At 43.6% G+C, this 285474-nt stretch overlaps 9 protein-coding genes across 11 annotated transcripts; 4 read left to right on the forward strand and 5 right to left on the reverse strand.

Annotated features, from left to right (window-relative positions):
• The first annotated feature begins 11232 nt into the window (after nucleotides 1–11232).
• Nucleotides 11233–25720, forward strand: YPEL1 (yippee like 1). Its single transcript, XM_054392696.1, has 4 exons — nucleotides 11233–11500; nucleotides 22408–22451; nucleotides 23814–23922; nucleotides 25631–25720. The coding sequence occupies exons 1-4, from the start codon at nucleotides 11384–11386 to the stop codon at nucleotides 25718–25720; spliced, it is 360 nt and encodes a 119-aa protein (XP_054248671.1). The 5' UTR covers nucleotides 11233–11383.
• Nucleotides 25721–45616: 19896 nt separating this feature from the next.
• Nucleotides 45617–121950, reverse strand: PPIL2 (peptidylprolyl isomerase like 2). Of its 2 annotated transcripts, XM_054392542.1 has the most exons (21): nucleotides 121896–121950; nucleotides 121722–121771; nucleotides 120840–120885; nucleotides 119859–119921; nucleotides 119645–119696; nucleotides 105668–105719; nucleotides 102516–102607; nucleotides 100070–100159; nucleotides 93093–93168; nucleotides 91062–91222; nucleotides 89475–89550; nucleotides 87723–87829; nucleotides 71801–71890; nucleotides 70856–70889; nucleotides 61810–61927; nucleotides 59040–59096; nucleotides 48318–48390; nucleotides 48096–48158; nucleotides 47481–47620; nucleotides 47403–47405; nucleotides 46468–46519 (listed from the first exon to the last, which is right to left on the reverse strand). In XM_054392542.1, the coding sequence occupies exons 1-21, from the start codon at nucleotides 121925–121927 to the stop codon at nucleotides 46468–46470; spliced, it is 1527 nt and encodes a 508-aa protein (XP_054248517.1). In that variant the 5' UTR covers nucleotides 121928–121950. The 2 variants fall into 2 exon arrangements, with proteins under 2 accessions (XP_054248515.1, XP_054248517.1); XM_054392540.1 differs by lacking the exons at nucleotides 46468–46519; nucleotides 47403–47405 and adding an exon at nucleotides 45617–45846.
• Nucleotides 121951–124285: 2335 nt separating this feature from the next.
• On the reverse strand, nucleotides 124286–162722 carry LOC128975575 (protein HIRA). The gene is made up of 25 exons (XM_054392538.1): nucleotides 162686–162722; nucleotides 154738–154800; nucleotides 153891–154001; nucleotides 153032–153122; nucleotides 152012–152106; nucleotides 151056–151151; nucleotides 149621–149781; nucleotides 148217–148384; nucleotides 147609–147722; nucleotides 145277–145347; nucleotides 142374–142479; nucleotides 140625–140852; nucleotides 139202–139287; nucleotides 138533–138727; nucleotides 136998–137165; nucleotides 135293–135497; nucleotides 134406–134510; nucleotides 132883–133031; nucleotides 132031–132192; nucleotides 131244–131302; nucleotides 129938–130043; nucleotides 128008–128130; nucleotides 126766–126929; nucleotides 125737–125825; nucleotides 124286–125172 (listed from the first exon to the last, which is right to left on the reverse strand). Exons 1-25 carry the CDS (start codon nucleotides 162720–162722, stop codon nucleotides 125056–125058), a joined length of 3069 nt encoding a protein of 1022 aa, XP_054248513.1. The 3' UTR covers nucleotides 124286–125055.
• Nucleotides 162723–163337: 615 nt separating this feature from the next.
• Nucleotides 163338–166382, forward strand: MRPL40 (mitochondrial ribosomal protein L40). The gene is made up of 4 exons (XM_054392760.1): nucleotides 163338–163405; nucleotides 164055–164138; nucleotides 165123–165278; nucleotides 165636–166382. Exons 1-4 carry the CDS (start codon nucleotides 163338–163340, stop codon nucleotides 165943–165945), a joined length of 618 nt encoding a protein of 205 aa, XP_054248735.1. The 3' UTR covers nucleotides 165946–166382.
• A 92-nt stretch (nucleotides 166383–166474) lies between these two features.
• Nucleotides 166475–167766, reverse strand: C26H22orf39 (chromosome 26 C22orf39 homolog). Its single transcript, XM_054392835.1, has 3 exons — nucleotides 167738–167766; nucleotides 167464–167631; nucleotides 166475–167157 (listed from the first exon to the last, which is right to left on the reverse strand). Exons 1-3 carry the CDS (start codon nucleotides 167759–167761, stop codon nucleotides 167032–167034), a joined length of 318 nt encoding a protein of 105 aa, XP_054248810.1. The 5' UTR covers nucleotides 167762–167766; the 3' UTR covers nucleotides 166475–167031.
• Nucleotides 167767–168008: 242 nt separating this feature from the next.
• On the reverse strand, nucleotides 168009–175308 carry UFD1 (ubiquitin recognition factor in ER associated degradation 1). The gene is made up of 12 exons (XM_054392620.1): nucleotides 175249–175308; nucleotides 174636–174768; nucleotides 174017–174049; nucleotides 173089–173210; nucleotides 172624–172754; nucleotides 172180–172252; nucleotides 171441–171509; nucleotides 170851–170916; nucleotides 170499–170546; nucleotides 170042–170130; nucleotides 169225–169306; nucleotides 168009–168836 (listed from the first exon to the last, which is right to left on the reverse strand). Exons 1-12 carry the CDS (start codon nucleotides 175249–175251, stop codon nucleotides 168762–168764), a joined length of 924 nt encoding a protein of 307 aa, XP_054248595.1. The 5' UTR covers nucleotides 175252–175308; the 3' UTR covers nucleotides 168009–168761.
• A 589-nt stretch (nucleotides 175309–175897) lies between these two features.
• CDC45 (cell division cycle 45) lies at nucleotides 175898–187050 on the forward strand. Of its 2 annotated transcripts, XM_054392614.1 has the most exons (18): nucleotides 175898–175948; nucleotides 177282–177341; nucleotides 177635–177727; nucleotides 178175–178312; nucleotides 178456–178599; nucleotides 179750–179805; nucleotides 180488–180536; nucleotides 181330–181391; nucleotides 181759–181809; nucleotides 182724–182843; nucleotides 183236–183367; nucleotides 183750–183848; nucleotides 184093–184254; nucleotides 184457–184595; nucleotides 184956–185039; nucleotides 185638–185756; nucleotides 186184–186260; nucleotides 186986–187050. In XM_054392614.1, exons 1-18 carry the CDS (start codon nucleotides 175898–175900, stop codon nucleotides 187048–187050), a joined length of 1701 nt encoding a protein of 566 aa, XP_054248589.1. The 2 variants fall into 2 exon arrangements, with proteins under 2 accessions (XP_054248589.1, XP_054248590.1); XM_054392615.1 differs by lacking the exon at nucleotides 178175–178312.
• Nucleotides 187051–206296: 19246 nt separating this feature from the next.
• On the reverse strand, nucleotides 206297–206971 carry CLDN5 (claudin 5). The gene has a single exon (XM_054392703.1). It carries the CDS (start codon nucleotides 206945–206947, stop codon nucleotides 206297–206299), a length of 651 nt encoding a protein of 216 aa, XP_054248678.1. The 5' UTR covers nucleotides 206948–206971.
• A 10534-nt stretch (nucleotides 206972–217505) lies between these two features.
• LOC128975786 (septin-2) lies at nucleotides 217506–257827 on the forward strand. Its single transcript, XM_054392820.1, has 13 exons — nucleotides 217506–217567; nucleotides 223143–223195; nucleotides 224252–224351; nucleotides 226168–226254; nucleotides 227378–227501; nucleotides 231857–231991; nucleotides 232459–232576; nucleotides 236745–236846; nucleotides 238072–238217; nucleotides 239355–239438; nucleotides 240400–240457; nucleotides 248523–248616; nucleotides 257076–257827. Exons 2-12 carry the CDS (start codon nucleotides 223169–223171, stop codon nucleotides 248589–248591), a joined length of 1050 nt encoding a protein of 349 aa, XP_054248795.1. The 5' UTR covers nucleotides 217506–217567; nucleotides 223143–223168; the 3' UTR covers nucleotides 248592–248616; nucleotides 257076–257827.
• The last annotated feature ends 27647 nt before the right edge of the window (nucleotides 257828–285474 follow it).

Below are 285474 nucleotides of genomic sequence, written 5' to 3' on the forward strand. Positions count from 1 at the left end.
TTGGACCATTGTCACTCGCAGCCGTGTACAGAATGTTCTTAATGTCTGGACCAGTTCGGACAGGTCCCAGACCCATCGCTTGGACTACCTCTCGCTTGATCTGGTCAAAGGCTGCTTGTTGCTCAGGACCCCATTGGAAACTGTTTCTCTTTCGAGTCACATCATAGAGAGGTTTCACAATCTGACTGTATCCAGGAATGTGCAGTCTCCAAAATCCCACTATGCCTAAGAAACGCAGAGTTTCTTTCTTGTTGATGGGATTTGCCATGGTGGAGACTCTGTTTATCACATCCATTGGGATGTGACGGCGACCATCTTGCCACCGCACTCCCAGAAACTGGATTTCTCTGGCAGGTCCTTTCACCTTGTCTCGCTTGATAGCGAAACCAGCTTGCAAGAGAATGTCAAGGATTTTATTACCTTTCTCGAAGACTTCTTCAGCAGTCTCACCCCAGACGATGATGTCATCCATGAACTGAATGTGTTCTGGAGCTCCACCTTTCTCCAAACCATCATGGATCACTGCATGGCAGATGGTTGAACTGTGAATCCACCCCTGGGGCAAACGATTGAATGTGTACTGAATGCCTCTCCAGGTGAAAGCAAACTGAGGCCTGCATTCCTCTGCTATGGGAATAGAGAAGAAAGCATTAGCAATGTCTATGGTAGCATACCATTTGGCCTGCTTGGATTCCAGCTCTTATTGGAGTTCCATCATGTCTGGTACAGCTGCACTCATGGGTGGAGTTACTTCATTCAAGGCATGGAAATCAACTGTCAGACGCCACTCTCCATTCTGCTTTCTCACAGGCCAGACTGGACTGTTGAAAGGTGAATGAGTTTTGCTGATGACCTTCTGACTCTCCAACTGACAAATCAAGTTTTGAATGGGCACCAAAGAGTCATGGTTGGTTCTGTACTGTCTGTGATGCACAGTTTGAGAAGCAACCGGCAGCTTTACATCCTCTATCTCATGTTGTCCCACAACTGCACATTCATCTGAAAGCTCAGGTCTAATGGACAACTTCAATTTTTCTCCATCAATTTCTACAGTTGCTATTCCAAAAGCCCATTTGTAACCCTTAGGGTCTTTAAAACGCCCTTCTCTCAGAAAGTCAATTCCCAAAATACAAGGTGCATTAGGACCTGTTACAATAGTATGTTTCTTCCACTGCTTCCCAGTTAAACTTATGTCAACCTCTATCTTAAACAACTCTTGAGATCCACCAGTGACTCCCTGAATAGTTATAGATTCTCCCCCTTGACAATTTGATGGTATTACGGTGCACTGAGCTCCTGTGTCAACCAAGGCCCTGTACTTCTGAAATTTTGAAGTGCCAGGCCACTGGATGTACACATCCCAATAGATTCTGTTATCTCCATTATCCCTTACCTCCCCCTGGCGGAAGGCAGGGCACCCCTAATGGTGGGGATTACCTCCACATGTACAGCTGGCACAACGTCCAGCACCAGAATTAGCATCACTGTTGGAGCTATCAGAGTTGTTCTGGGAAACTGAGGAAGCGACAGCTACCCTCCTGGTATTGCTACCTCGGGATCTGCCCCTCTGCAGCTCCCGTAACCTCTTGAAAAGATCAGAAGTTGGTTGACCATCCCATCTGTTCATGTTCTCACCAAACTGATCACGCAGAGTTATCCAGATACTGCCACGTGATTGCCTCTGCTGTCTGTTTTGGTTTGACCTCTTTTGGAATGGCCTCCTTGGAGCACGTCTGTTCCTAACAGCTGAAACTTGTATCCATCTGGAGGAAGAGGAATCAGAATCATCCCCCTTCATCAAGTTGGATATGGAGGTTTTAAGTTCCTCCTTCAGCTCTTTCATGCAATTCTTTATTTCTCCAGACAGAGTTTCAATGGCTGAAACCAAAGAAGTACGTGCAAGACTATCCTCCAACTGCCTCATTTGGTCAGTGAAATGGCCAACAGTAGGAGGCACTCCACCATAATTTCTTGCCACAATCCTGCTTGCCAGAATAGTAGCATAATTAGGAGGAGCAAGCTTAATGAGCTTTTTGGCAAGGCCTGTTCCAACAGGAATTTCATCAGGATTCAGAGTCTTATGATCTCCATACATTATTTCTCTCACAGCAAATTCTCTCAGACGCTTGATTCCCTCATCTATTGTGGTCCAAGGCTTAGGGTTCCATGGTAAATCATCTCTGCTGGGGTACCTCAGCGAGACTGCCAGTAGGAGGCATGCCCACAGAGAAACTTTACCAATGCACTTGCCTAGGTGCCTGTCTATGCCTGTATCCTTTGAGAGCATCCCCAACTGAGAGGCCGACTTGTCGCCTACCACCAGTGCTGGGGCTCCCATATCAAAACACCTGGCTAGCCAAGACAAGACTGGCTCATTATCTCCTCTGATGTAATCCTTCCTCACATGTCTAATTTCCTGTCTGGGTGCATTAGCTGACTGTATGTCATCCTCATCATCCTCATCATCATCATCCTGAGGTCGCTGTCCCCATAATCCTGTTGTAATCCTCCGCTGAATTTCCTTGAGTTCAGAGGCTCTGCCAGCAGTTGCTAATTTAGCAGGGTCTACATCCTGACCTACATCTCCATCATCCATGTGGGGTCTCAAGAGGTCTGCCAGTTTTAAGGCTAACCTTCTCTTCCTCACCAGAAGGATCTTTCTTAACAGAGGGACCCTGAGTAGAATGACCCTCATCTCCATCTGCACCATCTCCTGCAGCATCTGCATCTCCTCCTGCAGCTCCTTTACGCTTTCCGCTTACAGTGGCCACCAAATTCACTGGATTGGTTTTCACATTCACAGCAGAGTTGGAAGAGCAAGTAGCCTTATGTCTTTCTTGACACAGTGCTATCAGTAGCCATATGATTATTCCAAGAAGCAACAAAATTAAGATTAGCACAAGATGTCTAAGGTACCAAAGAACCTCTGTAGCTGTAAGAGGAGTAACAAACTCAAATGTGTCTGCTAGCAGGTCCATAGTTGAGTTACCATATCTTCTTAGCCCAATAAGACCACAACAGAATTCACCAACATTCAGTAACTTGTTCTTAACCCAAAGAAATGACTTATATGCCACATATCTCACAATCTTGTCTATCATGCAGGAAACGGCCCATCTGTAGACAATTGCACCGATAATAGATGAAATAGAATGACTCAGAATCCAAAACAGCTTCATTTTGCTTCCTAATCTGAGCAGAAATAAATCATACAAGCAATCAAGCCCCACGCTGGGCACCAAAAATAAAAAGTGTGTCGGTGTGAGCTGAAATTCCCCCCCCACCGACAATAACCAGGCTAGCCCAGTCTGGAAGCAAATGAAAGCTGTATTTACAAGCAGAGTCTAAAATCTACGATGAAATGCAATGAATATGTACAAATATACAAAATTCACAACACTTACAAATATATACCATCAACAGAAAAGCACAACCGATCTCCCTTTGCTTCCCCCCAAGGGGACCCTCCCAAAGGGGCCTCTCTCTCCCAGGAGCTTCCCCCCAGACCCTCCTGGACAGAGAAGCAGAGTTAGTTAAGCAGAAAATTGTTAACTTAGCTGCCAAGGTCAGTGTGTTATCTTCTGCCAGAAGAGAAGAAGAAACAGCAGCCAGACAGCCCAGCAACTGCCCCGACTGCCGAACGCAGAATGTGCAGAATGCCTACTTTGTTTTGGGTAATAGTTCTTAAACATTTCTATCTATCCAATGGAAGTGTTTAGAACAATCAGTATTTTGCTTTCTTACACCCAATAGTGACTTATTTACACTCTTTCACTTTCTCTGTTCTGAACTTTGCAAGGAAAAAATTAACAAGACAGTTTCAAAGCATCACACCATTCCAACACCAATAAACTTTTTTTTGAAGTTTAGTTAACATCTTCAAACTTTTGAGACTTAGCATAACCTGAAGAAGCTAAGGGAGGAATGATCCTGGCATTATTTCTCAGCTAAAAGTCTTTAATTATCTTTCCTACCTCTGCCTGTCATGTTTTGAGTTTGTCTTGTTTTCAGAATGGCTTTTTATGTTTTTGAATATGATTCACCTACCAGTTCTGCTTCTAGTGTAGAGAACCACAGGGACAATGGCTGCATGCCATCTCTCCAATTCCCTTGACCCACTGAATTCCAGAGCTACAGACTATGGTCTTGATTAGAATCCTAACAAGGAACAGCACCAACACCCACTGCTATTACAGAATTAAAATGGAGTGTGTTGTATTACTGATAACATGATGTTGATACAATTAGGACACTAACCAGGATTTAGTAGTAGTAGTATGCCATCTGCTTTGCTAATCAAGATCAAAGCTCCACTGTGAAAGGCACATTTTGCCCTAAGAGTTAACAATTTAAACAGTATAGAAATTTAGATGCAATCATTTAATTTCCTATGTGCTTGTTGTTTTAAGTTATTTCACTGTCTCAGTGGACTATATGTGGTACTTTCAAGCACATCATGCTGTATCAGCGGTTCATTCATACAAAAAACCTTAACCTGTTACTGAAAGCACTGAATACACCCTTGACATGTCTTTATCTTAAAAAAAAAAGAAAAAAAAAGAAATGAGACAAGGATGGCATTCTAACAGTGTAGTTTGTGTATTTGTTACTAGGGAAACAAACAGCAAAGAGAAAGAAACCCTCAGTCTCCTTGTCATTTGGATCTTTCAGTGAAGCAGAGCTTGTGTTAAAACAATGGAAACATTGTTCAGCTTTCAGAATCCTTTGCTGTCCTCACTGAATGACAGACACTTCTTTCTCTTCCTTGTCCATCTTGTAATCTCTGAAAAGAGGAGTCACCTCTACATTCACAACTGGACTGCTGGGTATTTTTGTAGCAAATTTTAATTCCTGCTTCTGTGTAACCTGGTCTATTCCTCACACCTAATCCAGGATCACAGCATGTCTCTCAAGATAAAATAGAAGAGAGAAACCTGATGTTGCATTCGTACCTGTAAAAAAGGATGTACAGCAGCATGAGTTATTCTGAGTTTGCATTTTGAGTTGGTACTGAACCAGAGCATCAGTGAGACTTTATACAGTGTGAGAGCTACTGTAGCACTTGCTGCACCTCAGTGCCAGGACCTTGTGCAGCTATGATCCCTGAAGAGCACTGTGCACATGTGATACCTTTGCCTTTGAGGTTCAGGGGTTGGGTATTGTGGTGGGAGCTTTGCCACCAGTTTCAATGAATCAGTGAGGTGTCACTGCACCTAAGTCATGACTGACAATTCACTGGATTGATTTGGCCATGTCAGTCATGACACCTCACTGTGTTGTGGGCTGGGAAGACTACTTGTAGAGGTCAATATTTTTACTGTGACTTTCTGCTCGTTGCTTAATAATCCTTGTTCCTAATCCTCAAAAAGCAGTTAAAAGTTGAAACTATAGTAAACATACGGTGGTATAGTACTTAGAACTTGTAAAATACAATATAAGTACCAACTATTGTTAAAAGTTCAAAGAACTTACTACTAAAGCATACATACAGGAGTATTTGTATAGGCAACTGTATGGCAGCTGCTTAATTAGGGTATAGAATCACCCATATCAGATGACAACAGGCATCCAACCTACTCAGGTATCTTTCATCTAGATAAAGAACAATGGACTAAGAAGTCTGTCTCGTCAAGAGAGAGTAGTAAAAGGCCCCTCAAAATGAAGAAACAGCTTATTAAAAAATTGTAAAAGCCTTTATGGGATATTTTTAACTTTTAATAAGCTGGAGCTGTTTTTTTCAAGCATTTCAAGACTGATGTACTCTGCTCTAGCAGCTTTAATGTAATTTTTCTGCTAAACTGTGCTACAGCCCTGCCTTTTTCTCTCTTCAGTGATTATCTTGTTGTACATCTTTATCATATCTAACTCATCTGTGGGAAATGGGTAAGGAAGCTTTGTTTGGTGCACTCTGAAGTGTATCTAAGAAAGTTAAAAGAATTGTCAACTTTCTCTTTTTACAAGGCTACAGCTACCAGCACTGGAGTTATGGGAAATGATGGGGAAATTGCAATAAAACCCTGACAGGAAATAGTCTCTCACAGACGTTTGTTTCCTGCTGTTTTGCCAAAACATCTTTCTTTTTTATTGTGCAAGTATGACTTTTTTGTACTATTCAAGAAAGGTCGTTAATTTGCTATTAAGAAGGAAGAAGCAAATGTCAGAAAATGTATAAACACATGAATTGTATTAAAAAATGGATAGGCAGAATGAAATCAGCACATTGTTTATTGATTATAGCCACTAGCTGAATTGTAACGGTTTCTATTATTTCTCTAATATTCTGTGAAGTACCAAGGCCCCTGGGGGAAAAAAAGAAATATTGATAAAGATTTGGGGGAAAAAATAAATGTCACTACTGACAAGAAAAGGTGAAGAAAAATCTATTGATGCTGCGTTTATGTAGCATGACAACAGAGCCCTGCCTCAGGGTACAAGCACAAATGACAGCGTCTTCACAGGCTTTGTCAGTTTCCACGTCCATGCTCTCTGCCCGTGGAAATAGGAGAGCACAGCCCACACAAAGTGGGGGCTAGCTTTTATTTACTTCATCAAGGAAAACACAATCATTGCCTACAGACCTCAGATGCTTTGGAAACTACTTGTGAGTCATTGACTTCCCTAAATCTTCATAATCGTTCTTTTATACCTTAAAACCTTTTTATTTTTTTTTCCTAAGCAACAAATTCTTAACCAAAAATACCTCTCCACAAACAAGTGCTCTGACCTATCCTACTCATATTTCAACCTCGAAGAGGGCTTTTTTTCTTAATGGTTTTCCTACAACACTAAACTTTTAAGAGACGCTTGTCATCCTGCAGGTTTTTACCTGGTTTCAGCAGAAACGTGGAAGGTAAATACTCTCTGGAGAGCACAAAGAAGGCCGAGCAACCCTACACTGTTTATTGCAGCGACTTCAGATGACAGTCTCTCTGAAAATACCCCGGGCTGCGGCTGCTTCGGCTGGGGATTTACCTCATGTTGGCTTTCCCCGCTCTCCTCCGCGCCACAGACTCAGGCCCCACCGCACCTCAGCGAGGGCCAGGAGGGCCACAGCCCTCAGGGCTCAGGGCGCGACGGCGCCGCTTCCCGCCTCACACCGCCGCGCGCCCGGAGCGAGGGCTGGCACGGGATGATGATGGGGGGGGAGAAGCGGTAGGGTCCTCTGTGCACGCGCTCCGGCGCCCGCGCCCGCTCCGCCTCGCTGCGCGTTCAACGGTCCGGGGGGGGGGGCGGAGCGAAGGGAAGAGGTGGAGACAAGTTCCGCCCCTTCTCCACAGCGCCCGGCGGGGCAAGGGGGAGGCGGAGCGCCGCGGGCCCCCAGCTCGCGCGCGCGCCCCCCGCAGAGGTCGCCGCCGCTTCTTACCCCGCCCCCAGGGGGCGGGGCGGGCGCGAGGCCGCGCGCGCGCGCGGTGATTGGCTGCCGGCGGCGGTGGGAGCGGGTTTAACGGCCGCAGCACCCCCGGGCTGGGGGAAAACAAAACAAAGGCGGCGGCGGGCTGGAGAGAGCGCAGCGCGGTGGCAGGATGCCTCGGTCGTCCCTCGGCCCTCAGGGCGGCAGACGCGCGCCCAGCCCGTTCGTATGACCCCTGGCAGCCGCCGAGAAGGTACCTTCGAGGCGAGGAAAGCCACCCCCACCACCACCGCACCTCCCCTCTTTGTTTTTCGATGAGGGCCCGGTGGTGAGCCTTCGCTTGGCCGCTGCGTGAGGACCGGGGGTCCCGCTTCCCCTCCTACCCTTGTCCCTTAAGGGAAAGGGGCCCGGAGCGCGCTGCTGCTCGGAGTCTGGGCTGGGGAGCGGAGCCGGCACGGCGCAGCGGTGAGTACCGGAACGTGCGGGAAGCCGACCCCTCTCCCTTTCGTTGGGCTTTTTTTTTTTTTTTTTTTTTTTTTTTTTTTTTTTTTTTTGGGGGTGGGGTTTGGGGATGTACACGAACGATAAGGAGGCAGCTGCGAAAGGAGCCCCGTGCTGAGCCCCCGGCCGGGGGGGCCGCGGTTTCCTGTGTGCGCGGGGCAGGGGGCCGCCGAGGCAACTTTGGTGGCGGGAGGAGGGCTCGGGCGCTATTTATAGTGCCTGGAAATGACGGCAGCGCTGCCTGCCTGTAGCCTTCTCGTTACAGGGTGGCTGGTGACGGTTTACATAATTGGGGGGGGGGGGCGAGGCAGAGCTCGGCGAGCTGGGGTCCGGTGGGTTCGCCGCTGGTTCTCAGCGGGTCCCTGCCCGGGATCCCGCGGCCTGGTAGAAAGCTGGTTTGTGTTTGAGCGGCCGCGCACATCTCTCCTCCGGCAGCGTGCCGGTGGTCTGGGGAAAACGCGCCGTTCTCATGCCCGCGGGGATCGCTGCGAGTGGGAGAGAAAAGGGAACGGCGTCATCCATCGCGGCGGCTTTGTGCTCCGGCAGGAGAAGGAAAAGCGTTAAACGTGCACGGAGCAGCTGCTCCCTCCCGTCAGGGAAACCGAGCGCTCTCTCTACCAATAACTTTCTCTTTGTATCTTTTCTCCTGCTAGTTCTCGGTATCTAAAGTGAAGACAATGCTCCTCTGTCTCAGTATTTAACTTTGTGGTGTTGTCCCTCTGGAGTAACCAGGGGTAGCTTATTAAGAGTGCTTGCATAGGCTTTGTCCCCCATTGTGGCTCTACTCAGACTGAAGCTCGTTTTGTCGCTTCTGATTTTTGAGCCCAGAAAATAACGGGGACGCATCGTTTCTTACACGTTTTATTTCTCCGTGCACCTTCTTGCGGCTCCGGGCAGCGGTGTAGCTGGCTCCTGCGGTTCCTTCCCGCAGACAAGGAAGCTGCTTGCGTTCTTTCGCCCTGCCCGATGGGCAGCTCATTAAGCGAGCGGGTCCCGCCAGCCCTCGTCGCGTCCCCCAGCTGTCCCCCCCGCCACGCTTACCGGGGTGTTTGTTTACACATCCGGGAGCCGCGCGGGGCGGGGGCACACCTTCGCTCATTGGCCGCCCGGAGCCCCGCCCTGGTGACGTCAGAGGTGCGGGCGCCGGGACTCGGCTGTGAATTAATTACGCCCCGCAAAACCCCCGACAGCGGCCTTTGGCTTTCGGGACCGTCCTGGGGTGCGCGGCCCCTTAGGGGCAGTCCCTGGTGACCCTGCCGGGAGAGCTCCCCAGTTTCTGCAGCGCCGAGCTACGGCCCCGGCGAGGAAGGCGAGAGGTTGGGTTGTGCAGAGTCCTGCTGTACCGGTCGGCGCTCCCAGGGGGTCCTGTTGGTCCGTCCTAGGCCGGTAGGTACAAATACAAGTCTCCCGAAACAGGTCTGGGTAGCCGTCTGGGAAGGATAGTCGGCAGCCTGTCCTCTTGCTTTGGCAGTGGAGTTTGCCATTTCTTTCAGATCGTTTCCTAAAATCGAAACATAGCTGTCGTGTGCGTGAGCAGAGCACAGACTGTGCTCTTGTCGAAGTGTAAACAATGGAGTTGCTTCAGGTTTGTACACGGTTTTCCACAGGCTACTGAACAGCAGCTGTGGAACTTGCTGTTGCTCATCGCCATTAGAGGAAGTGAGGATGGATTTACTCACTATAGAGCAACAATAAAATAATTCAAGATTCCAGACAAGTTCTGTAGTTCTTACAGTATATATCAGACACTTAGGATTGCTGACTTTTTTTGAAGAGAATGTCAAATACAGTTTTATTAGAAGAGCTTTGGAATTCTTTAATTTCTGTAGTTGAAGGACTCAGTATATTGAGTCTGAAAGAGAGTTCAGATTGGCTTTAAAAGTGTGAATTAAAAGAGCTTCTAGGGATGCCTTGAAGAAAAAATATTTTCCTCATATTCAGCTTGAACTAACTCATGTTTCAACTACTGATCTTCATTTTGAAACCCTAGGGTTTTGTTTAGTTTGTGTCATTTCTGTGAACTTAAATACAGCATTTGTATCTTTCTTGTTTATGGCTTTTGCAATTCATTGTGTAAGAAATTTTCTCATAGCAAGTTCTTCAGTAGTTCTTGTCTTTTCTTCTGCTGCTATAAAAAGCTTTAGATTAAAAAATAAACCCAAACCCTTTAAATTTTGCTGTGGTTGTATCTTGTGCTAACCCTGCTGTACAGATTACTTTCTCAAGACCTCTTTTGAAGCCCAATGACTACTTCCTATAAACAGTCTTCTTGTGGCTTTCATTATCTGCTGTTTGTATTGCTAGTATCCTCCTGCTAGAGGAGTGGTTAACTGCTGCCCTGCACACAGTTTGACTGTGATAGTGTTTTGCATGCTTGTTTTTAGTAGCTGGATCAAGATAGTGTAAATTCCTTCTATTGGCTCTCATTTCTGTGTTTGTGCTATTGACCTGCTCTGTCAGTCACCCGATAGCTGATGACATAAGTGACTGTAGCTGTGTTCATGTTTGGATTGCTCATTATTCTGAGGCATACAGTGTGGTAACTGATAGCCTCCAACAGACCACTAGATGCTGTTGCAAATACTTAGAATATGTAGTTTTAAGGCGAACTCTAAAAAAGGTTTGCTTTCCAGCATAGCAGGAAGGTCTGGCCTTCACTGCTTGTGCATGCAGTGTCTCTCTTAAAGGCACTCTAAAGATTAAGAATGCAATTAGGTATTTTCTGTGTAGTATTTTGCTTTTACTGCCTGACTCTGATTTTTGGTAGTATCCATTAAGACTATTCTGGTCAAATGAGGAAGTATCTCATTAGCTTGGATTAGTTCGCTGGTCAAAAAGGCTGTTGCCTAAAGGTATTCTTCTGAACTTGAAAGAGAAGGATCCCTGAGTAAGGTAGCAGCATCTAAACATGGTATTTGACCTAAAGCCAAGCTAGATGTGATCACAGCAAGAGTTTTGCTGAAAGCTGAAGTGCAAGTATCTGTATGTTTATTGTAGGTGTTTTCCTAGGTGCCTTGTGACTTCGAAGACAATTAACTTTCTCTAATTCCCTGCCTTTTTGCTGTAATTCTCTGCATGGATGTCTTGGAGTATACCTGGTAGATTGTAGGAAGTGCTTGTGTTTTGTGGAGAACTGTTTTTATCTCCTTCCTTAGAAGTGTTACGGAGCAGAAGCCATTGGTGAAACAGTTTGTTACTTTGTTTAATGGGACTTGAATTGTGCAGCTTCGTAGGGAAAGAGGGGGCTGTAGTGCAGCCAGGCATTTGCTCTGAATATCACTTTGCATTATGTCTATAATTGTTGAATTACAAACTTATTCTGCCTTGTTGTAAGCTGCTAATTGTTCTGTTCTTCTCACCTACAGGTTGTGACTGTTTCTCTTCTGTCATTTGTGTGGAAAGTGCCACACACACTCCAGAACAACAACGGCTTTTGCTTGCATATTCCAGTGTTTCTTTTGTCAGCGAGTCCAGCAAAGTTGTAACTCTTCAAGTGCCAGCCCTGAGCTGAGTGAGGAGCCACCAGCAGAGATGGTAAAAATGACAAAATCAAAAACGTTCCAGGCTTACCTGCCAAACTGTCATCGAACCTACAGCTGTATCCACTGCAGAGCCCATCTAGCCAATCATGATGAATTGATCTCCAAGGCAAGTGGTTTGTTTAGAGACCTCATGAATTATGCCTTAACCAAAATGGTTATCACTGTATCGGTGCTCACAGTAGATAAGGGATGCAAATGAATATGTACTCCAAAGTATCTTCCTTGTGTTCACTCTTGGGTCATACCTGTTGTGTCCTGTGGACTGGATATATTCTGGAAACTTGAATATAACATAAAGGCTGATCTTGTGTATTCTCCATATTATTCTGTCTGCTGTCAGGTAGGTAATGCTTGTGGCTGTCATCTGAAAAGTCTGCTAAGGAAAACTATCAGAAGAAAACAATGATCTCTGGGTAGGGAAATACAGGTTATTCCAGATAAAGATTATTTTTGACTTTGTCTGAAGGCCAGAAAACTGTTTCCAGAATGTTCCGCTTCTATGGAATCTGTAACAAATGTTTGTTTACTTCTGCTGTATAATAGTTCCTAAGGAATATGATTAGCCAGAGGTGTTCAAAATGATTGGGCTATCTAAACTTAAGCTTAGGGGATGTATGGGTCCTTGAAACAGGCTAGGCCTTTCCTTCTCATATGTACTGGAAGAAACCAAGATTTGTGATGTATGAACTGTGTAGAAAAACTTGAAGCTTGATATAAATACTTCAGACTTGTTCATTCTTTTCCTTCAACAAATCCTGATGAATTTGCTCTTACTGGTGTCCTGGAGCAAGCACTTCAGTTGCTTTTCAAACCTCTTAAGTTGCTTTCCACATAACTAATTCATCAAATAAAATGTGGTGGCAAACACTTTACAACTAACTTGATCTGTTGCTCCTGCCTGTTTGTGTGTCTGTCAGTATTAAGGTGATGCTGCTTTTGAGTTTTGAGAACATGAAAGGGTTGAGGATGCTGCTGCTTCTGAACTGAAGTTTTCTTTGGCTGAGGAGAAAGTATATCTGTTAATTTTTCCTGTATAAGGCTGTCAGGGAACAATGGGATTTCCCCATCCAGTTTCTCTTGTGTAACTAATACTTTTGGTCTTTCAGATCTCAAGACAAATTCTCAATTTGAATAGTAAAATTTGTGACAGTTCTTAGCAGTGTTGCTTATTGCTTGCTTCTGCTCTGCTTTTAGTATCTTCCCCTAAGCAATTCTTTCTCTTGTATCTGTGTTGGGGCATGGAACTTCAAATGTGGCACATCAGCTGTGAAAGTGTAGGCTAGCTACATACATGAAGTGGTATGAAGAAGGACTTGTAGTACTGGTATTAACTTGAAAAAACTTCCTCATAGTCATTCTTTTATTTTTAAGGTCAGCAAGCCAGGAGAAATAGTCAACTAGTAATGTGAATGTATTTGAATTTAATTTGCATCCATGTTTGTTTCAGAATTTGAGTGTAAGTGGTCTTTTTGGCAACACTGGATTCTAAATGACAAGCATTCACACCTTCATCACTCACTGCCAAAAACCAGGAGGAGGGATTAATCTTTCCTGTGCTTCACATTGTAGATGCCTACAGGAAGAATGAGACTTTGCTAGCTGTGTCTCTTGAGATGTATAAATTTGTCAAACAAATGTAATCCAAGCACACATACTTAATAGGAAGCTTTTCTTTTAATGAATTTAGGCTTTTGCATGATGACTAAACTGCCACAGTTACTAGTAACATGGGCCAGTTCTCAAAGGTCTTGGGAGTTTTGATCAGCAGAATATTTTGAATGTGTTCTTAAGCACATCATGTGCCTTTATCAGCTCCCTAAATTTCAAACGTTAAAAGAAATCAAATATTCAGTTTAAAGAACAGAACTATCTTACATCTGTCTAGTAAATACAAATATTAGTAAGTTGTTTCTTGAAGGTGTTGGGAAGGGTGTTAGATGTGGATCCTGCTTTATTTCTAGCTTCCATAATTTTCTAGAAGACACCTTACAGAAGGTTCTGTACTTGCATGCTGACCATATGCTTATTTGATAGCTGATCCTTATTCTGTGAACTTAAGATTTCTTGACCATATTTTACTGTCTAAATCTGTGTGATAATGAGAAATACATTCAAATGTGAGGTGTATATTTTTGTATGTTTGTAAAATAAAAAATATTTATCATCTATTGTACTTGTATTTGGACATAGCTTTATAAAAACTCACCCTCCCCTAAGTTTAACTTGGATGTATTCTGGCCTTGAAGTTCTTCTGATGAAAACAACTGCAAAGCAATAGTTGGGTACACTAGGATCATTAAAAATAAAGTAGTGCTGTCCTGGGAGTGGCAAGAGAAGTGTTGGAAGGAAACAAGATGTGATTTGTTGGAAATGGAAACACAGCTTAAGCTAGAAAGCAAAAACTGAAGAAATATCATAGCTAGCATGTAGATGTCTCAGCTGGAAAAACACTAACAAATGGATGTACCTTCCAAGTGTGTTTTTTTTATATGAATCTCTTCTCTGAAATTCTCCTGGTGCTATCACTGATGCACATTATGTGCATTAAACTTGGATTAACCCTGGTAACTATAACTACCCAGCTGCAGCAAAAATACTTAACCTGAAGTGTAACAAGTTGGTTCTGTACAACCTAAAGTTGTCGAAGAACAGGGTGGTTTGTGTGCTGGTTTAGATTTATTGATGGAACAGAATTCTACTATTCAACTTACTTTGAGGGCCTAGTTCAAAGCTGAAACTGTGCATGAAACTTAACTAAACACAGGTTTTTGGTTGCATATTGTCTCAGTTTTTTCCAAATGCTTTCTCTACACTTTCACTCTAGAATTATAGTGCCACACATTCTCTTCAGCAGATAAAGGCTAACAGTATTTGTTACCCAACTGCTTCATTTGGGTGTCCCCTCAGCCCCATGTTTTTTGAGTGATCCATGATGCACTCAATTTAAAGCAACCACAACTAGCTTTCTGCTGTGCTTTGAGGTATAAGCACTTGTTACACCTGACACTGTTTCCAACTTCGAGATGAAAAGCAAGCACTGCTATGAAATGAGTGATGTTTCTCTTAAATGTTGGCCTGTCATGGAAAAGAGGAGTGCTGCATATTTCTGTCAATCATCCCTTTGATTCTGGTCCTCAGATTTGCAGCAGTTCTGCTTTTGAGAGCTGTCAATGCCAACTGTCTGACAAGGATGGCAGCATGCTTGAATCTTCTCATCATATTTCTGTTCGAGCAGCAGGATCAAGAGATACACTTTAGAATTAAAGCATGAGGTCTTTCAAGTGTTTTCTTTGTGCCCTTTCTGGTGATAAAGGGCAACCCAAGGGTCTTGGCATTGTCTTAGGAATGAATACAGACTAATAAGACAGTATAAGAATGTTCTAGCTGCAGAAGGCAATTCATCGTTATCTGTAGTTTTAGATTCCTCTGCAAGTGTGAAAGGACTCAGTGTGTTGCCTACTGTTGAAATCAACTCATTCCTGGATAATTTCACTCTGTAACCTTGTACCTTTTGTATCTAGCGAGAAACCTGGGGAAGGGTGAGGGATGGGAAGAAGGCTGGTGTAGAATAGAGTCCTGGACTAGGAGGTGGTCAGCAGTAGAGATGTTTGTACAGCTGAAACTATTCACAGCTATGTGCAGATGCCATAATTTATAACTCCAGTCACCTTGGATGAAATCAAGCACTGATTTGAAGAATGCATAAGAGAAGTAACAAACCAATGACTTCTAAGTGTAGTGAGTGTAATTTTGAAGTGGTGTTAGGTACATCATAGACACTGATTTGCATAGTGAACAAGTCTGGATCTTCTGTGTCTTTGGCAAAGACTTCAAAGTGAATGTTAAACATTAGAAACAACTCCAAAACTGATTAGAAGGACTGTACCAGTCTTTACATAGAAGTAACCTCTGAGCAAGCATCCACAGACCTTAATAAAGAACAAGGCAAAAAAAAATTATGCCATAGGAGGCACTTGTTAGATTTGATATGTTCAAGTAAAAAAAGCAATCAAATGGTATAGGTGAATGATTTCAAAACCCCAAACAATTTAAAAGTTGGACATAATTAAGTTTTGAGGAAAAACTTCTGTAAGACTTTTTGAAGCCCAGAGAAAGTTGCTACTTGTGTGGCCTGTATGAAATGTTATGCTGTTCTTAGAGATTATAAAATTAAGTTTTGTGAAAGGCTTAAGTGAAAGAGATCTTTCTTCTGGTTTGTTTGTAAATGGTAGAGAATGTGCAGTGATTATTAGCAATAGCTTTTATGGGAGGCAAATACTGAAGTGTTCAAGTTCCTAAGCACTCAAGACTGGCTTGCACCTATTAGGTTCCAGTAATTGGTTAGAAATCCAGGCATAGTCCAACAAATTACAGAGAAATACAAATGCCTAATAGACATCTTGTAACTTACTATATTGCAAATGATAATGCTTTGTTACTGGTGGCTGACCTGCATGAAAAACAGAGGCATTTTACAGTGTGCCTTCATGCTGGGGATGCAAGAAAAGCTGCATTGCTTTGTAGAGGTGCCTCTATAAATACTGCCACTCTTTTTATGTCATTCTTCTGATCAGATATGCTTTGCAATGAAAAAGTCACATGAAGTCACAGACAAGATTAGGTGTGTCAGTATTTTCAAGAACAAGTTCTGCATGAAGGTGCTTAGTTTATATATATATAAAATATATATGCCATTGATTTCATGGGGAAATCCTTGCTCCCTATGTCTAAAGGAGCAGTCTTGGTGGTTAAATTTAGTTCTCTAAGGCATTCAGTATGTCTGCTGTTATAATTATTGATGAGAAGGAGAAGCCTTCAGCTTAAATGCCAAAACATTTTTAGCCTTGCTTGGCAATCTGTTGTGGGGTTTGTTTTGTTTTTTTTTTTTCCTTCCAGTGTTTAACTGATGAGTTCAAGGGGAATTTTTTTAAAGACTTTACTGTCTTTAAGTTAATGTGCTGATCTTGGCTTGACTCAATTTGGTGATCCCTCTTTGCTTATGATACAAGGAGTGCTTGGAAAGACAGGTGGGCCTGTGGTATGTTTGAAAGCCATTTTGATCCCTGCTGAAAAAGTTAAAAATAGGCCTAATTCCATAAATATTTTTTTCTCTAAGAAGCTTCTATTTTTTTTCTTTTGGTTGGTTGGTTGGTTGTTTTTTTTTTTGTTTGTGTGGTTTTTTTTTTTGTTTGGTTTGGGTTTTGTGTGTGTGTTTTGGTTTCTTTGTTTCAGGTTTTTCTAGGTGGGTTTTTTTTGTTGTTGTCATTGTTGCTTTTCTCTTTGGGAAAGAATCTAGTTTTTGGACAAGAATTGATCTTTGGAAAACATCCAAGAATAGATTTTGAAGGCTTAAAGGAGCTGGAAAGTGTGCAAGGGAAGTATGGGTGTTTTGCCATAGTTATTTCTGAAATACATTCAAGATGCTGTGTAACTCAGGATAACTTGTCCTGCCTGACAAAGTCTTCACTTCAGGAAATGTAATTTGCCAAATTTTCAGGCCTGCAGTTTTTGGGGTAGATTTTTTTTTAAAGGATATTCTCTGCATATTGAACTTTGACTTGCTTTATTAAAATGCTGGCTTGCTGATAACAGTGTCTGCCATACTTTTAATACATGCTAGGATGGTAGTTTTTCTGCAGAGCAGGATCTCTAGTCATGCAATCTAATCCCACCTGTGGGGAATAATTAATTGGGTAAGCCTTTCAGTAGCTTCCTTTCCCCCAGCCATGCTCTTAGGTATGCCTTAGAGCAGTACTTACGTGTTCTGTTTAACTGATAGTCCCTTTTCTCCTGGATGAAAACAGCTAATCCTGGTGTAAGAAGTAATGGTGGGGTTAACTTAGAAGCACAGATCATATCTAATTCTGCAGGTATGTACTAGTGTGCGAGTGAGATGTTTATGAAGTTGCTTTACTACAAAATGTATTGATGAGAGGTCTGTCACATGACTTGAAAAAAAAAATCATCATACCAAGCTGTTCTTGCAGTCAGCTTCTGTATAGTTCCTAAGCACAGTGGGACAGTTTTGCTTGCACTGTCTGACATTCTAGGTACTTTCTAATGGTGCTGAAACAACGAAAAGCTATGAGTCTTGTAGATCTTCCTGTAGGAATGGACAGCTAGACAATGGTGTGGATTCTCAAGGGGAAAAAGCTCATGAATCAGTGGAATATTATTAAGTGAGGACCGTTAAAAGGCAGACTTAAAGCAAATTTGGTTTAACTGCCAGTATTAGGTGAACTGATGAACTATTCTGCTTTTCTAAGCGAAGTTCCTGGTTGATGCAAATCATTGTTCACAGTTGGTCACACTTATCCCTGTCTTCTAATTGCTCTCTAGTAGATAAGACACACATTGAAGACCAAGTTTTTGTAGCATGTTCTGTTCTAGTTATGGTTCATGCAGCTAGCAGTCTTGAAAGGGCTCAGCAAATGCTGCAAAGTGAAAGTTTGCATTTGCACAGGTAGTGTTTGCTCTGTAGAAGAGCAGTTTGTCTGGAGACTGGTTTGAACGGTTATGCCTGTTTGTCCTTGGCACTGCCACTTAAAGGAGTCTCCTCTCTTTCATTTCCTTTGAGGAGCTGACACACACAAGGTGTTTAACCTGCCAGTTTCTTAACATTCCAATCAGTATAACTAAATCCTGCAGTGCAGAGTGTGAGAAACTTGGTACAAACAAATGTTTGTTTGGTATTAAATGATTTTCATTCTGGTTATGCAAAATATTCTGTGTATTGCCAAGTTACAAGCTTAGCAAGTAGTTCAGGTGCCAAAACTGAGTTGTCCTCTTTTCATTTCTAGTAATAGGATGCATCAGGAAGTAGAGCTTTGATGATAAATCTTTCTTACACCTGATAGTAGGTGGAACTGTACACAGAAGTCAGTATTCTGTGGTCAGGAGAATGCCTGTGTGACAGATGTACACCTTTTTGTGGTGTCTGATACTGTTCAGGGGGAAAAAAACATCTCAGCTGTTCATGAGAATAAGAAATGATGACTGCCAAGCTCTGACAAGTGAAGAAATCCCTAAGAAAAAATAAAAGGCACAGTAGTTTAAAGTTTGATTTCTTTACAGTGCTCTTCCTTCAGTTGGTGTGTAAGAGTTCTGCACTCAATTACTGACACAGCGATGTTGTGGTTGGATGCTGGTTTTAAAGGAAAGTCTGAGCTGCCTAGACTCAAGTTCTGTATTTTGGAACATAGTAACACAAGTTACTACAGGTTGCTGTCAAGTATTCTGTGAGTGATGCAAACATGGAGGATCTCACTCTTCACAGCTGGGCAAAGAAGCAATTATTCCATGGCATGTAAATGTAATATTTAGCCTCTAAACATGTTTGTAGGTAAAAGAGATGGTATCAGATGAACCAGCCAAACTCTGCTAACAGGAAGCTAGAGAAGGTGGGAATGGAGCAGCTTTTTGCAGTGGGATGTTTGTGAACAGATTTTCTTTTGAAAATCACTGTACAAGGAAAGGGTCTGGTTTGCGTTGTTTCTGCCTCCAGTCTATCCTGATAATCCCAAAAATCAGAAGGTAGTGGGGATGGCCATTTCTGAGGGGGGAAAAAAAACCTAGGAGAGTACAGCATATTGCAGGCAACAAAGCAAAAGGTGCAGGAAAAGAAAAATAATCTTTGAAAATATGTCAGAGAACAAGAAAAACTAAAGCAGCATTTTCCCAACCTGTGTTTTCTGTTTCATTTAGCTAGAGGTTTTTGCAGCTTATGAAAAGAGAGTGGAAGAGCTGCTTTTTCTGCTTGTTCCAGGCATCCCATTACTGCCCTCTGCTTAATTTTGAGAAATGTAGGGTCAAAGGAAAGCTTTTATTAGGTGATTCTAAGTCAAGACTAAATATAAGCTTGGCAGAAATAATTGCATAATGTAGACTTCTGACTGTTGACTTGTTCTGGAGTCGTCTTCTTTCCCAGCTACCTGAGGAACTTCATGTATGGCATATAAGTAGTTAAAAAAGTGATTGTGTAGGACCAGACCAAGAAACTCCACAATAATTACAAGCAATTGGCATGTGCAGTTGAATGTAAATAGTCCAGTTCTGGGCCCCTCAGTTTAGGAAAGATGTTGAATTGCTGGAGCATGTCCAGAGAAGGGCAACGAGGCTGGGGAGAGGCCTTGAGCACAAGCCCTATGAGGAGAGGCTGAGGGAGCTGGGACTGTTTAGCCTGGAGAAGAGGAGGCTCAGGGGAGACCTCCTTGCTGTCTACAACTACCTGAAGGGAGGTTGTAGCCAGGAGGGGTTTGGTCTCTTCTCCCAGGCAACCAGCACCAGAACAAGAGGACACAGTCTCAAGCTGCACCAGGGGAGGTTTAGGCTGGAGGTGAGGAGAAAGTTCTTCACAGAGAGAGTGGTTGGCCATTGGAATGTGCTGCCCAGGGAGGTGGTGGAGTCACCATCCCTGGAGGTGTTCAAGAGGGGATTGGACATGGCACTTGGTGCCATGGTTTAGATAGTCATGAGGTTTAGGGTGACAGGTTGGACTCGATGATCTTTGAGGTATCTTCCAACCTTCTTGATTCTATGATTCTATGATTTTTCATTCACAGGAGAGAATATTTCTTGGTGCAGTGTGAAAAAAAAAATTGTGAGTTCTAATCAGCAACTTAGAGTTGCTAAAGCCAGAAGAAATGGCTGCAACTTTTTAAATTTCAAATTTTTCACAATAGCCTAACAAAAAACAATGGTCATCATGGCTTTGAAAGTTTTTTTTCCTCGATATTTAGGGTACATGGAACAAGGAAGTTGTAGTTTAATTTTATTTCTTAATGACCAAGACCTTTAAAGTGTTTCCTTTGGTTTTTTCCTAATAAATTTTGGGGTTGCACAGCTGTAGTTGTCTGTAAATCCATGCATGGCTGACGTGGGTTGGTTACTCATTTGTTAATGGGCAGGTTTTGAGAACGTATGCATGAATAGTTTGCTTTTTCATCAGCAGTAAGCATTCTCTGCTTCCTTACTGATTGAGAGACACTGGCTGTAGCTTACCCTATAGAAATTCTGTCGTTTCTATGGACTGGGCTTTGTACCACTCTGCCAATTTGGTGATGCATGTTTAAGTATCTCAGGAGAACTGAAGCAGTGGTGATTGGGGTGGTTGTTGTTGTTGTTGAAGGTAGGTGTAAGGATTCCTTTCTGGCAGAGCTGTTCAGACTCAAGTGAGTCTCTCCTTTCAGGGTCAGTCTTACCTGAAGTTTTAATTTTCACTGTACTATTTTTTTTTCCTTGCCTTGTGAAAAGTAAGGCTTGCAGTTTGGGCTAATGGAGAGAGTACCTTTTCTTTTGTCTTTGCTCTAGATATAGAATGAAACTCTCCACTTAACACTATATGCTAAAGTATTGGCACTGTAAACTGTTACGAAGAACTTCTCACCCCCAAGGTGAGATCTTATGAGTATCCAAGGGCTGTAACTAACTACATTGTTCCCAGTGCTACCTGCAGTAGTCCAGAGTCATGGATTTCTTTGTGTTCATTTATGTACATTTCCCTTTTACATCTGTTTTTTTGCAAACAGTTCTGAGTAAGTAGCTAGGGTATGACAGTTACTGGTGGTGTGTTGCTAATCATTAGACTGGCAAAATATCTGTTTTTGGTATCAAGTGGCTTCTAATTACATAACTAAATGCATGTCAGAAGAAGAATCCATTGCAGAAATATACTTCTGTCTATTGAGTTCCATGCCTAACGTTAGTAAAATAATTAAAAAATATTCAAAATGAGATCTTGCTTTCCAAAAACCTTCCACACTGATCTATCACAGGTTTCAGGAAAATTAGTCTTTGGTCTTCAATACTAGAACCGCAGGAATTCTTTAAAATTTACTCTCTCTTCAGCATGGATAAAATTGTCAATTTTCTTTGAAAGTAGGTTAGGGAAGGAAAGTTCTAGAAGTAAAAAGAAACAAAGGCAGTTAAGGGATTTCTTTTAAAATGGAATTCAGTATGGAAGAGGGAAAAAAGAACATTCCTTTGCCATGTGTTTGTGTTTGAATGGGAAGCAATGGCTGTCTGAATTGCCAAGTAATGCAATACAGAAGGAACAAATCAGCAGGTGACAGCAGTGATGTCTGACAGATATTTTGAAAGCTTTACCTATGGCTGGATCTAGTCTGCTCACAAGTGTTGCCAAGGTATTTGTAGCTCAAGGCTGTTCATCATAGGTTCAGGCCTCCATGTCTTCAGTATCATTTGTAGAATGCACAGCAGAAGAGCTTCTGGTTTGTTTTGGTACAGAAGGAAGAAAGATGTAGTTCACAGGCACTGAAAGTGCTCTGCAAGCCAAACCAGCTTCCAGTAAGTGTATGGATTAGGAGGGATACTTCAAAACTGTGCTACTGCTCTGAGCTAAACCACTAATTTAGATCTAGCCAAGAAGCCCTTTACAGTCATCTTTTGTCCATAATCTATGAGGGATGTGAGAGATTTGGAAATGTAGGTCTGTACTTGGGCATTTTATGAAAACAGTTTTATTATTAAAAAGCCAAGCTTACAAACCAATCAGATGCAGCTCCTGAGTACAGTGTGCTGGGTTTATGCTTGGTCCAGAATTTCACTGTTTTTGTATATCAAGATGCAATGAAATGGAAATAAATCATCTTTTGGGTGCAGCAGGAGATGACAGCAAGATGGAAAGAATTCCCTTAAGAGTTAAAAGCAGATTAGTTCAATTAGCATGAAGGATGTCTAGGAAAATGCAAATTGGTATCTTGCAGAGGGATAGGGAAGAAATCTGTTTTTCTTGCATTGCAGGTGTCTTGTTTCGAACAACAATACTTAACAAAATGGTTTCTAAAAATCTATCCTGGTTGAAAACGTTGACCAGGCTTAACTATGAGGAAGTGGTATAAAGTAATTCATCTGGACAGGTTCCTATCTGTATGATGGTTATATGCTTACTAACACATCTTTCTGGAACTCCTTGGTTGGTTGGTTAATGTGGGGGGTTTTGTGGTTTTTAACAAGTGCAATTTTTTTCTTTTTTTTTTTTTTTTCTCAATGCAGTCCTTCCAGGGAAGCCAGGGGCGAGCCTACCTCTTTAATTCTGTGTAAGTATCTTATCCTGGTTATGCACACTACCTACAGACTGGAATGTTTTGGGTATGATTCATGGGTAGAAAACAGAAAGAATTCGTGTGGCTGTACTTTGCCTTATTCTTTTTAATGCTGGATTTGCTCACCAGCAATAATTCCTTAAGAGCTACTTAGCTAATTCCTAAGTATCCCTTTACACTTACTAATTTATCTTGTATGTGAAGTAATTCTGTTAATAGCTGAAAGTTCAGGGAAAGATGTTAATGTGAAATACCTTTTGTCTATAAAGTTTTGACTGTCTTAAGAGCTGCTATTCTAAGGTATTCCAAAAGTCAGAATCTATTGTTTGACTATAAATTTGCTTCAGACAACTCTGCTGCAGTCTAAAGAAGAATTTTCCAGTGTGATAGTGAAATACATGTACAGGTTAATGTTTCAATAAACTTGGTACATCTTAAATGACCTTGAATATGGCAAATATGCTGGAGGCAGAAGGCCTCTGTGATCTTATCAAGGCTAATATTTGCAATTTTAGGCACGTCCTACCCACGATAAAAGGCTCTTTGAGTTTGCTAATGGATGTATTAAGTTTCCAGCATGCAGGGTTGTATTTTTGTCTTCATTTTTCAGCAGTTTGTTGAATTGGCACTATTTTGGAAGAAAAGAAGTGCAATTAAGTGTCTTAGTCTATTTTAGGATAATGTATCTGCAAAGGATTCGAATGCACATCCTCGACGTTCTCTTTATGTGTAGTAGCTCAGTGGTGACTTGGGACTTTTAGTATGATTGTTGTAATGAGGATCTGGTAATACAGTAACAAGAGTGGCAGAATTTTTGCTCTTGTGTAAAACTGAGAACTTTGTTTAGTCTTGCCTAGTGTTTTCTGCCCATGCTTCATGCAGTATTTCATGGAGTGTTTTGTTTTGATATTGCTGTTGGTTCATCATGGCTTTGCCTGCTGGTCTGTACCAAGGAAATATTTATGAGGCTTTTTCAATGCTGCTAGTTTGGAGTTGGTTCTAAACTCAGCAGTTGGTGCTGACTTACTGGTACAGACTTTGATTAAAGAGGTCTCAAATTGAAGAGACCTGCAAGTTTAACTATTTACCCTGTATTTGTTGATGGGAGTAAGTGGGCATGGCTAACTGTTGAGACTAGCCACTTCAAACACAAAACCCCTTTCTTCTTCCTGTCCTTCAGCTCAGTGTTACAGAGAAAGTCACTTTTACACCAGTGAATAAGTTAGGCACTCTTTTTTTTTTTTTCTTTCCTCAAAGCCAATTTTTTCTCCTCTGGAGAGAAGGTGGGTAACAGGTTACAAAAGAAAAAGAAACATTCTTGTGCACTTTAAGTTCTCCTTTTTTCTTTTTTTTCAGGGTAAATGTGGGCTGTGGTCCAGCAGAGGAGAGAGTTCTTCTAACAGGTTTACATGCTGTAGCAGATATCTATTGTGAAAACTGTAAAACCACTCTTGGATGGAAATATGTAAGCAGTATACTTAAGTCTTTGATACATTTTTATATGTTAAAGCACAGATGTATGAGTAGGCCATTAAGCAGCACCTATAGAAGCATAGAATGGTTTGGGTTGGAAGGGACCTCCAAAGCTCATCCAGTCCAACCCCCCTGCAGTCAGCAGGGACATCCTCCACTGAATCAGGTTGCTCAGAGCCTTGTCAAGCCTGACCTTGACGATCTCCAGGGATGGGGCCTCAACTACCTGCCTGGGCAACCTGTGCCAGTGTTCCACCACTCATGCTAAAGAACCATGCTTGTTCCTAACACCCAATCTAAATTTCCTCTCTAATTTCAAACCATTGCCCCTTGTCCTATCCCTACAGGCTTTGGAAACAGTCCCTCTGCAGCTTTCTTGTATTCCCCTTCAGGTACTGGAAGGCCACCGTTAAGTCTCCCTAGAGCTTTCTCTTCTCCAGGCTGAACAACCCCAGCTCCCTCAGCCTGTCCTTGTAGCAGAAGTGTTCCAGCCTCATGATTATTTCTGTGTCCCTGTTCTGGACCTGCTCCATCAGGTTCATGTCCTTCCTGTGCTGAGGGCTCCAGAGCTGGATGCAGTACTGTTGGTGAGGTCTCACCAGAGCAGAGCAGAGGGGCAGAATCTCCTCTCTCCATCTGCTGTCCATGCTGCTTTTGATGCAGCCCAGGATGCCATCAGTCTTCTTGGCTGCAGGTGCCTATCATTGGCTCATGACATGCTTCTCATGCACCAGCACCCCCAAGTCCTTTTCTGCAGGGCTGTCCTCAGTGTCATCATCCTGTGTTGATACCAAGGATTGCCCCAGCCTAGGTGCAGGGCCTTACACATTAGGTCAGTTAGCTCTAGTACTTTTGTATATATCAGTCTGTAAGAACAGTTTTGCTTCCCTACATCTCCTGGAATGCTGTAGTAGATGATAAATTTATTCTGGACTGCAAAACAAGCATGAGCTCTAGGTGCTGTTAGAGCTGTCTAATACTTCTGTAATGTCTTTTTTTGCAAGATCACCAACCACATACACTAAACTGTGAGAGTGGGTCTTTAATTTCTTAGGTTGCAAAAGTAGATTCATGTAGTAAAAATGAATTATGATAACTAGTACTGTGTTCACACTGCTTACAGCTAATGTGACCTTGGTTCTGTTATTTGAAAAGCTACCTGTGCACTTGCACAGTTACCTGTGAAGCAGCTGTGCTGCAAGCTTGATGTTTTGAAAAGGTTAGATTCTAAGTGTTACATGTAGGGTTTTCATTGGTTCAGTAAAGCTTCTGATTGTACAGGAAGAAATTGTCCTAATCCATTCCCTCTGATGACTAATACAAGGGAAAGCTTTTGAAAAGGTTCCTGTTCTCTCTTTTCATTGCTTTGGGACATAAGGAAATTTAAGACATGTAACATGCCATTTCCTAACCTTCTCTTAAAAAAAAAAAAAAGCCTTAAGATTTCCTAAGCAGCAAAGGAATGTGGAAAGTTCTAAAGCAAGATCTGTTACAAAGTGGATTTGCTGATTCTGGTTATGAGAAGTATATTCCTGGTGTCAGCTCTGTTCATCTTCTCTTTCCCCTCTCTCTCTCCATGGTGTAACCAATGTGGGATATTAACTGGAATGCCTTCTGCTTTGAATTTTTATGCAAGTTTTGATGTTTAAAATACTTAATATTCCCAGTTTAATTCAGTGTCTTGATTTTCTGCTTTCCAGGAACATGCTTTTGAGAGCAGTCAGAAATACAAAGAAGGAAAATTTATCATTGAACTTGCCCACATGATAAAGGACAATGGCTGGGAGTGAATCTTAACCTTTTTTTTTTTTTTCCTTCTGTTGGGACAATATTCTGTGGAACATGCTTTACAAAGACTAATGCAAAGTAAAGGAAGAGCTTGGCTAGAGAATGGCCCTGAGAATATCACTGAACTCTGAAACCTCACAAATGAGTAGTGTAGTGTAAGTGGCTATTTCAGGCCATGTTTGCCTTTTCTCCTTGTGTAAGTTCCCTCCTTTTGTATGTGTATTATTGTGTGAACAGTTGTTTTGGAACATTTTGGATGACCTTTTTCTAAACTCTCCAACTAGAGAAACAGTTCACTAATTGAAGACGGATTTTACTGGTTAGTATCTCTCTCTGACCTATGCCTTTAATGCTACCTTCTGCTGTGCATGCTTCTTGCCTAAACACCTACACTCCAGTCCTGTAGAAGTTCTGTATCTGAGCAGTCTGAAAGAATGTATGGGATGGGGTGCTTTTTTATATGTAGCAATTTCTGATGTGTTTGGCAGTGAAGAGGATGCAGTATTGTAGTGCTTTCTTCTTTTAAATTTCAGTGTACCACAACCTATGTACCATCTTGCAGGTGAATTGGTTAAAGGTACAGTGCTCACTTCAAAAAAAAAAGAAAAAGAAAAAAATTTCAATTGCACTGACTAAAGTTAGCAGGTCTCAAGTTGTTGGGAAAGGTTCTGCTAGAGGTTTGGTGTCTTAATGAAATACCTTGGAAGGATTTAAAATCAATAATCCTATAGAAATGTGTTCATTTAAGACCAACATATTCCCTAAGGAGTTTGCTGGATAAAAAATAATTAAGATTATAGGTTGAAAAATTAAAAGACAGGAAAAAATATATGCATTCTATTTTGAAAAAAAAAAAACAAAACAAAACAAAAAATTAGTTGTATTAAAAAAAAAGGTTTTGGTACTGTACCTTTGCCAGTAACAGGGACTTGTGCATCAGTGAAGTTTTATGGCTGGTTCCATGTAACTGTATAGTCCTAATGCACTGGACAAAGAGGTTGATATCAAGGCAACTTGTTGGAAGTATTCTGCTTCTGCTACTACATTTGAACAAAAATATTTATTTTTGTGAGAAATGGCTGGAGCCTACGACATGAAAATTACTTTAGTACCTGTAGGAAAAGGAGGGGGGAATAAGAGGGAAGGGAAATTTGACTCAGTTTTTTCATAAAATAAAATAAGATAGTTTTTAAAACTTGGGGGTGGGGAAAGGGTTTCTTGGTTTGCTGGCTGAATCATCCCCAAGTACCTTTTTATAGTAAAAATGTGTATGAAACAGCTTCTCCTTTGTTCTCATGCTGTTTCTTAGATGGAGTGAGTTAATGAGAGAAACTTCTGCCACAGGTATGCACAATATTAGCTGTTGATACCTGTGCATGCGAATTCTAAGAAACTCTGAACGAAATACTTCACATTAATTTGCTAACTTGATTTCCAAATTAAACAGTCTCAGGATACTTTTTGTATTGGAAACCTTTTAATGATTGAGGACAAAAATGTTTGGAAAAACCCTTTAACACTACAGAAATACCATAACTGAACAATGTGGAAGCCTTGCAATATGGAATCATTTTCTCTCAATAACAATTCTAACGTGGCACCTGCAAAATTAGTCATAGGTGCTGTGGCTGCTGTTATGTTTTTGGGGAATCTCTGATAGGCTTTCTGAACTCTGCTGCACTTTAGAAATTTTGTCCTACATGAAAAATTCTGCCAATGGATAGGGGCAATGCAAATCTTTGAAACCAACTTTCCAGGGTTTTTGTGGAGAGGAAGAGAGAGGAGATTTTGCCCCTGTGTGCACGTTCTCTGATGCAGGCTGGTTACACTGCATTCATGATACTGTGGTGATCTCTAGTTAGGAGCTAAAAATGTGACAATTAGAGAAGTAGTTAAAGCTGTTGGGTTTCAGTCCAGAGACCTGAGGTGGAACAGTTGTGTTCAGTCTGGATTTTGTGGCTTACCTGTTACTACTTGATGTTTACATCACCAGGCTTCAAAGTCTCCTTTTTAACAATGTCATTGATGCAAGATGGGCTTTGCTGTAGCCTGTCTGGATCTTTTTGACCTGGAATTCTTTGGATTTTGTTTTCCTCCACTGTAATGTACGTTGCCAACAAAGGAGGCACTAAAACTGCTATGGGCAAAAAGTTTGTGTTGGCTTCAAAGTCCTGTTGCAGTTGTTGATACTTGTGGACATGCTCAAGGGAAGTTTGTGTCTCTTTGGGCTTTTGCTATTTCCTGGCTGCAGACTTGCTGAAGCAGTACACTGGACTGAAGACAAGAGTAATGACTGCTTTTCAGTAGGGAGCTGAAATGAAAGAACACAGGTAACATTAAAGATTTTTCTCTCTAGAACTGGGGGGGGGTTGGCTATCTCTTGTTAGTAACTTAATGCTGTTTGTAACAGTCTGATTCTTACTTAGAAACTCAACCTCTTTCTTCAGTGCATTATTTGTATTTCAAACTGGACGTTTTCACCAAAACCTTAATTAACTTTGATGCCAAAGGTTGAGACTTCATCAAGTGCTTAGCACATAGAGCTTCAGACTGCTGGCATAAAGAGTTAATGATCTGTATGTGATGCTTGTGGCTTTTAAGAGAACCAAACAAAGCAATATTCTTTTTGGTCTTTTAAGAGTGGATGCTTATAAGGAGTAAAGAGTAGAACTAGCACAAAATTGCTATTTCCTGCTGCCATGTTACAGATCTTGAGGCTCATCCTATTGAGGGAAAATGTGAATTTTCTTCCTGTGTCGCTTGGCAGCATCGATGATTATTTTCTCCCCAAGTAAAGACATAGAGAGCTCTTGTTACTGGTTTTGGTGAAAGTAGAATCCAGATAGCAATGGCTGCTGGCTGATGTGAAGAGGTCAGTCTGGTCACTGAACCCTTCAGCAGTCATTTGAAAGAAAAATAAACTTACTTGAAAAAAAAAATTACTAAAGCATTTTCCCTCTAACCAATTTTTGTAATATATTAAAGATTATATTTAAAGTTTGTATGTGTTTGCTCTGGGCAAGTTTACTTCCCCTCCAACTTGAGCACTTTTGTTACTTGTACTGGTTATTTTTATTGTTGGTCTTAACATTTATTTTGTATTTTTTTTTTTATAAACTGTAACAAAAAGCTTTTGTGAACCTTTGTTTCTTGCTGGCTCTTTCTTGGACCAAATGAACTGACTATGAGCTGGCTTAGAAGAGATGTTCATTGGGATGCATAGGAATTGGCTAGCAAAAATGTACTTGTATTGAAAGGTTTTTTTATTCCTCTGAACCTCTAAAGCCACACCTGTCCTAAAGTAATTTGACGTGAATTTAGTAATCAAATCTGACCACACATTCTCTGTTTTGGTCAAAAATACTGGCGCTAACTGATGGCTTTCCAGGACTGAGTCTGCCTCCAAACACTGGAGTTACTGGTCACTCCAAGTACCTTTTGGATTAATAAAAGGCAATGCTGCCCATCTCTCAAAATTCTGTTCATTTGCAAACTTGCTGTGAAATAAGCTGCAGAATGTGGTGATGGATTGCTGACACATCACCCTAACCACTCTTGCTGCGTGCTTTTAGCAGTCTGGTAATCTCAGTTTTATCTGCCAGTAAAAAGGGCCAGAATATAATTTCCCTGCGTTCATTGTAAGCTCTACAATGACAAACTGGGCAAATGAAGTTTGTTCTAATTCCTTTTTAGCTTCCCACTAGCAAGGCCTAATGTGATGGCCAGCCTGAGCGGTGTGCCTTGCACGCTGGCGGTGTGCCACAGGAGGACAGGGAATATAGTTTATGAAATTTCTTTGTATTAAAACCTGGCCTCAGAGGTTCTGACAAATAGTCACCACCATGCCCATAACCAAATGGTCCATCTGTATTCCTTACTGGTGTATCAAGTTAATGGAAGAGTTCATGGACGCTGTGTACCATTTCTGGTGGACTTCCCTCTGAGTAATGCTTGTAGAACTTTTTCTGCACATTCATCTCAGCAGTCAGATTGCAGCAGTAGTGACCTACAGTCTCACAGACCAAATTTCAAACATCTCCATTCTTTGATAATGGCTGAATGGAAGAAGCTGTCAAATTATTGTTAAACTTTTTGGACACTCTTGTAACTTCATTGAAACTCGTGTTAAAAGCCAACCAGCAGTAGCAACAGTGCAAAAGGAGCAGATGCTTCAGAGGTTTCTTTTTAAAAGGACTGTTACAAATGGTTTAAGGCCTAAAGCATGAGTCATAAATGGCAGTTGAGTTGTGCCTCATTGTTTCTTAAAATCTTTACAATGCTTTCTTTTACAGGTGACATGGCTGTGTTGCTGTTTTGTCCTAGCAATACTGTACATCATTTGTTGTTTCACTATATTGTATCTACTTGAGGTATCACAATAAAAGCTTTCAGTTGTTTTGTTGAGTTACTTGTTGGGTTTGTGCTACCATTTCTTGCTTACTCTGCCCACGTGAGGTTTTATTTCTGTCTCTTCCTTTGCACCCTTCCCTTGGCTCTTCCCCAGATGGGTCCAACCCGTGGAGCAGAGCACCTCTGAGAAACAAAGTAGTTGTGGATTAAATGAGGCTGGACAAAGTAATTCCTTGGCTGTAAGGCAGCTCTGCTGAGCCAGGTAATTGAGGAGCATTAACTGTTTCTCCTCTAGTGAAGGCTGATCTGACCTGAGTGGTTGGCTGATTCATTTCTGTGGTACTGCTGAGTAGGATTCAAAGTGAGGTCACTAACTGCAGAGCTGAGGATCTGAGATGCTCTATGATCCTGGAAGCAGCTTCATCTAAACTTCAAATTTGTAAAAACCTGCTTGCAGATTTGCCTTTCCAGAAGGCAAATCATGTCCCAGGCTGCATCAAGAAGGCTGTGGCCAGCAGGGTAAGAGAGGGGATTCTGTCCCTTTACTCTGCTCTGGTAAGACCCTGCTTCAAATCCTACATCCAGTTCTGGTGTACCCAGCATAAGAGGGATGCAGAGATGTTGGAGGAAGTCCAGAGGAGGGCCACAAAGATTATCCAAGGGCTGAAGCACCTCTGCTATGAGGATAGGCTGAGGTAGCTGGGGTTGTTCAGTCTGGGGAAGAGAAGACTTTGGGGGGGACCTTAGAGCTGCCTGAAGGGATTCTACAGGAAGGCTGCAGGGGGACTTTTAATAAGGGTGTCTAGTGATAGGACAAGGGGGAATGATTTGAAGCTAAGGGAGAGTAGGTTTAATCTGGATCTTAGGAAGAAGTTCTTCAGTACAAGGGCAGTGAGGCTCTGGAATAGTTTGCCCAGGGAGGTTGTGGATGCCTCCTCCCTGGAAGTGTTCAGGGCTGGGTTGGATGAGGCCTTGAGCAGCTGAGTCTAGTTGAGAGGTGTCCCTGCCCATGGCAGGGGCATAGTTGGAGCAGATGATCTTCCAAGCTAAGCAATTCTATGATTCTCTGAGTGCTCATTGTCAGTATGAGAACAGGGAAGGTGCTTTACTGAATGTAGTAGAAGTCTTGTTAATTTTTTTTGAGCTTTGGGTTAGGTGGCATTAACAGTCACTGTGTCCAAATTGTGATACAAGTTATTTCTTCACTTAAAGCAAAATCAAATAAGCTTTTCATTTGTTTGGTTAGTTGGTTGGTTTTTGTTGGTTTGTTTTCTGCAGGGAAGGTTATTTAAAATGTTTTAACACTGAATGATATAAGCCCTCACGCAGAGGTGCAGCACTAAAAGTGAAAAACCCCCAGGATGCAACTGCAGGAGCTCTGTGTGCTGTCTGTGCAAACAAACCTTTTTTCCAAAACCTTCTTTAAAAGCTCACTAGAAGTCAGGGATCTTGTGACAGGGAGCAGGGCTGCCAAGGGTGAGAGGAGCTTGTTTTGCAGTTGGGCTCAAGGGGGATTGCTACATTGGGGAGCTGGGTTGCAGCTGTAAACCATGTGCTTTTGAGGGCTGGGGGGGTGATGTTCCTAAACAAATACATTTCCTAACCAAATAAATAAAAATAGATTTTTCTGCCATGCACAGGAGAAACCTGCTGATATTACCAGAGTGATCTTTCAGTCTGTTGACCTGGAGCTGCTGTACGGTGTGAAACCCTTCCGAGAGGCATGTGCTAAGTGCCATAAAGCCAGGGTTTGAAAGGTATGTAGGGCACTAGGACAAGGAGGGCTGGCTCTGGATCCCTGCCATGCTGAGAGAGTGGTTCTGCCTCCTCACAAAAAAAGCTGAACCTGCAGAAGAGAAGTCTCTTACAGCCTGCCCTGCAGAAAGAGTGCAAGGGCAAATCCATGGGAACAGTTGGGGTCCCCTGCAAAAGCCACCCATCTCCATGCCTTGTGTCAAATGGCAAGTAGAACTGCTTTGGGTGTACCCTGTGGAGAAGGATGTGTCCCTGCTCCAACACCCTGCACACTGGTGCTAGGCATGAGGCAATGCTTCCTGCAGCTCACCACACTGGGTTGGGCACTGCATGAAGCCAGGCTCAGCTGGGAAACCCCCAGCTCTCCTGACAGCTGTGCTTTGGGGCAGGAGACTGTTTCTTCCCATAATCTCCTTAGAGGCCTGAATTAATCATCTGTTCCCACTGATGGTCCAATAAGCCCTACTGCACTGAATGGCGTGCTCCACTTTGTTATTTAGTATAACCAGGAAGACTGCAAATCTGCTTCTGCTTGTTTGCTGAAGTTATCTTCCTCTTCTTCATCAATTCCCTGTTTTTTATGATAGCAATAACAGTCCAAAGTCTGCAGATTTGTGTTGGCTTTTTGTGGTTCCCCTTCCCTTCCTTCCAGAATGGATTATCTTGGGAGCTGCAGGTACAATTCGTGGTCAGGCACGTGGTGGGTGATTCACTGCTGAATCCAGTGAAGCCTTCATGTTTCCACCCTGCCCAGCTGGGCCTGCAGGCCCAAGCCCAGGAGCCCACATGGCCAGCCCTTGACTCTTGAAGGCAGAGGACAAGGCACTGTTCTCTGCTGCTAACCTGTCACTGCTTTCCTGATTAAACACCTCCAGCAAGTGAGGCTGAAATTCTGTTTCATAGAATCATGGAATGGTCCAGGCCTGAAGGGACTCCAAAGGTCATCCAGTCCAACCTGCCCACAGTCAGCAGGAACACCCCCAGCTAGCCCAGGCTGTCCAGGGCCTCATCGAGCCCTACCTTGAATATCTCCAGGGAAGGAGCCTCAACCACCTCCCTGGCCAACCTGTTGCAGTGTTCCACCACCCTCATAGTAAAGAACTTCTTCCTGATATCCAACCTAAACCTGCCCTTCTCTAGTTTGAAGCCATCACCCCTCGTCCTGTCCCTGCAGGCCTTTGCAAACAGTCTCTCTCCAGCCTTCTCATAGGCCCCCTTCAGGTACTGGCAGACTGCTGTTAGGTCTCCCCAGAGCCTCCTCTTCTCCAGGCTGAACACCCCCAGCTCCCTCAGCCTGTCCTTGCAGCAGAGCTGCTCCAACCTCCTGATCATTTTTGTGGCTCTCCTCTGGACCCTCTCCATCAGGTCCATGTCCTTCCTATGTTGAGGGCTCCAGACCTGTACCTCTGGCCTCCACAGAAAGTGAGCACAAATGATCTGCAGCCCCACAGGCCTCCAGCTAGGTCTTGCTTGCTGGCCTCTGCTCCCAGGCTGACAAAGCCCACAGATTTTTGCTTCAGCAGCACTGTTTCCCCCTTTCTCCTCTTCTGTACTGAAATGTTTCTCACAGCATAGAGGCTGGAGACACAATTTAATGCCTTTTTAATTACCTACCCATAATACACAACCCCAAAAAGTTTCTCATATCATTCTTTCAGTGTTTACTAAAACAGAGACTTTGCTCTGGCAAGACCTCTCCTTCGCTGGCCAAAACTCAGCTGAAGGTTAACAGCTCCACAAGTTAATGATTATCTTGCCTTGTTTGCTCAATGTTTTAGAGTCAAAACATGTAAATATGACTCCCCCGTGTAATGGCTGCAGCCAGCCGGGGAGGAGCAGTGAAGAAAACATAAACAGGTCCCTTAGCAGGGTGGAGTGTGCTTGCCCCGCTGCCTCCCCAGCCTCCCAGCAGCATCCACTCACCCCACAGCAGCCAGCCCTGTTCAGGCTGACAATTCCATGGAGCCTGCTCTGAAAAAAACCCTCTCAAAATAGCAATTTCTAATCTCCCTCAAGGCTGTTCATCTGGTTTCTAATCCAGCAAAGCTGTCTGTACTGTAATGTGCTGTGATTCCAAGGCCTTTATTAGAAACCCCTCTTGGTTACAGCATTTACTGGGTCAGGGGCCTGCTGGCAGCACTTGCCTGGGCAGAAATAGCTGCAAATACTCTTTGAGATGGATCTAAGACTGGTTGATGCCATGAGCTGGCTGCACCTTATCTGTGAGCACTGGATGTTGCTGAAGGCTCAGCTTTGTAGGCAATGCCAGCTTCTCATTTGGTATTTTCTGAGGCCTGAAAGCAATCTCTGCTCTTCTGGAGACAAATGCAATAGCTGGTCCCATCCATTCCCTTTTAGATTAGATAGAGGTGGCCTGACCATGTGCAGCAGACAAAGCTTCCTTGGCTGCATCACAGGAGCAGAGGTTTTTCCCCTCTACCTTGGCTAAATTCCAGCGAGGATAATTGCATCTTGTTCACCTTCCCCTGGGTGGCTCTGTCTCCGAGGACTGGCTGTGTTGCAGAGGTGAGGTGACATGACTGATGTGGGTAGCATGGGCACAAGTGTGTGATATTTGCAGGATTAATGGGGATCCCTCTGGCAAAGGGCTCTAGATGAATGTGAAGGCATCGCTCAAACTGCATCAGGGTCCTCAGGCCCAGGCATGCTGTATTAGTGAGGCAATGGGCTGTAAAATCTCCTCCTGCTACCAGAGCCTTAAGAGGCTCCCTGCAGCCCAGGATGATGCTTAGATTTCGAGGCTCTGGCTGAAGAGATACAGGTTCCCAAAGGAGCTGAGCTGGAGGGTGCTGCAAGGACAGGGGGACACTGTGGCAGAGCATTATCCTGGTGCTCAGCAGTATCTTGGTTGCTTATGGGGAGAATGCCATGGATGAGCCCCATCTGGAGAGTTGTTTTGGTGGTTCCAGGTCTGTCCAGGTGTGCCATGTAGCCTGGTGTCCCCACCCAATTGGAAGAGGATGCAGCAGAATGGGGAGATGGGAGGGAGCTCAGGTGGGTGCACAGCACTTTCCTAACATCTAACCCTAACCGTAAGATAACTCTAACCCTAAGCCTAGCCCTAATCCTAACCCTATCCTAAACATCAGCCTAACTGTAGCCCCTAACCCTAGGCCTACCCTGCCTTACTCTAATACTGCTTAGAACCCATCTGAAAATGTCTGTGCCTGGACATACTGTGGCCTTGCTGGGGCATGGGATGTGGTCAGGGACCTGCCTGGATGTGGGCAGGTTGCAGGATGGATGCTGAAGCCCACAGTGGGCAGGGATGGCCTGACGACCACCATGCCCTCTGCTCTCTATCACTCAGCACCCTGTTACTACCTCTGCATGGTCCTGAATGACATTCCCTTGGTATGAGCTCTGGATGGCGTCTGGTTTGGCATTGCTGTTGCTCTCTGTGGCCTGCTACAGGCTTGATTTTAATGGGTGGTGAAAGTGTGTCAGGGGCTGAGGGGGAGGTGGCTGAGCCACCCCCCGTGCTGAATGAAGCTCAGGCTGGTGGTGATTCCTTGACAGAGCAAGCAGCCCTGAGCTGTGAGCAGGGTGTTTCCAAGTCCTCATCTTTGGAAAAAAAACACATACAGGCTGGAAAAAAAAAAATCAGGCTAAGATCTAGCAATGTGCAACTTGTTTTGTTCCATATCAGCTGTTGCAGGACAGCACTAGTGCTTCACTGACCTGGCCATTTCACCCACTCTTCCCAGCACCATTTTTTTTAAACCAGGTACTCTACAAATTGCTGTCTGTGCTTTCATGGGATGCTTATGGGCTTGCAAAGATGTTGGTCTTGCTTCTGTGCATCTCCAGAGAGGCTGAGAGCGTGAAAAGGTGGGGGGGGGGCGGTCTGCTTCTGAGCACCCCCACTCCAGAACGGTGAGACACAGCCTGGGCTGGGTGTGGGGAGCACCCTCCCACAGGGCAGGTGTGGTGACCAGGAGACAAGAGCCTTGGTTTCAGTAAAGTGCCAGGTTACTGACTGATTAATTCTTCCCTGAGCACCGGCCCTCCCCTCTCTGCCCCGTGCCAGGAGGGCCCTTTGCTGGGCACAGTGGTGCTGAGCTGGGTGATTTCCTTTCTGGAAAGGTTTCAGGTGTGGCCTAAAGCATAGGAGGGTTTTGCTGATCCTGCAGCCTATAATCTTATTCCTGGACTCCCAAAGTCACTCTTGGCACTGTTCCCTGCTCCTCCATCTCCAGGACAGGCTGTAATTGCCTCTTGGCAGGACAGCCCTGACCTGAGCTCTCTGGCTCCCAGCAGATTTCTCCAGCCTTGCTGAGTGTTTGCAAAAAAAGCCCTGATGATTTATTCTTGACAGCTTAGCTGGAGTAAAAAACATGTTGCTTTTTACATCTATTCTTAATTTTGTCTTGTTGTTGTGGTGGTTTTTGTTGGTGGTTTTGGGGTTTTGTTTTTTTTTTTTTTTTCATGTAACAGAAGTTGCCAATAACAATACAGCAGGAACAGCTCCTGGCCCTGTAACTGTCAGTTTTCTGCCCTTTTTTCATGGCAAGTGCCAGCCTGATTTCTTGCCAGCCTGCTGACAAAGTGTCTGGCAGTGATGCAGCCAGGGATTAGGGACAGTGTGAGTGAGCTGTGCTCCCTCAGTCCTCGTGGTGAAGGGGACAGCAGGTGACACCCAGCCCTTTGCTGCCATTTGAAGTCACTTGGAGGTGACAGCTGCCCCTCCCCAATAGCTGGTTATGGATGAAATGCAAACCCAGCACAGACAGATAGGGCTTACAGGCCAGTGCTTCAGGACGGGACATTCCCAGGCATACCTTGATTCTGGAAATAATAAGATGATTCACAGCCTTTCTGGTCCTGTAGGATGAGGATGTTGGTTGGGCAGCACCTACTGTAGCCCTGCAAGGCTGGAGTTGGGAAAAGCCCCATCGGATGGGCAGAGGAGGAGCCGAGAAGTTTGCCTCAGCCCTGCTGTGGTGGGGCTGGTTTGTGTTAACTGCTTTCCTTGCCTCCACGGGGCATGGGTCCGGCGAGGCAGCTGAGCTCTGCCTCGACAGTCCCCAGCCCGCAGCTGATGCCACTCAGCATCCCTGCAGACCCAGTGTCTGTTTGCCTTATGGAGAGAGGGAGGGAAACACAGCAGTGGCTTCAGATGTGACCCCCCAGGTTCTTCTCTCTGTAAATACCTGCTCTCAAACAATCAAAGCTGTCAGAGTTAGTTAAGGGCTTCCTTATGTCTCTGCCTGCCTCCACGAGGTCTGTGGCCATACAACACAATGAGAAATGAACTTGTTCAGCTGAGGAGCTGGGAAGAGACAGCTCAGGATTGGTGGAGATGGTGCAGGATGGAGAAAGCAGAGCTATCACTCAGAGGGAGGCTGGTGTTGCCCAAATCAGGGCAGGGAAAGGCCATCATTCAGACGTGCTCCAGGCTGGGATGCCTACTGGACGTGGACATGATGCCTGGGCACATCTCTGGGCAAACAAAAGCTGCTTCCCTTTGACCACTGAAGCTTGGGAATACTGTTCACTGCCAGCCCCTTTCCACAGCAACCCTGGCTTCCTCTGCCCTGCTGGGGGGGGCCACAGGCTCGACCCCCATTTCTGTGCTTCCTGGGGGTGTCTTATGGTGGGAATGGCTGTGGGAAAGGCAAGCAGGCTGAGCCCAGCATCGTGGCACTGGGGTGGCTGAGCCATCCCCCGCTGCAAGCCCTGGGTTCTCCCCTCCCCTCCACAAGCCCAGCTGCAAACCCAGGCTGTCCAACAGCTCAGCACTGGGAAACTGGGTGGGGGCCAAGGACTTTGATCCCCGGCCATCAAAACCTCCTCCACAAGCTGCTATCTCTTGTGAAATAACCTCCTGGGGGGCCTGAGCTGCCGTGAGCTGCCCCCATGGCCCCTGCAGGTTTGGCTGGTAAGCGATGGGCTTGCCTGCAGCCTCATCTCATCGAGGTGCAGTGCTGGTGCCAAGTGCCAGTGCTGGGCAGACTTCTGTGGCACCAAACGCATTTTCCTTGGCCTGCTCCCAAGTGCTGCTATGCTCCTCCCTGGGACATCTGCACATAGCAGTGCAGCAAGGCCAGCTGAAAACCTTCCTGGATGGGAAACACCAAGCAGAGGGCATGGGCCCAGTACAGCACCCAGCCCCTTCCAGAGATGCCCATCAGGACAGGACAGGACAGGAACAGCTGCCTGCCTCAGTGCCAGGTGGATTTGAGCCTGCCTGTGTCAGGGCTGTGAGCATGGCACCACAGGGTGAGTGGCCAGAGCTGCTGCAGCAGCAGTGGAGTTAGTAGAAGTCAATGCTAGTGTCTGCCCTAAAACCCTTTAAAAAGTGGCTTAATTTTATTTTTTTTTTTTTTAAATTTCTGGGGTTGCTCAGCTGCCAAAGCCCACCGAGACTTGGAGGTGTTGATGCTGAACTGTTGGGTGTGAGACTTGTGCTGTGCTGGACGTGAAACACCAGCCTGGCTGGGTATGAAAGGGCCACAGGTGCTCTCTGCTAAAAAGGGCTCAATGACCTGATGATGAAAAATTTCTTTTCCCCATTTTGTCAGTCTTTAAACTCCACCACCATCCAACATGCTGGCAGAGCAAGGCCTTTTATGTTATTTAGAGGCAAACATGTGAAAAGAGTGGTTTGTTTCGTTGGTTTTATTTTTTTTGTGAACACCAGACTGCAGCTTGATTAAATCAAGGCAAGATGGGGGCTGCACAAACACAGATGTGTAAAACAACAGCAAAAGAGACCTGGGGCTCTTCTTAGCTAGAAGCCTCCTAATGAGACAAACATCAATCATATTCTATGGTCCAAAATGCCACCAGATCCTCAGAGGAGGTAATGGTCCCCCCTGAGCTCCTGCTGCAACCATCCTGGGTTTCCAGGCAGACACAGAAGAGCCAAGGCTCCTGCAACCATGGCCAGCCCGGTCATGAGCTGCTTTTGTTTCACTGTTCTCTGGTCAAGCCCAGACCTTCCCTGTTCTTGCTTGTCAATTTTATCAGCACTTCTGCTCTTTATTTCTATCTGCAGCCTTGTCTCTCACACCCATGCAGACACCTGTCAGTGAGCCACCTCTGTACTGGGGGCTTAATTGTCCTGAGGATGTGCGTCAATCTGCCACTGCACCCCTGACTGTCCCCCAAGGCTGGGAAGTTTAGGGCATTGGTGTCTTTAATACCACTCCAGTGTCACCTAGCCGTGGCTTTCCAAGCTTGGGAAGAACGTGGAGTGTTTTGCACTCTGCCAAGTAACCTGACTTCAGCATTCCTCTGTGTGTCTGCCTGCAGCTGGGCTCCAGTACACAACCCCTCAGCTTCATGGTTTTGCAGTTCTCTAGGTGAGCACTTCAGCCTGCAGCACCCAGCTGGTCCCCCCTGAGTTTGGGACTATCTGTGCTGTTGTCCCGGTGCTGGCTGGGACTGAGTGAAACTCAGTGCCTTGGTGCTGAGCACAGCAGCTTGTGGCAGGGATAGGGTGGCTGCTGCTGGTCCCTGTGGTGCAGCAACGGCTCGGCAGCGTGGGAGAGTTTCCTTTCTTTATTAGTGAGTGCACTGAACTGTCCTTTTACCCACCACGAGGTTCCCATGGCTTGGGGTGAAATCAGGGTTTGTCCCTGCGTCAGCTCCTGCACAGTGCCTGGCAGAGGGACAGGCCCATGCTGGTCCCAGTGGAGAGGATGGAGGCAGCAGCCCCAACACACCTTTGCCCTCTCGCTATGCCAACTGAGGGCACAGCACCCATCAGCTCCTCAGAGCTGGCCATGACTCTTTCTCCAGAAAAAGGATTTTTTTTTTTTTAATAGAAAAAAAACCACCAACCAACCAACCAAAACCCCCAACAACAAAGCAAAACAAACCCCACACCAAGCCCAAACTCTAACCACATTTTTTTAAGGAGAAACAAAGATTAGAAATACTGTAAGCAGTGGAGACAAAGCACCAAAAATAGCCTGCGAAGTTCCCTCCCCACGCTCTCCCTGCAGGCAGCCTGCACTATATTTGTCTTCCCTTAGCCATTCCTGCTGCAATCAATTTGCGATTGCCGCTGGCGAGGAACCCATCTATTAAAAGCTCGGCTGAGATCCGTGGTGGAGATGTCTGTAATAAAAAAACCTGGCCATTAAAAAAAAAAAAAAAGGAACTGGTGTCCTTCTCTGCAGATCTTCCCAGCCCCAACAAAATCCTCTGCACTCAGCACCAGCCACGCTCGGGATCAGCTGTGGGAGCCCACTGTGGGTTTCCTTCTACGTGGGGTGGGATTTGCTCTGCAGCCACTCAGAGCCCTGGTGCTCGCTGCTGTCACTGCCTTATCTCCCTGATTTGCTGCAGGCCACCCTGGTGAGGCAGATTCCTCCCGGGTCAGTTGCTTTTATTAAAAACCGAGTGTTTTTTATTGTCCCTTTTATCCTGGGATGAAAACACAGATAGAAATCACTCGACTCCCCACATTGCCTTGGTGGGCCACACTTTGCCCCCCAGAGAAGTGGGGTAGAAGAGACAGGGGAGGCAAAGAGGAACCTGAAGCCACTTCTGCCTTTGCCTGAAAAATGACCCCATGAGGCTGGTTGAAAAACAAGCCTGTGGGGCTCTCCGGAGGTGTACAGCTCTGTCCATGGCTTTCTGCCCCACAGCATCATGGCCAGTGCTGCCATGATGCTAGACCCAGGCAGTGGCCCCCAGCTGGAGGAGGGGATGGTGAGGGAGGCAGGAGGGCGAGGGGGCCGTTCTGAGGAGGCTGGAGGCAACACAGCCTCTGTAGCCAAGCAAAACAGCGGCTGCGGGGGGATACAATTGCTGCTGCCTATAAATAGCACCAGGAAGCAAGCGTTAGGCAGGGCAAAAAGAAATTCAAGCTAAAGGACAATGCTGGCAGAAAGGCAAATAGATATAATTAGCCATTAATAAATGGAGGCCAAAGATTAGAGAAAGTATCTAATATCAGAAAAGTGAGAGCTTGGAAGGCTTTCCAGGGGCAAGGGTAGGGGAGAACTTGACCAGAGTTTAAAACAGACCATGGCTATTTTTTAAAAGCCATTAAGTTATGAGCTGTCAGATGCAGCCTGCTGTGATTGCTGATTAGCCTTTTTTTTTCTGTGTAAAAGGGAAGATTTGGCCTCACCATGACATCAGGAACTGCAGAGGAGCTTGGGAAGCTGCCCTGTGGGTCACAACTCACAACCCTGTTAGGGACCAAACTGTTTGGAGGGACACCGCAAAGCCAGAGCTTTCCAGCAATGCTGGGAGGGTAAGGCAGATGCCAGCACCTTTCCACAGGCTTGTGCCAGCCCATCGCCATGGGACTTGGGAGGTTTTTTTTCTCAGCAGGGTTAAGGAATCCTCTGGCAGCAGAAGCCCCTGCCAGCCAGACCTGCAGATGCTAGTGAAGTGCTGCTGCAGCAGGTCACATCCTGCACTGCCAGCCCAGGCCCCTGCATAGTCAGCCAGGCATGATGCCCCTGCACCCTCCCAAACTCCACAAAATTCAAGGTACCAGCTTGAAGCATAGAAGAAAACCTTGCAGAGATGGAACCCCCTGGGCCAGTGGTGCAGGAACAGCCCCAGTGGAGGGAGCAGAGGGGTCTGGAGAGGTGGTTCCTCTTCTTTCCTTCTTATGAAGGCAAATCTGGACAAACAAGAACATGAGGGACAGACAACAGTAAGCAGCAAGCTCACTCACCCCAGCCCTGCTGACCTTTAAACAGAAGTGGTGGGAGCAAAGTCAGTGCTGGCATTGCAGCAGCACTGAGACTTTGCAGAACTGTTCCCGCCCTTGAACAGCAGACACCAGGTGTCCCCATCATGCCCATACATGCCCTCCTGCACTCCCTGTGGCAGAGCCACCAAGGCAAATAGCCCAGTCTTGTACCAGATGCAGGGATTGGTGCCTGTAGAACACCCATTTTGTGCCAGTGTCAGCCCTCCACCCTGGCCCTGGCTCCAGGAGTCCTGTCCCTGCACCATCCCCTTGGGAAGGACCAGGGTGGAGTCCCAGAGTTCACTGTGGGAACTCAAACACCCCTGGCCTTCATGGCAGACTCATATTTGAGCCACTTGGGAGATTGTTGTGAGCAGCCAGCAGAGCTTTGCCTGAACAAAGCCCAGGACAGCTCTGCTCACCCACGATAAGAGCAAGAGCCTGACACAGGCAGGGAGCTGGCGGATGGGCCTCTTATCTGCCTCAGGCTGCTGTGGTGGCTTGGCTTTGCTACCGGGGGAACTGCAGGATTCATTTTCCCTTGAAGTCTCTGCAGAGAGCCCTGTGCCTTTCTGGAAGACACATTTTAGCTGAGAAGTTGTTATTGGCTCAAATGAAAATTGCATTGTCTGTGTTGGACAAGCAGGTGGGCTGGATAAAGCCTTGAAACCCCTTGACTTCACTGACTCCTGCAGCAGCATCCTGCACCACCCCTGACGGGGCCAGCTGCCCCTTGACTTTCAAACACCCTCAGCTCTGCCACAGGGCCCTGCCTGTCCCATCCCATGTCACGTGGAGCAGCTCCAAAATGTGCCCAAGCTGGGGTTGAGACCAGAGGGTTGCTCCTGCCTTGGGGCTCAGCTGTGGCCAATGGCTGGAGTGGGGGTGCAGGCAGCAGTGTAGGCAGCAGCAAGCTCTGTTTGTCTGTGGGTATGGTGGTGGCAGGGAGATGGTTCCTCCCTGGCTGCTATTTCCAGCAGATGAAGTCACCAGGCTTCAGTGCCTGAGCTCAGTGGAGGGTGAGTCAGTGCTGGCCTCACCAAGGCAGCTGTGTGCAGCCCCTGGTCCCTTGCCATACCCACCATGCCCTATGCTTGCACAGCCTGCGGTCTCAGCTCCCTGCAATGCTCAATGGTAAAGCTCAGCATGGTTCAGACTTTGCAGCAGTGTTGGGGCCCACAGCCCCACTAGACTGCAGGGTGCCCCTTGGGCTCAGCTCTCCCCTGATGGTCCCACCACCAGCTGCAGGCAGCACAAAGAGGATGCTTCTCAGAGCCACACAGCTACACCTCCATTGAGTGGGCAAGTCCCTCCCAGGGCCATGGGGTGTCTCAGCCCATGATCACACCAAGCTTTTTGTTTAAAAATCCTCCCACAGATTTTCACACACATTACTGGCTGCAAATGGCCACGCTGTGGCCGTTGGCCCCAGTGCAGCACAGCTACTCACCAGATGCTGCTGCCTTCCAGTGCAGGTGTCCAGCATGGGCCTGCATGCTGAGGTCAGCCTTGACACTGCATGGTCACAACCACTACTCGCTGGGTACTAGCAGCCATGGCTGGACCCTCCCCAGATCTGCATGGGCTGCTCGAGGGAGGTATGGGAGGTCAGGGTTGTGGAACAGGGAAGAAAGTGAGCTGCCATGGCACCTTTCACACTAGCACTGAGCTGGGCTGACACTACCAGGAGCTTCTCTCTCTGAGCTACTTTCTCCTTTTCAGAGGTTTTCCACTGCAGGGCTTAAGGTCTGAGCAGCAGAGCCACTGCAGCAGATCTTGTGGTTCTGCTGATTGTAAGAAAATCTGAAACTAAAGCCCATTTGACCAAGTATGCACAAGTACAGGCGTGGGAGGGTGCAGCGTGGTGGGAACTCAGAACACAAACATTTGCTGCAGGTCTGGCTGAGCACTGACAGCCCTCACTCACTGCCCTGCAGGGGCTCTCAGTGCAAATCCCAGGCCAGCTGCTGACTCAGCACATGGCCTTGGCCAAGCCACTTGGCCTCCCCACTGCAGCACCCTGGGGACAGGCCAGGGCCAGCATCTCCCACCCTGGGAGGTACCAGCATGGATCTGGGTTGAGTGGTGATCAGAGGCTGAAGAGCTTCACCCCTGTTTAAAGCAAAACAAAAAGGGTTACACTCAGCCTTCCTAAAGCCAGGAAATGGCTCTTTGTGTCCAATCTTATGGGGGCACCTTGTGTCAAAAGAGGCCACACAGAGGCAGAAGGGCAGCAGCCAATCCTACCTTCACTTTGCACAGCAGTTCTCCTTAGTGGATGGCAGAGACTGCTGCCAAAAAGCTGGAGTGAAAAGGGAAAGCAGGCAGTTATCTCTGCAGCCTGCTGCTGCGAAAGGAAACTGGCCCTTACAGCAATCTGCAACAGGCACCCTTGCTGAAATAGGAGTCCTTGCCACACCTCTGTTGCCTTCTTGGTAATCAAAAGCTCCTTTCTTTCAAAATAATCCCCATTTTAAACCTAGTACAAAAAGCATTTCAGCCTTACGGATGTCATTAAACTGCCTGCTCCAGCTCTAGCAACACTGTGCACCTGACAGCTCCAAAATGTGCTGCAGCACAAGTTAAGTAGAAGGGATCAATAACAATTTATCAGAGAAAGGCCAACCCAGGAGAAGTGAGAGGTTTCAGTAAGATACAAGAAACACAGCTTGAAGAAAGTCCGATCACATGCCCCGCTCCAGGAATCAAACTCAGGTTCTTTCTAACTTACACACTGCAACACACTGCAAAACACCCCCCCACCCCCCTTATTCTTTCAGACTGCTTTGGACTTCCTATCATTTAACAAAGATGTAATCACATCCGCAGCGATCCCAGAGCTCCTTGTGAGCATCTCACAAGGTAGGAATGAATCATTTCCTTGCACAACAATCAACTTTGCAACGCCATGGTCTTGGAAATGACAGCTGAAAAGTCGAAGGAAAGCACTGGAAAGAAAATAAAAGCATTTAATGCAAAACATTTTACCAAAAGTGTTTTTACAGCAATTTCCTGTCAATGGAGTCTCCCCTCACAGCACAAACCACCAATCCAAAGGCATTGTTAGGAAGCTGAGTACAAAACTGTCTCCTCGGCCACATGGAGAGGTAGGGAGAGCATCTCTGTCACCTGAAAACACCCAAGATGAACTGGGAAGCAAGGTTCAGGGTCTAGCCTACCAGGTCTACGTGATGGCAGCACCCACTGGAGTTTGGAGGACAACTCCACAGACTGCTTCATCTTTACCACAAAAGGCCTTTGTTAAGCTTCCCAGCAGTCTGTGGGTGTGCAATGGAAGCAGCTGGGCTGCCTGGCAGCTCTGTTACAGGGGTTTCCCTAATCATGGCAGGCCTGAAGCCAGGACAGACTACAGCCTGTGCCCCTGCAAAGAGCAGGCTTTAGGGAGGGCTGGAAAATAGTCATAACAGTTGTTTCTATTCCCACTCAGGTACTTCAGGCTGTAGTTTCTGGGGCCTGAGGACAGGTCTGCACTGGCCCCTATGGCTGCCCAGTGGCTCAGGGAAGGCCAGCCACTGGGAGGAACAAGTGGTGCAGCTACCCCAGGCTCATCCAGATTCACTGCTTCCCAGGCTGTCAGAGGCTTAAATGGGTACAGAGAGAGCTCATTCTGAAGTGAGTGAGGCCCTGCAGAGACTGGCAGCAGTCACTCCAGCCAGGATCCTGGCATGCCCACAAAGAGCAAGACACAGAACTGGTCCTTGTTGAGAAGTAACAAAGGCAGCTGGAAGGGCAGGGCAGGCTGGAGCCCTCTCCTCCCACCCCCAGAGCGCTGCAGCAGCACAGGCAGCTCCCCAGCAATGAATCCATTCCCTCTTTTGGCAGCCTTGGCTTGCCTGGAGGCGATTACCTGTCAAGGGAGCTCTTTCACCAGCAGGGCTGCTCACTGAAGAAGCCTCCTGCAAGGCCAGGCTCTGCCTGGTCTGCTGCCAGCCCGGCAGAGAAAGGCTCCAGCTAATCCCCAGTGGACCTGGGCTGCCTGCTCCCTGCCTAGCAAAACAACAACAAAAAAGCCTTCGAGGAAGATGCAGTGAGGGGAATGCAGCTCTCTAGAAAACAAAGCCACATTAACCAGCCTTAACAAAGCAACAGTTTTCTTCCCCTGTGGAAGGGCAGGCTGGTGCCTTCCCTCCCAGGACAGACTCTCTTTTGGGCTCTTTGGGGACACATAGGAGGCTGCCTCTTCTTTCTTGCTGTGCTGCTCCAGTGCAAGGCTCCCTGAGCTGCTACCAGGAGCTGAAGTCCCCAAAGCCTGTGATCTTCTTCTCCTTCTTTGCAGCTGTGCTGGTTGAGGGCCCATCATCTCCTGCACTGCGCTTCCTGGAGCCAAACAAAAACAAGTCTCAGGGACTGCTTGGTGGAACCAGGGCAGCTGGATGCCCTTCCTCTACCACCAACTGCAACAGCAGAGCCAGCCCATCCCCTAGCAGTTAGAGAGGAACACAAGCTCTGTGCCAGCATGGGGACTGCACAGGGGGTTGGGATGGGGGCCTCTGGCACACCCAAAAAGAGGGAGTCTGTCAGTCTGTGCAGATGGTTTGGGTCAGGCTTTGAACGCTTCCAGGAATGTATTAAAAACCCAACAAGTTCTCCAGGCCAGAGCTGAGGATTTAACAGCTGTACTCTTTTAGCACAGTCACAGAGAACATGTGAGCCATGAGTTCTCTCACCATCTTCTCACCTGCATTTGTGGCAGCAAAAGGATTTATGGGGCATTAGGTGCAAAGCAGCTGGGCAAGTTTGTCAGATCCTCTCCTCTCTCTTCAGCACAGCCTGTTGCAGTTGCTGCTGCTATTCTTAGCCTCTCTAAGGCAGAGTTTACAGCCCCATGGAAACACTATGAAGCCAGCTCACGTGCTGTGGTTTTATTGTCAGGTATCAGTAGCTGATAGGGAGAACCCTGAACCTGCCAAAGGGCTGCTGCAGCCTGAACTCCCATTTTCAAGGCAGGCTGCAGTGAGTGAAGGACCAGGAAAGAAAGGCCCATTCTATACTGTTTGGCCCTCTCCACAGAACTGCAAGCACTGCCTGGGTTTCCTCTGCAAACACAGTGCAGGCAGAATGGCAACAGTTTTAAGATGAAGATAGTACTTTAAGGGACAAGCAATATTTTGAAACCAAAACACCTAAGTGACGTACATGGCCTAATATATTTTTGTTCTCAGTAAGGCAAATGTAAGTCACACAGGCACATACAAGCTGGTTAAATAGCTGTCCACATCTGTTGTGTGCAGAAATAAACACCTTTATGCAGCAGACAAACAGGATTTTTGCAAATGTTTCAGAGAAGTCTGCAGAAAAGGAATTGGATATAGTTTATTTTCATTTATCCAAAACTTGTGCAAAAGTGCCACTCAGGTGGGATTCTGCAGTGTCCTTAGGAAAGCAGAGGATAGTGCCAATCCCAACAGGTGTACAAAGGGTGTCTGGGAGAAGATGCTCTAGGACAAGCCTCTACAACCAGCCAGTCACCCTGGAACTACTTGCCAGACACCCTGTGCTCCCAAGGCAAGCCTGGGAGGCTGCTCCCCTTTCTGGCCATTTCAGTTGTGCTGGTACAGCTGCCACTGAACAGGGAACCAGCTCTGCAGGCTGACATGGGCTCAAGGCAACAACTCTGTGCAGGGGAGAAGCTGCTAAAAGAGAAGCCTCTGTGGGACCATGGCCTTCAGAAATAGCTGCAGAAAAAGAAGAGAATAAAAGATGGTGTAGGAAGTGACACAGAACAGTTCCTCAAGGCCATCTTGGTCACATTCAAGTGCTAAAAGAAAAGCTCAGTTAAGTTGTAATCTTGAAAAACAAGAGGAGCAGAGGCAACTCTTTTCTGTTAGGACTGCATGAAGATGTCTTTGCAAGTCCTGCTGGCACACAGCAACCATCTGAGCAATAGCACTGAGTGTCCAGCAGGAGAGACAAGTAAAACACTCCAGAGATCAGATGGGCAGGGAACTCACGCTGCAGCCAAGTTGATGTATTTCCCAATCCCCTGCCGGTATGTTTTAAGAGTTTCAACCTCTTTCTTTGGTGGGACCACCTCAGCTTTCATTTTGGCTGCTTCTTCTTCCAGCTGGACCTTCTCTCTTTCGGCAGCAACCTGTGGGTAGGAGTGCAATCTGTTGCAAGAGCTAGTGCAGAGTAAGGTGAAAATCTCCATACACCTTTGAAGCTTTAAAGTGGTCTAAACCAGCAATCAGCACTGCTATGATTACAGGGCAGGCTTTAGGAGACAGACCTCAAGGGCTTCTACAAACAGGCTGTCTGCAGCCTTCAGAACTTGTCTCTCTTCTCACCTGCAGCTACCCACAGCTACTGTGGGCATTTGTAAAAGAAGCCATCCTAAGCGTGATGGACTGGGAGCTGTGCCAGACTCCGTCATGAGAGCTCTCTGCTGAAAGAGTGGCAACGATCCTGGCACACAAGGCAATGCTGAGCAGCAGCTGTTTAATCTTAGCTTGCAACCATATGGGCCAGGGGGCTGCCCATGTTGAAAGAAAAGGCATTAAGTTACAATCTTCTCCAAAGAAGACCTCTGGCCTTTCAAAAAAAATAACCAACCAAACTATTCTCACCTGAGCATCTGCCTCTTCATATGGGTCCACAAAAACAGTTGTTGTCTGAATTCGTATTTCCTCCTGGGAGCAGAAGAGAAGAATTGCAAATCAGGATACTGATGAGGTTGTGCCACCTCCCCCATCTCTGGCTTTCAGAGAAGCGTCAGCAGGTGAACTGCACTGCCACGAGGCCAAATGCATTGCCTGCCTCCTGCATAGCTCCTGGTGCTTCACAGGTACCTTAGGACGGTCTGTTTTTGGGTCACTTTCCACATTCTCCATAGCAGTCAGAGTCTCAAAGCCACCAACTACCCTAAAAGAGGAAGGACACATATTCCAGCTATCACAACGCACTCAGAATGTTCCTTCCAACTCATGTATCTAATTTGTGCCCACTACACTAGCAGATTTATAAATCATCATATCTGGGGGAAGGGGAATCAGCAACCCAACAGACTTGGTCAAGAAAGTAAAAATGTTTTCATTAACTTCTGATTTTTTACTTTCCCCCCCACCCCCCTAAATTCTGTGGCAGACCAAAGAGTGATATTAGGAAGAAAGTGAATTGTGACTACAGCAGTATGGGGAAGGAGTGACAGAGGTGTCCATAGTGTAACACACAGTAATGCTGAAAGCACAGGACTGCTCCAAAACTAACACAGGTTGGGGGATGATGAGGTTGAGAGCAGCCCTGCAGAAAAGGACTTGGGGGTGCTGGTGGGTGAGAAGCTGGACATGAGCCAGCAATGGGCACCTGCAGCCCAGAAGGCCAATAGCATCCTGGGCTGCATCAAAAGCAGCATGGGCAGCAGATGGAGAGAGGGGATTCTCCCACTCTGCTCTGCTCTGGTGAGACCTCACCTGGAGCACTGCATCCAGTTCTGGAGCCCTCAACACAGGAAGGACATGGACCTGATGGAGTGGGCCCAGAGGAGTGGCACAAAAATGATCAGGGGTCTGGAACACCTCTGCTACAAGGACAGGCTGAGGGAGCTGGGGTTGTTTAGCCTGGAGAAGAGGAGGCTCCAGGGAGACGTAATAACAACCTTCTGGTACCTGAAGAGGGCTACAAGAAGGTTGCACAGGGACTGTTTGCAAAGGCCTGCAGTGCCAGGACAAAGGGCAATGGTTTGAAATTAGAGAAGAGCAGATTTAGATTGGATGTCAGGAACAAGTTCTGCACCATGAGGGTGCTGGAACACTGGCACAGGTTGCCCAGGGAGGGAGTTGAGGCTCCGTCCCTGGAGATCTTCAAGGTCAGGCTTGACAGGGCTCTGGGTAAGCTGATCTAGTGGAGGATGTCCCTGCTGACTGCAGGGGGGTTGGACTAGAAGACCTTTGGAGGTCCCTTCCAACCCAAACCATTCTATGATTCTGTAAAATGCACATCACAACCACCAGCTTGTGAGGACTCTGTGCAAGCTGCAGAGCATGGAGTCACAGCCATGAAATAATGCTGGGACACTTTTCATGGCAGTTTTTGTGCACAAAGACATTAGATCCCTGGCCTCTCAGTTTTTGAGTCAGCATATCCAAACAGTTCCTTCAAAATGCTTAAGAGAGGCTGAAGACTTTCTGGACTGTTGCACATTAATTTAAAAAAAAAAAGTGTGGAACAATGGGAAAGTTCCAGAAAAGGCTATTTGGAAAGGATAAATGGGGGTGACCCAGATAATTCTAAGCTGTCATCCTGGCATCCATCCCAGCAAAATAACGGAATAGCGGAGACAGGACATGATTAAGAAAGAAAGGAAATAAGTAATGGCAATCAACAAGGTTTTGTGGAAAACAGCCTGTCAAACAACCTTCTCTCCTTGAGACAACAGATGTGCTACACAGGGACAACAGTGTCCAGGGAACAGGCTTCTGGAAGGAGGCTGATGTTTTGATTGAAAAAGCAGAAGGACATGAAGCAAAGGCAGCACACATGCAATGAAATTGGCTGCCAGGTGTCAAAAGCTAATTTTAAATAGGAAACACTGAGTCAGTTACGTTTCCAGGGGGTTCCTGCTGGGATCGGATCTTGGTCCCAGGGTATTTAACACTTTTATCCACATCATCACTCCCAATTAAATTTGAAAACAGCTATATTTAGAAGAGCAGTAAATAAAGATGAAGACAGGCTGCTGATGCCGAGCCATCCAGATCCCTTACAGAGCAGACTGTTGCTGGACAACATCTGGTTGAACAGAGCCAGGAACCAAAAGTACAGCTCCTGCTTAATGGTTGTGGAACAAAGCAAAGCAGTCATAACTCTCGAAAACACTGCTCCTGGAGCCAGGGGCTGGGAGTCTGGCAGCAAGGGCAGGACCTGGCCATCGAGGAGCCCTGGGCTGCCCCTAGGACAGGGTTGCCAACCCAAGAGTGAGCAATCCTCCAGCCGTAGTGGGCTGGCGACTGTTCTGAAGCCTTCTCTGGAAACTTTCAAGACCCATCTGGATGTGTTCCTGTGCAACCTGTGCTAGATTCTATGGTCCTGCTCTGGCAGGGATGTTGGACTTGACGATCTCCAGAGGTCCATTCCAACTCCTAACATCCTGTGAGCCTGTGATTACTGGGACCGTGGGTACCAGCACAGGCTGGCTCTTAAGAACTGGGCAGATAAAATGGCAGAAAAATATCAAATGAAATGAAACTAGTGGAGTACATTGAGGGTTTTATCAACTATCAAAGAAATGAATAATACCTTGACCAAAAAAAGGTATCATCTTCACAGGTGTTTGACACAATTACACACTTACACTACCACAACTCATTCTTGCAGGTGTTTGGCAGCCAGCCTGCCCTCTCCAGTCCCAGCATGACCCTGCCCAGATAGCACCAAGCGAAGCCCATGACCATCAGCTGTGATGGTCTCAGCTGATCCAAGAGAAACAGACCTACTACCAATCCACACCACACTATTTCCATGCTTCACACACTCCTCCCCAGAGCCACATGAACCAAACCGAAGAGGCTGACCACAGTGGTCTGAGAGGCAGGTTGAGTCCTTCTCATTCGCCACCCTTTGTGCTTAGTGGAGCACCACTGCCTCTTGCTGCTGTCCCACAGGCTGGGACAGGTACCAAACACAAGCAGAGAGATCCCATCACAGAAGATAAAGGGGTGTACATCAGCAAGGGTGCTGCTCAGCACAGGACCCAAGCAGAGCTGTCCTTGCTAACATCTCATTGCTGCTGCACTCCTCCAGACTTCTCCCCTTTGCTCCCCAAGGGCCTGTCAATACTCTGTAATCAGGTTGTGGCTTTTAAGAGCAATTAAAAGCCATGTGTGCGGGCTAGAACAGCCTCCTTCATTAGCAGCTAGAGGCAGCACACTGGGGAAAGCTGCTCAGGGCTTGAAGGCCCTGCATGAACTTTGGAAAGTTGGTAACAAAATCTCAATTTTAAAAATCCTCCTGCAGGCCAATAGCAGATTCCCTTACAATGCTGATGATTAACACACAGCCTAAGATACACACACAATATTGGAGGATTTTCTAGCCAACAGCTCATATGTTTTCATTTAATCAGGTTCTGATCATTTGAAATAGCCAGATCAGCTATGCCCTGGCAATCTCAGCTGAGTAATCCCTCAGCCCATAGCTAGACCTCCCACAGTGTTAGCCCTAATGCATTCTGGTGAAGCTCAGGAATCTGCAGTTGCTATGCTAATTAAACTTTATTGGCAACACGTTGTCACTTGTACATTGCACAAGGGCTGTGATAGATATGGCACTCACAGGTCAGCAGTAAATGACCTAAACAGTGTATTTTGACATGATCATAAAGGGCTGCAAGGGTAGAAGACAAACTTGTTATGCCTGCAGAGCATGCAATTCTCTTTTCTTCTTAGCTCCTTGTCTTCAAACCAGAGAACTGCCTTTTCTTTTTACACCCCTGCACTCTCTAAGAATTTGTAGGGCATCTCTAGACACATTAGTGTGGACATCACCAGCTCTCAATGTAGTTTCATGTCTTTAGACACTGTCATAATACCAATAAAAAAAAAGCCAATTTGAATACCAACCACCAGCTCAGAGAGGAGAGCTCTGACCAGAGGAACTGAAGATAATTGAGTAGTTACTTTTTTGTTCAGGGAGCACTTGGAAAGTCCAGCTGCAGCTGGTGTTTCATCAGTAAAAATTAAAATCCAAGAAGGACAAGATCTGATTGTGAACATCATCCATCCAGGGAAAAATGAACTACACACTAATCAAGCAAGCTCTCAAAACACCACACGTTGTTATTGTCGAATCCCAGGAGGCTACAGTGCTGCACTGAAATCAGTTTGACGATGCAAAGTGTCTAAGCTCATGCACTGACATCTCTTACAGCAATTGCTCCTCAAAGAATGAGGAAACCAACAGGCTGGGGTGGTTTGGGGGATTCTTTATCTGTCCCACAACACGTACTCTGGGTGTAAGAGCGAAAACTCACAGATAACTTGCCACAAAAAATGCCCATACAAGTCACATGCAGAAATGAATATCAGATCACTACATTAAAGCATAGACCCCCTCTAAACAGAGAGCTCTAATATTATCTTAATAGCCACTAACTTTGAACACAAAGAGATAAAGCCCAGTCAGTGAATAAATCTGAGCCTCAGGCCCAGAGGAGGGCCACAAAGATGCTCGAGGGGCTAGAGCACCTCTCCTATGAAGACAGGCTGAAAGAATTAGGCCTGTTAGAAGAGAAGGGCCTGGGGAACCTCAAAGCTACATTTCAATATCTGAAGAGGACCCACAAGAAGGCTGGGGAGGGACTGTTCAGAATGGCCTGAGTCGGTAGTACGAGGGGCAATAGTTTGAAACTGGAGCAGGAGAGATTTAGGTTGAGCATGAGGGGGAAGTTCTGCACAATGAGAGTGGTGAAATAATAAAACAGGCTGCCCAGGGATGTGGTTGAGGCCCCATCCCTGGCCACATTCAAGATTAGACTCAGTGTGGCCCTGGGCAGCCTGATCTAGTTGGAGGTGTCCCTGCTGCTGCAGGGGGGTTGGACAAGATGACCTTTGAGGGTTGCCTCCAGCCCAACACATTCTGTGACTCTGTAATCACATCTGCACATCATTTTCATTAAAACAAAACACAAAATGCAGACTCCCTAAGTTCAGAGCACTGTGCCTTCACACCCCTCAGGTGTGCTGAAAGCATTAGGGAGAGGGTGACAGGTCACACTGTGTTAAGTCTTTCTCATGCAACATCACTGTGCTAAGCTGGGAGCACAGCAGGGAAGGGCAGAAACAAGCTTAACCTTTTCTGTGGTTTCTGGCTCTCCTCCTTTTACCAGGTGCCACACAAGCTTTGTCCTCAGTCAGCCAAGCGAGGTTTACACAGATGCTCAGGTGACATTCAGTGGTGAAAAGGACAACATCTTCAAGACACCATTTCCATGAGAAGAAACAGTGAAATCAGAGGGTTTGCTGTGTGCTTCCAGGAGATGCTGAACAGAGAAATGATGATCTCAACTATATATTTAGCTCAGCATCCCTGAGACAGCTTGTATTTTTAGAGGAGCTTGATAAATGTTGCACTACACTTAAGCATGGACAGTGAGGTAGCTACATTTAGGAGTTGGGTTTGTTTGGTTTTTTTTTTTCTGCCAGCACAGTAATGAAAACAAAAATGTGCCCTTCCTTGTGCAGTTCAGCTTTCTTGAAAACCAAGCTAAGTTAGCCCTGGCAACCTTTGCATTTCAAATGTAGAGATGTTATTAAAAATCTTCCTTCCTTTTAAAGCTCCTTCATATAAACTAGCAACCTTGCTTCATAACCACTGTCAGTGTCTTTGCCTTAAGTGTAAGTGAAATATCTGGAGCAAGGTCTATCCATTTGCAATACATCAGTGGAAGTCTTGCTGCACATGAGTTAGTGCTGCTCTAAAAGCAAACTGCAGCTCCCCAGCAGTCTCACAGGCACTCACACAGGGACTTCCTATTTCTCCTATTTGTGCTTAGGAGACTGATAGGAATTGAGCCTTATGCAATGCTGGGGATGGCAGGGGTCCAAGGTGGCAGTTTCCTGGTCAGAAGATGATACAAGAACAATGACTTGGACTTCTTTAAAAAATGCTTTCAACCAGAAACAGAAAGCAGAAAGGAACATGGCTGTTCTGTAAACATATTCTGCCCTCAAAGTTAGTTTTATAAAAATGAATATATACATTTCTGTACCCACACAGAGAATAATATACACATGCACAAACAAGTACACTCAGGACAAAGTATTTGCTATGTATACACCCAAGCTGGAACAAGCCATCTGAACATGTAACCAGGCTGCAGTTGGAACATCTCAATCTCTCACATAAGGGCTTAATCCAGCAGGCAAGACACAGTAATGATAGGTGCTGAAAAATCAAACAACTTGCAAAAAAAGCAGCTTGAAACCAGACTTGACAGATGAACCTGGCATGTAAGGGCTTCTCTGCTTTGGCACAGGTTCTCTTCAGAGATCACACAACTCGTTTTGGAAACGACAGCAGCCCTCATGCAGCTCTGACAGCTCACTGCTCCTCTGTTGCAGGGCACCATGGCCACAGCTGCCACATGGAAGCCTGGTTTGTTTTCCCACCTTGTTTTCCCACCTTGCTCTTCACTCCTGTCCTGGTGTCTGGGGAGCAGACTCTACAGGTCAGGCTCCCTACACAGATTCAACAACAGAATCAGCTCTTCTGTCACACAATTTCTCCATTCTTCAGATGTACTAAAGCAGAAGAGCAACAATAACCTGATTTTGCCAGCTTAGAAGTCATTGGGGTTCAATGATTCAAATCATAGAGGGAATGTGGGAAGTGGGAACAGACACTGTAAATTAACTGCTACTTAACCGCTACTTAACCATACCCAGGCAACAGTGCCTGGGAGTTGGTTTATGCAGCTAATTATTTTAGAGGACAAGAGTTACTTACATTGCCCTGTTCTACAAAATTGCAACAGAAAGCACTTAGTACCAGTGATACATATCCAAAGAAAGAGAACTCTCTGAGGAGGAGGAGGGAACAAAAGAGAAGTGTGTGTCAGTTACTGACCAATGTGAACAAGTCTGAGGTTTTTCCCAAACCACCTTGTTCATTAATTCCAGGAACAAGAGAGTTGAGGAGTGAGCAGCAGAAACCTCGAGGGACAGTTCAAAGTCAGCTGCACAGCAGATATGTGCAGTCCCATCCGAAGGGGAAACCTCCTCCATGCACTCACCTCCTGTCTCAGCTGCCACATCCTTTCCTCAGTTCCTGACAAACACAAGTGATGCTCTGATAAACACACACACACAAAAACCCCAAATTCAGAAGCAGCACTTCTTCTATTGATCTGCATGGTTCAATCACCTTCCCCTGTTATTTTAAACATGCACTTCTTCATGTGCCCCTTTAGCTTTGGAACAGGCTCCCCCAAGACATCCCCAAAGCTGTCTCAGTTTTTCCTGGGGCTTTCTTTTTCCTTGGTTCTGAAGAAAGTGCAAACTGTTGGTGGAAGGCAGGCTGAAAGAACTCACTGTTGTGACTTCCCTGGATCTACATGCAGTCATTTTAGTGCTTACACAGCAATGTGGGACAAAGATTACATTTCTATTTCTGCTTATAAAGGGCAGGAATGGTTCACAGGAGTTGTGAACCATTGGAGTATTAGAAAATAAAGTAACAGCATGAATGGGATGTGCTTTCACCTGAATTCCATAAAGCACCATCCAGGAATGTGAATCTGCTGTAACTGTGGGGCATAACATCCCTGTAGCTCACACAGCTATGCAACAGCTGAACTTCCAGTTGTAGCATGGGTAAGACCAGACCACAACAGCAGCAGATGGAACCTTCCCCACGCAGCAGTCCCCTCCAAATGCTTCTCATCCCCTCTGTGCAGAGCAAATGAACGTTGGTTGGTTTACATTATTTGAGTTTCTAAATTAAACCTTTTACCAGCAAACTACAAGCCAGCAAAAGCCACCAGTTAGTTTCCATGTTAATTACATCATTCTCTAAGTCAAGAGAAATGGTAATTACTAGAAATGGTAATTACTAATTTAATCTAGACAGCTCTGCTGGAGCAGGAAATCCATGCAGCCTGCAACAAAACTCAAAGGGAAGGCATTCTTCTCTCACTCTGTTTTTGCTCCCCATCAAAGTCAAATTATCTCCTTTATTTTCAGTAACATCTGTCCTCATTACTGCCATCATGAAAAGACACCTTTCTTGTCCTTCAGTCACAGCCTCTCCTGAGACTTGAAAACTCCAGTGCACCAAGCCAACATGACACCTCTTCCTAGTCCCACTACCTGCAGCTGCTGTGTTTTCCAAACAGACTTAACAGCCAAACATCCAACATTCATAGCTGCTACTATGCAAAAAACGTGTTTCAGACCAGTGGGGACATGAAAGAGAATGAACTTTGCAATGTTCCATCCTACACAGGACCAAAAAAAGAGAAAGCAGGGGGGAATGCTTGCTCTTGGTTTCAGTTGAAAACAGTTGAGAAGTACTACATAAATTACAGAGAGGTCAAATTCTGCTCTCAGTGATATGTGACACTCACCAACATGAACCAGAGTTGCATAGAAAGAGCTGAGGGTATAGAGCCAAGATCAGAGCATTTAGGTTTTTATATTAACTGAAATAAGGAATCCTCAAATCTATATTAAAGTCACTACAGGCCAGTAAGCATCCAATTAAGACAACTTTAACATTCAAAGAAACAAATAATTCATTCTATTCTTAAACTTGGATGTTATCCCTAGATATGCTTCCCAGATATTATTGTGCTATACAGTCTGAGATCAGATACGGTCACCAAATCCTGGAATCACCCAGCATCTAAACTAGCAAACTGAAGCTGTTTCACTAGATGCAATCTCTGGAATATTTTGATTTTTATGGCTTTTAAAAACAAATTCAAGGTAAAAACAGCTGAAGGATTTTAATAACAGAATAGAGATCTTATGGGCTGCACACATCAGACTTTTCTATCAAATCTGTGAGTAAATTCAATTATTCAAGTATTCTAGATTAATACACTGACTGGAATGGATCTATTTAGTATCTTCATTTACATGCAAGACTGTCCAGAGGAAGACTTACCTGCTCTGTGTTCATATGATGATGTTTTTGTGTAGTTTTCATGCAAGGAGCCAAATGTGATTCTAAACCAACACTTTTTATAGCTTTGCCTTTGTATTTCAGCTAAAAACATTTGCTGTGCTGAAAAAGCAGCATCACTTCTTTATGCTGGCAACTAAGTTCATGCTTCTGAGTAGCAAGGACAATTCAAAAACTAAGAGTCTTTGCTAAAAGTGTGTAATTTCTGCTCTATACTCTGAACCACGTTTACTTGGACTGAAGGAATTCTTCTCTAAAGGGCAATGTACAGTGTGAAACATCACTTGAGCTATTTTGCTCCTAAGGTACTTGAGGTGTTCTACATGATGTGAAGGCTTTAGGGAGCAGGCAGTCCCTGCACTACAGCAAGCTCAGCTTCTCTCTAAGTTCTTTCCTGGTGAATTATGGTAAAACTGGAGCATCCTTGGGAAACACAGCAAAGACACTGGAGGACTATACAGGATGCTCACTGGAGCCAGGTTGCATTCAGAACTGAAGAACAGTCCCATTTTCAGCTGAGCTGTCCTAACCCAAATACTATTTGATGAGGTGGCAAGCTCAGGGTAACAGCATTATTGTATGGGATTTAATGGGATATTTGCAAGGAGGACTCAAATCGTAGCTTAAGTAAAACAGTCTTAAGATATGGGTAATGTAACTCCTCCAAAAATATACTTCCTCCCAGCTTTCAGTATTAGAATTTGCTTTATTTATCTGCTTGCACCAAATGACAAGGGAACTCCAACTTTTTCTAGGGCAGACTTGAGAAAGGAAAGAGAAATATATTTCAAAGGCTGCAATTATTGCAGAATCAGTACTGGAACTAATAGCACTAAAAGAATTGTTTAAAATGAAGGCAGTTTCTGCCTCAAGAACCCACAGCCAGAGAAGATAGATTAAATAGATCACTTTCATTGTACAGCACAGTTGTATGACACCCAATCAAAGTAAACAGCACATGCATTTATTTTCAATTGCTGCCTTTCAAATGGATAAAACTATGAAAAGAACAAAACCCAAATCTTGATTTAAAAACGACTGTACAACTCTCAGGAGCTACCAATAAGGCAGGCTTAGTAGAATTCCCCTTCCTGCCATTTGCACTGAGGCATTTGTTAGAACAGCTCTGCACGGCATGGTAAATGCCATGGACCTGCAACAGGAGAAGCAGAGATTTTGTAACAGAGAGATTTTGTAATATCTTCTGTGATAAATATCTTCATCTTTAGCATGTGAGGGCGTGACTAGAAAATACTTCTGGAAGGAAAAGATTTTGGAAGGAAGTTCCCTTGCTACCTTAGCATTGGTAATATCTCTGTACATACACATAAACATATATATATATATATATATATATATATATATATACACACACACACATGTGCACACAAACATACTGATTTTATACCAATGGTAATTGTCAGGAATAAAAGAAAAGAAGCACAGAGTGAAAAAAAAAATAAAGGGGGCTACAGGAGCCTATGTAGAAGCTCTGTGATCTATGCTATGACAAAGAACAGCCCTGTCATAACTGATTTCCTGGCTGACAGCTCTTACGAGTGTCAGTGTTGAAGAGGCAATCTCTTGTGTCCCAGCAATTAGCACGCACAAATATTAACATGGTTGGCTACAGGACCATGATTACTTTGTTCATGACTCCCTGGAGGGCCGCACACAGAAAGGAGGTAAGGCAACTTACAGTGATGGAAGGAGAAAAAAAGGAGAAGTCTGATGACTGGCACTGAAGTGATGCTGGCCACTTACTCATGACCAAGAGAACTGGATTGTGAGACAAGATTTTGCTCCAGGTCAATGCCAAGAATCTGTAGCCTCTTCTCTTTCGCCTTCAGACACACAGGAGAGTATGTTTGCTCAGAACATCCTTCACTCACCTTCCAAAAACTGTATGCTTTTTGTCCAGATATGCACAAGAGCGGAATGTGATGAAGCTGGAATGAAGAAAGACGTAAGTTAGCAAACTGACTCATTGGCATTCAACAACAGCCTTAGAGATAACTGTTCCAACCTCTCTACCACGGGCAAGAACATCTCTCAGCTAGCCTTAGTTGCTCCAGACCTCATCCAAAACAGCCTTGAATGCCTCCAGAGAAGGGGCATCCACAACCTCTTTGGACAACCCATTCCAGAGTCTCACCACCCTTGTACTGAAGAACTTCTTCCTAAGCTCCAGTCTAACCCTGCTCTCCCTCAGCTTCCTCCTTCTCCTGTTGCTAGACACCCTTATGAAAAGTCTCTCTCCAGCCTTCCTGTAGGATCCCTTCAGGTACTGGAAAGCAGCTATAAGATCCCCTAGAATCTTCTCTTCTCCAAGCTTAAAGCCACAAAGTGTATGCAAAAGCTGTCCGAGAGAGGACAAGCTCCCTCTATGGCTCCTTTCTGGGAGCCCTCCTGGCCAAACATCCTTTAACTCCTCTGTTTCATCTTGGATTTCTGAACCTTTGACTCCTCATTTTCACACCTTACTAACAAGCCCTAAACAGTACTTCAAGCATGGTGCCTTGCACAAAGTCTAAAATTCATCTCAGCATCTGCCTCTTTCATTCACTTGGCCTTTTGGTGATCCATTTCTACTCTGGACACAGTAAATTTGTGCTTCAGATACAAGCATGGCAGAAGAACAAAATGTCCAAAGGAATGAAAACCTGTGAAACCTGGATTTTTAATTAATTGGACTTTTAATTGGGGGTTGTATTTTTAAGCATGGGAACTAAAGCACCAAATCCAAAGCAATCCTTACTACTGCAACTTTTCTCTAAAGCTTAATGCTTCTTTGGAAAACTTGGACTATGAGCCTATGAGACAGAGGTTTCCACACTGTGGTCTGCAGACCACAATGGCCCATTTTGGCTGGACATGGAGTGCTGGCTCTCCTCCCTGTCTCCATCTGCTAAACTACATTAGAGACAGCTAAAAATATATAAGCATTCCAGAAGCACTTTTCCATATAAGCAGCTGCCTCAGGAAGTTACATGATTGCAGTGAGGAGGGGCTGCAATCTGCCAGACAATCCATAGCTTGCTCTAGGAAAGCTTTGAGATGCTGTGTGCAGAATGCAAACTCCCACAAAGGTCAAACACTGCAAGTTAGCCTTGTGCATGGGTCTTTGCACCACTTTGTTGCCAGATATCCAACACTTAAGATCATCAAGTGGTCAGTTGTGTGGCATGCTAATATAAAAAATCTGAGCAATAGTGCACGTACAGAGAAACTTCCTCATCCATCACCACAGTCAAAATAAAATTAAGGGGAATGGAATTAACATAACTCAGGATGATGCTGGAGGAGAAGTGCTAAACATTACTCCAGCAACACCTTACCCAGGGCACCCAACTCACCCTGCACTGCAGTGCCTATCATGTATGTGGAGAACCATTCACCCAGTTCCTAAGGTGGCAACAGTTGCCAGAAATGTCTAAACACTGCCTAAGGAGCTTCATAAATAGGGGCAGCTGGAGTCTCTCAAAGACTTCACATAGAAAGGAACTTCATATTTCATTTGCAAACTTTAGGGAAACATAGGATCTCATCCACAGCAGCAGACGATGTGACTCAGTATGGCACATCACTCATGAACTGTCTCTGTAACTTCTGTTTCTAGAATATTTAAAAAAAGAAAAAAAAAAGCCTTTACTGTCTCCTAATTTAGCACCTGAGTGCTGGCACTAACATTCAAATCCAGAATAAGCTCTACAGCAACTCCATCCTACAAACTGTTCAACGCCTTTATGTGAGGAAGCCTATTAAAGGCCCTGAAACAAGCATTTGTGTTTAATTAAAGCTAACCACACTCCTGCAGAGTTTACAAGCCATAATAATGCTTAGCATCACAAAGACCAACACCAAGAAACCCCTCTCTGCCTCCCTCCCCAGGCCCAACAGGCAGTACTGTACACAAACACATGTTCTCTTTCCTGGGACTCCCAATTAACCAACCACTTTTTATACTGTTAGAGAGCAACCAATAAGCAGTTGGCTCAAAGTGACAGAACATGTTCAAAAGGTTGCAGGCAAACTCCTGTATTAATGTTACACATAAAGAAGGTTATTACAGCTGCAATATCTTTGCATTTCATTTGTTGTTCTTCCTGTTTCTTCATTCCTCCCCCCCCCTTTTAGTGCTCATTCTGCTTTTGTACATCAATAAAAAGTCATTCTCAGTTCCAGAGTCTGCACTCTGCTGCCTCTGGGTTCTACACAATTCAACAGTGCTGAGCTGTTCTCATTTATTTATAAACTAAGAGAGTAAAAAGAAGCAACATTTCCACAGAGTGCACGTTCCCCTTCATTAAGCCCTTTCAAGAAGTTCAGTATGGGGCTAAATTTAAATAGAGTGGAGAGGTGTAATGATATAGCAGGGATGCTGAAAGAAAGAAAAGGAACAAAAACTTCAAATCACACCACCAGGAGAGAGAAATTAACAATGTAATAAACCTACAGGTCTTCTTGCAGTGCTCCCCTTTGCTCCTGGCTTGGGCAACAGCAGCTGCAGCTACACTGATTTCAATATGCAGCACTCAACAGAATACTTCACTTGACTGAACTTTAAAGAGTAGCTGGTAAAATGTCATTTGTTTTCTTAACAGACTAAGACACAATGTCTAGAGGGAAACAATAAAACACAAGAAGCAAGTGACTACTTACAACTGGGATTTGTTTGTGTTGGGTCCTGAATTGGCCATGCTGAGAACACCACGTCCTGTGTGAGACAAATTGGGCTTGAATTCATCTTTGAAAGGTTTTCCCCAGTAAGATTCTCCTCCTTAAAGAGAAAAGATGATAGAAGAAATGTTTGTTTTCATTAGTTTCTCCACTACATTTCGTAACAGGCACTGACATGAAATTCAAGGTTTCTGGCACTTCTGATCACTACATGTATAATATATTCTTACCTCATCCCATCACTAGGTTAGTATCTGAGCACGCCCTTGAAATCAGATGTTTGCAGCTGGCAACACAATTCTCTGTCCCCACACTGCCAACTGTTTATCAACAGCATTATCTATTGTGTGCTAAAGAACTGGCAAGGATTGAATTTTTTACTGTTGGTTCACCATAATTTTCCTGTTTTTGTTTTGTTTTGTTTTTTGTTTCCCCAGACATTAAATCTTTCAAAACAAATTTCTAATTTAATTGCACTCTGGCTATAGCATTGCTCCTGGAAATCAAATATCAGGGAGATAAAATCCGTTCAGAGAATCAACAGAGATCAGGAGCCATAAGCTCAAACACTTCATTCCTGCTAAACAATGAAGGAGGATGATATATACTGCTCCAAAATAAAAGGCAAGAATTAAGATATTTGGCCTACATACTCAGATGATGCAAACACTTGAATGCAATGAAATCAAAAGGATGATACAATTTTGCACCCAGCCCTCCAAAGCCTGTATTTCTTTTCTGTGTCTGTGGACATAAAAAGAGGGTCTGGGAGACCTCTCCTCCTGGCTGTCATTTTTACGTTATTTATGATAGATCTGACATTTTCATTTGCATTTTCCTCTAGGATCATTCTTAACAAGAAAAAAAAAGAAGGTTGAGATGAGTCACAGTTTTTGAATCAAATTCGTAATCTTGTTTAACAAACCATGAAAAATATTTAACCCTAGGATAGTATCAAAAATGAAACAAACACAAATATCCAAACAGGCAGCAAGAGTGGGCCAGCTGCAGAACTGGCTCAAGATGCCTCCAGAGCAATTGTACTGCTTGTGAAGCAGGAGGTCAGTAAAGCACCTGCAGGACTCAGATCTGTATTACATGTGCATGTGTAAAACAGAAAAGCAATTTGATGATATGACTGCACAGGCAAGTGGCAAATAGAACTGAGGAATGAACCAGGATCCTACTGAAAACCTTATGCAGCAAATCACAAGAGTGAATCAAGTGAGAAAAGAGTTTCAAGTGATACCATGAAAACAAAGCATCACACGTGGACAGCCGCAAGTGCAAGTGGAATTAAGTAAGCAGGAAATTTTGGAAGAAACGGACCCATTTCAAACCCCAATTAATCATGCTCAAAAGACCTATTAATAGAGTTGCATGTTGCCTGCTCTGCAATTTGACAAGAGGCAGCAAAAGGGGACAAGCCCTGTAGGGATTTTCTGCAATCAGGAGCAGAGAAGTGATTACTTCAGCAATCTCTGGCCACTGAATATTTTGAGATCAGCTAAATTACATCAGCTTGATCCCATATCCCAGTCTCTTTCAGCAGTGGGTGAAAGGGGTATAGTGGAGCTGTGGCCAGGGATACTGCATTGAAGATGGAGCCAAACCCCACATATTCTAGCCAAATCTAAAGTATTCCACCTATTAGAAAATGTCTTACCAGAAGCCAGTAATTTTCTTTGCTAATGAATCTCCTTGTGTGTGCCAAGAGAGGTTGCTTGTGCAATGCCTGCTGCCTACTTTGCCCAGAAAAACAATATTCTCATAAGTTAGTAAATAAACAAGTTGCACTAGATATAGCAAGGCTCCACACCAACAGGTGCTGCCCAAACCCAGCAACACACCTGCAAAGCCTGTAGACCCTCTGCCCATCAACAGCACTATGCTCTGTGCACAACTTCTCTTCCCCTCCCTGCCTTTCAGTTTTCACCTTTCCACTTCCACCTGGCCTGGAGGAGCAACACCAGGACTGCACCACCACATGCTGTGGTGCCATTGCTTCAAGCCTGTGTTTTCTGTCCTTGGTCATAGCCAAGTAACAGCCTTCATTTGGACTTCCCCTAGAGAAACACGTCATTTACTTCAAAGGAGTCCTCATTATTTGTAAAGCAGATGCAGTTGCTATGAGTCCTAACCTAGAGAAGCATTTGCTGTCTAGAAATGTTCAGATGATACGCAAAGAACACAGCCTATTGAGAGATGGTGCACAGCAGCAAGTGGCCAAACCCTTGAGTCTGTTACATCCTTCAAATGCTCCCAGCTGATGCTGGGACTACAGTGTTGTCAGACTGCTGAGAGAGTGGAATCAAGCCTGAAGCCTTCGCTGGGCGACGAAAATAATTCAAAAGGACAAAGAAAAATCGTGAATGACAGAGAGATTCTTTCTGGCACAACAAGCAACCAGAGCCAAGAGCTTGGAGACAGGAGCAATGAGCTCTGCCTATTTATTTTTGTATGATTTCATTTCAGATCACACACTGTGGGTCAGAATTGATCTCTCATGTAAGCAGGCTAACTTTGGTTCATTCTAGTTCTCTGGAAAAAAGTGCTAATATTTCAGTAGATAGCTACAGCATGAGATCCAGTCCCTGCCTCCTCTCTGTCTGCCATACAGCTGTTTCCAAGGCTAATTCTGTCTGCCCAGGAGCTGCAGCAAGAACAGAGAATGGTCTGGGCAGCATTCATCTAAAAGGCCATAGCTGGAGTATCTGTGGAGGCCTGGCAGCATGGGCTGCCAAGGGGCAGGGGAGACACTGCAAAGGCAGCAAGACAGCAGTACAGGAATAGTTTGGGGAATAGTCTTGTTCTGTTTTAAAGAAAAAAACCAAACCCAAATGTTTAAATTAAAAATATTTTAAAACCCCCAAATAAAACAAACAAAGAAGAAAGGAAAAAACCTCACCAACCAACCAACTAACCAACCAAACACAACTACACAAACAAAACAACAACACCCCAAATGTATTCTCCTCAAATTAAAAATAGCTCAAATGTGCTGTTTATTAAACTCCTGCTAATCTCTGGAATTGTTCGAGGCTTCAAGTATCTGCTTGAAGCAGGACCAGACAGAGCAAGCCAGAAGATGGTGAGTTAAATGTATACATTTTTTTAATTACTGAAACTCAGAATCACCTTCTCCCTGAAGATTAAGTACAGATCCCACATTAATCTATAGCTGTGACAGCATAGGCTCAGCCATAGGGATCTGGAACAGGGATTTTAGATTCTTACATCATGCTCTCTACAGTAGAGCTGAGTTGGAAAAGCAACTCAGAGGTTACAGACTTCCAACTGATAATTAGGAGGCATTCAGAAGTACCTAGCAGATTGTACTGTTGATTCCCAGCAGGGCTGAGAGATATGGCTGTGCCATCTTTCTCATTTTCTGAAAGCAGAATGGATGCAGACAGACAGGAGATGAGACTGTGGCACCCTCTCATGTTACACTTCCAGTATATGCCATGAGGGGAGGTGGCTCCTCCTCACACTCCCCAAATCCTCCTTTGAAAGCACAAAGATCATCACTCACTATATGTGGAGTCAGGATGATGCAAAAATCTCCCCCTGAAGTTGACTCAGCAGCCCACAAGCAAAGCCCAAAGAAAACAAGAACTGGCTCTGGGTGTTAGATTCACAGCGGGCAGCACTGCCTGTCACTTCACCTTCCTCTCAGGTTACTCCTTGATAAGATTATCTCCTGTCACAGTGGAGCTGTGTGCCTACTGGACTTGCAAATGTTTCTGAGATCCTATTACAAAAAGTGCTGGAAAAAAAATTCTAGGCTAAAAATTAGAGGGGCAGACATAGCAGCAGACATGGCCCCACATGGGTGCTGCCACTGGCTGGATCGGTGCAGCCCCCACAACCCTGCACATGGAGGTCTCTTGTTTGCACAAAGCTGCAAATGCACCTGGGATCAGCCATGAAAATACACTGCCCTTCTAGCAACATTTAATCCATACAATGCAAAGCCTTCAGGAGCCACAGAAAAAATAATCTCATGCCTAGCCAGCTACCCAAGATTCAAAGCTGAAGGCAGCTGGGAGCCACTTCTCCACATTTTTAATAAAAAAGAAACATTCTCTTAAATTAAAGAGGTGTTTAGCTAACTCTTACACAGAGATGAAACCAAACAGACCACAGAGCTCATAGGAAAAATGAGACTGTATTCATCATTTCCATGGCTAGCCAGAGTGGTGAGATATATTTAGTCTGTAACTGAGGCGTGGTTAGTTATGCAGTCTTATATCTGCATCTTGTGCTGATAGTGAAAAGGTGACTAGATCCAAACTGACATCTGAGGCAATCACACATCAGCAACTGCACAGAAAAAAAAAAAGTCACATTTTCAGACTGCTTTTGCACTAACCCACCCCTTTTCTTTTACAGACTTTGTTCCTTCTAAAGATATTTTTTTTCCCCTAACGTAATTTTTTAGGTAAAATTAAAGTAGTTGTACAACTTTTTTTTTTTTTTTCTGCAAAGAGCTATGAGATGCACCTGAAGCTTGAGAAATGTAGCATTCCTAAAGCCAGGTGTGGGCTGGGAATCATCATTCATGACAGTTGTGATTTTAAATAAATCCTTCCTTTTTCTGGCATAAAATTGCTAAGCAGTGGTAAGGAAGTGGGAGGGCTCTGATTCACAAAAATGATGGCTTACTTGCTGTAATTTTCTGCTTGTCATTTGGAACAACGAGGTACATAATAACATCTGACACTTCTGTAGAGCTTTCCAAGTGAGATTCTGGAACAATTCTGCAAATATGAAAGCCTTGGCTCAGCCAGGAAGTGTTGCTCTCCTTTCAGATAAGAGGCTAGGGTACTTCTAACCCCACATAGCAGAGGCTGGATTTTCAGAGGGGCTGCAATCTTAAAGGAGTGTATTGCCAGATAAAAAGGTCTTGCTCTTGTCCTCTTGCTGAGCTTCAATCATTCCAGAAGGCCTCTAAACCCTGCTACATTTTAGGAAACCACACTGCAGAACTGACCAAGTTTGTTCACAGTCCATTGCTATTGACAGTTCAGAGGAGCTCTACTTGTTGCCAAGGAAAAAAGCAATTCCTGTCTACCAGTGGTATTTTGGCCTGGAATTTTACAGCCAGTTTATGCCTGTTTTGTGCCTCCTGGATTCATAATGGACAGAGGCACACACAAACCAATTTATGAGACCTTCCAACAGGTTGCAAGTAAAAGTAGCTGAAAAACACCTGTGCTGCTTTGAAAATGTAATGCTTTGTGTATAGTTTCCCCCTCTCCACACAAAAGCTTTAGGACATTAAGCCTGTTTTTCCTACATGTGAATTTTCTTCTGTTATCTGGAACATTGAAAACACATAGCAGCTGCTCCACTTGCACTAGCATGAGTTAGAATTACTCACAGTGTTCAACCACTTAGTTGCCATGAAGAGCAGAAAAAAGAGATACATGACAAATCTAAAATTCTCTTGCAAATAATTAATCATTACAAAGACTGACCATGACTCAGCTCATTGCTCTGCACGCAGCCTCGATGGGAGGTTATTTTGTTACAAAAGAAATAAGCTGCTGCAGCACAATAACATTTCTCCCAGTAGCCTGATGAGACATTAAGTTGAAGGCTGTAGAAAATTAGTTTGGTGCTCTAAAGCAGTGTCAGCCTTACAGGAGCTCATACCTAACTGCTCTGGAGATGCAGGTCTGCTGGCTAAGCTAGGCTAAAGCGCTATTCCCCACGCTCTTTCCAGAGTGTATCTCAACTTCCAGGTATCACAATGCTGATTTCCACTCTCCTCTATCCTAAGGTTAACTGCTGAGTACCAGGAGTCGGTTGTCCTTCTTGTGTCTGCTAGGTCACAGCTACTTTTGTGACAACCTAACCAAATAATCAAAAAGGACACACTGGGGTACTGCATAACCAATAAAAAAGAATTAAGGATCAGTGCTGCTTACAGCTTGGACTGCTCAGCTGGAGTGGCTGTGGAAGAGGACAGTCAGTAACAACCAGCTTGGCCTTTTACAAGGGTTCCAAACCACAAGCATGCTTATTTAGGTGAGCTGAGAGCAGAGGTGTGTACGTGTGACATGTAACCTTATGTCATGTTGGACTGAATGTGCCCAGATCCACCCAGAGCTGAACAGTCCAGGGCTTAGTTAGCAATGGAGTGGGTGATCACCCAAGCATTTGGCTATTGCAACCATAAACCCAGCACCTGTTGCTGAACATGGGATGAGTGTCAGATGCCAGAAACCAAATGGTGGGGAGGTTTTTGAACAAGTCTGTTCCAGTTCCTGAGCTGAGGAACAGGAATAATTAAGTGTATATTAAGAAAAAGAAAAATATATACAGGCTTCATGTACCTTCCATGTATCAGCTTGGAAAAGATGTGGTTTTTTTTTAAGCAAACAGACAAACAAAACCCCATCTCAAACCTCTTAGCCAGAAAATTTCAATTAAAGCAGAAGGTTCTCTGTGGAAGAGGAAACAAAGGATGTTCTTTTTTTCCCTAAAGTCTTCCCACAAAAGGCTCTAACAGGAACAATTCTGGCAGTTTAAAATACCTCCACTTAAAAGGTAACCTTCAGAGAGTATTCCTTATTGCCAAGTGAAATATCTGGGAAGGAAGCCCTGTCCTACTCCTCATATGCTTCACTGATGCTACAGAAGTCAAGCAAACATCTAAAGACCATTAAATCTTATGGGCTTTTTGGCTTTCAAAGATGCATCTTTTAATATTTCTTTTAAGTAGTGAGTCAAAGAAATACTAAAATTCCTTCCAGCTGCCTTGAGAAATAAAAAAGGGCATTTATACTAAAAATATCATAGACGACCCAGGTAAAAAAGGTGCAAAGTACTGAATCCCCCAGTGCTTTACTCCAAAGGTTTCTTAACATGAATGCTTGTGATCACATCACAGAATCACCAAATCACTCTTTTTGGAAAAGATCTTCAAGATCATCAAATCCAACCATTATCTAACTCTACCAGGGCCACTACTACACCATATCCTTGAGCACAAGAAAACCAATGGACAAAAATTTCTACACCACAGGAGGCTTGGAGAGAGCATCACTACATCTGCTGTGTTCTTACACTGCCCTGAGTTGTACCTTCCTCTGGCCAAGCTGCTGTGGAGAGGACACAGAGCCAGACAGGCACCTTAGGTCTGGCCACCTTCCTACAGCACGTGGCTCGAGATACATAAGCGAGGTTCCTGCCTCACATACAAGTGCTTAGGATCTATCAGGTAGTCAGGAACAAATCCTGGCAGATTGCTACACTCTGTGAACTAAGTGGCTGCATTTAAATAAGTATTAAACACACAGGAATGAGTTCAAAAGAAATCTAGCAGCCCACCAGGCTGTCCATCCACACGTTTTCTTGTCACATTATTGTATGCAATAAGTGGTTCTGTGAGAATACCTAAAATTCACCTGTCTTAGAAAAAAAATCAAACCCACTCAGTTGCAAAGAGGATAGTTGCATTGTTTGAGGTCTGCAATGACTGCAAACAGTCTCTACAAATCTGCAACACTTATCCATCTCAGTCTACACTGTCCATCTTCTCAGAGCTTTAATAGCCCTGACAGGTGTTTGGGAGGTGTGTCGCCTGCAATGTGCTCATACGGAACTGAGAATGACAAGGAGGAAAACAACATGGAACAGACTAGAGGTCATGAGACTCCTTTTTTTAAGTAAAGGAATATACATAGGAGGTCGTCTCCCCTAGGGGCTTATTTGCACTTTACTTCCTACTTGCTTTGCCAGTACAGCTGTGTCTTGACCCTCAATTCAGCTGCACTGCCAGTCCTCTGCCAACTGTTGAGCTGTGTCACAATACTTCTACCATTTGCACAGAGACAAGTGTGACAGCAGCAAGTTAATTTTCATTCCATAGAAGGGTCTGAACTCTACCCTAGGAAGGGTGAAAGGTGTCTGAGTCAACCTGTTAAATTTCTCCCATCTCCTGACACCTCTTTAATTTCTCATTTTAAAAGATGTTCCTAGTTATGTCTTTTGGGATTTGAACTGAAACTTTCCTTGCAACAAAATGAAATCACATTTCTTTTGACAGCCCAAGCATATGCAGGAAGAAATCTTGTTAAAGGGCTTTTGCCATCAGAACATGGAACTTTTAACTAGTCTCACATCTTGCAGCATGCAACTGTTGATTATTACATGCAATAGAAGAAAAGCTATTAGTCAACTCACAACATTATTTACAAATTAAACAGAGTTGAAGCATTTAACAACTCCAAAGACAACTTCTTTGGATGAGCTGTGAGCACAGAAGAATACAGTGCTTGCATATACAAGTGACACAGGTATAAAGTAGAATGAAAATGCCCAGAACCCCACGGGATGAAGAGCGGAGCTGTGGAGGCTGCGACACCTACAAGTGGGTAGATTAAAGGTGCAAGTGGAAAATGAGCACATTCACAGCAGCAAGACATATCTAATCTGGTGGGCAAGGCTCTGAAGACCCTTCAGCTGCTATGGCCATGTCTGAAATAACCGCCATGCAGATCTCCAACTAAGAACAGGCAGAAGAATTTAGTAACAGTGAAACCTAAAAGTCAGAAAAAGAGCAGCTTGGGCTTTCCAAGGCATCTAGCTGGGAGAACAGATGGCACCTGGCCATTCACCAATTCTGAGGCAGGTCTCAAGTATTTCATTAACACTGAATTTTATAGCAGCTTTGCATGAATGTATTTCTTCCTTTGTTCTTTGCTCTCGAAGGTCAGCTGTAAAATCATTATAATTTATTTATTTTCTGGAAGAAAAAGGAAGTACAGACCCAACAAGAATTCTGCCTGGAAAAGTACCCAAGCTTCAGAACCAGAATGTAATGGATGAAATTTTGAGCACAATTAAAAAAGTCAAAAAAGTATAACAATAAAACTTCTGCTTTCAGGTAGAAATACTCACAGATAGAAAAGTTTAGAAATTGTAGAAAATTTTATTCTACAAGGTGTCTGGAGACAAATGTAACAACACAGTACAGGAAGTAAAACCAGTTTACTTGATTCAAACTCAGCCTTACCTGTTCCTGTTCCAGTTGGGTCACCTCCTTGGATCTGCAGAATTAAAATAATGGGTTATATATGTATCTGGATGAAAGATATTAAATACTTAAAAGCCACTTCTGCTCAGTGTTATACAGAATCATAAAATGGTTTTGGTTGGAAGGGACCTCCAAAGGTCATCCTAGTCCAACCCCCCTGCGGTCCAGGAAGACCTTAGAGCAGCCTTCCAGTACATGAAAGGGGATACAAGAAGGCTGTAGAGGGACTGTTTGCAAAGGCCTGTAGGGATAGGATAAGGGGTAATGGTTTGAAATTAAAGAGCAGATTTAGACTGGATGTTAGCAACAAGTTGTACACCATGAGGGTGCTGGAACACTGGCACAGGTTGCCCAGGGAGGTAGTTGAGGCCCCACCCCTGGAGGTCTTCAAGGTGAGGCTTGATGGGGCTCTGGGCAACCTGATCTACTGGAGGATGTCCCTGCTTACTGCAGGGGGGTTGGACTGGATGATCTTTGGAGGTCCCTTCCAACCCAAACCATTCTATGATTAAAGTACCACAACTGAAATTCATCTGTTGTCTAAAGTTTCATGTCAATGGAATTTCAACAGGCCACAGCATTATTTATCCAAATTAGCATTTCTCTTTCTCCCCTTCTGTTCATTAACCACCCACCCACAGCTTGGGGAAGACAACAAGAGCCTTGCCAAGGCAATGACTCTCAAAGGCTTTGTCTGGAACACCAGCAAAAGCACTACTCAATGCAGTGATGCTCTAAGTGACAATATTAGTCAGACAATTAGTAAGACTAGCAAGTACAAATTGAGTAAGTCAGGATCATCCTTGTTCTGATAGCATATTTATTATACATTTACCACAGGTTGTCATGCATGAAGAAACTAATAAATAAGTATTTTGAGGACCTCATGTACTGCGCATTCCACAGGATGAGTTCAATACTCACCACAAAGTTACGAATTGATCTGTGAAAAATTGTTCCATCGTAATAGTTCTTCTTACACAACTTGATGAAATTTTCACATGTTCGGGGTGTCTGAAAGACAAAAAGAAAGTAAAACCTTTAGACAATCAAATTGGTCACCGCTTACAACAACCACTTTTCATTTGTGCCTTACAAAGAACCTATCATGAAGTTGAGGAGGAATGAGTTTCTGTCTACAGAAAAAAAACTCCAACCAGAGTGGAGAGACACACAGAGTGTTAAACAAATTAAATCCATCTCTTCCAATCAGCACAAAGAAGTGTTGAACACTAGCTCTGGTAAGATGACCTCCCAGTAGACATAGTGAGGGTGAAAGCAGGTAGTCTCACAGACCTTCTGGTAACTTATTGTAATGCATCATAATCCTGTCCCAAAGATGGACTTCAAGCACTGAAAAAAGTTAATTTCCCGGATGTGTTGCCAGCAGATCCAGAGAGGTGATTCTGCCACTTTCCTCTGCTCTGGTGAGAACTCATCTGGAGTACTGTGTACAAGTCTGGAGCCCTCAACATAGGAAGAACATGGACCTGATGTAGAGGGTCCAGAGGAGGGTCACAAAAATCAGCAGGGAGTTGGAGCAGCTCTGCTACAAGGACAGGCTGAGGGAGCTGGGGGTGTTCAGCCTGGAGAGGAAGAGGCTCCAAGGAGACCTAAGAGCAGTCTGCCAGTACCTGAGGGGGGCCTACAGGAAGGCTGGAGAGAGACTGTTTACAAAAGCCTGTGGTGACAGAAGAAGGGGTAATGGCTTCAAACCAGAGAAGGGCAGATTTAGATTGGGTATCAGGAAGAAGTTCTTTACTATGAGGGTGGTGGAGCACTGGAACAGGTTGCCCAGGAAGGTGGTTGAGGCTCCAGCCTGGACCATTCCATGATTCTATGAATAAGAAAGAACCTGGCTTCTCTGTTCTACCATTTCAAAGTGAGCACATTGAAGCTAACCAGGAGAGAAGTATTCAGTCCTCTTTACAACTTGGAAGTAAAAATGAGACCCTACAGGTCACTAGACCACAGGAAAAATAAAAAGACAATCTGTTTCCAAAAATCTACCATCTACTTAGTTAACCTTCCACTGTACAGATTCTCTTCTCTGCAATACTAAAATATCTTCAGATATGCAAACATGAACCCAGCCTGTTTCCTAGAATTGGCCAAGCTTTCCAGTATCACTGTGGATTGTGTACATTGCAGTCTTACAAAAGAAGATATCTAAGTAATCCGAGTTGCTACAGGCCTTGAAAATATCCTTATTGTTTTATGTGCTTGCATGTAAAGCCCCAGCATGAGTCATGATGTCTGTCAATGAACACACATAAGACTTGAAGCTCTTTCTGAAAGACACTGATTCACTTTGCATTGGTATGACATGACATCATTCTTGGTCTGAGAGCTGCAGAGACAGAGTGAGACTGAGCCAGGCAACCTGAAGTGACTTAAAAGCACATAAAAAAAGAAATAAGGCAAGCCTGATGAGGATCATGTAAGGATGACATAATCTGTATCTCTTTAAAACCAGATCCATACAGAACTTCACTTGTCTGTGTTTTCTCATCTGAAACACAATCATTCTCATCCTTCTTTATTGACACTGAAATGTCTCTTAATTAGCCAAACAAATTAAACCTGCCATGATAAATTCTTTATAATGATCCCTTCTTAATTACTTTATACAGATAGAGATGACAGTTGTCAGCTGGGCCAGAATTGGGAAAATAAACTCTAATGCAATCTTATCCCAGCTATTTCTGAAAGAGTGATCAAGCATTAGAACAGGCTGCCCAGGGAGGTGGTTGAGTCACCATCCCTGGATGTGTTTAAAGGTCATTTAGATGTGGTGCTTAGTGATATGGTTTAGTGGTGAACTTGGTAGAGTGGGGTTAATGGTTGGACCTGAGGATCTCAAGGGTCTTTTTCAGTCTGAATGATTCTATGATCTCAGATTTCCTATGTAATTCATTACTGAGTTAAAATGGTAAGGGTGCCAGAATGGTTTTATGGTAGAATGCCACTGGGAAATATATTTTGGTAGCATCCTGAGGGCAACTAGTAAGTAAATATCTTCCACAAAAGTTGTTTCAAGCAATAGGAAGTTTTCCTACAGTTTCCGTTTTATAGAATAATCGACAATTTTCCTTTAAATGTCCAAGCAGGACCTCAGGGAATCACTTGAGAGAGTTCAGCACAGAGCCACAAAGACGCTGAGGCGAGTGGAACATCTCCCTGCGAGGACAGGCTGAGGGAGCTGGGGCTCTTGAGTTTGGAGCAGAGGAGCCTGAAGGGTGCCCTCGTTCATGTTGATAAAAATGTGCAGGGCAGTGTCAGGAGGATGGAGCCAGGCTCTGCTCAGGGATGTCCAATGGTAGGACAAGGGGCAGTGAGTGCAAGCTGGAGCAGAGGAGGTGCCACAGAAATATAAGGAAAAACTTTTTCACTGTGAGGGTGCCAGAGCCCTGGAGCTGGCTGCCCAGAGAGGTTGTGGAGTCTCCTTCTCTGGAGACATTCAAAACCTGCCTGGATGTGTTCCTGTGTGACCTGCCCTAGGTGATCCTGCTCTGACAGGGGGGTTGGACTGGATGAGCTTTTGAGGTCCCTTCCAACCCCTAACATTCTGTGACAACACCCTAACAGCCTTCATCCCAAGGCAGTGCCATCAGTTCCCGCTCATGAAAATTGTCAGGAAGGATAAAAATGAGTTAAAAAAAGTTCTTTACAAATCAGAAATATAATCAGTGGTTTTTAGCCCAAGGCATTTCATCTCCTGAGAGCCAAGGACTCTTTGGAGAGAGAGACATAGTTAATAAGTTCTCTGGGGGGAATACAGCAGCCTGTAATTAATTTTTAAAGAAAAATGAAATCAGGCAAAAGACTGAGCCCCCTAGGAATGCATACCAAACCAGAGCTGCTAACCCAATACAGATTTCCTCTTTATTTTCAAAACACAATTTGTAAAATATACATCAAAAAACCTTGCTCTAGAAATGTATTTTTTATGTAGGACTTATGCTGACCCTTTTCTCTAAATGGTTCCCTCCTTGTTATTCCTTTTCCAGAAACAAGCTTGTTTTCAAATGCAACTGCAGAAATATTTAGTCTATGTGAAATAATAATTTCACTGCAAGGTTTTCTTTAAATAATTGCCACCAAATTGGTTCCCATGGTCACCTCATGCATCTTACAGATACATTTGGCAGGTAAACAATTCCTTAGCAACATTACCATTACCTTTTATAGTGCTTTTTTGTAGACACAAATAAAAAGGTGTGCATTCAATCAGTAATAAAACCCAGTTTCAATCATGCAGCTGATCTGGGATGTCATCCAGAGGGACCTGAACAAGCTGCAGAGGTGGGCCCAGGTGAACCTCATGAAGAACAAGTGCAAGGTTCTGCACCTGGACCAGAACAATCCTCACTATCAATATAGAATGGGGGATGGGGAGTTAGAAAGCAGTTTTGAGGAAAAGGACTTGGGGGTGCTGATGCATGAGAAGCTGGACATGAGCAGGCAGTGTGAGCTTGCAGCCCAGAAGACCAATCACATCCTTGGCTGCATCAAAAGCAGCGTTGCCAGCAGATCCAGAGAGGTGATTCTGCCACTTTCCTCTGCTCTGGTGAGAACTCACCTGGAGTACTGTCTGGAGCCCTCGATATAGGAAGGACATGGAGCTGATGAAGAAGGTCCAGAGGAGGGTCACAAAAATCAGCAGGGGATTGGAGCAGCTCTGCTGCAAGGACAGGCTGAGGGAGCTGGGGGTGTTCAGCCTGGAGAAGAGGAGGCTCTGGGGAGACCTAACAGCAGTCTGCCAGTACCTGAAGGGGGCCTATGAGAAGGCTGGAGAGAGACTGTTTGCAAAGGCCTGCAGGGACAGGACGAGGGGTGATGGCTTCAAACTAGAGAAGGGCAGATTGAGATTGGATATCAGGAAGAAGTTCTTTACTATGATGGTGGTGGAGCACTGGAACAGGTTGCCCAGGGAGGTGGTTGAGGCTCCTTCCCTGGAGATATTCAAGGTGAGGCTCAACAAGCCCCTGCACAACCTGGGCTAGCTGGGGGTGCTCCTGCTGACTGTGGGGAGGTTGGACTGGATGACCTTTGGAGTCCCTTCAGGCCTGGCCCATGCTATGATTCTATGATCTAGAATCTCTGGCTCAGATTATCTGATCTAGTCAAAGCAGTTGAAGTTCTTGCCAAATCTCATGCTGCCAAACACATTTCAGGGACCTTTCAGAATAGTATCCTGTCCAAAGCAGGACAAAAAGGCTGGAGGTTTGTGGGGAAGGTGCAGGTCCTCAGCATGAAGTTACATTCTGCACTGACCATACAAACAAGGGCAGTCTTTGAAGTCTTTGTTACAACTACAAAGGCTGATGAGAATTAAGTATAACCAAACCTGACTGCTATTTGAATGTAAGATCTTGTGGGAGATATCAGACTCCAAGTCTTGGAAAGCAAAGCTGTCTACTCCTTCTGAAACTTCTTTAACACCTCTTGCCTCACACCATTTCTGAAGGAGGAGGGGAAGGTCAAGGCCCTTGGCAATGCAGAAATTCAGAAGGCACCACCAGTTTCTTGTTGCCTCACTATCGGCAATGGGATCCAGGCTTTCTTTTTACTTCTGGCTGTTCTTGCCTCAAAATGACTTTCTCCCCTTTATTCGTTACACGGGAAATGATTTAAGTTATTTTAATCTGCTGACTATGACTTAGACTTCTACACAAGAAAGTCCAGAGAAAAATGCCACATTAATTTGATAAAGTGTTGATCTGAAAGCCACCAACAGGAAAAAAGGTTCTGCATTAAAACTACTGCAGTACCTTCTCAGAGGGATGCTATGACAGTCCTGAGAAGTCAAACTTAAAAACTGTGGAAGGCTTTCATCTCCAAAGAGTGTGGTAGGACAGGCCTGACAAATCCTCCTTTTCTTCAGACAAGTAGGGACCATTTAAATGAACAGAGTTGCTGTATGATGTCCTTCAACTTAAACCACTTTTCTCTCCCCATTACAAACAGTAAAATAAACGAATAAAATCTTATTTATACCAAAAATGAGTCTCCAGCTCCAACTATGCTCCTTATTTATTTTGTAGATGCCAGATAACTGTCTTTCAACTGCTGAAAATTCACACCCAAGGCAAGTCGTAAAATTTTAATAAACAGTTTGAGATAGGAATCCAGGAGAGGTCTATATCCCAGAAGATGGCACAAACACTTTGCCTGGCTCAGAATTTCAGAATTCAAGAGGGATTGCTACTTGGAATACACATGCAAACACAACAGGGGAACAGAAAGGCTGCAGAGAGACTTTTCATAAGGGTGTCTAGCACTAGGACAAGGGGGAATGGTTTGAAGATGAGGGAGAGTAGGGTCAGACCGGACCTTAAGAAGAAGCTCTTCAGTACGAGGGTGATGAGACTCTGGAATAGGTTGCCCAGGGAGGTTGTGGATGCCTCCTCCCTGGGGGTGTTCAAGGCCAAGTTGGATGAGGCCTTGAGCAGCTGAGTCTAGTTGAGAGGTGTCACTGCCCATGGTGGGGAGGTTGGAGTAGATGACCTCTGAGGTCCCTTCCAACCTGAGCCATTCTATCATTGTGAGACATGGATTGTGAAATCATGGTTGCAGGGAACTCACTGGAGAAAGGAATATAGAGTTTAGGAAATCAAAGCAAAACAGGAAAAAACCCTGACTATAAAGTTCAAGGTGAAATGCAGATTTTCTTTTGTTCCACTCTTAAGCATTAACTCAGCCAATTTTAGATTCATTTTCCCAGCAATGGTGGCTCCAAACAAGTGAAAATTCATCTCTCTTGCTGAACCCTGAGAACTGAGAGGTAAGACTAACTAAGCCAGGTCACCATCTGATTTCTCAGCTTGCAGCTCTCCTTTCTCATCAGTTAAAATGGGTCATTACAGTTGTAAAAGTTAACTCAGAATTTGTATTGGGCAGCTAAAAAGCCACCCAGAGGTAGATGAAAAACCTATGGCACTCCTGTTGCCAAGGTACAGGAGATGGGGAAAGAGTTGTTGCCATGACTGCAAAGAAGAAGGCTTTACTATGTGAAGAGCTAATCATTTCAAAATGCTCCATCCCTGGGGGATCTGCATGAACCTTGAAGAGAAATTTCACACTAAGCATTCAGAAGCTGTCATTCACATGTCTGTATAATTTCCTTGTGTTAATTCCACTTCCCTTTCATGTCTTTTTGTCTCTAAATCAGATGAACTGTAGTAGATGCACTAAACGACGCAGCCTTGATATGTGCTCATTAACCCTATGTTTCGAAGCAGAGAATCTCAAATCATGAAAAGCTCCTTCCTCACAAGTTAAAATGGCATTCTGTAGCCTTCATCTTATCACACAAATGCCAGAATCCCACTGTTAAGAGACATAACTAGTGATGGATATTTCAAAAGCTTCAGATGATGCCTGAAATTTCTTTTAACACAGATTTTTAACGTGCAAGGTGGATTTTGTTTTGCTTTAGTCCATCTACACACCTTTTCTTTTCTTTTTTTTTTTTTTTTTTACACAGAGCATTTTCACTCTTGTAATTGTTCATTCTAACAACTCTTCTAATGCAGGAGCCCATAAAGAGGTGATTTTATAAGGTGTAAACTCTGTTCTCCCCATCCCTTTCAATCTGCAATGCCACAGGAAAGATGCCCTAAGAAAAGCTTGGATTTAGGGCTTAGTCAGAGGCAAGAGGAATGGGGTGGTTTCAGGATTCACCATCTATTGGGTGCTAATGTCTGTTCCCTCCACTGAGTCATGGAAAGAAACTGGACATATGAACATTTCTAGAGTATTTCAGTGCACCAGACTGTACTAGAAGGTGATTTGAGCTACCCTGCTTCACTGTGCACTAATTGACTAGGCGCACACTCCATTTGTTTCAGAGCAAAAATGGCCAAGAAAATCCTAAACTCCACAAAACTCACTGCAAAAGCAAGGGGAGAATTTCACTATGGGAAGCCCAGGACATTTCCTGCAGGAAAAACATTTACCATAGACCTGAACATCACCCCCTGCCAGCTCCACTTCCCTGATAACAGTTCCCCTATATGCCAGAGGGGGTGAGGCAGTGCCAGGTTCTGGTGGCAAAGAGCCACTGCCTACAGTGGTTCAGTTCAGAAAAGACAAAGTTCATAGAAGGGACACCACTCACAAATATGTTGGGGTCAGTTTGAGATCTATGATCAGAAGAGCACAGTTCCAGTGAGTGAGCACTGGGAGAGAGGAAAGAATCAGCACTGTGGGGTAAAACACTTGGCCAGACTGTTAAGAAAGAATCGGAATGAGAAACCTGTGCCTGAGGTAAGAGACTGCTGACTTCATAACAAACATTTGGCTGTATTGGTATCTCAAAGGTTCAGAGTTGCTTAGAACAAAGAGCAGAATTATTGCAGTCTCGTTGCACAGAAACCCACTGTAATTTAATTAGCTGTTTAGCAAAGATTTCCAGCAGATAGCTAAATTTCACTTTTCAAAGGCATTTCTTCCACAGTACTGACATTAAAGATGCTAACCCAAAACTATTCCAAAGCCTAAGCAAGATGTTCAGCTTAGATAAGATGCCAATAACAAATGACATACTCCAGTTTTATTTTTCTTTTTTTTTTGCAAATATAGGGACAATCAATCAGTTTAGCTGAGCACAACTCAAGTTAAACAAGGCATCTAATCTGTCAGTGTTAACTATTAGCTCTCCAGAGTCATCATCCCTAGCCACAGTCATGACTTTTCCTCTATCATTTATTTATTGCAGTGGGAGAACATAGCTCTCTCTTCTCCCTCAAATTTGTCAGTCACAGGAGGGTTGGGGAGCTTGTCAGACAGTGCAGTGCAGGGCTGGGTGCTGATGAGGATGGGGCCAGCAAGGACAACATAGCACCAGTGAATACAGTCTAAATGAAGATGCAACTTTAACTGCTTGAGCAACTTCTAGCAGCTGTAAAACTTAGAGTATCCCAGATCCCAAGATGGCTTCCTGGCATTTTGTCAGTCTGCAACTTACTGCACATAAATTCTACCTTTTCAGAAGATACAACCTGTAAGCACTTCCACACCAGACAGCAAAGCTCTGGTAGCTGTCAGCCTCCCAAGGTCATCCTGCTCTCATCAGAGGAGCTAAGGTATAAACACGTCAGAGAAAGATGAAGAGCAGCAGCTGTGTAACTCCAAACCACAACCCCTCATCCTCGGGTTTGGGATCCCTAAGTGGCAGACACAGCTGGTATAGGATGCCTGCACTGTCAAATGTCACCTAAACAAGTGACACAAAATCCAATTACAATTGATTTCCTCCACAGATACAGCTTGTCAGAAGCTGGGGAGGTAGAAAGGTCCAAATGTGCAAAAAGCCTTCCCACCAATTACCCAATGACAACGGTTGACAGGAAGTCATGCAGAGATGGCCACGGGCAGCAAGCCCCATAGTACAGGGACAAGTTCACAGGGAGGTGGCTGAACACCCTTCTCAACCCCACATTGAATGTCCCATACAGGCATGAGCAGTGTGGAACATAAGGGACTTTCACTACCCCTTCACTGCTGCAAAACAGCACTGAGGACAAGCACACAATAGCAGCATCCCAATGAGGCATTTCTCACATCAACATGTTTCTCCTTTCTCAGTCATGGGTGTTATGCCCCCCAAATTAAAAATATTTAAGCTATTGGCTTCAGGACAACCTAGAAGTGGTTGGTCAATATGGCTGTGCAGAGCCATTCCACTCCCAACCACAAAGGAGAGCAATAGGATCTGTCTGTGTTGCAGCACCTCAAGATAACAGCACACCAAGAAATAACAAACATTTTTATCCAGCTGTTCTCCTCCTGGAAAAGGACAGTTTTGTTTTTTAGTTTCTTTTGGCAAGAACTTTCAAAGTTGGGAGCTGCAACTCTTCCTACAATGTCCTATTTTGATGAAAAAAATAATGTACTAAGTCATTTGCAATCACATCAGGATCACATACTCGATCCCTGCAACCACAACACTGAGTCAACAGACCCTGGTAAGACATCAGCCAGTTATCTGCCATACAGTGCCATGATGATGCTGACAGAATGGATGTTTAAGTAAGAGAGAACATGAGGGATTCAGAAAGCCTGGGTTATCTTATCAGGCCAGGAGGTCAAAAGATTTTTTTCAGCAACTCACTTCTTTCCCACTGGAAATGGATTAGAAATTTACAGGCTTCTGATCTTCAGAACAGTCCCTCACACAAAAGGAGAAATTATTTCAAAGAAAAGGGGCTGGATTACACATTTATAGATCACAGGCATATTTAACAGGTCAGGGGGCCTCAAAAGATTAAAACAGCAGTGTTTGAAGAATAATGGCTTCTTAAGATAGTTATGCCAAGACATCATCATTAAGCACAGTTTGTCAGGTCCTAAAACCTCAAAGAGCATTTCTGGAGTGCTGGATGGAGCTTTGAAATCCATCTCACATTCTTCTTTGTTATGCCAACTTGCCCTTAAACTTTATAAAACCTGAGAGACAGGTGAGTTTACACAAACTGCCATGACAGCTACAGATCAGCACTCAGCTCCCACTATGGGCATGTCTTTAACCACCAGATCATCACCCAAGAGTGACCACTTGTATGAAGAGAACTCACAAAAGAGAGATGAGAGAAGCACACCAAACCACCTGTGGATCATTTTGACAGGCTGTTGTGGACTGGGTTCATATTTATATATACATATATATATATTTTTTTAAAGTCACGCATTTCCATGCCACAATAAAAATAGAGTACAAACACTAAACAAGAAAGCCTCAAAGCAACCTAGAGGCAAAGACAAGAATGTTTATTCCCTTTCACAGGTACAGAGACAAGGAGTCTGCTACTCCCTACTCTTAGGCAGGGCTGCTTGTTTCCAACAGGCAGCCTAGGTTATTTGCATAGTTGCACTCCAGCAATCAGGCATCGTTGAAACATGTGACTGCCCGGGAATTCAGAATTCTACCCACATTTACTGCTCATTATGGAAGCAAAACTGGGATGCCACTCATTTAAAAAAATCTGTAACCAAACGACACAGCCACAGCCTCCAGCAATTTCATGGGAAAGGGTTTACCAGCTCCTAGTTCTCCACTTTAACCATTGCACCACACTGCTTTTGTACTTCCACATTCAAGTCAGTTAGACTTGATGCACAAGGTGAAGCCTCTACCCTGTCTTAGGAGGCTGCTCCTCTAGAAGGTGTAACTGCATCACTAGTAGAGTAGAATACGCCTAAAGAAGAGAAGACTCCTGGGGGACCTTAAAGCTGCTTTCAAATCCTGAAGAGATCCTGCAGGAATGCTGCAGAGGGACTTTTCCTAAGGGTGTCTTGCAGTAGGACAAGGGGGAATGGTTTGAAGCTGAGAGAAAGTAGGGCCAGTATGGATCTTAGGAAGGAGTTCTTCAGTACAAGGGTGGTAAGATTCTGGAATAGGCTGCTCAGGGAGGCTGTAGATGCCTCCTCCCAGGGGGTGTTCAAGGTCAGGCTGGATGAGGCCTTGAGCAGCCAAGTGTATCTGAGAGGTGTCCCTGCCAATGGCAGGGAGGTTGGAGTAGAAGATCTCTGAGATCCCTTCCAACTTGAGCCATTCTATGATTCTGTGATGATACAGGCGCTTGTTCCCTGCAACATCCTGATTAAAGCAGCTAAAGAGTAGAAGAGAGTAGAAAAATCACAGTGCCTAAACCACAAGAAACCTAGTGACATTCATTGCCTTTCATCAGTTATTTCTTTTTTTTATTTGTTTGGCAATGCATAAGACTAGAGCTGAAGGAGTAACACTTGTTGGATACTGTTAAGTCTCTGTACTGCCAGAATTACTTCTAGCAAGTAGAATTTAAAAAAAAAAAAAGTTTCCAATTAGTGTATACAACAATTGAGGCTTCTGCCCAGCTGAAGTCAGCTTCCTGGAAAATGTCCCTAACAAATAGCCATCTGATTAGTCCCCATCAGGAGGAACATACTGTATCTGAGTAAGAATGGGAGAAAAACAAATGGCAAGACAGAGCACTAAGCACAGTGCTGTGATGGGGAGAGAACAGTGGTGTACCTTTGCTCATTTGAGACACACATTCAAATGGGTGGAAAAAAATTCCAGTTTGTCTTTTAAAGTCTTTTTACTGTTTTTTCTTAGGTCAGTGACTTAAGTCATACACCATCTTTCTGAAACCTAAGTGAAGTTTTCTGGTGCTCTGAACAAGTGATTTCAAACACAGAAAATATCTGGATTCTAGCCCTACTTCATGCTCTGTTTCTGAATCCTGTCTCAAAGTAACTGATGACTTCAATCACATTGCACTGCTGATTTCCTGCCCTCGATCAATACAAAACATTTTGTGATTAGGCTTTTGGTCCTAGAAAAAAAAATCTCATCACTATCAATCTCATTGATTGGCACCTTACAGTACTAGTATATGAAGATCTCTAGATTTATTTCTAAATAAAAGTTACATATGGACTGAACTACCAATCCATGCTGCCAGATAGCTCTCATGAAACAGGGGAAAGAAAGAAAGAAAGGGAGCCCAAATTGCTGTGAAGAGAGAGGCAGTAAGAACCCAAGGGGGGTGCTGAATACAAAGATACTTCCAAAGCAGGCTGCTGAGAGCACAACTGCAAGAATATTTTCCTCAAACACAGTCCATAAGCATGAAAATACAATTGACACAGTAGACAAACACTCTGAGACAGCAAGTATGTCACTTGCTGTTGTCTACTTCGGCAAGAAATAGACACCTCAAAGTGTGTATTGAAACCTAACCCACAGGGCTATTTTAAAATGTAATTTGAATGCTGCAAGTCCTACCTCCGGACACAGGTACTCATTTGTCACATTTATATAGCAACTTCATCCTCAAACTTCCTAAAGCATTTCACAATCACGTATTTGCAGTCCTGTGTAAATACTACCACTGCTATGGGTGGCTTCCATAATAACCAGAGCACAGAACATCACTCAGCAACTAAGAAAAGGAGCCTGTGGTCAGGCCAAGACAAGTGGGCAGGCTGTGCTCAGTCTTTAAAAAGAAGCTAGGCACCACTCTAATGTGGCTTATAAACCATTCACTTGCTCCTGCAGTTGCACCACTTGAGAGAGCAGAAGGATGAATTCTCCCAATCACACACATTTTGTCTGAATTCAAACAGCAATGATAACCTAATACTGTTACTGGCTTTCAGTGGCTCAAGTAGTACAGACCTGTGTGTTGAATCCAGAGGTCCCAATTTTGCTGCTGATCCCAGTGTGCATAAACACAGTACTCTGGGCTGAAATTTTCTCTCCCTTTCTTTCTGAAAAGCTGGGGTACTACACATGCAAAGTATGTTGGAAAAGCCAGGCACCAAAAATTTTGGTCAAGCATTACGACAGAGTCCAGGTCCCTCACTGCATTTAAGGACCTTTCCCAAATTGTACACTTTTTTCAGGAAAATCAAATCCTGCATATAAACCATTGCACTACACAGCTTCAAGTATCAATCAGAACTGGTTCAACCTGTGCACTGAATAAGCCGGAAGAGTTGATAAAAAACTTGGTATGTGATTAATTAAGACTATTATCATGCATATTCACAAGTTGGATGTGTTTAGAAAGGCTTCATTTTGGTATTTCCCCATTTTCTAAGTCTGTCTTTGCAGTCACAATAGATCCATTGCAGCTGATCTGTTTACGTGTTTGTGACATGTATTTGTGTTATATGTTTGTAAGGATAGGCTGAGGTTGTTCAGCCTGGAGAAGAGAAGGCTTCAGGGAAACCTAATAGTGGTCTGCCAGTACCTGAAGGGGGCCTACAAGAAGGCTGCAGAGAGACTGTTTACAAAGGCCTAGAGCGACAGGATGAGGGACAATGGTTGGAAATTAGAGAAAAGCAGATTTAGATTGGATGTTAGCAACAAGTTCTTTACCATAAGGGTGAAGGGACGCTGGGAATAGGTTGCCCAGAGAGGTAGTTGAGGCCCCATCCCTGGAGATATTCAAGGTCAGGTTTGATGGAGCTCTGAGCAACCTGATCTAATGGAGGATGTCCCTACTGACTGCAGGGGGATTGGACTAGATGACTTTTGGAAGTCCCTTTGAACCCAAACCATTCTATGCTTCTCTGCTCTATTTGCACTGAGTTACTTTATGTGCCTAACCTCAGCATAATGCAGGAAACCCAAAGTTAGAAGCACAAACTCCATATATAGTAAAGGCAGAAACCCAAGTCCCTCCCGGAAGAACTGATTTAATAGACCTAGGCTGATGACCTAAAGTGGATGTTGTGAAAACCTCCTCCAAGCAGCAAGTTTTTCCTACTTATTCTAAATATGTATCTTTTTCCCTCTCTGCAGTGCCAAGCGTCTGCTTAATTTACCCAGATTTAATTGACACAAAGAAATGAAAAAACAGATGGCTAGAGGCCAGGGTTCAAGCAGGTCTGGTTGTGTAAAACAGTGCACACCTCCAACATGCACATGAGGAAGCAGTGTGTGTGAATGGGAGGTATGTAGGAATTCATCTGGAGAAAAGGAAACACAATGGGTATCATACACAATCACAGAATGTTAGGGGTTAGAAGGGACCTCCAGAGATCATCCAGTCCAATCCCCCTGCCAGAGCAGGATCACCCACGGCAGGTCACACAGGAACACATCCAGGTGGGTTTTGCAAGTCTCCAAAGGAGACTCCTCAACCTCTCTGGGCAGCCTGCTCCAGGGCTCCATCACCCTCACCATACAGAAGTGTCTCCTCATGTTGAGGTGGAACCTCCTGTGTTCCAGTTTGCACCCTTTGTTCCTTGTCCTATCACTGGGCATCACCGAAAAGAGTCTGGCACCTTCATCCTGACACCCACCCCTCAGATATTTATAGACATTGATAAGGTCCTCTATCAGTCATCTTCTCTTAAGACTAAACAGCCCCAGGTCTCTCAGTCTTTCCTCATAGCAGAGATGTTCAAGTTCCCCCATCATCCTTGCAGCTCTCCACTGGACTTTCTCCAGTAGATCCCTGCCTCTCTTGAACTGGGGAGCCCAAAACCAGACACAGTATTCCAGGAAGTCAGGGTCCTCAGGACTGAGCAGCACTGGTCACACATGTGGCCAGAACACCCACACTGGTAGGAATAGCTGCAGCCAGCCTACATTCTCAGGAGCCAACTCGAGAACATATGGCAAACCAAATGATTCAAGGCAATCTGCTCATTCTACTGCTTCCCCCAAATATTGCTGTACTAACATCCTCTGCTTTTTGCCTTATGACATAGTGTTACTATTTAAGAGCATGGAAAACACCTGCAGGGATGACAGACACCTACAGAATCACTGGCATGACAGCTGCTGTGGAGATTCTTGTATGGTTTCCATAGGTCAGCTTGAGATGTTTACACATATCTTGCTCCTTACTTGTGTGAGATAAAGGAAGAGAAGGAGAAGCTAGCAGCTTGTCCTGTTTGCTCCTTTTTCTTTCTCCAAGGCTAAAAAGGATGCATTCTTCCAGTGCACCTCTGGATTTCATACCAGCCACTCCAGCTCCTAGCCAGCAACACTGTCCATAAACTCTGTGAGGGTCACAACCAGCAGAAATGTTACCATTTAAATCCCTCCTCTCATCCTTCAGCTTCCTAAATCCTTCAGACCTATAACCCCCTGAGATAAAAATCTCAGTAAACAATGGAAGGTTTAGGCTTTTTACATTGAAAACCTTTTTTCCTTTTATAGATGTGGTTGTACAAATAAACAAGCAAGCATGCTGGCAAGCAGTGACGTCTGAGACATCAATATTGCCTCAACTCCTTGGTCTAGCATAACTCTTGCCATGTTTATTATTTTAAGAGTCACAGATTTCCCCAGATTCAGACTGCACTGACTATAAAAAACTCGAGTATGTTGGGGTTTAAATTAACATCTACCTCTTAATTGCAACAGGAAGATGCTTGAAAGCTTGAACCTTAGAAACTGAAGTAAAAAAATGAAGTAAAAAAAAAAACCTGTTACAAGGTTTTCATTTAGTTCTGTCCTGTAAAGCTCAGGATTTAGAAGGAAATAAACTATTTCTGGGGATCTTAACTATGTGTACGCAGGCTGACAGACTGCTCTTGGTTCCACTGAGGTCCTTTTCCTGGTTCTGCCAGTAACCCCCTGTGAAACCTTGGGTTGTTCACTCTTCTCTGTGTTGTCCCTTCTTTTTTCTCTCTACTTCTCTTGTCATTGTTTGGGTCACTATAATCCTGATCCTTCAAAGCCCTAAACACGTACCTTGACACATTGTAAGTGGTCCACTAAAATATATTGGACTACTCACAGAGAACAGAGATCTCAGCAAGGTCTATAAATATCTGAGGGGTGAGATCTCAGCAAGGTCTATAAATATCTGAGGGGTGGGTGTCAGGATGAAGGTGCCACGCTCTTTTCGGTGGTGCACAGTGACAGGACAAGGAACAAAGGGTACAAACTGGAACACAGGAGGTTCCACCTCAACATGAGGAGACACTTCTGTATGGTGAGGGTGATGGAGCCCCAGAGCAGGCTGCCCAGAGAGGTTGTGGAGTCTCCTTCTCTGAAGACAATCAAAACCCACCTGGACGTGCTCCTGTGTGGCCTGCCGTGGGTGATCCTGCTTTGGCAAGGGGATTGGACTGGATGATCTCTGGAGGTCCCTTCTAACCCCTAACATTCTGTGATTCTGTGATTTATACATAGAGTAGCATCATATACGACATGATATAATACACTTGACCTTGGAGCCTTGGGTATGTAACGAAAAGGCACCATAACAACTGACAGCTGGTTATTGATCTCTCTTTCAAGTACACGTGATTCCTTTCTTTGGACATTTCCATTACCAGCTCCTATTCTGTTTGTTGTTTAGTGAGATTGATTTTAAGGGGCACACAATACCATATCACAGTGCAGCTCCAGGTTTAGGTCTCCTTTATTAGTGTGAAGTCGCACATAGCCCTTCTTCTTCACGTATTTGTATCTCACAACATCTTCTTCAATCGCAGCTGTATCAAAGCAAAAGACAATAATTAGCTATCTGGAAGCTTACTCTTTAATCTTTAGAAATCATCAGAAAACAAATAGCTAGATTCTGCTTTCATAGAATCATAGAATGGTTTGGGTTGGAAGGGACCTCCAAAGGTCAACTAGTCCAACCTCCCCTGCAGTCAGCAAGGACATCCTCCACTAGATCAGCACCCCATGGAGCCTGACCAGGGATGGGGCCTCAACTACCTCCCTGGGCAACCTGTGCCAGTGCTCCACCACCCTCATGCTAAAGAACTTGTTCCCAACAGCCAATCTAAGTCTGCCCTTCTCTCACTTCAAACCATTGCCCCTTGTCCTATCTCTGCAGGCCTTTGCAAACAGTCCCTCTCCAGCCTTCTTGTAGGCCCCCTTCAGGTACTGGAATGCTGCTATTAGGTCTCCCTGGAGCCTTTTTTTCTCCAGGCTGAACACCCCTAGCTCCCTCAGCCTGTCCTTATGGCAGAGGTGCTCCAGCCCCCTGATTGTTTTGATGGCCCTCCTCTGGATCTGCTCCATCAGGTCCATGTCCTTTCTGACCTCTTTCCCTGGGGCACCGAATCTTCAGGGACTGTACTCTGCAATTCATCTACAATAACCTTACATTAATCTCTGTAACACTTTCCATTAGAGAAAGCCACCAACTCCTTGAGAGCCAGCAATATCATCTATATTTTTAAGTCATGGAGGCATTCATTACAAACTATAATTTTCAAGTAGTGTCTGCCAATCACAAATGTTACTTTGAAACCAAATTGTTTCCTGTTAAACTTGGAAGCCAAGCAGGTGCTCATCAGTCAACCACAAATGCCTGACGTACCAGGACCTACCCAGTTCTGAAAACAAATGAAGCTGTTACTGGAAACATTAATGGAAAGTCAAACCAAAGGATCAATCTAGGATGTTCCCACTTCCATTCTGTGAAAATATCCAGTTAGTTAAGATATTCTCAACACTTACAGAATCACCTGCAATGACTGTAATCCACCATCAACTAAAGGAACCGAACTTGGTAAATGTAGCTGTGGCAGCGTACTTGCTCTTTGCCTAAGCATGTGACATCTACATGTTAGTGCCCAAAGCTAGACCTTTCTCTTCAACTTGGAATATTCACTGCTCAGCTATTTAATCAGTATTGAAGTTAAATAAATTCTATACATTTGTGTTTAGGCCAGAGAATAAAAGGAAAAGTTCATTGTACTAAAAGCAGCAAATTCAAAGTTATCATCACAAAATTTGCTGTCATTCTAACCAATACTGGGTGAAGACAAAAGGGTGGTAAAGATTTTGTAAGCTATTTGAGGAGAGATTATATTTCATTCCTAATTTACATTAAGTGGATATCCCATTTTGTGGTCCCCAGGCATAGAAAATACCTCATTAATTTCAGTTCAACGTTAAGTAACTGCCATTCAAAGCTGAAATGAATTCATAATTGATCCATTATTTCCAGAATGAGCTCACTGGAAAGTAAGAGTGTATCTGCTCAGGGAATATATTTCCATGGCTTCAGTACTGACCAATTATCAATACATTCCTTCAGTTCTCATAAATGTACATGTGCTAGGGAGCATACTTTAAAGCTGGCGAGTAACTAAAGAGCTTCTGACTAGGTTGTTCTGGTACCTGCTTCGTGGGTAGTTTCAGGCACCATTGCAGTGGAGGTGAAGGAAGCACTTACTGCTCCAGTGGAATAGTGAGCCTGTTTGCAAAGAAAAAGCAGGAAAAAAAGACATCAGATCTAAGAATTAATCTCCTAAAAATACTAGATGAGCACTAGAAATACACAAATGTCATCCTTCTGAAGGCAGACTTTCTGCTCCAGCTCCTATAGAAAGAAAAAAATGTATGATGCAGCAGTATTTCTCTATCTGTTCCCCATAACATCTGCTCTGATGGAACTCTGGTTCAGGAGTTCAAGTTTGATACATCATTGTGCAAGGATTCTATTATGGGACTTTATTTGTATGGCCACACATGGAGATATGAAAGAAGTACTTCTGGCAAGACATCTGTAAAATTCTCCCAACCTTGCTGAGTAAGTGGAAGGAAAATTCAGTGAACCACAGAAATGCTGTGGTAGAAAGCAAACCACCCTCCCCTCCCACACATGGCCCTTCTGCATGCAGAGGCACTGTCCCTTGGCTCCCAGTGCCTATTTTGAGCTTTGCAATTCTCCTGCAGAAAGAAAACGTGATCCTCACACATGGATCTTGTAGCAAATTACAGAGCTCTAATAAATTCAGAGATGTGGTTAGTGGCTCTGGGGCAATGCCTGTAAAGAAAACAGGTCAGGCCAATGCTCTTGTCCACAAAGTTAGATTGCATCCATACACTCTCATCCACATGATTAGCTGACCATCTGACTCTCCAACACGTGCAGAGCTTGCCTCACATCTTCTCTCACATCTTTTTATTTTCTCTCCCAGCATCTTTTGTTGCCCTGAAAAAGAGGCAAATGTGACTCTACTCCTTGGTCATCTATGTTCCTCAGTCTGTCACTAAACCTCATTCAAAGCCATATGCTGCATCACTTCTCATTTTCATGTAAGTGTAATCAAAGAATGAAGACACATACATTCCAGAATTATTAAAGGAAAGATACTCCATCTTGCCCATTTCCAACAGCCTTTGACACAGAAAACCTAGATGCAGATGAATTATTTCTCTTGACAACTATAAACACACGGTAGCATGCACCTGGAAAAATATCCTTTAAAATATTCTATTAATAATCCTGAATTCCAGTAGGAAATAAAAATGGAAGAACAGCTGTGGATGATTTATATATTTGCCCAGATGAGAAATGACTCACTTGCACTGGCCTTAAGGTGTGTTCTCTCCGCCAATAACTGCATGAAGCAATGATAAACAAATTCAAAGCAAGAGATTACAACCTGGGAAAAAAGGTTCTGCCAACACATACATCATAGCCACATCAAAAAGATTCTTCCTTTTTATTGTGCTCCACTTCTAAAAGGTTTAGGTTCCTTTACAATGATTTAACACAGAGAAACTCACTGACACATCCAATGCATTTCTAAGGAATCCCAACATGATTCTCATGTTCTCACCTATGACAAATTTCCATGTAACAGCAAACAGAAGGAGCAGTGTCTGTTTGTACTGCAATATGGCCTCTAAGATGGAAAACATCTAGTGCCATTCCTGAAGAAGTCAGACAGTGCCAAACTACCAATTAAGCCAACTTACTGCATTTAGCTTATCCACTTTCTTCTTTTCAGGAGCCTTCATGGTCGCTGCTAGAATATCATCACCCTTGAATTCCTTATAAAGCTCCAGTAAGGTCTCCCGTGTCTCTGTATTTGTATTTTTCAAATAGTAAGAGGGATCCAATTTTGCTTTTTCTTCATCTGGATAAAACAAAGTTAAATCATTCAGAGTTAAAAGGAAAAGTCTGTTTTGTTCTCCTTCAGTTTATTACATCTCTAAAGTATACAACAACCTTCCAGATGCTATTTCTACTTGTTTATTAAATACAAAGATCTAGTAACTGTATTTATTCCTGCAGAAACAGTAACAAATACTAATGTATAGCACTAACAACAGCATAACTTGAAATACAGCACAACAAAGAAAAAAAACCCTTCAAATCAACTACTGCAAAAATTCCTTTGAAATCACCAGAAATGCTTTACATTCATGCAAGTCTGGGCACAAAATAAACCTTTCCTTTGTCTAGTCACTGACTGGCCTGGCTTGTGATGCAACAATCCCAACATGAGATCACAGAATCTTAGAATGGTTTGGGTTGGGAAGGACCTCCAAAAGATCATCCAGTCCAACCTGAAGTGAGCAGGGACATCTTCCAGTAGATCAGGTTGCCCAGAGCCCCATCAAGCCTCACCTTGCATATCTCCAAGTATGGGGCCTCAATTACCTACTGTGCAGTGTTCCACCACCCTCATGGTGGAACTTGTTGCTAACATCCAATCCAAATCTCCTCATCTCAGATTTCAAACCATTGCCCCTTGTCCTATCACTGCAGGCCTTTGGAAACAGTCCCTCTGCAGCCTTGTAGCCCCCTTCAGGTACTGGAAGGCCTCCAGATCATTAAGTCTCTCTGGAGCCTTCTCTTCTCCAGGCTGAACACCCCCAGCTCCCTCAGCCTGTCCTTGTAGCAGAGTGGCTCCAACTCCCTGATCATTTTTGTGGGCCTCCTCTGGACCTGCTCCATCAGGTCCATGTCCTTCCTGTGGTGAGAGCTCCAGAGCTGGAGTACTGCAGGTGGGATCTTACCAGTGCAAAGTGGCAGAATCACCTCTCTCAAATATGATAGAAGGGGGATGGGGCTGGTAGACTACAATGTGGAATGTTATTTTATTATTTATTTTAAAATTAAGGGGGGGGGGGTTTGTTTGTTTTTACAAGATTCACTTATTCTCTGTCTTCATATGCCTACTACTGGTTGAATATTAAATAATCTATCGCTGAGCTTATTTTTAGTGGGTAAACAGGAGAGATGCTTGCTTGCAGAACGAGTAGCTTAAAAAAACAAAAAACAAAAAACCACAACAGAAATGAACATAAGACCCAGAAAAACACAACCTGCTTAGAACCAGCAATTAGATCTCATTAGAAACATTGCTAAAGGAAACCTCAGGGGCAAAGGAGAGAATGTTTTTCCTTCACTAATTTAATATCAACAGGTATTACTAAGCACTTAGCTATGAAAAAAATAACCACACCAAAATAATTGAGAAGCATCATAAATGTCTAGGAAGAAAAAGTTAATTTATTTGTATTATTGAAATAATGTTGTGGGAATATTTAAGATAAATTGAAACCCATCTCTAGCTTAGAGGATTCCCACTGCCACCCAGACAGAAGGATACTGATACACATGGAAGAGATCCTAGCAGACAGGCAATGTGATGTAGGTTTCGTCGTCTTGGTTCTGGTACAAGGCTAATGGACATTTGGGCAAATTATTTTCCCTCCTCACTTCTCCTTCATCTACCTACTGCTAGAGGATATGGAAGGCTTTCCATGTTTGCACAACACTCAACAGAGACAGTTAAAGAGTTCTCAAAGAATCACAGCTTTGCTTCAAAATGTTTGAACACCTTTTGATGTGACAGGGACAATTTCAACAAGTTATTCATGCTTCCAAGAAGCTTTCAAAGTTACCAATAGCCACTGAGGGATCTGTCCAGTTTCAATTACATCACATTTGTGCATTTGGGTTGGTGTTTTCTCAATCTACCTTCAATTTATCCTTACCTGGATCAACTACTTTTATGTTGTTCTTAACGTGAAAGAAGTTTGACACATTGAACTTATCCAGGTTTGTCGGATCCTGAAAATAACAAGCAAAAAAACCCAAATGTCAGACAGCTTGGCAGACACCCATTGCATGCAACAGACTGGTTTGAAGGGCAGACAGCACCATAATAAGTGACCAGGGAGAGACAGAATAATTTCCATACTCCCCAAACCACAGAAAGATGAAAAAAAAAAAAATCAAACCCAACCAACATCAGCTATGACCCTATTCACAGTAGGGCCCTTAGGGATCTGGAATTTAGTTCCAAACATAATATTACACATATTTTGCCTACAGAAGTTACTAACAGACCTAAATTGAATCTATCCTAGTGAGAAGAAACTAGTGAGAAGAAAGAACGAGGAGCTGCAGTCCCCTGATTCTTTCCTTCATTCTGTGGTTTGGCCTCAGATCTATGCAAATTCTTCTTCTCCTTAGCTATCTCCTGCTATTTATAACAGTGTGCCTGATTTGCACATGCTCTGTGAACATTTGCAATGCATTTCAAAATCCAAATAAACCTCACAGCAAGTTGTTGCATTCAGAACTGTTTCAGTCTGTGCTTACAGAATTGCATTTAAAAAGAATAAAAAATAGGGGGGAGAGGAAAGTGGTACCATGAAAACTCTGTTGAGTGACACTCAAGATATAGATTTGATGGGTAGACTGTCCAGAGGATAAATAATTGGTTGGATGATTACATCCAAAGGATAGTGGTCAATAGCTTGATGTCCAGATGGAGATGGGTGACAAGTGGGAGTTCCTCAAGGGTCTGTACTGGGACCAGTGCTGTTCAATACCTTCATCAATGACATTGACAGTGAGATTGAGGCACCCTTGGCCAAGTTTGCAGATGATACCAAGCTGAGTGACACGATTGATAAGACTGAAGGATAGGATTGCATCCAGAGGGACCTGGACAGGCTGGATTGCTGGGCTGAGGAGAATCTCATGGGGTTCAATAAGGCAAAGTGCAAGGTCCTGCACCTAGGTCAGGGCAGTCCTAGATATCAGTCCAGGCTGGGGGATGATGAGGTTGAGAGCAGCCCTGCAGAAAAGGACTTGGGGTGCTGATGGGTGAGAAGCTGAAAATGAGCCAGCAATGGGCACTTGCAGCCCAGAAGGCCAATGGCATCCTAGGCTGCCTCAAAAGCAGCATGGGCAGCAGATGGAGAGAGGGGATTCTGCCACTCTGCTCTGCTCTGGTAAGACCTCACCTGGAGTACTGTATTCAGCTCTGGGGTCCCCAACACAAAGAGACATGGATCTGCTGAAGCAGGTCCAGAGGAGGGCCACAATGATATCAGAGGGCTGGAGCACCTCTCCTATGAAGACAGACTGAAAGAACTGGGGCTGTTCAGCCTGGAGAAGAGAAGGCTGCAGGGAGACCTTAGAGCTGTGCTTCAGTATCTAAAGGGGACCTATAGGAAGGCTGGGGAGGGACTGTTTAGAAGGGATTGCTGTGACAGGATGAGGGGCCATGGTTTGAAACTGGAGCAGGAGAGATTTAGGTTGGACATCAGGAGGAAGTTCTGCACAATGAGAGTGGTGAAATACTGTTACAGGCAGCCTAGGGATGTGGTTGAGGCCCTGTCCCTGCAGATAGTCAAGATCAGACTTGATGTAGCCCTGGGCAGCCTGATCTAGTTGGATGTGTCCCTGCTGACTGCAGGGGGGGCTGGACAAGATGACCTTTGAGGGTCCCTTCCAACCCAATGCAATCTGTGAGAACAGCAAAACCACACAGTCCATTAACTGTGAATCTTTATACCATCTTCAGGCAACCTTCTGCACAACTTTGACCTTTTGTTAGAGAGAGTGAGCCAAGGAATGCCTGCTGATGATCTAGGTTGCATTATACTGTTATTAAACAATCCTTAATACTCTTTTACAATGACTTCAAGGTTTTCTCCTCAAGCTCCTCTGCAGAATAAGAAAGGTCAAAATATCAGACCAGGACACCCAGTAGTCAGTTCTGGAAATTCTATCTGACAGAAAACAATTCAAAATCCAAGCATCAAGACATGGACTGCCAAAACCTCCTGTATCTTTATCTTGCCTTACTTGCATAGAACTGCTAAGGAATAGGAAATCTGGCCCTGTTTTCTAACCAGTTTTGTGTGCTCTGACACCTGCATGCAGGTGTATTTATTATTTATTACCTCACACACGTTTATGTATGCATCAATAGAGATAATTTCAGCCTTGCTCTCTGACAGTCAAGATGCATGGAGAACAGGCTCAGTGTGTTTCCAGAAGGTGTAAGCTGCCTCCTCCTAAATACTTTTCAGTAATCACGAGCTGGAGCTTTCCCAGACAGAAGTCATGGCATTGCACATAAATGTACCACTTCAAAAGGTGAAGGAAGAAAGACTGCTTACCCTTTCCAGGAAAGGAAAACTCAAGATCTGTGTATTAACAGAGACAAATGGATTTATAGCAATCCACATTCTGCCACTTGTGGCAGAGCTGAAGGGCAACACTTCACCTACTTAGGGAAACCCCCTAAGTTAGATACACACAACGCCCTAAAGAAGCAGGTTCAAAACAGCACAGTTTTAGACCATGAGATTTCTTTGAGGCCTGATTCCTCTCTTACCATGTGGCTGGCCATGCTGCACCTCTAATTATCCCCAGGACTGTTACCCTCATATGCTGGCTCTGTCCCAACGTGTCATTTCTTTACCAGCCACTCTGTGCACACATCAGCACAGGATTTGCCCTCGAAGAGCCCTCACCCACAACTGAGAGGAAATCTACTTTGACCTTCTGTCACACACAGAGTGAAGGAGAAATAGCTGAGGAGTGAAATATCAATTAACAGAGCACAGCTCAGCTACCTCCAGCTTTGCTCATTAGTTATGCTTCCTGCCACAAATGCCAATGGTGTTTAACAGCTTGTTGGGAACCTCACCTTGGTCATGGCTGATTAGGTTATACAGAAACAATAAAACTGACATAAGGAAGCACATAGCAGGATGAGCCTTTTTTTTCCTTTAGCTGCAATAAACTTCTTTGCATTCTACTTTCCTTTTTGTCTATTTACTTATCCCAGAAACCCCCCCCATGCCACTTCTGTGCTGCAAAGCAGACACATTTGTTAATGTGCATCTACCAGGCAAGGCTCTCAGCAGGCTGCCATCAGAGGACTGTGCCTATTACCACTGACACAACAGGGCTGGGGGGGTTTATTGCCATTCCTCTGCAGAAAAGTAAGAGACCACCTCTGCCTTACCTGCAAGCACTGCCACTGAGCAGGGCCACACTTCTCACTAGCTCTCCTCCCCTGCCAGCACACAGCCCAACAATAGCTTCTCAGAGTTTCCAGAGCAGGAATAATTTATGCTTTATCTTACCCATTTGAAAGCTGTGGTTTCTGGTTTATGAACAGAAACACACTGGAGGATGAAAATTGACAGGAGGCTAAAGGGGAAATTGTTCTTAGTTCCTCCAAACACCTCTTACCAAAGAGGGTGTGAAAGCATGGCATTGTAGGATTCTTACTTTGCACTCCCCAGGACCCTCTCACGCTTGTTGAAATGGGAAGAAGTCCACAGGAATGTCAGAGCCCACCACCATGTTCAGCTAAGCACTACCTGAGCCTATTTGTCTCTGTGCTTGTTTCAGCCTGCCCACTTTTACATGAGGGAATCCAGATTATAGTTATTTACGTGCTTGCTATTGAGTCCCACATCATTATACAAAGAATAACTTGGAAAACATATGACTGAAGCAGACAGAGGATTGACAGTAGCACTAATTAATAATCACTTCTACCAGACTGTTGACCAGATTTTGTCACAAAGATTAAATGAGAAATTTACTTGGAGGAGAACTTCAAATTAGGTTAAACATTGAGACTGAAAATCTGTAAAACACAGGACTGAAAGAATCACCTAGTTCTGAATCATGGTCCAACGTAATCTTATTATGACAAAACTCTTTCAAAGCTGCCTTAAAACAATTGCAATGATGAACAGCAATGTAGCAGAATGGGAAGCAGAAAAGGGAGGTAAGAACACTGCAAATTAGCTTCACCAATACCAGCCTTCCTATTACAGATACCCTGTCCCCATGGATCTCTAAGTGCTTTACATCATACCTTGCCATTAAGTATAACTAATAAACCCTGAAGTACTTGAGCTGCCTGTCAGTTGGTAGCATATTCATGATACTTGCAAGGGATGCTAAGATGAGCTGAGCATCTTTCAAGGTAAAAGAATACAAGTAGGTTTGGAGTTATGAGAAACAGTCAGCAGTATTCCATTTACAAGAGACACAAAGCAATACAGGGGAAAGAAAAAACATCTGAAATAATGACAAAATGTAAAGAGAGAGAAAAACTTGGGGAAAAGTAACTCTTGCACTGTAGAAGATGCTTGACTGGAGTTTGTGGCAAGGTCAAACAGCTAAGCAAAGGAACTTTCAACTTGAGGGTAAAGAGCTATAGTCTAAAAAATGCACTCATAGTAAAGCCTGCTGCTGCCTAGGAAGGGCTTCATCATGTCACATGTTTTTCGCCACTGTCAGCAAGACAGTCAACCAGAATCCCTGACATCTTTTGCCTGAATAATTACATTCCAGTTTTGGTACTGCATCCTGCACACCAGGGTATGGTATTAGCCTTTCCCTCCTGCCCTTAGGCCTGACAGTATTGCCATATGTTGATGAAAACCTGCCATGCTCTACCCCAGGACATTTGCATTTCAACAGGGAAAAAAGCAATTTCTGTCTACAAAAGTGCAGCAAGCACTGTGGATTCCTTTCCAAAGAGAAGGATATCACAGATCAAAGATATTTTTATTAGTAACTAAAGTTAGGATTTTGCTTTGTTTAGTTTCAAATCCAAGAGAATTTGCCCTTTTAAACAAGAAAAAAAGCAACAGGACACAAATAACTACCACTAAAATCAAAGTGACCAGCTGAGATGGTGCTCACCAGAAAAGATTCACAGATCCATTGGGTTGGAAAGGATCCTCAAAGACCATTTTGACCAACCCCCCTGCAGTCAGCAGGGAAACCTCCAACTAGATCAGGCTGCCCAGGGCCACAGTGAGTCTGATCTTGACTATCTCGAGGGACAGGGCCTCAACCACATCCCTGGTCAGCCTGTTCCAGTATTTCACCACTCTCATTGTGCAGAACTTCCTCCGGATGTCCAGCCTAAATCTCCCCTGCTCCAGTTTCAAACCCTGCAGCCTTCTTTCCTCATGCCCCAGGTCTCTCAGCTTGTCTTCATAGGAGAGGTGCTCCAGCCCTCTGATGTCTTTGTGGCCCTCCTCTTGACCTGCACCAGCAGGTCCAAGGCTGGGTTATGATTAGTGTCTGAATAATGCTTAGCACAGAGAACAGAACAATTTTATGCAATTCTCTCTCCTCTGGAAAGAACAACCCTTTTTCTGCTTTCATTTTTAATTATATACATTAGAAGAGAGAGGTCAAGTTTGAGGTCAATTGTTATTCTGACAAAAGGACATCCCTAGCAGTTGCAGAATCAACCTTTATGTAGCAAAATAAGGAAAAATGTGAAGGGACAAGCATCTATGAACAGACATTATTCAAATTTTCCATTTATCATGTTGTATTTCACTGCCAAACACAGGTACCTTGTCTGCTTCCTAGGATATTGAGAGTCAGTCTCTGGAAATGCTATGCTCTATTGATAAACACAGCTATTACAGACAGCCTGCTCAGCTCTTATTTGCAAAGCAAAGTATGCTTTTTACAGCAACTTCTTTTAGGTCTCCCTCTTTGCCAAACAGCAGGGTCAGTGTTACCACCTCACTCTCAATTCCAGCTCTCACAGATACCACAGTACTCAAATTACACAGGGGAGTAGGAAAACAACAGCGACAAATTTCAATACAGAACTGAAAGGTTTTTAAGCGAAGTGGGATTTGGGATAGAGCTCTGGAGCCACAAACTGAAACAACAGATTGCAGTCAGGAACTCTGGCTAACAAACAAAGCCACAGGGGGTAGAGCTTTGCAGTGTGAAGCCACCACACTTCCTGCAGTGCTGTCAACAAGAGAACTCGTGGAGGAGACATTGGTTTGTCTTTCAGCAATTCACATGAAGAAAATACTATGAGAAAATAACAAGAAAGTCCTATTCCACACACACATTAACAATTTTAATACCCAGGCTAGTCATACCACTTTCAGGTTGAATTCTGGCCTCAACAAAGCAAGTCAGGGTAGGGTAGCATTTGAATAGGAGCAACCAGGTTTGCAGTGGGTGTTGTGCAGTGCATTAAATGGCTTTTATTTACATCCTCCAATTTACAAAGCTGAACAATGTACTTATCTACAAAGCATACAATAATCACTCCAGAGATCTGTCAAGCAATAAGTGACATCTTTGTGGCTCATCTGGAGACAGGCTGTGAGAGTTTAGGGCTGTTGAGCCTGGAGAAAAGAAGGATCTGGGAAAACGTTAGACCAGCCTTCCAGTACCTGAAGGGGGCTAGAAGAGAGCTGGGAAGGGACTTTTCACAAGGGCTTGTAGTGATAGGATGAGAGGGCATGGATTCAAGCTCGAGGAGATTTAGACTGGAGATAAGGAAGAAATTCTTTACAGGGAGTGTGGACACTTGGCACAGGCTGCCCAGGAAGCTTGTGGATGCCCCCTCCCTGGAGGTGTTCAAAGCCAGGCTGGATGAGGCCTTGAGCAACCTGGTCTAGTGGAAGGTGTCCCTGCCCATGGCAAAGGGGTTGGAAGTAGATGATCTTCAGGGTCTCTTCTAACCTAAACCATTCTATGAATCTATGATAGAAAAGAAAATAAAGAAGTTCCCCCTCACTCATTTCCAAGACACAGACAGTGCTCCTCTGTCCAATGATTCCAGACTATTCCTGTAATGGTGTACATAGCAACATTTCATCCCCTGCAAAAAGGCTGTATAGGAAGGCAGGTAAAAGAGAGAAAAGTTTACCTGCAGTGTCACAATGTCTTGCCTTGTGAAAGGCTCATCTGTCAAAAGATCCTTGTAGCTCTTTGGTTTTATGTTCAGCTGCTCAACTGCCTAACAGCCAGGCAAAAGACAGAGATATTAAAAAAGGTGATTAGAATGTATAAACATTACAAGTAAATATGTGAAACCAATAAAATCTTAAAGTACAAATAATATAACCCCAACAATGTCACCTTTCAGTCTCAGCTGGCAGTTGCAATATTTTCATTGTGGTCTTCAACAGCTGAGAAGCTTCTGTCCTGCAAGCCTCTACAGTTTTTTGTGGTTTATTGCTTTAAGCCAAGAAAAAGAAGGTTTTGGTCTGCATTCTAAGGCTAGCCACAGCATTTTAACCAAATTCATCATAAAAGTACTGCCAAAATAAAAACCCCTTACTTGCAGCTTTCTAAGTATTTTACAGATGATATAAGACAGGCAGCTTTGACAAGAAGGCCATATCTATCCCACTGGCAGCACCCCTCAGGGACACACCAGTGTCCCAGGCCAGCTCATACAACAGTTGTGTTACCCCTCAACACTCTGTCCAGACTGCACCTAGCCTGCACCAACACTTCTGGTCACCTGAGAAGGAAGGCACTGCAGAGAGATGGACAGACTCAGTCCATGGGCTGAGCTCAATGCAATGAGGTTTAACAAGACCAAGTGCTGGGTCCTGCACTTCAGTCACAATTCCTCCAAGCAGCACTCCAGGCTTGGAGCTGAGTGGGTGGAAAGCAGCCTGGGGGAAAAGGATCTGGGGGTGCTGGTGGACAGCTGAACATGAGCCAGAAAAGTGCTCAGGTGGCCAAGAAGGTCAATGGCATCCTGGCCTGGACCAAAACCAGTGTCCAGCAGGAGCAGGGAAGTGATGGTGTCACTGTCCTGAGCCCTGGTGAGGCCACGGCTTGAGCACTGGGTTCAGGTCTGGGCACCACAGAATAGGAAAGACACTGAGGGGCTGGAGGGTGTCCAGAGAAGAGCAGCAAGGCTGGTGAGGGGTTTGGAGGGCATTGTACAAGGAGAAGCTGAGGGAGTTGGGTTGTTTAGTCTGGAGCAGAGAAGGTTGAGGGAAGATCTCATTGTTCTCTACAAATGCCTGAAAGGAGGCTGGAGTGAGACTGCTGTTGGTCTCTCCTCCCATGTAACCAGTGACAGGACAAGAGGAAATGGGTTTGAGTTGTGCCAGGGGGGGTTAGATTGGACGTTAGGAAAAGGTTCTTTATTGAGAGAGTGGTGAGGGGTTGGAACAGGCTGCCCAGGGAGGTGGTGGAGTCACCAGACCTGGAGGTGTCCAAGAAGCTGCAGATGTGGTGCTTCAGGATCTAGTTTAGTGGTCATGGTAGTTGGGTTGCAGTTGGACTCAGTGACCTTAAAGGGCTTTTCCAACCTGAATGACTCTCTGAGAAAATTTAATGTTGCTCAACAAAGCTGCAGAGTGTGATTTCACAGTGAGAATCAATGGGGAACAAAAGCTTTGTCATGACAAACAAACACACCATACAGAGAGAGGACTGTGGAAGTCTACCTGCAACAAAGACTTCTTAAGCTCCTTCTTGCCTTTTAAGCACAGCAATCAAAGTGTCAGGATTTCAGAAGGAACAGAAGATACTATTTCAACCTAATTTTGACTGCTCTCACAGCTGGAATGAAAACAGTTCAAGCAGAAAGGAGCTAGTTTTCAAACCCATGGTGAATTCAGCCTTTCCCTGGATTGCAATGGCTTCACTAGGTTCCTCTCTCAGTATCTGAAAGTCCTACTCTCATCAGCAGGTTTCAAAAAGCAGATGTTTCACTGTTCAGACTTTTTGTAATGCTGGATATGGATCCATTAACTGAAAGTTTCATTTGCTACTGAAAAAATAAATAAACCTTGCTTTTACAGTAAGGATTATACAAATCACAACTAAAATTCCACCTGGGTTTGCACAAATATTCAGAAAGCACAAATAAAAAAGCAGTTCAGGTGTCCATTAAGGCATTCTGTCTGCTTTTTTTCCCCAGCTCCAGCTAAAATACTCTTTTTTTTTTTTTAAATTACTAATTGAAATAAACAGAAATGAAGCATTGTGAGGTTGTGATGACTCTGTGTCAGGGTTGTGATGACTCTGTGTCAGAAAGAAGACAAAAGAAAATTTGCCTTTTCAACTGAGGAGCGTATAAAAGTTGCTCATTTTGGTCTAGCAGATTCAGATAATGCAGATTAAATTAGGAAAAGGTTTGAAAAATATCTTTTTAGTCATATTCTAGGGCTGTTCATATTTTGAGGGCAAAAGCTGGACACCAATTTGTGAATCAGTTCATCTCCTTGCACTTTAATTTCACTGGCTGTAAAACAAGACTAAAAGTCGACTTTCTAAAGCATTTTCTGATCTTGAGTGGAATGCACCAAGTATCAAACATTAATAATGAAGTGCGACAGAGAACCTACCTCATAGGCAAACACATTTCCAGTTGTCTTGATGGCCACAATATGGGAGTTATTGGTGAACACAGTGAACAGCACTGGACAGTGGTATTTACCTGATGGAGGGGAAAAAAGGTTTAAATTTGCTATGAAGTCCCTGTGACTGGTTTGAAATAGCTAAAGTCTGTTACCTCTGTGAAGGATACTGACATTCATTGTTAATATAAAGTATAACTTCAGAGTGTATTTAAGGGTGTTTTAACTACACTTCTTCAGTGCCAAATAAAAAAAGTAACACTTAGAAAGCAAACAATGAAAATGCAGTTTCAAATCTACTACCTTCAATTCCCCAACTCAAAACTTTATCCAATTTGCTTGGTATCTGTGAAGTATCACAATACAATTGGTCCAGCTCTGGGGCTTCCAACACGAGAGAGGCCACAAAGATGATCAGAAGGCTGGAGCACCTCTCCTATGAAGACAGACTGAAACAATTGGGGTTGTTCAGCCTGGAGAAGAAAAGGCTCCAGGGAGATTTTAGAGTTGCATTTCAGTATCTGAAGGCTGGGGAGGGACTGTTTAGAAGGGATTGCTGTGACAGGATGAGGGGCAATGGTTTGAAACTGGAGCAGGGGAGATTTAGGTTGGACATCAGGAGGAAGTTCTGCACAATGAGAGTGGTGAAATACTGGAACAGGCTGCCTAGGGATATGGTTGAGGCCCTGTCCCTGGAGACATTCAAGATCAGACTCACTGTGGCCCTGGGCAACCTGATCTAGTTGGAGGTGTCCCTGCTGAGTGTAGGAAGGCTGGATAAGATGCCCTTTGAAGGTCTCTTCCAATCCAGTGCAATGTGTGAGTCTGTAATCAAAGCTCTACTGATAGCACAATCCTGTACCTTGTAAGGTGCCCACTGCTCTATTCTCAGCATCATTCCCAGGAATAAAAGTTTAGCTTCTGTCCTACAAAAAGGTTCCCAGCAGCTGTTGTGCTTTTAGGAGAGGAGAGCATTTTATATTCAAACGTGGAAGCAGAAAGCCATTAAATCTGCACACGTTATTCAATAAGGAACTCAGCTCCTGCTCTAATCAAGCTGTGAATTTTCCCAGGAGGGGCACCATAAATATTAAGCACGTCAACAACAAGAAAACTGAGGGAAGGCAATGTGCAAGGAAAAAGAAGAATGTCTGGATGCTCTCAGCAGAAAGCAATTAGAAGAAGGTTATTAATACTTGATCAGTTTGCTAGGTTTGGGGTTTGGGTGAGATTTTTTTTTTTAACAGCTTGGGCCCATTTGGTTCTTCTTTTCCTAATTACCATCTGAAAATCAAAACCAGCAGGGCCACCAGAACAGAGACTGCTCACAGCACCTGCAAAGCTAGGAGAGGCAAGCACCTACCGAGTATTTACCATTAGCTGCTCAGCTGGAGGAGACACTCTGACCTCCAGCACACAGATGCAGGTAAAAGCTGAGGACTGTTTTTGTTAATGCCACCAGAGCTGAAGGAAAACCACTGCCAGGAGGGACTGAAATTGAAGAGGAATTCTGGAAACAGACTTTTGGAAGTGGCATCAAGGTGAGGCCCAACTGCTGGACACAGAAACACTGATAAAATGTGAGGCCTCACATCAGCTGCACAAAACAGAGCAAATCTCCACATTTCCAGTTCTAGCTAAAGCAGAGCTGCTGAGGACACACACTTCTTGTTCTGGAGAGAAGGTACTCAGCTATGGAGGGCTCATCAAATAGGATAAGCTGCAATATCTAAAGATCTCTTTTCTCATGCAGGTGTGGAGACAGAAAATGCTTCATATGTGGAAACCACTCTACATGCTAAGATCTAAAGAAAAGTTTGCTGCTAGACAGAAATGCAACATTTGACTCTTCCACTTTTGTCACATCTTCTCTTGCAATGACACAAGAAGGAAAGGCTCCTTTGTAAGGAAAGGCTTCTGACACTGCAGAACTACCATCACTCAACCCCAGCATTATGAACCAGACTTCTTTAAGGAAAGCACAATGTCAGAGGATCTTTCAAAAACCTTGGCCACAATGACTATTGATCATTTTTAACACCCTCTCTTGAGACAGATGGAGCACAAAACACAGAAGAAATTAATCAGTTAGAGACAAGATGTGGTAGCCCATGGAATTTACTAAGATATGGAGAATCACAGAATGGCTCAGGTTGGAAGGGCCCTCAGAGATCCAACTGCCCATGGCAGGGACACCTCTAAACTAGACTCAGCTGCTCAAGACCTCATCCAACCTGATTTTGAACACCCCCAGGGAGGAGACATCCACAACCTCCCTGGGCAACCTATTCCAGAGTCTCATCACCCCTGTATTTAAGAATGTCTCCCTAAGATTCAGTCTAACTCTGATCTCCCTCTGCTTCAAACCATTCCCCCTTGTCCTGTCTCTAGACACCCTCACAAAAAGTCCTTTTGCAGCCTTCCTGTAGGATCCCTTCAGGTAGCTCTAATGTCCCCCCAGAATCTTTTCTCCAGACTGAACAAGCCCAGCTCCCTCAGCCTGTCTTCATAGCAGAGGTGCTCCAGCCCTTGGACCATCTTTGTGGCCCTCCTCTGGACTCACTCCAACAGCTCTGTGTCCTTCTTATGCTGGGGACACTAGAACTGGATGAAGTATTTGGGGTGTGCTCTCACAAGAGCAGATACTCCTCCTAGATACCAAATTTTACATCTTGAACCCTGCAGAAATAAAACTGGAGGCTGCTGTCTTGCATGTTGCTACTGATAAAAATCCCACATGTTAATTTCAGTCTAATTAATTTGATAAACAAAAAGTTGCTCAAAATGAAATGAACAGCAGATATTGCCACAGGCAAGTTAGACATTTCTATAGCATATTACAGAAATTCAGCTTTTTCTGACATTTTCCTTTAAAGTAAACAGTACCTGGCTGCCTTAACAGCTCTAATAAAGCAAAATGGATGAATAACTTACAGCTCTCCAGTGTAAAGAAAACCAGAAATGGAACTTTCAAGGTAAACTTGTCATTCACAAGAAGCAGTGATTCTCAAGAAATAAAAATCAGGACAGAACTTTACCATGAGTAAGACAAATTAGGATTTATTAAAGCATTCATTACTGGAAAAAAAACCCAAACAAAACATCACCAACAAAAACCCACAGAAAATTACTGTACTTACCTTCACTGTTTTTAGCAAAGTTCAGCTTTATAAGTGACTTGGCATCTAGTTTCTAAAGAAAACGAAGCATTTAAAAAAAAAATTAATCATAACAGAATCAAACCATGGAAATAAAAGGGAACTCTAACATCACTGTTAGAATTTTAATAGTACATAATTTACTAATAATATAATACAAGTTGTCTGAATCATCAGCACCCTGGGAACTTAAGTCATAGCCAGCCCACAAAAACAAGGCTCACAGAGCCTGAGAACTGGGAGAGGTTTCTTTTCAGTGTTGCTGTCAATCACAGGACAGTGCTACCCAGAGTCAAGAAGCTCAAGAAGTTGCACAGCTCCCTTAGCAGCGACTGAAAGGGGAGTTTGCATGAAGAGCTAAGAGACAAAGATCATTGCTGCTCATCAGAAGTGACAATTCAGAAGGGACCTCTGATGATAGTCATAAAGCCAGCAAACTCTTTTGGCAATCAAGCTCACTGTCTTTTCTGAAATAACTCAGATTTTCCTTTTACCTCAGGAAATGGGAAGCAGAGCCTACATGATAACTACCAATAATGAAGAGAAACAGAGGCACAGATTCTCTGGAGAGGAGCTTGGGGTGATGAAGAGAATCCCTGGAAGGCTGTTTAGCTACTTAATTCCTATGCAGCAATTCCCCAGAAGAGGGAACAGGGATGGCAGCTGAAGTTGGGCTAATGTTCTCTGTCTCTACAGAGGATACCACAGACTAAGCTCTTTCTCTCTCAGGCTTTATCAGAGGAATGTCTGCGGCATTGTTCTGCTGCCCTCTCTTCTGGAGCGGCTTTCTGACATGGGAATGGAAGACCTATCAGCCTGGCAAACACTTCTGGATGATCAGGCTGCTCCCTCCCCACAGCCTTCCTTAGCATGTGAAAGCTTCCAGCACACTGAAGTAAGAGTGAGCCTTCAGTTACATGACAGGCCAGGCCCACGACTGTCAGTCACTTCACAAAGCCAGGATGCAATCTGGGCACATTGCTGGCACAACAGGGCATGCCACCCCTGGGGTCACCCCACCAGTCAGGTAGTACTCAACTGAGGCACCCAAATGGAGACAAAGTCCAGCCCAGCAATCTGCAGGGCTGAGTCAGGATCTCAGATATATTAAAAAAAAAAAACAACGCACAAAACAAAACCAATAAACAACAAAGCCTTGGATTATATCAGCTGTCAGAGATGGGTTTGCTGCCAAACTGATCCAGAGCAGAGGCCTTTTAAAAGAAACAATGGGTTCTCTTCTCAAAGCAGGCACCTGAACAGATTAGGGAGGTTTTTCTAACCCAGACAGCTCTTTTTAACAGGCACAAGTGGAGATCTGCCAGCCGCAGTGGCGACGCTGCTCCTTCAATGATTATGGCAAAGAGTGATAACAAAATCAGGAGAAACTAAGTCAGTGGTCTTCTGCCTAATCAAAATTCATCTTCTTGGTTCACAGAGTACACTGTGACAGCTGGACTCATTCATTTAGAAGAAGGCACTTCTCGAATTGTTTTCAGCCAACTGGCAGGATCATTTGCTGCCAGAAAGGTAATCACCTCTCATTTATGAGCAAGAAGAGCAATGAGGGCTAATAGCAGTAAGATAGGAAGGGGAAAAAGATGCCAGGTTAGGTTAGATTTAGTCAGGCAATGGGAAACCAGTGCTGCTCTTTTTCCTTAAGTGGATACTCAAAAAAACCCCAAACTCCCCCCCCCCTCCATATGCTGCTGGAGTACAAAGAAAGACAGCAGACAAAGGCAATGACAGCTTCTAAAATGACTAAGTGAAGGCAGAGTTTTATTCATTTATTTTCTTCTTATATGAACAAAATTGCTCAAGAAGTAGCAGGAAAACAGCAGAGTTGCCAAAACGAACATATGATCCTGGACAGATCTGTTCAACCTAAACAACTTATTAACAGAAAGCAGCATCCATCTGGGCACATGTTGTGCAACAGCCCAAAAAATTACATTCCACAAAAAGCTTCTTTAGAAATGCAACCCCTGGAAACATGGATAAGTTGAAGGAAGGCCTTTAGAGGACCTTCCTGGCAGGCTTCAGCATAGGGGAAAGGGACTTGAAGGCACACACTATGACAGACTACAACATAGGAAGCCCGTATCATATACTATTTTCCTCTCAAGTTCTTAATTTCACATGAAATCAGGGTTATCTTGCATGTGGGTGAATCTGACTTCATTTTTACTCCATCCAAAGTCAAAGCTTTCCAAGTGCCATCACAGTTTGTTGCCATGGAAATGACCATTATGCCACAAACAGGTACCAGGCTTCATGGAAAGAGATAGGAGGGAGCGAGTCCTAAAACGAGTTAAAATACTTGGGTTTATATAGTTATTATTATTAATAAAGCATGAGGGAGTTCACATATTGCATCCACAGCTCAAGTTCAAAAGCATTTCCCACCTGAGTTTTCCCAACTCACCCCCACCAGCAAGTTCCAGCCAAGTGCCAGGGAAGAAAGCAAGGGGAAAAGCAATGTTTATCAACAACATCTGATGAAAACCTGAAATTCTTCAGAAAAACAAAAGGCCACAAGCATCCACCACTTCCCCTAAGCAGAGAGAAGAGCTGCACGTTCACTTCTAAAAATATTTTCTGCAAAAATACTGGAAAGCAGACACACTTCCCAGCAGCAGTGCCAGCTGCTCTGCAGCAAGGCAAGGCTGAACAAACAGACACGAAACCCTCGCGAGCTCTTTTCTCAGCTGACTCCTCTCTCCCAGGCACACTTCCACAAAGGCAGCCAAGGCTACTTTTGGCCATGACCTACTTTCTCACAGAGCAGTGAGAAGCCCCACCGCTCTCATCTGTCAGCTGCCAGCTCTGGCTCCTGTGGGATCCCAAAGGCCAGCATCCTTTATCGATACCCCAGGCAGAGGTTATTAGTGGGGCACTGTGGCAGCCTGCGATGGAGTGTGCCGATTGCTTCAAATTAAATCATCCTCTGTCAGTGCTGGGTGCCTCATGAAGGTATGACCTACAATCCCTGGGCATCAATTAGTTACACTCTCTGACTCTCTTTGGTCTGTGGCTGCATGTTCTTCTTGTTAATGAGGCTCTGACCCTGTTGGATATGCACCAGCCTGAAATGCAATCAAAATGGGCTTGTTTGATTCTCTGTCCACACATGGGTAGAGATAGTGATGTGCAGCAAGAGTTGTGTTTTGTAAATAGGAACTTTGCCACTCTAGCAACAGGAACTGAGTCAGTGTTAAAACGTTCAACACTTGGGGACTGGACACTTCTGAATGGCCTCTGGCAGGAACACACAAGGAAGCTATCATGGGGAAAAATTAATGTGTCACGTCTGGTTGGCAACACAAGGACAAAATCATCCACCTGAAAAGAGGCTGGAGTGAGGTGGGGGTCAGTCTTTTCCCTCAAGTAACAACCAACAGGACAAGAGGAAACAGATTCACAGATTGAAATGGGTTGGAAGGGAGTCTCAAAAGTTCATCTTGTCTAACTACCCTGCAGTGAGGAGGCACATGTCCAACTAGATCAGGGTGCCCAGGGCCTCAAGTTGTGCCAGGGTAGGTTTAGGTTAGATATTAGGAAATTCTTCTTCACCAAAAGGGTTGTGAGGCACTCAAAGAGGCTGCCCAGGGAAGTGGTGGAATCACCATCCCTGGAGGTATTTAGAAGAGATGCAGTGGTGCTGAGGGACATGGCTTAGTGGTGACCTGGCAGTGCTAGCTTAACGGCTGGACTTGATGATCTGAAAGGTCCTTGTTTATGCAATTCCAGGCCACTGTATTTCCATATTTAAATTTTAATTAAACTGACACCATATGGTGACCAAAGCTTTGTCCAGAGAACCATATATGATTGCTAACACACATGGCTCACAGACCCTAACAACAATGCTGCTCAGTTGAAGAGCACATTAACAGAAGCTACCATGAGGAAAAGATAGGCAGCTTCACATGCAAGGTTAAACCTGCGACCTTAATGAAGTCAGAAGTTTACCAATCCAGAGACCCGCAGCCAAATACAACATGGTTGCTGGGGAAAAAAAAGCAGCTTTGCAGAAGCATCAAAAAGCTACCCTCCAATTTTAGTGAAAAGCAGGCAAGTGAGGATCTGTGGGAAACCTCCTGCTGCACCTCATTTAAGGCTAGGGAGTTTCACAGCTGCTAGTTTTTTAAGTGTCACAGCCACAAAACCCCAGCCAATGTGCACACTACCATCAAAACATGGAAAGGGGGAAAAAGAGACCATCTGTTCAGTCTGTAAAACCTAGATGCAAAGATTTTTTTTTTCTGTAAGGGAAATAATGCATTAGGAATAATGCTGAACACATTTGTCTGCCTTTGCCCACCACTGGCTTACTGGATAAAACACTGCCCATCACCACCACAATCTCTTCAGCAAGGTGCAAAGAAGGTATAGCAGCTTGGCCAGCGACTTATGACGCCACAGGGTTTTAAATAGCTCCTCCTTTTGATAAAGGACTTGGACAATAAATCTAGGCAAAGCTCATCTTCTTCCCCCTCACTGTTTTCTCACTATACAGGGAACTGATAAAGGTTAACTCCTAGTGCTGCTGGGTACACTACTGTAAAGCACAGACACAAGACGAGAGGGAATGGCTTTAAGCTTCAGGAGGGGAGATTCAGACTGGAGATTAGAAAGAAATGCTTTATAGTGAAGATGGGGAGACACTAGAACAGGTTGCCCAGGGAGGTCATGAATGCCCCCTCCCTGGAGGTGTTCAAGGCCAGGTTGGATGAGGCCTTGAGGAACCGGGTCTAGTGCAAGGTGCCCCTGTCCATGGCAGGAGTGGAACTGGGTGATCTTCCCTTCCAACCCAAACCATTTTATGAGTCTATGAACTCTGGCAAAGAAACAACCAACCATCCAGGTATTTGTAACAAAGGGGAGTAAGAAAGCTTTAGAAAACCCAACAAAAAAGAGTTATATGCCAGGTCAGCAGCCTCACAGGGACCTTCATCCCCTTGCCCCTCTTGTGTTTTATGACCATTTCCAGTCACAACATAAAATTTTCTGGTCATTCCTTTAGGCAGGAATCATGTCCTCAATATGTTTCTATCCAGGGGCCTTGAAAATTTATGGTCACTGGTCAAATATTAACTCATTTAGACTGTTGACTAAAAGCTAATAATTCCTGAAGCAAATGAGGTAAGACGACATGGTTCAGCTGCTGCATATTGGAAAGTTCATCTCACTCAAAGTGGATTCCAGGCGTTTGAGCAGCAGGCTCTGTCTGCTGCCCCCAGACAAAAATGCACCTGGAGAGAGATAAGTTTAATGATGATGGCTGTAACCACCCGTGCCTGAAAGGCTGCTACAGGCCACAGAAACAGAGGTAGTAACATTCAAAACAAAAGCAAAAAAAGAAAAAGGAAGAGCCACTGCACATCCTGGCTAATTCTGACTTAATCTCTAAGTACCTGCTTCTGAAATGTCCCAACTTCTCAGGAGAAGATGCAACAAATGATCATATTCTGAAAGCACCCCTCCTGCCTCAACACATGCACTGAAAATGTTTTCTGTCCTACACTATCATGTGTAATATACTGATGTATTTCAGGAAGAGATTAGAAAATATTCCCACCACTGTACCAGGCATTCACCCATTTATTGTGAAGATTAGCTCTGTTCAAAGCAGATAAATGAAAATTAAACAGATGCAGTGAAAGACTGTGACCATTCAGGGTACAGAGAACTTAAAGGCAAGAAGAACATCTGACAGTGAAAACACAAGTCTCAACAAGACAATGTCAAGAAACCACTGAAGTCCTCTGTACCAAACATACAGCTGTAAACACTAACAGAGAGAAGAGCAGTCCTGGCACACATACAAACAAGACTAAGCTGGTCAAACCCAAGATTTACAAGATGAGAAACCATCAGAAGAACCTCTTGGCAGTCACAGCAGGAAGAAAGCAAACACTGGTTCAAGGCTGAGCACACAGCCTGCAAAGCTGACTGTGAGAGAACTGAAGACCTTAAGAGACTTCCAGCTTTCTGTTCCTGATATTTCAGCCTTCTTTCTGCAACACACGAAAACCAACTAAGCTGGATTTGTCTGAATCATTTTTTCAACAACAAAGCTGCCCTTGGTTTTATTTCTGTAAGCTTTGTTCTCTGCTCTGTAATAAGCTATTACTCACCCAGAACAAAACTGTATTCTCACCCCCCACTGAAACTTTTCTTATAAATAAACGAAAAAAAAAAAAACCTTCTTTACTCCAAATGTATGGGAAAAAAATATGGCAATCTTAACAAAAGGGGGAAAAAAGGGGAAGATTAATATTTAAACCTATGCAATAATGGAAGACTTGACTGAGCTGCATCAGACAAAGAAATATACTTTGAATTTCAAAGCTGTAGATGTGCCGACTCCTTCTGACAAGGATGTGAAAAGTGTTCTCCAGAGAAGAATTAGAAGTCTCATTTATATATCAGCCATGCTACAGCCAAATGGGACCTGAAGCTACTGATCCACCTAAATGATTGCTCATTTACCCAAAGCTCCAAGAAGAACATGCAGCAGACTACTCGGATTTCAGGTGCTGAGCACTGATGTGGAAGGAAAACTCTGGAATAGGCTGCCCAGGGAGGTTGTGGATGCCTCCTCCTTGGGGGTGTTCAAGGCCAGGTTGGATGAGGCCTTGAGCAGCCAAGTCGAGTTGAAAGGTGTCCCTGCCCATGAGACAGGGAGGTTGGAATAGATGAGCTCTGAGGTCCCTTCCAAGCTGAACCATTCTAGAATTCTACGATATTCTGCTAAATTTTTCCACATAATGAAAAGCATCTCCATTGGTCAAACTCTTTTGCTCTTAGACAATCCCAGCACTCTAAATATGGAAAACTGATGTAGAGGTAGTCTAACTATGGAGGACTTGAGAGCATTTTGCATCTAGGCAATACATGAAAATGCTCTCTTTGGAAACACTAGGAGTCAAGAAAACTTTTCAGAAGATGGAAAGTCACAAAGAGAATCTGACTCGAAGGCTGAGAAGGGATCTTATCAACATCTATAAATGTCTGAGGGGTGGTGTCAAGATGAGGGTGCCAGGCTCTTTCCTGTGGTGCCCAGTGATAGGACAAGGAACAACTGACATAAGCTGGAACACAGAAGGTTCCACCTCAGCATGAGGAGACACTTCTTTATGGTGAATGTGACAGCGTACAGGAGCAGGCTGCCCAGAGAGGTTGTGGAGTCTCCTTCTCTGGAGACTTTCAAATCCCTTCTGGATGCATTCCTGTGTGGCCTGCCCTAGGTGATCCTGCTCTGGCAGGAAGGGATTGGACTCAATGATCTCTGGAGGTCCCTTCCAACCCCTAGCATTTTGTGATCCAAATCCTGAGGCAATATTACCACCACGTTACAGAAAGGTCTAGAGAAGCACTCTGAAAACAGATCACACTGAACATTACTGACAGCTATTACATTTCCATGACAATGTATTCCAACAGCAGCTACTGCTACCCTGGCATGAAAGAGGTCACCTTTAAACCATAGATCCTTGTCTGATGACATCCATTATTTGCTGCTCATTATCTAGAAACACACCTGGAATAACACAATTAAAGCAGCAATCTGCAGAAAATTGCCACACAGGTAATAAGAACCAAGTTAAAGGCCATGGTCACTGCTGATGCAGCCACGGGTCACATGAAATTCAAACTTGTCCCTCCCCAGCTGAGGACCAAGACCCATTCCACTCAGCTGAGCGCTGGGTGACTTTTGGTTGTGGTCTTGATCTTGACAGCTCTGACTCAGCAATGTGTGAAGCTCATGCAACCCACTGACAGGAATCCATTCCCCAAACACAGAGGCCCTGTGCTGATTATTTGATAGAGATGGAGGAGCAATTTGTAGTGAATTATAAAGTCCTGGCTGGAACCTTCCCTGTACTTTCATGCCTGTCCCTATAGTACGTGACACTTCCCACACTCCTGACATGCTGCAGTTTCTTTATTCAGACTCTTGCAACTATTATATTTTACTTCTTGAGTGAAGAAACCATTATCAGTGCTTTCCAGCCCTGTATCTGTGCTTTCAAAACATGTATGTAGTGAAAACACTTTTATGTTCAAGGAAGTTTCACCTTTGCTCCAATTTCTGCAGCCTTCTCAGGCAGGATTTCCCTTAGTTAAGCAGCCAAATAATTTTTTAGTGGTTTAAAAAAAAAAAAAACGTGCTGTGAGGTTGTTTGTTCATTTTTCAAGTGGGATTACTGAACTCAGCAATAGAAAAGTAATATCTAGACCTTCTCCATTAACCTAGTCAGCAAGCTTCTCTCACCACAAGGCCACTAACCATTTCCATGAGTCTGACTGGAAATTACTTGATCAAACTGAAAAAGAAACCTTGTGTCCAGTTCCAAGTCCGGTGCTCCTGCCTCCAGCATAAGAGGGACATGGACTTGCTGGAGTGGGTCCAGAGGGTGCCACAAAGATGAGCAGAGGGCTGGAGAAACTTCCCTATGAGGACAGGCTGAGAGAGTTGGGGCTGCTCAGCCTGGAGAAGAGAAGGCTCTGGGGAGACCTTACAGCAGGCTTCCAGCTGAAGGGATCCTACAAGAAAGCTGGGAAGGGACTTTTTACAATGGCTTGTAGTGATAGGCCAAGAGGGAACAGATTGAAGCTTGAAGAGGGGAGATAATTTAGATCAGGTATTAGGAAGAAACTTGTTCCTGTGAGGGTGGAGAAACACTGGAACAGGTTGCCCAGGTAGGTCTCAGATGCTCCCTTCCTCCCTCCCTGGAGGTGTTCAAGGCCAGGCTGGATGAGTCCTTGAGCAACCTGGGCTAGTAGAAGATGTCCCTGGCCATGGAAGGGGGGTTGGAACTAGATGATCTTCAACCCAAACTATTCTATGAATGAATCTATGACTCTTTTCACAAAAAAATGAATAAACAATAGCCACCAAGAACTGGGAGAGGAATTAGCTAATAACCATGCAAAGAACATATTTGAGAATGACTCTCCAAAAGTTCTCAAGTAAGAGACTTGGTTGCATTTTTTTTTTCTTTTGAGGATAAGAAGTTACAGGTTGCCTGTAATTTTTAGGCAAGCATTACCTTTACCAACCTTATTTCAAACAAATGATTTAGAAAAGGGCAGTGGAATGCTGGAGTGAGGAGGTGTCTGCTACCAGCCCTGCCTTTGCTGTAGGCTGTGCAGGTACAAGATGTGCATCTCTGTAAAGCGCGGATCAGACAGGCTGACTGCATGAGGCAGGCACCTGTACTGCTGCAGTTATTTGATCATCTTGGACAGAATCTCACCCCAAGTCATTTGGAGTTGGTAAATACAGGATTAAGAGTGTGGGAGAGCAACAGCAAATATTTATCTTGTACACAGATTAAAACTTAGGGTACAGCTTTGTCTTTTAAGAAGGCAGATGTCTTACTGGGGAAAGTCAGAGATTTTCAGTCTTCCAACCTCAAAGTTAGTCCTCATTTTTCCATGTCAGTGGCTCTGCCTTCTATTCCTTCTTTACAGGGCCCAGGCTCCTTTTTACAGTTATCTTCAGAGGCAGCCCAAGCAAAAGGCTTTCCCAACCCTAAAAAAAAAAATCCCTCAGCATTTACAAAAATTTTCCTATTTTACCCAATAAGAAGCTAAACCCTTGTGATGCTTAGTAAAAGGTTTCTGTGACCTGTAGATCTGAATCCCAACCTTGCATGAGGCCAAGCACAACACAAATTGTGCTCTGCCTCATTTAGACCAGAAATGTGACTTCCAGTCCTATACCTCCACCACACAGCATCTGCAGCTTTCTTAACTTCACTCTGAGGCATATGTTAAGCCCCAGCTCAATTAACTTGTCTGAACCCTGCTTGCCCTTCAAGATACACATAGGCAACACCCACACAGCTGCACGTGGCCCTTACCATGGGGATTGCCTCTCTGGGTTACACAGGATCAGGAGACACATGGATTTTAGTCTTGCTCTGAGCAGAGCAGAAACAACTCACACAGGTGAGCCCTTTGTATACATTTAAAAGCACTTAAAACAGTCACTAAACTGACTTTGGACCAAAGCCTGAGGAGCAAACATCAGAGATTAACTGATTTTCAACAGTCCAAAGAGAACTAAATTCCCACAGAATAAAAGGGGCCACAAGACAGAAAGATCACAGCTACTTCTGAGACAGGGGAAGAGAGATATTTGCCCAAGGATACAGAGCTAGTCTTGAATGGAGCTGAAGTGTTCCATAATAATCTGGCCTGCCCACATGCAGTTAGAATGCTATTGAACCAGAACGAAAAAAGAAGGTATTTATATCAGACACGTTACAATGCAAAGGAGCAAAATAGCCCAGCCCACACAGAACAAACAGATCCATGCAACAAAGAATAATTCCCTTGAAATTCCTGTCAAAAGGCAGGCTGCTACCTTCATGCAGATCTGTCATCTGTTCAGAGCTGAGATTCCAACAAACCAGACATGCTCTGACCAATCTCATTTCTTGGAAGCAGGTACTCCTGAGCCCAGCTGGCTGACGTGTGTGGGCATGCTGGTCACTGCTGTCATATCAATGCTACAGGAAATAGTCTGGCAAGCCTGCAACTATTTGCAAGCCCAAGAAGCCAAAGTGATGCTCTCAGTAAAAAGCAATGAGCCAGCTATGATTTTTCTCTTTATTTCATGCAATTTTAGTGTAAACACAATCTAGGGCTGTGTCCTGACAAAGATGACCAAAAAATTGAGCCAATGCCCTCTGACAAGCTGCAGTTCAGCTGCAAGAGCTGCACTGTTTCTTCCAAAATTATTGGTACAATAAGAGAATTTTTTTTACCAGTATGTGTTATTAAAAAGGAGGGGAAAATAAAAATCAAAACCTACTTTCTCAGATCATAGAATGGTTTGGGTTGGAAGGGACCTCCAAAGGTCATCTAATCCAAGCCCCTGCAGTCAGCAGGGACATCCTCCACTAGATCAGGTTGCTCAGAGCCTTGTGGAGCCCTGAATATCTCCAGGGATGGGGCCTCAACAACCCCTCTAGGCAACCTGTGCCAGTGCTCCACCACCCTTGTTCCTAACAGCCAATCTAAATCTGCTCTTCTCTAATTTCAAACCATTGCCCCTTGTCTTGGAACTGCAGGCCTTTGCAAACAGTCCCTCTGAAGCCTTCTTGTAGCCCCCTTCAGGTACTGCAAGGCCACAATTAGGTGTCCCTGGAACCTTCTCTTTTCCAGGGTGAACAACCCCAGCTCCCTTTGCCTGTCCTTGTAGCAGATGTGTTCCAGCGCCTTGATCATTTTTGTGGCCATCTTCTGGCCCCTCTCCATCAGGTCCATGTCCTTCCTGTGTTGAGGGCTCCAAGGCTGGATGCAGTATTCCAGGTGAGGTCTTAGCAGAGTAGAGTGAAGCACTCATGAGAAACTCTAGACAAAAACCAACGGTGATTTCTTTCTTTTAAATGGTTATTGGTGTCCATACTGCACCTCAGGAGAATGTTCAGAAAAGCAAGGAAAAAAATAAACTACAAACCATGAGGGAGTACAAGGAAGGAAAGGGGAAAAAATAGAATATTTTTAATGTATCAAAGAATAGCTGTGACCTTGACATTGCCAAATTTCTTTAAAAAGGAAGGCTGTGCCAATATTGGAGTCAGAATACTCAGAGAAGTCACTTGCAGATCAGTTCACAAACATGTAATTAATAAAAGACTAGCACAGTCCTACCCTCTGGAAGCACTGTGAAGATAAATGTATTAATGATTGCAGGGCTCTCCAAAGCTCCACTGAGGCATCCACAACCTTCATGGGCAGCTTATTCCAGAGTCTCACCACCCTCACTGTAAAGAATTTCTTCCTCATCCCCAGTCTAAATCTACTGTGCTCAGGCTTAAAGCCATCGCCCCTCCTCCTATTACTACAAGCCCTTGTAAAAAGTCCTTCCCCAGCTTTCTTGTATTCTTGTTTCCTTCAGGTACTGGAAGGCCACCATAAGGTCTCCCAGTAGCTCCAGAGTCCTGAGTTTCTGTAAAGTCACCAACCCAGTACAGAAAAATCTTTGCTGATTTCCACAATGAGAGAGCTGATAAGTAACAGGAGGAGCACACACAGTGATAGATTGAATACAGGGCAGTACAGCCTACAGATTACCAACATCAGCTCACTGACTTCCTCTGCCACCTACCCTGCCTTGTCACAGTAGCCCCATCCCCTTCCTGCCCAATACTATCCTCTCCTTCCAAAAGTCAGAGCAAACCACCTAAGAAACACTTCCTTCAACCCCAATCTTCAAATTACAGCTTCACAGGGCTGGATGTAGCAGGGCTTTGTGCTGTTCTGGAAAGCAAGCATCTCCCTTTTTCTTCCAAGTGGTCTGGAACACATTCGTCCTGTAGAGCTGTACAGAACAAGCCCGCTACTACAGGGAAGAAGAATACGCTTCCCACACAAAGCATTCCAGGGGAGAGGGGATGAATGTTGAGGACAGCTGGAGCTGCACTGCAGATCAGCTACAAAAGCACAAATCTGAGTAAGCTAATTGATCACAGAATGTATTTGTGTGGAAGAGACCTTCAAGATCACCCAGTCAAACTTCAACCCAGCACTGTAGGGTCAACAGTAAACCACATGTCCCTCAGCACCAGGTCAAACACCCTGTTTAAACACCTCCAGGGATGGTGACTCCACCATCAGCCAGACTTTATTTGAGCATTTATGGTTCACCAAGCCCATTCTGCACGCTCTCCTTTTCTCTGTGTTACACAAGACCACAAACATATTACACTTCTTGCTTAGAATTTACCTGAAATATTTTTAAACCACATCATGGTTCAGAGTCTGAAATGAGAACAGGTGCCACGGAACTGCTCTGAGTGAAAAAAAATAAATTACCTGGCAACAGCCCAAAACTCCCAACAAATGCATAGAGCAGCAAGTTGGTGGGAGGCTGTGAAAACACAGGCAAAAACTGTAATTCCATTCCTCCTCAACCATACATTGGCCTCTTCATGTTTGAAGGAAGACCTTCAATCATCTCCATCATACAAACACACCTGCAGTTTGCTAGAACTGAAGATACTGAGTCTCGGACAGCCTGTTCCTGTTTAGAGTTTGGAGTGCTACACCTGTATTTAGCTTTTCCTCTTATCTGTCTGCTGGGAAAATCTTTAATCAAACACAAGATGTTTCAAAGGTAATCTCATACCACACAAGCCATCTGCAAAACCGCCACCAATCCTGTGCAACGGCTGCCACCTCATGTTCGGCAGAGTCACTGCACTTCAGGAAGACTATTTTCAGTAGTTCAAGGAACAATTAGTCTTTCAAATTTCCCTCTCTGCCCTCACAAACAATGCACTCTTAACACACCAGAAACAAATGTCATTCCAACAATTGAGTATTTCCAGTACTTCACCTTTGTCTAGTGCTTTACATATTCATACTCTTACAGAAAGCAGTTTGAGAGAGGGGATTCTGTCACTTTGCTCTCCTCTGGTGAGACCTCACCTGGAGTACTGCGTCCAGGTCTTGAGCCTTCATCACAGGAAGGACATGGACCTGATGGAGGGGGTCTAGAGGAGGGCCATGAAAATGATCAGGGGGCTTGAACACCACTGCTGTGAGGACAGGCTCAAAAAGCTGCACATTTCCTCTCTCATTCTGCTCACAATCCAGTGCAACGAAATTAAACTATGCAATGCTCTCCTCTTTCTTCAACACTCACTCACAGCCTGAGGCTGATGCTACTACAAAGATCATTAGCAGGATGATAGTGAGGGGATATCACACCTCAGATCTCAGACCCAGAAGCCCATTTCTTTTTTAGAGACAATAAAAAGAGCCCTACTAAATCGCTATATTAATTTCAGCAAAGCTGATTTCACAAATATCATCCTTCCAAACGGCACTCCCATTCAACTTCTTTTGCTTTCACAAAGGCATTTTTGTTTCTCTTGCACATTAAATGGGAAACCTAGCATAAAATTGCATGTGAATACACCCACCACTACTTACTTCTCCTGTGATTGGATTGGTTCCATATTTCTTTATCCAAGGAACAATGCTCCTGAAAAGAGAAAGGATAAAGTAGCAAATGACAAGCACCATCAAGAAACCTCAGTGGACAGGCATAATTATTTTTGACAACTTGCTAAGACCAAACGATGATCACATAGCTGCAACCAGTTCAGCAACACAAAACCAAAGCTAACCAGAAACAAGAACTTACAGTATATCAAAGACTGTCCCATCTGGTGTGCAAACTGGGTATTCAAATGGCTGCAGAGACAAACTAGAAAAAAAACCCACACATTTTATTTAGCAAAATCAGCTGGAAATCATGACAGAAGCAAGAAACATTTTTGCTGATTCTCTTGCACATTAAATTAAGAGCTATAGCAATGAAAATACTGAGTGGCTGCAAATTCCCACTACCTGATGCTACTTAAATTATGTTAGCAACAAAACCCGTGAAAGGAACTGAAGCAGTTCAGTGACATGTAGCAGCCAGCACTCACAGCCATGGAGCCACAGGATACTGTAACACTCCTGAGCCTGCTGCTATTTGCATGTGGGGCCTCACCAGCAAAGAAGATGGTTCAAGCAGAAACACTCATTGCTCGCACTGAGGCTAGGAGGCAACTGCAATCACATTCAGCATCTCCTTTTAGGGATGCTTCCATAATCCAGCAGCTTTCAGCCAAACAGCAGTAGTTTGTAGATGTGGGTGGTAACTTGAACTACTCAACTTACAAAAATATTTCTAACCTACTTCTACTAACTCCTCTTGTTCACTCCAGCACCTGAAGCTCTACATTCTAAACACAAAAAATTAGCATAAATACTCCTTCAATCTATCTAATCATTGCCTCAAGAGAGATGAGTGACTGACCAAGCACATTCTAAACAGGGAAATTCAAGTCCTGATTACACAGATTTGAAACACTGGCAGGTACACAATAACTGTTCTGAATTATTTTATCACGTGTGTATTCTTGTAGCCAGGAGCTCCAATCTCTGCAAACACTCACCACAGAAAGTACAGGTATTATTTAAGTTCTTAAAGATTTATTCTTGGTGCATTACTACTGTAGCAGGCCCGAGTTAAGTAACTACCTTGGAAGAGTTTGGCTTCAGTAATGGTTATGTGTTAAAAGCCTGATAAACACACAAATAACTTAATTATGATAATGTAAATTTTCCATCTCACCTGCAGTGATCAAATGATAAACGTCTAAAATTAGTCTGTGGAAGGTCTGTTTGGGGGGGGAAAAACACCACAAAATTTTAGTAAATACACAGTATCCTAGGAAACAGAGAAACATTTGGAAGTTACACTCTGATATATACACAGTAGCAATTAACTAGTGATAAGGATAAATACACTTAAGTCTTGCAAAATTGTAACTAAAATTGAATTGACTCTGGCAAAACACAAGGAGCCTCCTTGGCTAAATGGCACAATCAGAGTAAAATAAACCAGAGCTCTGACTGACAGCATTGAGGTTAAATTTGAAACTTCTCGTACTACAGTGCCCAAAACTGAACCCAGTACTAAAAGTGCAGCCTCACCAGTGCTGAGCACAGGGGGACAATCCCCTCTGTAGTCCTGATGGCCACACTCTTGCTGATGTAGGCCAGGATTGGTCTGACTGGCCACACGGGCACACTGCTGGCTCATGTTCAGCTGGCTGTTTATCAACAGCCCCTGGTCACTTTGTGCCCAACAGCTTTCCAGCCACTCAGCCCCAAGCGTTCACGGGGTTGTTATCCAGGTGCAGGACCAGGTGCAGGACTCCGCACTCGGCCGTGTTGAAGCCTACATAGTTGGCCTCAGCCCATCGATCCAGCCTGGCCACCACCTAACTCGGTGCCTGCAAACTTAGGGAGGGTGCTCTCAATCTCCTCGTCAAGATCATCGCTAAAGACATTAAACAGCAGTGGCCCCAATACTGAACCGCTTTTTACCGGCCACTAACTGAATTTAACTACCACCCGCTAGGCCCGGCCATCAGCCAGTGTTTGATCGTACGCCTATCCAGGCCAGTGAAACGATCTCACTCGAGTCAGTGGGGGGGTCCTCACCCCTTACCTGCTTTCTTGCCCCCGTAGAACTGCGTGTACTCCGCGCATGTGATGTACCTGCCGAGACAGGAGAGTCTCTGAGGGGCGCCCACAGCCTTCCGGGCCCGCCCCGCGCATCCCGCAGGCCCCGAGCCCCCTCTCCCCGCCCCGCCGGTCTGTCCCTTCACACGGCCCCGCTCACATCTTATCCTTCTGGTGCTGCCTCTTCCCCATGGCGGCGGCTCAGCCCGGGGACCGTCGAGGAAGCGACTCCGTGCACCCCGCGGCGCCCTTCCGGTGCGGGTGCTGCGGCGATAGCCGCTCGCGGAAACACAGGCAGCGGGCGGCGTTCCGGGCCGGGAGCGCGGGAACTCGCCGGCGGGAAGAGGCGCACACGTAAAAAACTTAGGTGCGGCCTGAAGGCGAGCCTGTGCCCTAGCGCTTGGCGCCCAGCTAAGTCTGGCGTTACTCCAGTTTCAGCTCTGGCTCCGGCTGGGCCTTTCCTCACCAGCCAGGGCAGGGACACCGGGGAAGAGCTGAGGGAGTCGTGGTAGGTGTGCTCTGCCCAGTTCTCCTAGTGACAACGTAGAATCCCCCCTCTGACGCTCCCCCTGTCTCCATTCAAGACAGGACCCGCCTGCAGCGGGTGCTGGCCAGCAGGAACAGAGAGGTGAGCATCCCCTGTACGCAGCACTGGTGAGGCCACAGCGTGGTGACAAGCGACGGAACCAGAGGAAATGGTTTCAAGCTGCACTAGGCTGAATGCTGGAAAGTATTTCTTCATAGAGAGGGTTCTCAAACATTGGAATGGTCTGCCCAGGGCTCTGGAGGTGTTTAAGCTCTTCCTAAAATGTATTTCAGCATCTCTTCAAAGACTTCATTACAAAGAACTGACTTTCCCTCAGCTACCTACCTTAGCTCCTACTGAACAGCGTTCATTACAGATTGGTATGAACAGCACAAGGCTGAATGGAGGATGGCCTGAACCCAAATATCTTGCCTTTTGCAGAAGGAAATGGGCACCTGTCTGAGCTTTCCCTTATCAAACACCTCCAAAAACATCTTCCTTTGCTTTTTCCTTGTTAAATCATGACCCTGGCAGCTGCCTACACAGAACAAGACCCACTGGCTGCACCAGGCTTTGGACTGGACCACTTCTTTCCCCAGAACACAGGGTCCACCTGCTGTTTTAATCATTTTGGTGGATTTCTTGCCTGCATACATGAGCACAAGATGAGCACAACCTCATGCAGTTGAAGATGTCCCTGCTTATTGCAAGGGGCTTGCACTAGATGACCATTAAAGATCCCTTCCAACCCAAACCATTCTGTGATACAGTGGGTCTGTGATTCTGCTCTGATGAACGTGCCTGTTCCCACAAGGGTAGACTATTTGGCAATAGCATGAATCATTTACAGCACTACCACGACCAGTTGTCACAGTACCATTAAACTGCTTGGACTACAAGATCGGGTAAGTTGACTGGGTCCCCTTAGGGGGGTACATGCAGAATCAAGCTGTGCTATCACTACACCTCTCACTGCTTGTTGAAAACTCAGTGATGCCAGACTGAAGATTAGCTGCTAAAGTAGTTGTTTTTATTGCTCTTCAAGACACTTTTGTCAGTGTGTACATGAGATTGCTGTACAAAGAAGTAATCCAGTGTCCACTTGGTCTGCCAGATGAATACAGGAGACAACAAAGCCCTCCAAATATGGGGGTTGTTGCCTTAAAGAATGTGTCCCTCCTTGTAGGATCCAGACAACCATATAACTGCAGAGCCACCTCTCTGAAGAGGCTCAGTCCCCTTCAGCCAAAGTAGCACAGCTAGTCCTTGTTCTGCCTGAGGATGAAGGGCATAGTTTCTGCTAAAAGTTATGGGGAGCAACAGCCCTTTTATAAGGGTTCAAATACACTTAGTAATTTCAAAACTAATTTTCTTACTCAAAAACATCTCAAAGTAAGGCAATAAATGGAGGCACACCTGAATATTTAGGTCCTGTAAAGAGCTAACACATACCTGTGCTTCTTTCCCAGCACCAAGCCTACTTTGGGAAAGAAAACAAATTGATTGATCTGGTTTCAGTGGAATTCCAAAAGCACTCCACAGCTGAACTGCTGGCAGGGCACCAGCACTATTTTGTTACCACAAAATGCCACACAAGGAACCTGTCTGTAACTGCACAAAGCTCACTTCTTCTTGTGGTGCTGACCACTTTCAACAGTGGTCAGGGGAGCCCATTTTGCTTTGTGCTGCCCAAGGTAATGAGCACTCCCACACAGCTCCTCCTCCTTTAGCTGAGATGTGGATCCAAGAGAAAACTTTTTAGCTGGTCTAGGGAGAACACAAGTACTTGTCTGATCATGCTTTCAGAGGAAAGATCATCCAAACAGTGTTAGTTATTTCTAGACACATTTACATGATTCAGCCTGCATAGACATTGCTGGAGGTGCCTGTGCCCTTTGCAATAATTCAAGACCATGTTTTTGATTTTTTTTTTGTTTGTTTTTTAAACCAATGCAATGTTCATTTATTTCTGTACTTACAAAAAGAGCCACCCCACTGTATTCCCTCCCTCTCCCCCCTGCCCCAAATGCCTTTTACAAACATTTAAAAATTAAAAACCGGATGATGACATGTTAATTTGGTAGAATTATTTTGAAACATAGCTTTTGTAATTAGAGTTAAATTTCCTACAAGATGACTTTGTAGAGAGCCTGATTATCGGCCAAATAAAATTCCATATCACAAGTTAGCAAATTCTAGTACAAAAATAGTCCATGTGTTAGAACAGCCTCTTATTATTATTATTATATTCACAGGAAAGAGTCTATTGGCTGCATAATACCTTAATATTTATGAAATTTCCTTTTTTTTTTACTTGGCTCATTCATCTAATTTAATATAGTGTTGAGCCTCAATAAATCCTCAGGCAAAAACCCCTAAACAGGGTTAAATATGCTGTTCAGTGTACTCTGAAGTACTGTGCTTTTCACAGGACATCCAAGAAACCCCACAAACAGTTCTCAGCTAGTTTTGATATTAAAATGAGATCCAGATCCAAAAGGACCCCCCTGAAGTATATATCCACGACTTTCCATAGAAACAGAGGCCACAGCTTTGATGGTTAAGTTTCACTGGGGAAACTGTCTAGCTCATCCACTCGTCGTTTTCATGAATCCACTTGTGAGCTTCTTTAAAAACTAGAGCAGGTCACTCCTGAAGCATCTGGGACCCTTACGGCACTGCGCTCTTCAGGAGTGTCCCCACTGACCGGGCTCTCCCTCCTCTTCTGTCTCTGGTTAATGCTGTCCAGCAGTTTCTCTCGGACCAGGCCCCGCAGGTAAAATCTGGGGAAATGCTACTTGTCTCTCAAGATGTCTAGCTGCTCTTGATACTCTGTGAAAAGCCTCTGGAAACGAAGGTTCTGTCCAATAACAGGGAGAAGCTCTTTCAATAGTTCTCTCTTTCGTAAACCCTGAAAAAAAAAAAAAAAAAACCCAACACAGAAGCATTCTCAGAATGAGTTGTTTGATACCATAAATACATCTGACAGAGCTGATTAACATTCCTGCCTGCCTGGAGAGGGCTGTGGATTTTATCTTTCTTTGCTTACGTGACTGCTGGACCTAAAACTGTCTTTACAGCTCTATACTCATGAAGCTGGTGCAGACTCTGCAGTCACAGACTCCAAGCATGCTCTAGAGAAGGGAATACATTTCACTACTCCAAAGTTGCTGTTTGAGGAATGTGGAGGCCTGAATGGGCAGCTCGGCTCCATCCACATGATGCTCAAGACAGCACCAGAGTCCAGACTGTGGCACTACGAATTTGTCTACAGTTTCACAGGTGCCCTGGGAGGAAACCTGCTTATGTGGTTAGAGCAGAATATGGCAAGGGTTCCAGGATCAGCAAAAATAATTCATAGCTGCTTTTTTTGCCACTAAATTTAATCCTATTTTACGTCCTATTGTCTACCCACATTCTGCAATTTCCATGGGAACTCTGCCTCATTCTTTATTAAACTATTACCAGGACTTACCATAACTGTTGATTCCCACTGACTTCCAGCTGAGTAATGGACTGGACCCAGTAAATCCTTGCATAATTCTCTCAAACGATATTCAAACCCTGAACATCATCAGAAAACAAAAGCACATTCATAAGCATTTCACTATAGAGAGCTACTCCACAACATAACTGATGACATTCAGGAAAGAGTTACAAGAATCCAGAATAAAGTCTAAACCATTGATTTTTGGATATTATTCTTTCAAACAACAGATGTCTGGAAAGATAAGATGATTTTCAAAGGATTTACTTTAGAGTTCTCAATTGGTTTATGTTCTCAAAAACACAACTAATAACGATCTACAAAGGGGAGAAAAAATGAAGTAGATCCTCCGGTTTGTTTTAAGAGCTGCCCTGATCTCAGCCTCACTTCTCTCTCCCACAAACGTAACAGCTGTTAAAAAAATAAAAAGACAAACACAAACATTGGAAAAACTGACAGACTTTGACAGCCAGAGAATTAATATGCAAGAGATATGATAAGAGTTGGAAAGCCACAAAATGAAAACCAGTGAAGCGGAAAACTTGTTAGGCTGCATTTAGTGGCAAAATATGAAATTGAACAAAATGGAGTCAGTAGTAATAAATTAAATAAATTTGACATCCTTCTGAAACAGGAAAATACTAAATGAAGAGATCTGTCAAGCCCTCAGCAAAAAGGCTTATAACGAAGTTTAAGTCACGTCATTTTAGAAGTAAACCTTTAATATCATCACAGAGTTTCCAGGCCACTGGAACTGTGAAGTCCACAGATGCCACGGTTTCCCCAGACCACAATCTGTCCACACTCTGTGTGACAAAACAAGATTCCTGAGAATCGAGCACTGAAGGGAGCAAAGGCACTTGAGCAGGATGTTTTGGTTTTAAGTAAACAGAGTCCAGAAGCTAAGTGCTAAGAGGAGAACGTTAAGTGCAATCATACATACACAGGACATGAACAGAGCATTTCTTACAGGTCCATCAGAGCTGCAAAGAAGCACCAGAGCATGGCAGGCCTCACCTTCATTAACTAGGTACCGTGCATAGATAAGGAGCCAGTGGCGATATTCGTGACTGGATTGTAGCGTAAGTGCTGCTGCTATCTGGTTCTCCAGGTAAGCAAGTGTTGTTTCTTGTTGCACTAAATGAGGCATGGAGAACAATCTTGCAGCTTGCCTTCCTGAACTACAAACCCAAAGAATTAGTATCTGTTTTTAAGGCTGGAATGGTCAAGAATACATATTTCAGTAGTATATGTTATTCTACCTTTATCTTTCAGTGCTCCCAGAGTTCAAGCTTTTAATGACAAAAGCAGCACTTCATAGCAAACTGCCTCCCCCTTCACAACATAGAATCATATCATATATCATACCACAGGATGGCTTATGTTGGAAGGGACCTCAGAGATTCAGAGATCATCTACTCCAACCACCCTGTCATGGGTAGGAATGCCTCTCAACTAGACTTGGCTGCTCAAGGCCTCATCCAACCTGGCCTTGAACACCCACAGTGAGGAGGCATCCATGACCTCCCTGGGCAGCCTATTCAGTCTCACCACCTGAAGAACTACTTCCTAAGATCCAGTCTGGCCCTACTCTCCCTCAGCTTAAAACCACTCCCCCTTGTCCTATTGCTAGACACCTTTAGAAAAAGTCCTTCTCCAGCTTCCTGTAGGATCCCTTCAGGTATTGGAAGGCTTCATTGAATAAATCCTTTGATGACAACTGAACTACTGAAAATTTGTAGGCCTACTCCAGAAAGCTGGTAAATGGAAAATTAAAATGTAATAAATTAGCTAAACTGAATTGTTTAGCTAGTGAGCCTTGAGGTCCCTTCCAACCTGGTATTCTATGATAAGTATGACATGGACTGAATTGTTTAGCTAATCAACCTTGAGGTCCCTTCCAACCTGGTATTCTATGACAAGTATGACATGCACTGAATTGTTTAGCTAATCAACCTTGAATGCCCTTCCAACCTGGTATTCTATGACAAGTATGACATGCACTGAATTGTGAAATACTTTACTCCACGCCTTAAAATCAAGTTCAGCTCATGCTTTTCTGCCCCTCTAATAATCTCAAAGTAACATTAAGATATAACCTATACATTTCTAAAGGTTTAAAACAAACAACCCAAAAAAACCACTGTCTGAGCATTTAGTACCTTCAGAATTAACTCAGTGATTCAAACGCATGAATAAAGCAGAGTTAAAAAAGAAAGAGACAAGGATGGTGGTCAAATGAAGCAAGGCAGTGCCTACTTTGATGTTCGTCCCTGTATTACAGCTAAGGGCCCAGAACACAGCATGGCTTCTTGGGATGGTAAACTATTCCTGAAGTCTGCACATTGTGCTAGAGAGTCCTGTTTGTCTGAAACAAGATTCCTGAAAAAGAAAAAAAAGGCAAACAGACAAAAAAATCAAGTTTGAGGATAGCAGGGGATCCAGCTTTGCTCTGCCTCAAAGCCCCACTCGTATTTTCACAGATAACCAAAAAAACCTATCACCAAGGTGCTCAGGAATTCCATGGGCTCCAACTACTCTCACTCCATGACCAAATTCTGCTTGTGCTGTCAGGGAAATGTCCCTTCCACTCCCAAAGTTCCCAACACTCATTATATATAATACACTTCAGCATTAGTTTTGAAGGCAATGAAGTCTCTACTTGTCATTTTATACCCCGTGAGAAGTCATGCCCCAGACCACAGACCAGAGCAAACAGAGGTAAATGACTTTCTCGTTAAGAGCTTGATTTTACCTTCCCTATCAGACAAGTCACCACAGATCACACATGTTTACAATCTCTCCATACATTACAGCTATTCCTTCACATGGAGTTGACAGTTACAGCTGGCATTTCCACACCTAATCAAGGGTATCATTTTCACTGCTTTGAGATGCCAAGGGAATCAGTGGCCCAAGCTGACGCTAAGTTTAGACCTTGAGAAAGCTCAGAGGTAAAATGGCATAAGTCTTTGAAATACCCTTTGCTGCTTTATCATGTTTAAATTTGTATGATGACTAAAGGGCTTGCTCTTTTATACATTTCCAAAACTGTGGTACCAAACTGAGAAATGACAGAAGTATGGCTGAGAGCCTGTCCTCTGCTCCTTTACTGACTGTGAAAAATCCTGCATCACTTCTCAGTTTAACTGAAGAACAAATCAGGTGTTTTTTTTCTTTTCTAAAAGATTCAAATCAAGTAGCTGACTAATAACAATTATGCTAAGGAGAAGTGAAAACAACAAGTCCTTTCGTCCAGCATGCTCATTATCCTAAGCAACCATTATATTAAGGATGCAACATGTTTTTTCCTTAGAAAGACAACAGAGAAACTGTTTGGAAAGCCAGTATAAATAATTTAACCATTTTTTGTTTTTGTATGGGTACCTATGCCTTGGCAGAAGGAGGAGTATCCATGGGGAAAGTCCATTTGATACCCAATAAGACTCTTCTGTAGCCTTACCTTATGTTTAGGACATCAGTAATGACCCTTCCATGCAGATTCTCTGGGGCACAGTGAGTTCTTCCTTCCACCCCTACCTGACTTACTACCTTCATTAAACTTTTACATCCTGGAGACAAAGAGCTCTCCTCAAAACTGACTTGGCATCAGATTGAAAAAGAAAATATGAAGGAATGATGGGGACTGGATAAAGGCAGGCACATACATGTTTAGGATTGGAATTATCTTATTTACTCTTGAAATTGAGCAAAACAATTGTAACACATCTAAACTCCCACGAAACTCTGAAAATTGTTTGACAAATTTTCCAGATCTGCATTCTTTCACAAAAAGTGAAATGTAAGAGTAGATCATCTTTAATCGTTGCCAACTGCTTAATGGATTCAACTGATGCACATCAGCAAAATACTATCTAGGTGTAAGTTAATAAATGAAAGAGGATGCACCATGTAGAGAGGAGTGATTAAGTAAGCTGTAGTTTAAGTTTTTCATTCTATGAATTAATTTTTAACATAACAAATCATATGAATATCAGTAAAGAGTAAAACCCAGACATAGGAAAAATATTAGAGTGAAGCCTAAACATACAATAGTGAACCAGAGCAAAAACTAAGCTTGGGATGTAACCTTACTCAGACTAACCCTTGAACTATGGAGTGAAATAGGAAGTCAGAATTCATGACAGTTCAGCTAAATTGTAAAAGCAGGAAACAATATCTAACTTACCATGTAGAAAGAGAAGGATTAAAACAGTATGCCTTGCCATCAGACATGCTCATTACAGGTATGCCATGCTGTGTCAGCAAGATCTGAGAGACAGTTGCATCACTTCCTGCAAGGTGAATCAGACCAAAGCATTTCTTTTGGAGTCCTTCATAACATTCATAATGGGAAAAAAAACACTATCCACATTAATTATCAGACACAGCACCCAACAGAAATGGATTCAATGTTATTCTGAAGGACTTATAGGAAGGTCAGGACACAAAGTAGTGATAGTAACAGAGCCCTGAAGCAGGCTGCCCAGAGAGGTTGTGGAGTCTCCTTCTCTGGAGTCATCAAAACCTGCCTGGATGCATTCCTGTGTGACCTGCCCTTGGTGATTCTGCTCTGGCAGGGGGATTGGACTGGATGATCTTTCAAGGTTTGTTTCAACCCCTAACATTCTGTGATTCTGTAAGCATCAGGTTGAGCACAGTGGCATTAAAATCATTCTTTTACAAAATAAAAGAATTCTTTTACAAAATCTTGATGCTGCAGTTTATACAGAACAGGAGCATTATTAGCTTCATGTCCAGGGGGCAATCTTCAGCAATTCTTTGCTGTGTCTTCTGTAAGAAGCTTTTTTCTTGTTTTTTTTTCCAATGAAGTTAAAAGTTCTAAAACTCAGCATACTTTGAAAGGTGTGCTCTCCAAGAATAGTGTAAATGGGATGGCTGGAGTCTCCCATGTCTCAGCATATTCCAAACCCAGTCTGTGCATGCAACATCTAATGAAGACATCTGTAAATTGCTACTACAACTACTTTAAGTAGCTTTGGTTAGCACTATTTGATTAGCATGAATTCAAGCTAAAATTGAAGCCCATATGCTCTGAGACCGTGCTTTTTTGATAATTTGGTTGATGCCAGATACTGACAATTCTAAAAACTGAAGGGTTTGCAATAACAAATCCGAAGATAATAATTTGCTGTTCTTCATTAAGATAATATGCAAAGCACACACAGAGAAACTGCTGTAAGAGCAGATTTACATTAAATACTTAAATTGTGATCTTCACAACACTGCATTTGCAAGTTCAGATGCAAGCCCACAGTTATCTTGTACGAGTCTGTTACCCACTGATATTACCACCTCAAGTTGTTTCTACTGTATTTCGACACTGCAAACGACTTCCCTTTGTTACACAACAATGAAGGAAAATTAATTGGTTAGGCTTTTCAGGTTTTGTGAAATTTCAGCATATTCCTAAGGGGCACTAAGCAGTACAAGTGGGCTCAAAGGTTGGAAACTAAATGACCCTTTTTTATTACCTGAAAATATTGTTTGCAAAGACTCATCTCTAACAATGGCTCTCTGCTTGTGAACATCCCTGAAAAAGACAAAAGACAGGCCTGAGGTTTAGAAACAACTGAAAGCTCCAAAACAATTTAACAAATGCAGTTCTTCATTATTCACAACAAAGTGAAGTTTGGGGGGAAAATCTGTTGCTTGGTTTTTTTGTTTCTGTTTTGTTTTAACATTTTCTTCATAGCTTCAAAGTAATTTTTTGCAAACTCAAACCCTTTACGACAAAAGTCAATAGTAGAGGACAACTTTTACAGCTTCTTATCAGAAAACCTGGCTACAGCTAAACAAATACTGAGGGGATCCAAATAACTCCTTCAGAAGCTCTGAATTGTATGAGACATAGATTAAATTCAACACCATAAACAAGTACTGCAGTTTTTCTCTTGGTATGTTAAAAATGGCTGCAGCATGTACTTGAACTCATGTACTTTATTGGCCAAGTATGATGGAAGTTGGAAGTTGCCCCCTCAATCTGTTCTATACACGACAAATCTATCCAAGGGAACCTGTTTAAACTAGTAACTTCTGGCTGATCCTTTATCTTCCTTCTACAGTGAAAAAAAATCAATATTATGGACTGTTCCAGAACAGAGAAGAAACAGGATTCATGTCTTGCCCAGCTAACTCCCTATTACGTCCAAAACTGGACTTGTGCTCAGATCTGTTGTGGTTTAAGTGCAAGTTTCAACAGAACTGCATCGACACAACCGAATAGTTACCTACAAAACACAGCCCAGAGAGCGCACTTACCAAACAGAGAGCGTAGCAGCAGTGGTGAGAGCCATGATGTAAGAACCTGTGCAATGTAGGGTGGAAATGGGTGTATTCAATACTATAGGAGGAAGAAGGCGACGACCACAAGCTGAAAATACCGACAAGGTTCGTTTCTCACAGGCTACACTTACAATCTCACTAAAAAAGATAATAAAGCAAAAAAGAAACACTTACATTTGGTTGAATGCAAGCAGCAGAAAGCCAGACTCATTTTAAGTTAGCATACAGCGTGGGCTAATTTCCCAAAAGGTAAATACCTTCCTTTTGGTACCCAGGATTTTTTAAAAGCCAAAACCATGGGACACAAATACAGCTGCATTCCATGCCTCCTTCATTTGATGGGGACTATGATGGTGTAAGGAGATGGCAAGAGAAGGTTTGCAGGCAGAAGATAGTATCTTTTATCACACCAAGGAGCATAGCTGCACATGTCAATAAGGCTTTTTGGTATATACAAGTCCTTCAGATCTGAACATGGCTCAGGCTTCAGATATACACTTTAAATTAAAACACTTAGGTTGAAACTAAGCAAGGTGAGAAAGGGGAACATAAATAACTAAAGGGGAAAATAACTAACTAAAAGGGAAAAATAGCTGGAAGAGAAATAAAGATCTTGAGCCATGCCCAAAGCAGCACAAAAATCTCCAAGAGAAGTGATCCAGTTAATCAATTTCTTTAAATGTGCAGATTAAAATAGCTTTAAAGCTTCTACTTCTTTGTAAAGATGGGGGGCTAGGAGCAAATAGCTTTCTGTAAAGTGTATTTTCATACCCCTAAAAATGTCTTCTGGCCTTTAAGACCCTCTTCCTCCAAAACATCCTCTCTTACCAGCTTCCTGCTGCAGTGAGAATTCGACTGGTGAGGACTGTCTCCCATTCCTTTCCTTCTCGATTACACTTTAACCTGCTCAGCTTTGATCCTCCCACTGTGATCATTTCATTCTCCACTTCAAGGTACATTGATGGATCTGAACTTACCTGAAATATAAAAACAAGATGAGTTTTGGAATAGGAAAAAAACTATTCAAAAAAGCAGCAAGCAATATTATATCTAAACCAATGTCAACATTAAGCCTAGATTTAAGTATGGAATTCTCTTTTTTAAGTAGCTTCAAAACTTTCTGTGGTACTTCAAAAAGAAGCAGAGCTCTGAAAAGCAGTCTTGGCTAGAACATAAATAATTTATTTGTATTTGAAGCATAGGAATGAAGAAAGGTTGTGCTAGTCTGTGCCTCCTAATGAAGGGCACCAGATCAGATGTGCCTAGATGTGCCCAGCCTCCCTACGATCTTGCAATTAGAAACAGACTACCACAGTCTCAACATACAGAGAACTTCTTTCCTAAATCCCTAAAGCAATGCTACTTGCCAGTCTCTTCAGAGTGAACCACCTCTAGAGAGCTCTGAAAATACTTGTTTGGGTTTTTTTATCTTCAGCAGTATACTACCAACACAGGTCTAATAATGCAGCAGTTACTCCCATCAGAGACTCTTATCTTTATGACACAGATGTGTTAACCAGGAGGAGGGCCTGCAGAACCAGAAGTATCTCTCTGAAGTTTAGCTAATTCAGAAGTGTGCTATTTTTATCCATTTCACCATTAACTTTCACAATACAGACAAATTCTTAAGAGATATTGACAGTGAGATTGATACCAAGCTGAGTGGTGCAGCTGATAAGTCTGAAGGACTTATCCCTTCAGGATCCATCCAAGGATCTCATCCAGAGGGATCTGTACAGGCTAGAGAGGTAGGCTAAGGAAAATCGCATGTGATTCAATAAGGTGAAGTGCAAGGTCCTGCACCTAGGTCGGGGCAATCCTAGACATCAACCCAGGCTGGGGGATGACAGAAAAGGACTTTTGGGTGCTGGTGGATGAGAAGCTAGACATGAGCCAACAGCATGTGCTTGCAGCCCAGGAGGCCAATGGCTGCACCAAAAGAAGCATCGTCAGCAAGAGAGAGGGAATTCTGCCACTCTGCTCTGGTGAGACCTCACCTGTAGTACTGTGTCTACCTCTGGAGCCTTCAACACAGGAAGGATATGGACCTGATGGAGTGGTTGCCCAGGTAGGTAGTTGAGGCCCCATCCCTGGAGATATTCAAGGTCAGGCTCAACAAGGCTCTGAGTGCAGAATGTTCCTGCTCACTGTGGAGGGGTTGGACTGGATGACCTTTGGAGGTCCCTTCCAACCCAAACCATTCTATAATCTTGCTTGAACAAATACACATATTCTGACATTAATTTATCTAAGGCTATGAATAATCTAAGAATATTGAAAATAACCAAAAAGCAGAACTTTGGGTTTTTTATTAAGTATTAAACTTTTTTCCCCCATTATAGTCCACTCACTTGCAAAGTAAACGATTTCTGTGGGATTGGGGTTGGCAGTTTAAGTGCTAATGCTGGTGCAGAGATGCAAGCAGCATCCTTCTCAGAGGCCAGTGCAGCTTGGGACTGGAAAACAAAACAAAACAAACCCCAAATGACAACTGTAAAAGCAGTTAAAATTTTCCATTGAAAGAAGTTCAAACCAAAGATATTCTAGAATATAAAAAGACTTGAAAGAGAAGGGTTAATTCCAAATAATGCCAATTGCAAATATTGATCTTTTTCCAATTAGTTGCCTTAGTACAAACTTTTAAATATAGCTTCCAAGAATAAAAAACCCCAAAACAAACTAGGAGGAGTCTTTTTTTTTAAACATGTATATCCCACCCTTTTTCTGCTGCAACTAATTAATGGAGATGCTAATATGCATGGAAAAAGTCTAAGTTCTGAATAGTGAAAATAGAGGGAACTGTGTTCCCCAAAATGATGGAAACTCCACTGCAGCTCACTACTTCATGGATCCTAGGAAATTCAGAACCATTTTAGTTACTACATCCAAGTTATTCTCTTGTGCTTGGGTCACTCACCATCAAAGAACACCAAACCCCATTGGTGTTTCATTTTATTCCATAGCCATTTGGCAGGCTCCCACTACTAAGTGTGCTGGTACCATTTAAGAAGTAACTATACACTTCTGTAAAGGATGGACACATTGCCACACTGTGTGCATCTCCTCTTTGTAACCTTCAACCCTAAAACCCACTAACTTTAGAAGCACGAGGAAGGATGGTTACAGATTCTGAGGCATTGACACTACTCTTGTTTCCCTGACTTGATGGAACAAGTCAACATGGAACTGACTTTATTAAATGAACACTGAAAGCCACAGTGAATCTCACTTCTTTCACCTGAACAGTTAAAGTTACTGGTACGAGTCTGGAGTCTTTTCGGGGCCTTCCTTTTTTCTTCTTTTCTACTGTTTCTCCCTCAAGTTCCAGTTTCCGTTTGGGTGCGCTGAGTGGCTTAGCAGCTGGAATCTTCTCTTCACTGTCACTGCTGCTCTCCAGAATATCCTTGGGCTTATTATCTTTAATTAAATTCTGATCCTTCAGTCTGAGCAAGCAAAAAACACATTTCACATTAGGTATAAGCTGATTCCAAAAGCTGCTGCATATGCTAGGTGCTGCGTTCTTGTAGCTACGAAGATACACTCTCAGCCTTGTCTGAGTGCATTGCAAAGCATACAAAGGCAAGAGGAGGAAGCTGAAGAAGTACAGCAAACACTCTGCAGAAGTACAATGTGCAATATATATGTAAGCTGATCAGATATATTCTCTCCTTTAAAAAAAAAAAAGCTAATCAAACTAGTAGTTAATAACTGGATGAAGCTGTAAATAACAGCTTTATTTTTAGCATTCAGGTCCATTACAATCAGATGGTTCTCTGGGTTGATATAAATAATTCAGCACTCTGTAAGATGCAAGAGAAGTTCACTTTTACCCCCAATGGACATGACACTTTCTGCTTACTCATGCAGAACTTCATTTGTCATCCTCTTGTTTATCCCCCAAAGTTGTCCTATTCACTTCTGACTACTGCAAATAAGATGCATATCTGCAAACCACTCAAACGACCCCACTGCTGCATTTTCCATTTCAGCAACACAATATAACTAAAGAAAACAAAGTACAATACTCTGAACTCTTTTGTTAACATTATACCCTAAACCAGGTCATTTAACCACACTCTTCCCATTCCCTCCAGTGGCTGGTTATTAACTCCCAATGTTTTGCCACTTTTTCCATATCCACTTGGCTTCCTGGAAGTCCCTTGTATAATCCAAACCTTTTTCCTTTGGCATTTAAATTACTTCAAATAATACACTTTGATCCATCTCCACTGACACATCAGAAGTGAGCAATTTAGCACATCTTTTTTCTGCATCATATGGTGAAACCCTTTGACATAAACATTGAAGTACTTAGTAAACCCACATTTTATTAATAATAAATTGGGGAGCTACCCAATTCTTTCTCTTCTCAAGATTGCTATTTTTTTTCTGTCCCTTGTTTTGGCGAAGCAGGAACACTTATGCCATAACACACTCTGTCACAAAACAAAGGCTTGCAGCTTTTGTTTCAAAACCATGTGAATCCAGAGCCAAAAACTCCTTAAAATCAAAGCATCTTCTCTGCATGCCTTCAAGGCATGCAAGTGAAATACAACTGCAGCTATTATGATGATAGGCAGTCTGCAGACACGTACAGTAATTTATCTTGAAGTAAATCTCACGCTGGTACAGAGATGCAGGCTGACTATTTTTGTCGTCTAAGGAGCACAGATGCATGCAGCCACACAAGGAGGCACATGCACACACAGCCCCTGCTAACAAGAGTTTGAACTCAGAATACTTTGAAGAACCCTCTTGATCCCAAATGCCAGAGACAAATGTACAAAGGGCTTATCCTAGCAAAGAATTTACTTATTTGCAGTTGTCTCCTTCCTTCCAATTGTGGAAGAGACCCAAGGCAGTTTCTAGAATGCCAGCACCATGACATCCACACCACAGAGAATCAGCATTTTCATTCCCTGAGTTACTTTCCCCTGTCTCACCTGTCCACAACAGTCTGATTTGTATTTGTGACAACAGCAGTCCCTGAGGTGGCTTTGGATCGCTCTGTAAATCTAGAGTCAAATGCTTTCATGGGTTCAATCTTCGATGGAGTTGTCAACACAGAAGATGATGCAGGAGGAGCAGCTGAGGCAGAGGTAGCATTTAGACTGTCAATAAGAGACAGAAAAACAAGGATTGAATGAAATTTAGTACTAGTAACCTGCCGTGCTCAGAACTAGGTAGCATTCATTACACTGGCTAGAAACCATATTGCAAACCTTTCAAGCACACACAGGCATTACAAGATGCTTTTTCCTCTTTCACACATCAGCATCTTGCAAGCTTTGCCTACTCTCAAAACCAGTTTATGACACATCTCAGAGCTTCATGTGGCTACGTAAATATATACAGATTAAGAGACCCTAATCCATTCATTATATATATCTTAATTCAGGAAGTAAATTATACTTTCTGATGGTACTTATACACCCAAAGGCGAAGGATCTCTATTTTAAATGAGAACTGGAGAGTTCCTGCTTTTACTCCTTGATCAGGTTCCCAAATGCTTTCCATTACAAGACTATATTTCTCTGGTTATCAATCAATTTGGGCTGAAAAGATTCATTCCAGGTTTTGATTTTGTTGCTGCAGAATTCAAACAAATTATTAGGCCTTTCCAAGCATAACTCTAAGGCATAGGAATGTGTTTTTCCCACACTAAAGCATTCCAGGGATCTGTTATTTGAATAGCTGTTTACTTTCAATTCTCTGAATGAATTGAAAGAAAGAATGGCTCTAAGATAACCAATGTTTGTACTAAAAAGCTCTTATAAGGCCAATTTCCACAGACAAGGAGACTTAACAGTTTCAACTCTCAAACATTTCTCATCATCTGCTCACTCATTTTTTAATCTCCAGCCAATTTAAACTAAATTTGATGGAGCAGTAGAGGTTCCAATGACACTGCTTTTATGAATGCTATAAAAAACCCCATACACTGAGAAGAAACCAAGTCAATGTTTGAGGGAAGAAACAAGTACAGTTTAGCTGTATTCTGATTAAAGATACACTGGCATATCTGCATTAACAAGTCAATGTCACTGTGCTCTGATGGGGGTTGTTCCACAGGGAAGAAGTATTACCATGCCTGAAGAGAGGAGATCTACAGGACAGAATTTGCTGGCAAATAGGCTTCATTACTTTCATTGCTAGAAAACCTTCTGCTATTTACTAATAGCAACCCAGTAATCTATAAGCAGGGCAATGTTACAGCATCAACTATGCTACAGCAATCAACTGTGTACCTCATTACACTGAAGTTCATTTCCAGGACTATACATATGGATTTGATTCATTTATCACGATTTAAAGGATCCAAATACTAATAAAAATCAATGTTTTCAGGAACGTTAGATTCTTGGAAGTTTTGCAGTAAGGAAACCACTTGAATAATTGCTTGATTACAGAATTGAAAAAAAAATTAAAAATAATGAACAGAGTCATAAAAGTGAAAAACAAAACTGCAAATACTGACCCATCTTTATTGGCTGCATCATCTGTTGGTTTTATACTAGCTGCTGTTGGCTCTACAGAAGGCTTAGAAGTATTAAGGGAATTTGCTGCATTAGAATCTAATGACATGAGCTGCTGGTTACTTTGAGAAGACATCATTGAGCCAGACAGAGATCCAGATATTGGGATACTATTGAAAAATGCTGTAGAAAAATCCCTAAACAAAAAAGACAGACCATAAATATGGATTCTTTTGAAAACATTTCTCAAAATACCTGAAAAGACTTGAAAAGGAGTCATTCTAACTGAACTGTTTATTCCCTTTTCCTCATGCAGACACTACCTAAACAAGCCACCAACACCCAACTTCCCAGAGTCATTTCTCATATACAAAGGATGCTAAGGCCAGTATTAATGCAGAACTGAGCCTGCTACACATTAGAGCATTGTTCACTCATCTGTAAGGGTAATTCTCTTATCTATGATTATTTATTAGAAGTGAGATCTTACAGCTAAGAGAGCATAGGCTGAAACTCTATTCTGCAAGTATACACAAGGTACTGCCAGCAAGTGCTTTCGGAGACCAGAAGATTAAAATAAATCAGAATTCTGAGTTCACTTCAGGTACAAAAAAAAAAAAAAAAAAAAAAGGAAAGTAAAGAAAGATTCTAAAAGACAACTTCCAACATACCCAGTGTCCAGCTGAGCTATGCAGAGAGGTGTGATCCTTCTCCGGCCATCTGCTGTTCGCGTTTCAACTTGTTTTTTTAAGAGATTCTGTAGGAAAATTTATGTCATTGTCATTTCTGCTAAATAGGAAATGCCTTTTTTATTTTTATTTTCTTTTTTCCTTTTTTTTCCCCAACTGACAAGAATATTAGAAGATGTTCCTCAATTACAAATCTGTTGACACAGATCTTTCCTCATATTATCTTTTGTTGATTCATGCTATGACTATGTAAACAGAATTTAAATTGTTAACAAAAGAATTGTTTTGATACTACCACTATTTTTTCTTTACTGATAATAGGTGTTTTTCAAGTAGAAGGTTAGACAGTACAAAGTACAATAGAGTCCTGGTTCTGATTACTGCTCTCAGGCTGCATCATAACATACATTCCTTTTAATTTAGACACATGCATTTCCAATTCGGGGTCTATCCATCTGTAGAAAAGGCATTTGTGGAGAATGGAATCTGTTCTCCACATCACAGAGTCAAGCCTGAAACGTTCTCAGCTGTGTGCATTGAATCCTTTATTAAAACTTGCCTTCTGTGCTTAGGAGAGAATTAAATAATGCTGTCTCCTTCAATGAGAAACTGAAGGGCAGTTCTACTGCTTGTTATAGCTACCTTTCAGCACACTGAGAATTTAGCACCCATCACAGAATGTTAGGGGTTAGAAGGGACCTCCAGAGATCATCCAGTCCAACATTCCTGCCAGAGCAGCATCACTTAAGGGTGGGTCACACAGGAATGCATCCAGGTGGGTTTTGAATGTCTCAAGAGAAGGAGACTCCACAACCTCTCTAGACAGCCTACTCCAGGGCTCCATCACCCTCACCATGAAGAAGTGTCTCCTCATATTGAAGTGGAACCTCCTGTGTTCCAGTTTGTACCCATAGTTCTTTGTCCTATCACTGGGCACCATCAAAAAGAACCTGGCACCTTCATCTTGACACCCTCAGGTATTTATAGACATTGATAACATTCCCTCTCTGCCTTCTCCTCTCCAGACTAAACAGCCCCAGGTCTCTCAGTCTTTCTTCATAGCAGAGATGTTCAAGTTCCCCAGCCATCCTCAGCGCTCTTTGTTGGACTCTCTCCAGCAGATCCCTGTCTCTCTTGAATTGGGTGGCCCAAAACTGGACACAGTATTCCAGGTGTGGTCTCACCAGGGCAGATACAGATATATCCACAAGCCCTATTCCATAGTCTTACTTCTGCTTAAAAGCATTTTAACTTTTCAACAAGTGCCAGAAATGTCAGCTGGATGATTCACAGGTTAGAAAGGTGCATTTCAAGACAAATAAGGAAGCAGAAATTTATCATAAGTAGTTTGATATTTATCTGCTTAGTACTTGCCACTATAAAGTGGCTATCCAAGGACACCTACCTTTCGGATGTCCTCCAAACTCTCCCCATTAACCATGCTTGCCACTTTGGGAGCTGCTGTTGCAGTCCCAGATGACTCCCTGATGGATGCATTCTTCTGTTCCACCTGCTGCTGTTGCTGTCTCTGTTGATACTTGAGCATCTCTGGGTTCTCAATAATGGTGGTAGACAACTGAGCTTCGGTCATTATTGCCAGGCTTTTACCATAGGTGGACTGATGAATGTTGCTCTATGAGTGTTAAAAATGGATCACACAAAAAGAGTGACTACAACTGCTAGCACACCACCCATCCCCAGGTAATGGAAACACACAAATCTCATGGAATCCAGAAAATGTAAACGCTCTCTGTATCAGTTTTACACCTCTGGTGGGGTTCTGTGGCAGTTTTAGTAGTGGGTGAAGGGTCGCAGCAGTGGCTCCTGAGAGAAGCTGCTAGAAGCTTCCCCAGCTCTGAGTCAGACCTGCTTCTGGCCAAGGCTGAGCCAATTGCTGGACAGTGGTAGTGCCTCTGTGATAATGCAGAGGAGGAAAGTCTGCAGCAGGGGGAGGAGTGAGATGTGAAATACCTATGTGGACACGAAGGTCACTGAGGAAGGAGGGTGGGAGGCGCACCAGAGCAGAGATTCCTCTGCAGCCCATGGAGGTTAATAGTGAAGCAGATGCCCAACTGCAGCCTGTGGAGGACCCCATGCTGGAGCAGGTGGTTGTGTCCACAGAAGGTCATGGCTCTGAAAGAAGCCTGTGCTGGAGCAGTCCATCACTGGGAGGACTGTACCGTGTGGAAGGGACCCACGATGGAGCCGTCCATGAAGAACTGGAGGCCCATAGGAATGACGTGTTGGAGAGGTTCAGGGAGGACTGCCTCCCATGGGAGGGACCCCACACTGGAGCAGAGGAAGGGTGTGAGCAGTCCTCCCCTTGAGAAGGAAGGAGTGGCAGAGATAACGTGATGATGTGATCCCAACCCCGGATCCCGACCCCTGTACCACTGGATGGGAGAAGGTAGAGAATTCAGGAGTGAAGCTGAGCCCAGGAAAAAGGGAGGGGTGGAAAGAAAGGTGTTTTCAAAATTTGGTTGTATTTCTCATTATCCTACCCTGTTTTGATTGGTAATGAACTAAACTGATAGAGTTTTTAACCCTAGTGGAGTCCACTTTGCCTGAGACCACAGTTGATGAGTGATCCCTCTCTGTCCTTGTCCAGGAGCTTTTGTTCTATTTCCTCCTCCCCATCCCACCAGGAGGGAGGAGTGAGCTACAGGCCATGTGGTGCTTTTTTGCTGGCTGGGCCTAAAGCATGACAATCATTTATCCACTATAGATTTATTTATTTTCAATATTTTCAGCTAACACAAAATCAATATGTGAAATAACTGGAATTCAAAGCTTTAGCTGTTAATAGCAACAAGAGGAAAAACCAGCCAAGAGTAATCAGTTTAAAAAGACCTGCAAGACAAAGACCAATTTTGCTGAAGTGTTTTGAAGCACTCCCTGTTTCCTTGGCCAAATAATTACTTAAAAGGTACTAAAAGAGGATGTTTTCCAAACAGACTTTCTTTCCAGAATAGAAACTAATATCAGAAATTCCTTTCTTGACTGCTCTTTTTTAATGATTTGAAAGCAGACAAGAACACATTCTTCTGTGATATGGAATATCAGTCACCACACACTTCTCTAAGGAGTCCAATATTTTAATTGATACGATACACCCCTTAAATATAATCACAGATTCTCTCAGTGCTTACTGTACCTTTTCCTCCTCACTGAGTGGATCTCCAAGTTCATCCTGGGAAAAGTCTAGAAATGCCACTGATCCATCCATGGAACACACCAGGATACCAAGTCCATTAAGAGTCCTGAAGGAAATAAAGGTCCATCTTTGTTATCAGTCTCTTTTCATGGATGCAAAGGTGCAATACGCTAAGTTATTCAATGAAAATCTTACATAAGATGCATTATCACAGCAGCTACTGATGGAACTAAAGAAGTGTGGCAGGAAGGAGACAGGGTGAAGGACAGCAGGAATCCATGTGCTTGATATTCCTTTGGAGACTGCATGCAGGAAGGTGGCATTAGAACAATACACCTACCTATGGCACGATCAGCACCGTGCAAACCTTTCTGTAGGGGCACAACAATCAACAAGGAGAGAAAATTGTAAATGTATTTGCTTCAAAAGATGTACAAAATTTGTGTGCTAATGGAACTGGATGTAGAGAGGGGCCTTCAGCAGCTAAGAAAGCCAGACACTTGTTTTAAGGCCCTGTAAATTGCTGTCTGGGGCCCAAGGAAGATGAAGCTTCATCATACATGGGAATTCAGTAACAGGTAGTCCATTCCTGTACAAAGCTTCCAGCCTGAATAACTAAAGACAGGAAGAGAAGGAATGAGACTCTTAAGAGAGCAGCTCTGCATCTTAGGTAAATGCCTCTTCTCTATCATCATTATCTGAAGTGACAGGAACAAAAAGACAGCAAGATGTGCATCTGAGTGGTCCAAAACTCTCTGTACTAGGCAAAAAGATATGGCTGATTTTGTACTTGTTCAGTATTTGGGCTTTTAATCAAAGTGTACATTCTTGCATATGGGGATATACTGGAGGTTTCAACAGGTTTTCCTTGGTAGAAGAGAGAGAAGAAACTACCAATTCTAGTCTTAGTGAAATGAAAACCTTCTATATATAACCTATCAATGCACACTTGGAAAAAAACCAGTACTTGACAAGTTTTGACTGCCAGTCCAATCATAATGCTCAGAGACAGCAGCACAGAGGTTTAGAGATGACTTGTCACAGAGCACAGAAGAAGAAAGGGAAGCAGGTAGAGCTCTGAAGTCCTATCCAAATCATCCCAGCAAGGCTTAAAATACATTCCACAAATTACCATGGCTACAGCTGTTTGAAATAATTTTTTTTGTGTGGTGGCTGCTGCCCTGATAGCATCACAGCCAGAGAAGTTAGCCTCAGCACTGTCCAACTAGGTTAATACTACTCCAAGTCAGAAAATGATAAAATCTTGTTTAGTTTTCTCTTTGCTTAGCAGACAAAATTGCTGAGCTTCTATTCACTTCTGGATCCAAGCATTTGTTCCATGAAAAGGTAATCATGTTCAGCTATTATGAAGATGGATCCAAGTCTAAAACTCTAAAATAGAAGCAAGACAGCATTAACAGGATAACGGTATCAGATTTCTCTGAATGCACTCAGTTTGCTTCCAGAATGGACTATGTATCTGGGAACAGTCTGTATTATTGACACTTCAGCCATACATTTCAATTTGGAAACAGGATATAAACCAGCAAACTTCCTGGTAATCCTTTGTCTTTCAGATACTCCACAAAACCATTTCCTCAGAAACTGCAATTGTTAACCAGCTCTTTGCAGATGGAGGATTAAAAAAGCACTACAAGAAAACAACACTGTTCAAAGCTATTGTGCTACAACAATAGGAGCATGTCTCATGAAATATTCCACTTTCAACCCTTCATGTATAAATGGAAAGAAAAATTATTTGGTTTTGAAAACTGCATCATGCTCCACTGAGCTTTATGGCAAAATCCACAAGGCACAGAGAAAACAGGAAGTTATACAATTGTAAGCTTTAAAATTTACAGCATTAAATCACCAAGATTGCTTTAGTTAAGGTAGAACTTCCAAAGTTAGGATGTGCTAGAATTAGGATAACATGGAATCAGTTGGTTGCCTCTCATGAGAAAAATAGCCTTTTCCTGCACAGAACCCTTAACTGTAAATCAGCTGATGCATGGTGCAGAGCATTTTTAATACCATTTACATAGTTATTTCTCACTTGTTATTTAAGTCTTATAGTGAATGAAGAACTATTATCTTCTGCATTTTTATGACCAGGCCTTGGAAAAAAAAGTAGGACTGGAGAGAGTGGCACTAACTGCAGGAAGAGAAAAACAAGGTTTGGTACAGTAGGCTGCTGGAAAGGTGGGCTGGCCAGCCTATATCAGTAGAGATGTCCTGGGAAAGCTCAGCACTTGCCCTTCTGCTGTCCTGTGGTTGGTAGATGGGGTGTGGTTGGGTGTAGTAGGTTCATTAGCCTTTCTCTGAGACTCGCCACATGCTCAGCCTCTGCAATTCTTCAACACCCTTCACACAGTGCTGCAACCACACCGTATAACTACATTTTTATTAAACCCAAAAGCAATTATTGCATTTACTGTTTGTTTTTTTTTTTCAATAGACATTACTTTTTTTTCTTTAGGTATATTGTGTCCTTAGGCACAAAGGAATTACTGGCCCAGAAAGTTCATCTGAATTTATCCTAACTGTACAGTGCAACAACTTTTCGCAGATACAATGCACATAAAACCCACCAAGTCCACCATGTTGTATTATAAAATACATGTTCTATGAAAATAAGTTCAGAGAATTGTAGCAAGTGGGAACTCATTCCACAGGTATTTTAATGCACTGCACTCTTAGTTTTTATTCAGTTTTAAATGTTACACAATCTCAAGTGATCATCTAATTTTACCGCCTGAGATGCTGCAGCAGAACCCAAACCTTCAGGAACCAATTGTAACAGCTACAATCTACATCACTCTAAGGTATTTCCAGTTCAGGTGTGTACCTCAAGTTGATAGCAACACTTGGATACTTGTAACAAACAGCAGAAATCAACTTACCAGGAGATGTCCATGATGGACTTGTCAAATAGCTCATGTATGACAACTAAGGGTCGTTTCAGACACGTGAGCTGGAAACAGAGGAACCAACACTCAGAAATTTAGAAGTCCTATGTGACCACAGATATCAGCACATGAACTGCTCTCTTGTTCACCAAACAGAAGCTGAGCAGCAGACAGTTGTGTGCTTGATGGTTTATCTGAATCACCCAGCTGCCCATTCCACTACTGGTACAGAAAAGCGTTGGAGAAGAGCAGCTGACATTCAACCCTCCCTCCCTTTCAGAAACACAGACTGAATTTCTTCACCAGCTTTGCCTTTACATCACAATGTTCTCTACCACTCAAAAAGTAATTCTGCAGATGCTAAAGACAGCTTCTATTCTAAGCTTTGCTTAGATAAGAATGTCACAAACTGTCAGCACAAGAGAGAAAACAGATTAGGTTTCCATGTCCTAATGTGCAAAGGGAATCTGACTCACAATCATTCTTAAAGAAGATTCCTCTACACTTATAAATCAGCTTAGCAATAAAGAACTGAATGTGAACATTCCCAGTAACCTCTTCCAAATCAGATATTCTGTGCTCTTTAACCATAGAATGGTTTGGATTTGAAGGGACCTTAGAGATCATCTAGTTTCAACCCCAATGCCATAGGGAGGGACAGCTCCTACTAGACCAGGTTGCTCAAGGCCCCATTGAACCTGGCTCTGAACACTTCTAGAGTCAGAACCTCTACAACTTCTCTGGACAACCTGTTTCAGTGTCTCACCACTCTCACGGTGAATAATTTCTTCCTAATGTCTAATCTAAATCTCATAGGAGAGGTGCTCGAGCCCTCTGCTCATCTTCATGGACCTGCTCTAATAGTTCCATCTCCTCCTTGTGCCAGGGACTCCATAGCTGAACACAGTAATGCAGGCAGGGTCTCATGAGAGCAGAGTAGAGGGGAAGAAAGACCTCCCTTGACCTGAAGGCCACATTTCTTTTGATGCAGCCCATGATATGATTTGCTTTCTGGGCTGCAAGTGCACATTGACTGCTCATGTTGAGTTTCTCATCCACCAGTGTTAAACTATAGAATGGTTTGGGTTGGAAGTCATCTAGTCCAAACCCCCTGCAGTCAGCAGGGACATCTTCCACTACGATCAGGTAGCTCAGAGCCTTGTCAACACTTACCAGGCATGGGGACTCAACTACCTGCCTGGGCAACCTGTGCCAGTGTTCCACCACCCTCATGCTAAAGAACTTGTTCCTAATATTCAATGTAAATCTGCTCTTCTCTGGGTCCTCTTCCACAGTTATTTCCTTTATATTTCCATAGGTCTGTGTTGTATAGGTCTGGTCTATCTATTAAACTCTTCACCTATAGCTTTGCATCTCCACAATACCTAGTATAACCTCAACAGGCCCCATAAATGAAATCATAGTATAAAATAGAAAGTAAAATATACTAAGAGTGATACTTTGATATGGGTATGCATTGGTGACATTGGCAGAGACAGATTGAGTGTTATGTGTTTAGGAATTGATGAATAAATATCACACTGGAATCTATAAATAGTAGATTGCAGTCAGCAATTGGTGTGTTCTGGCACATGCTCTCAACACAAAGCTTTCCAAATCAGTTAAATTTATTCCTTCTCCTTTGCAGTTGCCAAACAACCCGCCTTGAATTTGCAGATGTGAGAATAGCTACACTTCTCTCAGCCAGAGGAACAACTTCAGTCTAGATTTTAAAGTAAAACCCAAACTAGGTATTGAAAACTGGAAAATATACTTAAAAACCTAATTCACTTTCACATTCCTTTCCATAGTAAAGACAGAAGCCAGGGATCAAAGCCAGAGCAAAGCAGAAAGATGAGCTGTATATACGCTCAGAAACAGCTATCCTGTGCCTGTTGTATTGTCCTTGTACCCAGAAAACAAAAACAAAGATAGGCTCCAAGAGTGATGAATGGATAAGTGAGATAAACATAGGGAAACAAAAAGTCTTTTTTCTTAAGACACTCACATGGAGAAGGAGGAAGAGACACAGGGAAGAAAACAGTGCTGAATTATGTGTATTAACTGTGGTAAGACATTCTTTCCTTCCATACTTCCTCCCCCTTACCAGGGCAACACAACTCTGCCACTGGCTTCTAGCTGGTCCTGGCTTCGGAGAAATGAGCTAACACCAATCTACTTCCTTCCCCCCAGCTAATCCTCTAACAAAGAGAAAAATACCTAAAAATGAATCTACATGTACTGCTGTACATGTGACCTTTGAGCTAAATCCTCAAATTAATGAAATGACCACATTTGTTCAAAGGTAGTAAAAACTCCCACTTACCCAGACAGAAAGAGATCGATCCTTACTCCCAACAGCACAACAGCAGTAGGGACAGCTTGACTTGGTGGAGCTTCCATTCTTTTGTTTCTTTTTGAAGATTTTTGGATTGAATTTCTGAACAAATGAGAAGTCCCCAATTTTATTATAGTGATTACATTTTAGCAGATCTGCTTTAGAAGCAAGTTTTCCACTTAAGGGTGAAAAAGAAACGTTACAGAGGAACAAAGTCCCTGACCAGATTGTACAGGGGCATGTCCTTTCTTAAAGAGCTTTCTAAATGCCTGAATAGGAATAGCAAATAATATTAATTTTACTACTTAAGTCAATTTAATTAAGCTACTGGATGGCTAAGAAAGACAGTGTTTGGCATTCCTAACATGCCCCTGTACTCCCCCTTCTAAGCTTGTTCATCTACATCCAGATCTCTTATCACAAGAGCACGCTGATTGCTTCCAACATGAAAAGTTGACTTTTTTAAATCACCACCAAGCATTTGCCTTACTAATCTTGATACCCATCTTCACCTCTTGTCCCATTAATGCATAGAATGATCCAAAAGCACGTATTAGGAGATTTACTTCAGGGATGAATTACTATCACTCACTCACCACTACCGTAACTGCCTTCCGATGCCCTACAAAGTCCATGTTGGTTTTCCATCCATCTCTCTCAATGATCTGAGCAGTAGGTCCAGAATTATTCATGGCATGAGCAGAAACAAGATAGTGACCATCAGGTGACCAGCTAAGACGCAACACATGAGTTGTGCCTCCACACTGCCAAAAAAACCCAGCATGTCAGAGCTTTAGAAGCATTTGGTAAAGGATTTTAAATACCAACTATTTACATTTTCAATGTAGGGAATATGATCCCAAAGTAAGGTTTTGGGGAATGTAAAAAGTGACATCACACACAATTCTCAGCACTTCAGCCATGTTTGTCCTGGTGATCTACTGTCATTTATGAAGCCCTTATGAATGAGGAAAAGGAACCTAGAGACCTTTTTAAAGGAAATACAAGTGTATTTGGATAAGGTACTCTCAGCATTCCTGAGTGTTAGTGACAGGGCTGCAGCGTACCAACTGCTAATAATGAATCTTCAGCTTGCAACACCAGCTCACACATGAATTGAGGCACTTACTGCCAATAGAGCAATTGCACCAATCACAATATCATAAGATTACTGCAAAACAATCCTCTCCCTGAGCACCAGCTTCTGTCCCCAGAAATTAGATCTCTTGATCAAAGTCATCACATAACAGCCCAATGATGCCAGACCAAAGATCTCTAAGTACTTATCTCACTTCTGATAGTGGCCAACAGAAGATGCACAGGGAAGAACAGAAGAACAATGTAATTCATGTGCCAGTACTGCCTTGGAACAACCTCTCCATTTCCAGGAATTTGCTCCATTGTTTACATAACCAATGTAAACCTTTGGCATCCACAACATCCAACGGCATTGAGAGACTCAGCATAATCAGGTGTGAGAAAGCAGCTCTTCCCTCTCCCTTTGAATCCACCATCTGACAGCTTTCAGCACTGCTAAATTAACAAATGTGTGTGCAGAATCACAGATTGCATCAGGCTAGAAGGGGCCCTCGAAGATCCAACCCCACTGCAGGGAGCAGGGACGCTTCCAACTAAACCAGGCTGCCCAGGGCCACAATGCATTTCAATGTCTTTCTCGGAGTGAGTGCCTCAAAACTGAACCCAGGACTCAAGGTGTGGCCTCACTTTGATTGTCCAGGGAGACAATTACTGCCCTGCTCCTGCTGGTATCACACTATTGTTGATCCAGGCCAGGACGCTAGTGCCCTTTTTGGCCACCTGGGCCCACACTGGCTCATCTTCAGCCAGCTGTTGTCCAACACCCCCAGGTCTTTTCTCTGCTGGGCAGTTTCTACCCACTCTGCTACAAGCCTGGAGCCTTCATGGTGCTGTCAGTTATTGCTCTAATTTTTATTAATTCTACAGGAATTAACTAGGAATAGTCACACATTCTCAAGTACCTCATCAAAGGGTTTTGTGATGCTGGTTTCCAATTGCCAGTCCATGGTCCTCCACACCTTTAAACTTCGATCATCAGCCTGAGAGGCAATGTATTTTCCAACAGGATCCCAGGTCAGCCCTTTCACCAAGCCAGAATGCCCCTTCAGAGTGGCAAGAATTTCTGCAAAAGCAGAGAACAGCTACTGATACTTTCTTTAGGACAGACTGTTGAGGAGACCTACAAAATCTTTTTGAAAGAGTTATATTTAACTTCCTTTAATGTTCAAGCAACAACACATCAACCAAACTGGAACCTGTACTTGAGCTAAGAATGATATGAAAAGTGGTAGAGAACTCGGCCAGAATAAATGATGCAAAACACTTTAGAGGAGATAGATCACAGCAGGAAGACCAGCAGAGTCCAAGTACTTCAGAACAGCACTTCCAAGCTATAGAAACCAGAAGTTTAACTGCTTAACTTCAGTTAAACATTCATTCCTTCCTGTGCACCCAAAGATCATCACAACAATTTTAGCTTTGTGCACCAAATATGAACTAAGATAAAGTCGTAACTGAACAGATACACAAGCCTGGCACACCTGCTAACCTACTTTCAGCGAATCTCTTGCTTATCAGATTGTGAGAGGCTGAGAGCACTGCACAGGCTACACAGCTAGTTTAAAAGCATAAAAACTCTGCTATCAGGGTAGGAAGCAACCCTAAAACAAATGACAGTGACTAGGCACTGCGCAATGGGAGTTTTAGCCTGCAGCAAGTTACACAGTGAGAAGCAGCCAAACAAATGCCTGTGCTCTTTGACTGCCACAGGCCTCTGCAAGTCAGCTAAAGCTGTCCAGTGCACCAGCTGTGCCTGGCAGTGTGGAACATGGCAGTGTGGTCCCTCAGAAAGAGGGTGTGAATTCCCAGTGCTGCAGCAATGGAAGAAGGAAAATGGCTATTAAACATAAGACTTGAAAATATCTGCTACTGTGAGGCTCCCCTAGTCTGTTCTTCCTCTCTTTCATCATATAAAGTCACATTACTTATCAAGCAGAAGCATTAAAAATGGTGTAAGATCGTGCCCCTCTGAAGGCAAATGAATGGAAGTTCTGTAGGTACGAAGGCAACAAGAAGACAATGTATGCATATACAGATGTTGTAGCAAGCTGAAGTTCATTGGAGATTTTTGCAGAGAAAATGAAAAATATAATAATGATCTTCATGTAAAATCAGCAGCACAACTTGAACGTGGCTTTTGTCTACAGGACAGCAGAATCCACTGCTTCTTGCTACCCAGACTTGGAAGGACCGACTCAGATTGCAACCATGTCATCTGAAAGGCAGGCAACTCGCTCCCACAAAGAGATCTTCACAGCCAGTGAAATACACCCATGGAGGGAAAAGTTTGTCACAAAACTTTACATACTTGCACATCTAAATTGTAAGACTTCTCACCTGGAAATTTGACAGCATTCCAGATGACAACAGTGTTATCCACACTGCAGGATGCCAGCCAGGCATCATGCGGAGACCACGCCACATCCATGACATCTGTTTAAAAAATGTTTCCATTTAAGACTTTGATGGGAATCAAATAGTCCAAAAAAATCTTTTAAAAAAGAGTTTGGGTGGCAACATTTTTTCTATCACTGAGAAATGATTATCACTAGAGTGGAAGGAAAGAAAGAACTGAGCAACACTCGTTGGGAGTGAGGCTCTCCAATTTACAACGTTCAATGGGGAACAAAACCAGAAAGAAAATCTAAGGCAGAGGACTCAATGTTTGGTGATTACAGGAAGTGTTGATGCCTGTATAAAAGCATGCCTTGCCTTGCTTTGAATGAAAAGCAACAGCAGCTGTTGCAATGCACTTGCTTGTATTCTAACACATATAGAATGATCAAAGTGATCTCAACCTTGATTTTAATCACAGCTCACGTCAGCAGGTGGAAAATGCATTTGAAATTATCTGCTTTATACATCTTTTGCATTGCTTTTATTTATTTTTTTTCTAACTAGATATTAATATTCTTTGGTTTACTAAAACTTTATCTTCTGCCAGCCAGGAGATTATTCACTGCAAGTGTAAATATTGATTTAAATAAAAATACAGTTTAGCTTCCTTTATTCACCTTAAGGCAGCAAAATAGATATTTCTTAGTTGCTAATTTTTCTACTCATAGTTGCCAGAATCCCTACTAGATTTCTTGAAGTTACTTGTATGAAAATTGGCATTTTGTTAAAAATTAAATTCTTTTAGATTTTCATTCTTGCTCTTTAAAGTAATTACTAATTTCCCACCAAATATATTTGAAAAAAAAATATATATAAAAATCAAGAAAATGTGACACTGAGAAACATTTTTCCCCAAACCCTTACAAATTATGTTCATTCAACATCTATTAACTTACCCCCTGAATGGCTTCTGAGAATCGATACACACCTCCACTGCTCAACGTTAGTGAGTTTGCTACTAGAACCAAACACAGTGCTAGGTCCAATATACCTAATGGAAATAGAAACAGTTAGCTCTCCAAACTTACTTTCTAAAAAAATAAATTCCTAATTAGCTGCATAGTACACTTTGTTTTATATAGTCAGTTATTCCTGCAATGAAAATTGAATCATAGAATGGCTTAGGTTGGAAGTCACCTTAGAGATCATTTACTCCAACCCTGCTGCCATGTGGAAGGACACCTCTCAACTGCCCCAAGGCCTCATCCAACCTGGCCTGAAGCACTTCCAGGGAAGGGAATTCCACAACCTCCATGGACAACCTACTCAAGAGTTCTACCACCCTTGTACCAAAGAACTTCTTCCTAAGATCCAGTCTAAGCCTGCTCTGCCTCAGCTTCAAACCATTCCCCCTTGTCCTGTCTCTAGACACCCTCATGAAAAGTCCCTCTGCAGCTTTCCTGCAGGTTCCCTTCAGGTACTGGAAGGCAGCTATAAGGTTCCCCCAGAGTCTTCCTTCTCCAGGCTGAGCAACCCCAGCTCCTTCAGCCTGTCCTCATAGCAGAGGTGCTCCAGCCCTCAGATCATCCTTGTGGCCTCCTCCAGACTCACATTATTAGAGCACAAAACTGTGGGCTTCCCTCCCCCATTATTAAAATACTAACTTTGATAACATGTACAACTTGAGAGATAGCAAAAAATGGTAACATTTAAGATAACTCTTCAAATCTCATCAGGAAGCATTCTTTAAGAACAGAATAAAATGCCTCAGCTCCTCAAGAGGAGAGAGACTGCCCAGACAGACACACCTACACTCCACTCCAAGAGACAGAAGAGACCAAATCTCCAGCAGCAGAGATACGGTGTCACAGTTTCAGCTCCTTACTCACCAAGCCAGCACAGGGAAGAAGCACCAAGAGATGTGTCAGAGTAGCCTACTTGAAATGAAATATAAAATCAAGAAGGAAGATGCTTACGCAGCTCGTTTCCACACCATAATCAACTTGTCGTCTCCCCCCGAAGCCAAGTAAACTCCATTGTTCGACCATCGCACACAGTTCACACAAGCTGAAACGTGGAAAAGAAAGTTGATGTAAGGTGAAATACAAAAAGAAAGTGGTTCTGGACTGGGGACAGAGGTTAGCATAAGCAAAACCTGATGTTTAGGATTTAAGTGTGCTTTTGCCACTCAAGCAGTTACTCTGTCTGCTGTAGATAAATGAGTTGGTACTTATCTTGCAGTAGCAGCCCAGAAGCTTCTTAAAAACCCTATTCTTTATTTTAAAAAGCTTCACCAAAAGCAGCTCAGAAGAAGAAATATTATTATTGATCTAGCAAAGGAAATTGCTCTTGTGGTAAATGAGGTAGGATTGAGGGGGCAAAGAAGAAAAAAGAAAAAAAAAAGGGAGATGCATCTTGAAGAAAGGATAGGGACAGCTTGTTTAGGTAACCAAACTTCTTTCAAATGTAGCAAGCAATAAATCCAGAATAATTTAGAACTATAACCAAAATGCTTCGTGTTTCCTTTACACTTATTTCTCTGCTTGCCCTTTCCCTCAGAGATCTCAGTTTCTCAAAATGTGCATTATCAATTATTTTGTGATCACAGATGGAAAAAACCTCATTGGGAAGAGATTGCCAATCTTTCTTGGTACATTTTCCTGCTTTTAGCAACATTTTCTGCTGAAGATCTAAAAAAAAAAAAATCTATAGCCAAAGTATGGGACTACCCTGCTGTATTTCACTGATTCTTCACCACTGGACAGGGAATGATTTTTGTAATTACAAACATCCAATGGTTAAGCTTTGGCAAATGACCAACAGTCACTTTGTTACCTAAGTGATTGTCCATCTGACAAAGCATCTTGGGAATATTTTCATTCTTTTCATCTTCCTCTTTCAGGACAGGAGCCATATTCCAGATCACAACTTTCCCAGAATCCTGACCTGTAAGAGAACAAACAGTCCCCTCCTTTTAAATACCTACAGCAAAAAAACCCCACTTCTCAGACTTAATCTCTGTTCCAGAATAGAAGCTAAACTTCAAGGGTAACTACAGTGGGAACTTTGGAAATACAGATGCCATTCCAACATAATTACACTGAGTCAGAAGTGGTTGGGTTGGGTTTTTTTCTAAGTTATTAAAAATATAGTTTTACAGCCTTGTTAAAAAATTACAGTATATACAACTGATGCCAACTGCGAGGATAAAATACAACTTTATTAGAAGTTCAAAAGAGAAAAGATATATTCAAACCCTAAACTGCAATTATTGTAGCCAGCATAAAATTACTATTCTGATCCAAATAATAATTTTGCATGTATTTCTTGAGCTGTTCCATTTAGATAATTTGATTTTTTTTTTGTCCAAATAGCTCTACTATTTAGCAGGTCAAAAAGCTCAACTTCCCATTTAGTTCCTCTTCAAAGAAAGAAATTTGGCAGTATGGCCACAACTCAGTTATTGCAGCTCTTATCTCAATGATGTCCATGAGGATGAGTACATAAGAAAATGTAACCCTGCCATCTGCAGTTACAGCAGCAATTTTCAATGACTTACATAATTATCTGTTTCTTGGAGATACAAGTGATGTGGTTTTTAGAGGGTCAGACTGATTAAAGTGTTGACAGCACATGATTATTACGGCCCCAAATTCTGCCTTCTATCAGTATGCAGGCATACCTTGTCCTCCTGTTGCAAACTTGGTCCCATCTGGGTGAATGTCCACTGAAAATATTGGCTTTCCTGGAATCAGAGAACAAGCAGCAACACACTGAATTGTTTTACAGTCAACAGAACGGAATAAAGCCAAATGAACCATAACTCTTCTAGTCGGCAAATAACTTTCTTCCTCTATAAGTTGTAAGAATTACAGCTGACTACAAGTTGAAAACAACTGAACTTGGTGACAGCAATGACAGCCTATTAAAAGTGTATATGGAAGTTATCATGCCACAGCAAAACACTGACAACCAAGGATGTGTCAAATGCCTCAAAGCAAAATAACACCACAAAGCAAGTGTGCCAACAAAGCTGTATCCGAGTAAGGAATTTCTTCCAGGTTTCTATAGTTTGTTAGCTGATGACCTGAAGCAAAATTTGGGTTTTTTTCGCTTGGTTTGGTTTTTTAATCCTCCCCCACCTCAGACTGCATCTATTTGTCACACAATTACCTGTCTCAAATTAAAATTCTGTTGTTATGAAACTCTACTCCCCAAGGACTAGCTTTATTTTTCTGGCTTACATATAGACAGAGGAAGGCTAACCAAAACCTAACATTACTCTTCAATCCTTCAGTTCTCCATATGCTAAATCTTTCAGAAGAAAACTAATGATTTTATGAAAACAAACTGCGTAACAATTAGCTAACACAGCTGTGGAACATCTTTGGAGACCAGACAACCCTCACGCTCAACCTATTCTGCTCTGACCACTGGATCACATACACTCTCCTAGAAGTTCAGTTCTGTTAACCTTTGCAGAAGGAAAAGAAAGAGAAGTAAGCTTACTGCTTTCAACGATGCTCAAAAAGCTACCACTGAGGATTACTTGAAGGCAAACACATATGATTTCCACGTTCAAAACATTCTTGGCAGCAGTCCCAACCCTTTCAAATTGGAATGCTTCTGCAAGCAACGTCACTCACATGCCAGTATAAAAGACAGTTGATCGATCAGCCATAGAACTAGTACCCACGGACCAAGATTAACCAAGAAGTTTCCTATATATGTCAGTTCTTGCATTCTGTCTTCACAATGTTGACATGAACCATAAAACCAAGAGAACTTATCCAGCGATGGATTTAATATTGCAGCTGTAGCATTTTAACTCCTTAACACTAAACTGCTGACAAAATCCTCACTCAAACACACAGAACTGCTTACTTTTTGAGAGAGATGCATTTTGCTCCATGCCAACTTTATGTTGATTTGGTTTAAGGTTTATTTTATTTGGATTTATATTGCAACTGTGACATGTGATTCCCCTTAAACGTTTATAGGCAGCCAAGCAAAGACCTTAAGTACAGTAAGATGGCACTTAAGTTACATTCCTTCCAAGTGCCTTAGACCACATAAAATCTATTGACTAAGACTTAGCTGTGACTTTTCTTCAGCTTATTGTGTCTGATTCTATCTTATATTAATTTGAATGCAACATGTAGGGATTAACTGAGTATTTAGAGAAGCATGGACAAGAAGCAAACATTTATTTTCCCCTTCCCAGGATGTGGAAGTTGCCGTCGATTAAACAGGAAAACAGTGAATGAAAATGAATCACTTAACATTCATCCCCTTTCTGCCACTCACAACTCTCTATATTCATAGATTCATAGAATAGTTTGGGTTGGAAGGGAACCTGAAGATCATCCAGTTCCACCCCCCTGCCATGGACAAGGACACCTTCCCCTAGACCAGGTCACTCGAGGCCTCATCCAACCTGCCTTTGATCACCTCCAGGAAGGAAGCATCCACAACCTCCCTGGGCAACCTGTTCCAGTGTCTCAACACCCTCACTGTAAAGAATTTCTTACTGATATCCAGTCTAAATCACCCCTCCTCAAACTGAAAGCCATTACCCCTCATCCTATCACTATATGCCCTTGTAAAAAGTCCCTTCCCAACTTTCTCATAGCTCCCTTCAGCTACTGGAAGGCTGCTATAATGTCTCCCTGGAGCTGAACAGTCCCAGCTCCCATGTTCACCATATCTCCATCTCCACCCTCCCACTTCTAGCCCAGAGTCCTACTCTACATTGTCATTCCTTGTACAGAATCTGTCCCATGCTTTTGATCCAGTCACTCCACTACAGGCTTCTTACAGTTCTGTATTTTATGACATGGAGTGGAACTGGCACTGAAGACAGTGTTCAAAGGCAAATAAGCTGTGTACTTATATAGGAGGAGAATGTTTACTTTTGACTTCTTTTCCTAGCACAAATTTGGGGTTTGCTCTAATGAGCACTGAGCAGATATTTTCATAAATTATTCTAATCCTCAAACCTTAGGCCTCAGTGGAAATTGTCAGGTGGCAGAGAATGCATTATTTTACTTGTGGAGTTTAAAAAGGGTATGGACTTTGCACTCAGGAAAGGCAGTGGTAATAAATAAAACCCTCAACAACAAACCAAGTTTCCTATGTGGCTCAATTGTGATCCAGGAAGGGATCTTATTCCAAACGTAGACAATGATCTACCCAGTCAAGTTGGGGTTTTCCACAGAATTTGCCAATAAGCTTAAAGCATGCCTTGTGATCATGAGGCCTGTCAAACCACAGCCACGTAAATATTGTTTCCATTTGATGGATAACTCCTGATAAGGATTGGTCTAGTTTCACACATCTCAGCCTCATCAGCAATGTCCAGATGCATCCAGTGCTTCACCTTTAAAGACATGCTTTTCCTCCCTAGCTGACTAAACCAAGTTCCAGACTTCTGGAAGTTTGGACAGAGGAGAGTCTTACATTTCCCATAATACAGGAAATGTCAAAGTACACCCAGCCCCAACCTGTCCCACACCCTCTTCTTAACAGCCATTCTGCATTAATCAAAATACAAGCAGCAACTGCAAAACGCTGTGTCACACACTGGCACAGCAGAACACTTCTGTCAACCTGGATGAAATGCTATTTATTTATTTCATATGGCTTTAGATATTATCCCAAGATCCATGGGTAATAAAATCAAACACGGACTGTTCAGTTACAGCCCAGTTTTCAGTTCACAAGACTTTCACTGTGCAGCAGCTTTGTTCTGATACCTGCAGGAAACAGTAACTACTGAATATAGGAACCTGAGCTTCTACTTTAGCTACAAGGACAACTTGCATCCATTTCTAAGGCAGTCATAGAGCTACTATGTGTTTCAGCACCAGAAAGTGCAGACACTGACTGTGTAATCCAGACTGGACAGCACCTAATTTGGACCCTTTGGCCAATGCCCAGAAAGGAGCTGTAGTTTGACTATTCATGAGAAAGCAGCATAACACTGCCACAAACAATTCAGTTCCTATGTAGCACTAACAGTGCATGAAGCTTCAAGTCAGTTTTGTTCCATGCTCACGTTCAGGATGGGTGAAGTGCTGAGCTCACAGTAGCATATTCAAAGTTTCAAATGTTAGCAGCAAGAGGCATTTTAACACCAATGTATCAACTCGGAAAGGGCAATCTTCCCAGTGTCCTGCTCCAGAGCTACACATGCTTGTCTTGGCTACTGAAAAACACAGGGCTTGGCATGATGAACATACATTAACTCTTTCATGATCTATAAGGAAATTCTTCATGTTTTTCATAAACTTGCTCTCTACACTTGCATATTATCCCTTAAAATACAGAACAAGTTGAATAATTATTAGATTGTTGCCCAAGTAAACAAAGACTGGTGGAACACTGGAACAGGTTGCCCAGGGAGGTGGTTGAGGCCCCTGTCCTGGAGATATTCAAGGTAAGGCTTGATGAGGCCCTGGACAGACTGATCTAGTTGGAGATGTCCCTGCTGACTACAGGGAGGTTGGACTGGATGACCTTTGGAGGTCCCTTCCAGCCCAGACCATTCTATGATCTGTTTTCAGGGATGTCAAGTGATTATAAACAAACAAAAAGAACAGAACAGATGAAGTGATCACAGGACAGAAGTTTAGCAGGACAAAGTCAATACCAGGGGGCTCTTTACTCCAGAGTACCATTACCAAGGGAATACCATTTACAGTGCTGAGTAACTGTCACAGGTTCCATACTACTTGTGGTCTATAAACTGATCACAGATGCTGGGGTTTTCCTCATTTCCTTCATTTTCTCAAAATAATGGAGGAAGAGTCATTATATGATAGCAACTGCTTCCTTCCCTGGGTCCATGTCCTTATCTGATTACATTGTTAGATCCTGTTGAAACAAGCCAAAAGGCACAAGGTCCCTGTTTCAAAGTGACTGAATGCTTTCCCATGCTCTTAACTGCAGATGTGTTGAAATTCCTAACGACACGCATCAAAACAAAACACAATACACTAAAATCTCACATAGTGCATTTTAAGACATTTTGCCCTCTTCTATTAATTTCTAAAAGAAATAAAGTTTAAATCATTGAAGCTCTCAGCATCACATTGCATGAGGAAGCAAACCAGGTTCATTAAGAACAGATGTCCCATTGGATTATTTGTTTAAAGAACCCAAATAGATATTATGTACTTAATGAAATAACAATAATGAAACAAGCTTGGAACAAAAAATGCCAAGTGAGAGAATTCAAAACCAATGAGAAGGTCTCACCTTTACAGAAATGCAACAGCTGAATAAAAATAAATTTAAAAAAAAGCAAAACATTTAAAATACTGCATTATTTTTGATTGCCATTTAACTTTAGGCAATAAGCCATGAGATATGCAGGCAATTTTAGGTGAATTCCTACCTCAATATGAATGTTTCTAATTCATTTTGCCTCCAGCCCATCTGATACACAACATCCAACATGACTCACAAATCAATTCAAATATTTACATTCCACCATTACAGCTCGGAGAGATAATAAACTCTGTACCTACACTTAAACAAATGGAGGCTCCAATTTTTACAAGTTGTTACACATGAACAGCACCTTGGGGTTTGCATGGGTTTCTCGGAATGGCAAGGGACCTCCTTTCCTGGAGGGCTCAGTGTCTGCCTGCAATTCTCATCTTTAAGTACCAGGGCTCTCAAAACCTTGCGTGCTGAACATGGTGGATGTGTGATGCATCCTTACAGGAGTACTGAATGGAAAACTGGGAAGGAGAATCAAACCACATCATCTGTATCTTACAGTCATTAGTTCCTCACCCCATCATTAGATTGCACTTTTCAATATTCTTCCTTGCTCTGAGTCAAAGAAACATGGAGTAGAACATCACGATAATGAGAATTTCGTGAAAAATGTAATAAACCCTTATTAAAAGTGTGAAAAGCTTAGGCCAAATGCATCTGAAGAAGAAATACTTCCAGTAAGTACTCAGGAAAAAAAAAAACCAAAACAACCAAAAAACACATTAAGAACTGCAGGAAAAAGAAACCTGTAGAGCCCAAATGTGTTAAAGTGCTTTGACGGTAAACACGCAGCAGCTCGGCTGAGCAGCAAACGATGCCCAGGTGTACAGAGTTCCCTGGCTAGGACACTCATTTCTAATGTCTGTTAGAGAATGTCAGTCTGTGTGCATCATTAAAACCTTTCCAGTCCATTCAGTAAAGCACAAATCCTAAAAATGAGTGGGGAAAGTGAAAGGCAGTGATGACAGCTGCTTGATGTGTGCAAGAGCCCAGCCTTGCTGTCAGGACTCTCACTCACAAACCAACAGTAAAGCAGTAAAGCAGCCTCTTGAGCTTGTGGAGAAAACAAATGGAGGAAAAAATATCACAATGAGTCTCCAGCACACACAGCATAAATTATCTTTACCCTGTTTCTGGAGAGGTTTCAGAGCCACTGCACAGGCCCATCAAGTGTGATGGAGGCTACCTGCACGCAGGGATGCCTGCAGGACCCGGAACCTGAGTATGTTAAAAGCGGCCAACTCAACTCCCCAGCTTTTATCCTGCACTCCTTGCCCCCAGGATAGGAGCACATGAATGTTATATAGCCCTGTATATCTTAGCAGACCTGAAAGCACTTTACAAATGAAGCCAGTGATGAATGTCTGTTTTGCAGGTGGTGAAACCATGACAAAGTGACTTGCCCAAACTCATCCTAGCAGGACGGTGGCAGAAATGGGAATAAGATTTGGGACTATCAAGGCTCTGTGGAGTGCATTATCCACAAGGCAAAGTATCACAGGGCTTCATAAATGGAGCTTCACTGCAAAGTGCTCAGCCAAGGGCTGTTTTCTGCCATTTGACAGATTTTATACACATATCCTTACCAAAAGGTATACCCTTTTAAGAAATCAGCAAAGAAGCAAATTTGCTCTCTGTGATGTGCAAAGGTTTAGGCCCAAAGTTTTTATTCAGCTGCTTGTAAGGTGCTTCCACGGAAGATCCAGACAAGCAGAGGACAGCTTGCCCACAGACAGAGATTAAGATGTAAACGCTACATTTGTTTAGATTAACCATGCAGAAGTGTAAAAACCCTCTCAAATAAAGTACTTCCACATTTCTTCAGTTCACTACAGCCTTTCATTAAAAGGCTCAGTTCATCTGCATAGATCCCCTGGAGAGCAGTTCAAGTCAAGATGCATGCAAATTGCAACTCAGGCTTAAGTTACTGTTCTTGAAATCTGCAGCACGATTACAGAGGCAACACCACATGCAGAAAGGCAGCTGTAAAGCTGCATCTGCGGTTTTTAACTCAAAGCATACTTTTCCAGCTTGAATATGCTCTTCTCTCGCTCAGTTTTGTTCTAGATACCAATCTGCCAGATGAGTCCAACCATTGACATCTATACCAGGGTGCAAAATTTGCAGTGTAAATAAAGCTGTACCCATGAATTTGAGGACAAAACTCACAAAACCAGAAATCAGCTCTTCACATCAGATTTCTCCTCATTGCTTTGCTAGGAACAGCACAGGTATTACTCTGGAAACTTATACTCAGTGCTATAAATATGCAACGTTGATGCTAACCTGTACTTGCCACACCAGGAGAGTAGAAAGCCTTCTGTCAATGCCAACATTTGATTCTGAAAGCATTTCAGCCCATAAAAACTCTACAAAAATCACTGGAGTGATTCACTCCATAAATTCAGGGAGTTGTTTTGAAAGTACTGTTGGAAGAATCTTTTCCCCCGTGTCAACAGCACAGAGGACCAGTGCTGAAGCTCAGTGTATTTGAAGCCTTTAACGCAGGACCTGGCTGAGTGAGACCCCCCTGACCAGTGCTGTGCGTTGGCACGGGACGTCCATACATCTCAAAGGGTACCTCAACCGCTGCACATAAGTCACCCTCTCTCTTTAGCACAATCTATATTTGGTCCAAACTATCCCTCTCCACTTTCACAAGCATGAGGTTGCCCAACATTCGTGGCTAGCTGGTAAAAGCAACTCAGCCTTCAGCAAGCAGCCTTCACTCCTCCTTACAAAGTCCTGGTGCTGGCCGTGCCCCTGCTCGCTTTGCCGACCGAGAACTGTCCCAGGGCTGCCACCAACACAGCTCCGAGACGGCTAGCGCGGCACCCTTCAGCCATCTTCTGGCGGACGGGCTCTGGCCGAGCTCCCCGCCAGTATTTTGGAAGTCACACTTCTCTCGAAATCCCGGGGTGGTTTCCGCACCTCCATCCCCCTGCGAGCCTCCCAGCCCGCCGCCTCCGCACAAGCCCACCGGACTCCGGGGGGGCAGAACTTGTTGCTCCCCGCTCCCGCCCGGAGACACCTGCCCGCCGCCGCCCCGCGTTCCCCCGCAGGTCCCCACGGTGGCGGGGCCCCGAGCACGCCGCGCCCGCCCCACGGGAAGCAAAGGGGCACACCGCAGGCTGCGAGACGGCCGCTACAAACGGCTCCGGCGGCTCCTGCAGCCGTCCCCGGCTCTCCGCCGGCTGCCCCTCGCCCCCGTTCAAACTCGCTCCACGCGTGTGCCGCGCCCCAGCCCCACGGCCCGCTCCCTTCCCCACCCGGGTGCCCCGCCGCACCTGCCCGCCCGGCCCCGCGGCACCTGCTGCCCGACGGCGCGGCCGGCCGGCCCTCACCATTGTGGTTGACCCAGGTCGGCTTCAGGAGCTTCATTGTTCCCCGCCCGGGGCCCCCGCCGGCCTCCGCCCTCGGGACCCCAGGGCGGCTCCGCCCGGGCTGCCTCCGCGGCCGAGCGAGCGGCGGAGCTCAGCGGCCGCCGGCCACCATGGGCCCCCGCCGCGCGCCGCTCTGCCCGCCCCCTCCGCCGGCCGGAGCCGCCTCAGCGCCGCTCCATGCCCCGGCGCCGCCCGTGCCGCAGCCCCCGCCGCCCGGCCGCATCCCCCGCTCGGCTCCCGGCGGCTCCCGGCAACGCCGGAACTCGGCGCCTGGCAACCGCCTAACCGGCCCGGCGGGAAACAGCCGCCCCCAGCCCCGGCGTTCCCCAGCCTCGGCCGGCGGGGGGCGAGATCCCGCGAGGCGCCGCCGCCCCGCCTCCGGGACGGGCGGGCGGGAGCGGCCGGACGGGCAGGCCGGCGCCCCCTGCCGGGCGGAGCAGAACGATGGCGGCGGATGGGGCGGGGTGCGAGCGGGGCCTTCCCTCAGGCTTGGCGTCACGGCCGCGCCGCGGCAGCGTGGCGAGCCCGGGCGGAACGTTTGTGAGACGGAACACGAGTGTTGAAGCGTGGCTGGCGGAGGGGGCGGGCGCACTGCTGGAACCATCAGGGAGCCATGTTGGCAGCCCTGGCAGGCCGGGTGCTCTTTGGAGCTTTGACGGCACCCGATGGCGCCCGGCTAAGGTAGTGTGAGGAGTCGGGTGGAAGCAGCTGTCGGAGTCTGTCTGGATCCTTTTGTTGCTGTCGCTTTGCTCTGGGCCCGCGGGGAGAGAGCTCTGCGAAGAATCCTTTGCTCGGGGCTTCCGGAGAGCCCTAAACCCGGTCACCTCCCCGGGGCTCCCTCGGTGGCCTGGGTCTGCGCTGCGGGCTCAGGGGCGGGATGTGGTGTGCGCAGGCCTGGGTCCGCACGTCGAGAAACCGGTGCGCCTGCACGCAGCCCGGTTCTGCCCCTCCTGACAGCCGCCGAAATTTGAGACGGCATCTTGCCTCCTGATTCGACAGAGGAGCTTTTACCCCCAACATCAGCACTTCTGGGGAGGGCTATTAGCATATCTTCGCAATGAAACTATTCATTAAAACCCAAATCTGCTTCACTTTTGGGCACCCTGTGGATTCATAACACTGAACAGCCCAAAATTTGGGTTTATTTACCTTGCTGATGACTTGGTTATGATTTCTGGGCAACCACTGTATGCTGTCATGAATTAAGTAGACAAAGATGATTTGAAATTCAGTATTTTAATCTATGGCTAATAAATAGCTTTTGTATTGTGCAGAATCAATGTCATCAATCACTTTCTCCTCATGCTTTATGTTGCTCTTTCTTCTGAAGCGCATGGCTGCCCCAGATGGCTCCATTCCGAGGAAGTCACTGGCAGACTTCAGTGCTGGCCTTCAGGGCATCTCTCCCTATGAGGTGAGTGCTACCTCCATGGAGTTACATTGAAGTGTTTTCATCCCTAAGAGAACGCAAATTTTCCCCAGTCCAAATTAACTTTTAATTGTAGATGTTTCCTTTTAAGTCACTATATGAAAAAACAGTTAAGAATTGTTGGCCTCTTGAGGAAGGTTTAATGGTTACCTGTAGAATTCTCTCTTTACGCTTGTGTGTAGTTGTATTTTCTTTCTCAACCACAGGATGTAGTTGGAGATGTTCACTTTAAACAGTATTCCAAAATTCCCTTTTGTGCAAGAGTGCAAATAGAAGCCTAGAAGAGTGGGTGTGCTAGACAGCCTGCATTTATGTGTGTTACGTTTTGGTACCCATGTTTCGGTTTGATGCAATAGATTTAAAGTATGCTGGTAGCTGTTAGATACCATTGGAGAGACTTTCACAACATAAAAGTTGCTTGTTTGATCTGCAAAGCAGGAATGATATCCCACAGGCCCACTGTGAAGATGAGTTTGTGCAGTCTGTGTATTATATTGGGTACTGGATCTGAGTGGAGAAGTACAAAAGGAGGGTAACAGCTGCAGCCTGAATTTGGTTCCAAATGTGAAGATTTTAGAATCATGTAAATCCACTCACTCTAGTCTTTAATGTGAGATGGCAGGAATACAAACATGGTGCCTGTTCTGTTGCTCTCTGAGCTAACATCAAGCAATTCCAATTCAATTTTTGTGGAACTTTCTCAAGTTCGTTCTGATATTCATCACAAAATCAGAGGTTGTCTGTCTCAGGCAGGAACAGTTCTTTCTGCAGAAAATCTGAGAAGACCGATTACCATCTCCTGGAAATTGCATTACTTGAATATAGCTCATATCTGGAACTTCTATTAGGCACCAAATTAAGCAATAGGAAGGAACAGTCCTTAGGAAAGTAAGGAGGCTGTGAAAGCTGCTGGTGTGAAATTAAACTACAAATTATCTCCTTTCATTTACACCATTATTTCCCTTGTAGAGCACAACCAAAGAAGAAGAAGAAGGTGGATGTAAAGAGAGAGCAGGCACAGAAGGATCGTATGAAAAAGAAGATTAGGAAGTTGGAAAAAGCAGCTGCAGAAATGATTCCAATTGAGGATTTTGTAACACCATTTAAGTACTCAGATGGCAGCAGGTAAGTCAGACTACCTTTCACCATGCAAATTGCATTCTTGGTAGACACACTTCCAATATATTTCTCTGCAGAAGTGCAATGTAGCTTCAGACTTGGCACAAAACTTTATCTGCTTCTACCAGAACAAAAATGTGGAAAGCAAATGTTTGCTCCTGCTGAGAGCAATGAAAAAATAGTTACATGAATTTCTTTATGGAATGACTGCAAAACCTCACAGATAGACCTTGCATGCGTGAATGCATTTTCTGGATTTGGTGGAGTTTTTTTGGTTGTGGTGGGGTTGTGGGTTGTTGGGAGTTTGTGCTCTCTGGGGTGCAGGTTGTTTCTCTATTACAATGTGACCTTATTCTTAATCAGGGTGCGGAGTCTTCCCCCTCTGTCATTTGAAGAGACAGAAAGAAGAGTTCTACTTCTGAAAAAGTGGTCTGTGTTTAAGCAGAAACAAGACGAGGCAGAGAAGAAAGCAATTCAGACTCTTGTGGAAGCTCAGCAAGAGGCACTAAAGGAATTGCGCCTTGAATCGGAGGAGCTGTATCAGGCAGCAATCAAACGAGACCAGGGGCTTTTCCCCTTCGAGAGCAATGGGCCCAGTTACACCCCCCCACTGCCTGGCTATGATCCTCCCGAGGGAAAATGCATTGATATCACCAAAGTGTATACACAGTGAGGGAGGAGTTGGTTCTTCATATGGCATGAGCTACTCAGCCAACTGAAGGAGATAAGAATAAACAATTCCTTCTGCAGGTTGTGGTACTGCAGGTGTCTGACTGTCCACATATTAATGAAAGTAATAAGGCACCCAGCACCACTATGCTGGCTTACATTTGTGCCATGCTAGAATTTCACACAGCAGTTTATCTTCCTGGGCTTGTATCACTCATCTGTCAATATATTCCTGAGCAGCTCTTTTTTGTTGTTGCTGTTGTTGTTCTGCACAAACAATAACTTAGAAGATTCCTGTGCTGTGAGGAAAGAAGGTCAGTCATCCCACCAGAGCCTTTACTATAAGGGGAGATGGCAGTTTACTGACTTTGTCAATTTCACTGGAGTACTTTTGCATCTAAGAGGGAAAAACAGATGGAAAATACACTGTGGCAAAGCCAATACTTGGTTGGTTTTTTTTTAATATTGCCATGTAGCTACTGTAATTTGTAATCAAATATAAAGGTTTGCCCTAAACCAAACGAGATCTCTCTTCATTACTTTAAACCTTTATTTTGGTGCAGTCAATTTGAATACTGCCATCAATACCTACCACAGTTTGAAAGCAGTTCCACAAAGGGGCAGGGTTGCAGTTTCAGGGTCTGCAACATCATCCCACTCGCTGAAAAGCTCTTAATCCACAATCCTGAATCTGGGAATCGCGTTTTAAATGCCAGCGGTTGTGACAGGGAGGAGTCCCAGCTTGCTTTTGTTTTCCCATTTGGCAGGCCTGGGGTGGGTACATTGTTCCAAAAGTGTGCAGCACCAGGGAAGAGGTCCTTGTCTAGCAAGAAGAGCTAGATCAGGTATGCACTAATTTGGGAGCTGCCTACCGAGTTGCAGAGGTGAAGTCCTGAAGTGTAAGATAGTAGTAAGAGACCAAAATCAAACTAAGTACCTAATTTTCCCTTTAAAAAATACCGGGTTTTTAAACAAAGTATTGCAGGTCTGAGCTATGTTTGTATAATTTCAAGACGACACAGGAGAAAAACTCCAGCATAGGTCTGCATTCTTATTACAATAATGAACCAAACACAGCAAAACAGCGTTGCTAATTTGGTTTGTCTTGGTCAAGTGGAAGGTACCAATCAGGTGGTGGGTTCTTCCTGAGTGTCCACACCGGAGCATATTTCTGTTTTTCCATAACTCGAGCTCTTTCACTCTTGCACAAAGCTTCCTGAAATACAGGCAGGAAAAACAGTTAGTGTTGGATGTTCCAGTCCTACAGTTTATTTTCTGCGCGTTCCCCACATCCACTCCATGCAAACTCCCACTTTTCGTAACACCTCCCCGTGGCGTGACCGCCGACCTTGCTTGCCCGCAGGCAGCTGCAAGGTCTGTCTCCCGCCCGCGCAGGCCTGGAACCACAGGCAGTGCCTGCAGGGGTTCGAATGGTACAGATGCCGCCGTTCCCAACTGCCGCTCGCTCCCGAGGTGCGCAGGGGTAGACGAGGAGCATGAGCTTTACTGGCGCGGCCAGTACCTGGGCGGCGGCGGAGTGGCCTTTCTCCCAGGCGCGGCAAGCCTCGTAGTCGTCCCGCCACCGGTCGCATACCGGCAGCTCCCCGTGCGCGTAGTAGTGGTGGAAGGCGTGCCGCAACCCGCGGCAATGCTTCCACTCCCACCAGTAGTCCTCGCACGACCGCGGCGGCTGCGGGCAAACATGAAGACCGGGCTGGGCTGAGCTGAGCCGCGCCGCCAGCCCAGCCCGACCCTCCCCAAGCACCCTAAGCTTCGGAGGCTCCCGCCCCACTCACCCGCCAGGCCTCGCCGCCCGCCATGCTGCTGAAAGCGGCCGGGACACTGCCAATCCGCGCCGCGCCCTGAAGGGCCAATGACGAGAGGCGGCACAAACGGCTCGCCCCGCCCCCGTGCTGCGAGCCAATGGCCGCCCGCGACGCGAGGGGGCCGACGGCGGGGAACTCTCCATGCATCACGGGACCCCACGCCCTGGTCGCCCTTTTCGCGGGACGCGCAGCAGGAGGAAAATCACCACGGCAGGGACACAGGCCGAGTACCAAGGAACTTTTACTGGACCTCCCAGGAGGGTGCACCCCCCTCACGGCTCAATACCGGCACATGAAAGGCCGCACAGGTTATTACTGACACGGTTACTCTGCAGTGGAGGCCGCCAGAGCTCTCTACTCACCTGGCTGCGCCAGGCAGAGACACCGGATCTCGCCTCTCTCCAAACGTTCGACTGCTACAGCATGTTACGTTAGTAGCAACTATTAAAGGCATTTTATTAATTACAAATACAAAAAGCTATGATGGGGACTGGTCAGAGCGAGTTATAACCCAACGTCTGAAGCTAACATCAGGGACTCCCTGCACTAAAGCCCTGAACACCAACGTGTTTGCCTTCAGCTGGGCCACCGCAAAAAGCCTACCGGAAATTGTGGCAAAGTACATAGAGAGGAAGAAAAGTATCAAGCACAGACAACACGAGACCATCATCACTCAGGATGTAAGAGGGCAGATGCAGTCTAAAAACTGGACCTTTCAGTAAGGTAGATCTTGTTGGGTTTACTTCTTAGGTTTCTCCTAGATCCACTTTCCCTGTTTACAACACATACAACAAAATCTCCTTCAGAATGCCTAGAACTTAATTTTCAAGTGAAGATTACGACAGTCCAGCAGCTCTGGTTTTAAAAACGTGAAACCAGAAACAGTAAGCGTTCCTGTGTTGCAAAACAATCTCCTCCCAACAGCAACAACTAAGATCCAATATGCTGCAACTCTTATTTTATTTTCCTCCTAACTGACTGGAGGTGCCACAGCTTAGGGTTTTCTTCCCTTTTTGCGCAGAGATTGACCTTCTCCTGAAAAGGCAACAAACCGGCTTCCAGATTCATCCTGGAAAAGAGGGGAAAAGGGTTCTTACCTCTCTGCCCATTAGAAAGAACATTTCATCAGAGCAGCAGCTGACTGCAGAGAGTTCTTATACTTAATCTACCTGATAACCACTTTCTTCCTGAACATACAAGCATTCCAGTGACCTTCCAGCCAACGGAAGCAAAGATCCACTCCCTTATTAAACTTGCATCCAGCCAAATTTTTTCACATCAGCAAGCAATGACATTGGAGGCTGCTTTCACAAAACTCAAACCACTTTTAACTGCTACCACTTTTTAACAGAAGTACACTGTGAAGAATTAAGTATGGAGAGAGGAGCCACCATATTGGATAGTAGTTCCAATGTTCTAATTCTGTGCAAAACTGGAGAAGACCCAACTTGATTTACCTCTTCAGCTTTCTTAACTGCTGGACGTGAGTTCCTAATGAATGTGATTTTACCGATCTTAAAGTCATAATTGGGTATTCCTCTGGGAAAGAAGCATAAAAAAATGTTAGGAAGTTTTATACCTCCCATCCAATTGAACATATTGAGACCTATTCTATATCCATCAGTATTGTACCAACACAGGCTGCACATTTTCAATCACTCAACCATTCTAGACTTAAACCACTGAATTGTTTTCTGAAGGCTTCATGAAGTAAATATGCAGATGCAGGAGCTGCTGTGGAAGCGTGGCTGTGGGCATGTTTCCATGTATCCTGTGGTTTCCACAGATACACTTTTCCACAAGGGTGCAGTTTACTGTGAGAAGCATAAATAACAGAACACCACAGGAACCACAGCCTTGCACACTTCCACTAAGTCTGAATTTTGTAAATTTCCTTCTAAGGGGAAAAAAAAAAAAAAAACACCCAAATCACCACCACCAAACCCACACATGGCTCATCTTCAGTTATCCACTCAACTCAAAGATTTCACTCTATGGCAAATTTCACTTTAGGAAATTGGCAGAATTCTGTGCTTGAGTCCAGTCTGGACCTGCTGCCTCTCCATACTTGTTTTCTACAGAACTAGAGTTGATTGGGTGAGTTTTGGCAGCATTAACTTAGAATCTGCGTCTTCAGTAGCCAGGTGCATCACAGTCAGCCTAGATTAGACTATTTGCTTTGTATTGCAGGAGCAGAAAAAAACCCCAAAAAAGCCAACAACTCTCTCAAACACTGATCCTCCACTTGCAGCCAACTGAATGAAGTGGACATACCTCCGAATGTCTCCTGGTTTAATTGGCGATGGACTAGGCTCAACACCTTTCTTCTTGCCATCCAGTCTGTTTCCAGAACCAGAAAATGCCTATGTACAGACAAGGAATTGTAATTTAACCATATTTTGTATTGAAAGCACAGTGCACAGGGGTGTTATGTTCTCTAAAATCTTACAATCATTCTCATTTCATTATTTGATTCCCCATGTTTCTTTTTGGTACCTGTAAGCTAATGAAGCCTGTGTGTAACATGCTCCTACAGTCTCCCACTTACAGATTGCCCCTTTAAGGACACCAAGTCATACTTATTGCTGATTCTAAGAACCACAAAACATTCACAGATACCTGCCAGTCAGATAAGGAGCACCTATAAGAACAGGTACTATATTTTGCTGTTTGAAACAACTTTCCTCACAATTTTACAACATAGAGAAACCACCAGAAAAAGGGAACTCACACGAAATCCTGTGTCACTCACATAACCACTATGATCTGCTTCAACATCCTGTCAGGGGAAAAAAAATTACTTTATTATCTTCATGTTGTGATATGTTGAACACAGCAAAACAGTTCCAGGTATTTCTAACCAAACAATACTTCAGAACAATCCCTTTCCAAAATCAACACTTGTTAAACAACTATCTCCTAAGTACCACAAGCAGGAACATCTGGCAAGCAAGGTTGAGTCTTAAGAAATTACTCCAGGAAAAAAACAAAACAAAATCAGAACATGTCAGTGCTCACTGCTCCATCAGAAGCAAGGCTGACCTCCAAGGAATACATTTTTGAAGAACAGAAGCTTAACTTACTGTGGTCTCTTCATGTTGTGTACTTCTTTCTGGTTCCTTGTACCCCAAAGGAGCGTCAAAATCTACCTATTTACAGAAGCAGCATGAAAATAAGCACGACTGCTATTTTTTTCCTCATCAAGTTTTATATTACTATTACCCAAAACTCCATAAACTATCACTCCATTTTGATCTAGAAAGAAGTGAGGCTTGTGAAAACATTTTAACTCATAACTGAAAAGACTAAGCCCCCCAGAAATGTTTTAAAATGTAACTGAAAAAGCAGTAAAACAGCATCCCACAGTACCACTGGAGTTTGAATCAAGACAGAGCTGTCAAATAAACTCAGATTATAAAACATATTGAAGCTAAACATTACATTCTAGGCACTACAGTCATCTGATGGTACATGAAACGCAGCTTAAGACCACTGATGTGGTTATGAGGGTTCATGAGGTACTCTCAAATGAGTCGCTTTCCTAATCCCATCTGACTTTACCTTTCCTGCAGCATTAAAGGTGCTTAGGGTACAGCACTATTGCTGAACAAGATGCCCTCTCCTTTTGGGAGGACACAGTCAAAGCAGACTTTCCACGTCAGCTTTAACTTACATTCATATCACATTCTATGATGGACACAGCCTTGTCTGGTTTGGTCTCCATTACCCGAAGCTCATAGATCTGAAACAGTAATGAGTATTTTAAGATTGCACATGGAAGAGCTCAATTTATACCTAAGAAAATCTTATCTAAACATTTCCCGTTAGATAGCTTCAAGAAAAAGGAAATAAGTGCTTTTTATGTGGAGGCCTGGACACTGCAGGGTCTCTACAGAACATGAGAGCCAGGATTTTTAACCTGATAGAAGAATGTTACATGCTAGAGGACATCCCTTTTACTGTACCTTGCAGCACTCCTACTGCGTTTAGGATAAATTCTGTCCCTTGACTTATAAAAACATCAGCAACAGAGAAATCTATTTTCTTATGTGCTGAAAAACAGTCCAAACAGCAGCTCAGAAGACTTAACTGACTCTTTTCCTCTAGTAGAAAAACAATTGCAGAATCTACCATCTGAGACTACTTGCCAACAATACTGCACAGCTCTGTGTTGATTGTTTTACCACCTCCACCCAACAACTGAGCTTAGTCTACAATCCCCAGTGATCAAATGTACACATGTGCTGCCAGAACTACTCATGCATAAAACCTGTTCACAAGATGTAGTCAAAGTACTTACATGGTCACAGTCTACTAAAATACAGTGTACAATTTCACATGGGGCAGAATTTATGTCTTCAAACTGATGGTAACCAAACAAACCTTGCACGGATTGGTGTTGGGGACTGTACCTTTTCATTGTAGTTGATGGCAATAACATCCCCAGTAGTGAGACAGGCGAAGTTTCTCAATGCGTTTTCTAATCTTTGAAGCAGGTTAAGATGAAACATTTGTTTTCAATGCAGCAATCTAACATTAAAGCTACTATGTTATAAAACTCTGATCCTTGGTCTGTTAAATATAGTTTACAGTCATCAGTACTGTAGATAGACTCTAAGTAAACATCAAGGTGTACAAGTTCTTTTAAGGGACACTCAAACTCATTGGATTTTAAGCTGCTTCACCCCAGGCTACACTTTGTGCCAACAGTCAGCAACAACTCTGTGCATAAGCTGTCCATCCTTTTTTGTTTTGGGAGCAGCAGAAGTTACTTACTACTGGAAAGGTATGAGCCACATCTTAAAATCTAGCTCTGCTTCATCATTCCGGATTGGGATGTTCAATAGGAAGGATACACAGCTTTGGGATTGGTGATGTCAAGAAAATCAGGACTCTGTGGCTGAAATTTTGAGTAAGTCGCAACTTGAAGGTTAACACTCTCCACCTGCACCAGTCCTCCCTCTTCCAAAAGCAAGTTCTGCATCATCTGCAAGGATGAAAAGAAAGATACAAGCCACTATCTATGACTGATTTTTTAAAATTCTCTTTCCTTGCATATATTTATTTTCAATGGGGCCAGTTTATGATGCACCAGTTTACAGTGGTTCAGTTTCAGGAAGAACAGTCAGGTGCATCTTAAAAAGCAGTCTGCTTTGCTTAAACTCTCATGGAGTAAAACCTGAGCTGTGACTAACAGCTGTTGTAGCAGTATGACCAGGAAAGACATGCACTTTCAGGAACATTCTGCCTCTTCATTATTAAACTGGCAGCTCACTAATCCTACTCTTCAGGTTTTGACAGTTCAGCTTGAGACAACTCACCCAGTGTGGAAGGTAACAGATGCCCTCATCAGCCACAAACTCGAGTACTCCACAGTGTGTCATTCGGTCTGAATTTTTATTGGTCAGCTTAAACAGCATTGGGTAAGTAATATTGAGTCGGCCTAGTGAGAAAGGGGAAAAACATTTTGGTAGAAGCCACTCACATGTTTCTGAAGCTTTCAGAGATTGAATATTAGCCAGGGAATGGGCCAGACTGTAGGAGCGGATTCCCCTTATAGCACTATTCCAATTGCTTGAAACTACAAATCCAGATACACAAATACTGTGTTATCATCACAGATAAGAGCTTTAAATGCCTCTCCAACATCCCCTCCAAGCTCAGAGATGACCAGACAGTGAGTATTAGCAAAGGAATCTGTTCCTGCTATGTCCCTGTGCTATTATCAGCTAGTTCCTACCTAATTAATTTTAACAGGCTCTATTTTAAAAATTAAATCTCAGCTAAACTAATTTCTGAAAGAGATTCTATTAAGGCTAAAACTCAAAGAGAAGGGAAAGCCCTTAGTCAAAAAGGCCAGTAAAGACTTCTTATGCTATTGATTCAATTATCTTTTCCCCATTACAAAATTAATTATAACTTATTTTGTCTTCAAAATAAATTTTGTTCCAAACAACAGCATCCAGAACAAGCAGGCTGAGATTAAGAATTTGCTATATTACTTGTAACCATTATATACTATTCATAGTTAATATCGATTCATGCCTCAGGTAGCTCAACTATTCAGATGTCTCTATATGAGGACAGACAAGCCCTATTAATTTTAACAGGCAAAATACTTGCAAAGTACTTTTTCAACTAGTTTCATATTCTCTGTGTAAGTTTGATTTTAATGGATAACAAAACACTGTTGTATTTAGGTATTTGTTCCTATTTCTAATGTTATTCCAGAATAAAATATTCACTTACTGAGTTGATCCAAAGCTGATGGTGGCATAATTACTGCAGAAATGAGTAAGAACATAAGATTAGGGAAGTATGACTGCTCAAAGAGTACATAATATACAGTTTTGTCACTCCTTTAAAATCCCCTCTAAACAGGAAAAAAAAAAGGGGGGGGGGAAATTCTAGTGCACCCTGCAAATTTATTTTTGAGCCAGAGATTTCAGTAGAATCAGTTATGATAAATATACCTGCTAGCATAGAGATTTGAGAATTTAAAGAGAAACCAAGGTTTTACAATACCTAGTACTAAAGGCTTTCAAAATGTAAATTTGGTTGGACTTTTAGGTGCTCATAAATTGATGCCTGTTCAAAACAGCATAGCATTAGTCTGACAACCTAATGCTCATAAACAAGGCCTCTCCCTCACTCAGTTTCTTGATTACACACTAATGAGACAAACCCCTCCTCCTTCCTTCTTAAAGCCCCACCCGAGATGTTCTTCTACCTCCAGCCGCAGAGTCAACCCTACATCTCCATGTTGTTCAACAATGTTTCTGCACTCGGGGACAAAAGCCGCATTGCTTGTTATTCTTCACAAAAAGTCTTCCAAACGGTTATTAGTCAAAACAAAACATGCACATACTCTTCCCTCCTTTCTCCACATCGGACCTGTCATTAGGTCCAGCAAGCATGGACACCGAGAAGCAGCGGTATTGCGTTGAGAAGCGGTTCTGGAAAACCCGAGGGATGGTGTGATCAAACATATTAAAAGAGAACTAGGGTGGAAAACAAAAACAACAAAGAGAAGAATGAATTAATAGGATTTCTACAATACTCCAAAGCATTACAGCACGTACTGAAGTCTTCCTAAAGTTCGGCTTAAACGACGCTTAGGGGCCGCACTGCTGCTGTCCCTGTGAACTGAGGTTTTTCTCCCTTTTCTCCCTCAGTGTTTACGCGCGTCTTGGGGAAGGACTTGTGTGTCGAACGCCGGCCGGGGAGGCAACACATCGAAGCAGCGCACTTCCAGGTTACGCTGGAAGCTTGCTCGGCTGACCAGCGACCTCGAGCAGGGAAGGCGCCTCGCAGAGGGGGAGATGCCGAACCTGCCGGTCACTTACTGCCCTCAGCCTGACCCTCCACAGCCTCGCTGGCTTTGAGAACCCACACCAGCGGGGCAGCTGGCGACGGAACGCGGGGCCCAACCACCCACCCGCCGTGACTCGGCACTTCCCCCGGCCGCCCCCGGGCCTCACCATGGTGGCAGCGCAGAGGGGCAGTGCTACAGCTACCCACAGGAACCGGCGGGCAGGCGGGCCGAGCTGGGCCCCTCTTTCGCCTGACGGGGGTCCGGCCACCACGGCTCGTCCCACCCCCCCGGCCCTGCCCTGCTCGGCCCCTCCCAGCGTGCAGAGCGGTGCCCGCCTCTTGGACGACCATTTCGTGTGAGGGCGGAAGAAGGAATCTCGCACCTACCAGCGTGGCCTGTGTGGAAAATTTCTCTGGCCGCTTAGCAACTGTTCAATCATCGAGGATTCATATGGCCCCTACTGCCTCTTAGTCGGGCTCGCTGAGATAGCAAAGCAAACAGTTTGCCCGCGACAAAGATGGCAGATGTGGCAACGAAAGCCTGTGTGGTGCTGCCGACTGAGCTACTCTTGGGATTGGCCAGATGCACGTGTCGCGACTCCGTTTTCCAAATCTCATTGGCGAAGACCGGGATGAGTTGGGCAGCTCGCCCAATCCGCTCCGCGAAGGGGGGAACGAGCGCTTTTCCACTGGCCAGCCTGCCGTGACGAGAAGACCAATGGGAAGCGGTACTGATTTGGCGCCCGATTTGAGTGGGGGCGGCTTAGGGCTGCCGCTGTTTCTTCGCCGCTTCTCTGCCGCTCCCGCGCTGCCGCCATGTTCATCTCTGACTGCCGCCGGGAGTTTTACGACGTGATTGTCAACCAGGTGCGGGCGGCGGGCCGTGACCAGGGAGGGGATGGTGTCGTCCTGAGCGTGCCGGAGGCGGCTGGAGTTGTCTTTCCTCAAGCCGCCTCCCTGCAGGAGCGAGATCGGTGCCGGGACGTTCTTGGCTCTTCCGGCGGCTGCTGAGGCGCTCCAGCCTTAAGGCCGCAGGGATTGTGAGAGGCGGTGATGCCCGCGTCCCCAGCGGTGTGCTGCAGGCGGCGGGGAGCGCCGCTCTTCAGGCGGACATAAGGCCCCGGGGCCGGCGGGCCCGCCAGTGTGCCCGGATTATAAAAATATTCTCCCCGAGCCTATCGCGGCGTTGGGAACCCGCGCCAAAGCTGCTGCCAGTGCGACGAGGTCTCGCCAAGGGTTTTCTTCTCTTTCGCGAGTGCTTTGGGCATTCCTGTGGATCTTTTGTTTAACCAAGACATCTCCAATTGTTTGGGGTTGGTTGGTTGTTTTCTTTACGTAATTTTTAACTGGTTTGATCTTGTTTGTCTGGATACTAAATCTTTTGTTCTGCCTTCTCAGAGGTTGCTTTCTTGTTGGCTGCTTGTATTTTTCACCCACAGTTTGGCTTTGTTCGGAGTGGATGCGTATGCTGAAGTGATGCTTTTGTTGGACAATCTTTTAGTGTTTCTACCTGTGAAACTGGTTAAGGATTATGCAAATGAAATATTTCCCTCAACTTCTCTAACTGTGGGCAAAATCTAAAGAAAAGAACGTAACCACCAGAAACCCAAACTACAAAAATACCTCCAGATAAACGCTTTTGCCTAAATCAAGGTCACTTCAGGAGTTGCCTTGCTCCTCTTTTGGATGCAAATTTTCTTTAGTCAAAATCGTTTCAGATCCCGTACTAAAACCAGGCTTTTGTGGGCATGATGAAAATAGTTGTAGGGCTGATGAAATTGGAATCTACATAACTTTGTGTGGTTCATAGCAGTCTGAGTACTTACCTTTCCTCAAATCAGCTGATTTTGACTATGTGGAGTTTATTGTTCATATATACAGGGATTCAAATACGTTAATTTTGGTTGCAGCATCCATTCAGAAACAATCTTGGTTTGTGATTATAATGATCTCTACCTAAATTTCATTCAAGGTCAGACTCAGTGTGGCCCTGGGCAGCCTGATGTAGTTGGAAGCGTCCCTGCTGATTGCAGGGGCATTGGATGAGATGACTTTTGAGGGTCCTTTTCAACACAATGCAATCTGTAAATTTCTTGCTTGATGTTCTCACAGTTATCTAGCCATTCATGTACCAGCACAGTAGATTTGGTCCCCATGTTAATGTATTAATAATTACTATTATTCTATAACTTTTTTGCAGCGTGTTCTTCTTCTTGTTGCTTCAGATGTGGATGCATTATGTGCTTGTAAAATACTCCAAGTAAGTCTTTATTCATTACCTCTGTAAATCTTACATTAAAAGAAACAATGCCCTGGGATCGTCTTAGTAGGAGCTGGGGAAAGACTGAAGGTTTAATCTACTTTTGTAACTTGTTTTTTCTGTGAGTTATGACACTGAAAGCTGATAAGTCATACCCTGAAAGTTCATGAAGATTTGGCATTTAGAATATCTTCAAGATAAAGATTTGCATGAAGTAGGATAATAGTATGACACAGCATTGTAGGAGAGGTTGTTGCTTTTCATCTTTGCTAACAGCTCTTGCTTCATTTCAGGCTTTGTTTCAATGTGACCATGTGCAATATACACTCGTACCAGTATCTGGATGGCAAGAACTTGAAACAGCCTTTCTTGAGCATAAAGATCAGGTGAAAAACACTGGAATCCTTAAATTGCAGATCTTCTGATCTAGACATGCACTTATCCCTTTCCCCAACTTAAATGTCCCCTATTATTATTATTAGCTACCTCAAAACAGTGGTTAAATTTTAATATACCAATTACAAACTTCTCAAGCTTCTAATGTCAGCTCAAACTAATGTGCTATGATTTTGATAGAGTCAAATGAAGATTGCATACATTTGTAATGATATAAAAGCTGGTAGTATTGGATGTCAAACAACCCCAAATTTGGTGTTCTGTCTTCCAAATATTTTCCTTCTCTAAGACATCAAATATCAGAAATGAAGTACAAGTTTTGGCAACGATAAGTGCTTTGGAGGTTGTAAATTGTTTTCAGTCTCCTATGTTTCCTGGTAATATAAGTTAAAAGCATTCTTTTTTCTTTTGTTTTTCTTTTTAACTTTTGTTGGCAGTTCAAATATTTTGTTCTTATTAATTGTGGGGCCAATGTTGACCTTCTGGAGATCTTGCAGCCTGAAGAAGACAGCTTTTTTTTCGTGTGTGACAGCCACAGACCTATCAATGTCGTGAATGTTTACAATGACACACAGGTAAAGGCTTTTTTTGTCTGTAATAAAAAACTTTGCACAGTGTGGGGGTGGGTGGTGTTGTTTCCTGGTGTTTTCACTGGTCACTGGTGATTTGAAATGTATTTTAATCACTAAAGTATTTAAAATATTTTTTTTCTTGCTAGATTAAGTTGTTAGTTAAACAAGATGATGATCTCGATGTTCCTGCTTATGACGATATCTTCAGAGATGAAGAGGATGAAGAAGAGGACTCAGAAAATGAAAATGATGAGTCAGAACCTTCAGAAAAACGTAGACGTTTTGAAGAGGTGTGTTTCTGCTACTTTGCTATGAAAAGAAGGAAAACAAAACAGTTATTACATGTACTTTACACCATTATATGCTCCATTAGATCACAAATTTAAGTGTAAGATTTAAAAATAATCTAGTATACCAGTATTTTAAAATAATCCTTTATGACCAGTAGAGCTTCACATACAGAAAATGTTTGGGTTTTTTTTGTCTGAACTGCACATAAATATTTTCTTTTTATAAAAACAGGTGTTTTGAACTTGATTATGTACAATGCTGTCTGTGTAACTGACCTGAAGATAACTATTTCTGAATACATGCTCTGAGCTTCTCAGTCTAGCAGTACAACTTGTTTAGATGTAAACTTTTGAAATAATTGTTTATTAAGAGAGAAGCTCAGAAAGAATTTATCAATACTTTTTTTCTGGACTTATAGCAGCAATGTAACAAAAATGTATTATGGTAGACACCAAAAAAACTACTCTTCCATGCATTATTTGTAGCATATTTTCTATTTATACCATTCAAGGAAGCAAAAGCATGAGGCTAGAAATACTGAGGCAATTAAAATTAAATACACTGTCAAATTTTATATGTATTTGATTTTATTTTTCTATTAATATTGTGCATTTCTTTCCTACTAATCCATGAAGGGTGCTAATTGAGTAAAAGCAGACAGCAGAAATTTGAAGGAGAATCTGTATATCCCATACACAAAAGTTAATCTCAAGTCCGTTAACTATTTCACAAATATCTTAGGGTTTTCTTTGAGCTTGCAAGCTGCTGCTGCTGCTGTTTATGAAGCTTAAATACACAGCGAATGCCTCTTTTTCTGAGCTTCATTACTTATCTCTCTTTTTCCTCACTGTCATTTTTCATGTTATAAAATGATGGGATGCAATGTTGCTGGTTTTGAAAATACTGGGCCTCTTATTTGTGAATGTGAGCAAGATAAATGCCAGCACAGAAAGATGCCATGACTTTAAAATGTATATTCCTTGGAAAAATGTTTGATAGTAGTACTGTTCATATTAGATGTCATTAATAAGAAAAAGTCTTCTTTCTAATGAAGACTTTAATCAAGTCTTTTTAATGCAGTCTTAATCATTAAAGTCTCTTGACCAGTCCTTTTTTCCTAGCTTTTTAACATCCAAATAAATTTTACAGGATGTGATTGAGAGAACGATGAAGAGGCGACAAAGGCGAGAATGGGAGGCACGCAGGTGTGTTTTACCTTTTCTCTCTTGCTCGTATCTCTTTTATTCTTTGACTGAAATCTTGTCAAGAATACAAAAACATGACACTGCGCTGCTTGGTTTGCAAGATTCTTTAGTTCTAACTTTATTAAGAAACTGGAGATATGTATTTACTATATAAAAATAAAATTTGTGAACAGAGGGCAGTTGTAAATAGCAATTTATACATTTGAGTAGCACTAGGTGCATTGCTTCACTTTTAAGGAGCTGTAGTATTCTTTTCTTATCTATCTTCAGGTGAAATTGATGCTTGTGTTTTCTTCCTTTAAATTCCACTACTGTCACTAGGAATAAATAGGAACAAATTAGATTTAGAAAGTGAAATTTAAGGAGTAATAATTAAATACATGTTTCCTTTTTAATTCATGAGTACATTTCAGTGTGATTTTTCACATTGTTACTAAAATGTAAAAAAAAAACCAACACCACTTTCTTAATCTCTCTGCCTTGCAGAAAAATCTTAAATCAAAAGATCTAAATCTTAGTTCCTTACAGAAAAACAATTTGTAGCTGAAGTTATTTGGTTTTTAATTGCTAAAATGAAATTTAAATATTATTTCACAATTCCTGGCCTGTGTTTTTAATTTGATTCCATGACCAGTTCATGACTTAGTCAAATGCGAGTTGGTTTTTTTTTTTCCCTCTTTAGACGAGAAATTCTGTTTGATTATGAGCAATATGAATATCATGGGACCTCAGTAAGTATAAACTCTTATCTGCCATAAAACACAAGGTGCCAATGTAGAGGCAATTGAAAAATATCTGATGTTGTAATTATCTAATAGTTCTATACATTATCATAACATATAAACCCAACAGCATATAACAATGTTCTTGCTATATAGAAGATATGTCATATATGTACAAATAGTTCTATGTAGTATTTTAAAGTTTTCTGGTTATGCACATCCAATTTTAGCACTGATGAATTGGACATCACAGAAACAATACTGGTAGACTGGCAGACAACAGCCAAAACTGAGTCACAGTGGCAAATGTAATGTTAGCAGTGATGGAAAATGATAAACCAGAACTATTATCATTTTTGCTGTTTAATAGTATTAACGTAGGCATTTTAAAAATGACAATACTGTAATTTTTGTAGGTTCTGACAAAACTATCTGTGCAAAAAATACTTTCACAAAAAGTCTTAATCATGTAGGGAGCTTGTTTGCCTTTTGAAGTGTCAGGATGTTTCAAACAACACTTAAGACCTCAAATTGTTCCTCTGTCATCTGGCCTTTGGTCTGATGATTTTTGTATTGTTAAGTACTGCTTTATTTATAATACAGGTTTGCAGAGAGCTGTATTAAATGTTTTTCTTACTGCTTAGTGTCTTAGAAGGTGACACTGGCAGATTGTCAGTCAAGTGTGATTTCTAGGGCTTTAGTAGTAGCGTAATGCTTGGCAAATTCAACTGTGTTTTATTTGTTTAATGAAATGAGAGTTCTGTGCTCATTTATCCTGTCTTTTTGCTTTGTCCTCATATAGTCTGCAATGGTGATGTTTGATCTGGCGTGGATAATGTCTAAAGACTTGAATGATATGTTGTGGTATGTTTCCATTATCAGTTTTCATAGAGGCTAGAAGCATGAACCCATAGTAAAGAGAGGCAAGACTTCCCCAGACTATTTGATTTCAGTATGAGGTTGCAGTTTATTTCATGTCTGGAGCTGGAAGAGACATCTGTGTACATTCATTACAAGCACCCAATAGATTCTGAGTGGGAAAAGGGTGGGTTGTACCATAAAGTGTATGTCTGCTAAAAAGGGAATGCATATATAGCATTGTAATTAACCTCTAGGTACATGTGGTGAACAGGGGTTCTGTCTTGTTCTGTTACATTCTGTTAAGTATCATCTGCTCTACTGGAAAATTCTTTTTCTTGCTTTGACTTTTTTTTTTCCTTCCCAATTTTAGGTGGGCAATTGTTGGCCTAACAGATCAATGGGTCCATGATAAAATCACTCAGTAAGAAAGATTATTTTAATTTATCTTTTTCTTTCTTTTTAATTGTTTATCCATATACCTACCTACCTACCTTTTAAATTTCATTTTTAGGAGTAACTAACAGCAATTAATAGATATCAGGAAACATATAGGAATTAATAAAGTGCAAAATAATTAACAGTGACATCAATATCTTAATCAAGGAATGTGATCTGATTCCTTCAAAAAATGGGAATGTAGATCAGTAAAAGAGATGTATTTTTCCTTTCTACCATTTAGAATTTTAAAATTAATTTTATTTTTCACAAAGCTATTTTATAATCACTTCTGATCCAGGAAGAAATGGTGTTTAATGTAATTACCTAAATATGACCTTGATAAAGTTCTATTCAAGGGTAAAAAACCTGTGCATGTTTCTATCTTGTATGTGGTGCTGAGGTATACGGTTTATGCTTGGTTGATGCTTGGTCTTGATAATCTTAAAGGTCTATTCCAACCAGAATGATCCTATGACTCTGATCCTCCAACTTCATTTTCACTTTGAGTTTTAGTTAATGAGTTTCAAATTTTCTCTTTTTTTTTTTTTACTTTTATTTCCTACTAGATAGCATCAAAATTCTAGTAGTAAATGTGTGGACTGTAATTCTGCTGTTCTGTTGTTACTAATACACTGATGTTTTTAAGATAAATTGAATAAGTAATTTAATTTGTCTCTCTGTATTGTTTTTATTTGAACTTTAATTGCTTGAGTGTATGTTTGTAATTGTATGGCCGAACGTTGACTGGTTTTTTTTTTTTTTAAAGATATATCTGTAGTTCTCGTGTTGCTGGCTCTCCAGCAACAAATCTTTAGAAAACAATTTTTTTTTGTTCTCATGATTAAGTATAAAAATGCACAGGAAGAAAGTGATGTAACATGTTTGTCTTTGCTTAAGAATGAAGTATGTGACTGATATTGGGATCCTCCAGCGGCACGTCTCTCGCCATAACCACCGCAACGAGGATGAAGAGAACTCTCTGTCGATTGATTGCATGCGAATAGCATTTGAGTATGAGTATCCTTGCATAAGAGCTGGGGGAAATTAACTCTACCCACTTGGTGAAACCTATCTGGATTTTTATCTGGGGGAACAAAATAAAAATCCCAGCATCATCTCTACTGCTGAGAATGGAATTGAAAGAAATGCAAATTTGAATGTTTTGTTGAAAGTCAATCCCTCTTCCAGCATCTCCTGTGGCTTCAGTTCAGTTTAACCTTTCAGGATTGGTTACAAGCCAGTGTTGCTCCTCTTGTGTTACATGCACCTTCAGCTTTGAACTATCTTATGTAGGACAAAGATGCAACCTACAATGGCAGCTGAAGACTGAACTATTAGTTGTGGAGTTTTGTTACTTTGTGATTTCAAATGCTCTGTGTTTTTGATTGTTTTCCTTAATTCCCCCTCAGTCTGTGCCTGGCACTCTACCAACACTGGTCTTTATATGAAAGTCTCTGTAACACCTCATATACCTCTGCTAGCCTTAAGCTTTGGTCTGTGCAGGGGCAGAAGAGGCTCCAGGAATTTTTGGCTGACATGGGGTATGTTATAAAGTCTATGTCTCTATGAAGGATTATTTTTTTTCAATGAATTATGGGAAAATATTGAGAATATAGCTTGTGAGTACTCAGCTTGTTAGTTTTCAAATGCTTGGGAGGCTCTAAGTAAGTTGTAGTGTCTCTTTGACTTGATTTATACAACTTGTGCCTTGACGTATGAGGAATACTTCAGCTATGGATTAGTAGATTAGTAAGTAAACTTCTTTCTCACGTCCACTCTTCAATGACTAAATAAAAAAAACAAACAAACTTAGTCAGAGTTAACTTGCTAAATTATCTAATATTGAGAACATCTTACACAAGGAAGACAAAATTGTTTCTTCTGGCATACCTATCAATGTATTATTTTTCCCTTTGTTTTAAGTTTACCTTTGAAGCAAGTGAAACAGAAATTTAATTCCATGGACATGTCCTTGAAAGAAAATCTTCGGGAGATGATTGAAGAATCAGCAAACAAGTTTGGGTAAATTGTTTGAAATACAAATGTTTGAACTTCACTGAAAGGTATTTTCAGATAAAATATTTTGCTATGAAGAGCATATAACACCATGTTTTAAAAATATGTTTTTTGGATTGACAAAGTAATAGTAGACTCATTGCAGATGTTAGAGTATGATTTGTCTTTATGCTCTTTACTTGTACTGGGGAGATGGCAGATCAATGATGATGATGTTCATAATCTTTAGTGATTTTATTCCATTTTGCAGAATGAAGGATTTAAGAATTCAGACCTTCAGCATTCACTTTGGCTTTAAGAACAAGTTCTCAGCAAGTGATATAGTATATGCAACATCTTCCCTTATGGAGAATGTAGAGGAAGGGGGGCCTGAAACAACTAATTTCATTAAAGCTTTGGACAGTCTCTCCAGGTACTGAAAAAAATCTGTCTCTTTATTCTTTTACAATCTCAGTTAGAGAACATGGGTTACCTATCTAAAGGAAGCATTGATACTTGGTAAGCCGTTGACGAAAAATCAAAATATCTCTTTGAACAGTGTTTAGATTATCCTTTTGTGTGAAAAGCTTCTGTTTTTTGTATGAAAGTTTCTGGTTTTATTCTTTACATTGCAGAGGTAACCTGGACAAACTGCACCAAGGACTGGACCTAGCCAAAAAGCAGCTACGTGCCATTCAGCAGACAGTTGCCAGCTGTATTTGCACCAACCTTGTTATTTCTCAGGGGCCTTTTCTCTATTGTTCTCTCATGGAGGTCAGAATTTTAGTTTTTGGCTCTCTCATTTGGCTGTCTTGTAGTTGAAAAACAGTATTTTCCTAAATGCTTGACTCAGTAAGAATGACTCTGTCAGAACCTATTTATCTCTACCATGCTGTCCTCTGACAGGTCAATATTGACATTCACTCTGAACTTCCCAAAGGAAGAATCAGTTCTCTCAGTGGGGGAAAGGCATCATTACAATGTCAAGTGGGGGAACTTGGACTTATCCTTTGTAATGGTTCTTGTCAGTGTTCACTGAGTCACACAAAACTTTAGACTTGACAGTAGATATTAAAATGAAGTAAGTGAAAGAATCATCTTGTAATATAATTGAAATACCTTTTCTTTTCCTAGGGCACACCCGATGTGAAGCTGTTTTCTAAACCAGTGTCTCTGTGCCTGCTTAGTAAATACTTACTCAAGTCCTTTGTTTCCTCTGTAAGTAAATCAAAAGTTTTTTGACTAACTAACTTCTGGCCTGTGCAGTAGTTACTCTTCTGTTGGATACTTGCAGTTTATTACAGAACATAATGAAAAATGAAGACCTTAGTAATGTTTTTTCTGCTAACTGGTTGGATAATTTTAGCACATCTGTGAATGCTGCTCTAGCAAAGCTATCTGCTTGAGAATCTTTGTAGCATTAGAAAGAGTATAAATATCTTAGTAGTGAAAATCTAAAATCTGTATAATTGTATGTTTGAGGGATCTTACCACTAAATACATACTTTGAAAAGTTAACCTGACATTAAACAAGTGCCATATTGTAGGACTAGTAATTGTTATCTAAAGATTTCTGTTTAAATAAAATCCTTTGATCATTACCATTAACATAGCTGAAATTAAATTACATTTAGCTTTTGAGCTATTAGTTACCCAATTCAGATAACAAGGAAGTTTTAAGATTAAGAACTGTCAGTAAGCACTTCTTAATTTGTAGATTACATCTATAGTGGTCCTTCTGTGACAGATTGCATCTGTCTGTGCTCATTTTGACAGTCCTGAGTTTTGTCTAACAAAGAGGCTTTCTGACTTGCAGACAAAAAACAAGCGTTGTAAATTGCTGCCACTGGTAATGGCTGCACCCATGGATATTGAACAAGGAACTGTGATTGTGGTGGGGATTCCTCCAGAGACACAAAGCTCTGACAAAAAGAAGTAAGCATGTTGTTTAACAGCTCCTACTAAAGGCTATTTGTAGACTTTTTCTGTCTCTGAAGAAAAAAATATCTTGCCTGTATTTAGCACTGAACCTGTTGACTTGAAGTATTCTTAAAACATGTCTCCTATGGTATGCAGTAAAAGAGTTACCTTGAAAGAGGATACAGATGTTCCCTAGCTTCCTTGCAAGGATTTTTTTTCTCCTGCTTAAGTATCTCTACCTTAAAAGAAGGAAATCATTCATTATGTAACAATTTTGCAATGTTAAGATTTTTGTACTTGAATAAGTGTGGTTTATGTTGAGTATGTGGCACATGAAAAACACCTGGAAGATGTTTTCTGCTCTCAGTGAGGAAGAAGTCCCAGACCTTAGTAAATATCTCCTTTTCTGTGATGCTTATGGGTATTTCTGTTCATCTTCTAGCTTTTTTGGGAGAGCATTTGAAAAAGCTGCAGACAGTACCAGTTCTAGGACTCTGCACAACCACTTTGACATGTCAAGTGAGTAATGCTGCCTACCGCTTGTGTCAGTCACCACAGAGCCCTTTAGGGGTCAGTGTTTACACAGCCTCCATAAAACGTAATGACTGTAGGCAATGTACTCTTTGTGTATGTTTCAGATGCAAACATCAGTGTGTGTGTGTGTGTGTGATGCACTGTTCCTGAGTCTAGGATAAACACAAACATTATTTGTCAGTCTTTTTCTAAGTGCTGTTTTGGGCAGAAATTATAAACTGCTAAGCAGAGGCTTTCGTACCTTTTTGAGGCTAAACTACATTTTGCATGGAGTAATGATTTTCATATGTGCACTTAGTTTAAATCTATTAGGTTATCTATGAGAGTTTCTATATTTAGCAGCCAAACCAAGTATAGTATTGATGTTATGAGATGTGTTCTTTATTATCTGTTTGAAAATGAGATACTTATGCAACAAGATTTGCCTATCTTTGTACATGCTTACAAAAGAGGCCATTTTTAATGATACAAAGAAGCAGTCTGAGATTTAGAAAGTCACTCCTCCTCCATGTAGTAATCGCCTAAAAAGCAGTTAGCTGAAATCTGAGAGCAAAATAAACAATGTGCTTTTCATTTTGTCCAAATTGGTTTTTTTCCTTCTTCAAGTTGATTAAGAATATAAATAAGTATATTTGGAATTAATATTCATTGTGACATCTGATATGTCTTACAGTTATTTACATCTTGTACTATAATGTTTTATATTTTAGTCATTGAATTGAAAACAGAAGACAGGAGCAAATTTCTGGATGCACTCATTTCTCTCCTGTCCTAAAGGTAAGACAATGTAAAGAGGGTACATTCAAAAATGAATGACAGATCAGGTTAATTACCGCATGCATTCGTGTATTATCTGTATAATGTTCTCAGCAACTTCTAGTGAAATATAAATTGAAGATAAGAGTTTCTTACAAAGACAGTTGTGGGAGTTTTTGGAGAGGAGGCAGACAATGTACAAGCAGAATATTAATTTTTTTCTCCTTCAGAGATTTATTAAAGATGATGACTTGTTTGAAATCACAATGAAAACTTGGCCATATCAGTGGCATTCTTGGCTTTAGTAGTAGTGTAGAATTGCAGCAGTGTAGCTTGTAGCCTATATTAGTGTGTGTTTTTTATCCAGGATAGAGATGGGAATTTAAGACTTGATTTGTAGTTGTGACTATTAGCTTTAAACTAGTTCAAAGTCTGTTTTAAAGCTACTTTAGGGCAAGACAGATTTTACTGTAGATCTGACAAAACTGTCGAATTGTCTTGAAGATTCACTGCTTTTCAGTGATGAGCTACTTTTATTGGTTTGTGTGCACTTACTCAGCAGTGATGGGTGGGGATAGCTTGCTTTCTCCCAGAGAAGTCAAACCCTGCATTATTTTGTAAAGCCTGTTCAGACAAACCTATAAGACCGTCTGAAATGATACAAAGTACCTCATGCCTATGTAAAGATTTGGCCTTTAGTGTTAACACGTGAAGTGACTGCACAAGATTCTTATCTTCATGGCATATGTCCAAACACAAAGGAGTAGGAGGAAGACTCTTAGAACAGCCTGTGAATGTTGGCAGTCCAAGCCAAGACAATTTGATTTACCTTTTTTTCAAGGGGTACCAAAGCTGTAATTTCTTTTTTCTGTTCACTCAGAGGTTTGAAGCGGTGGGTCAATAGCTGCAGTTGTTGTTTGCTAGACAACATAGTCATGCATGGCTTTCAAGGTTTTTATGTTTGCTATGTATTTATACTCTGTCTCTAGCAGGGGTTGGACTCAATGATCTTTCCAGGCCCCTTCCAACCCCTAACATTCTGTGATTCTGATTGTTTCAGTTTTGTCTTCTGCCTTTGTTTGAGTGATGGTTTATGGCTCCTTGTGCTGGAAGCTGAGGATCAGATGCTCTGAAGTTTTTTTGGATGTTCCAAAGTTCATGGTGCTGCAATTGTGATGTATTGCCTTGCTTTATCTTTAATGTAGCAGTACAGGCCTGGGCTGTTGTTTTTATGCCTTTTGGGTGGTAAAAAGGATTTTAACATTAGCATACAGATGTTGAACATGGCTTCTTGGTAAACATCCCATCCTTGTAATGGAAAAAGTGTCAACCAGGACTATTTGCAAATTGGACTTCTGTTTGTTAAACGTGGTTTTATTAGTATACTTGCTCTTGTGATGTTTAGTTGTTGACTAATAACAAAAGAAAATAGGTTTTGAAGAAGTTCAATATTCATATTGCCATTATACTGCCATTCAAATATTCTTTTAAAATGGTCTTGAATACTTTTTATTTATCTTTGTAATAAGAACGTTTGAAACTTTCCTTGAATTTCTGGAATGTTGAAAGTGACTTTAGTACTATCAGATTGAGCTTTTGTACTTTAGTTGAAATAACTGTTTGTTGAGACAAGTTTTAAGATTTTAAGGCATTTTAAAATCCAAGTACTGAGAAACTGCCAAGTACCCAAAGATAAAAATGGGGAATTCTGCATTTTTAGCCATCTATTAGGATCCTGTAGCTTGGCTTTGGGAGGAATTTTCCTGGAAAGAGCCTAAAATACTATGATAATTGTGTGTAGACTGTAGTGTTGTAAATATTGGCAGACTAGATCAATCCTGTTCCATAACAGAGCTTTCATTTCATTTTGGTTGTACGAAATGGTCTGGTTTGTCCAACTTCACCTGCAGTGCATTGGGAGGTTGCCTGAATTCTATGAGAGTTCCTTGTTTTCATGTATTATAATGATTCTGTAAAGGTTATGTATTATTGTGTCATAATTTGTACAGATTTTTAATACAGGTTAATTTAATATTAAAGGTGATTGAAATGTAGCCAACAGGAAAGCTAATTAAATGATATTTTTATTCAAACAAAAGTGTTGGGGGTTTGGGTTATTTGGTTTGGTATGTCCTGGGTTAACATAGGCCACTCTCACAAGTCCCTCTCTCTCTGCACATGGACAGGAGAGAAAGTAACAAAAAAACCTGTGTTGAGATGAAAAGTTTTACTGGAACTGATCCGATGCACAATTACCTTTAGTCTATTTGCAAAAATTCACAGCAAAATGCAGCAGCAGAAACCATCAATAAAACAGTTTCCCCCTCCCAAGCATGCAGAAGCCTCCCCCCACTGCCACAACCAGAAGCAGCAACTATCACAGGAAGCCTCTCATCCAATCTGAACTTCAATCCCCATGATACTTTGCTCCAGCTAGCACTTTCCTTTTGAAGCTGGCATAACAGCAGCACGGTGTTGAGTATCAGCACCAGATTCAACTCAACCCCTGACATCAGATGGTGTTTGTTGTTTGGGTTTTTGTCAAGTGTTTTCACTGACTTTGAATATCCCCAGGACCTCAACTACCTCCCTGGGCAACCTGTTCCAATGTTCTACCACCCTAATGGTAAAGAACTTATTTGTAACATCCAATCTAAACCATTGCCCCTCATCCTGTCACTGCAGGCCTCTTGTAGCCGTCTTCACATACTAGAAGGGTGCTATTAGGTTTCCCTGGAGCCTCCTCTTCTCCAAGCTTAACAACCCCAGCACCCTCACTCTGTCCTCCAGTCATTCTCATTGCACTCCATCAGGTCCATGTTTTTGCTGTGTTGAGGGCTCCAGAGCTGGATGCAGTACTCCAGGTGAGGTCTCACCAGAGCAGAGTAAAGTGGCAGAATCTCAACCTGCTGGCTGCACTTTTGATGCAGCCCAGGATAACATTTGCCTTCCAGGCTGCAAAGCACACACTGTTGGCTCATTTCTAGCTTCTCGTTCACCAGCACCCGCAAGTCCTTTTCTGCAGGGCTGCTCTCAGTTTCATCATCCCCAAGTCTGTACTGATATGTAGGAGTGTCCTGACTTAGGTGTAGGACCTTGCACTTTGCCTTATTGAACCTCATGATATTCTCTTCAACCCACTTCTCCATCATCTTCAGGTCCCTCTGGTCCTTCAGACTTACTAACAGCACTCCTCAGCTTGGTATCATCTGCAAACTTGTTGGCATCACTGATTGAAGTGAATATAGGTAGATGTGTTAAACTTACTTTGTACAGGAAGATCCAAAACTGTGTAGTTCCTGATGTGGGGATATAAATGTATCTTCTTTAAACAGCAGTAAATTGGTGGTTTGAGTGGCTCAGCATTGTGCAGGTTAGGTGAAATGGTCACTTCTTACAGTTAAGTGTTAGACAGGGACTCCATGCCAAGAACTCTTCACGTTTCTTCATGAAGAGATTATTCTGCTTTTGATTTATTTGCCCAAAAAGAAAATGTGGCTCTAAGGAGTCACTTTAAAACAAGCAGTTAGAGCAGTAAGAAATCGGCTTACCCTCTTAGATGGATGGTGACATTCCACCTAGCCATGTCTGAATACAAACAGAAACATTCCCTAAGGATTATATTTGAGCAACTTTTTTTCTTCTGCTGTGTTTGCTTGCTGTAATGGTACCCTCATAAATCAGCTCTCTAAATTATTTCTGCTGCTGCTGCTAAGCTGTTTGGGAGAACAATAAAAGTATGAAACAAATCCTTTAAAATATCTTAGCTTTTTAAGAGAATAAAATGATTAAAGTCCTTAAATACCAAAGTACTGAAGTAGCTGAACAAGCTGACTAAATTATACCATTCCTGCAGAGTGATTCATGGCCTGTTTTTTTTTCTGGGGTCATAAATTTAAACATCATTGAAGTTGCACAGTAAGGACTTCGTTTGATTAGAGTTACAGTGACTCCCTTTCCCCAGACGAATTGTAGTGACTTAATGGACTCGTACTTACCAATATCAAGGTTGTATAGTGAGTAAGCATTAATTCTTAATTCCTTTAGTGTTCCTCTTCAGAAATGAAAATTATGAAAAGTATTACAGCTTTCTTGTATGAATGAGCAGCTGAGTATAGCGCTTTAAATATGCCACGGGTTAGAGACCAGTGGGCCCTTTAGCCAGTAGCTTCACCTCTGTAATGCCAAAAGCAGGTGCTAGGGAAGAGTAAATTGCATATGATGCTTCCTTCTAGATACAAATGCAAGTACTCTCCCAGTCCTCCAACTCAAGGACATCCTGACTCAGGTGTGGTTTCTGGGTATTTGGTAACTGTCAGTAGTCACCTGTGAGCCTGGGTAACTTCTGAATCTCTGTAAAACTCTTGCCTGTGCAATATTCTGATGCGTAGATCATCAAGTGGAATTCAACAGAACCGCAGCTGTAGGTAGAGGAGTCCTGGGAAGCACAACGTAAATGCTGGAAAGCTTGAGATTGTATGTTGCATTCTGGCATTTGTTTTGAAAGTGAAAGTTGTAATACACAGCAATGATAACCTTCCTTGGTTTTTCAAATTTTGCAGTCAAAAATGTTATTACAAAGGTATATATTTCTTCCTTCTACAGTCATGAAAGAAGGGTGGGGGAAAAGTACCTTAGAAATACCTTGTTTACAATGTGTGATCTCCATGTCTTAGACTACAAAGGGAAAACTGACTCTGAGATGTTTCAAGACATTTTTCCTGCTTCAGTTTCACTTTTTTTTCACTCCCATTTTCAGGACACATTTTCCAGTCCTCTCTTGCCCATAAATAAAAAATTTTTTAAAAAAATTACTCCTTCCCAGGAGATGGCTCTAATCTCTGGTCTGGAGTACCCTAGTTTTAAGATCTGAAAAGGGGGAGTTCTGAAATCACTCTCTTTTGTACAGGAGTTCTTTGAAAATGGCTTTGTTCAGTTGAATTTGCCACTCAAGGTATGCCAACTTGCAAAGACAGGAGAGCTACAGAACAGTTTTTATCAGAAGGGAAGTAGAGTAATCAAGAGAGTATCATAACTGAGGAATTAAAACAAAAGAAAGCATGGGGGCTGCTCTCAGGATTGTAAACAAGAACATTTGATCACTGATTTTATGTGTACATCTCATTCATGATTGTTTTGATTCCCTCATATTTTTGCAAACATTCCTCTGGAAGTTGCATTGTGAGTAGGTCTGGCTTGTTAGAGGGAAAGTAACCAGTGAAATGTTTGTTTCTGCAAATGGAAAAATTGAAGTCCCTCTTGGCTCTCCTGTACCATTGTTGGCTTCAAGGTGGTACTGAAAGTTCCCTTTGGATCGGATTCAAGGGCTAAGGAAAAAGTGCTGCCCAGGGTGGAGCTCAAAGTACAGTGCCACCTTTATGCACAAACATCTGCGTTATAAACACTTTCTTAGCAGGAAATATTACAGAACATTCACTAGGGAAAGAAAATTCTGTGAATTTTTACTTCAGGCTGGAGTCCTGTTCTCTTCAAGCATTTGAGGTTTGATATTTGTCATTCAGAAGATGGCAGAATTAGAGAAGCAAGCCAAAGCTGAAACATTCAAAGCAGGCAAGAGATCTTTTACCCAACTGTACACAATTTGATAGCAGTCTTGGGTCTGACAGAGAGCAGAGAAAGCTCTTTTCCCAGCCACGGCTGTTGTGTGATAGAATAATTCCTATTTCCTCTACCCCCTCAAGACAGTTGTGTCTGCTGAGTAGCTACCCTGGCACATGTTACTTTGACTTGCTACCTCTTACCCAGTCAGGCATCTGGGCAATCCATCAACATCTGAATAATGAGAGATCAAGACTGGCCTAGTAATTTGTTTCCATAAATGAGCATTTGCTGCATGCTGTTCTCAGTGAGCTGAAGGCTCCAAAGACATCCTTAAATCAGAATTAAACCCAAGCTCTCTGTAGAAAGCTTCAATACAGGAATTTGTGGGCAAGCCTAATTGTGCCTCATCAATTATACTAAGGTAAAATGTAGACACAAGCCATATCACAACAGAGTTCCTGCAAGTTCTGGATCTGGGTTTACTTTACTAAGAGATCTGGGGCTTGTGTATTCTTCTGTTCAACAACATTTCTCTCTGAAGTCTTTGCCACTTGTTTATGAACAGTAGATGACTTCTCTGTGTATTCATAGATTCATAGAACAGTTTAGGTTGGAAGGGACCTCAAAGAGCATCTAATTCCCTTCCCTCCAGCATGTCAACTGGACCACACAGCTTGGAGTCATCTGCAACCTTGCTGAGGGTGCCTCAATGCCACTGTCCATGTCACTGACAAAGATGTTAAACAGCACTGGTCCCAGTACTGACTCCTGAGGGATGCAATCTGTCACTTCATGTTGTCAGTCACCTGTGTTAGATAAGTGCTAGGATATTGTGGGTCCTTAGTTTTCTTTTTGAAACCAGTTTTAATTGAGATGATTCCTTCCTGGTTCTTGCAAAAAACCACAATGCTCCCTTACAAAAAAAGAGGTGCTGTCTTTTTAACTGGATGAAGCACTCAGAGTCACCTCTTCTCATTGATACAGCTTGCTGTTCTTTCAGTGCCTGTGGTATTGGTGTCTCTTTCCACTATTTAGCTCAGTGGAATTCACTTTCATTTAATCATTCATTTGCATCATGTCAGTGGAAAATCGGAGGCACCTGCCACTGAGTTGGAAAGAATTCTCAGGGACGTTCAGCTCTTGCTATGTTTTATTTGTGAAAGAAGTCACCAAGAGGTTCCCAAAAGAACTATGTCAATAATTATGTCCTGTCGATCTGAAAGTCTAGCTGGAACAGTAGCCTGTAAGGAATGGGCATGTAAAATGGTATTTTCTTTAAACACTGTTGTGGTCAGTGTGGTAATTCAGGACTCAAATAATGGCTATAGAATGTATGTCATGTTCTTATGCTGGTTTATAGCACCTGTTGTTAGCAATCTGCCTGAGTGTTTGAAGTTGTGGCCCTTTCTAAGGGATCGTTACGTTCCTGAGTATTGGTGTATTACGTTACACGTGGCATTGCAGAACTGGAAGTTAGAAATACTTTTGGTTCCAGGTAAGGTTGTTTTTAAACTGATACAGACTAGAAGAAATGGAGGTGGAGAGAGGGGCACAACTCCCTTCTGTAGCTTGGGAAAATCTCTTTTTAGGTCAGCAAGGCTGTTATAATATAGCATTTCAGGAGTGTGGGGAATAAACAAGGCTTTACATTTAAATCAGCAAAGATCTTGCTTTAGCCATTTTTCTAAGAGACCTACTCTGTATTTTTAAAACATAGTCTTGGCCAGCACTGAGTACTTTTTGTATGAGGAGGTAGCAATTTATCCTCAGAGGTCCCTTCCAATTCTTACCATTCTGTTTTCCTACTTATTTTGCTTCAAAAGGTGATGGCGAGAAACCATTGGTGCCTTTAAGATACTGTTGCATTGTATCTACTGTTACAGTTACCAGAAATTGGTTACCTGTGAAGAAACCACAGGATTAGAACTAGGTTAGCTTGCAGATCAAAGCTCTAAAGGGATGGTGAAAGAAGTTTAAGACTTGAAAGGTAGGATCTGGCATTTCTAGCTTCACTTCCTCACTTGCTAAAAGCTTCATGGCTGAAAAGATTTTCTACTTTTAAAAACGCAGTCCAATAGGTTCTTCTTTATTTATACTAGTTGTCAGTAAAATCCATTACCCTCTAGGGTTAATGGCAGTCTTTGAGTATCTGCTATCAGAACAGCACCATTTCTGGACTGTGTAAAAGTTACAGTTTGCAAAATAAAGCACAACCATTTAAAAGACCTGTACAGACAAATTGTAAAGCACTAGTGGAATTTCCCAGGCGTGTCTGTTCAAGGGAGGGAAATATGGTCCCCCTGAAACAGTCTGAGGAAGAGAAAAACCAAATCATCCTGCAGTTTTCCTCTCTGCCTGTTCTGTCTCCACATGAGATTTTTCTACCTACATATTATCTGTAATGTTAAACTGCCTCCTGTTCTTCCTGCTAGAGGTCTGAGTCTCCCTCCAGTGTTTAGGTTTCTTTGTCCTGTTATTTGGCTGCAGTTTGCTCACACCCACAAACCCAGCATTTGCTCATGCATGGGTGTTGGTATATGGTTACCTGCTTTGCAAATTCAGTGTGGGCTGCTTCATGAACATGAAGAAGGGGAAGAGTATTGTTGTTTCAGCTGGTTCCGCTTGCAGCGTGGCTATATAAGTAGCTTGGCCAATATCAGTGTTAAGGCCAGAGTAGTTAGAACAATAACGTGATGAACATAGCCTTTATAGAGACTTTTCCTTGCTAAAGCCACTGAATTCTGACTCAGTCTTGCTAGCTCCTATTGTAGAGTATCCCATCAGCAAACTCTCTGAGCATAGCACGTGCTCTCGAAGGGAGGCTTTCCTGCTGTTGCATAGAAAACTGAGAAGGGAACCTGAAAAGGACTGAAAATGGCAGGGTGAAGTACAAAAATAGAAAATAAAGCACTAACAGGAAAAGAGAGACTGAGTAACAATAGAGGGTGAGCAGTAAATCCGGTTTGCCTTTCTAACTCAGGAAGGTGTCTTGGAATCTGTATTTCAGGGCACCCACTGGGTGGTCACCAGAGCTCTTTTGAGTGTGTGAAATGAAATGGAAAACAATAGCTCAGCAGCAATTGCTTTTTTTCCTCTGATGAGGTGTTCCTTGAATTGCCAGCACGACTCCTGCTTGATTTAGCAGTGAATACAGCTAGGCATTTCCTGAACCGACAGCACTACATGGAGCTATTAGAAATGCTAAGTGAAAGGTTCTGCTGTGAATGAAGAAGGAAAGAGAATAGGATATGGGAGTGTGTCCCACTAAACTGTCTCTGCAACAAAAAGAGGAATGAAATGCAGCACAGCTGCACAGGGATCATCTACCCAGTCTGAAAATCCTCATTTCTTTGCACAAATGGATGATAGGAGCCAACAAGATATTTTAGGAAGAGATGTTTCTTTTCGGAGTTGTTACAAGCTGATGCCAGCATTGTTTGTCTGGATAACTTCTGTTTTTTTCATGCACTATCTAATAAACTCTCACCTCTACACTTCTTTATGGAGTTTTTTTTGCCATTAAAAGTAGATATTGTTTGTGTTCTTGGCCAGTGTCCCATTCTGACTAGTCTCCACGTATGTATTTATCTGCTTATTCATCTGTTCCACTATCTCCACATAACCAATAAAAGTTTCCTTTTTAGAAAGGGTATCTTGTCTCAACCCTTGAGAGATAGCTATACTGCGCATGGTTCCAAAAGTACTGCATTGACTTGGCAGAAGCTGCTTAAGAGTCACTCCTCCTCCTCCCTGAATAGAGACTTTAGGAAAAAAATGTGATGACCCCTCATTTTTTTGTTATTCAGCACATTTTTGTAGCCTTTTATATCATTAAACCTCAAACTGTTTTTATTTCCTCCTTGCCACACATTCTCCCTTCAGGGTAGATGTTAAGAGAGTGCCTCTGATTCAAATGGACAGGGAGACCCAAAAGGACATTCCTGAGACAGATCAATTAGTTATTAAGTAAGCTGTATTGAGTCTCGTCAGATGCAATCTAGTTTTTATTCAGTGTCCACTCAATCATATTAGTTCTATTCTTTTGTTTTTAGAACAAAAATCTTCCCCACTTTTACCTATAAAGGTGTTCTGTATGCTATTTTCTAGTCTATTTGTTAAAAGAAAACCCATCTTCCTATTTTACCTTCCACTTGGGGAGTTCTGGGCGTTCTGAAACATTAATTTTAGTCCTACATTCACAACCTAAGTTGACTGAGCTCTTTAGCTTTTGCTTCTGCCCTGGATATGTTAATTTCCATTTCCCAACTCTCATTTCCTTAATCATTTGTCAGTGTGCAACGTCTGTATTTTCACTGACATTTTAGGGAAAGGTTTCACTCAGTTTGGTCTCTACAGCAAGGTATTGCCTTGCCCCACCTTTGCTCAATATGAAGCACGGACAACTTCCGTTATGGCTTTCCTTTTTCTTTTATTCATCTGAGTTAAGATCCTTCTGTTTGATTCAAACTCACTTGCAAAGTCAAAAAGTGAAGTTTTACAGCAGTTTAAATACTCCTGCCTTGTGTTACTGTGTGGAGGAGTAGTGAGATGGTGGCTAGACAAAGGAAGCCATTGTGTATTTTTCTGCCGGGTTTGCTCTCAGCTAGCTTGGTCTCCTTAACTCCACTCCTCACACCAGTGCAAGATAGGGGACTGAACCCTGTGACTGATCCATGACTGATCTCTAAAATACCTGTTCTGTTGGATTTCATCCTTTGTGTACTTTGCTCGTTGTTTGGTCTTCTCTGAGCTGATTGTGCTTCAGTTCTGTCTGGAGCCCCTTCTTGTGGTTCTAGATTTTTCCAGGGATGTTGAGGTGCCTGGTCTGCACATGTATCTGAGATGTCCATCTCTGTACTTTCCTTATAGAAGGGACAAAATGCAATATCAGGTCAGAACAGGTCTAAGACCTTGTGGTTCAGAAGGAGGATTGCAGTTTGCATTTTTCTTCATAATACAAATCCTTGTATTATGCAACAGATAATAAAACTGAAATTCTCAATTCCATATTGTGGCATGGCTCAGACTTCAGTAATTCTGTTAAGGGATGAAAGCGTTGTCTTACAATTCATTGCCCCTTCCCACTCTGCCTTTCGTGTGGACTTGTTTTCTATACACCAGTAAATCTCAGTACCAGCATTGCAATCTACCAAAGAACCATTTCTGCAAGGCTAGGGATCCATTTTGCAGACAGCAAGCAAGTAAAATCCACAATCTTGTGCTTGGCAAGAGATGAAGTGTTCTTCCTACCACTGATGATCAGCCTCTGGGACAGATGGCACTAACTGCTTCAGAGCATGAAAGGAGCCCATACAGCCATCTAGGTAGGAAGTCAAGATTGCTGTGCTGAACTGAAAGTGCAGGTTAGAAAGAATGTAATCAGCTCTGGAGGAATCTGGGCAGGATGCCATGGATAATAGCTTTCTTTTTAGGAGGGACACTATAATGATGATACGGGTATCTTAAATAGCTCTGCTCATTAATAACCCCAAGCAGACAAGCAGTCTCTTTTCCATCTTACCCAGACAGCAGCATTTTACCCCTCCACTGTTAGCATGATATTGGCTTCTGGGAAAATCCACTATCTAGTGTTACAGAACCAACAGTTTTAACAATGCCTCTGTTTAATTTCCTGCTATACCACCCAGTGGAACTAACTCTCTAAAATGGTGTTCAGTCCACATTGTTACGTTATATTAAGATTAAGATACATAAGATTATATTCATGGGGAAACTATTTCCATATATCTGAAAAGTTGTTCTCATCGATAGGTCTTTTAATTTTTTGTATAATAGAACCACCTTTTCCATTGCATAAGCTGTGGGAGTTAAGACTGTTCTAAAATTGTTCTAAATTGAGTTGAGAAGTGTATTACAGACACACTTTTTGGAAACCAGTCTTTCCTTTATCTGATATGCTCCTGTTTATTTATAGAATGGAAGAGAATATTTTAAAACTTAGGGTTTTATTGTAAATAAGCTTCAAATAGAAACCAACATAAATAACATCAATAACATCCTTTGTGGAACACCATTCTCTTTATGAACTACTCAAGTTTGCAGGCACAAACTTGGACATAAGAAGTTCCATCTAAACATGAGGAGGAAGTTCTTTAATTTAAGGGTGGTAGAGCACTGAAACAGGTTGTCTAGAGAGATGGTGGAGTCTCCATCTCTGGAGACATTCCAAACGCACCTGGACACGTTCCTCTGTGACTTTCTCTAGGTGACCCTGCCTTCGCAGGCGGATGGACTCAATGATCTCCAGAGGTTGCTTCCAACCCCTACCATTCTGTGACTCTGTGAAAACTCGCGGGTAGCAGGGCACATAGACTGTGTCAAGTGGATAAGATAATGAAATTGGGAGAAAATGGGAGAGTTGAAAAATAACTTGGGGGCCCAAGAACATAATAGAATTCAGAGTAGATTTTACATTTTTAAACCTTCCATCTTGCAGGTCAACATTTTTAAATGTCAACAGTATAACAAAAATAAAGTAGATGTAAACAGTGGCATGTATTATGTTGCTTTTATTCTTGGCAGTCACCTCCAATGAAATAATAGCAGGAAATTATAGAGAAAAAAATACGATGAAATCATTCTGCAGTCATTGGGTATTCATGTGAGTCTTCTGTGTTAAGATAACACTTGGGTTTATTTGTATTATAGAATGAAAGATTGCTGTTATAATTGGAAACTGTTAAAGGTTTTGTAGCTCAGGCTAAAGGTTATCCAGGCTGCTGCAGCAGATACCCTAATTCTAACAAAAGATATACAGTAAGGACAGAACGTTATAACTGGGAGAGTCATCTAAAAATATACATAGCGCAAGAATTCTGCCGTGCTAGGCACTTGCTAGAGCTGATAAGAGTTGTGATTGTTGGTTTTTTCCCCCAATCCTTCAAATATGTGAAGCTATATTGAAAATGAATTGCAGCATTGTGAGATTTCACATGTGCTCTTGTCAAGCAGTTCCTATTTTTCTTTCCTGAGTGATCTCTTTTGTTGCACAAGCCTAAAATCTCTTCAGGTTTAACCTTCTCTGGAAGTCTTTTGATTACAAATGCTGTTAACGCTAATGCATTAGGTTGGAGTGTAACAGAGGGGAATTGAGGCAGCTCAGAGTGGTTGACCCAGAGGTACCCACACACAATTAGTTTGTTTACCACAGTACCTGGCATGAGATCGCGATGAATCAGACTTCTGTCAGCTAACCTGGTTGGTTGAGACATTAGGAACATATGCAGCTGAAATTCAAAATGCATTTAACATTGCAAAGTATTTTTGCTAGCAGATGAAAAATGCCATTGCAGGCTCTGTTTTTGTGCATCCCCTAGCTTTTGATGCATTTGTTTAACACATGAAAGTCTTCTAATCATCTAAAAAAGAAAAATCCGTGCCAGCACATCTGGTGCTGTAGGGGGCTAACACCTGAAATTTGCATCCATGTAACTTACCTCATTGCAGGACTTAGCCAGTAAAGAGAGACCTTACATAGTGATGGCACGGACTTCACAGTTTGCTCATTGGATCAGAGTCACTTTTGAGAGGGTTATCTGTTGTTTGCCTGTAAAAATCAGCTATTCTAAATATTTCTTTTGTTCTCCACTGTAAACAAACATGAACTGCCTCCATCACATCTGTTATATCTGTGTACACCAGAGCACCTCTCTGTGCCGTGAAAACTCTCAGTGTGGTTGGGGCAGTCTGGAGGATCCACGAGAAGACCATAGAAGGATCCAGGCTGGAACAAACCTCCAAAGGTCATCTAGTCTGACCTGCCCGCAGTCACAGCAGGGACATCCTCAACTAGATCAGGCTGCCCAGGGCCTTGTCGAGTCTTACCTTGAATATCTCCAGGGAAGGAGCCTCAACCACCTGCCTAGGCAACCTGTTCCAGTGTTCCACCACTCTCATAGTAAAGAACTTCTTCCTGATATCCAGTCTAAATCTGTCCTTCTCACCCCTCATCCTGTCACTGCAGGCTTTTGTAAACAGTCTCTCTCCATCCCTCCTGTAGGCCCCCTTCAGGTACTGGCAGGCTGCTCTTAGGTCTCCCCGGAGCCTCTTCTTCTCCAGGCTGAACACCCCCAGCTGTCTCAGCCTATCCTCGTAGCAGAGGTGCTCCAACGCCCTGATCATTTTTGTGGCCCTCCTCTGGACCCTCTCTATCAGGTCCATGTTCTTCTTATATTGAGGGCTCCAGACCTGGATGCAGTACTCCAGGTGAGACCTCACCTGGACTTGGAACTGATGCGTGGGAAGGAATGGATCCACCACTATTGCTGTCCATATTAGCATTGAGGCCCTTCAGCCTGTCTAAACTGAGCATATTTTTTCCAAAAGAAATAGTAGCTTGTGTGAACAACACCTCAGCTGATCATTTGTCACAATTCCTTTGCACTTTCTGTGGGATAGGCTTGGCACATCTTCTAGGTCTTGAGTATCTCAAGGTGATCAGCAACACAAACAGTAGGTGCTAGTTTAAGTGAGGCAAAGATGTACCTCAGGTCAACAGAAGATGGGCTTGGGTGCAGCTGGAATCAAGCATGATGAGAAGATTGGCATGAGCCCTGGCTAGCTGCCTTTAGCATAACACATGGTTCCACACCGAGTCCTACTACTCACTACTTTTCCTTGCCAGATTCTGGGTTGAAGCTACATGGTGAGCTCTGGAAGGAGGGGGAGGCTCAGTGTTGTAAACAAATTCCCAAAATGCAACAGACAAAGGACACTGTTAAATTGATTCACAGCATAATGTCTCAATCTGTGTTTAAGAAAAGGAAAAGGTGAAGCAAGGTTTCTGTATCCAAGCAACTGTGAAGTCTTCGCTGTTGCCACGGGAGGTTTTATCAATGACACAGTGGTTGAAATTGTCCTTTTCTTATAACTGAAGGCTGGGGTGGGAAGAAGAAGGGATTTTCTAGACAGAGTCTATTCCTGCAGAGAAGCAGCAAGGAACAATCTGGTCAGTCATACACAGAAGCATGAACAAAGGTCTGATCAAAATAAGAATGACAGAACTCAGATCTAAAACAGAAGTATGAGGCTCCCTTGAGGCTTTGCTTTTGGAATGATTTAACTCATCACAATCAGGCTACAGGTAAAATAAATGCAATATCTGACCTGAGAAAAGAATTCACCGTTCTCTCTTGATTAATCTAATAAGAGCAGACATATGTGATGTGTCTTCCCAAGCAGACTTGTAAAAGCAAACCCTCAAATGTGTACTTCATGATGTTTTTCTTTGGTACACACAACAAAAAAAGAGGAGGCATTTTGGGTGTCACCTGATGCTGAATACTGCATTAATATATTGCTGAATGTGTGCATGTATGTGACACTTAAATGTGGTGTATATCCAACAGCCAGGATTATCACTGAGCATTACAGATGCAAGGATCAGTCTCAGCTGAAGAAAGCAGGTTTAAGAGGCTATTTACCTGCATTTGTTGTTTGAAGGATGGGCAAGGAAAAAAAAAAAAGAAGAAAATCCTTGCATAATATTTGATCAGGGAATAGATTTATAAACAAAAATCTGGGGTTTCACTGGTTTTCCACCCCATCAGTAAAATGTTTCAGTATGTTCCAAAGAGCAGATGCCCCACAAACATCTTTGTGCAGGAAAAGGAAACATTTCCTTAAACATCCTGCAGCAAACGTGACTGATTGAGCTTCCTTTTCCCTCTGCCTGGTGCATTTCCCCTCTTTGCACAGACAGGATCTAACTAGATTTGCAGGGTATGAACTGCAGGTTACTTTCAAATTCATAACTATGAAATGGTTCGTTTAGCAGGACAAAGGCCAAAGCCGGCAGACACCCTTTTTCCAGCTCAGCATGTGCATAGCAATGGGAGGGTGGCAAGGAGCTTTTGTTAATCTCAACCCAGCTGGCAAGAACGTTGCAAAATGAAGTCTTTGAAGATGTTTTTTCTTCATTTTTTAAAGCAACAGTTTGTTAGGAAAGCTTGAAAATCCTGGGGGGAAAAAGATAGTACAAAATATTAAAAGACCTCCTGGCAGTCGTCTAACATAGGCAAATTTACCCAGCAGCAATTAGCCTCTACAGTTTCCTTATACGAGCCATTTTTTTCACAGATTCTGTTCTGCTGCATCTGTGAAAATGTTTTTGCCCAGCATGAATGCACTTCTAAACTGAAAAAAAAAAAAAAAAAGAGTGGCAGAAAGGATTAGGGTATCAGGTCAGGTTGGGGCTGATCCAAGTTGCAGTGGGATTTTGTTCTTTTTTAGTTTAGACGTGTAGGAATTGAAAGCTTAAAAAGCTTCATGCTTAGAGCTGTTCTCAAAATAGTTGGGACTCACACTCCACTTCCTAATGTGCTCACATCACAAGACCAACAGCTGCTACTTGCTCTTTTGTCTGAGGCTTCAGCAGAGAGCTGAGATGCTGACTTGCTCTGCAAGGGAGCAGTCCTCCTTCCCCAGAAATGACTCAGCTCTCCCCTCAAAGGTGGCCCAGGTAAAGGTTGCCCTTTGGGCACCGATGTTACACCCCATCTTCCTGAGCCCAAACAATGTAATGCCTTTCACAAAAAAACCAGTAATCCTGTTCAGGGATTGGCTTAGGTGTTTTTATTTTTATATGAAATCATAAATACAAAATAAAAATAGTAAACAAGTGCTATAGATTTCTTTTTTTATGGGGATGAAGTTCAGGTCTGCTCCTGAGCACTTCCAAGTTTTAGAAGTTCAGGACTTGGTCTTTGCTTGTGGAAAACAAAACATAGCAAAACCCACCTTAGACTCTTACCCTGAAGCCAGTGACATCACTAATTGTTCTCTCAGGTTATTTTGTAAAGCATAGCAACAAAGTACACTGAAGGATGAGATTAAATAAAAACCTATTTTTTAAAATGGGCCCTACTTCCTGCTAGTATTGTTGGGAGCTGCCCCGTTGACCTCAGTGAAACCATCTTACATCAGCAGTGACATGGGTTTTGGAAGATGATGCTGTGTTTGCTAATACAGACATGGTTAGTGTTGGCTTCTTGCAAGAGGCTTTGTTGTGCATTTCTTTCAGAGTTTGGTTATAATAGGATCCAGCTCTGCCATGACACAAAGTTACTCGTTAAGAAGTTTGGCTTGTTAACAAAAAATCAGTTCTAAGGTATGTGTTTCTCTCCCTCTCCCCAGGACCAGTTTTGATTTGATTTTAAATGCTAGTGCTGCACTGCCCAGAAAGGTTTCATGTTTTTGTCAAAGGCCAAATCCTGCAGCCCTTCTGAAGGCTTGACAGCACAGATATGTGCAGGGGTGTCTGTTGGCAGGGGTTAGGGCTTAGTTCTTTAAAAGAGAGTGAGGTCCAGGATCTGGGCTAATATCTGCTGACTCCTTTGAAGACACAAGAGAGCTGAGTGAGGGTGTAGTGTGTCTATGGGCTGGGCGACAACTACAGCTGGCCGTTATCTTTTGACATAAAACCAAAGTAATCACGAAACAAATAAAGGCACAAAACCACAATAACAAGCCAACTTTGGTTGATTTCTTGCAAAATATATGCACTTAAATACATTTACAGTTTACAAGGTTACAGTGTTTAAAAAAAAAAAAAAGTTGCAATGATGAAATAAAGAATATTTCATTCTTGTACCAAAACTACATACCACATCATAACATGATAGCTTTTATTTAAATGCAGATGGTATAAGAACTGCACCTCATTATAGAGCAAAACTAGTTCTAGACATATTGCTCTGCTTTTGTGTTCTCTCATGGGCTCAGACCCTGCAATTTATCTATTTAAAAAAGAAAGCAACTATCTTTAGAAGGATAAATTGTGTGTTCAATGTCCAACACCAAAACTTGCAGGGGGCAGGCTTCAGCCTCTCATTGTACACATTGATATGACCAGGGGTTTCACTTGCTAAGCGAGGTAAGAGCACAGCTGATGTAAACCTGTTGCAAATGCACAGGTATGGTTAGTCTCTAGTACTCAGCATTAGCAGAGAGATGTAAGAGTTAATGCTTAGGTTAGGTGAGTGCACTGTAGGGTTGCATGGTTGTGAGGCACCCACAAGGTTGTAGCATTGTGCTCTGAAGAACTTACACAGCACATTTCCTCACTAACTTTTGGCAGAAATCTCCTTATGGCGAGACAGATCCTGCTACCATCTGTAGCAGAATTCTGTGTTAATTTAAATGCAGAAGTAATGCATAGAAGAGAGAATACTAATCGAAGAGTATCACACTGCTCCGTAACCCCTCCTCTAAAAAGTTCATCTCTGCAGTGTAAAATGGAAGGTGTGTGCTAATGTTCCAGGCTGTGATGAAGTTGAGCAGGTGCTGAGCTCAGAAAATGAGAGTTATGTTGCCCAGAGCATCTTCCTTCCAGCCTGCACAGTGTTACTAGGGCAATATGGAGGAGCTGAGAGCTGCGAGAACTGTGACTTCACATCTCCTCACCAGCCAGCATAAAATCTCAGTCAAGATACTTGGTAAAATTCTACTAGCAATTTCTTTGCCCAGTTTGGTAAATGAAGGAAAGCAAATGTTAACCAAATTATAGTAGGGCATCAACCAAATGCACATCCAGCTGAACACACAACTCAAAAATGGCAGCAAGTGGAGCTTGGCAAGAAGGCCATGAAAGCCATCCATAACCCAGCCATCAAAATCCAGGGCAGTTTTTAAGTTTCCAGCCTCCTGTAGTGCACATGAGGATGCAGAGGGGTGTCCTGTAGTGCACATGAGGATGCAGAGGGATGCACCACTGGAGCCAGGGCATACAAAGATCTCCTAGATCTTGGAGTCTAGTCCTCCAATAATTCTGGCAATGAGTTCAAATTCAAGTAAAAACAGAACAAAAGCTGATGAAGGAGAAGGGATAAAGAACCTCAACAGGCAACCTACTGTAATTTTGTTCTCCGTTAAATGACAGCAACTACCTGAATCTTTTTCAAAGGTCTCACAAATACACAGATCAATGCACTTCTCTGAGGGACTGAAACAACTGAAGAAAATCAAACACCTTTCTCCAAACAGTTTACTTGCCTGCAGGACTAAGGACCAAGGTTAGTGTCATGCTTTGGACGTTATCCCTAGTTTAGTTGCCCAAACAGAGGAAGAACAAAACCCCCTAACCAGTGGAAGTCCCAGCGGCAAGAGCTGGATGCAGGTTTTCAGGAAAGCAAATGAAGAAAGGAAGCATCTCCTTGGTGACAGTGCGCACCCGAGGTCCTGGTCCCACCAGCCGGCGGTGCCCCAAGAGGCGCCAGCAGCAACAGCGGCCGGTGAAGTTCTCACAAGTCTCTCACGGTATCGCCGGGAGCGCGAAGGCAGCCGGGCGGGCAAGAGACGGAGCCCGGGCGCGGCGTCCCGGCAGATGCTGCCGGGCTCGTCGGTGCTTCTGGCCGCCTCGGGCCACGAAGATGCTGGACCGGCTGCACTGTGCGGCCGGGGAGGGCTTTGCTCGTCTCGGCACGGCGGGCGGTCAGTACCGGATCCCCGGCAGCGCCGAGTGCGGCGCTGCCCGCAGCGAAGCGGCCAGAGGCACCGGTGCGCCGGGCGCTGCCCTGCCTAGGGCTGCCGCTTTACGGGGTCCCACTAGGAACAGCCTCGAGGCAGGGGAGCGCTAGAGCTCAGCGCAGACTCTCCCGGCGCGGTGCCCCGTTCCAGCCCACGAGGCGGCCGGGGACAGTCCGTGTCCGTGTCCCCGCAGGGCGGGGGCCCCGGGGCAGCCCCGCTCAGACGTAGTTCTTCTTGTCGTACTCGCCGTTGGAGGTGGGCCGCCGCGGCGCCGAGTACTTGACGGGGAAGGAAGTCTCGTCACGCTGGGAGCAGGAGCAGCAGCAGATGAGGCAGCCCCCGAAAAGCAGCAGGGCCGTGGCCGCCCAGCCGATGTAGAGTGCGGCCCCCATCTCCCGCTTCTGGGACGGCGGCACGGTGGGGTCGTAGAAGTCGCTGATGACAATGTTGGCGAACCAGCAGAGTGGGACGAGAACCAGGACCCCGCAGAGAATGTAGATGGCCCCGCCGGCAATCACGATGCGGGACTTCATCTTGCCCGGCCGGATGCAATTGGTGCACTGGGCGCCTACCACGGTGACCATCAGGGCCACCAGCCCCAGCAGCGCCACGATGACAGTGAGCGCCCGGCCCGCCTGCACCTCGGGCGGCAGTGCCAGGATGGAGTCGTACACCTTGCACTGCATCTGCCCCGTGCTCTGCACCACGCAGTTCATCCACAGCCCTTCCCAGATGGTCTGCGCCACCACGATGTTCACGTCGATGAAGGCCGACACCTGCCACATGGGCAACCCGCAGGCCAGGATCACTCCCACCCAGCCCAGGATGCCGAGCCCCAGCCCCAAAATCTCTACCGCCGCCGAAGTCATGCTGCGCCGCTGCCTCACCAAAGGCTCCGGAGAAAGGACGGCGCGACAGGTCTGCACCACGGGTCCCGGACGGCTCTGAGCCGCCGCTGCCGGGCAGGGCTATATGAGGAGCTGCGGGGAGCCCTCCCACCGCCCGCCCTCTCGCCCGGCCCGGCCCTTTCCCGCGTAGGGGGGCTCGCACGGTCACGGGTGGGCGGCAGCACTGCCCGCCGCCGGGGGAGCGCCGCGAGGCTGGGGGCACGCTGCTCACGGCTCCCTTCGGAGCCGGGGAAACATCCCCCTGCTCGCCCCGGCACCCTGCTTCGGGAGGTGTCCACAGGGATGCTGCTTGCTCCCAGGAAAGTGTGGGGCTGGAGGAACCCCTCGAGGATTTTGCCTGTTCAGGCGTCTTTATTTTCTGTGTATTTCCTATCTACTGACAAAGTCCGCAGCCAGCCCTTTCGAGAGGTCTTGCCAGTGCAGGCACCTAGCAGTTCAGATGTTCCCATTATCAGAGCCTAACTGATCATTGCCCAAGGGCTGAGCATGCTGACTGACCTGCACATCGCTTCTTGCACATTGTGACAAGCAAAAGTGTAGGCAAGTACTATCAAACACCTTAGGAACCACAGTGAAGATGGAAGAGCTTTGAATATGGGATCTGCACATCATCTGCCAGTACCAGTAGACAAATTCTTAATTTGGTCTGGGAAGAATAATTGCTCTTATCTTACACCAGGCACGAAACTGTTTGGAGGCAAGAGCAAGGCATTATATTTAAATATCTTGCCACAGAGATTTCAAACGTCAGTTTACTGTTTTAATTTGGCAAATATATTTCAATTTTTTATAGTCTGTCAAGGAGTTAAGTGCCTGTGTCAAAAATAACATACCCACAAGAGGTTTTATCATCAACTTGTGTAGATATTGCATCTGCTTCAGACTCCTTATGGACCACTGATGTCTTGGGTTGTTCTTGCAAAAAACCCTCGGTTCAACTCGTGCAGGCCATCAGCAGCTCAGTCCCCCAGGCTGGCAGACACAGTGAGCCTTTGTGGTGGCAATGCTGCTGTTACAGCTGTGAAAGAAAGAGGACACACCTCACCAGCTGCCTCACAGCACTCACAGGGAGCCATGCTTCAGTGGCTTTCCACTGGTTGCCCTGATAAAGACTTGTTTTGATTTAAACCAGGAGTGTTTTGGTTTATCTTAAAGAAGTTTGAATAATTTAGACAAAATTGAAAGTTAAGTTCAGACTGACTTGAATTGATTATCTAGATTTGGTTTCAGTTAGCCCAAAGTGTCCTTCCAAAGTTGAAAAGAGCACATTTCCTGCCTCTGTGTGTTTTCTCTGTTGACAGTAATTTATAACATGTATTACAGTATGCAGAGATTTGTGATAGAAATATTAAGACTGATATGAATGCAGCATGAATGGAAAAGTCCATGTGTGAAGCAGAAGAAACAATAAGCAAAGGCTAAAGGAATCACATGCATTGACAGCTGAGGATGTGACTGATGGCTTAACGCTGAGCAATGCCCTCCTTACATCCTGGCAGCTGCTTTGATGACCCTTCTGCAGAGGACCCAAATGCTGGTAATAAGAGGCCGGTAATGAGGTCACAACACTCTGGATGTGCCCTTTCACTCCTCTTGTTTTTCCAACCAGAAGACAAACTACCCACAAGACACCAAAAAAAAAAAAAAAAAAAAAGAAGAAACAGAAGAACATCAGCAGCTTGTGGACCATCATGGTGTAGACATGCTGACACAGAACAACTGCAGCCTCCCATTGATAATCTCTGCCTGAGGAGCTGTAAACATTTCTAGCATGGAAAATGTCTTCCTAGCAGAGGCTGCCTGGTAAAGGGAGTTAAGAGGAGTTATCTCCTCTTCAGGCTGTATATGAAATACATACAGTTTACCTCAATTCTTTAAAACTGTAAATTCCAGTATGCAAGTCCTGGAGGAATGTGTGACTGGGGCTATGCAGTCTGTCAAACTGAGGCTGCTTACAATCATTCAGAAAAGTCCCTGGTGTCAGGGAAAGGAGAATGTGCAAAAGAACCAGCCACAGAGACAGAGATATCTCAGAGGTGAACAGGAAGAAACCCAGAACACAAGCTGAAAGTGAATAACAGCTGTATTTATGATGATAATAATGATTATACAGAAAACAGCAGAGAAGAACAATTAAAAAGGGGGGAAGAAATGCCAGTTATCTTAGCCCATAAGCACAGGAAAGCCCCACCCTTGCCACTTGCTCAGGAGCACGGAACTCTGAATTTCCTCTGATAAATGGTCTGTGTGCTTCTGTGCCTGCCAGGAGGCACTCCTGGGGCCTGTGCAGCTGCCCAGGGCTTTGGGCTGAGAAGGGAACCCAGTGCATGGCTTGTTTTACCTCTGCAGCCCTCACCCCACCTTCCCTTGCTACCTGTTACCGAGCAACTGATTCCTACAAATCACTTAATCCAAAGCAATTATTTCTCTGGGGAAAGACATGCTTAATAACAACAGAGTAAATGAACCTTTCTGCTGAGAGGCATTTCCATTCCTCATATTTCACCTTTGTCTCTTTTTTTCTTTCCCTTACCCCAGTTATTAGCTTTTATCCTGGCTACTGGCAACAACCTCCATTTTCAACGACTCTATTAAAAAGTAATCCTGAAAGTGAGTCTGTTGCACACACTACCCTTAACGAGCCCATTGCTGGAAGGTGCTCACTGGTCTGCTTACTTATCTTACTGGTAACTTGACTGATGCAGCTGCTGCAGGTGGCCTGAGGACCACATCAGCTTCAGCACATTGTGGCTTCTGCTGCTGTTGCTGGCACAACAGTGAGAATTAATTTAAACTCCCAAAATGAAAAGGTTCTGATGTTTGAAAAGGAAACACAAACGAGGGTGATGTTTTACTTGGGATGTTAAGTGATGAAATCACTACTTACAAATGAAATCCTTGCTGATAAAGTCTGGATGCCTTTAAATTGATATTCTTGCAGCAAAGTAACCCATTGGCAAATGACCATGAATGTCCTTACATCAATTGCTGCTCCAGCTATGTATTTATTCAACTGTTCTGGGGGGATGCAGAGAGGGGCTTTGCAGCCTGTGAAAATGGGCGGAAGTGGCATTCAAGCTGAGAACAATTGCACAGAGTCCATACTATAGCAAGAGGGGCTTTGGGATTAGAGGTGATTGTGTTTTCACTCTTTTCCTGACATAATCACGACAAATACCAGGCACGGAGTTTTGGGGAGGGCTGCTAAGGGGGGTCCAGGCTCTCACCAGCTTTGCTTGTCCTTGTGTGTGAGCACTGTACCATGGCACAGAAGAGCTGCTGTGCCCTTGAATCTTGCTAGGGCTTTGCTCAGACTTGAAGCATCCCACCAGTAATGTTTAGATTTGCCTTTTGGAACCTTAAATGTAGTCTCCAGAGCATGCTTGGTTTATAACTTGTGGAGTGCCCCTTACCTATGTGCTTCTGCTGCTTCTTGTCCCTAAAATGTTAAGCATCTGGAAGACAGAGAAGAAAATTACACTTGGTAGCAAGCTTATGCACAAAGCTAGTATTACTTGTGTGAAAAAGCTAGAGGATGAGTCAAAAGATTAATTAAAATCCCAGTGATCTCAAAACATCTACCATAGCTTTTGGATCAGACATAAGCAAAGGTTAAGAATCAGGAATCCTATTAGAGAGAGATTTTGTGCCATGTTTTGTCTTTTAATTAGTGCTGAAATAAAGGCAAGGAAATTTACAGATACAAGGGGATCTGTTCTTTATTTAGAAAGCCTGAATTTTCTTGGTGAAGATTACTCCTGTCTGAGTTATCTTTTAAAATGCAACTGTTTCTCCCAAGAGAAGAGACTTAGCTGGAGTGCATGTACTGTTTTCCACAGTAAGACACACCTCCATGAAGTTCCTACATGTCAGCAGTGCCAACACATCTTCACACCAGTGTGACACATCAGAAGGCTGGCACGTAGCAGTGAGTCAATAACCTTGAGCAGGTTATTGCAAAATGAAAGTGCACAATTTCACCATAGGATTTAACTCAGAATCATTGCTTTTGGAAACAAACTGAAGCGTTAACATGAAATTGTCACTTCTCTTAGTTGCTATTCTGAACAAAGAGAAGCAATGATGAAAAAGTCATACCAGAATTTTGCAAAGGGGACCAGTAATGCTCCATGATGTAGGACCCAACACCTTTTTTTAGTTACAAGTGTTGCTGCTGCCCTTCAGGATTGAGAAATGGCTGCCCACGCTACTCGTCCTCCTCAGCAGTGGTGTGACAGGACTTGTGAAAAAGAAAGGAAGGAAGCAGATACATGTAGTTGGAAAACCAGTAAAAGAGGTTACAAATCTGCTTCCAGCTTTTGTGTGTTTGCTGCTGTATGTCTCTTTCCCAATAAGCCCTAGCCCTGTATCACTCTCTGCACTTTACAGGCACCCCCTCTGCTTGCACTCTTTTGTCTTGTGTGGACTGCCCACTGGCACTACCAGGGAGTAGGGGGGTCCTGGCTGTACTACACGTGGTGGCAAGACTGGGAGAGTGTTCTGAATGCTCTCCTCGTACAATGAGGAAATTAATTGCAATAAACTATCATTGGAACCAAGTTCCACACCTCCCTGCTCAAATTGATCTACACACAAACCTCTGGATCAGCATTTGAAACTTCCCTGTGTTTGGAATTGATCTTCATGTCTCCATGTCTTACTAAAGTACCCCTTGTAACAGGAATATTTCCAGTATTCACTGTCAGGGTCAGCTGGTCTGCCTGATGGGCTGCTGGACACCTAACAACACTTCAGTATCTTGATTTTGAATTTGGCTTTGAAGAGGATACACAGTGTCAGTGGACAGCCCTACCCTGTGTTAACAACACGTCAGGGCAGTTAACATGGTAAATGGTGGCTCTTTTCCAAAGCTTAGAATGCCCCATCTAAAGATGAGTATCTAAACAGGCTGATAGTCCCACTCACCAAGAGGTCACACTGAATATATGCTTAGGCCATGTTGCTTCAAATGCTTCAGTGCAATTGGCAGATCTTGAGAATATACTAAAAGCCTGAACAAGCTGGTGGGGGGAAGAGGGGAAGCTATAGGAAATATACATTGTTTCATGCCTCGCGGGCCATTCTACATCATGTTTCCTACCAGAAGAAGTGTAGTTTAATTTTGTCCTCTTCCAAAGTTAGTCTCCTTCCACAGATTGTGGTGTCCCAGGATCCTGGTAGTTCTCTTTCCCATGAAATTGTTGAGAAATCACATCAGATGCCATTTTGTAAAGAGCAGCGTCAGCAAGGACAAATGCCATTGTTTTAAACGCACATTGCAGAGGTTAAAAGCAATTAGTAAGGACATGACTATGAAGTAACTGAAGATTGTTCAGGGCTAGTGATTGGAAATGTACTGTGTTTATCTACTGTCCCAGGAAATTTGTGTCCTGAGAATGTGAGAGGCTTGGGACAGCTCTTCTGGCTATGAGACTGATCCTCAGCAGTGCTGACCCTGTTCTTAACAAGATAAGTCTGAGACAACTCTGTCTTTGGGAATAACGTGGATATGTTTTGTCAATCCTGATTCCCTTCTAAAAAGTGAAGCTGGTTTCCAGTAAGAGGAAATGATGGCTGTTATTGGTGAAAAGATGCAAAATGTCTCCTATTCCAGAGAAAAAAATTGAGATTTTTTGTTGCCACAGTTAGCATTTCGGAAAGGTGGGCTTGTAAATGCAAAAGAAACACTGCTATCACTCAAGCATTTTCTGTAGTGTGTCACTAAAAATGCCTTTTTTTTTTTCTTTTTCTTTTTTTCCCAGCAAAGGAAAAATACTTATCAGCTGCAGCTTTTCTTAGGGCTTACTACATAACTTGTAAAGCAGCTTGTGTCAATAAATCCTGGTGCATCCACAGATACTGGCTTCCTGTTCTTACACTGCCAGAGCTCTGAGCTGCACACTTCAAAAGGGCTCAGTTTTCAACAGATGTGACATTTCCAATTCCTGATGCAGCATGTCTGCAAAAACACAGAAATTTTGAGACATTAGAATGACTTACGCCATTGGTGATTCCACAGATAAAGCACTACACACAAGAGTATCTTGATCAGCTCACCAGGTTACCAAATACTAACAGAGAATGACAAGTTTGCCCTTTAATTTATCTATCACCACACCCAAATAACAAAAATTAGCCCAGGCAATATGTAAATTCGGACCAGCTATGTTCAAAGCACTTTTTTTCTCTGCTAATCTTTTAGAAGGATGTCACCCTCAGTGTGCAGCTCTTACATATTTATTTCTAAAAGGTTTGATCCTGGAGCCATGCACTGGAATTTAGCAATGCAAACACAAATATTCTGAGTCACGCACAAGCTTAAATGTTATGGAAATGAAAGATTGTTTAATCAAGACCTGAGTAATTTTATCTCCAGAGAAGACTGGGGGAGTTGAAGATGCTCAGTGTGTTACAGCAGTATCTCCATTATATATATATATATATATATATATATATATATACACACACTCTCTTACACTGCAGCTGTTACAGCAGTCACATCATTTTAGTCTCAAATTCCAAATATATTGAGCAATGTGAGGAACAGACTCAACTCAAAGGAAATCAAATTAAAAGAGATCTCATAACTGAGAAGACACAGTTTTGTTTTGTCTAAGCAGCTTATCTTCTCTTTTAAAAGATCTAATAGAAATAATGCCAAGGAATATGAAGTTGATTTATCTACCAAACCTCAGTTTAGTTTTGAGTTCTGTGGTGGTATTTATTTCATCATAAACCGCATCACACCACCTTCTCAGCTAAGGAACAGAACAAAAGACACAGAATGTCTTTTGCTGAATGGATGAAGTATTTCTAACTTGCTAAGACGTGACTCCCCACCGAGTTAAGATTTGAATTCAAGGAAGGACTCTAATTGTACTTTGGATACTGTAAACCTAGATGTATCAGGAACTTTTATAAAAGGCATTCGAGCTTGCAAGGGAAGAATAAAAGAGAATTCTTTCAGAAATAATAATTATGGGAATGAATGCTTCACAGTCAGAGTGTTCACTGCATTAACAGTTCCAGACTATGTAACCGTTCAGGAGGAACAGTGTTCTTCAACACAATGATTTCCTCTCTTTGCACCTCTGTGAAAAACAACAAATATGCAGCGCGTCTTTTGTGGACATGCATTCTCTGTTGGTTTCTGTGATGCAGCATTCCTCAATTACATGTCCCAGACAGTTCCAGTTCTGCTGCTTGGTTCCAGTTCCAGTTGCATGCGGCTGTTTCATAATGAGTCTCATAAGAGGCTTCAAAAGTTACAAAAGTACATTTTCAGCAAGCACGTAACACACCGTAAAACTCTTTGTCACAGGATGCTCTCGAATGCCAAAAGTTGAGATGGGTTCAAAAAGCAGCAAGAAAAATTCATGGAAAACTATCAAGATAAAACTTCTGGCTCAGGAAGCTGCTGAGCTCCAGCTTGCCGGAAGCTGGGAGGATACACAGACATGGTGCTACTTTTATCTTTTCCTAAGCATCTGCTGCTGGGCACTGCAGAGGCAGGGCACTGGCTAGAGCTGACCTTTACTCTTACCCGAAGTGCCCTTCCTTGTGTTACTTTCTGGCACAATGGTGCTGTTTTGGGAGGCTTGTGAGTTCCCTGAACTTTTTATGTGACAGTTGGTCAGCCATCTGATTCAGCCCTGACCTGGAAAAATTCTTAGTATTTCTCAAAAATGGGGCATTTAACATTTCTGAAGAAAGTTTTATCTGTTGTACTATACCCTGCCAAAGGAAAGGAGTGACAGTCATGGGAAAGCACTAACATTTATGAGACCCTGTGTTGGTGCCAGTCTGTGTTTGGCATTGCTCATGCTAATCTCTTATAATTTCTTCAAGTGCTAAGTACTTATTTGTAAGCACAGTATATGTGTGTAAAATATTGTGTGCATCACAGGGTTGTAATTTAGTGAAAGAATCACAGAATCACAGAATGTTAGGGGTTGGAAGGAACCTTGAAAGACCATCCAGTCCAACTCCCCTGCCAGAGCAGGATCACCTAGAGTAGGTCACACAGAAAACACATCCAGGCAGGTTTTGAATGTCTCCAGAGAAGGAGACTCCACAACCTCTCTGGGTAGCCTGCTCCAGGACTCTGACACTCTCACAGTGAAACAGTTTTTCCTTATGTTCATGAGGAACCTCCTCTGCTCCAGCTTGCACCCATTGCCCCTTGTCCTATCATTGGACATCCCTGAGCAGAGCCTGGCTCTGTCTACCTGACACTGCCCTTCACATCTTTATAAACACAAATGAGGTCACCCCTCAGTCTCTGCTTCTCCAAACTGAAGAGGCCCAGCTCCCTCAGTGTTTTCTCATAAAGGAGATGTTCCACTCCCTTCAGGATTTTTGTGGCTCTGCATTGGATTCTTTCAAGCAGTTCCATAAGGTCCTTCTTGAACTGAGGGGCTCAGAACTGGGATGGCCTCACCAGGGCAGGGTAGAAGGGCAGGAGAACCTCTCTGACCTACTAACCACATCCCTTCTAATCCACCCCAGTATACCATTGGCCTTCTTGGCTACAAGGGCACACTGATGGCTCATGGTCATCCTTCTGTCCACCAGGACCCCCAGGTCCCTTTCCCCTTCCTCGCTGTCCAACAGGTCAGTCCCTAACCTATAATGGTACTGTTGTTCCTTTGGTGATAATACAAAACATCTGTATGGATAATCATGGAAGAGTTTAAAATAAGACCTTAATTTCCAAAGAAGACCGAAATGCCATCTTTTAACTCCTCCAGGAAGGCTGTGTGTAACAGTTCTTTGTGTTATAACATTACACTGTGTGCTAGGAAACGGAACTTGGTTGCGCTTTCGTTGGCTTTTATGTTGTTCTTACTCAGATCACATCAATGCTTGGTTGATAATATGAGCACAATGTGAATTAACAAATAATGCCAGTCTGCCTTCAGCAGCATTTGGTTCACTTCCACATTTTCCTGTTGTGAGCTGCAACCCTGTTTGCTTAACGGATGGAAATACAGACAAAACAGAAATGTTCTTCTTGGTATTCAAAATTGTGAGTCAAAACATTTGCTGCTAGGTCGCACATATGAACTGCCCTCTGCAAAATGTTCAGATGGATTAGCTGGAGCATTCCTGAACCCGCTCCTTAGAGGTTGGAAAAAGCCTTCCTTGAACTTCTGCTGGTATTCTGGTTTAGTCTCATCAGTGTTGTATTGAGTGTTTGAGCTACATAACACTGTTTCACCATGAGAAAGCAATCTGGTTCTGTAATCTGACTACAGGTATCATTTACAGTCTAGGTTTATGCCTGCTGCAGTCCCTGGTACCTCAGAGAACTTGCTGGTGAAAATCCCACTCACCCTTTCAGTGGTGATACTGACCAAGGCAGAACTGCTCTCACTTAGCCAGAGGGTGTGCTGTGATGAAAGACAAGATATCTACAGAGTAGGTGAAACAAATATATTGAGGTTATTTGCCTCATGTGTGGATGAGCAGCTGTAACCCAAACAGGTTTCTATTACATACGAACAGCATGAAGTTTTAAGATAGATTTGCCCCTGGCTATCACACCTGCCATACCAAAAGATTTTCCTCTGTGAGGAAGATCACTAAACCCTGCTTCAGGCGGAGGCAATCTCCAAGCTCGGTGGTATTTGGCTAGAAAATAGGGATCAAACAATTTGAGAAGGGGGTATATTAAACAGAACGGGCCCTAACTATTTTATTTCTGGAAGGCCACTTGTGTGTGTTGCTCCACAGCAAGCTTGTTTGGATGCTAGTGTGCTGCTGGCTGGATGCGGAGGCGGGGTTGTAACACAAACCGGTATCATTTCAAAGTCTTTAACTGCTGCAGCACTGGCTACCGTGTCGTATAGTGGGAATGCAGTGACCCCCGGGAGGGGTGGCTCTGTCAGATAAGCCTTTCTCCACATGTGTTATCTTGGGATGTCAGCAGACTCAAGAGACGCTCCATGGTTTTGGGCAGGGCCCTCAGGGCCAAAGCCGGGGATCAGCTTCGGGGGCTGGATACAGAATCCCCGGGACCACCGGCAGGCTGCAGGGTGGTGGCACCGCTCCCTCCTGAGGGAATGAGGAGACAGCGAGCGTGAAGCGACTTGGGAAACCGCGGAGCGGGTGCTTGGATCCGCAGAGGGGAGGTCCTCGCCCGTCCCGTGTCAGGCCTGTCCCACTGGCACCACGCTCGCTGCCAATATCCAGCTATGGGGTGGCTCGGGAGAAAGCACCCGCTGCTGAGCCGCCCCCCTTCGCTATGGCCCAGTGCCGGACCCACGCGTGAGCTCACGGCTCCCACACTGCATCCCGCCACGTCTCCTGCCGGAGTCGCCATGGCAACACCCCGCCGGCACTCCCGCCACTGCCACTCAGGCTCGCAGGCGGGGTGGGAGAACTGCTCTGTCCCTCCTCTCGCCCGCCCCGGAGCCGCGCCCCGCTGCTGGCCTGGGAAGCGGCCTAGACCATAGAGTCGTGCCGAAGGTAGGTAGGCGCTCGCCGCAGTGGCGTGTGGGATGCGGGAGGGCTCCTCGGTAGGAGGTGGCAGATTGCGGCCTGTCAGCCAGGCACCGGCGGAAGCGGCTGTAGGCTCAGGTAAGCGCCGGAGGCCGGGCCGCCTCCTCTGGCTGGTGGGTGGGCACCTCCACCCCGCACACCACTGCATCTGGTCACTGTGCGCGCCTGCTCGGCTCCGTCCTGCCCTGCCCCGCCCTGCTCATCCTGCAGCCCCCCGCGGGGCGGTGGTACGGGTTCGGTTCCGGTCCGGCCGGGGCTCTGGATCTCACCAGCGGATGCGTGTGCTTCGTGCACGGGCCCAGCGGCCTGGCGCTAGCCTCCCTCCTCTGCCCAGAAACAAGATTTTGAAGCTGTTTTATGAGGAGGGGAGAAGCATATCGGGGTAGAAGCCCTCAAACCCCACAGTCGGGTCGTGGCCCGCTGTAGGCACACCTCTATTTGTTGGTAAAGCAAGCCATGCGTTACACTTGAGATGTGGACAGGACTTCCCTGCTGCTGGGCTCTGCCCGGCATGCTGCAGCCGGAGATGCGAGGCGAGGATGGAACAGGAAGTTCTGCCTCCATGGGGCATTCCTCGGATGTTTTAAAAATTGCAACACCAAGCGTGGCCAAGAGCTAGGGACCAGGGCATGCTGCAGGAGAAATGCAGAGATCTGGCTGTAGATGGATCAAGTAATTTTACCTTTTTTATTTTAAGTCTTAAATTATTATTTACATGCAGGGTAGAGACTTCATGGTATCATGGGATTTAAGCATGATTTGGAAGTGATTCTAAATGCTAATTATCAATGTTTGCTGTGCATTGCCAGTATGTCCACAGTTATAGTTAAGCTTCATGGATGTGAGGTAGAGCTGCCTATGAGTGCCTGATGAGTGATCATGGATAATATGTTTAACTTTTTAATTAAAAAAAAAAATCACCCCTGGTTTTCATGATTACAGGTATGGTTTAAAGTATTTTTCTTTGCTACAGTAACTCTGGGAAAATACTGTCAAAAGCTGCTTGTGGAGGTAGCATGCCACTAAAACTGATCATTAATATGAACGGTAGCATTGCCTTCTGTGTGTTGTGAAGTGACATCACTCACTGAGATAACAGTAAGAAAGGAAGTTGTCTAATAAGTTAACACTAAAACTGAACAAATACAATATGTAGGATTAGCCCTCTAGATCTATGCATTGCATTTTCTAAGCCTTTTAAGAACAGTGCTCATATATTCTTCTTTCTTACTTGTTTAGGTGTTGCCTCTTTTGCTGTGCATGTGTGCTGCTAAGTCACAAAAAAGTTGAACATTTTGATGCACAGTGATGCCCTCCCAGGAATAATTTGTGTGGTGTGTCACTGGTTCATTATACATTATCAAAACGAAGTCTTGGAAACTTACGAATGCTGTGACATAGACTTAAGTTTGGTCTGTATGCAAATGCCTTAGTTGGGTTGTTGCATTTGCTCCTAAATGCTGTCTCTGGTTTAAGTGGTGCAGTCGTTATCTAAATAAGAGTAACACAGAAATGTTAGTCTGTAAAAAGGATTCCTTCAGCTGGTAACATCTGTTTCTACTGAGGAAAATGGAATCATCTGGGATTGTTGGTATAGAGGAAGTGACATAGCTCCCTGGCAGCTTCTGGGAGGGGATTTCCAACCACAGAGGTGAGGACTGGCTACAAACAAAGGATGATACAGAGAACAGGCTCTGCTGAACCTTTTGTTGTTTGGTGAAATTGGGTGACTCATACAATTTTGATAGCATAACCTACCGGAAGAAATGTTAACTGCTTAATATTTGAATACCCCCATATCCAGTCTGCAATACAGCAAACTTAATTTTCACATAACTTCTCTGTTTGTCTGTATGCAAGACACCTGGAGAAGTTTTGTTAAAAATGTTATGTGCCTCAATACCTAGATAATTCTATTCGAGTTTTTGTAGTTCTTGTGAGAAACCACAAATATTGGTATTTTACTCACATATTCTGTCTGTGTTTCTCTGTCTGCTTTAAGTCTGAAAATGTGACTCTATGTTGTTGAGACCATTTCCAGCACTTTAGTGCTGTCTGTGGTTACCTATTTGGTTATTAAATACTTTAAAAGAAGTATCAGAGTTCTGGAATCACAGATCAAAAGAAAGAGGCCTCATTTGATAAATCAAGAGGTCTATTCTGCTTGTAGAGATAGTTGTTAGGGTCAGGCTGAAGGGATTATTTAAAATATGTTAATATCCTTATATGGAAACACTCTTTTTCTTTGTGCTAGTTCCTATTGAGAAGCTCCCAGTCTGCCTGTTCCTAGCAGTTTACTTCTCACATCCTGACAGGAACAAAGGAAATGACCCATTTTCCTTCCCCTCTCTTTCTCTCTCACTGGAATACTGTTCTTAGCAGAAGATGGTAGGATGCCATGTTCCAGGCCTCTGCATTTGTAGAGGAGGTGGCTGTAGCTGTATTTGGTGGTAATCTATTCCCTTCAGTTGCCAAACAGTAGTGTTTAGAATAGGGATTTGGTGGGATCTGAAAGGGAACTTGGTTATCCATTGTTCAAAAACTGATTTTGTCATTTCTATACTGCAGCACAGTGTCCCTATTTTTCTGCCAGACCTCCTAAATGGGGCTCACAGTTATTTACAAAAAAGGTTTCACTGCTTTTTTTCAACTTAATGCAATTGGATCTTAACTCTTCCTTTCTCTTTGACATATTTTGTATGTGCTGCTTTGCTTATCTCATAATGACTGAAATTTGCCTTTGAAAAGTTAAAGAATACTGAACAGCTGTGGCTTGCTCTGTTTTTCATTACAATTTCTAGATGTGAGACTATCCAGAGCGTTGTCAGACAATCATCTTCAGTTTGTTTTAATGTTTGAGTCAGTTGTACGCAGACCGATTTCAGCAGTCACTGATGCATGGTGTAGCCTGGTTCATGGATAAGATATCACTTACAGCAGTGCTGTAAGTGCTGCAGTAATTTGGAGCTGCGAGAAGATGCAGCAGAATATTTTGCTAATTTTAAAGTTGTGATCTATAATGATAAAGTCTTCAGGAAAGTGGCTTATGGTCATCTGTGGAAGTTGGTTAAGTGAATAATTTTCTAGGGAACCTCATGAGGGCAGTATTATGAACTGCAAAATGTGTTGAGGCTGAGCACCTGAGGATTTGTTTGTACTTCAGTGCCTTATTTGGGTGTTGTGGAACAGCAGTTTTATGGGGGCTTCTTTTGGTGTGTTAGGCTATTTCTGTTTAACAAAATACGGTGGGAAATAGCTAACTGGATGCTCGTACACAGAGATTCAAGCATGCACTGCACACAGAATCACACAGAGAATGTTAGGGGTTGGGAGGGACCTCGAAAGATCATCCAGTCCAATCCCCTGCCAGAGCAGGATCACCTAGGGCACATCACACAGGAACACATCCAGGAAGGTTTTGAATGTCTCCAGAGAAGGAGAATCCACAGCCTCTCTGGGTAGCCTGCTCCAGGGCTCTGACACCCTCACAGTGAAAAAGCTTTTCCTTATGTTCACATGGAACCTCCTCTGCTCCAGCTTGCACCCATTACCCCTTGTCCTATCTTCATATCTTTATAAACACAAATGAGGTCACCCCTCAGTCTCTGCTTCTCCAAACTGAAGAGGCCCAGCTCCCTCAGTGTTTTCTCATAAAGGAGATGTTCCACTCCCTTCAGGATTTTTGTGGCTCTGCATTGGATTCTTTCAAGCAGTTCCATAAGGTCCTTCTTGAACTGAGGGGCTCAGAACTGGACAGGCAGTCATGATACGATCAGAGCATCTGACCTGCAGCAACTTTTCAGTCTGAGTAAGACACAAGGTGAATGTTTGTCCAGTAAGAAACAGGCTTTGTAGATTATTTGTGGAATGGTTTATTATAAATGCGGTATTTTACGAGCTGACAGGCTAATTTTGAAGCCAGATGTGTCATAACCAGTTGACAACTTTGATTCTTCTGCTTTTTAATCAAGTGACTTGGCTATGATGGATGTGACAGTGCAGTCATTTTAAAGCAGAAGTAATTAGAGAATTTACTATACATGTTGAAATCAGAATTGTTCTCCCTTCTCACCTCTAACTATAGGCAGCTCTCTGGGTGGCTTCTCATCTAGCATTACTGTGAGGTCAGAAACTCTTCTCTGTGTTAGTACCCAAACTGATAATTTGCAAACTTCTTTAAACCCTTGAATGATGTTGCCAATTTTTATAGGCAAGGTGGCCACAGAGGTTTCCAAACACAGAAACAAGATGTGGATAGAGTAATGAGTTACATCTGTCAGTGGGGCTGTGACTGTCTTTAAGGATCTGTGACACTGGTTGGTGGAACACTGGAATGGCCCTTGCATATTGGTCAAAGAAAAATAAGCTCTGTTTTTTTCAAACCCATTCTTAAGGGATGTTTCCCAGGCTGTTTTGAGGAATACCCAATTAGAGGCTGTCAGAAAATGGTTAGGATCAGGGCCTCCCTGTTTTCCAGGCAGTGGATGTACTAGGCTTTCATTAGCAAGCAAATGAACTGGGTATGGGGATAAAAGTAGTTGGAGGAAAAAACCTAAACCTTTCCTGGCTTATAGGGTAGCTGATGTCTGCACAGCTGCCAGGTTTTGAGATGCCTGCTTCAGGGCAAGTGAAATGCCATGTGAGCTGAGGACATACTTTCTTTAAAAGTCCCAAGCTGCAATTATGCTAACTGACTTTTCTTTTAGTCCAAAGCTTTAGTATGTCTGTGCTAGGATTTGACTGTCAAACTGCTGGTGTCAGAAGCTGGCCTGTATCCTGCTAAAACAAGTCCTGCTACCCAACAGGAAAGGATTTCTGTCTGAAAACACAGGTGCCTGCAGAGGTCACTTCCCTGCTTTCCCAGGCCAAGAGCGGCATTGTCAACAAACCAAGCTGTGAAGTGCTCCTGCCACTTCAGAGTTTCCTGTCAGTGCTCTGTGGCCACACTAAATGAAAGGCCTCACTATTGCTGTGATAACTAATCTATAGCACAACTAACATCCTTAAGGGAAAAGATAAGGGCTTGCCAAAAGCCAGCTGTTCTGGGTGTCTGAAACTAATCTTTTTGATAGTCCTTAAGAGCAGGGTGAATTTTTATATCCAGCCTGGGTTAGCCAGGTGCTGAGTTCTGCAATGTTTGGTGTGGTGTTCGCATTCAGTACTTTGAAGTGACTGAAAATAATCATAGAACGGTTTGGGTTGGAAGGGACCTTCAAAGGTCATCTAGTCCAACTCCGCTGCAGTCAGCAGGGCCATCCTCCACTAGATCACATTGCTCAGAGCCTTGTGGAGCCTCATCTTGAATATCTCCAGGGATGGGGCCCCAACCTGATGCAGTGTGCCACCCCCCTCATGGTGCAGAACATGTTGCTAACATCCAATCTAAAGCTCTCCTTTCAAATCATCGCCCCTCATCCTATCCCTACAGGTTGTTGGAAACAGGAGCCTTCTGGTAGCCCTCTTCAGGTACTGGAAGGCTGCTATTAGGTCTCCTAGGAGCCTCTCTTCTCCAGGCTGAACAACCCCAGCTCCCTGTGTGACATTTCATTCTGCTAGAATAAAATGTTATTATTTTGTGTGATATAGAAGTTCCAGATTAATACAAATGTAGTCTCTAAGTCAACTAATATGCACTGTGGATTTTATTTTCCAGTGTCTGAAACTTGGGAGTGACGAAACATGTCTCAGTCAGGCGAAAAAGTGAAGGTAAAGAGATGGCTACATAGCCAAAATTTTGTTTAGAACCTATCTGACTTCTGGAAAAACCTCTTGGCTTTGCTGAAGTGATGAAATAGTGAAGAAATGATACCTGGTTTCTTCAGATGTGTTTCTTGAACTGTTAAGTGGTAACAGAGCTTCCATGTGGTTTTAGTGTCGGGGATTGGGATGTTTGCCAAGCATTCAGTGTTTACAGTGGTGCCTTCACCTAGGGAAGTGGCGTTTGATAAACCTTCTTTTCTAATGGTTTTGCCCATCTGGGTGAGTTTTAAAAGGATGGTTAGCAAATAACAAATTGCCTTTTAAGTTATTTCACCTCTATCCCCCCCTGCCCTGCCCCACTGGAAGTATGGCATTGCATAAAAACTGTTCTCATCATAAACTCATTATGCAGGAAAGATTTGGTTCCAGCTAGCTCATAGGTCCCTAAATCAAATGTCTGACATTCTTGTTTAGGCTCCTACTAGGTTTTCAGTCAGTTGATAAGAAATGGTCAAGCAGACTGCCCTTTTTATAGCCCAAATCTCTTTGATAAGTTTTCCAGGCACACTTCTTTTTCCTGCTTTTGTGTTAGAAGTCAAACATTGTGAAGACAGGTGAAGAACTCAACAAGCAGAAGACAGATCTCTGTGTGATTGTTTCTTGGTAATCTGCATGTTACTATACAACATTCCTCTTTCTCTACAGATGAGTTGATGCATTATTTTTATTGAAGATAGCAGGAGAAGGTACCAGATTTGAACAGTTTACAGTTTAAGATTAACAATACTGTGTTCTTGCAAGCTTGCAGATTTTTTTTTTTAATTCAAGTCCAGACTTTTGTGTAGCTTAAGGTACTTATCAGATTTCTATTTAGAGATCAGCCTGCTTGGTGAATGGCCTGCTTCAAGGTCTGCCTTGCTGGAGCAGCAAAACATGGTTTCATTATTTTTCCATGTGCTTTGTATACCTCTGCACTTCATTGTATAGAATCAACTGAACTCTGCTTCAACTTTTTAGGGGGAAGGGGATCTCATTTATACTCAACTTTTGTTCTCTTGGCAGTTTTCCGACTCAGCGGGCTATGTGGGGTTCGCTAATCTGCCCAACCAGGTTCACAGGAAATCTGTGAAGAAGGGCTTTGAATTTACGTTGATGGTGGTTGGTAAGTGATTTAAGTGTTTTTGAGTGTTAAATAACAGCTATTTTTTTTTTCCACATAGGCATGCTTGTCTTCCTATTTAGCCAGGGACTGTTAAAAGAAAGATCTTTGAACACTCTCTCATTAAATCTCTTACTATTTTTTTCATGTTTGGTAAGAGGGAGTGTTTGTAGTGATTAAAGATGATGATTTTGAGCCAGCAGGACATTCTTGTGTTCCTGACTCATCATCAGATGGAAGAGATAGTTGCTTAATCTGTCTTTGACTCCTGTTTCCCCACTGAAGGCATGAGTGCACATGGTGAATATCATGCTGTTGAAATGATGCTGCTATTCTTGGGTTTTCTGCTGTTCTGTGCTGACTCACTCTGGTATTTTATCATTAAACTTTTAATTTGCCTGTTCTGTGAATGAACACCTTTGATGGAAAGTCCTTTAGGCACAAAGGCTGTTTTCAGTGACATGTTGAATTATGCTTTCATTGACTCAATTTAATGTCATACAAGTGCAAAAGGAGTCCACAGTAGTCTCACCTTTTTGAGTAGTTACCTTGGAATGATGTGCTATTGAAAAATGAAAATGAGAAGAGATGCATGACCCTGCTGCTTTATCTCTGTGCTTCTTAGTACCAGTTGAGATTATCTGGTGACAGAGTGCTCAGCAGAGTCTGTAAAATAAATAGGTAATTTATGATAAGTTTAGTATCTCTTAGTTTTTAATGATAAATACAGATAACTTCATCATCTCTGAGGCTGGGTTAGTAGCATCTAACATGACCAATTGTTCTAAACTCTGATTCCTTGGCTTACTTAAAGTGACTTTTTGAAATTCAGATTTAGTAATTACATTTGTTACATTATTAGAGTCATAGAATCATTCAGGTTGGAAAAGACCTTTAAGATCATTGAGTCCAACCATAACCCAACTACCATAGCTACTAAACTAGATAATGAAACACCACTTCTGCAGCTTCTTGGACACCTCCAGGGATGGTGACTCCACCACTTCCCTGTGCAGCCTGTTCCAATCCTTTACCATTCCCTCATTAAAGAAATTTTTCATAATATCCAGCCTAAACCTCCCCTGGCACAAATAAAACCCATTTCCTCTCATCCTGTCACTGGTTACTTGGGAGAAGAGGCCAACAGCAGCCTCATTGAAGCCTTTCAGGCAGTTGTAGAGAGCAATGATATCTCCCCTCCAGACTAAACAACCCCAGCTCCCTCAGCTGCTCCTCATTATGACACCCTCCAAACCCCCCCACCAGCCTTGTTGCTCTTCTCTGGACATGATTTTCTGTTCCGTGTTTCATGAGATGTGTCCTAACTGTAAGGGTGCAAAGCTCACATACTAGTTTGGAATCACTTTATTCATTCTCCTTCCTAACAGTGGCAGGTTCAATCTCTGCCTTAGGAAAACCTTAAAGTTCCCAGAAATTTTCAACAGGAGAGTTAAAGCTCCTGATTTTGTAAGTTTAAATGAACAAGCAGCAGCTTTTATTTCCCTGAAGTAACCTAACTATCTCTAGATCTGTAGTCAAAGTGCTGTATAACCTTTCAGCTTTTATTGTGAAATCTGTTAGAGTAAACTTAGCATTTTCATGTAACATTTATAAAAACAGTAGAGGCTTGTTTTTCCTGTGGATTTTAAATTGCTTAGCTGAACCTTTGATGTTTTTTTATCTCAAAAACTAGGGTGGATCCTGATGAACAAATTATTTTTCCTCCATAATGTAGGCTTGGGGAAAGAGGCTATTCTTCAAAAAGCCTGGAGTAAAAAGGTGTATATGCTTAATAACATGAATTTTGTTTATTTTGTAGGGGAGTCTGGCTTGGGAAAATCCACATTAATTAACAGTCTGTTCTTGACTGATCTTTATCCAGAACGTTATATTCCTGGAGCTGCAGGTAAATGTGCTTTTGCAGTTCTGCTGTGAAATTTAATGTTCTTTCAGTTAATGTTGCTTAGTTCTGATAACTTCACCCATGAGACCCTTTCTTTGTGCTGCCTAGGTGCATTTTAATTTTCCAAATTATTTTTTAATTTATATTTCCTTTCAAAGGGTCAGCTTTTGTTGCTTATTCCTAAATTCTTATTAAAAACCAACCCCCCAAACCTTTTAGTTTGGTTTAGTTTAGTTCAGCATATGGACCTCAGTCTCCAATCCTCCATTTCCTCTGATATTTTTTTTCCTGTAGAATCATAGAATGGCTCAGGTTGGAAGGGACCTTAGAGATCATCTACTCCAACCTCCCCGTCATGGGCAGGGACACCTCTCAGCTAGACTTGGCTGCTCAATGTCTCATCCAACCTGGCCCTGAACACCCCCAGGGAGGAGCCATCCACAGCCTCCCTGGGCAACCTGTTTCAGAGTCTCACCACCTTTGTACTGAAGAACTTCTCCCTAAGCTCCAGTCTAACCCTCCTCTCTCTCAGCTTGAAACCTTTCCCCCTTGTCTAGACAATGTCATGAAAAGTCCCTCTGCAGCCTTCCTGTGGGATCCCTTCGGGTGTTGAAAGGCAGCTCTAAGGTCCCTGCAGAGTCTTCTCTTCCCTAGGCTGAACAAGCCCAGCTCCCTCAGTCTGTCCTCATAGCAGAGGTGCTCCAGTTCTTGAACCATCTTTGTGGCCCTCCTCTGGACTTGCTCCAACAGATCTGTGTCCTTCTTATGCTGGGGACACCAGACCTGGATGCAGTGTTTGAAGGGCAGAATAACCTCCCTTGCCCTGCTGGCCACATTCTTGATGCAGCCTAGGACAGAGTTGCCTTCTGGGCTGCATGAGTGCACTGCTGGCTCCTGTTGAGCTTCTCAATCAATACACCAAACAATCAATACTCACAACATTGCTTCTTGTTTATGTACAGAAATGTGGTGTTCAGTTTTCACTACCTATCTTGGTTTTGATCTTTAAAATATTTTAACGTCATGTTGGTTACAATCCATTTTAGATTGCATTTCCTGCTCTGTTGCTCTGTGCTGCATGGGTTTCTGATAGGCATAACAACAATGCAAACGTTGTTTATTTTAGAGAAAATAGAGAGAACAGTTCAGATTGAAGCTTCTACAGTAGAGATCGAGGAGCGAGGGGTGAAACTGCGCCTAACGGTAGTCGACACACCAGGATATGGAGATGCCATTAACAGCCAGGACTGGTATGTGTGGAAATGCTTTGCTTGACGGAGTTTCTGTCTTAAACACTGCTCTGGTGTCTGACTCTGAACTGAAGTGCTTCAGCTGGTGATCTGTGGATAACTTTGATGCACTAAAAGGACGCAACATGTTCATCATTATTCTTAACGTTAATGCAGCATTTTCTTCAATTCATGGTAGAGGATTTTTTTCTGAGTCCTTGCAGTTAAACACAATCTTCTAAACACATGTTCTGGGTGCTCGTCTTCATATCATCAGTGGCATTTAGTTTAGGTGAGCTTTCAAGGCAGAGTTTCTGTTGTAATTGTTGTTGCCTAAACTATACATCTCTAGTAGAACTGTGCTACTTTGTGTAACTTCCTGCTTCAATTTTCTAAAGTTTTTAGAAAGCTTTTTAAAGTTTTTAGAAGGTTTGGTTAGTGGCCTCCAGGCTGTCTGTCATTCTCCCCCCAAATCAATGGCCTGTTCTCCAGTAAGCTTGTCTGTGACAACTGCAAACAGTTTATCTCCATAGCTGCTCTGATGGAATCATATCATAGAATAGCTTAGGTTGGAAGGGACCTCAGAGATCATCTGCTCTGACCTCCCCGCCATGGGCAGGGACACCTCTCAACTAGACTTGGCTGCTCAAGGCCTCATCCAGCCTGGCCTTGAACAACCCCAGGAAGGAAGCATCCACAACCTCCCTGGGCAACCTATTGCAGAGTCTCAGCACCCTCATACTGAAGAACTTCTTCCTCAGCTCCAGTCTAACCCTGTTCTCCCTCAGCTTCAAACCATTCCCCTTTGTCCTATTCCCCTTCTGAGGAGGTGAACAGCTGATAAAGTAAACCCTTGTAATGCTGGTAGAATCTTTTATGATCTTTTCTTGACAGAATGGAGTGTTCTGAAGAACATTGTTATCAGACATGGTATTTCTCCTCTTTCTATGGTGTTCAGTAGAAACACAGGCAGTGAAGTTCTATGATACACTAAATGAAAGTTTGAAAGTGAAGCTGTAATGGGATTTTTATTTTCCTCCCACTTTTCCTATTTTATGAAGTTAAAAATAGTCAAACTTTTAGACTTAGCACTAAGGCATCTTTCTGGACTGCAGCATGGTCTTGCTTATTTTGTGCACTGTTGACCAGAGCTTCCTTCCGCTGGAGCTAAGAGCTCTGCAGCCTGTCTATTGTCTTACGTAGAGCTCTTCCTGTTGATTGTGTTCTAATGCCCTTTGTTTATTCTCTTAAGATGTTTCTTACAGACTTCTGTGTCCAGATTTTTCCCCTTTCTTTTTGAAGGCTTGCTGAACAGTCATTCCATGGTGATTCAGACCCAGCAGAACAATTTACTGGTTTATACTTTGTTTTCTGTGACAAATCTTAATCATCCAAATGTGTCACTGGAACAGATAGTACTTATATACTACACAATGAAAAGGTACACTTAGTTTTGTCTCTAGTCCCATTTTCTTGTGTCACATAAAAAGACTTTGAGCCTTGGTGAGTGCAATTTTGACTAAGGCTGTCAGCTTTTACAGGATGTGGTAGGGACTTGGATGGATAGACTCTTTGTTCCAAACTGCAGGCATGATGAACACAGTGCAGTTACCTTCCTTCCTTGTTATGGCAGAGGAAGCAGTACGTTTGTGTTCTTGAACTTCTGTTTGTTCAGGAGCATCTGCTGCAAGAGTGGTTAACCATTAGATGGGGCTGGTCTTGACCCAAGTTTTTATGAAGCACTATTTTGGGGTGAAGCTGCGGTTTGTGCAGACTACCTGGCTTTCAGACTTAGGAATTTTACTGTGGTTGTTTTTCAATAGAGCTAAATAAAACTGGTACCATGTCTCCAGGAAGCAATAGTTGCTGATGCTGTTTCAAATATCTTTCTCCTGAGTAGGCTTCCCAATGGCTCTTGGCTTCTGTCTTTTCATTGATGACCAAGTTTGATTTTCAAGGACAGGAACTGGAGTCAGTTTTATGTATTTTCTGTCAAAAAGTGCTAGTAAGGATTGTCTGTTGTCAGGAGTTTGTCCAGTTAACTACAGTGATAATCTTTCAGATTTTATGAGAAGCTTCAGCTAGCTGGAATTCTGTGTTCTAGAATCAAACTACACCTAGGAATGCTCTTGGCATCAGCTTAGGTGTGTGTTTCGAGAAGCAAAATCTGTTCTGATGGGATGTTTAAAGGATAGAATGGCTTCTTAAGGACGTGGTAAAATGCTGTGGTAAAATAATGGAACAGGCTGCCCAGGGATATGGTTGAGGCCCCGTCCCTGGAGACATTCAAGATCAAAATCAGTGTGGCCCTAGGCAGCCTGGTCTAATTAGAGATGTCCCTTCTGACTTCAGGGAGGGTTGGACAAGATGACATTTGAGAGTCCCTTCCAACTCAATGGAATCTGTGAATCTGTGACATTGGGATCATTAGAGAAGTGTGTTCTTAGGTAACCTTCCACCAGGCAAAAGAAAGACTCTAAGGAGAAATGAGAAAGAAATTTGCTTCACACACATTTGGGATCCATTGTGGCATCAAAGGGGTGGCTGACAAAACCAGTACAGATTAACTTGATATTGCTGATCATGAGCCTCATTTCACTGTGGCGCAGTGTCTCAGGTCATTCTTTGATGACTACTTTCTATCTGCTGCTAACTGTCTTTTATTTACTGGCTTATGTTAAGTTGCATTTTGTGGATTTTGGCAGCCTGGTAATGCTGTTCATTTTCCCCCAGTTGCTTAAATGCAATGGTTGTGTTGTTTGCTGTTACAATACAGGATCTCTCTTAAGTAATGATAGCGCAGTGGTGTAAGCCAGGTGTTTCCCGGAAGCTAGGAGGTACAGGACACTAATGCCATATTTATAGGGAAAATTATAGCTGCTAGAACTAGGAAACTGCATGTAAACTAATTGAATTTCCAGGGAAATGTGTAATAGTTGCTTTCCCATTGTTTGTGCTTCATTTGTGTTCTAATACTTGTATGTCTTCAGTCTCATTACCTTTCACCAGCTGAGAGTATTTAAGATCAACAGGAAGGTAAACCATGCTGTCCTTTTCCACCAGGTATTAAAGTGCTAGTTCTTAAATACGTGAGCCAACCTAAGGCTCAATAAATGCTATGTTTTGCTGTTTCATATTCTGCAGTATGGCTTGGAATGGTGCAAGTCTTTCAAAGATATCAATGTGTGTATATATATATTCTGCTATGGACTTTTCCCCCATAGGTACAAAAGCTTACTCAGCTTTTGAAAATCAAGTTCCCTCCAGGATCTCTTCCATCATTTTTGTTACTGGATTTCGTTGTCTTCATTGCAGCCACGCAGCCCAGGGTTGAACTTCCCTGCATATCACTGCATTTGCCACCATTCTATGTGTTCATTTTCTAGTTTACTAACCTTTTTTTGTGTTCTCTTTTCTGTTGCCTCCTTAAATTAGTCAAATTTGCACTTTCTCAACAACAGAAATAATATTTTTTCATATTAAGTTTCCGGCTTGGTTTTTCCCTCAAGTAGTTTAAGATCTGTTCATGAGACAAAATCATCTGCCTAATCTTATCTTCATCAGTGTGTTTATTTCCCTTCCCCTGCAGTACTTATTATAAAGTGTCCTTTTATATTAATGTTGTTTGCAGGTGTGTACATGCTCTGGAATATCTTAAAACAATCTTCTTAGTAATGCATTGTGTTTTTCTCCTCTCTCTCGTCACTGCTCTTTGGATCTGATTATGTGATCAAATTTTGTGCCTCTTCTCTGGAGGGCATTTTTAAAATTGCCTTGAACTAAGTAGGAATTATTTTTCTTTGCCAACAGAAAAGGATTCTGTAAGGTAACAAAAATAGCTTAATAAATCATGTGATACTTTAGTGCATGACTTGCAAATGTATTTGTACTTAATTCAAACAGACTGGAATACCAGAATTTTCATAGGTCAGGGTTGTAAATCAAGAGGATATCCAGGATATGTCACTTGTCAGCTAGCTGAGAAACAAATCCTTGCCCCCTACCCCCAGAGAAAGAAAAAAAAAAAAAAAAAGGCAGAAAAATCCTCAATTTTCTGTTCCTGTCTGCGTTGTCTTAGCACTGGATGTTTTTTTTCCAAGCTTGCACTTGAACTTTTTATCCAGTGGACAGGGTAGCACTTGAAAGTAGCTCTAAGCGTAAACAGACACTTGGTGGTTGCTATGAAAATATCTTTTTGCATTATCAAAATGCTTTTCCTCAGTAGTTGACACAATGCTAGGAAGTGAAACTTTTTGTAACAGAAGTGTCCTTAAGTGTGATTCTCCTCCTTCTGATCTTATGTTTTCATAATTCTTTTTAAAATGTTTTAAAGCTGATCTAAGATGCCTTTCTTTCTTTCCTGCTCCATACCACAGCTTCAAAACAATTATCCAGTACATTGACAACCAGTTTGAAAGGTACCTTCATGATGAGAGTGGTCTGAACAGACGTCACATTATAGACAACAGAGTCCATTGCTGCTTTTACTTCATCTCTCCCTTTGGGCATGGGTAAGAAAATCTCTTGAGCTGTTGTGTTCTGGGGTGTTGTATCCTGTTCTTAAGTCTAATCATTACTTGAATTGGAAACTTAACTTTAATGCTGATTGAGTTCCTTCTCACACTGTCAGCCAATGCCATTAAACTGGACTTTGGGAATGAATGCTAATTTTTTTCCTTTTTGACATTTTGAAGCAGTCAGAACGATATTATTTATTACTCAGAAACATAACAGCTTTGTAATGTCCATAATACTCAATTTATCTAGAGTGACAGTTTTAATTGCAGTTCAACCTTTACACAATCAAACTGATGAGCAAGTGCTCTGACTTACTGTATTCTGGAAATATGGTTTATGTAGATACTTGCAATAAATAATTCGTAATGCGTTTGATCTGGTAGAAAAACCCTTTGTTTTCTTTTTGTTTTCTTTTCTTCCTCCTTATCCCTCCTCCCTTCTTTTTTCTACTTCTTGGCAGACTGAAACCTTTAGATGTAGAATTCATGAAGGCTCTGCATGGAAAAGTCAACATTGTCCCTGTGATTGCCAAGGCTGATACGCTGACGCTGAAGGAGAGAGAAAGGCTGAAGAGAAGAGTAGGTCTAACACTTGATCATGGGAACAGTGCAATCCATACAATGTTAAAGCCAAATACAAAGTAAATTCTAACTGAAGAGGGATGATTGGTATTGGTCAAGGACCTAATCTTTGGGAATTGTGAAGTGGGAAATCTTCAGAGAAGTGTAATGTGCTTTACCAGTTATGCTGCTGAGAATCTGGCCATTCTTGACTTCATCTATCTTAGCAAGCAGTGCAGCCCAATAGAGCAGGTGTTGAGCAGAAGGGTTTGTAAAGAGGGCTCAAATCAGCCTGGAAGGCAGGTAGTGCAGCTGTAAATCAGACCACTTCTGATGTAGTCCACTGTTCTGAATGCCCATTAGCGGTGGAGAGTGCATTAGATGTGTTCTGAGAGTGTATCTTTAGGTTTGGCTTCACCCCAGGGGGCTGGAACATCTCTGCTATAAGGACAGGCTGAGGGAGCTGGGGGTGTTCAGCCTGGAGAAAAGAAGGTTCCAAGGAGACCTAATAGCAAGCTTCAAGTACGTGAAAGGGGCCACAGGAAGGCTGCTGAGGGCCTGTTTGCAAAGGCCTGCAGGGATAGGACAAGGTGCAATGGTTTGAAATTAGAGAAGAGGAAATTTAGATTGGATCTTAGGAACAGGTTCCTTCTCATGAGGGTGGTAGAAAGCTAGAGTAGGTTGCCCAGGGAGGGAGTTGTTGCCCCATCCCTGGAGATATTCCAGGTCAGACTTGAAAAGGCTCTGAGCAACCTGATCTAGTGGAGGATGTCTCTGCTGACTGCAGGGGGTTGGACTAGAAGACTTTTGGAGGTCCCTTCCAACCTGGTCTATGCTGTGATTCTATGTTCACTTCTGTGTGTTAACAGCAGATTTTAGCTAAAACATGGCAGTAGTACAAGCAAGCTTGTGTCCCAATGTGAATTGTGAATTGCTTGCTTTGAGGTACCGTGATGCTAGATTGAGTGTTTATGATGCATGCTTATTGTGGAAGAAGGAGAAGAATGCCAGTTTACATACTCTGTGATGAAGAGGTTAATTTATAGGTAACCTCTCTTGACCATATCTAGTGCTTAATCATATCTGGCTTTTTTCTCTTTTGAGCAGAATTACCTTTAATTAACTAATCTTTAAGACTGGACTTGACTTAAATATATGGGCAGCACATTTATGTCTTGGCTAAATATAACAAGATGAATGCACTTCTGCTGCAGTCTAAGGGAGTGGTTAGGAAACAGGTAAACAAGTGATTATTTTTGTACTGCTGGCAAAGGTCACTATACAATCTGAGTTTATACTAAGTCAAATGTATCATGTAGTTCCAAAGCTTTGAAAGTCTACCTACTGTATATTGTTCTAACTCAAAGCATCTTGGCTGACAGAATCTCTAATCAAGAGTAAGAATCAAAATCCTGCTTTGCTGACGCAGCTTGAACTCTTTTTTTTTTTTTTTTTTTTTTTTTTTTTAAATGTTTCTGCCATTTGGCCAAAGTAAAATGTTTTTGTTTTGCTGCTTTGGACCTAAGCAGCAAGTTTGTGGAGGTTGCAAAGGAAACCCAGCTTGGAGCAATTCCTGTTTGGTCTTTCTGGAATTCAGAGTTATTTTTTTGAAACTCTTGAGTGGGAAGAAATGCAAGGCAGTTTCACAAGCTGTGCCATGCAAGGCTGCTAAGGAAACCTGATCAAAAGAATGACTTCATGAGAGGAGAAACTAATATTTTGACTTTTCTTTTTTTTTTTTTTTTTAATTTCCCATGGGAAGGCTAATCTTTAGGAACACAGAATCCTCTGAGGCCAATAAGATTCAGATTTGAAGAAGCAAAATGCTGTTTCATTGTTAGGACCATAAAATACAGTTTGTTTTTATTGCAATTCTTTTTCCTTTCAGGAAAGCACTAGGTTGAACAGCTGTAATATATTATTCTAGCACCCCTTGTTGCTGGCTTTCCCGTTATTGTTTCACTTGCATTTTATCTGGAAGATCTCAGCCAGGTTCAATGTGGCTTCTTGTTTCATGCAGCTACTTAAAGGCATCGCACTGCAGCGCTGCCACACCTATTCCAGCTGTGCAGCTTCTGTTGTCATCTGAGGACAATTTAGTTATCTCCCATTTTGCCAAAGTAGCAACAATGTGCATGGATTTCAGTTGTGTGAAAGTGGCTGTTGGTTGCTTACTGGCCACACTGATTCCCAAATTTCTTTATTTTCAAAGTGTTGCTGGCTGTGTAGTTGGAGGTTCATAACATCTAATTCCTTGTGCACGCGTGTGTGAGTGTGGGGGATGTTTATCTACCTGGCAGGAAAGCCTGTAATGGGAATAGCTGTGCTTCATGCATGCTCATTCCTTTTCTGATGGGCTGAAGGATTGTTTTATTTTTAAACAGCTGTTTAATCACCCCCTGCTTGGGCAGGTTTTACTTACATTTTAGCTATTGGTCACAATCACAACAGACAATCAAGGAACCCAACAGTATTGTCATAGAATGGTTTCGGTTGGAAGGGAGCTCCAAAGGTCTTGTAGTCCAACATCCCTGCAGTCAGCAGAGACATCCTCCACTAGATCAGGTTGCTCAGAGCCTTGTTGAGCCTGACCCTGAATATCTCCAGGGATGGGACCTCAACTACCTACCTGGGCAATCTGTGTCAGTATTTCACCACCCTCATGGTGCAGAACTTGTTGCTAACATCCAATCTGAATCTTTTCTACTGTAATTTCAAACCATTGCCCCTTGTCCTATTCCTGCAGGCCTTTGCAAACAGGACCTCTGCAGCTTTCTTGTAGGACCCCTTCAGGTCCTGGAAGGCTGCTATTAGGTCTCCTCGGAACCTTCCTTTCTCCAGGCTGAACAACCCCAGCTCCCTCAGCCTGTCCTCGTGGCAGAGATCTTCCAATACCCTGGTATTTTTTGTGGCACTTCTCTGAACTCATTGAGACCTCTCATCTATTTGAAGTCTGGTTGTATTTGTATTATCAAGTTAAGGTCCAGTTACATGTCTAGTAATGGCAGCACAATTCCTTACATTGGCTTTTCTGAGTGATTTGGTGATTCTTCAACCCCTCCCACCCCTTGATTTTGGCCAGACTTTGTCTACCATGAGTTCATCACTGCAGCAGTGCTGCTGTGTGCCTTGTGTTGGTTGTTGCAACTAGTTAGGAAATACTAGTTTAGGGGGTTTGCACAGTTAACCTTGTTCTGTTGATACCTCCAAGATCCCTTTGAAGAGAGTTACTGTGGAACCTCAGGGTTCTTCATGCTCTCCTCATACCACCACTCTTTCTTCAGTGAGAAGTGCGGTTGGTAGGGTTTTTGACTTAAATATTTCTAATAGCATGGCAGTAGGAGCATTCCTTTCAGCTTTGAAGAAAGGATTGACTTGTACCGCCTTTTGAAACTGCCAAAAGCCTGGAATTACGCTGGCTGCTTACCCCTGTAGTGATTTCATTAGGAAAAGAATGTGTAGAAGAATAAAGATTTGTTTTGGTTGTTAACCTCAGACGTTAATGACAATAAACACAACTGTTTCTGGATCTTTTTTCTCTTCATGGATGGTTTTTCTCATAGTGGATTTTGAATTACTTTCTCCAGTTGAAGTGAATAACAAGTTTTTGTCTTTTTGATTCAAGAGATAATAGACACTGTCCTTTCAAGTTCTGTACATATCAAATAGAGGAACATACACTCTGACATGAGCTGCATGGCTTTGATGCTGTAACTAAGAAAACACTTCTCCAAATTCATTGCTTTTACTTAATTATTTTTTCATGCTAACTTCACTTTGATTTGGTCTGCTGCTCTATTATGCTTCACATAAATCTTTGGGGGTTTTTAGAAGTTATTTACTTGCTATGTGCTCTAAACAAACACGTTTATCTTTTGTGCCTTATAACAATCATAGAATCATAGCATTGGTTGGAAAAGACCTCTGAGATAGAGTCCAACCATTGACCTAACACCACCATGGCCACTAAACCATGTCCCCAGGTTCCATGTCCACACCTTTCTTGAACTCCTCCAGGGATGGTGACTCTACCACCTCCCTGGGCAGCTCTTTCCAGTGCCTGACCACTCTTGCAGGAAAGAAATTGTTCCTTATGTCCATCCTAAACCTTCCCTGGTGCAATTTAACTTTAATTTCTTCAATGAAATAAGAATTTATTGTTTTTCCTTTTTTTTGTAAACTTCAGGTTCTGGATGAGATTTCTGAGCATGGAATTAGGATTTATCAGCTCCCTGACGCAGATTCAGATGAAGATGAGGAGTTTAAAGAGCAAACCAGAGTTCTGAAGGCAAGTTTCACTGTTCATTTATTATTTTGCTGCAGCAATTCTTCAACCTTACCATATGCTTAAAGATGCTTTATTCCTTTATAATGTGTTGAAAATTCAAGAGTTTTTTGGATGTTGACTCCCAGTTATGATCCTTTTTATTCCAGTCTCTGCTTCCTCAGAGTTCCAAATGTAGTGTTGTAACTTTCTCCTCTTTTTTCTTTTAAATGTAAGGAGTTCTTCACTGAGAACTGGGATTTACACTCTTGTTTTCTGACTCAAGCCTTTTAATGTGTGAGCAAAGAGAGGGAACGTGTTTATTATGGCTACCATACTAATTAACAATTTTCCTCTTGTTAGAACGGATAATAAAGGTTTTACTGAAGTAATTTCCTCCTCGTGCTGTGACAATTGCAAAGGTGCTTGAAGAATGTATCTGAAATTCTCTCTAGCTGCTTTAATCTGTATCTAAAGTATGTTTCTGTTGGCTGTTTTCCATGCATGATATGATGTCAGATGACACATTATGCCCAAACTGTACTTCAACAACAGTCAAGTGTTCCTAAAGCAAAGCGTCATTTCCTTTTCTGCCTCTGTTGAGACAAACTGATCCTAACAAAGCTGCAGGTGTTGTACGTGAGATACTGCATTGCCTGGAACAGCTTCTGGTGCTTTTCTGATGTGGGACTGGACCACCTCTCCCCTGAAGACAGGCTGAAAGAATTGGGGCTGCTCAGCCTGGAGAACAGAAGGGTCTGGGGAGACCACAGAGCTACATTTCAATATCTAAAGGGGACTTACAGGAAGGCTGGGGAGAGACTATTCAGAAGGGCCTGAGTGGTAGGATGAGGGGCAATGGTTTGAAATTGGAGCAGGGGGGATATAGGGTGGACATAAGGAAGAAGTTCTTCACAGTGAGAGGGGTGAAATACTGGAACAGGTTGCCCAGGGATGTGGTTGAGGCCCTGTCCCTGGAGACATTCAAGATCAGACTGGATGTGTCCCTGGGCAGCCTGCTCTAGTTAGAAGTGTCCCTGCTGACTCTAGGTTGGTTGGACAAGATGATCTGTGAGGGTCCCTTGCAACCCTGTGGAAGGGTTTTAGTAGAATGCATTTCTCAGCATTTCTTTTCCATCTTGCTGTCGCTCAGAAGTTTTTGTGCTTTCTCTAAAAGAAAAACAAAACAAACCACAAAAGTAACCAGTCAAAAATCAAACCATAACTTGTTTTGCTCTGTCTCAACTAGGCTAGCATCCCCTTTGCTGTTATTGGATCCAATCAACTTATTGAGGTGAAAGGGAAAAAAATCAGAGGCCGTCTGTATCCCTGGGGAGTTGTTGAAGTCGAAAATCCAGAGCACAACGATTTCCTTAAACTGCGCACAATGCTGGTGTGAGTAATGGTCAAGCTATCCCATCCTCTGCTGGCATCACCCTGCAGTGATGAGAGGCTTCCAACAGCATGAAGTCCTGAATCAAAAATCAGCTCTGATGACAGTGGAGTGACTTTTAGCCCCCTGTAGCTGGTTTTGCTGCTGTAATCCTCCAATTTCTGACTTGAGATGATGTTTTCTTTATTTCACGTTGCCATATATGTGCCAGCTTTTGTGCCTTATGTGAACTGAATTGATGGCTTTAGATATAAAGTGAGGTGTTCTTATAGAGCAGTGGGTAGGGCAGAGATGCTTTTAAAATACTGCTCCAAGTGATTGATTAAACTGTGAAAAAAATTTTGAAGGCAAAGCTCAGTTTTTGCAGAAGTGTAGGAAATCCTGTTAAATATGGTACCCATCAGTTTATGATTTTAGCAGATACAGATGATCTGCCCATGTAGACACTTTGGAGTAATTTTTCTGCCTTGCTTGCTGCCTGCCTGCCTTGCTTGCTTGGTGTTTGGGTTTTTTTGTTTATTCTGTTTTGTTTTGTTTGATGTTTCTTTGTTTGTGTGGCTTTTTGTGTTTTGTGTGTGTTTCATTTGCATGTTGGTGGCATGTTCATATTTTTGTTTGTTTGGATTTTTTTTTTTGTTGCTGCTGTTCAATGACGTCTTGCTAATGTTGGAAATGGATTTCTGTTGGGTAGTTCTGATTTCAGTGTCTCCTGGGCAGGGATTGCCCTCTGCTGGTCTTTGGTAGCAAGCATTCTTTCCCTCCTTTCCTCCTCCCCTTTCCAGTTGTCAGTGTCAGCTGTTCCCTGAGCCAAGGAGCTCCACCTAGTTCTCAGTTATAAACCATACTTGACAGCACTTAAGAGTCAAAAAATACTTTAGGAATGAAAGTATCATTCTGAGTAACTGTCTTCACAAGGTTACTTTGGGTCTTTGAAGAATATAGATGAGGGGACACTTAAGTATGAATTCAAGACTAGTAAACTTGAAAGCAACACTCTGACATTAGCTTTATGGCAGTCTTAGTCTGTAATGATTATTTGGCCAGTAAACACATCCTTTATAAAAGCAGAAGGTAAAGGAGTGTTTTTCTTCCCTTTGAAAAGAAGGACAAAGTGTTCATTAGCTTTTTGCATCTTCCAGAACACACATGCAGGACCTGCAGGAGGTGACCCAGGATTTGCACTATGAGAACTTCCGTTCAGAGAGGCTAAAACGAACTGGCAAGTAAGTTTGTGTGAGTGTGTGTCCCTTTGAGCTCTGCTGCTTGGGAGTATCTTCTTTTCCACTGGGACCCTGGACTTCCTCTTCCTCCTGACTAATTCCACCTGTAACTAGATATTTCTCATGAGATTTGAATCTGGAATTACTGAAATTAGTATGAACCTCCTTCTTGAAGAGATCTAGTGATGTGATGTGCTTACAAGCAGCTATTCTTGGGAGTTTTATCCCTTCCCTTTTCTCTTAATTGATGTGTGCATAAAGAAGTAGTGAGCTGGAAGCAAGATAGATTTTTGTTTAATGATGTCTACTTGGAAGAAATAAACTCTGGGCACATTTAAGTAGTCTCCAGCCTGTCTGGTTAGGTAGGGTGTTGCTTCTCTAGTTATTGCAGGGCTGCCATGGTGGCTGTTTACTTGCTCTTTCATATGAAGGTAGAGAAATTTAGACCAACCAAGTTTTTGATAATGTATGTGAGGGGTTTTGTGGTGGGTTGGTTCAAGTTTTTTTGGTGAGGTTTCTTTCCTTGGCAACTTAATGCAAAAAAATCTACATCTGCTTGTTCTGCATTTTTTTTTTGATAGTAACTTACTCTTGTCCTGATTTTGCTTGTTCTTTAAGTATTCAGCCAAGTATTCTGACCTTGAGGAAGAAAAGAATGGTTGAATTTTTTTGTACCATATATAGACAGTGGAGGGAGGCTCTTGATTAGAGTAAATGGAAAAAAAATCTCCATAGCAGTAAAGAAATTTAATTTTAAGAAACAGAATGAACGAGGAGTCTATGAGGTAAAGAAGTATTTTACAAAAGGAAAGCATGGGTTTAAGAGTGTCCTAATTTCCCCTCCATGGAAGCATGCAGAGTTTCTTCTTGTTGTTACATTAGTTAAGTACGAGCTGCTTGACTATGTTCTTGAAGATTTTTACTTCTGTATCTTACACCATCAATGCATTCTTGTGTTTAATAGGCCTGTTGAAGAAGAAGTGGTGGATAAGGATAGAATCCTCCAGCAGAAAGAGGCTGAGGTAAGAGAGATCTTCTAAAACAGTAAGATGCTGTGTTCCAGTTTCAGTATTCTACATCAGCTGCTGCATACGGAGTATAAGACTGAAGTTGTGAAAAATGACAGACCTCATCTGAACACACAAATTGCTCACATAAAGTGTGCTGTTTGTAGTCACTTGCATGCTGTGGGTGGTCTCTTGTTTGTAGGCAGGATATTTATCACTTTGTATGCTAATTTTCCAAAAAAATAGCTGCTATTTTTAGGTATTGAAATCAATCTATGCCAGCAGGTCTAGAGAGGGGAGTCTTCCTCTTTACTCTGCTTCTGTGAGACCCCACCTTGAATACTGCATCCAGTTCTGGTGTCCCCATCATAAAAGTGACACAGAGCTGTTGGAGCAAGTCTAGAGGAAGGCCACAAAGATGATCCAAGGGCTGGAGCCCCTCTGCTATGAGGACAGGCTGAGTGATCTGGGCTTGTTCAGCATAGAGAAGACTCTGGGGGGACCTTATTGCTGCATTCCAACACCTGAAGGGATCCTACAGGAAGGCTGCAGAGGGACCTTTCATGACGTTGTGTAGAGACAGGACAAGGGGGAATGGTTTGAAGCTGAAGAAGAGCAGGTTTAGATTGGATCTTGGGAAGAAGCTCTTCAGTACAAGGGTAGTGAGACTCTGAATAGGCTGCCCAGGGACGCTGTGGATGCTTCCTCCCTAGTGGTGTTCAAGGCCAGATCGGATGAGGCCTTGAGCAGCTGAGTCTGGTTGAGTGGTGCCCCCTGCCCATGGTGGGTAGGTTGGAGCAGATGATCTCTGAGGTCCCTTCCAACCTAAGCCATTCTAAAATTCTATGTTATCCTGCTTTAAACCTTTGGGTAGGCTGATGGTCTGATGTCATCTCAGGCGTGCGTTACTTACTGCAAGCATTTACCAGGCAATTTCTTCTTAGGTCTTGTGACTGTGGAGCAGTAAAATGTTGTTGAGTCCTAAAAATCCAATTATATAATGAATGTGCATTTTTTTGCAACTCAATCTTGTCTTGCAGCCAAATTGATAATATTTCTGTTGTACCAGTCAACGTAGAGATTTGGTATTTTCAATCTCTGATTTCTGACTCTGGTTTCAGGACTAGGCCTTTTTACTTCACATTTTAATGTTAATGTTCAAAAGATTCAAAGATTTTTTAGCCTAGTATTTAAATTCAAGCATTACACTGCTGATGCTGATGTCTGCCTGTGTTATGAAAGCTAAGACTTGCTGCTAGCTGGAAAATGATATTTTTGATGTTTATCCTTCTTTTAGCCAACTCATCTTGGCTCCAAGTCCACAAACGGAGGAAGGCGTGATTTAAAAGATCAATGCATATATGCAGTGATTGGGAGTAAGAAATAAAAAAACCCACAAGCACCTCTGTGTATTTTTGAGGTAAAAGATTCAGGCTCCCATAGTTGGAAATTTTTGTAGTGTAGTCACTTAGATCGGTGCATTTCCTTTTTCCTTTATAGAATCCATATTTAAAAACAGCTAACCCTGGTTAGCTGTTGGCTCACACGGGCATGTTGACAGAAATAGCAAAAGATTTTCCTAAAGGAAGTGCAGAAGCGGCAGGTTATCACCATAACTAGTAGTTAATAATATGGATTACTGGAGATTAGATCAGCTGCATCTTTAACATTGCATAACTTCATTTCAGCAACATAAGCAGACTTGGTGGCCAGGTACTTCGGAGAGTGGAACTCCTGCAAGTATTCTGTACACAAATGAACTGCCTCCAGTTTACTGCTGTGTGTGTGAAACAACAGTCACCGTCAGCTGATTGCCAGGAGTACTGCTTGCTTTGTAAATGTCAAGAGCATTGTTTGGAAATGTTTCATGGGAATTTGGGGGTATTTGGGGGTATTTTTTCTATTGTGGTGGGGGGGGTGTGGTTTTTTTATTGTTATTGGTTTTGTTTTGTGTTTTTGTTTTGTTTTTTAACCTCCTTAATGCTTCTAAGATGAAGGATTTCCAGGCTGAAAGATTTGGGGCTGTTCAGCCTGGAGAAGAGAAGGCGGCTCTGGGGAGACCCTATAGCTACATTTCAATATCTAAAGAGGACATACAGGAAGGCTGGGGAGGGACTGTTTAGAAGGGCTAAGAGTGACAAGGCGAGGGGCAATGGTTTGAAACTGGAGGATTTTAGGTTGGACATTAGGAGGAAGTTCACCACAGTGAGAGTGATGAAATACTGGAACAGGTTGCCCAGGGATGTGATCGAGGCCCCATCCCTGGAGACATTCAAGATCAGACTGGATGTGGCCCTGGGCAGCTTGATCTAGTTGGAGGTGTCCCTGCTGGCTCTAGGGGGGTTGGACAAGAGGACCTTTGAGGGGACTTTCCAACCCAGTGCAGTCTTTGAATCTGTAAAGAATCAGGCAGTATACTTAGAGAATTTAAATCATTACTGTTTCTCTTGTTATTTGCACTATATAAATTCCATGTTTTGTAGCTAAACAGAAACTTGGGTCCTTAGCAAATTCTTTGTCTTAAAATTTCTGTCTGAAAAAATTACCCTATAACCATTTTCCCTGGAAAATGCTGCTGTGTCAGGCACATTACTATAGCCTGCTCTATTCTGACCCCCTTTCTGTTAATGTATATATAGTACTTTTATTTCTATAGTTATGGCATTTATTTTTCTTTATATAATATAGCTAAAGGCTTGAAGTCTTGAATTTCTTTGAGGGCAGTCTCTGAAAGATTCCTCTGGGAGTAATCATCTCTGAATAACTGCTGCTGAAGTTACAGAGGATTAGATCAGAACTTGAAAAAACAAATAGATTTTTAACTTCTGTGTTCTATTGTCCCAAAGAGATCAAGAGGCTCTACTGAATCTTCTGTACATAAGCCACTATGAAATCCCTTCATCCATATCATCCCTAAGGTTCAGACTGGGAAAAGTATGGGGAGGAAAGAGGCACAAAGGAAATGGGCTTGCATTCCATGGCCTTTGCAGAGAAAACAAATATCCATTTCCCCTCCGATTTTGCATTCCCATCAGTAATGGTGCTTGAAGTTCTATTTACAGTTTGGTGAGGTTTATATAACCTTGGAAGGAATGAATGCTTGGGCTGGTGCCAGGATCATCTTTAGCAAGGCATCACTTTTGCTAAATGAATTTGTATTATTCCAAAGTTCAGCAATTTGGAATTGCTAATCTGTCATTTTGAATTTCTTGCTCAGTCTGGTGGTGCTTTTTGCTTAATTTGCAAGTGATGAGCTGTTTTTTCTGAGCTGGGAAGTGGAAATAAGAATAAAGGGACCCATGTTCTTCACTCTACATCTGCTGGAGTCCAGCTGATTTTGATGTTGTAAGCACAAGCTTATGAAAGTTTGTAGTACTGTTCCACACTCTTTATACTCTGAAAATATCTCATAATAAAAACCTTTCAAATTTTTGAGAGGCAATACTTGCAGAAAAATGTTAAGCCATGGTTACATGATACAGGAACAAACTTCCTGATTTGCTTTTTTTCCAGTGAGCAGCCCTGAGGCTTTGGACAATTCCCTTTGCTCCACTGTCTTCAGTGGGGTTAGGCAGCAGCAGGCTGAATATAGGAGAATAAATCACAATGTTGAAATTCTTTTCTGTCCTTCAGCTTTCTGAATGTGTTTAATCCTTTATCAGATGAGATGAAGAACCCTGGGTCAGCATGGGGGTCAGTGTGGGGACAGCCTGCTGTGGTGTGGGGCTGCTAGTCAGGGGTATAGCAGCAGCCCTGTGGGTAGGTGAGGATTTGGTGTAACTGCCTGCTATGGCAGGTATTTGTGTAAGTGCTTTCTTGAAAGATAAGGTGAGAACTTCCACGTGGAGAGACAATGTGACTGCTGATGGAGGCCTGCAGACCTGAGGGAATAAAAACAGCTCTGAGGTTTAATTTGTGTGGTGGGATGGTGTTGCCTAGTACCAGGGGAAGCAGGTGGGCTTTGTGCAGAATGTTTCAGCCTTCATCTGTGAAGAGAATCATAGAGGTACAGTCTCAGTCCTGGGAGAACATCATCAGATGAAACCCATAGTAAGCAATTAACAATGGGAATCCCTTGGGAGCTGGAATGATGTACTCTTTTTTTTTTTTTAATTGCTTTTTTTTGTCCTTTTGAGTTGTTCTTTGAAGGAACAACATTTGCTGCCTATGTAGACCACTGGGTATGGCTGGAGTGACTTCTGCTGTATAAAATGTGTCCCATGAAAGACAAATGCCAAGATAAATACCTTGGTGGTAGCCCCTTTCTTAATATAGTGACTTTGTCAGGAGTATTTTTCCTGTCTTCAGTTAACAAGATTAGTTGTACTCTTTGGTATTGGAAGTATTTTTAACCAGCAGCAACTGTCATGGGAACATCCTGGTGTACTAGAAAATCGACTGTCTGCGCTTTTCCATCCTGCCCAGTTCTTGCAGCCTCTTCCCATATGAACTTTCTGTGCGAAGACAGGGGCAGAAATAATCATACTTGGTATGGGGAGGGGAAACATGTCAGTAAGGTGGAGATATGGTTTGTTTTTTAACATTTCTTATGCTGTGATAGCTGTAGGACTGTCACCAAAAAGCCACTCACCTTGTTCAGACAGGAGCAGTGCTTGTTTGTGTTCTGGGCAAAATATACTGCAGATGAAGCCTGGAAGGTAGAACAAAGCTGTGTGCCTTGCTTTGTTAGTGATGTGGAAGCCATTAGGAAGCTGTATGGGTCACTTTTAACTCTTTACTCTTAACTCTTATGTTTGTTTCTTTTCTGTATTTCTGCAGTATTTGTGTGATCACTACCCAGGAGTTATATGATAGCTTGAAGTAACTTTTTGTCCTGACATAAGTAAACTCAATGGAGTTTACACCACGGTTAAGTTTACCTTTTTGAATTTTTGATATCTGGAAATTCACAGGAATTGTTTAACAGATTTCCAAACATTGTTTCCTAGCTTCGTTTTCATCATATGCACTGACCCTTGTGCTGTCATGTAGTCTCCTTTCTTTAGGGGATGAGTGCAGAATACATTAGTGCTGCTCTTGCAAGTGAGAGGGTTTACTGCTGAGCAAGATCAAAGTCATAATATGCCCTTGATGATCATAATCCTCAGCAGCAAAGGGACCACAGATGTTGATAGGACATCAATTATAGTCCTAAGTGTGCTCTTTTACATTCACCTGTATTAAGGGGAAAGATGGTTTCTTTCTGTGTAGTAGAAGATGAAGTAAGGTGAAGCTGTGCAAGATGTTTTTAGCTTGTATTGTAATGTGTAGGAGTGGTTCTTACATCCTGTCCTACACTTGAAGAGGAATTGTGGAAGAGATTGGCACTTTGAGTACGGTACAGCTTGATTCTTCCTTTAGTTTTAATTTTACACTCAAGCTGACAGCACTCTTACTGTGCAAATCAGCTTCTCTCCAGATAATTGTGTGTACCCTCTCTAGGTTCAGTTATTACCTCTAACTTTAGCCCTGTAGTTATGCAGCCAGGGTGCAGTGTGTGGTACCTATCACCGCTCATGATAGACATGGGGCTGTTGATTGCAGAGAAAGTCGACATGACCAGGCAATGTGTGCTTGCAGCCCAGAGGGTCAACCATATCCTGGGCTGCATCAGGATAAGCATGACCAGCAGGTTAAGGGAGGTGATTCCCTGTCTCCATTCTATTGAGGCCCCACCTGGAGGATTGTGTTCAGCTCTGGGGTTCCCAGCATAAGGACATGAACCTGTTGGAGCAAGTTCCTAGGAGGGCCACAAAGATCATTAAGGGCCTAGGGCACCTCTTCTGTGAAGACAGGCTGAGGGGGTTCTTCAGCCTGGAGATGGGAAGGTTCCAGGGAGACCTTAATAGCAGCCTTCCAGTATCTAAATGTGGCTAACAAGAGAGCTGGAGAGAGCCTTTTTACAAGGGCACATGGTGACAGGGACAAGGGATAACGGCTTTAAACTGAGAGTAGGTTTAAATTAGGTGTAAGGAAGTCGTTCCTAACCATGAAGTTGATGAGTCATTGCAACAGTTTACCCAGAGAAGTTGTGGATGCCCCATTCCTGGAAGTGTTTAAAGCCAGGTTGGATGGAGTTTGAACACCCTGGTCTAGTGGAAGGTGTCCATGCCCATGGCAGGGGTTTGGAACTAGATCGTTAAGGTCACTTCCAGCCCCAACCATTCTATAATTCTGTAATGAATGAGATTAACACTCTACCAGTAGATTTCCAAAACACCACATGGAAATGGAGAAAGAAAATCCTACAGTCTTAATGTTAGAGCAGAGTAGCTCTCCTAGTGCTTTTATTCTACCTTACATTTGAGTCATGCAGCATCTGATTTCTGTCATGGTGTGGACATATTTTTATCAATTAAGGTTAAGAAAATGTGAGACTCAAAGCTATATTAAGTCTTAAAATGTGCTATTGGTTATTAGCAGAATGCTGTTTTTGAGCAGTCACCGTAATACATGTGCAGCAGTATCTCCCCCTGTGATTACTGAATGGTTTCTATTTTGGGAATGTTTCATGGCTCAGCTTGGAGTGCTCTTAGGAAAGCTCAAGTAGGCAAGCTTCCAAAAAAGCTGCTTTTCTATTCTGATGGTAATTCTGCAGAGACAGCTCAAAAGACCAGGTGTTTTGTATTTTTACAAGTTGATCTTTTCTTGGACCATGGAATAAATGCAATTCTCATTTCCAAGATGTTCTGCTTTTCCCCCCTCTCCTTCCTGCAGCATTATGCTGTCTTTTTAATCAGAAGTTTTTTGTCTGAAGTGTTTAACAGAGCAGTGTAGGTAGGTATGTAATGAACGTTACAGACTTAGCAGCATCTCACACTGCTCCTGTGTGAATCTCCTTTTGTTGGAATGTGTCAGTGCTGCAGTCACAGGAGCTGGAATTAGCCTCTGCTGAACCCTGTGAGGCTGCAGCAAGAAGATAAATACCTGAAGGGGGCCTACAAGAAGTCCACAGAGGGACTGTTTTCAAAGGCCTGTAGGGATAGGATGAAGGGTAATGGTTTGAAATTAGAGAGGAGGAGATTTAGATTGGATGTTAGGAACAAGTTCTGCACCTTGAGGATGGTGGAACACTAGAATAGGTTGCCCAGGGAGGGAGTTGTTGCCCCATCCCTGGAGATATTCCAGGTCAGACTTGAAAAGGCTCTGAGCAACCTGTTCCAGTGTTTCACCAGCCTCACTGTAAAGATTTTCTTCCTAATCTCCAGTCTAAATCTTGTTGTGTAAAAGTTGTGTATTTGGAGCTTCCCCACTTGCATCTGGAAGGAAACACCTAGTTATTTGTAAACCAAATTAGAGGTATTTGCATGTACGTTTTGAAAATCTCTTTTAGTGTTTCTTATTCTTTCTTAGAAACATTGGGGTTTGTGGTTTGGGGTTTTTTGGCCTTTTTTCCCTTTTTTGGTTTTTTTTTTTTCTTTTGGAGGAAAAGAAGGATGTTATACTTAATTGGCCTTTTCTGAGAAGAAAATGTAACTTATTAAAAAAAGCCTTTAAAAAACCCCAGTTATTTCCAGGAAAGGTCATTGTGTAGATATCAGTGCTTAATATGTTTAGTCTGTCCTTCCAAAATTTTGTAAACATCTTTCTATTTTGCTTTTGATGTAGTTTTGTTTCTTAAATTCTGTCTGCATGTTGCTTGGCTGTTAACTCTGCAAATTGTGGTTAAGCAGATACTGCTGCTAAGAAGATGAGGATTCATACATGATACTGCGCTTCGAGCACTCACGTCAGAACAAAGCTGCTTCAGCTCACTCAAGCAGTGTTATCTCTGTCCGTGTTGTCTTTATTGTGGGTGAAATGCTAAGACACAGGTCTGCAAGCTTCAGAAGATTTGGATTTTATTGCTTGATTTTCATTCTCAATGTTCTTACAAATCTTCCGGGAAAGTCAGATGTATTCCATTAACGAATCTGCGATGGGAAGAGCAAAGCAGTCAATGACGTGAATTATTCTAATGTTTCCAGTTTATAAAGGAGCAAATCGCATCTGTGTTCAACCATGCAAGGAAAGGATTAAGTTTTGGATTTTGAATTCCTCAGGAAATTGTTTGAAACCTGTGGGTGTTTTTCTCTTGCAGCTGCGCCGCATGCAGGAGATGATTGCACAGATGCAAGCCCAAATGAGAATGAAGCCTGGTGATGATTAAGATATTTAAGATCTGGATGCATCAGGTATGACTTTTCTGGATTGTTTACTCCCTGTATTTAAGATTTCTAAAATTCTGATTGTGAGACCCCCACCTCGAATACGGCATCCGGTTCTGATGTCCTCGTCATAAGAAGGACACAGACCTGTTGGGAGTGAGGCCAGAGGAGGGCACAAAGATGATCCTAGGGCTGGAGCACCTCTGCTACGAGAACAGGCTGAGGGAGCTGGGCTTGTTCAGCCTAGAGAAGACTCTGGGGTAACCTTAGAGTTGCATTCCAACATCTGAAGGGATCCTACAGGAAGGTTCGGGGGACTTTTCATAAGGGTGTCTAGCAATAGGAAAATGGGGAATGGTTTGAAGTTGAGGGAGAGCAGGTTTAGACTGGATCTTAGGGAGAAGCTCTTCAGTACGACGGTGGTGAGACTCGGGAAAAGGTTGCCCAGGGAGGGTGTGGATGCTTCCTCCCTAAGGGTGTGCAAGGCCAGGTTGGATGAGACATTGAGCAGCCAAGTCTGGTAGAGAGGTGTCCCTGCCCATTGCGGGGAGGTTGGAGTAGATGATCTCTGAGGTCCCTTCCAGCCTGAGCCATTCTGTGAATTTTGCACTTTGGACTTTTACAGTACTTACAGAGAAAAATGGGGTGATGTTCTGGGGAGATTAGAAAAAAATTAAATTCTGCAGATGTTACCTTTCCAGCTTTTTTTAAGACCTGTAAATGCTTATCTTCAGTGCCTTATTTTTGGATCATCCAGATTTGTTAGCAAAAACTACTCAGAAAATTATTTGGAGTATATATAAACTAAAGTTAGAGTGTTTGAGGGCATGAAGGCTGATGAACTTTGAGCAGTTTTTTTCAAGGAACCAAACAAAATCAGAGACAGTCTGGTTACATGTAGTGAACACAGACTGCCTTAATGTCGTACATGATGTATTAGGTGGGATCAGAGTGAGTGAAGAGCAAAATTCTTGAAGCAGGTATTCATGCTTTCTTCAGAATGCAGCACTTCTGGCATAGTTTTTCTTTTAAATGCAAGAATAAAAAATGGAAGGATATGAGGAGTCTTGTTGCTTAATGCTTCAGTTTAATACTCTAGTTGTGATTGCTGGTCTTCTGGAATGTAAAGCTTGAATAAAATGGATTATATTATCCCTTATGACCTTGTGGCAACTGCCAACATTCCAAGCCTAAAATAAGGAGATTTTTTTGTTGTTGTTGTTGCCTTTATTTGAACCTTCAGCCTTCCTGTTTATATTAAAAAAAAAAAAGGTCTCCTAAGGAATAAACTTACTCACTGGATTTGTCTTTAAGCAGATGTTGATGATTTTACTAGTATGTGCATGGTGATCTTTGAGTTGAGGAGAAAAAAATAATTCAAACTCAGGTTTCTTGTCACAGTTCCAAGTCTTGCATATAGAGAAGTCTTCACATCATGTCTTCCAATTTCCATACTAGGATCCAGTAGAAAATCTAAACACTGAGGATAGATTTGTGGCTGACCATGCAGCGTATGCAATAGCAGTATCTGACACAGAGCTCTCACTTCCCCAGACAGGAGCTGGTAATTATGCAGCCTGCTAAATATTTGAGTCTGAACTGGAGGTCCCAAGTTTTCATGATGGCTTTGTTATCACGTGGCCAAACTGACAGCTTGTGAAAATGGCTGTTTGATGCAGGCAACCTGATGTAGTATAAATTATTATTATTGTTTTTTGCAAAGGAGCTCAGTCCTTTCTGAGACTTACAAATCACATCTGACATCCTTTAAAGGGATGGTAAGAAAAGTCCCTCACCCTAAATCTAGCAGAATTGTCCATAGCTGTTGCTTGCAGAGCATAGGATGGCAAATGATAGAAATCTAGTCAGAGCTCTTCAGTTCCTAGATACTGGATTTGCTGTGAGATCAGTATCTGAGGGCTCATAGGATGCAGTATTCCCACTAATGGGTAGCCAGTTATGGCACTAGAATTCAGTTTTGCACAGCTTCTGGGCCTACTGGGTATGGCATTTGTAAAAACCAAGTTGGAGCAGGGTTTGTCCCAGGCTGAATTTGCAGCCATGGATACATCAGCAAGCAGTTGTGAGCATGCTCACGTGCATCCAAGTGAAGTGTTAGTCTGTAGATGCTTTACATTGCTAATGTGGAATACATTTTGGACCACTGAATGTGGTAAGCAGGAGAACTTTGCAGATTTAACTGTCTGCATGGTCTTGTCATTTAGTTTGAACTAAATCTTAAGGAAGTTACTTGGTCTGCAGGTTGAAAGAGGTGATTCTGCCACTCTGCTCTGCTCTGGTGAGACCTCACCTGGAGTACTGTGTCCAGCTCTGTGGTCCCAACACAAGAGACATGGACCTGCTGGAGCAGGTCCAGAGGAGGGCCACAAAGGTGATCAGAGGGCTGGAGCACCTCTGCTATGAAGAGAGGGTTAAAGAAGTGAGGCTGTTCAGAAGGGCTTGGAGTGACAGGATGTGGGGCAACAGTTTGAAACTGGAGCAGGGGAGATTTGGGTTGGACATCAGAAGGAAGTTCTGCACAATGAGAGTGGTGAAACACTGGAACAGGTTGCCCAGGGATGTGGTTGAGGCCCCATTCCTGGAGACATTCAAGACCAGAGTGGATGTGGCCCTGCGCAGCTTGATCTAGTTGGAGGTGTCCCTGCTGACTGCAGGGGGAGGTTGGACAAGATGATCTTTGTCCCTTGCAACCCAATGCAGTCTGTGAATCTGTCTGAAATACTGAATGTGAGCGTATTTGAGAAGGATTTGAATGAGATCTTCCTATGTGGAGGTTCTACTGTTTCTTTGGACTCTGCTAAACTACCTTTTTGCAGCTGCTATAGAAATTACATTGTCTGACAGGAAAGATTTTTGAACTTCTTTTGTGCTAGCCTTGAGTTATTGATTGATAAACTTTTAGTGTAATTTGGCTGATGTGCACAGGCAGAATTGCAGTTGCAGTCCTGCTAAGCCCCAGCATTGCTGTGTGATCCTGGCAGCCTGTTGAAGTGAATCCTCAGTTAGAACTTGGCCTTAGGGAAGTTTCTCTTCTGCACGTTAAGTGACTTTGCAGTTTAGGAGGAATGATGGTTTCAACCTTCAGCATTCCCATCAGATTTGTTTGCTGTGTTTTTTTTTTTTAGGGCACTATTTCCAGAGAAACCAGGAAACTTGTAATTAACACAGTAGGTAACAGAACCAAACTGGCAAGGAATTTCCATGTACTTCATAGCAATCTTTTTGTTCTATTCAAGCTCATCTCAAACATCTGTCAGGTTCTAGTTTTACAAGGATCAGTTCTGCAAGTGAAAGCAGTCTCCTCTGTTTGCTCCTTTGACCCTTATCTTTCTGCTGAGAAAAATACCCAAGTTTGTAGATGATTTATGTAAAAAAAAACCACTTTCACTCTTTGGATTAATAGAGATTATTTTTTTTTTCTTAAAAAGTCCCTTTAAAATATTTCCCCCCTTTGTAAAGCACAGATATAAAGATGTTTTCAGATATTTGGGGAAAAGAGGAGTAGGGTGTAAATACTTTCATAGGTGAGAGCTCAAGGTTAAACAGGAGGATAATGAAATGTGCTAATACCCAAAACCATGAGAAATACTTCTGATTTCAGATGTATTTCGAGGTGGGAAAAGATTGTTCAATGCTCTTGGGGTTTCTGGAAGGAGTCTGGCATTGCATAATGATTAAGAAGTGCTAAAGTCAAATCCTTGCCAAAAAGACTGATGAGTCTGTATTATCATTATGGGAAGACTGGAAGGTCTGGTTTGCCTGAACACTTTTGAATAGGGGCATCTTGAAAGGTTTTATGGAAATAGCAAAGGAGAATTTACTGGAAGCAGTTTCTTTTTACTTTCAAGGCTGGAGTAAGAGAAACCTAAAGGGAGTGTCAAAAGCAAAACTTATACAAAGGGAATATGTTCAGAGTTTCCAAAGAGAATGAACAGATTGCATGCTGTGGAGTAGTAGAAACCATAAAGGGAATGAAGAGGAGCAGTGGTGGAGAATGGGTTAGAGGTAGGAAAGGAAGATGACTTTGGGAACAGGAGTGACCAGTGTGTCAACTGCAGCTGACAAAAGGCTGTGAGTAAACCTGTTCTAGGAGATGATGGTGATGAAGAGCTTTGGAGAGCAGTCCTAGCAAAGGTGTTGAATTACACTTTTTTGTTCTTTCTTCCAAACATTTTGTAGCCTGTGTGTACAAACAGTGGATGTGGAGGTGTTTGCAGCAGGCAGTGAGAGTGCAGACAGCAGAATACTCCAGGAACAAGCAGGAATAATTGTATCTTTTTTCACCTTAAATTTTGATATACTAATCTTACAAGTCCATGTGAAGCATGATAAAGACTTGAAGACAAGCTTGATTTTGTTCAGATTTTTTTGCTTCTAAAATGCAAGACACTGCTGTAAACTGTAGGAGCTTAATGCTGCTTCTCCTTGACAGTTCAAATGAAGGATTGGAAAGGAAGGAGATGGAGGGGTGGAGTAAGATAACAAAAACTAAACCAGATTTAGATTCAGCTTTATTTGGATACTCCAGAATGCTTGTGAAATCAGCCTGCAGTAATTCCAACAGCATGTTTACCAATTTCTGAGCTTGTCCATCCCAGATGAACAATTATTACAACAAGCTGCAATTATTTTTTCAAATGAAGTGGTTATTGATGGGTGTTTCTTCCCTTTGTTTCTAAAAGTATATCTCTGCAATCTGTTTTCCTCTTGTTATTCTTACAAATCTGGATTGTCTCTCCCACTCAGCTTCAAGATCATACTGGGACAAACCAGTAACAGAAGCCAGCCTATGGAAAACAAATAGAGCCAGCTGGAAATGTAGTTATGATTAGGGAAGTCTGCTCAGAGAAAAACCAAGCATCTTACACTTAAAATATCTGTAGGATGTTGAAAATTCTTTTAATATAGCTTGTGGTTTCCACAAGTATTTGAAAGCCTCCTGAGCACACTGACACTGTTCTGATTCTTGGTGGGAGCAGTACTAAAAGCACCAAAGAGCTGGTTCTTCCTACCAACGAATTGACATCATTTAACAGAACAACACAAAGCACTGTCATAGCAACCAGCCTGCTAAGATGATGCTGCTGAAAGCTGAATTGATCTGATGAGAAATGTCATCTGAGGAAGTGAAGATCCTGTTGTAATCTTTGGCAGCTGAAATTGAGAGCCTAGAGAATGTGAAGCTTGGGCAAATACGTAGTATTTGGCACAAGTGCCTGGCACTGCCAGTGGCTGTTTCTCTGGCTCAGAAGAGCGCTCTCGTTCTCCAGCTCTTTTCAGTTCTTCTAACTGTGGAGTGGTTGAGCAAACCATGCACTGAAGGGCTAGCACAAGATTTTGTTTCCCTTAGATTAGACTTCTGATAGAAATTTTTCCTCTGCTACTGTACAGCTGAAGTGCTGAACTTGTGTGGCTCCATAGGACCTTAAAGGTTTTATAGAAAGGTCATAACAGGGTCCTCAAGAGCCACATTGTATGGAGAGCTAGGCAGGCTTCAGGTGAGTCATGTTATGGCTTCTAATCTTCAGTGTGTAGGACAGTAACACTTTCATTTGACTTTGTTAATCTATAAATAGTACCTTACATCTCCCTATTAAAACATACTGCTTTCAGTTGTGTTCCTGGAACATAATAAAAGACAGTGTTGTACTTGGACTGTGACCTTCTCTGTTCCACAGCATCTCTGCCTGTGGCCTTGGATGGAAAATAAGTTTTTCAAATCTTCCCAAATGGAAAAAAGGTAGCAGTGTTAGTCAGATCTGTAAACCTCCTGTTCCTCAATATTGGCTGGGTTTTGGCTTTTAAAGAAGCTGGCTTGGGTCTCTCAGTTCAAGAAGGACCTCAGGGACTGCTTTAAAGAGTCCAGCGCAGAGCCCCAAAGATGCTGAAGGGAGTGGAACCTTGTGAGGAAAGGCTGAGGAAGCTGAGGCTCTTCAGCTTGGAGCAGAGGAGCCTGAGGGGTGACCTCATTCATGTTGATAAAGATGTACAGGGCAATGTTGAGAGGATGGAGCCAGGCTCTGCTCAGTGATGTCCAATGATAGGACAAGGAGCAATGGGTGCAAGCTGGAGCAGAGGAGGTTCCTCATGAACATAAGAAAAAACATTTTCAATGTGAGAGTGCCAGAGCCCTGGAGCAGACTGCCCAGAGAGGTTGTGGAGTCTCCTTCTCTGGAGACATTCAAAACCTGCCTGGATGTGTTCCTGTGTGACCTGCTCTAGGTGATCCTGCTCTGTCAGGATGTTGGACTGGATGAGCTTTCCAGGTCCTTTCAAACCCCTAACATTCTGTGATTCTGTGATTTTTATCTGTCTGCACCTTCTGTATGAAAATTATCTGGGTTTTCTTAGGACTTATTCCTATAAGGAAAATTGTCTCCTAGCAGTAGTGGTTTATAATTTCTAACACTGTAGGATTGATGCATCTTATAAAGCACATTCCCATTGAGACCAGTTTCCAGAACTGCTGTTCTTAGAGAGGCAAGGAGAGAGAAATAGTCCCCAACACCTCCCAAAACAGTCTCTACTTTGCAAACTTAAAAGCATTCCAAGGAATGACACAGTGTTTGTAAAGCATAAAATGGAAAATATTGGGACACCTGCTAGCAAGTCTTTCTGATATGTTCACCTAGCAGAACTAGCTAAGAGGATGTTGTAGCCAATACTCTCTTTTTGGAAAGATGCCATTTCTCCAAATTCTTGCTCATGATTTGACACTCAAAGGGCTGTAGCTACAACATAAAATGGGTGTTACGTGAAGAAAAATAACTGACCAGTGAGTAAATATAACTGCTTATGAGGAGTTTCTCTCTTTGGGAATTCAGAAGTGTACCTAAAGAGATGTCAAGATCTGCCCTGCATTGTAGTGGTGTTCTTAGAAGCAGCTGAGAGACAAACCCATTCCTTCCCGAGGCTTTCAAAACCTTTACAAACACAGGATTGTGTGACCATGTGCATCAGGATGCAGGTGTACATCGTGCTGCTTCCTGAGCAAGTTTTGCTTTGATGACATACTGGAGAAATACATTGTCTGCCTGAAATGACAGTGTGAATTCACACTGCAGGTGGAGGTGTTTATTAAAGCTGTGTCTGGATGAGCACAGGGGGGCTGCAAGGTTAATTTGATAAAACTGGAGATTAGATTTGTAAAGAATGATATCAACATAATGTATCATACAATATTGTCTCAGAAGATTAGGAAGAAGGAGGAGCAGTGAATCCAAGTATGTTCTATGAACATGTAAATAATCTTGTTGCCAGTGCTGGTAACATCAATGCATAGCTGTGCTTCTAACCTGAACCTTCACGTTTATTGGAAATTCCAGCCTTTTTTGTGAGGGTGAAACCTCAGTTTCCATTTCCTCTGGAGGTATTTTCCCTAACGGAAGGGGGCAGGCAATGGCAGAAATTTAGCTTGGTTTTTATACTTTGAAGTAGAAGGTGGCACAGCATTGTGATGATGATTATTTGATTTTGTTAGCAGTGTAGGAATCTGGCTTTAAAGCCTTCATGCTGGCCTGTTCTGGTTGGTATGGGAAGTGGTGGCCTCCTTAGAATGTGAAGTAATTGTGTGTTGAACAGAATGGCAAAGAGCAAAGGTTCCTTTTGTCAGCTTTCCTTGCTCCTTATCCCCAGTGCAGTCTGGAGAAGTGTTGCAGTGTCCTGTAACAATGTTTTCTAGGATGTTTCTTTTTTCCACCCAGATTAATGTTTTGATTACACTACGTTTCTCCTGTTGGAAGTGAGTGGGTTTGGGACTGGAGAATTTGAGGTATCTCCTGTGTTCCAAATCTGACACAGCTTCTTAAAGCCAAATTTTCAGGGAAAATTGGAATTTGCTTTCTTTGTAGCAGCATTTTTGATTGACAAGTAACTGTAGAGCCATCAAAACCTGGGAGTTATGTTTGAAGTTGCAGAGCAGTATCCCTTCATTCAGCCATATAAATCCTGCTGTGTCAATGTGTGAAAAAATCCATCCATTTCCTCTTTTACCTAAGCAGTGTCATAACAGTTGTTTGTGCATGATGTCAGGTCTGCTGCTTTCTTTTAGCCCGTTAGTTTAGATAAGTGGATTTTATTTTCCTCACCAGAAGCAGCGCTCAGTACAACAGGCTGACTGCTGTTGGTATCTTGTGTGCGTTGCTGTCGAGATGTGCTGTAATGTAGTTCTTGGGCTCTTGCAGATGGGGGTGGGGGGGGAGGCCGTGTGTGCTTAAGTATATAACTAAAAATAGATTCTCACTTATGTGCTCTTTATTAGACATTTGTGATAAATATTTGGGGCCAAACTGCATCTGACTCAGCTGCTGTAGTTCCAGTGCAGGACCCTGTGATACAGTGACTGAAATACCCTGTTCCTTGGACTATGCTGCTTTGCTCGGAGGGGCTCCAGCTGCCCCAAGGGCTCTGACAGTGCTGAGAGTTTGTCCTTTCTAATGCTCTTTGTTTTCCACTTCTGTTCACAGCAGCATACAGGTCTCTAAGCGGATGGGTGCTGTGATTTCTTTGACGGAATGGTAACGTTGAAATGCAAAAGCCGGATGCCGCAGCTCAAGACCTGAGTGAAACACAGAGTCTGAAGATCGTGTTGTAAAATGGCTTGGCTTATATATTCCATGTTAATCAAGTATATTGTATCTCTTTTCTTTTGGGTAACACTATCTTCATACTTATCAATGTGGGCTTAGTATCCTTCCTATACCCTTTTATATCAAAACTGATAGAGTACACTGCTTGGACTAGTCGTCATGCTGGGTTTGAGGAGTTAGTCGTGGATCTGCTAGGTTGTTGTGGACAGTTTGTGATTAATACTGAAAGACTCGGTGGGCTGTTTACAGTAAACGTGTGTGTGTGTGTTCGCATAACTCACCTCCCCTTTGCAGTCATTGTGTATCATCATCAGTTTTTCCTAATTTCTCTCTGCTTTGATTAGTTTTGAAGCTTCATCTCTGGTGGTTTCTATTTGTGTCAGCTGATTCACCAGTGATGCAAAGAAGCTGACTTTCCTAAATCATCGTGCCTTAACGTACCATAAACACTACACATGCCAACAACTCCTGAAGACGGCTCTGAAGGTTTGTCTTCAGGTCTCCAGCATTGATTGCAAGAATTTCTGTCGCAGGCATTTTTATCTGTCAGCTGAGTGGTGGCATGTACTGAATTTTTTTATATACCGGAACACTAATTTTCATTCAAGTTTTGTAATAAATTGTACGGATGTGGAAAATGTTGAATTTCAAGGTGATTTCTGTTGTTCTTTTTGGAGTTTGTCTTTTTTAATCTAATCTGTGAGATGTTGTAATGGCATCATGCATGGTGCATATTCACAAGAATTGGGATCTTGACCCTGGGAAAACGAAGGCATTTTCTAGAATGTCTACATGCAAGCTGCTTTGATTTCATTTCAAAACAACTTTAAAGGTGTTTTAACTGGAAGTTGGGTAGCAAGGCTTTGCATCTACTGTTTTCCACAGCTCATTAGGTACCTACTGACATACTTTAGTTGGGTAAACACTTTGGAAAATCAGATTGCACACCTTAGTTTCTAAATTCATAGATGTTGCCATCTCCCTTATGTCATTACTAAGTGTATAGCTCTCTTCCGCATGCTTTTGTAGTCTTGTCTGTATTACACATGCATATGCTTAAATTATTTTGCAAATATGGAATTGAGACACTTTGTCTTCTGTACTAAACTGGGGTGTCTTTCATGTAACGATTAGCCTTAATTTTGCTGTCTAGCAATGAGGGTTTAATCGGAATAGCATTAACAAATTATTTGTATCACAGGGATGCTTCTTTAGCTTGTGTTTGGAGGTGAAGTGCACAAAATGGGCGTGACATTATGTAATGAAGTTGAAAGAAAAAATGGAGTGGCAGATTTGTCTTCATATAAAGTGTCATCAGGTTTGGTGAAGATTTGAATTGTAAGCATGGCTGTCAAGAGGGCTATGGTGAGAGATTTAACAGCAGACCTTTTCTCATTAGTTGTGTGCCATTATGAGCCCCTGTCTTATTCTTTTTCTTCCAGAATTTTGCATCCTAATCTGCATCTTTAAATGATGTGCTGTCCGTTGGTGCTTATGACAGTCAGAACAGCCACACCGCTCCTGAGAAACCAAGATTTTGGTTACATACATTAGTTTCATACTGGATTAGCCCTCTGAACAAAGGTAACATGAAAGGAGCATCTTTGAAAGATAGGACAATGGGGAAACAGCCTTTCAAAACCATCTAGTCTAGTTCTTGTGTGTGAAGCCTCAGTGAACAGCTTTTTGCTAGTGGATACTGGTTATTGATTGATAGTATCTGCCTTCTTCAGGCTTGTGGATTCCAACTGGAGGACTTCGGCTCAAAATCCGAGATCTATTTGAATTATTGTCCAAGAAGGGTTTGTAGCACTGCAGATACTATACCTGAGTTCTTTCCTTTCAATACAGGTTTAATTTTTGTCTTGTACTACTTCTTTGATGTTGTCTAATGTTAATCTTCAGTTACATTTACTTGGTTTTGTTAGAATACTTCACAGTGTAATGGGAGATCATATATTTAAGCCAAGTCTTTGCTGCTGGTGAAGATCTCTGGATAGAGGGCCCTGGCTAGAGCCTGATTTCTCACCTTGTGTTTCCACTCCTGTTGATGCTGGCAGTGCCAGGCCTGTGGAAGACACAACCCTTTCTCTTGAATTCCACCCCAGCCTTCTCTGGGCTGACACTGTCCAGCACTGGTCCTTTCAGTCTTCATTAATTTAAAACACTGTGGCAGGCTATAGAACAACTCATGAAATTGGCTTGTTGACGCCTTTAATTGTAGTATAAAGGCTGTTAGTGGTCTGTGGCTCCGTAGCCTTTAAAAACAAGTAAATATGCTGATAATTACCTGATTTTTTTTTTTCCCTGATGCTTTGAATCAATGGCTAAAAACTGAATTCAGGATGAGCTAATAGATTTTAGAATATATTTGTGTGGGATTGTTAGCACCTGGTCTTGGAAGTGCCTTGTCTTGTGCTGTGAGAGATCTTTTGAATGAGAAGGTGGAAGAAATGGCAATATAAATGCTGTGCTGACTACAAGAGTTTGAAAAGTTTTCACTGTGGCATCAGTGTCAATTTTTATCCAAGGCAGGAGCATGTCCTTGCACTTGTGCAGTCATCACCATGCCAAGCTTATCCCATCCTGTTTTCAGAAGAGTTTCAAGTCTGATTATTTACTTCTCGTTGAAATGTGGAACATATGACCTCTCCCTGCAGTTCTGGAAGTTAGGGGGCAGATCTGGGTGTCTTGAAGCTTCACATCCCCTCTTCTTACTCCTTTACTGTTGAAGCTTCTGTGAGCTGTTCTTAAATCAAGCACTGCTCTACTGCCTTCGGAATGTTTAAAACTGTGTTCTCTCCTTCCTTTCCTTAAAAAGTTATACTGACATCTTTTGCCTAAAATAACTTCTATCACCTCCTTAAAATGGTTTAATGGGAGCAGAGCACATGCGCCTGCTTCCCTCAGTGCCGTTGCAGCACGATTCTGGGCTTCCCCCTGTACTTGGAGATGCTAAATCTGGAACACGTTTCCTATTTATTCCATTTGTGTTTGGTTTTTTTTTACTGGTGTATTCCTTCTGCTAGGTGCTGGTTTCTGGCGGGGAGTAGGGAGGGCTTCCTCCTGCAGCGCTTGAGCCTAGAGCGAGCGGTACGGGACCCGACTCCGGGCATTAGCCCGGCCTGGTGTCAAGTACCGGGCTATGTTTGACAGCGGCGGGCGGGAGCCGCCGCCTGTTGTGTCTGGCCGGTGAGCGATGGGCCAGCGCGGGTGGCTCCTAGGCCTGTCGTTCGGCGGGCAGGGGCGGGCGGCGGGGACGGGCGCGGGGCGGGCCGGGCTCCCGGGATTGGCCGCCCGGGGCGGGTCTCGGCCCCTCGACGGCGGCGCGGGGCGGCCCTCGCCGCGCTCACACTCAGCCCCTCACACCCGGCGGTGCTGAGGGAAGGCAGAGCCGCCTCCGGCACCATGAGCACCGGCATGCGGTACAAGAGCAAGCTGGGCAACCCAGGTGAGGCGGCGGGGACGTGCGGCCGCCCCGCTCCGGCCCGCCGCATCCCTCACGCCTCACTCTCTCTTCTTTTCTCTCCCCGCTGCCGGCTACCTCCGCGGGCATCCCGCCCTCGCCGACCCGCCCTGCAGAGGAGAAGCAGGTAGGTGGGCTACCGCTCCCCCGGCGGGCCCGGCCCTGCTCACCTGGAGCTCTCCCGGGGTGATGCTGCCGTGGCCGGCGTGCCGCTACCTGGGCACAGCGGCGTTTCGGCCGTGCTGGCCCTTCTCTGGCTGGATTTAGCCGCGAAATCGGCGGTTTGCCGGCCTCATCTCCCTGGGCTTTGGGTTGGGTTCCGCTTTTTTTTTTTTTTTCGATGCGTTTGGGTGTGTCGGGTAGGACTGGATGGAGAAAGGCAGAGGAGGGGCTGGCAAAGGCTTTGCAGTATTGGGAGCACGTCTGCCCATCGCGCCCTGCCCTCCGCAGCACGGATGCACAGGCACAGCCCTAGTCCTGCCAGTCGCCACTCCTTGCTGGTGTGGCAGATCACCACCTCGCAGGCGGCCAGGACTTGGGCGTCAGGGAACATCTGTTCTGCTTTGCAAAGCAAATAGCTATTTGGAGACATGCCTTTGAGTCCTGGAGAGAGGAGATGGGGGTGTGGTGAAATCGGATGACATGGATGAGGCTTTTTTGTTCACTATGTGGTATTTATAGGGATTTCAGGTGTTTGACAGGAAGAGGGATCCTTCTCTGCTGAGCTTTAATGCCTAGGTAGGGGGTTATCAGCAGAGTCCCATGTGTTCTTTAGCAGTCATCATCATGTGGGCAGTATCTGCTGTGTATGGAAGAGCGAAGAGCTTTTCTGTCTCACAAAGGCGAGTATGGAGACAATGGTTAACATAACAGAGCGGTGCAGTGGGTCTCTGCAGAAGTCCACCCATTCCCAGCCTGGCTTGCACTTGCCTTGCTTTTCCAGTCTTGCTCTGAGACTGTAATTGCACATGCAGCAAACGCTGTAACTGCTGAGACAGTGGCACTGCAGGAGATGTTTCCCTATACAGTGCTGACCTGGACACTGTGAAAAGACACCTGTGATTTTTTTTTGTGAGCTGTTGATTGCAGTGGAACAAAGTAAATCCAGAAATAACAGCTACTTAGAGTTTTGCTAGAATTTTGTAGTTATTCTTGAGTATTGCTGTTGATTCTTGTTTTATTTCTGGGGGAAACCAGTCCAGAAGATGTTCTGCAATTGTAGAAGATTCAGTGTAAGCTGTGAACTGGAGAGGAGCTTTGTGACCCCCAAGAACCATGCTGTTGTTTAGTTCACTTGCTTTTAAATAGAGAGGGAACGAGGTTATATATAAGGCTCATTTTTGCTTGGTCCCCAGGGGAAGAATCAAGGTAGAGATCAGAGTTGTAGATATGATCATAATTCCTGAAGGCCCTTGTCATGCTGCATAGGCAAGAGCAGCCAAGGCAGAAGTCTGTACCCCAGTGACTTTTGTCTGCAGGAGGGTGCAGTGTTCTGCTGGGACAAAGGAAGCCTTTCCTCCAGTGCCCAGGTGTGTGCACGGATCCGCGTGTCTTGTGCTGAGTGTTGAGTGGGTCTTGCATGACAGAGCATGGTTCACTGTGAATTTGTGCCAGCCCTGTTATTTGTGGATGGTGGAGGGAAACCAAGCCATGAATACAAAGCAATCTGTTAAAATTCAAGTCAATGTACAAAAGCCCAAATGATCTTTATTTAGCATCCTTTGTGATGAGGAATTTTCTTCCTCTGCTGCTTTGTTCCAATCCACTCACACCTGGCAGCAGGTACCAATCTAAATGTTTACTAAAGCTGTGATCCTTGCCTTTTCAAAATTTATTATAAAAAGCTATTTTTAAAAATATAAATACTTAGGAAATTAAATGAGCTCCTGAGAGGGCAGTACAATAGGCTGCATGTAAGTAGGGTAGCCTTCAGTAAAATCTTAATTATGATGACTTATTGAGTGAAAAAAAAACCCAGAAGAATGTGGTGTCACACGACGTGTCTTCATCTTCCCTCATAGTGTAACCAGGGCTGATGCATTGTCTGGTTCCAGTCGACTCTGAATTGTAGCTTGGATCCCTAATTGCTACCATTTATGAAGAAAAAATGATGATAAATTCTCCACCTCACTGATTTCCAAGGAAGAACCTCTTGTTTGGTCTATTAGGCATGGAGCACACGTGCCGCTGAAGTCAGTGGAGGTTTGATACTGGTCTCTTGTGCATCCAGTTTTCCAAGAGGAAGGGTTGTGGTTTAAGACCAGGACTGCATGGGAATCAGTTTCTGTTCTGAAGCTCTGCAGCAGCCTGGTGACACCAAACTCCTCAGTCTCTCTGTAGCTCAGTTCAGTACCTCTATCCAGGTTTCTCCAGGAATTTATATGCCACTGAAGCGCTGAGAGGGATTCGGGTGGTGAGGTAATGACTGGTGTCCCACGTGCAGAAAAGCAGGTCTCCTGTAAGGGAAACCTAGCAATTTGTCAAGAGTGTTGACTTGAGAACCAAACAGGGCAAGTGCAGTGGATGGACATTCTGCCAACGCCTGAGGTGTTGCTGAGGGAGGAGTACAGGTGAAACCTCCCAAATACCTGGTTAAACTGGAGTGTCCTGGCACACTCCTGCAGAACATGCCTGCTAGCTTGTGTTGTTGGCTTGTGTTTGTGTGAGGTGTTATTTTGCCCTGGCTCTGAAGCTGACTCCTGCTCATTCAGGTCCCTGTCTCTAATGTTGTTTGAAGTCATTGTTTCTTTTTAAATCAGAAGGATGGGAACCTCTCCTTCCCAAGCTGATTTCTCCCCACCCCATCCACTTGCAAGGTTGTTTGGGTGTGGGAGCAGAGACTATCTGGTGGATCCAGTTCTTTCAGTGGGTTTGAAATTACAGGGCTGTGCCTTTTGCATTTGGCTTGGTCCTTTTTTTCTACTTCAGCATATTTTGAAGTGGTCAGCATATAGGTAAAATACATGTGTAGGGGATACCATGTAGAGAGAAGATGCTGTGCAATAGGTAGTTTGACTGGAGGAATGGTTTCAGTGCAAGTCATTTTAAGGCATTGAGAACTCTTGATTCATTGCCTTCGTGTTTCAGTTGTTGACAATCTCAGGTTTATATCTTAAAAACTTATATTCAAACTCCTTTGCTTTTTTCTTAAAAAAATATGGAGAGAGTTCCATCATTCTTGGAACAGTAGATATTACAACAGCAGAGATGTCTTCTATCTAAAACAGCAACTGTGCCAACAAAGAGCATCATTTTAAGGTCAGCTGTCGACCCTAGCCTCACCTACTAGAGGACACTGGCTGATGGAAGTCTCCCAATTCCTTGTGACTGAGTGCTGAACTGCCCTTTCTCTACTGTGCTTATGAAGAGGAAAGACCAGGTGGGCTTAAAAGAAAGTGTACTCCCTGAAAAAGAGACACTCTGCATAGCACAGAGATAAGCAAGATACTTGTAGATAATGCCCTTGACACACTGAGGACAACTCCAGTGGAGCCAGGCACTGATGACAAAGAGCAGGTTAGGAGGGAGGAGTGGTGATTCCTGTGTCTTGAGCTGGTTGATGATGACCTTAAAGCGACCTTCAGTTTCTGTGTAGGTACCTATGTGGTGAAAATTGATTAGCTGAGTTCTGTGAAACACATAGTGAGAAGTATCACATGAGTGGTGAGTTCCCTTGTGCAGCAATTGTACTACAATGACCAGAAGCAGATCTTGGTCATTAGAGAGCCCCGTCAGAGTCTGGAGGATTCCTATCTGCACTATGTTTGTGGCATTGTCATCTTTCACCTAAGTGCCTTTTTGTGCAACAATGGCTCTTGTAATCTTGTGGCTGGAGGAAAGTTCTGCTTGCTTGTGCAGGAAAGCATGGAAGCTGGGAGGCCAGCAGAGCACCACTGACTTTTTTCATTTTCTCAGATTTAAATCAGCTATTTTCTAGTTTTGGTTCTTTGAATCACTGGGAGTGGCAGTATGGTTCTGTGTTCCTGGGCTGTCTGTCATGCTCTATATCAGTGCAGACCTGGTGGTTGTGGTGGGGATTCTTGTGCTCGGGGAAAGCAAAGCAATGTTTGCAGCTGGCAAGTGGCTATTGCACCACAGCTGGATAGTCTCTCACTGTGTCATGAACTGCCCTGGGTGAGGCTGTTTCTGTTTGACTCCCCATCTTAATGTCTCTTCCAACCTCTCTGTTTTCCAATCCTGGTTTTGCATCCTGGCTAGCAAGATGCCTGCCAGAAAGGCAGTAGCAAATTAGTCACAGAATCTGGAGGTAAACACTGGAAACACTTTTAAAGCAGCACATCTCTGCTTGTTTTTCTGATGTCCTGGTGTATCTTGGCCAGACATAACACAGGAGTGGAAGCTTTTACTTCTCTGTAAAAAGCCTTATGTAGTTCAGTAATTTTTTTTGGCCTATTTCAAAAGACAACATTGGTCCCTTGCCCTCCAAACTGGGCAAAGAGTCAGTGCTCAAAACAGTGTGTCTGGAGCAGGGTGGGACTGCAGCAGGTCAGGGGGTTCAGCCCTGCCTGTCCTTTCACTGTGCATCTGTCTAAACAGTTCTACTGCAGGAGGCCTCTGTGTTGCACAGATGAGCTATTCTGGTCCAGGGAGGGAAGTCCATCCTGGACACTTCTTTCTTGTGTTTTTTTTTTTTTTTTTCCTTCTTTTTCTGCTTGGCTTCTTGAAAAAGAGCTCTAAAAAGAGGTCAGTACATAGACTGCATGGTGAAACAGAACTATTGGAGAGCTGGGCACAGAACCTGCCTCCTGCTGCTGCTGGTGTCTCTCTTCAATTATTTATGCTCCAGATGGATGAAATGGTTGTTAGTGCAGGGCAGGGGAGAGGTTCAGCCCTCTCAGTGCAAGTAGCAAACTGCAGTTTATGAAAAGAAGAACTGTTTCCTGCACAGGGATTTTTCTCTCTTGAATTTCCACAAACTTGTGTGAGTCCAAAACTGCTGCTCTCATGTGAATTGCACAGGACTGGTTTGGGCACGTTAGCCAGATGTGTGACAGATGTTGCAGCTTCATCCTTGCTGGTGCTTATGTAGGAACAACACTCATTTAACTCCAGGAGATGCTTGTGACACTTGCTCAGCTGCTGGGTCACAGCCTGCTGGGGCATTACAAAAGGCAGCTCACAACTGTAGAGGTGAAAACATTGCTGCCATCTGAATGAAGGGAGAAATCCAGTCCCTGGACACTTTTAGTCACCAAAGTCAAAGAGTCTCTTACAACTGCTTAACACCATCAAAAATGGTACTGACCTCACACTGATACCATTCTTCATTTGATTTTTCTGGCAATAATTACAATACGACAGTTCATTGTTAAAGTTTAGGAAAGGCAAGTCCTCCACAGCTGGTGGAGTTCAGTATCTTCTGGAGCCCACACTTCCCACCCTCAGTTTCAGTCCACATTGCTATTCATTAAATACTCAAAAAAATGGACAATCTAGCAGAGATTCTACCTTCAGCTAGCTTGCTGTTTGCTGTGCCAAGGTAGGTTATGTCCTTGCTGCTTTAGATCTTTGCCAAATTAGTTTTAAATGCTTAATCCAAGAGTTTTCCCTAGCACCCGTTGCCCACAGCTGTGGCTCCTATAGCCATACCGCAGCTACTGCTCCTATGTGCTGGAACCAAGCCTGGAGAGCTCTGCTTCATCTTTAATGCTTCAAGCACTTGTTGAGATATCTCTTGGCTAATCCAAGAGGGCTTCTCTCCTGTTGTTTCTCTTCCAGTTCAAGTAGCTTGACTGGAGGGCACCTTCTTTGCTTACCTGTAGAGGTTTCTTGCCTGCCCAACACTTAAGACGTTGTCCCCTTCTTGCCAAAGGCAGAGATTTCCCAGAGACAGCCAAACCACACAGAATAATCCTCTAATACTCATGAAAGAAACATGTGGTATGTCTAAAACATTGGGTGACTCAGATTTTTGTGAAGTGTATGCAAGTTGTTTTCATGGCATACTGGAATAATTCCTAATGGGCTGGATTTTGTCTGTGTGTGTGTCTACAGTGTGGTTAGCCTCCAAGCACAGGAAAAAATGCCTGCTCTTAGACATTCCTTTTCTCCCAGAGAATTATCCCTGGAGCTGTGAAGAGGTTTGCAGTCATCTTTTTCTCACAAGAGAATTCAGGAGCTGAATTTGTGCGTGGTGCACCAGAAAAGCTGGGATCAGACCCCAGAACATGTGTTCCTCATCAGCATGTGTGCTGCTGTTCACCACTCATTATCTCAGAGATATGGGTTGCCATGAACAGTGGAAGGTGGCACTGAGTGTGCCAAGAGGAAGGTTTGTATATGCAGTGCTACCCCAGGGGCTGGGCTGCAGGGACTGAGATCTTCTGTCACTCCTGACTCCAGAGTCCTTTCTGTTTTGAGGGATGAGTGGGTTAATACTCTTCATTCCTTCTCTCTCCTATATTTCCAGTACATTAATTGCAATCTATGACACCCTGCTAACATTCAGCTCTAGACTGCTGTGCCTTCCTTCAGTCTGTCACTCCCAGCCCTTGGCCATGTGGCCATTATTCCAGCAGTGTCACAGCAGCCACATGCTGGAAGTGGCTGGGAGGAGCACACCGGAGGACTACAGGGACTGGCTTGCTGGTGAGCAAAGCTTGGCTGAGCGTTGGCCAGGAGCTGAAGAGGAAGTGAAACCCTGCACAAGCATCTGCAAGGGTGCAGTGCCAAGAAAGGGAGGAGAATCGTTTAGTTTCTGGCTTTAGTACAACTGTCGACTCCTGAAGTCAAAATTAAAAAAGAGAAGTTGAGCCTGAAGTTCAGCTCTAGAGGAGGGATGTAGCCCTGCTGTGTAGGGCAGCACAGGCAGGGCAAGGGTGTCAAGATGTCACAAACCTCCTGGATAAAGCTGTGCAGCTTTCAGATTGCATCACCCATGTGGTGAGGGCTAGGGGAGGCTCAGGGCAAACATTCAAGCAGTGCAGCATGCTGGACTAGCTCAGGACTCTGGGGGATCTCAGCCAGTGCAGTGTCTAGATCGGTCAGAATGGGAAGCTGTTAACTGAATTTCAGCTTTTCACTTCACTCTTAAATTTGAGCCTTCTTTTTGCACAGCTGACAGCAGTAAGTGCAGGTGCCAGGACAGAAGTGCTCACCCTGCAGGCAGCTGATGGGGAGAGAGGGGCAGCACAGTGGCTGACCTGTTCCTGTGTGCCAGAATGGTGACTCTGCTGTGGGACTGCTCAGAGCCAAGGAGCAGGAGAGCTGAGGTCCTTCCCTTGCCAGCTTTGTTCAGCTCAGCTCTTTGCTCTTCCTGGGAACTTTGGGAGTGCCCTGTTTATTTTGAAGCTTGTTATCGAGCGTGTCCAGGGTGTGTGTATGGAGCTGGGATGGCCTGTCTCTGCCTGACCCCACCCGGGGCAGCTGGTGCTGTTCTCCCAGAATGACTCCTGGCAGGAGAACAGGGAGCTGGGAGTGAAGGCTGAGCAAGTAAACTACAGCTAGCTCCTGGAGACTGGCTGTGAGGAGCAAGCCCATCCCACTGACCTATGGACATTCTCATTGCAGAAGCAAGGGAGGGGGAAAAAAAGATCCACACACATCTTGTGGGAAAAGAGGCTCCAAGGGCTTAGCATCTTTCTTGTGCCTTCTGTGAGGCGAAGCCCCTGGTAGTGCAGATGTGTTTTGGGCTCCTGTGACTGTTTAATTTTTTCATTGTGGACCCCTGGTGTTTGGAGCTGCAAACACACAGGAGAGCACAGGCCAGACTTTCTGCTGCTTTACTTTGTATTGCAGTTATTTTTTTAAGATCACTTCTCAAGCAAGTCACTTCACTTTCAGCCTTTTGCAGTGTCTCCTGGCTATTTCCTCAGTGTAGGAACTCTTCTAATCCTGCCTGCTGCACTGAGTTTGTTCTTGCTGTGAAGTCTCCATTAATGTTCAGGTGAAACATGAATCACAAAGGCATCTGCTATCTACTTGCCCTGCATACATGGTCCCTTCAGCTGTGGGTTCTTTTGAGTTTAAAGCTCTCCTGAGTCTCTGCATTGGGTATTAAGTGATATGAAGTCCTGGAAATGTAGATAAGCAGTATTGGAAATGCCCATCCAGACCAATAGTAATTTTCCTCTGCTCAAGGCCTGCCATAAAAAATGTCGGTCAGGTTTATGGCTTTTAGTATCCTATAAATTCTCAGAGGTTGCTGCTGCTCAGAGGAGCTGGTGCCAGCTGGGATCAGACAGTAATAGAAGAAGCATCACAGCCTTCAGGAGCCAGTGTTTGCCCTGTTTTGTAGGCAGTGGGCTGAATCAAAGCAGCAGCGATTAAACTTCAAGTGATGTGGCTGGCCTGCATCAAAGCCTTGCTGCTGTGGCTGCACAGTGCTGAGATGAGCAAAAGTGTGTCACCAGGACAGCACAAGAGATGCTCTCCAAGATGATCTCTCATCTCCCACTGCTTGTGCTTACAGTCCTGACACTGGAGATGGTTTCTGCAACATAGCAGGAAGAGTGCTCTGGAGCTGGAGCTCACAGCAGGGCAGCTGCTGGTGTCTCACTCCCAAGACTGGCATCTTTGTTCTTCATGTGCAAAGAGCTCTCCTCCTGTGAAAGGAGCCCTTGCCAGAGCCTGTATTTACAGGGAAGGTGGCTATCAGAGGACAGTTATTTAGCAGAACTTGGTGCTTTTACTGGGCTGTTAATCCAGGCACGTGCTTGGGAAGGACTCTAGGTCCACTGAGCAGCACAGCACTCTGGATGTGCTCTGGGCTGCAGGCGGCCCTGGGGCTGACGCTTGAGAAGCTCAGACCAGGCCCACATTGCTGAGCAGGTTAGAAGCGTGTTTTCTGTGTACACTCCAGTGCTGTCACACCCATCTGCTTGGGATCCTCCTAACCATCACCATGCAGCAGGTGTGTCCTCTTGTCACTTGAATAGGCCTCATCTACCCTCCCCTGCCCTGCCACACTTAGCTCACCAGCTTCATGGCATTCAACTTCACAGCAGTTTAAATAAACCAGAGGGGACTGGATGCAGCCCAGCCTTCCTTCTCCTCAGTGCCCGCTCTGTTCAGCCTGCTGATGCTGGAACAGAGGCTGCATGCCATCTCATAGCTGTGTGATGGCTTTATTTCCAGCAGCTCTCATTAATGCCAGTGAAAGCCTTTCTGTCTGAGGTGGTTGGGGCTGGTCCTTAGCAGCTGCTCAGAGGTTCCAGCCAGTGCCAGGCGTTTTACTGTCTGGTTTGAATGGCCATTGTCATCTGATCATCTCCCTGCTCCTCCTATGGTGCCACTGTCATGGGCAGGTGTCAGGCAATAGCAGAATTGTTCTCTTGGTAAACAAGTGATGGTGTGATTGGAGCTGCCTATCGTGTAGCAGCAGTGCAGTGTGCATGGGGTTGCTAATGAGGATGTCTTGGGGCTCATTAGTCTGAACACCTAGCAAACCCTCTTGTGTTTCTGTGAAGAATGTGCAGCTTGCACTTGTGTGTTTGGTACTGAAGTGTGGCCCTGCAAGTAGAGCCCACAGCAGAGATGTGTGCTTTTGGAGGACTCAGCCATCCCACTATCCCACGCTCCCATCTATCAGGACATCAATGACAGTGGATGTCTGGGAAATGTCTGCATGAGACCCTTGCTCATGCTCCCTCAGAGACCCTGCATAGGGCTGAGGACTGAGCTAATTTGTGACCCCAGTGAATCTGTGTATATTAGGCACCTAGAGCTTCTCCCTTAGGGCTTTTCCCTCATGACAAATAACTATTTTTCATTCTTATTTTTCAAAAATTAAAATAATTAGGACATCCACCCACCTCTTGGCTGGCATGATGCAGTAATAGGCCAGCATGTGTTTTCTCCAACAGAGAAAAGCAGATCCTGCTTTGTATTTGTAAGGCAAGGGCTTATAAATGAGCCTTATGGCAGAATCACATCAGGAAGCAGTCCCATCAACACGTCTTAAAGCTGGGCCTGACATTGTTGATTTGATCATGTAGAGTGGGAGGTGTGCAGCTTAGGGAGCAAGTTTCTTCTGGACATAATATCAGACTTCCTCTATCCTTCCCCTGTCCCTCAGCACTGGAGATTAGAAATCCTCACATTACAGATTTTTTTTTTTCCTCTTCTTACTCCCTTGAGACCTGAGACAAGAAGGGAAAGAACTTGACTTCATGTAGTCTGAGGGCACATGAAGCTACTCTGAGCAGCACGGACAGCCACGCTGGGGACAGAGCTATGTCTGTGAGTTAAGCTGGGGCTTGGCTGAGTCTGGCCAGTACCGTGTGACATTGAGCATGTCTGTGAGGGGGTGGTGTGTTGTGCCAGGCCTGCAAGAGACAGTGGGGTTAGATCCACAGCAAAACAAGACTAGGGAATAAATCCCAGAAAATAAATCCCAAGAGGTTGTTGTTAGGCCTTGCAGCCCAGGCTAGGAGCCCACCAAAAAATCCCTTTCCATTCTGTATGTGACATTGGCTCCGGGAGTTGCTTGGAGGTCTGCTGGATATCCTTGGATTTTAAAAAATTATAAAGCCAACCTCATGCTGTGCTACAGGTCCCTAGGGCTATTCATGGTTATCTAATCTGATTTTGTACCCTGTTCTCCTTAAAGGACTGTGAATGACAAGTTACTCTTGGCCTGCTGTGGCTGTCACTTGAGCTGACATTGCATGGCAGTGCTGGCTCCCCACTAACCTATTGACCGATCCGTGTGTTCCTCGCCCTGCCTCACTCTTCTGTCTTACCTATGTGGCTGTTTCCTTTGGGCTGCCTTGTAGAAAGCCACTGTCTAGTAAATGCAATCTTTCCACTCCATTGCTTCCAAGTTCTTTCTACCACAGAGCATTGCTGTGCCTTGTGTATCCAACAGCCACAGAGTTTACAGTCAAATGAATTTCTGTCTTGTCTAATATCCTCTTTACCCCAGTTTTGCTGCTCTGACTTCCAGAAATCCATTGCAGTCATTTCAAAGGTGACATTTGCATGAACTCTGCTCTTCCAGTACTTTCTGTGTTAATGTCTCTGATCTTACATCTCATGCACCTCACAGTGTTTGTTATTTTGAGGTGGAGCTCAGAAAGAAAGAGGTGAAATCAGCAATACCACTAAAAAATCTGCAAGGAGTTGATCATTATGTGTTGCTTTAGGTCAGCACTGTATCAATGAGTCATCGTTAGCAGTTTGCTACAGAGCAAGAAGAGATGAATTGATAACGCTGATTGGATAAACTTTATAATGGAAAATAAGACTGAAATAGCAGCAAGACCAGTGTCACAGCTGTGTTATCTTCAAAGAAGAGATATTGTTAAGAACTCTTCAGTGTGATTGGGCTGTATCCCCAACCTTCTGTGGGTTGCTAACCTCTCATGATTGCTTTCTCACTCAATTTTTCAGGGGACAAGTTATTTTAAGGTAGGAAGGATTTTAGGAGGAGTGGCACAATACTGTTTAGAATGTGTCCTTTAATGATCCTCTGCAGAGTTTAGGGCTTTGGTCCTGTCTCCTTGCCACTGTTCTCCCCCCACCATCACTCTATCTGATTGAAGTTGCTGTGTAGCAAGAGCTCTTGCCATCTCCCATGAGCAGGCTGCTGCAGAGGAATTTACACACCTGGTGCCAGGCTTAGAGTTGCCTTTCATGTGCTGTGGTCCACGGATTAGGTCCAGGAAAAGGGTTGGTGAAGGAAAATACTGCAGGAGGTAGGTGCCAGGCTCCTCTGAATGGCCCTTTCATCTTTGTCTCAAAAAATGAGTAAAAGCTGTAGCTCTGTGAAAATGGCTTTGAAAGAACATCTGCATTGACTGGGCTCCCTGCAGTTTTGGGGTGGGTGCTTTCACCTTTAAAATCTAACTCTTCAGGCTCTTTCATGAGCAGTGAAATAGGATCTGCTCCCAGGGGGACAGTTTATATAGCTAAATCTAAGCACTACTGGAAAAGGAAAAGAAAATCTTTGTCATCTCCAGCTCTGCCAGGGCACTGATGTCCTTATGCCTGTGGAATTTCTTTTGCAGAGAAGAAGCCTGGTTTGCCTGAGAAGAGAGGTTTCTCTTTAATTAGGTTATTCTCTGTTGCTTCTAATATACTAAATGATTTCACAGCATCTCTCCCTTGTCCTCACATCTTGCTATCCAGAATATTCAACAGTCCTTCCATGGATCTTTCCAGCCTATAGTTTTGGAAATACAGGGTATGGTTTTGGATGTTTACCTGTATCTTATCTAAGAGTTCCTCAAAGACAGTATGGCCTGGTTTTTTTATTAAGCTACCCTGGATGAAGCCTTTGCTTTCAGTCTGGATGGCTTTTATGTGGATATTGAGCAATTCAAACCCACAAACCAACAAAACGTAAACCCAGCAACATCTCTGAAAACTCTGTGGGAGCATTAGTGCATGCCTGTGCTCACTTGCATGACTGTTCATGTGGGGCTGTTGGGACACAGAATGGTTGCCCATGCCTGCATGCAAGGAGAAGCTGTGTACTGGACAAGTGTGAAGTGTAGAGGGGGGAGGGTTTGAGACAGGGAATGTGGCTCGGAGCTCTCCAGGGTGTCTGGGTGCAGAGCACAACCCTTCCTGAATGCCTTCCCTCTCCTGATCCTGGAGGGCTTGGCAGGCATCACTGGCCCAGCTAGGGCTGGCAGGGTGTTGGTAGTGAAGTTCTCCACACTGCTGTTTTTGAGGTGGCAGAGCTGAAGCCCAGGATGCAACAGCTCTGTTTGGAGGCATTTCTGTCTGGAGGCTGTGCTTTTTAGGAAGGATAGACAACAGCTACTTTGATGAAGGAGTGGTTCCACTCCTCTGTGAGTCAGTCATGCCACATCTGAAGCTTTCCAGAGGTGTTTGAGCCTCAGGAATCCCCTTAGCCCAGATGTTCAACTTCAGACCTGTTCTTTCCATGCAGTGGTTGGTGTTTCTCAGGGGGACAGGTGAAGCACACCCTGCTCAGCTCATCACTGTTGGGAGCTCACAGACACCGTACTCTAAGAGGTTTGTGGCTCATCTCCCTGACAAGGCAATCTGTCTGCTGGATGTTTGCTTCCCCACCAGGACCTCACTATGCCACTTCTGGTAGCATATTACCAACTTACAAATGTGAAGACAGAATTAGCAGAAAGAAGCTGGTAAGCTGGGAAAGCAGCCAGGTAGCAACAGCCTCCTAGTTCCTGTACTGAAACCTCTCTATGCTGCAGCATACTTATTCCTAGTCTGTGCTGAAGAGGAGCCACCTGTACAGCTCAGATCTGTGTCAGGACTTGAGAGGTTCCTTTCTCTGCTGTCCACTGCTTCTAGAAGGTCTGAAACTCACAGAAGAAAGCTCTTGCTTTCATTGTGTTTTTAGCTGGTTGGTATGCAGGGCCTCTGGAAAGTGGCTGAGGAGCAAAGTGCTCTCTGGAAAGAGTCACACTGTACTGCTCCCACTGTCAGCCCCAGAGGTGTTGTGTGATCCAGAGGAACTACCACAGGATCCTGAATTCCAGTTCTCTGTCTGCTTGAAGAAAGTCCTAGAAACATGCAGCATGTGATCCATAGCTGCTCACTAGAGCACACTCTGCCCCTTGCTTCTCTCTCTCTGTTGCATTTGCTGTAGCTCTCATTACTCATGGTGTTGTGCCCTGTGTTGTTTTGGCCACTTGCTGCTGTGGCACGTGTGAGGCCACGGCCCTGTGCATGGGCTGCAGTTGAGCTGAATCCAAACAGCACATGGGTCACAGCAGCTGTATTTGCTGCCAAAGTGACCCCATCCAATCACTGCCATTGCAGTGAGGTGGGAAGTTCTGGAAGAGACCCACAAAACCTCAGTGCCTTCCTGTGCAGAGCAAACTCAAGGGTGAGAGGAAAGAAACATGACCATCAAGGAGGGAACTGTGGGAGAGTGATGTGTCTTGGCTGTTACTGCTTGGGGCACTGTTGGATACTGTGGTCAGTTTAGAGCTTCCAAGAAAGAAGCCCTGATTCATCTGTGGTCTGTGTGTTTTTAAAATGATGCCACTAAACTGTCAGTCTGGTTTCTCTTGGCCAAGTGTGACCATTGCTTTTTTCCTTAAGACTCCTCTGTGCTGCTGATTTGAATTTCCATCCTCCTTGCTCAGCCTGGTGCCTCAGGCAGTGGGTTAAATACTGCCTGATCCAGGTGGGAGAACTCACCTTGGCCAGTGTGGCCACCTGAGCAGTGGAAAACGAGGCTGTGCTGAAGAGGCCACAGCATTGTGATGTTGGTGCTCAGTGCTGCATGAATAGGTCCAGTTGCCATTGCAAACCATTTCCAGCACTATGTGTGTGGGCAGAAAGAATTGGGCTCCTGCAGTGCAGGCATCTGAAGGCCAGTAGCTGGAGCTGGGCATAAGGGGAAGTGGTGTGGCTGAAGTAGCCTGACAGCACCAAGCTGTGATTTCTCCCCATGGCTCTGCTTGGATGGATTCAAGGAGCTGTGGTTTGAGGGTAGTTCAGCTTGGGCCATACCCTGCTATTAGCTGCAAGCAGTTCCTGCCAGGTTTGTTCTGGCAAGGGCAGGAGGGGGAGTGGAGGGTTTGGATGGCAGGCAACTGGGAGGCAGAGGTTAATGTAGTGTTGAGCTCTTAATGGGGAACATGCTCCATTGATTTGGGTATCCCTCCCCACCCATCCCACACTTTTTAATCTGTGGAAGAGTCTTGAGAGCAACTTAAGAACAGAAGTGATTGCAGACTGGGGATGACCTCATCTGTCTCCAGCTCTGAGGTGGAGCAGCATCTGGAGCCGTGGCCACAGCTTACGCCACACTTTGAATGATGCAGACGAGGGGCTGAGGCTCCAGGGAGCCCTTGCTTCCTATGCTCTTGGCACCTACAGGGTAGGATCTCACTCCAAGGCCTCCTGCAGTCTGACAGTCCCCTGAGTGTGGGTAGTAGAAAGACAGCTCCAGCCCTAGAAGAGTGCCTGCTGGGATCTTTGTATCTGAGGGCCCTGTGGATCAGTGGAAAAGGTGATCAGAGCCCTCTAGAGGCTTTGCATTCCGGGAGTGAAGATATCAGTGTGAGTGCTGAGGAGCTGGAGTGTGGTGTGGAAGGCAGCTGGGCTGTCAGCTTCAGGTCCCAGGCAGTGGCAGGGACCTTGGAAGACCGGAAGCAGCCACACTGCTTGCAGAAACTACCAGAGATTTCTCTTTTCTGACATGGCAAAGGGCCCTTCTTCCTGCTTCCTTGATGTCTGCTGCTTTAAAATGGCCAAGATTTTTCTCTTGCAGAGTTGGAGCCTGGAGTCCTTGGACTCTGCTGGCATCCAGCAAGCCCAGATCCACCCTGGCTTCGGGAGCTGCTGAGCCAGGCACAGCTCTGGACTTCAGTAAATGCCTGTGTGCTCCAGTAAGGACAGCCTCCAAGCTGTGTGGGGGAGTCCAGCCACTTCCCCTTCAGCCCAGTTCTGTCCTGGCTCAAGCTCAAGCTGAAGAGATGCTGAGCTGTTGGGCTATGGGTGGGAAAATAAAAGCAGTCTTTTCTCATGTCCCTGTGGCTGTGTGGCTGTAGAGGAAACTCCCTGTAGCTGGGTAGACAGTTTAGGAGGGGAATAAGTTCACTGGAGGAATTTGCTTTTCTTTTGGCCTCATCCCAGGTTGTATCAAGGCTCATGCTTGGAGAGAAATCCTCTCTCCCTACTGCTAAATAGGGAGAGTTTAACTGTTTGTGAGATCTAGCCAAGAGACTTCTCTCATCCCTCCTGCCCCTCTTCCCTGTTGCACTGGGAGGAGGGACTGGAAACAGATCCCATGGTGACTGTGTCATGGTAAGGACAAGAGTTTACAGTCCCATTTTTCTCCTTCCTGCCTCAGAGTTGTCTCCATGCCTGTACATGATGGAACAATCTGAAAGTGCACAGACAAGCAGGGATTTTGCTTTTGTTCCTTCTGCTTAGCATCCCACAGCACTGGCATGCAGTAGCTGGTGACTGTGACTGGCTGGGTGACAGAGGAGCTCTGCCATGTCTGTGAAAGGGTTTGGGCCAGCAGAGCCCCAAAGGAGGCTTGTGCTGCTGGTGAAGGACACATGACACCAGTGCTTGGCAGGGCTCAGGACCTTGGCAGTGCCCTGCCATCTGCAGTCTCCTGTGTGTGAGTCCCAGCAGCACCCCAGAAAGGAGCCATTGAGCCCTGCCTGTTGCTGGAGTCAGGAGGGCACAATAAAGATGATGTGTTGGGGCAGCAGCCTGGAAGGGGCTCGTGTGTCAGAATAAATGAGCCTTTGTAGCAGGCGCTGCTGACAGCAGGAAGTCTGTCAGCTCTGGAGCTGGGATGGGGGCTCTGTGCTCAGCCCCCTGCACTGCTCAGGGCTTCTCCTGGCTCAGGGCTATCCGGGAGCCTGGTGGCAGAGTTGCTGTTTCTTCCTTCGCTGTGGGAGGTCTTTGCAGCAGGTCCTGCTTGCCTGAGCATGGCACCCTAATGGCTGCCTCGTGCCCTGTGTGTGGCCTGAAGCTGTGTGCACAGGCTGAGTGTGTGCCCTGCGATAAGGTGCCCAGCAGTGGCCTCGGGGTGACTGGAGCAGGGCCATGGTGGGCCAAGATGACAATGTCACTCTGTCTGGGGCTTTGAGGAGAGAACTATGTCTTGGAAAGAGTTCAGCAAAGCAGGGCTGAGAGAGAGGGACTGCTTGGCAATGTGTGACAGCGAAGTCAGGCTGGAGAAGCGAGGGAGGCCTCCGTGCATCAGTTGTGCACTATTTATGCTGGTTCCAGGAGAGCCTTTGGAGGAAGCTGTCTTTTCCAGAACGGGCTTGAGGTCTGGCTGCTGTCTCGTCTCTGGTTGCAGCATTGGTGCTGCACTGGTGCAGAGCTGAGTGTGGCTGTGAGTGCAGGAGGTGCATGCTGAGTGGTTCAGAGCTGCCCTCTCTAGAGCAATGTGGGTGGTGCTGGGGTATGCAAAACCACAGATGGGCTGTGAAGCTGGTGATGGGATTGGGGCAGTAGGAGAAGATCATGTTGGGAAGGATTCCTTCCATGAAGCTGTGTAGGATGCTCTAGGCTTTTGATTTTGTGGCAGTTTTGTCCAGCTGGCTGCTGCTGTCCAGTGCTGCATTTTGTCCATGGTATGTGCAGATATTTCATCCTTTCTCACCTAGGAGCACTATTCTCCAGGAAAACCTGGTTCATCTCTCTCCAAGCAAGACAATGAAGATTTTGTTGGCAAGGAAAGGAGAACTCTGTGCACGTTCTGTCATTCTCTGCCATGGCTGTGAATCCACCACAGGCACCAGCTCTTCAAAAGGGAGGAATCACTGAGGGGAGTGACAGGGCCTGGCTGCAGGCTGAGAGGAGCATAACAGCTCTTATGGCTCTGAAAAGCACTGTGTGTCCTCAGGGAGGAAGCTGCAACCACAGGAAGAGGGTAGTTGCCGAACTCAAGTTGCCAAGGATTAAGCAATCTGTTTCAAAGCATGAAGCCTCCTGTGGAGCAAGAGGCCTGGTGTCCCTCCTGAGCTAGGTGTGACCAGTGAAATGAGGCAGCAGAGTCCTGCAGTTCACCTGCTGGACAGAGCCAGTACTTCCTTAGCCCTCCCCCACAGCGTGTCCCCAGCTCTTTTCCCTTTCCTCCTTCTGCTACCATTTTCAGAAGCCACCTAGACACTCCCATGCCACACTGCTGTTTCTATCTCCACTGTCTGCTCTATGCTTTTGTGCTGACCAGGACTCTGCAGGAAGCACCAGCACATCTTACTCCTTTCTAAGACAGGGGGTAGGTGGTTTCCCCAAGCAGCATGTAGATAAGAGTGAATATGTGGAAAAAGCTGCCTAGGGAAAGATTTCTCTGCACACTGTGATCTCTGTATAGTACAGAAAGAAAGAGGGCTGGGTAGCTGTTAATTCTAGGGTCCTGGCTTATCAGTGGCAGATTGCTTTAGGGGCTGGACCAAAGCAAAGGGAGGCTGCTGTGCTGCCAGGGCATGCTGGCTCATGGCTTGGTGCTGGGGTGTCTTTTATGACCTCACTGTTGCAGAAAAGCACCGCAACTGCTGAGCTGAGCTCCCAGCCCAATGAGCTTTGGTGTTTCCTGTAGCAGCCTCAGACAGGATGTTCACCTGGGCACCACAGAGACATCAGGACCTGTTAGTGTCCATCAGTCTTGGTAAATAATCCATGTGGTCATCCTTGCTGGGAGTTCCTTGCATCATCACACCTGCACTATGGAAGAGCATGGGTAGCTCTGCTATTCAGCACAGTCTCTGCTAAGACTGAGCCAGACATTTCTCCATCCAGGATGGTCTTTTGCTCTCATTACAGACTCAGGCTAACTGTTCTTATTTTCCCCATACTGGTCAATATCTCTGGTGGGAGAAGCCACACAGCAGTTACTATTATTCTTAAGCTTGGAAGAAAGTTTATTTCAATTCCCTTTGATAGCAGAATTTGATTTAGATCCTCAGTGATGTGCTGTTTTCTCCCATCATGACAGCTTTTAACAAAATGTGAAACTCCAGGCATGCTGCAGGGCACAGAAAAGTGGTGACTTGCGTAGCCAAGATGTAACCAGGCTTGGTGTTTGGAGCAAGTAGATGGGGGAGAAGGGGAGAGAAAGGTGTTGGAGAGCATCTCTTTATTCCCTTTTTGATTATTCTGACAGCATCCTCCCCAGCCACGGCCCCAGTGTCAGCACTGGCAGGGTACAAGGAGCAGGTGTGAATCCAGCCTCTCTCCACTGGCCTGAGCTGCATAAACCTTGGGCTGTAAAAAATGTTGACAGTTTGAAATATAGGATGAGCACATCTGTCTGTTGCCTCGCAGCCCTTACCTTTTCTCCTCCTTTCATGCAGCAAACTGACAGGCTTTGTGTCTGTCTGTCTGGTCCCATAGCTATGTCAGTTGCCCACAATACACCTGTGCCAAGGAGCTCTTGGGGACAGCCAGGGCTGTGCCACCCCTCGGTAGCACTGTGCCACACTGCTGCTGCCACTCTGATCTGGTGTGGTCACTGCTGTGCATGGTGTGCCAGGCCACAAGTGGTGGAAGAGGCACTGACTGCTCAATGGCTGCAGTGTCTTGGCCTCGTGGCCTGCCAGCAGCACAGCTGGGTAACACTCCAGCGCTTGGTGGGTAGCCAGCAATGGGTTGGCATGGATCAGAGGAGAGGGAGTCAGCAGCAAGCTCCTGAAAACTTCCAAAAGTCTTTTGAAGCCCCCTCCATGGCACAGGCAGCTGGTTGGGTTTTGCAGCCAGGTGGAGAGGAGAAACTACCCAGCCCAGGCAGCAGTGTGGAGCTGCTGGAGGCCTCGGTGGTTTGCACTAGAGGGCCATGAGACCCACAGTGCTCTGCATGGGCTCAGGACATTGTCCACAGAGACATGCTGTGTTACAGGGTACAAGAGGTCAGAACTGACAGGTCATCTCTGAAAACTTCAGTCTCTGCATCTCCTGTAAGGGAGGATCAGCAGCATAACTCCTTCTCAACTGTCCTCCCAAGTGGAGGTGAAGTGTCTGTCTCTCTGCAAGTCCTGGGGATGCTTCTGCAGCCATCAGAACTTCCCAGGAAGCCACTGTGTAGCGGCAGTGGGAGAGGACAGGCAGCTTGTATGCTCAGTGAGGATCTCTGCAGATGTTTCCTCCGGGCACACACTTGTCTGTGTTGAGTTACCCTGGTTTCATCATTCCTCCCATCTGTTTCTCAAGTTTCCTGCAGGAGAGTGTTGTGATCTTTTTCTGAGAGCATCTCACACCATTGCCACTAGTCAGGTGTGATTTATTTTTTTTCAGGCCCTACCTAAAAGGATTGTTTTACACTGCTGATCATAAATTGAAGTGTGCTGCAATCTCAATGCAGCTGATGGCTTATTCCTGCTGCTGATTAGCTAATTGCTCCCTATTGTCAACAACCTCACACTCACTTTAATCATGTGCATTTTCTGTGTCACTTGGGGAGAAGGAGCAGAGTGCAGGTGTGGGAGGGTTTAAAGTGACATTTGCCAGCCCGAAAAGGACAAAAGCTTCTGCAATGAAACACTCCAAGTGTTGCACACTTTACTCTGCTGTTTATATTGAACCAAGAGCAACATTCAGGAGAGGAAAGGAGCAGAATTTCCCTCTGACTAATGCTGCTGGATTGTGCAGGGCTGCGGGGGAACTGCCAGCCAGAAAAACCATCAGGAGGAAGAAGGAAATGGAAAGGGAATCTAATTATCCATCTGCAAAGGCAGACTCTAGTCTCCATACAGGGCCCAGCCTGGGGCAGGCTGATGGGGGCAGTGAGGTTTGCACAGGCTGGTCATATGGCAGGGCTGGGAAATGGGATCCCAGGGGTCTCCTCTGAGGTGGCAGATGGTTGAGTGCACGTCACAGGGAGCTGAGATGGAAGTGACAAAGCTACGTTTGCTGGGGATGCTGCCCTATGCTGGGCTCCAAGGGGCAGCACTTTACAGCTGTGTCATGTCTTGGTGGAGCACTTACAAAGGGAGGAGGGTAAATGCCTGGCTGACAGCCTCTCAGCAGGCTCATCTTGGTCAAATGGGCTGGTGGTGCAAGCCCAAAGGTGAAGGAAGGAAGGAAGTGGGAGGTCCCTATGTGCCTCTGCCCTCTCAGTGAGCCTGCACAAGGACTGTGCTTTGTGTTAGTGCAGTGTGACTGCGCAGGGACAGCTGGCAGCAGGGATGGGGAGTGGGAGCTGGGGGTCTGAATACTTGAGGGAGACCTACAGGAGACTCCCTAGGATGGAGGAGGTGGCTCTACCTCCTTGTCATGGAAAGCAACAGTCTGACCTTGGAGAGTGCAGTCTGCAGAGCTGTTTGGAGTTACACCTCACACAGACTGAGGCTGCCTTTCCTTGGATGCCTCCCAGGAATGAAGGTTGCTTTTCAGAGCTGCCTTTTCCCCCTTAACTAATGGAATTAAAAATAACCTGGTGAGCTAAGAGTGGGCTTATTCTCCTCCCTCATGGACATCAGCTACTCCTAAAGTTATGTTAATTGTAGCTGGGAGACCCAGACAGAAACTGGGAGCTGTCCCAGGACAGTTGGCTTTTGTTCTCATAATGCTGTTTTCAGGAGCCTGCTGGGAGGACAGCAGGGTTAGGAAAGATCTTGCAGAGCTGGGAGTATCTGGAATGGGCATACTGGGGATGGAGCAGGAGCACCCCTGCTTAAGTGGAGCATCCCTTTTCCAGCTTTACTTGTCTGCTGCCTTCCACTCCATGGTTGGTGCTCAGTGTGCTGTTTTCCCTGGCAATGCCCTTGGGCTGGTCCTTGCTAGACCAAGCATGGGTGTCTTGCAGTGCTCAGAGGCCATGATGTCCTCTCCAGTTCAGGATTCATCTTCTTTGGTAGACAGCCCTGATCCTGCATCCCTTACTCACGTGAGCAGTCGTTTCTATTTGAAAGGGACTACTCGGTGAGTAAGGATCGCAGGATTGGGACCACTACCTGTAACTTTAAAGTGGACCTTCCGTAGCATCCCATCCCCACCCTTTTTCTGTTCATGTATGTTAATGTGCACCAAGAGCTTCCAAAACTGCTGATGTTCTTGTCATTTGGATGGAGACCCTGAGAGTTGGAGAAGCAGTGTCCTTCCATTTCAGAAGATAAATCACCATTATCTTTCACACTCTCCCACCAAACAGTTCCCAGCCCAGCCAGCATCCATGCCAGGGAGTGATGTGTACCTGTTTGTCTCCCAGGCATTCCTGTTCCCAGCTTCCTGGGGCTGGCAGGGCTCCGCTCTGGTTTGCGGTGAGAGGCAGAGAATCTCTTTAAGCCTGATTTGTGCTGCAGAGCTGGAGGATGAAGCAGAGGAAACGTGATCAGTGGAATTGCTGAGGGACTGCTGCAGACTTTCCTGTACCACCTGATTTCTGCTTCTGTTTGAACCAGCTATTGGAATTTGGAAACCTTTCTTCTTTGCTAAGGTTTTGAATGTGTTCACAACTGGAGATGCCAGTGCCTGCCACCCTGTGTGAGGTGGGAAGGAGTGAGGGTTGCAAGCCTGATCTGCAAATTGGTTTCTGCTTGGCCCTGGTCAGGGGATGCTCCCATGGGAGCTCCCAGTTCAGCCCCTGAGCACAGCCCAGTTGCTTGCAGCACCTGTTCTTCTGCAGGCCGGCTTCTCCCTTGCGTGGAACGCGTTGGTACGGCACCAGGCCAGGCTGGCTGGAAGTGCTTCTGCAGAGAGGAGGGCAGCCAGGTGCTTTGTGGAAGAGCTCCAGCCAGCTCCACAGCTGCCCCATATGTTACATTTTGCAGATGATCCCAAATGGTGAGCAGAGGAGCTGGGTGTGATGAGAGCTGTCAGCTTGCTCCAGAGGGAGTCACGAGTTTAAACAAGCGTGAGGCAATTTATGGTCCTCGATCCTTTTACAGAGCTGGAAGAGGAGGCATCTCATGAGTCACAGAGTAGCTCTTCGGAAGCCTGAGGTACTTCAGGTGGAAGCAGGGAGCCCAAATACCATTAAAATGGATTTTGATAGATTTCTGGAGGGATTATGTGACAAAGCAGCTGTGATCCTTGAGTGGAAAAGAAAGCTTGACTTGTGTGTCAAAGGATGGAGCCTGACGCAAGTGTCATGGCTCTGATGCTACCAGTAACCACTTCCATAGAGCCTTGCTTGCAAGTTCAAAGCTAAATTAATCTTCAGAGTTTAGATCAGCAGGAACCTCTTAGGTCAGGTCAGTAGGAACCTGAAGGTGACTGTACAGCTTTGCTTCTGATGGAGCAGCTGGGTCCAAACCTTGTGGGATTCATCTCTCTGAAGTCAGCACTGAATTTTGATGTAGTGGCAGAGAAGGCAGCAGGAGGAGAACGTGAGAACTGAGCTGTGGGTGTTCCCAGCTATGCACCTGCAGGGAAGATACCCACAGCTCCTCAGCCTCCATTGCCCTGGCCCAAGCTGGGAATGGATTTACTGCCTGCTGCTGCTCCTGTTCAAGTTGGGCAAATGGTTCCTCTGGAACTGCTCTTCCTGTGCCAGCAGAAAACACCCAGGAACCAAAGTTCCCTTCTGTAGCAAATTCTGAAAATAGCTTTTGTCTGCTTCAGAGTAAAAACATAAACACTGTTGTGACGTGACTGTGCTGACCCTGCTGAGCCATGGATATACAGAGCTTCATCAGACCACTGCATAGGCCAGGCTGGCCAGAAGCATCACTGATGGGACCCTATTCCCTGTCTTGGTGCAGCTCAAGAACATCTGTCTGCACCAGGCTGAAGATTCTCTTTCCATGGTTGTTCACCAAGTTTAGAGCCTGAGCACTTCAGTCCTTAGGCCCTAGCATCTCTGCCAGAAACCATCTGCCCTGTGGGTGGGGGACCTCTCTGAGCTGGCTGGGGTCTGTCTCCCTGCACTGTGCTTCTTCCCCTCACTCCCCTTGCCCTAGATGCTCTTTTAGATGGGAGGGGAAAACTCTTCACACCTGGAACTCTGGATGTAGCTCCTGTTTGTAATATCTCTGTTGCTCATTGCTGAGCTGATGGAAAAGCCAAGCGTGGAGGCTGCAGAGGAGAAAGCCCTGCTTTGATGGGAGTTGGGGCCTGCCAGGAGGCAGGTGTGTGTGGCTCTGATTTTTGTGGCTGAAGGGTGTATGTGTAGCCAAGGACAGAATTTCCTCTCCCCATCTCTGATCTGCACTGATTTCTCCTCGCTCATCCCTGCTCCCTTGCTGCTTGTCACATCCACATCTGCCTCTGCCCCTCACCACTGCCAGCTCCTGAGCACTGGCTGCTTTCCTCACTCGTGTTGCTTCCAACTCCTGTCATGGTGTAGCAGCACAGCCCTGTGCCCTGTGTGTCTCTATGCCTGCCCTGGGTGAGTGCTGCTGGGGAAGCATGGCTCCTTGTTTTTTGTTCCTGGGGCTGATCTGGAGCAGAGTGGGGGGTCTACCCCTGCCTGCCTCCAAGGCTGATGTACTGCTCTGGGGAAACCTGTCTGTACTCCAGGCAGCTGCCCCGTGGTGCATTTTGCCTTCTGGTGAGTTTTCATCTAAAACCATGAAATTGTGCATTTTCTCTCCTCTTCTCAGAGCCCACATTCAGCACAGCAGGCCAGAAATCCCTTCTACCAAAGGGAAAGTAGGACATTGCTCCATTCCTGCTAATGCACAGCCACAGTTCTGCCACACGTGCTGTCACCCCTGACTAGAGCAGCTCTGGGAAGGGCTTGTCCCAAGCTGACTTTGATGAGCCGGAGGAGGGAGGTGTTGCAGAAGGGTGGTTGTATGGTTTGGCTCTGCCCTGGCCCCGTTGTTAGTGAGCAAGAGCTCAATGCAGCAGAAACATGAAAGAGCCAGGCTGTGCCAGACAGTATTCACTGATTGCTTTTTGCTGAGTGCTCAGCAGGTTGGGACTGGGCAGGACTCTGCTCTGACAATCACAAACCTGAATTCTGCTGCCAGCTTCCCTCCTGAGATGCTGCTGCTGCTGGCACCTGCCTGGAGAGGTACCTTAGAGGTACAGGTGGCCCACAAGCCAGTGGATGAAAACATTTTGGTTTTGTTCTAGGTCTTGAATGCGTAAAGATGTGCATTTCCTTGCTGCACACCATGTAAGACTTCCTGTGTGCTGTTTTTCCTCTCTAAAGGATGTCATACATCAGATTGCTTGTTGGAGAGGACCAGACCAGAGTATACACTGGGCATTTCCAGGGGCTGCATGGAAAGAGAGGGAGGCACTCAGAAAAGACAGGGGCAAAATAAGATTTTTTTTTTTTGTCTGTCTGTGACAAAATTGGACACAGACCAGTCTAAGCCAACAGCCCTGGGTGTGTCATGTGGCACACAGCCATGAGGGTGTCCTCTCGTTGGCCTGTTATTTCTGGTATAGTTACTCTTGGTAGGAGAGGAGCCAAGATGAACATCTCTAGGAGAGGCAGAGGAGGCTGAGTCTGGGATCAGTCAACCCTCCTTCAACATTTTG

The sequence above is a fragment of the Indicator indicator genome, chromosome 26 (genome assembly GCF_027791375.1).
Source record: "Indicator indicator isolate 239-I01 chromosome 26, UM_Iind_1.1, whole genome shotgun sequence".
In the NCBI taxonomy this organism is placed as follows: domain Eukaryota; kingdom Metazoa; phylum Chordata; class Aves; order Piciformes; family Indicatoridae; genus Indicator; species Indicator indicator.

What these genes read in the sequence shown, in the direction of transcription:
- MRPL40 (XM_054392760.1), top strand. Translation starts at nt 163,338, where the DNA reads ATGTTGGCAGCCCTGGCAGGCCGGGTGCTCTTTGGAGCTTTGACGGCA. An exon ending in AGGGCATCTCTCCCTATGAG is followed by an intron (nt 164,139 to 165,122) that starts GTGAGTGCTACC and finishes TTTCCCTTGTAG; the next exon opens with AGCACAACCAAAGAAGAAGA. An exon ending in AAGTACTCAGATGGCAGCAG is followed by an intron (nt 165,279 to 165,635) that starts GTAAGTCAGACT and finishes ATTCTTAATCAG; the next exon opens with GGTGCGGAGTCTTCCCCCTC.
- C26H22orf39 (XM_054392835.1), bottom strand. Translation starts at nt 167,761, where the DNA reads ATGGCGGGCGGCGAGGCCTGGCGG. An exon ending in CGGGCGGCGAGGCCTGGCGG is followed by an intron (nt 167,632 to 167,737) that starts GTGAGTGGGGCG and finishes GTTTGCCCGCAG; the next exon opens with CCGCCGCGGTCGTGCGAGGA. An exon ending in GCCACTCCGCCGCCGCCCAG is followed by an intron (nt 167,158 to 167,463) that starts GTACTGGCCGCG and finishes CCTGTATTTCAG; the next exon opens with GAAGCTTTGTGCAAGAGTGA.
- YPEL1 (XM_054392696.1), top strand. Translation starts at nt 11,384, where the DNA reads ATGGTAAAAATGACAAAATCAAAAACGTTCCAGGCTTACCTGCCAAAC. An exon ending in ATGATGAATTGATCTCCAAG is followed by an intron (nt 11,501 to 22,407) that starts GCAAGTGGTTTG and finishes TTCTCAATGCAG; the next exon opens with TCCTTCCAGGGAAGCCAGGG. An exon ending in CCACTCTTGGATGGAAATAT is followed by an intron (nt 23,923 to 25,630) that starts GTAAGCAGTATA and finishes TCTGCTTTCCAG; the next exon opens with GAACATGCTTTTGAGAGCAG.
- LOC128975575 (XM_054392538.1), bottom strand. Translation starts at nt 162,722, where the DNA reads ATGAAGCTCCTGAAGCCGACCTGGGTCAACCACAATG. An exon ending in AGAAATCGTTTACTTTGCAA is followed by an intron (nt 133,032 to 134,405) that starts GTGAGTGGACTA and finishes TTTATATTTCAG; the next exon opens with GTAAGTTCAGATCCATCAAT. An exon ending in ACGGTACCTAGTTAATGAAG is followed by an intron (nt 125,826 to 126,765) that starts GTGAGGCCTGCC and finishes GATGATGTTCAG; the next exon opens with GGTTTGAATATCGTTTGAGA.
- UFD1 (XM_054392620.1), bottom strand. An exon ending in TCTGTTACCTTCCACACTGG is followed by an intron (nt 172,755 to 173,088) that starts GTGAGTTGTCTC and finishes TCATCCTTGCAG; the next exon opens with ATGATGCAGAACTTGCTTTT. An exon ending in CAGTTAAGAAAGCTGAAGAG is followed by an intron (nt 168,837 to 169,224) that starts GTAAATCAAGTT and finishes CCTCTTTTCCAG; the next exon opens with GATGAATCTGGAAGCCGGTT.
- CLDN5 (XM_054392703.1), bottom strand. Translation starts at nt 206,947, where the DNA reads ATGACTTCGGCGGCGGTAGAGATTTTGGGGCTGGGGCTCGGCATCCTG.
- PPIL2 (XM_054392540.1), bottom strand. Translation starts at nt 121,927, where the DNA reads ATGGGGAAGAGGCAGCACCAGAAGGATAAGAT. An exon ending in CAGCACCAGAAGGATAAGAT is followed by an intron (nt 121,772 to 121,895) that starts GTGAGCGGGGCC and finishes CTGTCTCGGCAG; the next exon opens with GTACATCACATGCGCGGAGT. An exon ending in AAGACATTGTGACACTGCAG is followed by an intron (nt 93,169 to 100,069) that starts GTAAACTTTTCT and finishes TGTTATTTTCAG; the next exon opens with GATCCGACAAACCTGGATAA.
- CDC45 (XM_054392614.1), top strand. Translation starts at nt 175,898, where the DNA reads ATGTTCATCTCTGACTGCCGCCGGGAGTTTTACGACGTGATTGTCAAC. An exon ending in GTCCATGATAAAATCACTCA is followed by an intron (nt 181,810 to 182,723) that starts GTAAGAAAGATT and finishes TCTTTGCTTAAG; the next exon opens with AATGAAGTATGTGACTGATA. An exon ending in TCTATTGTTCTCTCATGGAG is followed by an intron (nt 184,596 to 184,955) that starts GTCAGAATTTTA and finishes TTCTTTTCCTAG; the next exon opens with GGCACACCCGATGTGAAGCT.
- LOC128975786 (XM_054392820.1), top strand. Translation starts at nt 223,169, where the DNA reads ATGTCTCAGTCAGGCGAAAAAGTGAAG. An exon ending in ATTTACGTTGATGGTGGTTG is followed by an intron (nt 224,352 to 226,167) that starts GTAAGTGATTTA and finishes TTTATTTTGTAG; the next exon opens with GGGAGTCTGGCTTGGGAAAA. An exon ending in AGCAAACCAGAGTTCTGAAG is followed by an intron (nt 236,847 to 238,071) that starts GCAAGTTTCACT and finishes TGTCTCAACTAG; the next exon opens with GCTAGCATCCCCTTTGCTGT.